We start from the raw sequence: 265,538 nt of genomic DNA on the forward strand, positions 1-265,538 counted from the left end.
ACACTGCTTGCAACAATGCGACAGTTATAGTACTAGAATATATTGTAGAAGCAAAAATAATGTCAATGTGTACACAAGCGCCTCCACTACAGATAATAGTCTGTTCTTCTATTTATTGATTTCTTCCATTTGTACATTTTACTAACATCTAATTGCTGTTAGTACATTTGCGCTTCCAAAAAAAAAGCAGCATAACTAACACAATGCCAAATAAAAATTATGTCAAATTATACTATGAATCTTTAATTAAACATTACATGTAAAATCTTGATTTTTACCTACAAAGATAACTCTTGAGAACTAACTGACTTGAGCTTGTTATCTCCTGAATTCGGTCACACATTCAAAAGGCATATGGAACTGACTGATAAAAATGTACTGTAGACCAAACAGATACAGTCTACTTGCTTTAAATTGAGGACTCCACTTTTGTCATGTAAAACTAGAACTGTGCCTTGGCTTTAAGAGGAAAAGGAGAGTAGTCTTTGTAAATTATTAGACTATGCGCCGAATTTATAGCATTATTCAAGATTGTTTTGCTTAGTTTATTGTGAAATTATTTTCTCATAATATAATAGACCATCTCCTTTCTAAATCTGAAAATAGACACAAATTCCCTCATGAACTGATTTGAAGTTAGCTCATGAAGGAGATTTTGAAAGCCTTTTATTTTGTAATTCACTTTTTTTTGTCTACTATTAATCTTAAATGGAATTAATTTGTAAATGTGTAACTATGGGCCATTTCCTTTTAAATCTAATCTGAAATGTGCGACACATTGGCTCATGAAGGAGATTTTGAAAGCCTTTTATTTTGTAATTCACTTTTTTTTCCCTTTCTTTTTTTTGTCTACTATTAATCTTAAATGGAATTAGTTTGTAAGTGTATAACTATGGGCCATTTCCTTTTAAATCTTATCTGAAATGTGAGACACATTGGCTCATGAACAGGATTTTCTAGATCTTTTATTTTGAAATCAGGATGTCCTGATATTGGAAGAGGTACCTTCCAATGTGGCATGCTGTCGATATTAGGTATACCTATTCACACAATAGAAATACAAAATGTCCTAGGAATACAGTTTGCATTCACCGGAAGTTTGCTCTTATTTTGAAGTCAGTTCTTACACGCTCGTCCTAAACGCCTTGTACATGCACGTAGCGAAAAAAATCTGTGCGGGCTGGCTTGACTTTTTTTAAGTGGAGGCTGGCTTGAACGCAGTATATATTAGTGGTGTGTAATGCTGGGATACTCCAAAGTCCACGTAAAACAAAGTCAAAAGGGTTTTCGGGCACTCAGTCCATTCTAAATGTTAACATTGTATCTATCAATTCACCTTTTACAGCAACACTAAAGCCACATATACCATAAATTAAATTATGAAAGCATGTTAAACAAGATTAAGCCCGTCATTTCAATAAAATTAACCATTTGCCTTGATAATTATGCTGCATTTGTGTTAAATTGACAGCGTCACCGTAACTCACTCACTCCTGTGTTTGCACAGTGCAACAGTCATAGAAATACAATGAGTAGAGCGGACATTGATGTTCGCCTTGTTCGTTTGACTAGTTCAAAAAGATAATTGCTCAACTCTGCGCATTGACCATAGCATGAAAGAAATAGCATAATAGATCCGTTCTTTACATTGACGACGGTCCACCGCTCTGGCCTGGCTATGTCGACTTGAATGCGGATGTTTGTTCTACTTTAATTCTATTTCTACGACTGCTGCCGTAAACCACATCTAACTGAGCAGCGGGGGAAGACATTACAATTTAATAGATTATGTAAATGTCCTGCTTCGCCCGATGATCTGAATGACTGACTAGATTTGTCGCAAGTAGCTTAAAAAATAAATAAATGAGTCACTAAAAAGCAGAGAAGTCCAGCGAGAAAGTCAACGCTGAGTTTCTGTGTTCATGTGCCAGGCGCCCGCGAGTGGCCTCCTGCGGCCTGCTCTGCCTGCATTATGGCGCAGGACAGGGGGAGACCCGTAGTCTGCTCATTTAACGGCTCTCCACTTTGTTTTTTAGTGCAGACGGTTCATACGGAGGCGTTGCGCCCGAGCCGTGACAATGAGCCGACAATGACCAGACAATCTCTGGTCTGGTCTATAATGCTAACCATGTCGGCTACCTAGCTTACCAGCTAACTCTAGCCTGCCAATTCTGACCTTTTTAAAAACGGAACAATATTCGCCTGGCTAAGTTATCACGGCTGTTCCAGAAATTGTGGTCATTACTACAGGATGAATGCATTAATTCATAGTGAGGTTCATTCTAAACTACAAAGTTACTTACCAAATAATTTACTTTTGCCTGTGGTTGGTATGAGTCGGTGTTAATCTTGCTGCAGCCGGCCAGGTCACAGTCAGGAAAAAAGGCGGAAAGACTACTGAGAGCGCGTGATCTGGCACATGCGCATAGGGTACACCCCAATTAAATAAATGTATTTTGCGTTGATATGCACACCATCTAACCCAGGCCTGGGCATTTTACGGCCTGCGTGAGGTCAATCCACAATTACAAATAAATAAAGAAGTGCACGCACACTGGTGTTATTGGAGACTTTTGGAAACGTGTCTGGTGTCTTGGCGACTCCAGCGTGAAAGCACGCTTCATGCAGTTTCTGTCCTCAGCGAGCAGCGGGCTGCCGTGAGCGCCTCCGCCGCCCCAAAGCACTCACAGGCGGTCCGTCTCACGGATCCAGATCCTCTCTCACTGATCACCTGTCTGCTGTCCTTCGCATATCCACCTCAGACATTCAACCAGACTTCAATGCACTTGTTCAAGCCCAACACAGACTGGATTTTTCTCAATGTAAGAAAAATTGAATGAACTGGAAAACATCAAAAGCACTGATTGCTTTTGTATAAAGTGAATCAATTGCTGGTCTTTAAAATGCATCTTGTGTATTTTTGTGAAGGCTTAATATGTCAGCCATTTTGGACATTTTGGACATTTTCATAGCCTTATTGTAACATGTATTCTACCAGTAGCAGCTCAAAGCCATATAATTTACATTTTTTTTAAATAAAGTAATCAAATGAATATTGAGCAGAATTAGATTTGTGCTGTCTGTGGTATATGAAATAACAGATCCACACACACACACACACACACACACACACACACACACACACACACACACACACACACACACACACACACACACACACACACACAAACCCCCATCCTGGGCAACCCGCAATTTCAACCCTTCTCTGTTTGCTAAATATATAAGGCTGTTGCCATAGAGAATATTCCCTAAATAGCTGTAAGCTGTAACCATAGAAACAATTGTGTCTGTCTCCTGGAGAGAATGAAATAAAGAATGGGATGTAGCATTTTCAAAAGCATTATTTCAGCATGAACTCTTGAACCTCCCATCTCCCTTCTGCAAGATTAAAGCCAAAACTGGAGAGAGAGACTTCAATAACTTTATATTTTCAAGAGTAGCATCAGTTTTAAAGACATGTATTAAGTCTGAATATTTGTTTATTCCAGATAAACAAAATACATAAATATGATTGGTTGTAATATAGAGCTCTAAATGACCCATTAGGAAACGATTGAATTTGCTGCCTGAGTCAATGACTGGATAAAAGTATTGATTATCTATGCTGCATTTTTATCTAGGCCAAAAATGACTGATGCCTCTTTATTGTGATTTTTTCTTCTTCTACAATCTCACCCACTGGGATACTATAAATCTACTTAGCCACTCTATTAAATTAAAAAAACTCGTCTGGAAGCTTCTTTTCACAAGGGACTTTGGATCATCTGTGACCGTGGCTTTCAACAATGAGAAATGAGGCATCAGTGCTGGGCAGGTCATTCTGCCTGTGTCATCCTCTGAGTGCTTGCCAGTGCACATAAATAAGTGGCATAGAGGAGAGAGGAGTGGCATAGAGGAGGCCTGTGCCATAGAGGAGAGCAGTCTGTAGATCGTTTGTCTGTCCTGTCCTCACTGATGTGAAGAGATGTACTCTTTCTTCCACTTCGGGATTAATTCGTTCTCACTCTTCTGGAGTGTTTAAAATAAAATCTCTCCCGAGATACAAGCCTTGACTGTAAAACGAGTACAAGTCTGATACTGATTTCTAATTAAGGTTTCCACACACACACACACACACACACACACACACACACACACACACACACACACACACGCCCCAAGGCAATAAATTCACATTTATTTTAAGAAAGAAAACTTTATTAGTGATTTATAAACAAAACACATTACCACTGTATCCATTTAGGTAAAATCAAAAAAATAATAAATCAAAATGAAATAAATGAAATTCACTACTTCACTGTCACAGTTGATGAGCGGGTCTACAAAAAAAGGGTTTTACAACAGATCTGTGCTAGTCCATTTAGGACAGCACATTGCCACCATAGTTCACCACCATACATTGGGAAAAAATGACAGCATGAACGCTCACTAAACACAAGCATACACTACATATATCTTTTTATACACTGGAATTTTTTTTCAGTCTTTTTTTCTTAATTTTTTAAGAGTGAAAAGGAAGTGATAGCTCATCATAGGATCATACATATTTCAGTTACAATATTACAGTGTTAGTAAGATCGTCATGTCAAAGCTGGACACAGAGTGATTTTTTTTTCTTGCTTTGTTTGTTTTCAAAAACTAAAATCATAGTTTGTAAAAGAGAAATGATAAACTTGCGGTGAAAGGTATCACACTATAGCATTTACAAATATTTAAAGAGGTTTAGTGGATGCCATACAACATCTGTGGAGCGTGAAGATTGTAGTACATAAATGTTTGGCAGAGACAGAAGTACATACAAATATCTCCTGTGCCAGTAATGAAGAAAACATGATGATACAAAATAATAAAATCATAGCCATCTATCTATTTATATATATATTTCTCTATATAGTATGTGTTTCCTTAGAGCAGTACATGCAGCAGCCACTTAATGGAGTGACGTCATACTGAGCCGCAAAACTTTGGGGACGTGGCAACAAGTTACAGGCAGGGGAGGGGAACCAACAGAAGCATGAGTGTGCCCCTTCTTCAAAACCTCCTGAGAGAGGATTGGTGGGATGTACTGTAGCTGTGGGATGGGAATCCCCATATGCCTGTATATTAAGCAAGTTTCAATTACTAATGCAGAGACAATCTATGAAAAGCTTACGCTACATTTACAGCGTAGATAAAAGCTAATGTGACTCAACGATCCTAAACAATCAATTTGGAGAACATCTTTCTTCTCTTGTACATGGAGATGGAGGGCCAGCCCACGGCACCTTTCTCCTCACTTAATCCCAGGCCTCCACTGCTGTAATTTGCGTCATCCCACCTGGTCCTCTCTCATCAGTGGCTACGCACAGGAAATGAACAGTGAAGGCTAGTATTCGCAAGTTAAAAGCACTGAACCGTTGTGCACTTTGAGAGACATCTGATAAGAGTTCAGGGCGGAGACCCCCGACTGGGCTTACCCAGGCCACATCCACATTACTCCATGCTGTTCTCAGCACACCACAATGTTCAGAGCAGGCCATTCCCAGGATCGATCCTGAGCAGGGGTCAGAGCAGGGTTTCGGGCAGTGTCTGAGGGTAAATAGGGGAGGGCACGACACTCAAAAAACAGTTAAAGCTGTGAGAGAAAAAAATAAAAAATACAGGAGTATGTAACAGGGAATCTCTTTTGAGAATAAATGAACAACAGAACCAGTTCACAAACTGTATCATCACATGAAGAGGCAGTCAGTAGAATTGGTGATCGTGAGGAAAAAGGCAGTTGGGGGAGGAGAGGACGGCTCGTGGCAGCTTGGGGCAAATGCAAGCGAGTGAGCAGTTGTAAACTCAAGGAATCAGGTAAGGACTGGTTGCTACCAAACATTCAAAGCAGAAAGCATTAGGCTTTTGCTGCGGCCGGGGGAGAAGAGACGGTGTTATCAAAATCTCAAGACTCTCCTTTTATTCTGTACGGTTTCATCAGAGTCCACTGACTGAAAGCGGAGTCACAAGCCAGCTCAGCTGGACTCTCCCCTCTGTGATCCTCAGAAGAACATGCGGTATCCTCCATCTCTCCATCTTTCCGGTGCTCTCTGCATTCCTCAGTTGGCGCTCTAGCAGGAAATGAAGATTTGTGTCCTTCAAATGCAGTGAGAAAGTACAGAGTGGTAGCAAAGGATGCTGCTTCCATCCTGAGAGAGTTGATGTACACATGCGCACCGCATAGGTGACGGTGCAGGACAAAATGCTTGCAGTGTCTAGTTTTAAGCACATTTCTTGGATGTCAGGTGATTTTCTCTCCTTTAATATTTTCCACCCTCTCTTTAGGTCTCAAGTGCGCTCCATGTCTATTTAGTCACGGTAAGTATGTGTATTTGTGTTTGCATGTTTGAATGTGTGAGCATGCGTATGTGTGCATGTGGTTTCTTTGAGATCTTAGGAAACACTGTTGGTAAGTATCAGAGGAATCTGCAGAAGTGTCATGTAAGCCTTAGTTTCAGTGACTCCTGTGCTATTTACAAGTAGTACGTGTCCAGCTCCAGATGGCATGCATCTGTCTCAATCTTCTTTGTCGTCGTTCTTCTTTTCCTTGGCTGGCACAGGGCTTTTTGTTGTTCTTGTACAAAGTATTTGTCTTCTCTCAGAGAGAACGGTTTACACATCAGTTGGGGAGGGGGTAAGACAGAGGTGCCAACATGCCCAGTGGGTTAAAGGAAAACAAATTCAAGACTAGGGCAAAGAGTGGTCAATTATTACTGGAAAAGTTGACTGACATGAGTTGACTCGGGTGAATAGGCACATAGGGGCGTGGAGCAAAATCAATCATTTTATTGTTTATCAAGGCAAGATCAATAATTCACCTCAGTAAATTACTGAAGGTAAAATAAATCTTGGTAAGGCCGGGTTTTTCAAAATATTATCACTGAAAAAAGGTAATAAAATGAAATAGTACTTTTTGCCCAGTGGACTTTGGTTGGTACCTCTGTTTTAACAACGCCCTTTTCTTTACCATTTCCTCTTTCTGCTCCTCTACTCATCTCCATCATCCTTCCCCTTATCCTTCTTGTCTTTCTTCTCCTTCTTCTTCTTTTTCTTCTTCTTGGCCTCCTCTTTCTTTCCGAAGGTGATGAAATCGCTCTTGTCGTCCTCTCCGCCCTGGTTCTGTCTGATGGATATTATGGCGGGTGAGCCGGGGATGATGAAGGCTTCCGGGGGAACTTCGCCAGGTTTCAGGTGTTGTGGGGGTGCACCAGGACCGCCGGCGCCATAGCGAAAATGCCAGCTGTTGCTGTCTACTCCAGCTCCCATTGGGGGGGACACCTCTCCTCCTTCAGCATCTGAAAGAGATGGATGATGGGTTATTGTTTGCTATCCATTTGAGTTTATTACATTATGTTATCAATGGACTGATTTTGATGGACTCATACTCTCGGAATTGTAAAAATGTAAATACAGAATTATTCAGACACACTAGGGGAGATGTACTAAGCCTTTTGCACCTTTGGTTATGTATGAGAGACACCAGTTAAGAAGGACAATTTGCCAGTCATCTAACGTACAGGTTGTGTTGTGAAATCTTTTTGATTTCATTAGATGTATATGTAATGACTCCTCTGCATTAGCTCCACAAACCTTTCTATAAATAAATATCATTCAAAGTCTATAAGTATCACCCCATCTTGATTTCTTCTCAGATAAATCCCTCCACTGAACTACAGCTCACAGAATGTACTTTTAAGTCCCCTGCACTTTTATAAACATAAATCAGGCCAAACTGTGTCAAAACTTTGGCTGCAAGGAGAGTTTACTGATATCTACTGCAGCCATTGTAAAAATCTAAATCGGTTAATGAGTGGCATTACTTGAGGGAACAGCCATGACATGCTATAAAAGGTGGGAGATGGTGTAACTTAATGGGAGTTTTACAAGATGAAACCACTAAGTGGGCAATGAATCAAAGGTTGCCTCCTGGCCAAAGCTAACATCTGTGCACTGTTTGATGAAACATTAAGCCCTTCATCTGTATATTAAAGGCTGAGAAAGGTAATACAGTATTTTAGCGGAATCTAACTGAACTGTTTTGCAAAAAAATCAACAAATGTGGGCACAAAGCAAACACGTCCGTATTCAGTAATTGGCAGGTGTCACTGTATTTATTTAGGAAGGCATGAGCAACCAATCTGACCATGCATCAAGGAGAGATGACTCCCTTACTTCATTGTATGCGTATCATACATGTTCACATGCAGTATATAACATAACTAAAACTACCAGCAGAAGACCCAATCACTTTGATTCTTTTCTCATAGAAATGACCTATTTGCCACATATTCCTTTTATTTCTATGACTCCATTTCTGCGTTATTTCCAAAGGGGAGATTAACTGAGCAAGACTGCATCCAACCAGAAGGAACAGTGTCTGGAAGAAGAAGCCTGACAGTACCCAGGGCAGAGAATACAATATTCCAATCTTCTCGAACTGCAATATCACCAGGCAACCTCAAAATATACACTATATGTTTGGTTTCAGCTTTCTTCATGCTGCATCTCTTACACAAAATGAAAATCCTAAATAAAGTTGGGCATAGTGAATGCAAACATAGTTCTGACTAAACTATAAATGGTGTAAGCTGAATTTGATTCAGTAATGATGACCTGGTTGATACAAGAGATAGTGATCAAAGTGAATTAATTACATCTTGGAGACAAAACAAAAGTCTCATATGCAATTAGTGTGTCAGCCCTATAATCCAGTGACATTACTAAACTTTAATTTATTCGACAATGGAGTTTATTATTTTACTTTTTTTTTTAAAAGTCCTGCTTTGAATTCATATTTTGTTTCTTCCTTTCCACATTTTACTCATTTCAATTACAAGCCCTCAGTGAGATCTGCTCTCAGTGAAGGATTCATGGAGTAAATCCATGGAAAACATGACATTGCTTGCTTGGCATACAATCCAATCAGTCATAGAGACACAAACTGCTGTAAAGCTCCTCCTTCTGCAGGGAAACTGCCCAAGTCGAAGCAGAAAATGGCATTAAATCAATTTTCTTTTCTTTTTTTATGAGTGAATCTAAACATAAACAGATTCTAGTCTGAATGAGAGTGGCGATGATAAGTTAATTAACAATCAACAAATGCCACTGCAAATAGCTTTGGGTTTTGGACTGTTGGTTGAACAAATACATTCATTTGAAGATGTTACATTGGGCTTTAGGCAAGTGATGAGCAGTTATTATGATTTTCTTACAATTTATCGCCCAAGCGATTGAACAATACATTGAGAACATAGTTGGCAGGTTAGTCAGTAGTGAAAATAGTTGTTAGTTGTGGCTTCTTTTCTGATTTGTCGTTTTCAATGTCATATTTAATTCCCTCAGATATAATCAGAATGAGACCACTGTACACTAATTACTTGGGGTAAGCATTTTCATTGTTCTCCATTCTAATTCCCCAAAAAGCTATCATTCACTGAATGCGACAACACAGCTGGAAGAGCAGCAGAGAGGAGACTGTATTTGACAAAGAGACTGAGAGGATTAGGACAGGACAGACTACATCCAGTCACTGTTTCCTCCAAATGTAGAAACAGAGACAGCTAGCGTCATATTCATGTACAAGGCGAGAGTCTTCCCCCAGATGATAAGTCCATATCTGACTGCCCAAGAGGAAACATGATCCTGATTCTAACTCCTAAGAAAATAGAAACAGAAGAAACGGAGCACCAAAATACTAGATAAAAATGCAGACTACTGGGAAGCTGGCAACACTTTGCTCTAAAGCGTCCACTCTCTTATCTCAAATAAATTACCTGTCTCACTCAATGAGGGGACTTGATGAGACACCAGTGGCCCAATGCAAAATTATATTCACAAACAAAGCAACACCCTGGAGAGTGATGAGTCATGCTGACGCAGACAGATGGGAAAGGGTAAGGCCATGCAGGGCAGGGAAGGATAACTCTCTTGAAAGGGTCAATGTCTTAAAAAAAAAAAAAAAAGGCAAATCATGGGACACACTGTTGTCTAGCTGCGTTAAACTGGTGCAACGGAAAAGGCCATGTCATAATAGTCTTCGCTGCTTTGGAAAGTTCTTTTTGTCCTTTTTTTTTTAAACCAAATTTTACTTAGAAAATGAGTCATTTTAATGCTAGACAATTTTAACAATATGAGATTTGACCTGTGATCCATTCCTTCTATATCTAACCACTTTTATCTGTCTTCTCATACTGTTAGTCTTTTCTCACTCTTCTCCGCGTCTCTTCCTTCACAATGGTAACAGACCCACCTCACCCAACACTCATCCCCACACAGCCATTGCTTCAATCTGATTTGTCGATGGCTGTTGCAGAGCAAAACTTCCGCCCTTCCCTCCTCTCTGTTCTTCTTGCACAGCCTCTCTCCTTCTCTTTTCCTTGCCATCCTCTCTCTCTATCATTTCCCCCGACCTTTCAACTAATCATGTGTGAAAACTCAGCCAGCCAACACCCGTCCCTCACAGTTATTGATGAGTCTTAATCATGCCCATCAGTATTTATAGTAACATTAATGTGATCGGGTATTAAACAGCTTGTCCATCAATGATATCAGGCACAGTAGAGATGAGGATGGGTTATTTGTTTCCTATTTGCCCCCAGCTTTATTACTTTCTCCATCTGCAACTAGCAGAATTTTAAGCACCTTGTATTTGAAATGCTAGAGCGACACAAGTCATTGTAATCAATAATGTTGCATCTTCTCCTGAGTTTGATCTCTGTCTTCAACCCTGAATCTCTGCATGTGAATGTCCCATCACTCCCATGTTGCAGCCGAGGGTTTTCACAGCCACTTAAATCACCAAAGCTCCAATTTGCCACGTCTACTTTATTCATCCCCTTGTCTCGCCCTACCATCGTCCAGTTGGGCAGAAAGCGCAGTGGAGCGCAGTGCAGCGTTACATAACTAGCTGAGGAGGAAGAGGAGGAGGAAGAAGAGGGGCCAGGGAGTGCAGGGATGCAGATATGAAACATGATGCTCAAAACTGAAGCGGAGGGTGGGAGGAGAAACAAAAAAAGGATTAAAAGATCCTGAAGGTGCGATTGTTTTTTCTCTCTCCTACACTGCAGTGGTGAATAAATATGTGATTGTCATGATAGCAAACAGTCAGTTGGGACCACACCCTTTCTCAAGATAGATACTGTGTTTGTTAAGAGTGCTGAGCAGTGTGTGCTCATTGTGATAAAAACAAAATGTGATTTTGCTGTCTATTCAAAACCTAATTATTATTCATGTGTCTGTGTTTTCGCTGCTTTGCCTGGTTGGTGAAAGAAGAATACATTTTGTGTCTGCATAATTTACCATATATTCCCCAATCTACTCGCAGTAAATGCAACAAAGAAAGCAAACTGGAGTGGGTAATAATACAACAATGATGGGAAGAGCAATTATGCCTGTGCATATACATAGTTGAGTGTACAAGTGTGTGTGTGTGTGTGTGTGTGTGTGTGTGTGTGTGTGTGTGTGTGTGTGTGTGTGTGTGTGTGTGTGTGTGTGTGTGTGTGTGTCTCTCTCTTTTGGGTTTCATGAAGGGTTGAGCTCCTTGCTTTCTACTCCCAGCTGGATCATGTGGCAGATGGTGGACACAAGCATCCAAAATTGACAGGATTAACACAATAAAAACGACACTGGCTGTAGTTGTATGTGTGAGAGTTAGAGTTGTTATCAGTGTATCAATGTGTGTCTATTGTATGCCAGTATGTGTAGCTATTATGTAAAAAATAAAAAAGGCAAAGCATAAATTGATTAATTCTCCAGAGAGAAAGAGATGGAGAGAGCTGCCAAGTATTATAAAAAGACTCAGAGAGAGCAGGATAGGAACAAAAAACAAATAACTGAAGTTGAGAAATGGAAACAGATGGGGCGGAGGGATTTAGAACATGTGAAAAAGTCCCTGACAGCTTTCTAGACTGTTTTACCTTGCCTTTCTGATGGGACCAAATATATTTTCATATCAAATTCACTTTAACTAAGACTGTATTTCAAACATAAGATATACAGCCTTGAATTCAACCTTCCTTGAATCTTCTATCTCTTCTTTGACTACCTCCTTGTGTAATTTTATCCACGACAGAAATATCACAACATGTACTCGCACCTACCCATCCTGATGAGACTGACACAATTACAGTAAGGTAAACGCATGAGGTCATGGTCCTCGACGCTAATTAGCAAAAATCATAAGATGGCCGAGGTCTGAGGCATTGAAGGAGCAAAATGTAGCATAATAGAGTACAGTAGAGTGTCCTCTCGTCCATCTTTTTCTCTTGGCATTTTGCCTCCACCCTTTAGTCTATTTTGCCTCGGCACATGCTTGCTGCAGTTGATTACCGTCAACTCGCATCAAATCTGTTTCTCTCTGTGTGTATATTCCAGTGTGTTTGTGTGTGTGTGTGCAATCTGGGGTGATGCAGAAAACAGTAAACCTGCATCCACCTTTGCAGCACACCACCGCCCAAGTGAATGTAGGTCACTCTCCTTCTGTTACTCACTCCTCTGCTCTCTCCTTTCCTTTACACCTCTTACCTCTAACTCTCACCTTCCAAACACACCCATCCCACTCTGTTTTAGGTTGTGCTCGTGTACTGTTTTGTACTGTTTTGCTCGTGTACTGTTTTCAGCCAAAGCCTCCTCTTGTCTTGTCCTTCACCTGATGCCAGTCTGTTTTTTTTCATTCCCCCCTTCTCCCCCACCTTCAGCACCTTTTGTCCCACACCAAATGTTTGCACCCCTCTAGATAACAGCCCCCTCCCGTCTTCTCTCTTGCCAATATAAGAGCCATGCATGGTTGCCTTGGAAACTACGTCCTCCAGTGAAGCAGTAGGACATTTGTAGGAGTCATGGTGACAGCGGCTTGTGCTGATGGAGAATAATGCTGCAAGCTCGCTCTCGCTCTCTCTCTCTCTCTCTCTCTCTCTCTCTCTCTCTCTCTGTCTCTCTCTCTCTCTCTCTCCCCTAGCAACAGCAGCCTCACAGCTTCCTCTCTTTCCTTCGCAGACTTTGCTACAGTCAATCACTCTGATTTAGTCATCGTCACTCCCTCCCAAACTGTTCATGTTCATCGTGTCTCGTCACCTTCCGCTCCACCTTATCCTATATTGCTTATTCTCTCGTTTCTTTTTCAATCCCTAATGCAATGCAGCACGGTTCTCTCTGAATAACCCATGTGCCCTTGGTTAGCCGTGAGGAGGAAGACATAGAGGGAGTGAGAAACAGATCGGGAGAGAGAGTGAGACAGCAAACAGAACCCTGATTTCATTCATGTGCGTCTGTTAATCTGGGCGTGGGCTGCGCTCCATCTGTCACAGCAGGAGCAGCACACAAAGCAGGCAGCCAAAACACACTTGGAAACACAGCCAAGCCAGCACACATGCATGTTCACACAAAAATACTGAACAAGATGCAAAAGACACACGAATCCACACGCTTTAAATCTAAAGGGGAAGAAACAGGGGCGTTGTCGGATGTACCTCCGTGTCTCACATCGAAGAAAAAAACTGGACTGTGAAGTAAACATCACCCTGTTGGTACAGCAACCAGACAGAAACAATTCCCTCAACAAACTCAACTCCCATATACTCCTGCTCTCCACCTCAGAACCTCAGTCTACCTCACAAGCAAGATGATTTAGTTATAAATAGCACAGCCTGTGACTCACAAGTGATGTGACAGACCACATTGAATCAATATCTCCATTCCTCTCATTTCTGAGACATGATAAACAGAACTATCTTCAAAGCCCGAAAAACTAATCTTTCCCAATCTTCAGTCAGGGAGCTTTAGAAATACACTCTTTTCATATTATCAGACACTCTTAACCCAAATTTATCCTTAATTCAACCCTAAACTTGGACCTGAAGCTAATATAGCCCCCAGCTAATATTTCCCTTTTTAACATGGCTTACAATGAGATAAAGAAGGGACAGTCAGCCCTTAGGCAAAGCGTGTGCACAATGTGTTATTCTTGAACTGCCACAGCTCAATTAGACCACCTTAAATCCTCACCAGCTGATCTTATTACCACTGACCCACCCTGAAGACGTCACCACAGCCTGTTCTGTTCTCTCTCTCCATCTCTCATGTTTTGAAGTGCCTGCAGGCAGTAAGTCCTCAGCCACAGCAACAAATCAATGGCAGAGCGGAGGAGGCTGTGTGTATGTGTGTGTGGATAGGAAGAGACAGTACTGTGTGGGTAGTTTGTCTGCCTGCCCAGCCCACCGCCTCCCGTCTATAAAAGACACCAGGCCATCTCTACTTTCTTAACAACTCTTTCTCTAAACTTAATTACACTGTCATTCTCGCTCCAGTTCGCTCATTGTACATATGTCTGTCCAGTTATCTCACCTGCCTCCTCCTTCATTTTTTTCTCTACCAGGCCACTCTTTTCTCTGCTTCACTCTTAATCCTCTTTGACCGCAGCTCCCTGTCATCATGAGGAAAGTCAAGAGCTGACAACTGAATTCTCCTCTTTGGTCATAAATCTTGGTTAGGGGAAGTGAATCTGGCATTGTATGCAATGACATTCACATTACAATGTCTTTGAAATGTCATCTAGCATTGAGTATGCCGTCATTTAGAGTTTTGTTTTGCTCCAGTGTTCCTGTTCTTTCGATTCAGCTAACACTGTTTTCTAATAAGCTCCTTTGCAGTGCTTTGTTTGAGTCTTTGCGAGAACCTTTCCAACCTGACAAGGGAAATCTGTTTCGTCTTTTATAAATAAAATGACCTCTGCTGCATGCTCTCATGTCATCTGTAGTAAACACAGTAAAGAGGATAATGTACCAATGAGCAAAGTGGAAAATCTACATCCAAGTATGTTGTCCCCTTGCAATATTACTGCATACCTAACAAAAACAACGTGGCAAATGGTGTAAAATGTTAAATTTAGACTTCATGATTCTCAACAAGGTGAAGTTGACACTTCCATGTGCGTCACTTTCCTGCAGCTGCTTCACAGTAAAGGCACTGCTAACAATTACTATTCTGTTTTGAACAAAACTCTGAATTTGACTTTTGCAATTTCATTAATATCTTGCAACTGCAATGCCTAATGGCTAAAATTATTTAAAATATTGTTTCCTTCGTAAGAGTGATATTTAATAATCTATATTATATAATCTATCAAAAAAACATATAACTAGCTAATTAAATTAAATTATATAATGCACAGATGCACCATTTTAAATGTCCATATGTTACATAAAAGGATGAAAGCTTACAAACATATTAAAATATTTCAAAATGTTATAGGATTAGTTGCCCAGATCACCACCCCTTAACCGTGGCCTTTGTGAGTGTATGTGTGTTAAATACAGTCTCCCAGACAGAGACTGAGAAAGATCCCCATTAAAAGAATGTAACTGTGTTTTATTCTTCTTCTCTAATTTGTTCTCCAATGTTTGTCCTCCATGGCTCAGAGGCTTATGCCTTTGTAAACATCTTGCTGATGTTCCAATCAACTATTGGCTCTTGCTCACCCTTTTTTTGTCTATATTGTCTCCCTTCCTGAAACAGAGAGCAGAGATATCCATCTACACCTACGTAGCATGTGTCATTTCCTCTCCTTGCAGCAGTGGGAAGTGGTAGGAGTGGGTCGGGGCGATCATGTAGCTGATATCCCTGTATTCCTCTTTGTATTATTCTCTCTCTTGGTTTGATAAACTCTTGAGGAATGTACAGTTTTTGGTACAAAATCGTCCAAGCTAGTTTTGTCTCAATATTTGTAATTAAACGAGACTATAGATGGTTATTACTATTTGAGACCTTTAGGACCAGACGTCCATTTACGTCTATGTGTGTATATGTCTTACTTTATTATATATATATATATATATATATTTACTATGCTTAAGAATGTGTTATTCATGATTGGTTTATTTTAGAGCATAGATTAGAGTAGATTGATTCTTACCGGCGGCGCTGGATGCAGTGGGCCAGTTCTGAACCAGGACACCTTGGGCTCCTTGCATTACCGAGGACTCTTCCATGTGCACTGAGCTGGAACACAAAAAAGAAAAAAACATGCACATTTTACACACTGGAAAGGCATTCTCTCAATATTATATATTAAGTCATGCTACATTAAACTGCACAAGAGAAGGAATCCATACACATACTTTTATACTTTGTGAAGCTCTATATTATGATTGATTCCCGTCACTTATATATAAGCTGCCACATATTTAACTTCCCTGTCTCCATATGTGTCCGATAATACACAACATTACAAATCCAAAGCTTGGTACTCTGTGTGGAGGTTAGAAAATGTAACGTTCAGATTAGGATTAAAGTATTCACCCTACATTTTTCTGATATTCTCTGGATTATGGATTACAGATGGCCGCTCTTACATTTTCACACACGCTCTGTGGGATTTCGGCACCCTCCCCGCTACTGAAAAACACCACAGTCTGTAGTGCTGAACAATACCAACCGAACAGAAATGCTGCTACATGTAAATTCTTTCTCCCACTGCTTCCACCATATCTTTAAAAAAAAGGGAAATATTATATTTTCTAGCTCTGACAATAAGATTTTTGTCACAAAGACACATATGAGACCTGTATGTCTTTACAAAGAGCCACTGCTTTCTCATATGATCTAAGCAAGGAGGGCAGAACCGCTCTTAAAGGGTCAAATTATAAACTAACCTTAAACTAACCATAATATCAAATATTTTGTCTGTGATTTGGCAGCACCATCAATTTAATAGTTACCTTTTAAAACCAATACTCTGATTCTCAATCTCTACCTGCTGCTAGTCCACCGTAATCCCCCCCCACCCCGAGTGAAAAACTAGGTCTTTAAAAGTTAAAACATTTACTCAGGTCTGTGTGAGGCGGTATTTCTTTCTGGTAATCTGCACCTATTAAGTGGTTTATGTCTTTAAAACAAGAAGCTTTCAGTCTTTATGAAATATATTGTGAACCAGGAAGTATTGAAATATAATTGTGTAGACAACTTTACTATAAAAATGTTAAAAACTGTTCAAATATGTATGAATCTAGATCCATCTGTGCAGTGGTTCTGTGAAGGGAACAAAAGTGATTTGGTGATGGAGGTCATTTTAAATGCTGCAAAGCGCCAGCATCATTATGGTACACTTATAAAATATTAATGACAAACACTGGGCTGATAATACACTTTTAAAGGTAATGTCCTTCTCTCTCTCATTCCTAATCTCTCATCTTCTCCTACTATCTGTAAACACATGCTTCTTCATCATTTTACAGCATCAAAACTGTCTCGCAATGTTATATTTATTTGTCTCAAATCATAACTATAGTGATCACAAAATGAACCTAGACACAACCCCCTAAACAACACAATTAGTAGGAAATCATTTGCACTTCATCAGAGATTAAATTAAATTAAAAGAGGTTAGTGCCATTACATGGTGTTTGGGTGTGAAATCCAAAATCTCTTATACAAGCTCTGATTATAAATGAACATTCAGTGAGGCTTGGTAACGGGACATGGGGGATAGTCAACTTAAAACACATCAGAGTAGTGAGTCACGAGAAATATTTAATATGTTAGACTGGTTCGCATAAGCACACGAATGCTCATTAATCCCTGCTGTAATTATGAGGGAATCTGTGTAACATTAATCACTCGGATGGTGCACGGTTATTATTCTGACATGGACATCAGAGTGCACACATTAATATACACATTATATACATATATTTCACAGTATGTGCATCTACAGTATACAGATAGTGTAACACAAACTTGGGCCTTAGGAGACTCACATTGATGAGCAGCAACAGAAGAATGCCGTTTAAATAAAGTTCTGAAAGACTTGTCCAGTCAACCTTATAATGTGGTTAACTGTGTGTGTGCATACAGTATAATTATTATAATTGTTATGGGTTCGGGTGTTACAGAGAAATACCAATATTTTCTCCGACATAGAGATTGGAAAGCTTGTTGTTGCCTGTTCAAGGCCAGTGTCTCAAATATATCCATCTATACTAGTTGATTATGATAGTGATTGATGAAGATACCATAGCTAATTAAGACTGATATTTTGTATAATTATGGTGCCATTTCATTAACATTACCCTTGATTTGGTCGGGCCCATCTGATCCCACAGCAGGTGCCCGGTGTCTTATGGGTAATTTGATTCATTGGTGTAGTCATGCAGCAATCCCTGATAAGCCATCGTTCCACCTGACTACCTGCCCTTCATCCATCACTGACCCCCTCCTCTGCTTAAACCCTTCTCTCCCGTCAGTTCTCCATCTGTCTGTGGTTGAGAGAGCCATAAGTGCATTTCTCCTCACTGTGTCCCTTCTCTCATTGTTCACATGCCATTGTTTTCAATGATCATTATACAACAACAAAATGTACATTGATTACAATAATATGTTTTTAATAAGATTGAGATAATTGGGATTTTCTCACAATTGACCAAAACTGTATATTTAATATTGATGAATATACATGTGGTTGGTTAAAACAAGAGGTTGATTATTCTGTTTTGGACAACCCTGATACTAAGTAGCACCCTTTTCCCATCAGAACTCCCATCATTAGAGCAACAGCTGGCAGATGATCTCCGACATCTTTCCTGGAATATGCCAATGACTGGACCTATATGCCTCACCTGACTCTGGTGCAAAGACAGGTATCAAGACATTTAAGCACATTGCCTGGTTGCCATGTCATAGGGACACTCTGTACAATTAAACAAAATAAAATGGATTCAGAGGATGACTTCTTCCTTTGAACTGCCAGAAGAACGCCTTTGCATTCTAGTTGACTTAAATATATAATTGCATGTATTATGTTCATATTATTTCACATCTTAAATGTACAGTTTGGCTCCGTAGGCCATTTATGTAGACTATTTGAGGATATGTTCCTTGACTGATGGGTGGATGAATGAACCTTTGTTCAAAGAGGTCGTAATCATTATTAATGAAGAATTTGGTGGTGCTTAAGATTAGCCAGAGAATGGTAATCGGATGGGATAATATTATTAGGTGGGAGTATATAGTGTGAATGTCTTTTTGTCTTTCACAAAACATAATGAAGGTGACTGGTGAGGTACGATGACAAAGAAAACAATTTTTTAAATGGATGCTTACCTCTGCATTACACCTCCTGCTCTCAGGGAGGCTGAATATCTCCAGTCGGCACTCGGCCCTTTGGGCTGCAAGAGAGAGTGAGAGACATTGAGTCTTAAGTACAGGTGAAAGCCAATACCGTCTCATTAATAAGTCATGGCGAGAAGTGCGAGCGCATGCTCGTCATGTGCGCACATAAACACACAAACCTTCAAAAGAAAGTCACACACACACACACTCAGCAGTGACAGCTTGCCGCTGCCTTTGGAGAGAAGTGAATGATGAATTAAAGCTTTTTAGTGCACTCCTCCCATCCATCCCAACACCTTCTCCTCTCTCCTGAGGCTACACATCTGTGGTTACCACTCGTTCCAGTATGGTTGTGGTACAGTCTATTATCATGGAAACATTGCAGAAGTCTCATATGCTCTCTGGTATGTGTTGATGACTGACTCAATTCAAAGCTGCAGCGTTCTAACTAATGCTCTCCATCCCTTCTGCTACATTCTCTATCACTCTATCATATTTCAAAATGCCTGACTCAGTCTTCACAACAATACTGAATTATAAAGATGTTTTTTGATGACTATGGTTTCAGTTCTCTTTTTCTTCTACTCTGCCACTGTATATTCTCGACCCCCTCTCCTGCGCTGCTGTTCTTTCTCTCTGTTATATCCTCTTAACACTGATCAAAACCTTGAGTGTCACTGGCACATCTCACCATGGTAACTGTGCAGGGCACGGTCTACATTTTACTCCCCACCCACCGCCCTCTGTCATTTCAGTCCTGTGAAGGTCACAGGTGGAGGAAGGAGGGGGAGGGCAGATATCAGATTAACCCCCTCAGCGCTGCATCTCAGTTCAGACACACCACAACAGAACAGACACAAAGGACACGACACCACTGAAACCTCTGCCTGTCTGCCAGTGATGCAATTCATTTGTAACTTCTGTTCATTTAGATAAATTCTATTGTCACAAATATGTAAAGATACTACACTGTAATAAATGGACTACAATTCACTAGTGATGCAGCTAACGGTGCAGCAAAATCTGCAGTTAACCTGAGCATGTAACTGAAAGGAGATTGCATTTTCTCTAATTTCAACATATACCACTGACAGAGATACCAATCTGACTGAGAACACTACAGTATCCCTGCTTGGCCATGCAGTTTATAAGATACCCATCTGCAATCCCATTTCCTTTCAAATATGACAGATGTTCACTTGCTGATGAAGCTGCATTGACCTCTATGAGTCTGCAGTGGACATTCATCAATGTGGAAATCCAATATGTGGTCTTAATGAGAAGCCTGGTATTCCTCCTGGAGTCATTCAAACTGAGCAGGGTGTCTACGGGAATACGGAGCATTGTAGCATCTGAGGTACTTAGCCGTACTGAAAACTAAGGGGGCATTTCGTTATTCGAAGATAATCCCTCCTCAAAAAACAATCAGTGGCTAGAGCGATAGTTTAGATGGTTACGGAAAGGGAAACAGGTGTTAGTATGGCATTCAAAACACAGTTAAACAAAAGCTCTTTCTCTTTCCTAGTTTTACCAACTGCACAATACACGGGAAGAGAGTGATACAAAAAACACATTAAAGTAAAACCAGATTGTACACAAATGGGACTAAACAGCTTTGCTAAACGTTCGTGGCCGAAGGGAGAAGTCTGTTTGCCCGTATGGTGTTTATGGGGGTAAATTAAAACACACACACACACACACACACACACACACACACACACACACACACACACACACACACACACACACACATTAGATACAAGCATCTGGAACCTAAACATGTCCACAGTCTGATAGACTCTCAAGGGAAGACATATGTGGAAAACTAAGATGTTACCAGTTCAAATAAACAGGCAAACAAAAACAATTCTGACTCCTACGGAGGATGAGATATCAATGCATTCCGTTTTATCATTTGAAAAAGGGAGAAATCAAACTAAGTGGAAATAGAATAAAAATACCAGAGTTTTTAGTGTATTAATTTCCTTGCATGTTTGCACTTAGTAATGAGAAAATATAGAATGTTTTTCTTTGTCCACTCAACCCTTTTCACGCCTTTTTCTCCATTCTTCCCTCTCTCTCTCAGTGAACACTCCTTGCATGGATACAAGCTCACACCTCCGCCATCAACACTGTGGCCAATCACCTTTCGTCCTACGCCTTAGCTGCGAGGAGCAAGCCAATCCACGCACAGTAATGAGAAACACATCACTGCCAGTTAATTACATAGCAAGAATAAACATGACTGGCATATAATGAGGAACACTTCAAGTGATCACAGAACAATTACTGTAAAAACATTTTTAGTCCTCTTTTTATCACTAATCTTCTCTAATATTAATTTCTGCATTGCAAAGACAGACTCAGAGATGCTCTGGGGCAAACAACCATGTAGAAAACAAATAATGGTTGTTTCATCCTAATAATACTGTTTGTTTTACTACAAACAAAACGTATGCAAATAACTGCATATTGACAATCTTTTATAATGCTAAAAATACCATGAAAAGATGCTCTGATCTAGAGAAGCTCAGACATAGCATCTGCCTTATTCCTGCTTTCTGCACAGATCCCTAAAGTCTGGCTTACTGCTCAGCTCAGTACCAGAGAGGTACGTGACCAGCAGAGGATATTTTGGTGCAGTGGGACTGGTGGCTCTCACAGCTGGCAAAGGCTGCACTATTTCCCAGACTCTTCCTCTCTGTAGAGATGACCACTGAATGCCCGCTGGACCTACTGGACTTGAATATCGTGGCACACAGCCCACAGTAGACAAATAACACTGGCTGTGTGAGGTCAAAGGTGAACAAGCTGAAAGCTACTGGTTTGTTGTTAAAAGACAGTTAGTAACATGGAGCAGAGAAGGAGACCGAGTGAGAGAGATGGTTTGTGACAAATATGTTTGATAACAGCGTTTTGCAGAACTGTGGAGGACAGGTGCACTTGAACATCTCATACTCTGAATCACCAAACAAATGGTCTTTAGCAAGTGTGGAACGCACACAAAGACACCATTTACCACATTGAGCAAATCAGATTGCACCCACCTACCCACTCAAATAAACACACAGCCCAGAGAAACTACCCACACTTCTGTCTGCCAGGTTTCTAAGATGGAGAGCTCAAATTAGATTAAACATATACAAGACCAGTAAATGTAATAATGGAAGCATTTACACAAACAACATGGTGGTATATCTTTCTACATCCTGATCGCCATATTCATAGATTGTATAAATGAGTTTGAAAAATTAAGCAGATCCTGGGAGTAACTTTTTTTCAAAGATGTTTTCTATGCAAGATATGCACCTAATACAGGTACATATGCCTTGTTGTACAAGAATAACTATCCGTCTGAAAAAGCAGGAAGAAAATATTTTTTTTTAAGACATCACACGCCAGAACAGATGAAAGAAGTTAACAGCTACAGAGCCTTAAATGTCAACTGCAATCCTCCTGCAAGAACACCGCCCTAGAGCAAAACCTGAACCATAACTCTAGATAATAAATTTCCTTTGATGGCTTGTGCTTTGCGTGTCATTTACTTTGGAGGAAATCTAAAATAACAAACACAGACATCACACCAGACACACACACCTGAATGGCTGTTGCATCTGGCATACTGAGACGCCGTACAAATAACTGGCTCTGTCCGCTGTGGCTGGTGACGTACCCCGAGCCCCAGGTGCCACTGTGCGGCCGTCCCGTGTTGTAGAACATAAAAGTGTCACTTCCCGATGTGGCGGTCATGCAGGTCTTGTAACAGTACGTTTTGGTCAAAGACCCATTGCCGCGCACTTCAATATAGTGCGGCTCCACTTTGAGGTCACGGCGCAGGGCTGCATTTTCATTGGGTTGCCCTCCACCTCCTCCTCCACCTGTAGCTCTTCCTCCACCCCCGCCGGCTGAGGTGCCCCCCTCTGGAGCACTCTTCTTGGATACACAACATGGAGAGCAGGAGCCAGGCTGGGTGCAGTAGGCATGGCAACGCACAATGGCCAGAACAAAGATGGTGACCAGGAACACGAAGGTTGTGGCACTTAGGGCAATGATGAGGTAGAGGGTGACATTGGAAAACATGAGGGGGCTGTTGGGCCTGATGATGCGCTTGGGGTCGGGGGTCAACTTAGGCGGCAGCTCCATCACGTGCACATGGATGGTGGCAGTGGAGGAGAGTGGTGGTAGGCCGTTATCATGCACCATCACTGTCAGGCGGAATGAGGTGGAGTTGTCCTCGATGACGCGCCTTGTGGTGCGGATCTCCCCCGTGTACTCGTGCACCTTGAACAGGTCGAGGTCTGCGTTGGTCTGCTCCAGGGCATAGAGCAGCCAAGCATTCTGACCGGCATCGCCATCCCACGCCGTCACCTTGCTAACCAACACTCCTGCTTCAGCATTTTTCATTAGCGTCTCTGTGGTGTGGCTCCCATTGGTGGGCGGGTAAACTATCCTGGGCACATGGTCATTCTGATCCATAATGTAAACATACACTGTGGCGACACGGCTCAGGGGAGGCACGCCATTGTCCTGGGCTTTGATCTGAAAGTGAAACTCTCTCAGCTTCTCGAAGTCAAAGGCTCGCAGGGCATAGGCTTGACCTTTATCAGGTTTGATGCTGACGTAGCTGGCTACAGGGATGCCATGGTTGTTGTCATTCAGGACAGTATAGGTGATGCGTGCATTTTCTGCAGCATCAGCGTCCGTGGCCTTAACGACACACAGAGGTGCACCTGGAGCATTGTTTTCTGTGATGTAAACAGTATACGATGTTTGTTCAAAACGAGGTGGGTTGTCATTTACGTCTGCAACATCCACTTTAAAGGTCATTTGAGATGACAGGGATGGGGTGCCTCCATCCACAGCGTTGACGGTGACGTTGTAGGAAGAGATGGTTTCCCGGTCCAGGAAAGCGGACGTGACGATGGTATAGTGGTTCCGGAAGGATTTGATCCTAAAAGGCAGATTGGGCATGATCTCCAGGGTGACTTGTTTATTTAGTCCAGAGTCACGGTCATTCACACTGATTAATGCTACAACGGTGTCAGCCCGGGCATCCTCACGTACAGGGCTGGAGAGTGAAGACAGTACAATCTCAGGAATGTTGTCATTGACGTCCAAAACTTCTACAACTACTTTACAGTGAACTGCCACTGGAGCCGGCCCCTTGTCCATTGCTTGTATGTACATCTCATATGTGTTGGTCTCCTCATAGTCTATATTGTTTTTCACCCTAATTTCCCCAGTGTCTGTGTCCATGGAGAACATCTGTCTGACTCGTTCTGGTGTGTAACTGCTGAAGGAGTAAAACACCTCCCCATTTGAGCCTTCATCAGGGTCTGTTGCATTTAACTTGATCACCAGAGCACCCTTTGGGGAGTTTTCGGACAGTTTTACTTTGTACACGGAGCTGTCAAACGCAGGTACATTGTCATTGGCATCAAGGATACGTACATTGATTTTGGCCGTGCCAGTTCGCTGCGGGGTGCCTCCATCTAATGCTGTCAGGATTAGCTGATGTGAGGGCATCTGCTCGCGGTCAAAGGGCTTTTTGAGAATAAACTCGATGTGCTTATCGTTGGAAAAGGGCTTAATTGAGTCCAGCGCGAGGTGGTCGTTTGGGCTGAGGCGGTACTGCTTCACGGAGTTGGAGCCATCATCTGCGTCCTGAGCTCCCTCGATGTGGAAGCGGGACCCGGGGAGAGCGGACTCCGACACCTCGAGCTGGTATTCATCTCGAGGGAATTGTGGCGCGTTATCGTTCACGTCCAAAATCTCCACCTCCACGTTGTGCACCTCCAGTGGGTTCTCTAAGACCACCTCCAGGTTGCGTGAACAGGTGCCAGTGAACTCACACGCTGTCTCTCGGTCAATGCGGTCACTCACCACCAGCTTCCCGGTTTTGTGATTGATGGTGAAATATCGCCGTCCACTGTCCGATGTTATTCGGATTCGTCGCGTGGAAAGTTTGCTCAGGTCCAGCCCCAAATCTCGGACAATGTCCCCGACCAATGCCCCGTTCTCCAGCTCCTCCGGAATGGAGTATCGAATTTGTGCAGTTGTAAGGCCACTGAGTACGAAAATAACGAAATATAAAGAAAAAGGCACATTCTCATTCACACTGTAACGGCATCGCGCCGTTACAGCCATCGCAGGCAGGCAGACTTTGCAGACGGGTTGGAGAAATCTTTCCGCCTTCTCAGCGTGCTGTGCGAGCCCACCCGCCTCATTAAAAACGAGGGAATAATCCTGGCATGACTCCAACTATGTGCAGGACGACCACCGCATCCCCTCAGCTGCCTGTTTAACGAGAATCTTCCCGTGTGCATCCATGTTTTCCTTTGTCTGTGCTGGGTGCTGTTTTTATATTTCTCTGGCTCCTTTCACTGATGCTGCCTATTGCTCTCCCTCTCTCTCTCCCTCTCTCTCTCTCTCTCTCTCTCTCATGCGATGGTGTCTGTGGGCAAAAGGGGAGGGGGCGCCACTCGCTCAAACGATGCTGCTGGGTACATTTCTGCACCTCCGAATAAAATGATCGAGCACCATCAAATACCAAATAAAAACACTAAAGACTCCCGAGTTTTATCTTATCTACAAATCTGGACACCGTGCATGGAGCGGCCAATGCCACGCCGATTTCTGGGGAAATATTTCGGCACAATCGTTTTCCCTCTTTTTTGTCAGCGCCACCGCCCTTTTCATTGTGCGCTGGGGGAACTGATTTATGAACCTGCCTGGCGATTTCATTTCTTCACTGATGCAAACCCGCAATTACTCGAGAACCCTCGAGTCAAATGGAAACGCAGATTCCTGATACATGCAGCATAATAAGGAAACGCGTAAATAAAGCAATAAAGCAACTGTTAAAAAAAAAATAAGACAAAGAAAAAGACTCCATGCCAATTGGTGAATCAACTCTGTAATGTTCAGCGTTTGACTTGGATTCACGTTACTCGATTTTAAACGAGGAGTAACTTTACGTACATATCATATGAACCGTTCTCTGAGGATACGTTGCAGGCAGGAACAAGAAAACAGCACGAACAGCGCATGCGTGGTTAAACCTTGCAGGTGTTGACACGAACACCTAAATCATCAGACTCTGGCTGTCTTGTAATTACTCCCACGTCCCTACATTTAATTCAGATTTTAATTGGATTCAAGCTAATTGGATTGCAATGTGGTCAATGTGACAGAGAGTAACTCAAGATGTTTTGGTACTATTCAATTTTAACTTAACAGTGGAGCTATGGCGGTGGAAAGCATAATCAATCCAAGTCCAGTGTTCACAGTTTCACATTAATTTGGCCTGGAGAGCCACCCAGAATACACATATAGCAATTAGTTTGAGAAACAACAACGATGCATCCAGTAAGGTACCGCCATTAAAACTGTGTTGATGTGATCCATCACCACTCTTTACACAATGTATGCTGTGAAGTGGCCTTGTGAGACCCTGAGCCTTCCTGATTCTCCCCGGCCACTGGGCCAAGATAAGCGTCCGTCCACCGCCCACATAATCTTTTTCCTCTCCTGGTGCGCTGCACTCTCACCCACGCCCGGTCTGCCCACGGCGATGACAGCGCTTGGCATCCCGGGAGACGAGAAGAAGACAGTGACTCACTCGGATGCTAGTGGATGTGTATATATACAGAGTGACTCTTCACACTCCAAGGCGAGGAGGAGGAGGTGGCGAAATGGGGAGTTGGAGAAGCAGCCAAATGTCCGTTGAAGCAAGACAAATTATGAGCCAGAAACCCCTTCTGCATACTGTGCGTTTCTAAAACATTCAATGTGTGGCAGCCTATCCCTCTAAAAGCAAAATAATAATAATAATAATAACAATAATAATAATAATAATAATAATATGTTGCAGTCTACTATTCAGAAAACAATGTGCATTTAAATCTACAATTATTTTTTCCCGACATTTGCAGTCCTTCTGCAAAACTGTTTCAGGAGTATTTGGCCTTTACTTCTCTCTCTGCATTATATCCCACTGAGCAGTGGTGATAACAGAGTTTCTTTCAACTGGGTCTCTGGTGGTTCTACGTGTACGGTCTGCCACGCTAACCGTGACATTTAGCAGATTTTCCCAGTGGCACATGTAGACCTCTGTGTCTGGCAATGACACAAAAATGAGAACAAGAGTTGTTTATCTCGCCAACAACAAAGGCAGAGCTGGATTCACACCTGAACTTTGCTCCCATCTCTCTCATTCTCCTCCTTTCCCCCCTCTGCTCTTCCGATGTGTTGGATATATTACAGCTCTCTCATACCTGTTTCAAATACGTCCATCTGTTTCAGCGATAATTGCATGTCGCTGAGCTGTGAATTATTTCATGTTTCGCCCAAGGGTTCTGCAGATAAAGCTATCACCATTATTTCACATGCAGACGGACGCCTGTTACGCATCAACAAACACAGATTCCAAAGAGCTAAATGGCTTAGCTATTCATGTTTACTTATCTTGTCTTAAAAAAGACACAGGCTGTCAACTTCGTTCTCCCTCCTTGTCAATTAATTTACCTGACCTTGACATCTTTGTATTCTTACTCCCCGCCCAATCTACCCATATTCTCACTTTCCCCAATCGTCTATCGCCTTTCTCCAATCTGGAAAGTCTCCAGCTGCTCATCCGCAGCTCCAGCTGAGAGCTGGCTGAGGGGCATACTGGGGTCTTAAACATAGCTCATGCCTTTCGCAGACTGATACAGAAATCAGTGGTGATATAAAACTCTGAGAGATATGGGGAAGAGAGATTATTCAGATTTTAAAAACTTCCTCTTTGTTCCTTCTCTCTGCCAGAATACCCCCCCCCCCCCCCCCATTTCATCAATTATGCAGGACGGCCACCATATTAATAACATTCCCTTCACTAAGTCTCAACCTCATTAATACTGTAAGCGGCCACTCTAAAAGACATTCATATTACTTTGCCTCGGAGTCTGTTATCTGGAATCCCCCCATTTTAGTGAGTCAGATGACAGTGGAGATCCACAGAGAAACGGGTCACGGCTGGGCTATCATGAAGCAGGACTCCTTACATCACTCCCCCGGTCAACACATATATAAACAGAGGCATTCATGCAAACTTAAAGGGCATTTGTGCCTGTAGGCATGCACGCTCACACAGTCACACACAAACAGTGCGCACACAACTATAAAGATGCAAAAGCTATCTAAGGACATCACTATTTTGTCTGAATGAATGTCAGAGTATTTTCTGCATGCTGTTGGTTATCATATTCTTAAATGGCAGGCAACAGCCACCAAGGGCTTTGATACACAGATGCACTGACTGCAGGGTGGCACATGCAGGCTCTCAGAGGTTATACTGACGTCGACTGACTAAACCTACTGGCTCACAGATAAATTTCATAATGTGCCCTATTTTAAAGCATTAGATAGATGAAGAGGGAAAAGATTATTTATCACGTGCTATAATCAAAACTGCTGGCTCAAAGTTTTCATATCCATCTTACTCAAAATGTCATAAAGTTTTGCTTTAGTGCCACTTTGCACAATGGAGAAGCAGTGACTGTATTATGGATTACGTTGGTACTGGTAGAGGCACAAATACTATTCTCCATTTTATACATGCTAGTTTAAAAAGAAGTTGAGTGAGAAAAATGGAGGAAATGTCTGCAGGCGGTTGAGTAGGTGGGCGGCATTGTCTGTGGTGTCAGGAAATGTGCTTTCAGATTTAGCTAAATGAAAAAGATGCAGTGAAACGAAGAATCTGACAAAACAGACCATGTCTAAGAAGAGACAGCATCTACAACATCTACAAATGTAAAGTAGTTTAAAGATTAACGCTTCCCTTGGTCCATGTTATTATGGGATGTATAAATCAAAATGTCGTCTTTGATGGAAAGAGGAAATATTTTCATTCATCAGTCAATCACAAAAATAGTGTCCTTTGGTTATTGCTTCTTGAAATATAAAAGTATGACGACAAAACAGTATCTTCAGTAAAAGTATCACTATTGATATTTAGAATGTATGCTTTCGGAAAAGGAAAAACAAGAAAGGAAGACGCCAATGTAGCACTGCATATTCAATCGTACTGTATGGGTGGGAGTGGCAGGCTGAGCAAGAGGGAGCAGAAGTGAGAGAGACAGTGAAATTGGTCCCTCTGTTGGAATAAATCGGTAGCACAAGGGTTGGACACGTGACCATCAGCCCACTGCCCTTCCACAAAGTCTTTCTCATTAAGCCAAAGCACTAAAACATAATCCCAGCCATGAATGTGTGTGTGTTTAAGAGATAGATAGAGAGGAGAGAAAGAGAAAGAGAGAGAGCAAGAAGGGCACCGACGTCAGACTGCAGTGGCAGTCATTTTCTCTCTCTGGTTTTCAATACAGTGACCGCAATGGATAAAAGGCAAGACACCCTCCAGAGGGGAGTTGAGAAAAATCAGTACAAGGCATACTGATGATATCAGTACTACTGTCTGTAATCAGTACTAGAGCAAGCCATGTATATATTTATCAAAACAATAACTACATTTCACATAAATGTATTGGCTACTGTCTCCCTCACCAAAAAAGGAAGTAAACAACCAAGGCAAGGTCATCTGCTCCAACATATCATCTCTTGCTTTATCAGCATCACTCTTTCAAATTAAATTAAATAAACCTTCTAAAACATAAACCTAAAAATACAGACAGGTACATTGTATTCACATAAACAGACTGTCGAGTGATATTTTTGTAAATAGGTTCATGACATTGTGATAAAGTTGTGTTCTCGTACTTTTCTCACAAGAACTTTCCTGTTTTTTAATCTCCAAAACAAAAGTCCCATGGCAAACACAATCCTTTTACTCAGGTGGACACAATAAGCGGGCACACAATGCATTCTCTGGGTATGCCTGTTTGTGCTGATCCCTTGTGTACCTTGCTTTCAGAAATAAAGGGCATGAGAAAACTAAAAGTAGCCACAAATCCCTCCCTCTGGGTCCCTGGAAGGGTTAAACAGTTCCTTGTTTGTCCTGGTTCAGCATGTGCATAAATCAAACAGATTCTTGTTGTGGCCCTGAACAAAGCTATCAGAAAACGCAGGCAGGCTTTGGATACTTCCCTCTTAGGATGCCCTGGCTTTGTATACTTGCTGGATGGAAGAGGATGGAACCCGTGGTTCTGAGCATGACAAAGCTAATCTAATGACTGCAACAACACCCCGATGCCACTAAGAGGGAGACGGGTGTAGGACGGGTGGGTGCAAGTGGGGGAGAAGGGGAGGGGTGGCGATAAGTTCTTCCTTTTATCTGTGACCAATTGTAAGCCTGATGTTCTCACTCAGCTGCAGGGCATGTATTTAATGTGTTTTTTGTCTATCTCATCCTCAGAAGCTCCAGTTTTCTCACTATTGAATGCTCAAGACTGATGTTTGTGCTGCTGTATTTGTGACTTTCCCTAAAACCCCTCTCCCTTTTTAGAACAGATTCACTAATCACGCACACTTCTCCCTGGCTTGCTCACTTCCTTTGCCCTTCGTCTGACTGGGCAATTGTGCTCAAGATGCTGCACATCTTTGGTTGGCATCTTTCTCTTTGTCTCTCTCTCTCTCTCTCTCTCCCCATCTCTCTCATCCCCCATTGTGTCCACCCTGTTTCCTTCCTGCTTGCATCTCACACCCCGTGCTGGGACTGATGTCTGGGTGGGGGCGGGTACATATAGGCAGCTCCCTGGAAACAGACTAGATCATCATTTCATTAAGGCTCAGAACAGTTTCCATGGTAACCACACATAGCAGCTAACCTCACTCCTACAAAGGACACACCCTAAAGGGGGAAAACAGGAAGTGACAGTGGGTTGAAGAAGAAGAATGAATATATTCTGCGTTAACCACTCTGCTACTCTGTCGTGGTATTACAATTGGTGAGGTAAGGATGTTCATACGTAATGCTATTAGTCCATCTGTTGAACCATCTGTGTACACCACGAAAATGACTGAGGTGAATGCCTCTAATGTAGGAGTGCAATATATGAGCTGTGAACCACTTAGCTGTATGCTTCAACCAGGAAAATGCTAGAATCAATAATTTAATGCAGCACCGGGGAAGGCAGCGTTAGAAGCTTTCATAGACACTCTAAACCACAAGTCATCATCTTATGCAGACTGCACAAACGCAATAGCTCTCCCAATAGCTGTGTATCTACTATTATCATTGTGGTTCTATATAATCCCCACATCAGGCTATATCTGCTGTATGAAAAAAAGAAGAAAAAAAAGCAACCACAGTTTTGCTTCTCCATTAAAAAAAAAAATCCTGTAACAACACACTGGCACAGAAACACGGTGTTCCGATGGTTACGTGGATAAAAGCCTCTCCTCCTCATCCGCCCTGGCTTTTGCCCCGCCCAACCGGTTTGGCTGTGATTGACACGAGGTGTTGTCGGCCCCGCCCAGCCGCAGAGCAGAGCAGGAGGGAGAGCCGAGCCGATACCTCGATCGGTGCTGAAGCTTCCTGCTGCTGCAGAGAGGAGCGGAAAATTACCTGCCCCTCCCCCTCTCTCACATTCACACAGAGCTGCAGCACGCAAACCGAACCACTTTTACGCAGAGACAATGCTCCAGGCATCGTTTCAGGAGCCACAGTATAGAGAGCTTGTATATAGCGGAGGCTGTATCGGAGAGAGAGAGAGCGCGAGGCAACGAAAACACAGGTTCATTCAGACGCATGAAGCGCGCGGCCATTTTTAAATCACACGCTGACCCACTTAAGAGCTCCACGTTGCCTATACGCATAGGCCCGCAATATGTAAAGTCTGTTTGAGAGTGCATGCCGCCCTGGTTCAGTCTCCTTCGCACTGAACGAACTACACGAGCTGAGTTTTGACAGATACGCCATCGCGCTTGTTTGTGCTGGACCACTCCCTGAAATGAGGTCACATCGTCTGAGTGACTGGAAGCATCAGAGATCACCACAACACAATGTTGGCCTGTTAGCTTCACCGGAAATGTCTGGACACGCTCCAACAGTTAGGAGCGATGATAAGGCTGTTAAATATGCTACATAAATAAAGCTAGATTTAACCACTGATGAATTCAATCCAAACAGAATCCACACAGTGCCTGTGTCCTACTTGGCCTTTGCGGATCAGGGTTGACTCTGTACTCTGTTTACACATTAGGGATGTTAATGAAAATATATGAGATCGTGTTTACAGCGCTCTAAGGCTGATGGCACACATGTCTGCAGAGATGGACGTTAATTCCCTGTTAGTTCTCTCAGCTGCTCCCCTTCTCAGAGAGCTGAAGGAGAGGGGGAGGGGAAGGAGTTCTGGCAGCAGAGAGGAGGGAGAGATATTGCAGAGCAATTGAAATGGAGAAATACAGCAGGCAAGAGTAAGAAAAATAAAGAAGAAAGATGAATAACTAGTGGATCAAATTGCACAGAACGCTGGGGATGCGTGTATGTTCTTTTCATAATTAAATCGTTTTAAGCCCTTAAAGAGCAGATAAAAAGCATCCAAGGAACACAAATAATTTCCGATGGCCACTAGTCATTGTTATTGAAAGTAAAAAGATGGCTTGGCAAACAGTGACCCTTTCTCAGGGGGGTAATCTATTATTAGAAATGCAGTAGCACACTATCCTCTAAAAGTGCTGTGTTTTACACTGGGGTCTTGAAGTGCTATTATTAACAGCTAGACCAGGGGAATGGCATAGTAGGTTAAAACATATAAATATATAAGACCAGTGGATTTTTAAGAATACTGTTACTTAACCAACAAATATGTATGTGATTGCTCTGGGTAGAATGCAGGGATATTATAGTACAGTATTATAGTACAAATGGGAGATAATTAAAAGCTCTAATGGTGAATAATGTGAAGAATAATGTGTGCAAGATTAGAACAAATATGAATAAGCAATATCAAAGACACACACACACACACACAGGTGTTTTCACTTATTTTGCTGAATTCCACCTCCGCTCAATACATGCCCTGCACAATACATGTACAGGGCATGTATTGTGCTTGAATAATATCTCCCTCACATCCCTGTTGTACCCGATAAGGTGGGTCATTCTCATCTTCACAGAATACATTTTGGCAGGTTCAGGGTCCTGGCTCACTGTAACAGTTTACAGAGGCACTTGAACAGAACAGAGCAATCATTAATGTTATTAATAACACTTCGGCTTGTCCTACTATGACGAATCAAAATGTCTGCAGCAAGGTGTCTGGTGACCTCACATCATTTCCAGCATAACTCTTCCCAACTTTAACCTGAGCTAAGAATAACTGAAGAAAACACCTGTGTAAATGTGCAGGGCCTTCTGCACCAACATCTAAACAAAAAACAAATAGGCTATAGTCTACATGCATGCACACAGAGAGAGCAATATGGGCAGATGTATCCTGTGATTACATCTATAGAGACATATGCTTTGAAAGGCTGATGAAGCCGTTTGTACTTCTGTCATCAAGAGATGGGCTACAGTTCATTTAAGAGTAAGACGGTGCACCGTGTATAACTTGAATGCAGAACTACAATGGACGAGAGCAACCACACAACAGGTGTTATGTGAATGCTAAAATCTAAACTAAAGAAAAGCAAAACAACTTCTAACCCAATAAACATATAGCTGCTGTCAATAATCCCCTGTAATACCACAGAAGCCCTCCATCAAGACTCTCTTCATCTTTAGCTCTACTTACTGGTTTCACTCAGCCCTAAAAAATGAAACTAGGTCACCCACAGTTCATCACCAAGCTGGTCACTAGCACTGTTTACTTCTGTTTTTTTACATTCATGAAAGCCATTACATAAAGCAGGGTTTGTAATTAGCCAAACGTTGATCATAGCTGACCTCACCGGTCAACATGCTAAGCACTCGCTCATGTCCATGTAAGGCGCTTATGAAGTAACAACATCAATACTTACTCAGATGGACTGAGGCGATTTTCATGCAGGAGGAAGACAATACAACGCATGTTGAGTCCAACGTGGCCTCGCTTGTGGTCAACAGACAACGTCAGCTCCTATCAGAACGGATGCAGTACCGCTTAGAGCCGTCAGTGGCAGAATTGAGCGCAGTGCTGCTGACCAAAGGTGAGCGAAGAAGAAGCATCTTTGATTTTTAAATGGCGTGTTTACAATCTAGAAATCTTTTGGACCCACTGAGACCAAGCTGTTTCTGTAAAGATAACGTCCTTGTGACATCAACCCATTTCACCCGACTGTTTTCTTAGCAGTTCAATTTATATGCGGTCATTAGGTTTTCAACATACCACCGATACATGTGACTTCAATGGACGATAATGTTATGGTCATTTGGCGCCACGGATTTCTCAGGATATAAACGTCTCACCGCCCAAAATGTACGTCAACAAAATCCATAACCCACGCTTTAAATGTATATTAAGTCGACTCAATTCCCAACAACCCCTGTTTTGCTAGGAGCTAAATCACTCATGAAGGAGCTCACCTGGCTGTCGGCTTAGCCTGGATGCGCTGGCGCCTGTATGGCAAACCGGAAGTAGTGGACATGTGTATACATCTCCACTATGTTTGAGTGGAGATGTTGGAGAATCATTTGAATTAATTTGAATCCACGCTAACTGCAGTGAATATAAGATGCCAACTGCTGTCCTCAATGCAATTAATGTTTTTCTGAAGTCTACAGACAGCGAGTTCTGATTATCGAGCTGACGTTTCGTGATACAGACCCCACGTGGTATCAGAGAGCAGTAAACTGCCCAGGCCACCAGTATGTGCTTTGTTCTCATCTCACTACTGCATTTTATTTCTTAAACTGCACTGCAACTCGTATTCTTTTTTTTGCTTTTTGACAGGTTTTTTTATGTTTTAAAATGAATGTTCTTAATTGTTTTTAAATCGTTTTTTCTTCTGCATTATGTTTTGATGTTTTTATTTAATGGTTTTATGTGAAGCACTTTGAATCGCCTTGTTGAAATGTGCTGTACAAATAAACTTGCCTTGTTGTTTTGTGCAAAATACCATGTTTTCTGTGAACAAATGTAGGATTTAGTTTACAAACTATATTAAACATGTGTGTGTGTATATATATATATATATATATATATATATATATATATATATATATATATATATATATATATATATATATTCCTCTATATGTATATCACTTGTTTCACAAGCAACAAGACTTATTTATATATATATATATATATATATATATATATATATATATATATATATATATATATATATAAATAAAAGTTGCTGGACTGCTATTAAAATAAACCGGAAAGCAACCGCTAAACGTTGCTTTCCGGCCGTGCATGAGAGCACCGAGAGAGCACTGAGAATGACAGCAACGTAATATTTTAGTTAAAAAAATATACATTTTATTTTCAGTGACATAGTATCACCTCAAAGTCCGAGATAAAAGGTGTTCCCTTTGGAAGATTGTCCACTGCTCAACAGAGGGGCTGACGAGCCGCATGCGGGGTTGACCTGACCTATACAGTGACTCACACGTTGTGTTTTTCACGCCTAGCACCTTTACATGTTGATAAGAAGTGAACGTTGTAGTTTTTGGCAGGGCTATACCCTCATTTTGTGCTGTACTCTGTGAGACGGTCCTGGTGGATAATATGCACAACTAACAGGCTATTTCAGTACCATGGATAGCGCTTTAACAAATGCAGGCAGAGGAGGAGGAAAAAGTAGGCTGCTGAAACAAGTATTAGGGAACACTCCTTCCACAGCCCACCTGAGCTAGTAATTTATATACTAGAGGAACAGGTCGTATGAAAGTTACAAAATGAGTTGCCAACTCGTTGGGGAGGAGTATAGCTTACCTTGTCTTGGTTGGGTAAAGTCTGTGTTCTGGTATAAGTATCTCCTCCATTAATACTGATCAGTTCACCATCTACAGGAGGAAACTGTGCGGGGAAAACCACTACGTCACTCTTCAGCGTGTCTGAGCTGAAACACACGTCATACTGCTGAGTAGACTTGGAGTAAGACCAGCTCCCGTCAGGGTGGGTGGTGATCATTGGGGCGCTGTACCTGCTGAAGCTGCCGTCTGTCCTGTGGCATTTGACAGCTATTAAACTGATGAGGCTCAGCAGAAAGATCACCGACACCGACACGATGGCGATCAGCAGATACAGGTTTAAGTCAGAGAAGCTGTCCTCCTTTGTGGGCACATGTCTGAACTGAGTCTGGATGTCAGCTGTGCTTTCAACCACCACCACGTCAATAGACACAGTAGCGGACAGGGAGGGTTCTCCGTTATCAGAAACCAGCACCACCAAGGGGTGAGCTTTCAGGTCATTGTCACTCATCCTCCTCTTAGTCCTGATCTCTCCGGTGCTGGTTCCGATCCGGAAGAGGTTGTTTCCTTTGGGCTCAGAGAGGTGATAGGAAAGCAGCGCATTGTAGCCAGAGTCTGCGTCTACAGCCCTGATCTTTGCCACAAAGTATCCCGCTTCAGCAGAATAGGGGATGCTCTCACTGTTAACGGAGCCGTGCTCAGAATAGGGCGCGAGGATCGTGGGACTGTTGTCGTTCTCATCCAGGACTAAAACGTTCACAGTCACGTTGCTGCTGAGCGGAGGAACACCAGAGTCTGTGGCCTGGACTTTAAACTGGAAGGTGTTTAACTCCTCGTAGTTAAAAGACTGCAGACTGACTATGTCTCCAGTCTCTGAGTTGACGTTTATTACTGACCCTATTATATTGTTTTTAAGGTTTTTATTAATGACTGAAAACGTTACTTTAGCATTTTCGTCTACATCCGGGTCGTCTGCAGTCATGGTATAGATAACAGCGCCCGTGGGACTGTTCTCTTTGACGAAAATGTTTATTACAGGCTCCTTAAAACGAGGCGCGTTGTCATTGACATCAGACACGTGGACTGTAATAACGCTTGTGCTGGAAAGAGGCGGAACCCCTTCGTCAGTCGCCATTATTGTTACATTATATTGAGAAGCGTGTTCTCTGTCTAGAGTTCCGTCTACGACCAAAGAATAATGATTTTTATACGTGTTCTTAATTGTAAAAGGCACTGAATCAACTATTCTAACCTGGACAACGCCATTTTTATCTGCGTCGATATCTCTCACTGTTATAAGCCCAACCATTGTGTCTAGCGGTGCATCTTCCCTCACCACGTTGACTAAGGATGTTACTGATATTTCTGGTGGATTGTCATTGACATCCCTGATTTCAACGAGTACTTTACAATGAGATGCTCTTGGACTTGCTCCTTTGTCTTTAGCTTGGACCCTGATTTCAACTGCATTGCTTTTTTCGTGATCCAATTCCCCATTTACCGTAATCTCTCCTGTTATTTGATTAATTGCAAATTTATCGACATCATTATCCCTGTCGCGATTGAGAAACGAATAGAGTATTTCTCCGTTCAGACCCTCATCTAAGTCCTCAGCATGAACAGAAATCACGGCGGCACCGTGCGGCGTGTTCTCCAGCACCGTGGCTTTATACAGCGACTTGTCAAAAATTGGAATATTATCATTTACATCTTGCACATTAACGGTGATATGTAACGTGCCTGACTTAGGAGGTTTCCCTCCATCTACAGCGGTTAGTGTCAGTTTGATAACGGGCTGTTTCTCGCGGTCTAAGGCTTTCTGCAACACCATGTCGGCAGACACAGTCGGCTCTCCGCCATTCTGTACATCCAGGGTGAAATGTTCATTTTGACTCAGCTTGTAGCCTCTGACCGAATAACTTCCGACATCTGCATCGTAGGCCTTTGCAAGTGAAAATATTTCACCAGGAAAAGCTGACTCAGACACGTTCAAAACAATTCCCGGTATCCGAAAAGAGGGTACGTTGTCGTTTATATCCACAATTTTAACCTCAAAGCGATAGAGATTCAGTGGCGAGCTCACGCTGGCTTCCACTTCCAGAGAACATTTCACATTACGAGAGCAGAGCTCCTCTCGGTCTATTCTGTCTTTCACTAAAAGTATCCCAGTCTTAACACTTGCTTCGAAATATCTCGTATTAGGTCCTGAAATCTGAAAACCCCGAGTCTCCAAATCTTGTACATTCAGATGTAAGTCCTTCGCCAAATTACCGACAGTGGTACCGGGGCTCGATTCCTCCGGAACAGAATACACAACCTGTGCTGCTGCAAGACTCCATAACCGAGATGCATGGAGCAAAAAAATAATCCAATGTCTGAAATTATTCCCTTGTTGCATTCTGTCCATAGCTTGCCAACCAAGTCAATTCGAGAAATTCACTACGGCGGTAACATTGCTCAGTAGTGGCACAGATCGCAGTCTTCCAATACAGTGAGAATGTGCTTTACTGTCACGACGAACAAAGAATTACAAGCCTCTCTCTTAACGAAAAGGGAGGAGCGTCGCATTAAAAAAAAACAACGGTTCTAACTCTGTGAGCTGATGGCGACATCTTGCGGTCATTTTCAGTCAGAGCCAATAACAAATACAACGAAAGAATGAAGTATCAGATAATGATGATCTTGAGCCTAATTATTTTTTAAGCGCCTGAAACTCGAATGAAAAACAACACACACAATCATTTGATATTCTAGCATGAGTGGTTGGCCTTATTAGAGCTATGTCAAGACGATTGTGCAAGAAGCAAAATATCAAAAATAAGGTATACAATCATTGACAGCAGAGGCACACATTTAGACAGGAGCATTTAAAATAAGAAGAGCAATCTTAAATTGGTGGAGAAGTACACTGATTGGCACAGAAGTACACACAAATGTCTGTCGACGACAAACAATAAAGTCAAAGACTTATTTTCAATGTTGTCCTGGAATGGTTAACTGCTTTTGCAATTAAATCACATGATGTGAAAAAGTAAGACAGTAAATAACCGTACAGCCTTGTTTTCTTTGCCGTCACTCTTACCTTGTCTTGGTTAGGTAAAGTCTGAGTCCTGGTATAAGTATCTCCTCCGTTAATACTGATCAGTTCACCATCTACAGGAGGAAACTGCGCAGGGAAAACCACTACGTCACTCTTCAGCGTGTCTGAGCTGAAACACACGTCATACTGCTGAGTAGACTTGGAGTAAGACCAGCTCCCGTCAGGGTGGGTGGTGATCATTGGGGCGCTGTACCTGCTGAAGCTGCCGTCTGTCCTGTGGCATTTGACAGCTATTAAACTGATGAGGCTCAGCAGAAAGATCACCGACACCGACACGATGGCGATCAGCAGATACAGGTTTAAGTCAGAGAAGCTGTCCTCCTTTGTGGGCACATGTCTGAACTGAGTCTGGATGTCAGCTGTGCTTTCAACCACCACCACGTCAATAGACACAGTAGCGGACAGGGAGGGTTCTCCGTTATCAGAAACCAGCACCACCAAGGGGTGAGCTTTCAGGTCATTGTCACTCATCCTCCTCTTAGTCCTGATCTCTCCGGTGCTGGTTCCGATCCGGAAGAGGTTGTTTCCTTTGGGCTCAGAGAGGTGATAGGAAAGCAGCGCATTGTATCCAGAGTCTGCGTCTACAGCCCTGATCTTTGCCACAAAGTATCCCGCTTCAGCAGAATAGGGGATGCTCTCACTGTTAACGGAGCCGTGCTCAGAATAGGGCGCGAGGATCGTGGGACTGTTGTCGTTCTCATCCAGGACTAAAACGTTCACAGTCACGTTGCTGCTGAGCGGAGGAACACCAGAGTCTGTGGCCTGGACTTTAAACTGAAAGGTTTTTACCTCCTCGTAGTTAAAAGACTGCAGACTGACTATGTCTCCAGTCTCTGAGTTGACGTTTATTACTGACCCTATTATATTGTTTTTAAGGTTTTTATTAATGACTGAAAACGTTACTTTAGCATTTTCGTCTACATCCGGGTCGTCTGCAGTCATGGTATAGATAACAGCGCCCGTGGGACTGTTCTCTTTGACGAAAATGTTTATTACAGGCTCCTTAAAACGAGGCGCGTTGTCATTGACATCAGACACGTGGACTGTAATAACGCTTGTGCTGGAAAGAGGCGGAACCCCTTCGTCAGTCGCCATTATTGTTACATTATATTGAGAAGCTTGTTCTCTGTCTAGAGTTCCGTCAACGACCAACGAATAATGATTTTTATACGTGTTCTTAATTGTAAAAGGCACTGAATCAACTATTCTAACCTGGACAACGCCATTTTTATCTGCGTCGATATCTCTCACTGTTATAAGACCAACCATTGTGTCTAGCGGTGCATCTTCCCTCACCACGTTGAGTAAGGATGTTACTGATATTTCTGGTGGATTGTCATTAACATCGCTGATTTCAACGAGTACTTTACAATGAGATGCTCTTGGATTTGCCCCTTTGTCTTTCGCTTGGACCCTGATTTCAACTGCATTGCTTTTTTCGTGATCCAATTCACCATTTACCGTAATCTCCCCTGTTTGGTGATTGATGGCAAATTTATCGACATCATTATCATTGTCTTGGTTAATAAAAGAATAGAGTATTTCTCCGTTCAGACCCTCATCTAAGTCCTGAGCATGAACAGAAATCACGGCGGCACCGTGCGCCGTGTTCTCCAGCACCGTGGCTTTATACAGCGACTTGTCAAAAATTGGAATATTATCATTTACATCTTGCACATTAACGGTGATATGTAACGTGCCTGACTTAGGAGGTTTCCCTCCATCTACAGCGGTTAGTGTCAGTTTGATAACGGGCTGTTTCTCGCGGTCTAAGGCTTTCTGCAGCACAATGTCAGCAGACACAGTCGGCTCTCCGCCATTCTGTACATCCAGGGTGAAATGTTCATTTTGACTCAGCTTGTAGCCTCTGACCGAATAACTGCCGACATCTGCATCGAGAGCCTTTGGTAATGCAAATCTTTCACCAGGAAAAGCTGACTCAGATACGTTCAAAACAATTCCCGGTGTCCGAAAAGAGGGTACGTTGTCGTTTATATCCACAATTTTAACCTCAAAGCGATAAAGATTCCGTGGGGAGTTCACGCTGGCTTCCACTTCCAGAGAACATTTCACATTACGAGAGCAGAGCTCCTCTCGGTCTATTCTGTCTTTCACTAAAAGTATCCCAGTCTTAACACTTGCTTCGAAATATCTCGTATTAGGTCCTGAAATCTGAAAACCCCGAGTCTCCAAATCTTGTACATTCAGATGTAAGTCCTTCGCCAAATTACCGACAGTGGTACCGGGGCTCGATTCCTCCGGAACAGAATACACAACCTGTGCTGCTGCAAGACTCCATAACCGAGATGCATGGAGCAAAAAAATAATCCAATGACTGAAAATATTCCCTTGTTGCATTCTGTCCATAGCCTGCCAACCAAGTCAATTCGAGAAATTCACTACGGCGGTAACATTGCTCAGTAGTGGCACAGATCGCAGTCTTCCAATACAGTGAGAATGTGCTTTACTGTCACGACGAACAAAGAATTACAAGCCTCTCTCTTAACGAAAAGGGAGGAGCGTCGCATTAAAAAAAAACAACGGTTCTAACTCTGTGAGCTGATGGCGACATCTTGCGGTCATTTTCAGTCAGAGCCAATAACAAATACAACGAAAGAATGAAGTATCAGATAATGATGATCTTGAGCCTAATTATTTTTTAAGCGCCTGAAACTCGAATGAAAAACAACACACACAATCATTTGATATTCTAGCATGAGTGGTTGGCCTTATTAGAGCTATGTCAAGACGATTGTGCAAGAAGCAAAATATCAAAAATAAGGTCTACAATCATTGACAGCAGAGGCACACATTTAGACAGGAGCATTTAAAATAAGAAGAGCAATCTTAAATTGGTGGAGAAGTACACTGATTGGCACAGAAGTACACACAAATGTGTGTCGACGACAAACAATAAAGTCAAAGACTTATTTTCAATGTTGTCCTGGAATGGTTAACTGCTTTTGCAATTAAATCACATGATGTGAAAAAGTAAGACAGTAAATAACCGTACAGCCTTGTTTTCTTTGCCGTCACTCTTACCTTGTCTTGGTTAGGTAAAGTCTGAGTCCTGGTATAAGTATCTCCTCCGTTAATACTGATCAGTTCACCATCTACAGGAGGAAACTGCGCAGGGAAAACCACTACGTCACTCTTCAGCGTGTCTGAGCTGAAACACACGTCATACTGCTGAGTAGATTTGGAGTAAGACCAGCTCCCGTCAGGGTGGGTGGTGATCATTGGGGCGCTGTACCTGCTGAAGCTGCCGTCTGTCCTGTGGCATTTGACAGCTATTAAACTGATGAGGCTCAGCAGAAAGATCACCGACACCGACACGATGGCGATCAGCAGATACAGGTTTAAGTCAGAGAAGCTGTCCTCCTTTGTGGGCACATGTCTGAACTGAGTCTGGATGTCAGCTGTGCTTTCAACCACCACCACGTCAATAGACACAGTAGCGGACAGGGAAGGTTCTCCGTTATCAGAAACCAGCACCACCAAGGGGTGAGCTTTCAGGTCATTGTCACTCATCCTCCTCTTAGTCCTGATCTCTCCGGTGCTGGTTCCGATCCGGAAGAGGTTGTTTCCTTTGGGCTCAGAGAGGTGATAGGAAAGCAGCGCATTGTATCCAGAGTCTGCGTCTACAGCCCTGATCTTTGCCACAAAGTATCCCGCTTCAGCAGAATAGGGGATGCTCTCACTGTTAACGGAGCCGTGCTCAGAATAGGGCGCGAGGATCGAGGGACTGTTGTCGTTCTCATCCAGGACTAAAACGTTCACAGTCACGTTGCTGCTGAGCGGAGGAACACCAGAGTCTGTGGCCTGGACTTTAAACTGAAAGCTTTTAAACTCCTCGTAGTTAAAAGACTGCAGGCTGACTATGTCTCCTGTCTCTGAGTTGACGTTAACAACAGTCGTTAGTGGAATAATTTTAGAAATACTATCTAATGATGAATATGTTAATTTTGCATTTTCTCCTGTATCAGGATCAACTGCTGTTATAGTAAAGATAGTAGCTCCCACTGCACTGTTCTCAGTCACATAAACATTAATCACTGGCTCTGAGAATAATGGGGAGTTGTCATTCACATCAGAAATGTGAACAGGAATAACACTGGTGCTTGAGAGAGGCGGCGTGCCTTCATCAGTAGCTGTGATAGTTACATTGTATTGAGAAACACTCTCTCTGTCAAGGGGTCCATCGACTGTTAATGAATAATAGTTTTTGTAGTTTAGTTTGAGTTTAAAAGGCACCAACCCAAGAATGTTAGCGCTCGTGAGACCATTTTTACCCCCATCTTTATCAGTCACCGTCACCAAAGCGACCACTGTGCCTACCTCAGCGTCCTCTCTAACCGGGCTCATAAGAGAGGTAATAATTATTTCAGGTACATTGTCATTAACATCAGTTACTTCCACTAACACTTTACCATGCACACTTCGAGAAGGAGTACCCTTATCTCTTGCCTGCACACGGATATCATAAGCTGTATTCTCTTCATAGTCTACTTTCCCCCTGACACATATTACCCCTGTATCTGGGTTTATTGAGAACAAAGCCTCAGGATTGAAATTTCCCTTTTCAATAAATGAATAGACAATCTCACCATTTATTCCCTCATCTAAATCTGTGGCAGTTACAGTAAGTATTGGTGTCTGAAATGGAGCGTTTTCACTGACCTGGGCCTTATACAGAGGTTGACTAAATACCGGAGCATTGTCGTTTATATCCATAACATGTACCACTATTTTTAGTGTCCCTGACCGGGCTGGTTTTCCTCCGTCCAGAGCAGTTAAAGTAAGGTGGATAACGGACTGCTTCTCTCTGTCTAAAGCTTTCTGTAGGACCAGCTCAGCAGGCTCACTATGTTGTCCGCCGCTCTGTACGTCCAATGAGAAATACTCATTTGGACTCAGCTTGTAGCTCTTTACCGAGTTACCGCCCGTGTCTGCGTCATTAGCCATCGGGAGTAGATATCTCTCCCCGGTAAAAGAAGATTCCGATATATTGAAAGTCTTCTCTCTTTCACGAAAAGAGGGTGCATTGTCGTTAATATCAATAATGTTTACCTCTATGCGATGCAGATGCATTGGGTGGCTCAGAATGGCTTCGACGTTCAGGGAACATTTGGCTGTATTTGGGCAGAGCTCTTCACGATCAATCCTATCGCAAACATAGAGCGCACCTGTTTTTAAATCCACGTCGAAATATTTCTTAGAATTCCCAGACACAACTCGTAAATCCCGTTTTTCCAATTCGTGGACGTTAATCTGTAATTCCTTAGCGAGATTTTCCACTAGCGTTCCTTTGTCAACCTCCTCGGAAACGGAGAACGAGAGCTGCGCTGCGGACCCACCACACGCACAAAGCAACGCTGCTATCTGTATCCACATCGTGACTGTTGGTCCCCTGCGTCCCATCGCTGCCACGGAATGAAAGAAATCATCATTTTCCAACATGTCCACTTTAGGCGAATATCAGACGAAGCCCTCGCTGCTATGTGACCATTTATGTATTTTCTGACAAAGCACGGGTGGACTACTGAGCTTCGTACGGAGAGGAGGAGTCTGGGAAAAAGCAGCCACATTCATATTGTGGTCTCGAGCGACACCAGCTGTTATTTTGGTGCTAATATACAAAGACCAAATAGACATGCATATTATACACAGAAATATAGCCCAAACGTCAAAGCAGACGAAAACTATATTTCAGTGGGAACATTTTATAAAATCTTGTTCAGAAAAAAACGCAGTTTCAAAGGCGTGTATACGAGAGATATCAGTTGTGTTTTACAACGGAAGACCATATTAACAAAGTAATGCATTATCATCTATGTAGGTTGAAATCAAATCAAAGCGAGGCAGCTTTTCCATGCATGTACAAACTCTCTTCAGAGTTCAGCACCATGGACAGCGTCACCACTGGTCAGCATCTAACTTGACCAACGACTTCACAACTAAACACACATACAAGTTCAGCAAGCAGCTGTTTTGAAGAATATCCTGAATTCTCCAACATACAGCATCATGTTGTGAATGACTTTTTCTGTGCAAGAAAATATATTATTTATAGTATAGCCCCCAAAGTACTATATTGAATCAATTGCTTTCACAGCCATGAATTAAATGTATCACGAAAAGTCAGCAAATATTGAAAATTAAAAAAAGCGCATACTCTAATGACTCAATGTCTTTCAGAAATGTAATGACACAATCTGCAGAAATAAATACTTTTGGATTCCAATCAACTCACCTTGTCTTGGTTGGGTAAAGTCTGAGTTCTGGTATAAGTATCTCCTCCGTTAATACTGATCAGTTCACCATCTATAGGAGGAAACTGTGCGGGGAAAACCACTACGTCACTCTTCAGCGTGTCTGAGCTGAAACACACGTCATACTGCTGAGTAGACTTGGAGTAAGACCAGCTCCCGTCAGGGTGGGTGGTGATCATTGGGGCGCTGTACCTGCTGAAGCTGCCGTCTGTCCTGTGGCATTTGACAGCTATTAAACTGATGAGGCTCAGCAGAAAGATCACCGACACCGACACGATGGCGATCAGCAGATACAGGTTTAAGTCAGAGAAGCTGTCCTCCTTTGTGGGCACATGTCTGAACTGAGTCTGGATGTCAGCTGTGCTTTCAACCACCACCACGTCAATAGACACAGTAGCTGACAGGGAGGGTTCTCCGTTATCAGAAACCAGCACCACCAAGGGGTGAGCTTTCAGGTCATTGTCACTCATCCTCCTCTTAGTCCTGATCTCTCCGGTGCTGGTTCCGATCCGGAAGAGGTTGTTTCCTTTGGGCTCAGAGAGGTGATAGGAAAGCAGCGCATTGTATCCAGAGTCTGCGTCTACAGCCCTGATCTTTGCCACAAAGTATCCCGCTTCAGCAGAATAGGGGATGCTCTCACTGTTAACGGAGCCGTGCTCAGAATAGGGCGCGAGGATCGAGGGACTGTTGTCGTTCTCATCCAGGACTAAAACGTTCACAGTCACGTTGCTGCTGAGCGGAGGAACACCAGAGTCTGTGGCCTGGACTTTAAACTGGAAGGTGTTTAACTCCTCGTAGTTAAAAGACTGCAGGCTGACTATGTCTCCTGTCTCTGAGTTGATGTTGACAACTGAAGTTATAGGAAGACCTTTTGAATCCCCATTTAATGAGTATGTTACTCTCGCGTTTTCATGTATATCGGGATCGACTGCAGTTATGGAAAAGATAAGAGCTCCAACTGGACTGTTTTCTTTTACATAAATGTTAATCACAGGCTCAAGGAAATGAGGCGCGTTATCATTGACATCAGAAACCTGAACACTTATAACGCTGGTGCTGGATAGAGACGGGGTCCCTTCATCAGCAGCTGTAATCGTGACGTTGTAAAACGAGTGTCCCTCTCTATCAAGAGGTCCATCGACTACTAAAGAATAATAATTTTTATAATTGGGAGTTAGCTTAAAAGGTTCAGAACCGATTAGTGCACAGCGAGTCTGGCCGTTTTTTCCTCCATCTTTATCAGTCACTGTCACTAAGGCGACAACGCTTCCTATTTCAGCATCTTCTTTAACTGGGTTAGTGAGTGACGTCACCACAATTTCTGGAGCATTGTCGTTCACATCAACTACCTCCACCAGCAGCTTCCCATTTGCACCCCGAGGTGAAAACCCCTGATCTGTTGCTTTAATGTGAATTTCATATGCTGACTGTGCTTCGTAATCTAAATAACCCTTCATTGCGATTTCCCCAGTTTCTGCATCCATGATAAACACATCTGCAGGATCGAAATTTCCACGCTTGACGAAAGAATACGTGATCCTCCCGTTGTCCCCTTCGTCTAAATCTGTCGCACTCAGTTGAATCACCGATGATCCAGCTGGCGCATTTTCATTCACCCGCGCCTTGTAAAGTGTTTTACTAAATGACGGCGTGTTGTCATTGACGTCCAGAACATTCACATGTATGTGCAAGGTTCCGGATTTAGGAGGCTTTCCTCCATCTACAGCGGTCAGCGATAGTTTAATGACGGCTTGTTTTTCACGATCTAAAGCTTTCAGGAGCACCAATTCAGCAGATGCACTGTGTTCTCCACCGCCCTGTACATCGAGGGAGAAGTATTCATTTTGGCTCAGCCTGTAAGTCTTCACTGAATTGCTTCCCGTATCTGCGTCGAGGGCCAGGGGAAGCAAGAAGTGTTCGCCCTGAGGTGATGATTCAGATATGTTAAGTGAATACGACTTCTCAACGAAGGCCGGTGCGTTGTCATTCACATCAACAATAACCACCTCAACGCGGTGGAGTACCATAGGATTACTTAGTATCGCCTCAAAGTTTAGCGTGCATTTGATGGTGTTTGGACAAAGCTCCTCGCGGTCTAGTCGCTCATTGACGTAAAGATCCCCCGTTTTAAAGTTGGCTTCGAAATATTTCTTACTGTACCCGGACACGATATTTAGATTCCTCGTTTGCAGGTCTCGGACGTTGACATTTAAATCCTTTGCGATATTCCCGACCACAGTCCCTTTGTCCACCTCCTCGGAAACAGAGTAGAATATCTGAGCAGCAGACCAGTCCGATAAAAACAGGATAAACAGCCAGCAGAGTGTCCGGTCATCCCTTCTGCGGCCCATCGCTGCTGTCAAAGAAAGTGATGCGATGCGAATTATATTCATCCATAAAACGCCACTCGATCGGCCAACGTTTAAAATCCCATCCACTCCAGTTCTCGCCTTTTCCTCGTCGCTCGTGTTCCTCGCACAAAGCCCTCGCAGTCTGCTGACGCTTCACACGGGAAGGAGGAGACTGAACACACCGAGCTCACAACAACACGTGGTCGTCAGCGACCCCACGCGTTACAACGTGGACATGAAAATAGTTATATTAATGAAGTTGCACATATTGAATGTCTAAAACGTGTACTACATTGTACACCTGAGGATTTTGAGGAGAGACTAAAAGTTTGCTTTTACCAAAGAGGATAAGATCCGACTAAATACTCTGAGATTTCTACGGAACAATTACTGTGAGAATATCTGAAAGTAATGTAACACATGGAAAAGATACATCAAACTAGATGAAAGTTCAAAGGCATTAATATTCCGTCTACATGGGAAACACACGTAGACAACACTGTCACGGTTTAATATTTGAAAGCAGTTCAGCTATTTTCAAGCATTATTGATTTATGAATGAAAGCCTAAGTAGCTAAAATATGACTGAAAGCGTAATTCATGCAAGAGCTTTTGGATTGTAAACCAAAAGGACAAGGAAGGCACCAATACGTTTTCAGCACCATGGAAAGCACAAAGCTACATACCTACTTAGGATATGTCCACTATGACAACTTAAGGCAAACCTGTCATCTCTTGAAATGCAAATCTTTGTAATATATTTTGTGACTGCAACATTCTTAATTCGGAATTTCCGAGTTTGAAAGTCATGTATGTGAAAGCGAAGAGAGAAGATGAAATGCTGCAAACAACTCACCTTGTCTGTATTAGGTAAAGTCTGAGTCCGTGAAAAAGTATCTCCTCCTCCGTTAATACTGATCAGTTCACCATCTACAGGAGGAAACTGAGTGGGGAAAACCACTACGTCACTCTTCAGCGTGTCTGAGCTGAAACACACGTCATACTGCTGAGTAGACTTGGAGTAAGACCAGCTCCCGTCAGGGTGGGTGGTGATCATTGGGGCGCTGTACCTGCTGAAGCTGCCGTCTGTCCTGTGGCATTTGACAGCTATTAAACTGATGAGGCTCAGCAGAAAGATCACCGACACCGACACGATGGCGATCAGCAGATACAGGTTTAAGTCAGAGAAGCTGTCCTCCTTTTTGGGCACATGTCTGAACTGAGTCTGGATGTCAGCTGTGCTTTCAACCACCACCACGTCAATAGACACAGTAGCGGACAGGGAGGGTTCTCCGTTATCAGAAACCAGCACCACCAAGGGGTGAGCTTTCAGGTCATTGTCACTCATCCTCCTCTTAGTCCTGATCTCTCCGGTGCTGGTTCCGATCCGGAAGAGGTTGTTTCCTTTGGGCTCGGAGAGGTGATAGGAAAGCAGCGCATTGTATCCAGAGTCTGCGTCTACAGCCCTAATCTTTGCCACAAAGTATCCCGCTTCAGCAGAATAGGGGATGCTCTCACTGTTAACGGAGCCGTGCTCAGAATAGGGCGCGAGGATCGAGGGACTGTTGTCGTTCTCATCCAGGACTAAAACGTTCACAGTCACGTTGCTGCTGAGCGGAGGAACACCAGAGTCTGTGGCCTGGACTTTAAACTGAAAGCTTTTTAACTCCTCGTAGTTAAAAGACTGCAGACTGATTATGTCTCCAGTCTCTGAGTTGATGTTTAAAATTGATGAAATTGGAATATTTCTTTGAGAATTTTCTAGCAATTTGTAAGTCAGTTTTGAATTACTGTTCAGATCAGGATCAAATGCATTTATTGTATACATAACAGAGCCCACTGGACTATTTTCTTTCACATAAACATGAATGACAGGCTCCATAAATCGAGGTGCATTGTCATTGACATCAGAAACATGAACAGTAATGACTGTGATACTGGACAGAGGTGGACTTCCTTCATCTGTGGCTGTAACAGTGACATTATAAAGAGAAGTGTTTTCTCTGTCCAGTGGTCCATCTACTACTAATGAATAGTCATTTTTGTAGTTTGACTTCAGTTTAAACGGAACAGACCCAACTACCTTACAGTTAGTCACACCGTTGTTTCCTCCATCTTTATCACTCACTGTGACCAAAGCAACGATGGTCCCCAGTTCTGCATCTTCTTTAACTGGAGTCATGAGTGACGTCACAGATATTTCTGGAGCATTGTCATTCACGTCAATTATCTCTATCAGCAGTTTAGCATGCGCACTACGAGGAGTGACGCCTTGATCAGTGGCTTGAACTCTAACTTCATAAGCAGACGTTTCTTCATAATCTAATGTGCCCTTCACAGAGATTTCTCCTGTTTCCGAATTTAGATCGAAAATATTTGATGGATCAATATTTCCTCGTTTGATCAACGAGTACAGGATCTTACTGTTCATGCCCTCGTCTAAATCGGTTGCATTTAACTTCATTATCACTGTTCCATAAGCAGTATTTTCAGATACACGTACTTTATACAGCGATTTGCTAAAAATGGGTACATTATCATTGACATCTAATACACTAATACGTATTTGTAAGGAGCCAGATCTAGCAGGTTTCCCTCCATCTACAGCCGTCAAGACAAGTGTGATCACCGGCTGTTTCTCTCGATCCAAAGCCTTTTGCAGCACTAACTCAGCAGACACACCGTGTTCTCCACCGCTCTGCACATCAAGAGAGAAATATTCATTTTGGCTCAGCTTGTACGTCTTTACTGTGTTACTGCCGATGTCCGCGTCTTCTGCTATTGGGAGGAGATATCGCTCTCCAGTTAAAGACGATTCTGAAATATTCAAAGAATATGTTTTTTCAATGAAAGCGGGCGAATTGTCGTTTATATCTAAAACATTGACCTCTATGCGATGTGCACTCATTGGGTTGTTCAAAACGGCTTGTATTTTTACTGAGCATTTCACCAGTCCGGGACAAAGCTCCTCTCGGTCTATCCTCTCGTTAACAAAGAGGTTCCCGGTCCGCAAATTCACGTCAAAATATTTCTTACTGTAACTCGAAACAACACGCAAGTCCCTGGTCGTTAGATCCTGTAAGTTGAGGTTCAAATCCTTTGCAATATTCCCCACCACGGTGCCTTTGTCCACCTCCTCAGAAATCGAGTAGGACAACTGCGAAGCCGCCCAGTTGCAAAGACAAAGAAACACAACAATGTGAATCCAGTCGTATTCCTTTTGTCGTCGAATATACATTGTTGCTGCATCAAAACTTCTGAACCCAGTCGATCATCTATCCTCGGTAGAGATACATCCGTAAACATAAATATTGTTGCTGGAAGCTCTTGTCCTCGTCACTGCCACTTCCACGGATGTACTAATGCCCGATGACGATTTCATTTTGTATCCTACGCAGGGAGGAGGAGTTTTAGAAGTAAACACACTTTCATGTTCATGGTCTCATGCGACATCGTGTGGTGAATTATATGTATTCAAATGCAATCCATTGTATCACATAGTCATGGAATTTAAAATATTAAAGTTGACAAAAATAGTCTGGTTTGAACATTTCTTTTTAATATCTAGAGTGTGACAACTTTATAGACGACTTTTGAAATTGATAAAACAATCCGTTAAGGTACAATATATCCAGAAAAAAAGACTACAAATTGAATTTCAGAGTGAACTCGACCTCCTCAAAAAATCCCATATTCGGAATCAATCATTGATTAAAGAAACAAGTTCAACTCAACGCAGAATGAATCACAGAAACCAGATACTGTCAACACACAGTCCAGCACCACGGACAGCACCTTCTCTGACTGCATTCAATGTCAGGAGCTGTAACAAATGTTAGATCACACTTGACTGATACCAGCTGCATACAATCGACGCAGCAAACAAAGCAATGTTGACTGCTGACTATAAAGAACAGCCAAGACCAATTAAATCAGGAATGAAGTGCTTTCAACAGGTCTAACAGCAGCACATTTTGCAGCTGAATTGGACACAAACGGCCACAGAGAGCTCTAGATATTCCCACTACAACACATGATGGCATACCCTTTTTTTTCGTAGATTTGAGAAGTACGATACAAAATCTTGAGATTAAATTGTTTGCATTTCTTCTTACCTTGTCTTGGTTGGGTAAAGTCTGAGTTCTGGTATAAGTGTCTCCTCCGTTAATACTGATCAGTTCACCATCTACAGGAGGAAACTGTGCAGGGAAAACCACTACGTCACTCTTCAGCGTGTCTGAGCTGAAACACACGTCATACTGCTGAGTAGACTTGGAGTAAGACCAGCTCCCGTCAGGGTGGGTGGTGATCATTGGGGCGCTGTACCTGCTGAAGCTGCCGTCTGTCCTGTGGCATTTGACAGCTATTAAACTGATGAGGCTCAGCAGAAAGATCACCGACACCGACACGATGGCGATCAGCAGATACAGGTTTAAGTCAGAGAAGCTGTCCTCCTTTGTGGGCACATGTCTGAACTGAGTCTGGATGTCAGCTGTGCTTTCAACCACCACCACGTCAATAGACACAGTTGCTGACAGGGAGGGTTCTCCGTTATCAGAAACCAGCACCACCAAGGGGTGAGCTTTCAGGTCATTGTCACTCATCCTCCTCTTAGTCCTGATCTCTCCGGTGCTGGTTCCGATCCGGAAGAGGTTGTTTCCTTTGGGCTCAGAGAGGTGATATGAAAGCAGCGCATTGTATCCAGAGTCTGCGTCTACAGCCCTGATCTTTGCCACAAAGTATCCCGCTTCAGCAGAATAGGGGATGCTCTCACTGTTAACGGAGCCGTGCTCAGAATAGGGCGCGAGGATCGTGGGACTGTTGTCGTTCTCATCCAGGACTAAAACGTTCACAGTCACGTTGCTGCTGAGCGGAGGAACACCAGAGTCTGTGGCCTGGACTTTAAACTGGAAGGTGTTTAACTCCTCGTAGTTAAAAGACTGCAGGCTGACTATGTCTCCAGTCTCTGAGTTGATGTTTAAAATTGATGAAATTGGAATATTTCTTTGCGAACTTTCTAATAATTTGTAAGTCAGTTTTGAATTACTGTTCAGATCAGGATCAAATGCTTTTATTGTATACATAACAGAGCCCACTGGACTATTTTCTTTCACATAAACATGAATCACAGGCTCCATAAATCGAGGTGCATTGTCATTGACATCAGAAACATGAACAGTAATGACTGTGATACTGGACAGAGGTGGACTTCCTTCATCTGTGGCTGTAACAGTGACATTATAAAGAGAAGTGTTTTCTCTGTCCAGTGGTCCATCTACTACTAATGAATAGTCATTTTTGTAGTTTGACTTCAGTTTAAACGGAACAGACCCAACTACCTTACAGTTAGTCACACCGTTGTTTCCTCCATCTTTATCACTCACTGTGACCAAAGCAACGATGGTCCCCAGTTCTGCATCTTCTTTAACTGGAGTCATGAGTGACGTCACAGATATTGCTGGGGCATTGTCATTCACGTCAATTATCTCTATCAGCAGTTTGGCATGCGCACTACGAGGAGAGAAGCCTTGATCAGTGGCCTTTACTCTAACTTCATAAGCAGACGCCTCTTCATAATCTAATGTGCCCTTCACGGAGATTTCTCCTGTTTCTGAATTTAGATCAAAAATATTTGATGGATCAATATTTCCTCGTTTAATAAACGAGTACAGGATCTTACTGTTCATGCCCTCGTCTAAATCGGTTGCATTTAATTTAAATACTAATGTTCCGGGAGTAGCATTTTCATTTACACGCGCCTTATAAAGAGATTTACTGAAAGTAGGTGTATTGTCATTGACATCTAAAACATTAACAATTAACTGCAATGTTCCAGATCTAGCAGGTTTGCCTCCATCTACAGCCGTCAAAATAAGTTTAAGAACCGGCTGTTTCTCTCGATCCAAAGCCTTTTGCAGCACTAACTCAGCAGACACACCGTGTTCTCCACCGCTCTGCACATCAAGAGAGAAATATTCATTTTGGCTCAGCTTGTACGTCTTCACTGTGTTGCTTCCTATGTCCGCGTCTTCTGCTATTGGTAGGAGATATCGCTCTCCCGGTGACAACGATTCTGAGATATTCAGTAAATGTGATTGATCAATGAATACAGGCGAGTTATCATTTATATCTAAAACATTTACTTCAATACGATGTGCACTCATTGGATTGTTTAGAACGGCCTGTAATTTCAAGGTACATTTTACCGTATTTGGACAAAACTCTTCTCTGTCTATTCTTTCGTCAACAAAGAGGTTCCCGGTGCGCAAATTCACATCGAAATATTTCTTCTTGTCACCGGATACGATTTGGAGATCCCTGTTTTCTATTTCTTGCACATTTAGGTTCAGGTCCTTTGCGATGTTCCCCACCACGGTGCCTTTGTTCACCTCCTCGGAAATTGAGTAAGATATCTGAGAGACAGAGCAGTCACAAAGACAAAGCAGCGCTACAATATGAATCCAGGCGTATTCCTTTTGACGTCGCACATACATCCTTGGTGGAGTAAAAGAGCTGAATCGAGTGAATCATTAATCCTTTGTTTTAGTAATTCCTTCAAAAGCAAATTGCTCCGTTTAACATCCAGCCTATCTCCTCACAACACCATCGAGTGCTGAGTGTACAATGACCGATGACGATTTCATTTAGAAAATCAACAGAGGAGGAGTCTTGGATAAACGGCGACATTTCATTCTGTGGTCTCCTGCGACATCATGTGGGGAATCATGGGTATATTCGATTCATGCTTGGTCCATTTATTTGCCATGTACTTCTCCACAAATAGATCATCCGAATGCATATCAACATCGCACGATGATTGTCCTCAAATAACGCACCATTAGTTAAAAAAGCATCATGTATTCGCGTTTAATTACCAATGTTCAGTATAAACATGTTGTTCAATGTTGAGTGTGCAAAAAACATGGACATTTTCAAAACGAGACAAGCCACCACAAAGTTAAAATACTGCAATGATCCAGAAAACCAAACAATAACTGAAATAGTTCGTCGTGAGATTTAAATGCAATATAAAGTAACTTTACTGAAAAAAAGCTTATAATGATACAATGTGCTCGCTTCATAACGGCACAGAAACTATTACAAGCCTTACTTCAGCACTACGGAGACCGCCATTTCACAAGATGAAAACGTAAAAAGCTATTTTCTGTTCAGTCAACAAAAAAAATAATAGTAGAATGGCAGTGAAACCAAAGATCGTTTATTTAAACAAAATGGCGAGAATGTCTCCATCTAAGTAACGAGCATCGTGAGGTCACGTTGCCCTGTGCTGTTGAGAAATGTTCAGAGGGCATTCAAGAGCGGGTTAACTGCACAATTGAATTGTGCAGAAACCATAAAACTAGCACCATGGTCAGCGCTGTTTCTACTCAGACTGAATCGTTTTAAAGGGAAAATATCTCATGTATGGAGATTCAAACGAGTTCATCTTTACTTTGCCACATTGCTCGATTAGACACCAACTAACAATGCTTTTGGATGCTTAGACCAGGATGTTGTGCTAAATAGTACACTAAAATACCTTATTTGTTTGTAGTGAGGCGAGTAGCTTGACGAGTACAAGGAAAATGGAACAATTTCTTACAGGACGAATTATGTTTACTAATTTTATTTCCAGTGAAGTAACCTGATCTGCATGAAATACAACAACTTCCATGAAGTTTGGTTGTGTGTTCATCAACAAGTCAGTGTTGTTGCCTAGATGACACTTTCATTTGACTTCACATTCGTCCATGCTGGCAAACAACATTATATCACATTCACGTAGTCAAATAGTACGATTGGATTTCAGCGGAATTTGTTTGGGGATCCCCAATCTATTATCAAAACATTACATTTAAAGTATAGCCTACCTTGTCTTTGTTGGGTAAAGTCTGAGTTCTGGTATAAGTATCTCCTCCGTTAATACTGATCAGTTCACCATCTACAGGAGGAAACTGTGCAGGGAAAACCACTACGTCACTCTTCAGCGTGTCTGAGCTGAAACACACGTCATACTGCTGAGTAGACTTGGAGTAAGACCAGCTCCCGTCAGGGTGGGTGGTGATCATTGGGGCGCTGTACCTGCTGAAGCTGCCGTCTGTCCTGTGGCATTTGACAGCTATTAAACTGATGAGGCTCAGCAGAAAGATCACCGACACCGACACGATGGCGATCAGCAGATACAGGTTTAAGTCAGAGAAGCTGTCCTCCTTTGTGGGCACATGTCTGAACTGAGTCTGGATGTCAGCTGTGCTTTCAACCACCACCACGTCAATAGACACAGTAGCGGACAGGGAGGGTTCTCCGTTATCAGAAACCAGCACCACCAAGGGGTGAGCTTTCAGGTCATTGTCACTCATCCTCCTCTTAGTCCTGATCTCTCCGGTACTGGTTCCGATCCGGAAGAGGTTGTTTCCTTTGGGCTCAGAGAGGTGATAGGAAAGCAGCGCATTGTATCCAGAGTCTGCGTCTACAGCCCTGATCTTTGCCACAAAGTATCCCGCTTCAGCAGAATAGGGGATGCTCTCACTGTTAACGGAGCCGTGCTCAGAATAGGGCGCGAGGATCGTGGGACTGTTGTCGTTCTCGTCCAGGACTAAAACGTTCACAGTCACGTTGCTGCTGAGCGGAGGAACACCAGAGTCTGTGGCCTGGACTTTAAACTGGAAGCTTTTTAACTCCTCGTAGTTAAAAGACTGCAGGCTGACTATGTCTCCAGTCTCTGAGTTGATGTTTATCATTGTCGACAGAGGCAGAGTTCTACTATTACTGTCTAAAAACGAGTAGCTCAGCTGACCGTTGTTGCTGACGTCAGAATCGGTTGCAGTCACCGTTTTAACAACTGTCCCTACTTTGCTGTTTTCTTTCACATAAATATTTACTAAATCTTCCGGGAATCTTGGCGCATTGTCATTAACATCAGAAACGTAAACTGTAATAACAGTGATATTTGAAAGAGGAGGACTCCCTTCATCGGTTGCTGAAATTGTTACATTGTACTGAGGAGTTACCTCTCTGTCCAAATGTCCGTCAACCACTAAAGAGTAATAGTTTTTGTAATTCGTCTCCAATTTGAATGGAACCGTATTCAAGATCTCACATTTGACTTGCCCATTTTTACCACTGTCTCTGTCTAGAACGGAAACAAGTGCAATGGCAGTGCCCACATCCGCGTCCTCATTCACTGTTTTGAGCAGTGACGTCACAGTGAGCTCAGGAGCGTTGTCGTTTACATCAATGACTTCTACCAGCACTTTACTATGAGCAGACAGGGGAGGCTTGGCTTTGTCTCTCGCCTCCGCTCGGATTTCAAAAGCTTTTCTTTCCTCATAGTCGATTTTTCCTTTCACTGAAATGATCCCCGTTTCAGGGTCTATTTGGAAAATATCCAGAATGTGGTCCTGATCCTGATTACGAAGAGAATAAACCACTTCACTGTTTGTGCCTTCGTCAGCGTCGGTCGCATTTAAGGTGAAGACCGCCGTCCCAAGTGGGATATTTTCAAACGTCTGAACTTTGTAAAGAGTGTTGCTGAAAATTGGTGCGTTATCATTTATATCGAGTACATTTATTTTAATTTCTGATGTGCCTGAATTTGGTGGTGTTCCCCCGTCTACCGCAGTTAACATGAGCTGCATATGTGCTTTTTTCTCACGGTCTAGGGCTTTCTGCAGCACTAACTCTGGAGATATACTCTCCCCTCGTGTGTGTGTCGACAGGCTGAAGTATTCGTTTGGACTGAGCTTATACGCACTGACACCATTTTTACCCACATCGGCATCGCTTGCCTCCGACAACGCGAATCTAAAGCCAGGCAAGGTGTTCTCTGCGATGTCCAATATTTGGGATTTCGTGGTAAAAGACGGAGCATGGTCATTCACGTCTCTAATTTCTATCTCTACGCGGTAGAGCTTTAGTGGGCTGTTTATAACTGCCTCTACGCTTACAGTGCATTTGGCTTCATCTGTGCAAAGCTCCTCTCGGTCTATCCTCTCATTGACATACAGGAATCCGGTCTTGAGATTTACCTCGAAGTATTTCCTCTTGGATCCCGTAACAACCTGAAACAAACGGGACTCCAAATCCTGCACATTGAGGTTTAGATCCTTCGCGATATTTCCGACATTAGTCCCCGGGTTTACCTCCTCTGAGACGGAGTAGGAGAGCTGCGCAGACGCCGATTCCCAGAAACAATCCAACATCACCAGCAGCAGATACGTAACAATGGACCTCGTGCTACTCGGTGAAAACATCATTCCGATCGAAAAAGAACAAAGTATATATCCACAATTGGGTTTCTTCCGCGGACGGATGAGTTGTGACAATATTTAGTCCAACACCATTTCGATGTTCAGCTTAGAGAGGAAGACTCCATAATGTCCTCCCTTCTCCCCCGAGTTTCTTTGTGATAAAAATCCACAGTCATTCCGTTTTTACCCTGGGAGGAGCCTCGACGTTACTGTGTTACGGTCTATAGCGTCACTTTGTGGTAAACTATGAGAACTACACACGTCATAAGACAACTGTAAAACACCGCTCATCATTCATGAACGCCACCGAGCAAATGGAACTCTAAATTATTGCAATACTTTAAATACATAAAAAAACAGAATGTATTTTAAAATGTATGGGAAATCTCACACCGTTTACTGCACCCTGGAATGCGGGTTTTAAGTCGTTGTGAAAGATAATCTGCTGTGACTTTAATTTATTAAATTATGGTAGTAAAGAGTAGCCTATATTTTCAACAGATATTCAACGTTGACAGTGAAACGCAGTTAAACTTTAATTGCAGGACTTGATAGGACATACAACAATATTGTCTTTTTTCCTTTTACTGTATATGGTATAGTTTGCATCATATCAGCAAATGTATTGACATTTGCGGTAGAAACCCTGCAGTTTAGATGGACGTAAAATATTCCCATTATGATTTCAAACAATCACTCAACAGATTAACTATTTAAAGAGGATATAAAGAACGAAATCTTCCAACTGTGACACCTCATAAATAAACATGTCAAACATACACTGTCTTGACAACTTTTGAGCAAGGAGTCATATTAGTCCAAATTATTTTTTAACAACACACTGGACTTTGGAACAAGTAAAAAAGTTATGGCAAAGATCCAAAAGACCATAAGAGAATACGATAAAAGCATGTCTTTCCCACCACTTTCTTTTCACCCTCAACACATTTAAAGATTGTCTTCAGCACCACGGACAGTGACATACAGATTGACTTGCTGAGTGAGCAGCCAATAGAGGGTGAATGGGAACAACATAAGCAGATAAACATATGACAACAGCTTCATGGACTTTTGATTGAACTCAAATTAAATGAAGGTTAGTGATGATACATACTTGATGCCAACGTTCTTACCTTGTCTTTGTTGGGTAAAGTCTGAGTTCTAGTATAAGTAAATGCCATGAGGACGCGTAAATGCCATGAGGGTTTTTTGACCGCTAGTCCAGTGCTCTTTATTTTAGGCCGACATAAAACTGCATTTTAGCATAAGGAATTATATTTCTGCCGATAGGAAATGTGCAACACAGAGTCCTTAATGTATTTTATATCTTACCTTGTCTTGGTTGGGTAAAGTCTGAGTCCTGGTATAAGTATCTCCTCCATTAATACTGATCAGTTCACCATCTACAGGAGGAAACTGAGCGGGGAAAACCACTACGTCACTCTTCAGCGTGTCTGAGCTGAAACACACGTCATACTGCTGAGTAGACTTGGAGTAAGACCAGCTCCCGTCAGGGTGGGTGGTGATCATTGGGGCGCTGTACCTGCTGAAGCTGCCGTCTGTCCTGTGGCATTTGACAGCTATTAAACTGATGAGGCTCAGCAGAAAGATCACCGACACCGACACGATGGCGATCAGCAGATACAGGTTTAAGTCAGAGAAGCTGTCCTCCTTTGTGGGCACATGTCTGAACTGAGTCTGGATGTCAGCTGTGCTTTCAACCACCACCACGTCAATAGACACAGTAGCTGACAGGGAGGGTTCTCCGTTATCAGAAACCAGCACCACCAAGGGGTGAGCTTTCAGGTCATTGTCACTCATCCTCCTCTTAGTCCTGATCTCTCCGGTGCTGGTTCCGATCCGGAAGAGGTTGTTTCCTTTGGGCTCAGAGAGGTGATAGGAAAGCAGCGCATTGTATCCAGAGTCTGCGTCTACAGCCCTGATCTTTGCCACAAAGTATCCCGCTTCAGCAGAATAGGGGATGCTCTCACTGTTAACGGAGCCGTGCTCAGAATAGGGCGCGAGGATCGAGGGACTGTTGTCGTTCTCATCCAGGACTAAAACGTTCACAGTCACGTTGCTGCTGAGCGGAGGAACACCAGAGTCTGTGGCCTGGACTTTAAACTGGAAGGTGTTTAACTCCTCGTAGTTAAAAGACTGCAGGCTGACTATGTCTCCAGTCTCTGAGTTGATGTTTAAAATTGATGAAATTGGAATATTTCTTTGCGAACTTTCTAATAATTTGTAAGTCAGTTTTGAATTACTGTTCAGATCAGGATCAAATGCTTTTATTGTATACATAACAGAGCCCACTGGACTATTTTCTTTCACATAAACATGAATCACAGGCTCCATAAATCGAGGTGCATTGTCATTGACATCAGAAACATGAACAGTAATGACTGTGATACTGGACAGAGGTGGACTTCCTTCATCTGTGGCTGTAACAGTGACATTATAAAGAGAAGTGTTTTCTCTGTCCAGTGGTCCATCTACTACTAATGAATAGTCATTTTTGTAGTTTGACTTCAGTTTAAACGGAACAGACCCAACTACCTTACAGTTAGTCACACCGTTGTTTCCTCCATCTTTATCACTCACTGTGACCAAAGCAACGATGGTCCCCAGTTCTGCATCTTCTTTTACTGGAGTCATGAGTGACGTCACAGATATTTCTGGGATATTGTCATTCACGTCAATTATCTCTATCAGCAGTTTAGCATGCGCACTACGAGGAGTGGTGCCTTGATCAGTAGCTTTTACTCTAACTTCATAAGCAGACGCCTCTTCATAATCTAATGTTCCTTTCACAGAGATTTCTCCTGTTTCTGAATTTAGATCGAAAATATTTGATGGATCCGTATTTTTTTGTCTGATAAACGAATAAAGGATCTTACTGTTCATTCCCTCGTCTAAATCTGTTGCATTTAATTTAATTATCACTGTCCCCTGTGCAGTATCTTCGCGAACACGTACTTTATACAGCGTTTTGCTGAAAATTGGTGTATTATCATTGGCATCTATTACATTTACATGTATCTGCAATGTTCCAGATTTAGCGAGTTTCCCTCCATCTACAGCCGTCAAAATAAGTTTAAGAACCGGCTGTTTCTCTCGATCCAAAGCCTTTTGCAGCACTAACTCAGCAGACACACCGTGTTCTCCACCGCTCTGCACATCAAGAGAGAAATATTCATTTTGGCTCAGCTTGTACGTCTTCACTGTGTTGCTTCCTATGTCCGCGTCTTCTGCTATCGGGAGGAGATATCGCTCTCCCGGTGACATTGATTCGGAAGTATTTAAAGAATACGACTGGTCTATAAATTCTGGCGAGTTATCATTTATGTCTAAAACGCTGACTTCTATTCGGTGTACAATCATAGGATTGCTTAACACAGCCTGTATCCTCAAGAAGCATTGTACCGTGTTCGGACAGATCTCCTCTCTGTCTATCCTCTCGTCAACAAAGAGGTTCCCGGTCCGTAAATTCACGTCAAAATATTTCTTACTGTAACTCGAAACAACACGTAGATCCCTGGTTTCTAGATCGTGTACATTCAAGTTCAGGTCCTTTGCGATGTTCCCCACCACGGTGCCTTTGTTCACCTCCTCGGAAATGGAGTAAGACAACTGCGAGGCAGACCGGTCACAAAGACAGAGCAGCGCAACAAAATGAATCCAGGCGTATTCTTCGCTTCCCATCGTGGTAGAATAATCACTGAATCCCGCTTATCCTGTATTTCCAAGAAATGTATATATCCGTCATAAACACGATTCTCCAAACAGCAGCAGCAGCCCTTCTCCCCACATACGACAACAGCGTCTCGCTTTACTGATGGTCAATGACGGTTTTAGGTTTACCGTGCAGGGCGGAGTTGTACACATATTGTAACAATCATATCTATGGTCTCCAGCGACATCATGTGGTAAATGACAGATAAGTCAACATAAATGAGTAACTCTTATCCCACATATTTGTTTGTTTTATTGTAGATCTGATATTTAAATATTTGGTACAATACATTGACTTCAGTATATATAAAAGAAAATTAAAGGTAATTTCTTATGATTTAATAATGCACAATTCTAGGAGTTATTCAAAGGTACAACAAAGTCTAAGTATAAAAAAGCGAAATCATTTTGTTGGCAATATCAGGCAAAATTAAAGTTAATATAATACTGAAATGCATCAGTCAACCAACAAATACCTCACAAATGAAACATTAGATACTGGTTTTGTTGCTGGTTTAATAAACTATCCAGAGAATTTAAATAATGAAACAATTGCAGAGTTTAATTTCAGCACCACAGACAGCGCTGTTCATTGCGGCTATGAATGGATCCAGTGAACTGATGAGCTCATTGGAGCCGATACTAAATAATCCTGCTGTCAAAGTATATCATCTCAGGATTTTAAAACATAACCAATCTGAGTTGTTCGTGATTCAGGTCTTTCAAAATGTGGAGCTGAGATCCATCACTGATGAAACAATAAAATAAAAATACAAATCGCATCACAAAATATGCAAATCATGGCGATTGAAAGCTGAATAACACATACCTTGTCTTGGTTGGGTAAAGTCTGAGTTCTGGTATAAGTATCTCCTCCGTTAATACTGATCAGTTCACCATCTACAGAAGGAAACTGCGCGGGGAAAACCACTACGTCACTCTTCAGCGTGTCTGAGCTGAAACACACGTCATACTGCTGAGTAGACTTGGAGTAAGACCAGCTCCCGTCAGGGTGGGTGGTGATCATTGGGGCGCTGTACCTGCTGAAGCTGCCGTCTGTCCTGTGGCATTTGACAGCTATTAAACTGATGAGGCTCAGCAGAAAGATCACCGACACCGACACGATGGCGATCAGCAGATACAGGTTTAAGTCAGAGAAGCTGTCCTCCTTTGTGGGCACATGTCTGAACTGAGTCTGAATGTCAGCTGTGCTTTCAACCACCACCACGTCAATAGACACCGTAGCGGACAGGGAGGGTTCTCCGTTATCAGAAACCAGCACCACCAAGGGGTGAGCTTTCAGGTCATTGTCACTCATCCTCCTCTTAGTCCTGATCTCTCCGGTGCTGGTTCCGATCCGAAAGAGGTTGTTTCCTTTGGGCTCAGAGAGGTGATAGGAAAGCAGCGCATTGTATCCAGAGTCTGCGTCTACAGCCCTGATCTTTGCCACAAAGTATCCCGCTTCAGCAGAATAGGGGATGCTCTCACTGTTAACGGAGCCGTGCTCAGAATAGGGCGCGAGGATCGTGGGACTGTTGTCGTTCTCATCCAGGACTAAAACGTTCACAGTCACGTTGCTGCTGAGCGGAGGAACACCAGAGTCTGTGGCCTGGACTTTAAACTGGAAGGTGTTTAACTCCTCGTAGTTAAAAGACTGCAGACTGATTATGTCTCCAGTCTCTGAGTTGATGTTTAAAATTGATGAAATTGGAATATTTCTTTGAGAATTTTCTAACAATTTGTAAATCAGTTTTGAATTACTGTTCAGATCAGGATCAAATGCATTTATTGTATAAATAACAGAGCCCACTGGACTATTTTCTTTCACATAAACATGAATGACAGGCTCCATAAATCGAGGTGCATTATCATTGACATCAGAAACATGAACAGTAATGACTGTGATACTGGACAGAGGTGGACTTCCTTCATCTGTGGCTGTAACAGTGACATTATAAAGAGAAGTGTTTTCTCTGTCCATCGGTCCATCTACTACTAACGAATAGTCATTTTTGTAGTTTGACTTCAGTTTAAACGGAACAGACCCAACTACCTTACAGTTAGTCACACCGTTGTTTCCTCCATCTTTATCACTCACTGTGACCAAAGCAACGATGGTCCCCAGTTCTGCATCTTCTTTAACTGGAGTCATGAGTGACGTCACAGATATTTCTGGGGCATTGTCATTCACGTCAATTATCTCTATCAGCAGTTTAGCATGCGCACTACGAGGGAAAGTGCCTTGATCAGTTGCTTGAACTCTAACTTCATAAGCAGACGTCTCTTCATAATCTAATGTGCCCTTCACAGAGATTTCTCCTGTTTCTGAATTTAGATCGAAAATATTTGATGGATCAATATTTCCTCGTTTAATAAACAGATACAGAATCTTACTGTTCATGCCCTCATCTAAATCGGTTGCATTTAACTTCATTATCACTGTTCCATGAGCAGTATTTTCAGGTACACGTACTTTATACAGCGATTTGCTAAAAATCGGTGTATTATCATTTACATCTAATACATTTGCATGTATCTGCAATGTTCCAGATTTAGCTGGTTTCCCTCCATCTACAGCCGTCAAAATAAGTTCAAGAACCGGCTGTTTCTCTCGATCCAAAGCCTTTTGCAGCACTAACTCAGCAGACACACCGTGTTCTCCACCGCTCTGCACATCAAGAGAGAAATATTCATTTTGGCTCAGCTTGTACGTCTTTACTGAGTTACTGCCGATGTCCGCGTCTTCTGCTATTGGGAGGAGATATCGTTCTCCCGGTGACATTGCTTCGGAGATGTTTAAATAATACGACTTGTCTATGAATTCTGGCGAGTTATCATTTATGTCTAAAACGCTGACCTCTATTCGGTGTACAATCATAGGATTGCTTAACACAGCCTGTATCCTCAAGAAGCATTGTACCGTGTTCGGACAGATCTCCTCTCTGTCTATCCTCTCGTCAACAAAGAGGTTCCCGGTCCGTAAATTTACGTCAAAATATTTCTTACTGTAACTCGAAACAACACGTAGATCCCTGGTTTCTAGATCGTGTACATTCAAGTTCAGGTCCTTTGCGATGTTCCCCACCACGGTGCCTTTGTTCACCTCCTCGGAAATGGAGTAAGACAACTGCGAGGCAGACCGGTCACAAAGACAGAGCAGCGCAACAAAATGAATCCAGGCGTATTCCTCGCTTCCCATCGTGGTAGAATAATCACTGAATCCCGCTTATCCTGTATTTCCAAGGAATGTATATATCCGTCATAAACACGGTTCTCCAAACAGCAGCAGCAGCCCTTCTCCCCACATACGACAACAGCGTCTCGCTTTACTGATGGTCAATGACGGTTTTAGGTTTCCCGTGCAGGGCGGAGTTGTACACATATTGTAACAATCATATCTATGGTCTCCAGCGACATCATGTGGTAAATGACAGATAAGTCAACATAAATGAGTAACTCTTATCCCACATATTTGTTTGTATTATTATAGATCTGATATTTAAATATTTGGTACAATAAATTGACTTCAGTATATATAAAACAAAATTAAAGGTAAATTATTATGATATAATCATGTACAATTCTAGGAGCTATTCAAAGGTACAACAAAGTCCAAGTATAAAAAAGCTAAATCATTTTGTTGGCAATATCAGGCAAAATAAACTTAATATAATACTGAAATGCATCAGTCAACCAACAAATACCTCACAAATGAAATATTATATACTGGTTTTGTTACTGGTTTAATAAACTATCCAGATAATTTAAATAACAAAACAATTGCAGAGTTTAATTTCAGCACCACAGACAGCGCTGTTCATTCAGGCTATGAATGGATCCAGTGAACTGATGAGCTCATTGGAGCCGATACTAAATAATCCTGCTGTCAAAGGATATCATCTCAGGATTTTAAAACCTAACCAATCTGAGTTGTTCGTGATTCAGGTCTTTCAAAAGTGGGAGCTGAATTCCATCACTGATGAAACAATAAAATACAAATACAAATCGCATCACAAAATATGCAAATTATTGCGATTGAAAACTGAAGGACACATACCTTGTCTTGGTTGGGTAAAGTTTGAGTTCTGGTATAAGTATCTCCTCCGTTAATACTGATCAGTTCACCATCTACAGGAGGAAACTGAGCGGGGAAAACCACTACGTCACTCTTCAGCGTGTCTGAGCTGAAACACACGTCATACTGCTGAGTAGACTTGGAGTAAGACCAGCTCCCGTCAGGGTGGGTGGTGATCATTGGGGCGCTGTACCTGCTGAAGCTGCCGTCTGTCCTGTGGCATTTGACAGCTATTAAACTGATGAGGCTCAGCAGAAAGATCACCGACACCGACACGATGGCGATCAGCAGATACAGGTTTAAGTCAGAGAAGCTGTCCTCCTTTGTGGGCACATGTCTGAACTGAGTCTGGATGTCAGCTGAGCTTTCAACCACCACCACGTCAATAGACACAGTAGCGGACAGGGAGGGTTCTCCGTTGTCAGAAACCAGCACCACCAAGGGGTGAGCTTTCAGGTCATTGTCACTCATCCTCCTCTTAGTCCTGATCTCACCGGTGCTGGTTCCGATCCGGAAGAGGTTGTTTCCTTTGGGCTCAGAGAGGTGATAGGAAAGCAGCGCATTGTATCCAGAGTCTGCGTCTACAGCCCTGATCTTTGCCACAAAGTATCCCGCTTCAGCAGAATAGGGGATGCTCTCACTGTTAACGGAGCCGTGCTCAGAATAGGGCGCGAGGATCGAGGGACTGTTGTCGTTCTCATCCAGGACCAAAACGTTCACAGTCACGTTGCTGCTGAGCGGAGGAACACCAGAGTCTGTGGCCTGGACTTTAAACTGGAAGCTTTTTAACTCCTCGTAGTTAAAAGACTGCAGGCTGATTATGTCTCCTGTCTCTGAGTTGATGTTTACAACTGTTGAAATTGGGAAACTTTTTGGATAATTATCCATTAATGAATAAGTCAATTTAGCATTTTCATTGGCATCTGTATCTTTTGCAGTTGTTCTTGTTACAATATCTCCCACTTTACTATTCTCTTTTACGTGAATATATACATTAGCTTCTGGGAAATGGGGCGCGTTGTCGTTAATATCAGAAATGTGCACATTGATTACAGCAGTGCTAGAAAGAGGCGGATTACCTTCATCCGTCGCAGTAATGGTTACATTGTAATTTGTTACAATTTCTCTGTCAAGGAGACCGTTAACTGTCAGAGAGTAATAGTTTTTGTAATTTGACGTTAATGTAAAAGGGACTGAATCTTTAATTTTACAAGTAGTAATGCCGTTTTTCCCTCCATCTTTATCCGTCACAGTCACCAATGCCACGACTGTTCCCATTTCAGCACTTTCCTTTACTGGACTCATTAGTGACGTTACAGAGATTTCCGGTGCGTTGTCGTTGATATCGACAACCTCTACCAGTACTTTAGAATAACCACTGCGAGGGGAAGGCCCCTGATCTGTTGCTCGCACTCGTAATTCATATGCATTGCTTTCCTCGTAATCCAAATTAGTATTCACTGTGATTTCACCGCTTTCCAGATTAACAATGAATTTTTCTGGGGAGTTCACATTTCCTCTTTTTATGAAAGCGTATTTGATGTCTGAATGTAGACCTTCATCTAAGTCGGTTGCATTTAGTTTCAGTACTATTGTCCCTATGGGTGCACTTTCACTAACTTGCACTTTATAAAGCGGCTTGCTAAACGAAGGCGTGTTATCATTACTATCTATCACATTCACAAGAATCTGCATCGTGCCAGACCTTGCAGGTTTTCCTCCGTCTACGGCGGTTAATGTTAACTTAATAGCGGCTTGTTTCTCTCGGTCTAAAGCTTTCTGCAGCACTAACTCAGCGGACGCGCTGTCCCCTCCGCTACTCACATCTATGGAGAAATGCTCGTTCGGACTTAACTTGTAGGTTTTCACTGAATTGCTGCCAGTGTCTGCATCCTGGGCTACTGGGAGCGGATACCTCTCTCCCGTTGAAGACGACTCGGAGATATTAAACACATGGGTTTGCTCGAGGAATGACGGCGCATTATCATTGATGTCAACAATATTGACCTCGATGCGATAAATACTCATGGGATGGCTCAATAGTCCCTCTATATTTAAGGAACACTTCGGTAAATTCGGACACAGCTCTTCGCGGTCTATCCTGTCGTTAACAACCAAAGCCCCTGTTCTTAAATTTGCCTCGAAATATTTCTTACTGTAGCCCGACACAATCCGAAATCCCCGTTCCTCCAGTTGCTGTGTTTGGATGTTTAAATCCTTCGCGATATTTCCCACCGCTGTGCCTTTGTCCACCTCCTCCGAAACGGAATAGGAAATCTGAGCTGCAGACCAGCCAGATAAACAAAGAAGAATGGCGCACAGCATCCACACGGCCTCGCTATACTGTTGACGACTCATCCTTTTGTTTAGAGGAAAAAAATCAGGCAACCAGACGTCATTCATCCACGAAAACGGGAAAATATCCACAAGACAGCTGAGCGCTCTTCATTCATGGACCCTCTTTCCAGACGACGTAGTTACTAACTAACCCAGCCCCCACGAAACATACAGGCTGTTTCCTATTTCACAGACAGAGGAGGAGGAGTTTTACGTCGTTAATAAAAACAATGTGTGGTCTCGAGCGACATCTTGCGTTTCTTTGATAGACCACAGTGGACTCTTTTCTCTTTTCTATGACATTAGTTAGTGTGTTTTCTTAAAAGATACACCACACATGTGTCATAATCGATTTTGTGAAGCCGCCTCTTTGTTTATTGCCAAACCTAAATACTGATAACAGAGAAAGACGCCATGAGACTCAGAGAATAATGCTTCAACTGGAAAGAGAGACGGTTATATAAAGTAGGAAATGGTTAAGTAAATTAATAATTTACTTTTGTATGACTTTTCAGAGCAGTTGCTGTTGAACATATTTAGTAATGTTCTTCCAACACCAAAGACTTTTTACAAACAGGCTGTCCGTCTTTTAGTACGGAACCCTTCATGTCGTCACTCCCACTCACTGACAATCTCTGTCACGTGTAATAACAGTTAGTCTTAAGTACATGAAGTCAAGCACGTGCCGCGAAGACGGAGGAGCGCAGAGAGGTTTCAGCACCACGGAGAGCGTCTTCGGCGTTGAGCAGTTTAAGATACCTTAACAACACTGTAGGTGCAATCTATTATACTTTTTATATTGCCAAAAAGTTCATATTCATTTGCTACTATGTATGAGGAACATAAGCTACATGTGAAAGACACAATTCACTGATTGACAGTATTAATTCTTTATGGCTCTTACCTTGTCTTGGTTGGGTAAAGTCTGAGTCCTGGTATAAGTATCTCCTCCATTAATACTGATCAGTTCACCATCTACAGGAGGAAACTGCGCAGGGAAAACCACTACGTCACTCTTCAGCGTGTCTGAGCTGAAACACACGTCATACTGCTGAGTAGACTTGGAGTAAGACCAGCTCCCGTCAGGGTGGGTGGTGATCATTGGGGCGCTGTACCTGCTGAAGCTGCCGTCTGTCCTGTGGCATTTGACAGCTATTAAACTGATGAGGCTCAGCAGAAAGATCACCGACACCGACACGATGGCGATCAGCAGATACAGGTTTAAGTCAGAGAAGCTGTCCTCCTTTGTGGGCACATGTCTGAACTGAGTCTGGATGTCAGCTGTGCTTTCAACCACCACCACGTCAATAGACACAGTAGCGGACAGGGAGGGTTCTCCGTTATCAGAAACCAGCACCACCAAGGGGTGAGCGTTCAGGTCATTGTCACTCATCCTCCTCTTAGTCCTGATCTCTCCGGTACTGGTTCCGATCCGGAAGAGATTGTTTCCTTTGGGCTGAGAGAGGTGATAGGAAAGCAGCGCATTGTATCCAGAGTCTGCGTCTACAGCCCTGATCTTTGCCACAAAGTATCCCGCTTCCGCAGAATAGGGGATGCTCTCACTGTTAACGGAGCCGTGCTCAGAATAGGGCGCGAGGATCGAGGGACTGTTGTCGTTCTCATCCAGGACTAAAACGTTCACAGTCACGTTGCTGCTGAGCGGAGGAACACCAGAGTCTGTGGCCTGAACTTTAAACTGGAAGGTTTTTAACTCCTCGTAGTTAAAAGACTGCAGGCTGACTATGTCTCCAGTCTCTGAGTTTATATTCACCATTGTAGACACGGGGACTAAGTTACTATTACTGTCCAAAAATGAATATCTAACTTTGCTATTCATTTCAATGTCAGTATCCGATGCAGATACTGTTTTAATAATTACCCCGACTTCACTGTTTTCTTTCACGTAAATATGAATCACATCTTCTGAGAAACGAGGTGAATTATCATTTACATCCGAAATATAAACAGTAATAATACTGATGTTTGAGAGGGGAGGAGTCCCTTCATCGATTGCCGAAATCTGGACGTTGTAGCGGGAGGTAATTTCTCTGTCAAGAGCCCCGTCAACAACTAGAGAATAATAGTTTTTGTAGTTTGTCTCTAGTTTAAATGGAACCTTATTTAATATTGTACATGTAACTTCACCATTTCGACCGCCATCGCTGTCTAGAACAGAAACAAGTGCGACAGCAGAACCGACATCAGCGTCCTCCTTTACAGTATCGAACAGTGACGTCACAGTGATCTCGGGGGCATTGTCGTTTACATCAATTACTTCTACCAGTACTTTACAGTGTGCAGCCATTGGTGGCTGACCCTTATCGTTTGCTTCTGCACGGATCTCGAACGCTGTATATTCCTCATAATCGACATCAGCTTTGACTGTTATCGCACCAGTCATGGGATCGATATGAAAAACCTCTAATATACGATCCTGCCCTTTACTTCTTAAGGAATAGACTATCTCCCCGTTAGTCCCCTCGTCTGCGTCGGTAGCATTTAGTGTAATCACAGTTGTCCCGATTGGCGTGTTTTCAAATATACGAGTTTTGTACAGGGGATTGCTAAACACAGGAGGATTATCATTTATGTCTAAAACGTGAATAATGACCTGTGACGTACCAGATCTCGGTGGAGTCCCTCCATCTACAGCAGTCACAGTGAGATGTATCACAGGCTGTTTCTCTCGATCTAGTGTTTTCTGTAAAACTAACTCTGCATACACGCTTTCTCCTCCTTTGATTGTAGCGAGAGAAAAATATTCATTTGGTGATAATTTAAACGCATTCACCGTGTTTTTACCGACATCTGCATCGATGGCCTCAGACAAAGCGAATTTCATTCCAGGCAGAGTATTTTCTGCTATGTCTACAGTTTGAGACTTTTCCGTGAACGACGGGTCGTTGTCGTTAACATCTAATATATTTATTTCTAAGCGATACAGCTTCAAAGGACTATTTATCACCGCCTCTACACTGACTTTGCATTTAGGTGCCTTTGCACAGAGCTCCTCTCGGTCGATTCTCTCGTTCACGTAGAGAACACCAGTCTTTACATTTACCTCGAAATATTTTCTTTTTGATCCAGTAACAATCTGAAACATACGAGATTCCAAGTCCTGAAGGCTGAGGTTTAGATCCTTCGCGATATTTCCAACAGAAGTCCCCGGATTCAATTCCTCAAAAACGGAATACGAGAGCTGTCCAGACTCCGCTTCCCAGCAACACACCAGCAGCACCAGCCATGAAACAATAGACGTCCTCATTGTTGAAGACACAATTCCATCTGGCGACTTAAACGCACATCGAAAGCAAGGAAACGCTTTCACTAATGTTACGGCTGTTAAAAATATATATACAGCATTTAGATTACGCTACATATATATTCATAATATATACATGGATGAAACCGATCTCCTCTCTGTCCTTTCGCTCTTCTCTTTGTGACAAAGCCTCGAGTAGCCGACTCGTCACCGATAACTGGGAGGAGCATGAAACCACTACGTATGAACTCTCAATGTTACGGTCTATAGTGTCACCACGTGGAGGTCTGCCACAATTACATTAATATAATTTGTCAGTTTTTTTTTTTTAAATATTTCAAAACCTTTTTTTTCAATCTCCAAAAAAACGAACAGGAAGCCACACACCATCACATTTGTTTCGTGGATTTGCATTTCTTCTTACCTTGTCTTGGTTCGGTAACGTCTGAGTTCTGGTATAAGTATCTCCTCCGTTAATACTGATCAGTTCACCATCTACAGGAGGAAACTGTGCGGGGAAAACCACTACGTCACTCTTCAGCGTGTCTGAGCTGAAACACACGTCATACTGCTGAGTAGACTTGGAGTAAGACCAGCTCCCGTCAGGGTGGGTGGTGATCATTGGGGCGCTGTACCTGCTGAAGCTGCCGTCTGTCCTGTGGCATTTGACAGCTATTAAACTGATGAGGCTCAGCAGAAAGATCACCGACACCGACACGATGGCGATCAGCAGATACAGGTTTAAGTCAGAGAAGCTGTCCTCCTTTGTGGGCACATGTCTGAACTGAGTCTGGATGTCAGCTGTGCTTTCAACCACCACCACGTCAATAGACACAGTAGCTGACAGGGAGGGTTCTCCGTTATCAGAAACCAGCACCACCAAGGGGTGAGCTTTCAGGTCATTGTCACTCATCCTCCTCTTTGTCCTGATCTCTCCGGTGCTGGTTCCGATCCGGAAGAGGTTGTTTCCTTTGGGCTCAGAGAGGTGATAGGAAAGCAGCGCATTGTACCCAGAGTCTGCGTCTACAGCCCTGATCTTTGCCACAAAGTATCCCACTTCAGCAGAATAGGGGATGCTCTCACTGTTAACGGAGCCGTGCTCAGAATAGGGCGCGAGGATCGAGGGACTGTTGTCGTTCTCATCCAGGACTAAAACGTTCACAGTCACGTTGCTGCTGAGCGGAGGAACACCAGAGTCTGTGGCCTGGACTTTAAACTGGAAGGTGTTTAACTCCTCGTAGTTAAAAGACTGCAGGCTGACTATGTCTCCAGTCTCTGAGTTTATATTCACCATTGAAGCTATATGTGTCGCCTTCGGAGAACTGTTTATAAAGCGGTACGTTGCTTTAGCATTTTCATTCAAATCTGAATCTAGTGTCGTCAGTATATGAATAGTAGTTCCAATTGCGGCATTTTCTTTCACATAAACATTGATAATAGGCTCCAGGAATTGAGGAGGATTGTCATTCACGTCAGACACTTGAACAGTGATGACGCTGGTGCTCGACAACGAGGGAGTTCCTTCATCTGTCGCTGTAATTGACACATTAAACTGGGAAACACTCTCCCTGTCAAGAGGCCCGTCAACCAACAACGAATAATAGTTTTTATAATTAGATTTTAATTTAAATGGCACCGAGCCTGTAATTTTACAGTTCGTCACACCATTTTTTCCGCCATCGTTATCAGTGATAGTCACCATAGCAATGGCTGTGCCTCTGTCAGCGTCCTCTCTCACTGGACTCATGAGTGATGAAACCGCAATTTCTGGAGCGTTATCATTGACATCAATAACTTCCACTAAGATCTTACTATGCGCACTGCGAGGAGGAGTGCCTTTATCTCGTGCCTGAACACGAATCTCAAATGCTTGATTTTCCTCATAATCAATATTGCCTTTAACGGTTATTTCTCCTGTACTGTCATTCAGGGCAAATATGTCATCAGGGTTTAAACGCCCCCTCTCTGTGAAAGAGTATACAATTTGACCATTCACACCGTCATCTAAATCAGTAGCTGACAGTGATAATAATGTTGTTCCAGCGTTTGCATTTTCAGCGACGTGGACCTTATATAAAGATTTACTGAACAAGGGTGGATTGTCATTCACATCCAGTACATTAACTTGTATCTGTAGAGTTCCCGTTTTAGGAGGTTTTCCTCCGTCTATTGCGGTCAGCGTGAGTTCAATAACAGCCTGTTTTTCTCGATCCAACGCTTTCTGCAGCACCAGCTCAGCAGACACACGCTGTTCACCAATGTTCTGTATATCCAAAGAGAAATGATCATTCGTGTTTAATTTGTAAGTCTTCACCGAGTTGGCACCTCCGTCTGCGTCATACGCTATCGGGAGTGGGTGCCTTTCTCCGACATATGAGGACTCAGACATATCTATTTTAGTTATTTCTTCCAGAAAAGACGGTGCATTGTCATTGACATCATTAATAGCAACTTCAATTCGATGGAGGCTGCGAGGGTTACTTAACACGGCTTCTACATTTAACGAGCATTTTACCGTATTAGGACAGAGCTCCTCCCGATCTATCCTCTCGCTAACGAAAAGTACTCCGGATTCATGATTTATGTCAAAATACTGTTGTTTGTATCCAGAGGTAATCTGAAGACCCGTGGAATGGAGTTGCTGTACATTGAGATTTAAATCCTTCGCGAGGTTTCCCACCGCTGTCCCTTTGTCCACCTCCTCTGAAATAGAATAGGATATCTGAGCCACGGACCAGTCGCAGAGACAAAGCAGAGTGAAAAACAGACCTCCGAGCTTATCCCATGGTTCCCGAGCAGCCATAGCTATTTAGGCAAAAGCAACGACTCCTGGTGTCTTCCTTTTGGAATGTCCAGGAAAACGAAAAATAGCTTTTTGTTTGTTTGTTATGAATCCATTCTCGTGTCGGGTCCTCTCTCTTCAGGGCTTCACTCATCTATACGCTATTTCCACAAAGCCCTGCCAGATGGTGACGTTTTCTTCTGTCATAAATGGAGGAGGAGTTTCTGAACGGTGCCCATGATATTGTTTCGTGGTCTATAGCGACATCTCGTGACACTTGTGTATGCAGAAAGACGGCCCAACAGAGAACATTGTGTTTTTACTTGAATAAATAGTAAACAGCATTAAAGAGAAACATGTTTGCTAAATAAACCACTAAAATGTATGGGTTGATTTTTGAAATCTTCACCACAACCTGTATTCCTAGGATAAATGTTATCTGTGAAATATATTTGAATACATCGGTCTTGTTGGTCATGCTATTTTTCATGACCGTAATCTGTATTCACGGAGACAAGGAAAATAACCTGCAAAATCAGCACCACGGACAGCACCCAACTCTCACCACAGAGACCAGTACCACAGAGAGCAGAATAAAGAGAAAAGGTGTTCAGTACCATGGACAGCGACCCAAAGCAGTCTTAAATAATCTCTTGCCATTGCTCAAGTAACTGCAGATTACTTTCCAAAACACAATAACACACAGTGAAAAGATATTGTCGCACTTGTACTGGAAATGTTCTTCGATCAAACCGTCGTCGACACACTTCATATTCAATAAGATACGGACAACTTTCTTGCAACGTACCAAAGCACCATCAAACCATCGCAGAGAGAAGAGCAATACTTGTGAGAGTTACGCCCCCATCTCAAGATCTCAATGATATCGAATAGTTATAAGTAGCTTCAGATAAGTGTTATTTGTGGGTAAAGTGGATATCGAATTAGAAATGAATGCAAATGATTTAATGACTTTAGAACAACACATAGACAACATGGGTCAGTCTGGAGGCATGACGATATTTTTTTCTCAATAGCTCTGGAACAAAGTTACGCACATGTTACCCGACGACAGAAAAGATACATTTCTTTGATCAAAGCGAGGTGTATCTTACCTTGTCTGTATTAGGTAACGTCTGTGTTCTGGTATAAGTATCTCCTCCGTTAATACTGATCAGTTCACCATCTACAGGAGGAAACTGAGCGGGGAAAACCACTACGTCACTCTTCAGCGTGTCTGAGCTGAAACACACGTCATACTGCTGAGTAGACTTGGAGTAAGACCAGCTCCCGTCAGGGTGGGTGGTGATCATTGGGGCGCTGTACCTGCTGAAGCTGCCGTCTGTCCTGTGGCATTTGACAGCTATTAAACTGATGAGGCTCAGCAGAAAGATCACCGACACCGACACGATGGCGATCAGCAGATACAGGTTTAAGTCAGAGAAGCTGTCCTCCTTTGTGGGCACATGCCTGAACTGAGTCTGGATGTCAGCTGTGCTTTCAACCACCACCACGTCAATAGACACAGTAGCGGACAGGGAGGGTTCTCCGTTATCAGAAACCAGCACCACCAAGGGGTGAGCTTTCAGGTCATTGTCACTCATCCTCCTCTTAGTCCTGATCTCTCCGGTGCTGGTTCCGATCCGGAAAAGATTGTTTCCTTTGGGCTCAGAGAGGTGATAGGAAAGCAGCGCATTGTACCCAGAGTCTGCGTCTACAGCCCTGATCTTTGCCACAAAGTATCCCGCTTCAGCAGAATAGGGGATGCTCTCACTGTTAACGGAGCCGTGCTCAGAATAGGGCGCGAGGATCGTGGGACTGTTGTCGTTCTCGTCCAGGACTAAAACGTTCACAGTCACGTTGCTGCTGAGCGGAGGAACACCAGAGTCTGTGGCCTGGACTTTAAACTGGAAGCTTTTTAACTCCTCGTAGTTAAAAGACTGCAGGCTGACTATGTCTCCTGTCTCTGAGTTGATGTTTATCATTGTCGACAGAGGCAGAGTTCTACTATTACCGTCTAAAAACGAGTAGCTCAGCTGACCGTTGTTGTTGACGTCAGAATCGGTTGCAGTCACCGTTTTAACAACTGTCCCTACTTTGCTGTTTTCTTTAACGTAAATATTGACTAATTCTTCCGGGAATCTTGGCGCATTGTCATTAACATCAGAAACGTAAACTGTAATAACGGTGATGTTTGAAAGAGGAGGACTCCCTTCATCGGTTGCTGAAATTGTTACATTGTACTGAGGAGTTACCTCTCTGTCCAAATGTCCGTCAACCACTAAAGAGTAATAGTTTTTGTAATTCGTCTCCAGTTTGAATGGAACCGTATTCAAGATCTCACATTTGACTTGCCCATTTTTACCACTGTCTCTGTCTAGAACGGAAACAAGTGCAATGGCAGTGCCCACATCCGCGTCCTCATTCACTGTTTTGAGCAGTGACGTCACAGTGAGCTCAGGAGCGTTGTCGTTTACATCAATGACTTCTACCAGCACTTTACTATGAGCAGACAGGGGAGGCTGGGCTTTGTCTCTCGCCTCCGCTCGGATTTCAAAAGCTTTTCGTTCCTCATAGTTGATTTTTCCTTTCACTGAAATGATCCCCGTTTCAGGATCTATTTGGAAAATATCCAGAATGTGGTCCTGATCCTGATTACGAAGAGAATAAACCACTTCACTGTTTGTGCCTTCGTCAGCGTCGGTCGCATTTAAGGTGAAGACCGCCGTCCCAAGTGGGATATTTTCAAACGTTTTAACTTTGTAAAGAGTGCTGCTGAAAATTGGCGCGTTATCATTAGCGTCGAGTACATTTATTTTAATTTCTGATGTGCCTGAATTTGGTGGTGTTCCCCCGTCTACCGCAGTTAACATGAGTTGCATATGTGCTTTTTTCTCACGGTCTAGGGATTTCTGCAGCACTAACTCTGGAGATATACTCTCCCCTCGTGTGTGTGTCGACAGGCTGAAGTATTCGTTTGGACTGAGCTTATACGCACTGACACCATTTTTACCCACATCGGCATCGCTTGCCTCCGACAACGCGAATCTAAACCCAGGCAAGGTGTTCTCTGCGATGTCCAATATTTGTGATTTCGTGGTAAAAGACGGAGCATGGTCATTCACGTCTCTAATTTCTATCTCTACGCGGTAGAGCTTTAGTGGGCTGTTTATAACTGCCTCTACGCTTACAGTGCATTTGGCTTCATCTGTGCAAAGCTCCTCTCGGTCTATCCTCTCATTGACATACAGGAATCCGGTCTTGAGATTTACCTCGAAGTATTTCCTCTTGGATCCCGTAACAACCTGAAACAAACGGGACTCCAAATCCTGCACATTGAGGTTTAGATCCTTCGCGATATTTCCGACATTAGTCCCCGGGTTTACCTCCTCTGAGACGGAGTAGGAGAGCTGCGCAGACGCCGATTCCCAGAAACAATCCAACATCACCAGCAGCAGATACGTAACAATGGACCTCCTGCTACTCGGTGAAAACATCATTCCGATCGAAAAAGAACAAAGCATATATCCACAATTGGGTTTCTTCCGCGAACGGATGAGTTGTGACAATATTTAGTCCAACACCATTTCGATGTTCAGCTTAGAGAGGAAGACTCCATAATGTCCTCCCTTCTCCCCCGAGTTTCTTTGTGATAAAAATCCACAGTCATTCCGTTTTTACCCTGGGAGGAGCCTCGACGTTACTGTGTTACGGTCTATAGCGTCACTTTGTGGTAAACTATGAGAACTACACACGTCATAAGACAACTGTAAAACACCGCTCATCATTCATGAACGCCACCGAGCAAATGGAACTCTAAATTATTGCAATACTTTAAATACATAAAAAAACAGAATGTATTTTAAAATGTATGGGAAATCTCACACCGTTTACTGCACCCTGGAATGCGGGTTTTAAGTCGTTGTGAAAGATAATATGCTGTGACTTTAATTTATTAAATTATGGTAGTAAAGAGTAGCCTATATTTTCAACAGATATTCAACGTTGACAGTGAAACGCAGTTAAACTTTAATTGCAGGACTTGATAGGACATACAACAATATTGTCTTTTTTCCTTTTACTGTATATGGTATAGTTTGCATCATATCAGCAAATGTATTGACATTTGCGGTAGAAACCCTGCAGTTTAGATGGACGTAAAATATTCCCATTATGATTTCAAACAATCACTCAACAGATTAACTATTTAAAGAGGATATAAAGAACGAAATCTTCCAACTGTGACACCTCATAAATAAACATGTCAAACATACACTGTCTTGACAACTTTTGAGCAAGTAGTCATATTAGTCCAAATTATTTTTTAACAACACACTGGACTTTGGAACAAGTAAAAAAGTTATTGCAAAGATCCAAAAGACCATAAGAGAATACGATAAAAGCATGTCTTTCCCACCACTTTCTTTTCACACTCAACACATTCAAAGATTGTCTTCAGCACCACGGACAGTGACATACAGATTGACTTGCTGAGTGAGCAGCCAATAGAGGGGGAATGGGAACAACATACGCAGATAAACATATGACAACAGCTTCATGGACTTTTGATTGAACTCAAATTAAATGAAAGATAGTGATGATACATACTTGATGCCAACGTTCTTACCTTGTCTTTGTTGGGTAAAGTCTGAGTTCTGGTATAAGTAAATGCCATGAGGGTTTTTTGACCGCTAGTCCAGTGATCTTTATTTTAGGCCGACATAAAACTGCATTTTAGCGTAAGGAATTATATTTCTGCTGAGAGGAAATGTGCAACACAGAGTCCTTAATGTATTTTATATCTTACCTTGTCTTGGTTGGGTAAAGTCTGAGTCCTGGTATAAGTATCTCCTCCATTAATACTGATCAGTTCACCATCTACAGGAGGAAACTGAGCGGGGAAAACCACTACGTCACTCTTCAGCGTGTCTGAGCTGAAACACACGTCATACTGCTGAGTAGACTTGGAGTAAGACCAGCTCCCGTCAGGGTGGGTGGTGATCATTGGGGCGCTGTACCTGCTGAAGCTGCCGTCTGTCCTGTGGCATTTGACAGCTATTAAACTGATGAGGCTCAGCAGAAAGATCACCGACACCGACACGATGGCGATCAGCAGATACAGGTTTAAGTCAGAGAAGCTGTCCTCCTTTGTGGGCACATGTCTGAACTGAGTCTGGATGTCAGCTGTGCTTTCAACCACCACCACGTCAATAGACACTGTAGCGGACAGGGAGGGTTCTCCGTTATCAGAAACCAGCACCACCAAGGGGTGAGCTTTCAGGTCATTGTCACTCATCCTCCTCTTAGTCCTGATCTCTCCGGTGCTGGTTCCGATCCGAAAGAGGTTGTTTCCTTTGGGCTCAGAGAGGTGATAGGAAAGCAGCGCATTGTATCCAGAGTCTGCGTCTACAGCCCTGATCTTTGCCACAAAGTATCCCGCTTCAGCAGAATAGGGGATGCTCTCACTGTTAACGGAGCCGTGCTCAGAATAGGGCGCGAGGATCGAGGGATTGTTGTCGTTCTCATCTAAGACTAAAACGTTCACAGTCACGTTGCTGCTGAGCGGAGGAACACCAGAGTCTGTGGCCTGGACTTTAAACTGAAAGCTTTTTAACTCCTCGTAGTTAAAAGACTGCAGGCTGACTATGTCTCCAGTCTCTGAGTTTATATTCACCATTGGAGATAATGGAGCGGAGTTATTATCACGGACTAATGAATAGCTCAGATGACCATTTTCACTAACATCTGCATCAGTTGCAGATACTGCTTTTAAGACCGTCCCAACAGGACCGTTTTCTTTCACATACATATTAATTGCAGTCTCTGAAAACTGAGGTTTGTTGTCATTTACATCAGAAACCTGAATAATAACCACGCTAGTAGCAGAGAGAGGGGGCTTACCATCATCTGATGCTTTGATAGTGATACTGTAGTGGGAAATTAGTTCCCTGTCGAGAGCTTCACTAATGACTAAAGAATAATAATTTTTATAATTTGTCTCCAGTTTAAATGGAACAGAATGTAATATCTCACATTTGACTTCACCGTTTGTGCCCCCATCTCTGTCAAGAACTGAAACAAGTGCAATGGCAGTACCGATTTCAGCGTCCTCCTTCACTGTACTGAGCAGTGACGTCACCGTGATGTCAGGCGCATTGTCATTCAGGTCCACCACCTCCACTAGTACTTTACACTGTGCTGTTAATGGTGGCTGGCCTTTGTCAGCAGCCTGCACACGAATTTCAAAGGCCGCATTTGTTTCAAAGTCAATTTTCCCTTTAACGGTTATTATTCCTGTTTCTGAATCAATTTCAAAAACTTTGAAAACCTGGTCCTGATCTTTTGAATTAAGTAAATATACAATGTCTTTGTTTGTACCCTCATCAGCGTCATTTGCAGTCACTGTTACTACTGTCGTGCCAATAGCAGCATTTTCTGTAATGCTTGTTTTATACAATGTTTTTGTAAAGGTCGGTATATTATCGTTGTTATCCAGAACATTAATAATTATCTCCGAAGTGCTTGATTTGGGCGGTGTTCCTCCATCTACAGCGGTTAGTGTGAGTTTAATTAAAGCTTGCTTTTCTCGGTCTAATGCTTTTTGAAGAACTAACTCAGCTGACACTCTCTCTCCCTTGTGCACCGCTAAAGACAAATACTCGTTATGATTTAGCTTGTATGTATTAATACTATTTTTCCCGACATCAGCATCGTAGGCCGACAGGACAGGGAATGTTGCACCCGGCAATATGCTTTCTGCTATGTCGATAGTTTGTGATTTGGCACTGAAAGAAGGGGAGTTATCATTTATGTCAAGGATATTAACCTCGATACGGTAAAGTTTCAGTGGATTGTTAATCACAGCCTCTACGTTCATTGTGCATTTTGCAGCGTTCGCACAGAGCTCTTCTCTGTCTATTCTTTCACTGACGTAGAGAAAACCTGACTTCAAATTGACATCGAAATACTTTCTTTTTGAACCAGCAACGATCTGAAACATACGCGACTCCAACTCATGCACATTAAGATTTAGATCCTTAGCGATGTTCCCAACCGAAGTCCCCGGGTTTACCTCCTCTGATACGGAATAAGAGAGCTGTCCTGATACCGCTCCACAGTTATACTCCAAGACAACAAACAGCAGATATATCCCGATGGAGGTCTTTCTTCCAGGCAGATGCATAATTCCATACAACGAGAACAAAGCATAGATCCTCAAATCCACGTGCCGTTCGCTTTTTGAGCCCAAAAGACCCTTACAAAGACCGAGTCATATGTCCGTACATTTTCGATGTTCATCTCTCTTCGCCCTGCGTCTCATTCTAACAAAGCACCGACAGAAATGGTAAATCCTTTTCAATGTGGGAGTGGTCTCGACGCATCATCGACCTGCCGGCGGTGTTACGGTCTATAGTGACGCCTCATGGCCATTTTAGATAACTACAATGTTTTGAAATACATAATCAAACATGACTTATCCTTGGAAATCACTCGAATTAACGTCAATATTGTCAGTGATAGATGACAAAAACAGCAGCATCCTCATTACTGAGTCTACTGGCTCTTACAACGAAGCAGAGTGTAATCGCCACATATTTCAGAAGTATATTTTAATTATGCAGATTCAGTGGGGTATTCAATGCACACTTGAGTTGAAGCAGCCTTTAATACCTACAAAAAAGACTTGATCCCTAGTAAAATAATACACTATGACCAGCACACGTCAGTGTCATATTTAGACAACGATGGGTCAATTACCTTTCAGACCCAACATTCAATGTAAATATACCACTATCATAATGACAAGTCAGCAAATATGTGAACTATCAAGAATTAATTTGTGTTCTCTTTATTAACTTTTTCCATGTTGAACTTGCATCCAAAACTTGAATTCAGCACCAGAACAGCAACTTTGTGTGCAGTGTCACACATAAAAGTGCATTACACGACCACTTACACAATAGATATTAAAGCAATGCTTGGAGGAAAATTCACCGATTCAAAGCAATTCGTGGAGTATTCTCAAGGTGAGGCGGAATGAGTGTCAAACTTGTTTTCAAGCAAATTAAAATCGTTTTGAGAACTTTGAACGTCGTACACACGATAACGTTCCATAGTGTCCTTTGAAGTGGTCACTCTAGAATCTCGTCTTTTCACTACTGAAAACTGACCAGGAAGCGAAAACATACATGGAGCTAATTCCATATTTAAATGTAGTGTTCATGTGAAGAAATATTCCCAGTGCACATTATGATCAGTGCAATTACTATTTTATAGCATATGTCTTATACAATCAATCACAATATATCACATGTAGTATCTAACAATTCCTGTCTTTGTTAATTTTAATTGTGTGATAATACCATTTTTATAGTAGACATTTAGATACACGATACATACATCGTTTTTTTTTTCCAGAGCTGTAAATGTGGATTGAATTTTGAATGTAAAGTTTTTATGAACTTTAGGAAAGTGATGATACTTTGTTTGGACAACTTATACAAGTAAATATAATGGCGTAAAGCTTTTACTGAATGAACTAAGGTAAAGAAAAAAAGTTTGTATATCTTACCTTGTCTTTGTTGGGTAAAGTCTGAGTTCTGGTATAAGTATCTCCTCCGTTAATACTGATCAGTTCACCATCTACAGGAGGAAACTGAGCGGGGAAAACCACTACGTCACTCTTCAGCGTGTCTGAGCTGAAACACACGTCATACTGCTGAGTAGACTTGGAGTAAGACCAGCTCCCGTCAGGGTGGGTGGTGATCATTGGGGCGCTGTACCTGCTGAAGCTGCCGTCTGTCCTGTGGCATTTGACAGCTATTAAACTGATGAGGCTCAGCAGAAAGATCACCGACACCGACACGATGGCGATCAGCAGATACAGGTTTAAGTCAGAGAAGCTGTCCTCCTTTGTGGGCACATGTCTGAACTGAGTCTGGATGTCAGCTGTGCTTTCAACCACCACCACGTCAATAGACACTGTAGCGGACAGGGAGGGTTCTCCGTTATCAGAAACCAGCACCACCAAGGGGTGAGCTTTCAGGTCATTGTCACTCATCCTCCTCTTAGTCCTGATCTCTCCGGTGCTGGTTCCGATCCGGAAGAGGTTGTTTCCTTTGGGCTCAGAGAGGTGATAGGAAAGCAGCGCATTGTATCCAGAGTCTGCGTCTACAGCCCTGATCTTTGCCACAAAGTATCCCGCTTCAGCAGAATAGGGGATGCTCTCACTGTTAACGGAGCCGTGCTCAGAATAGGGCGCGAGGATCGAGGGACTGTTGTCGTTCTCATCCAGGACTAAAACGTTCACAGTCACGTTGCTGCTGAGCGGAGGAACACCAGAGTCTGTGGCCTGGACTTTAAACTGGAAGGTGTTTAACTCCTCGTAGTTAAAAGACTGCAGGCTGACTATGTCTCCTGTCTCTGAGTTTATATTCACCATTGTTGAGAGAGGCAACGAGTTAGTATTACTTTTTGAAAATGAATAAGTCACCTGACCATTTTGATCAATATCAGCATCAATGGCTGAAACTGTTTTCATAACTGCTCCTATTGGACTGTTTTCTTTCACATAGACATTGATCATGTTGTCTGTAAATAGAGGTCTATTATCATTTACATCTGATACATGAACATTGATAACGCTCGTGCTAGAGAGAGGTGGGCTGCCCTCATCAGACGCAGTGATGCTAATACTGTATTGAGATCTGCTCTCCCTGTCAAGAGGTCCGTCCACAACCAACGAATAGTAATTCTTATAATTTGACTCTAATTTAAAAGGAACATTATTGGCAATTTCACAGTTCACCATCCCGTTTTTACCTCCGTCTTTATCAAATACTGAAACCAGTGCAATTGCGGTGCCAATGGACGCATCCTCTCTCACAGTGTCCAACAATGAGGTGACTGAAATTTCAGGAGCATTGTCATTGACATCTATCACTTCAATCAATAATTTAGCATTTGAGGTGAGAGGGGAAGAAGCTCCGTCACTAGCTTGTACTCTGATCTCAAAAGCATTATGCTCTTCAAAGTCGATATTCTTTTGATTTGTCACAGTCCCAGTTTTTTCATCTATAGCAAAAAGATCAGTTTGTTTGCCTCTACCTACTTTACTGAACGAATATAACACTTGTCCATTTTGGCCTGCATCCAAATCTGTAGCATTTATTGTGATTATTGATGATCCAATCTTAGTATTCTCATACACACTGGCTTTGTACAGAGTTTGACTGAATACAGGAGGATTATCATTAATGTCTAAGACATTTACTATAATAACCATAGTCCCTGATTTAACAGGAGTTCCTCCATCAATGGCCGTCAGCGTGAGTCTAATCACAGGCTGTGTCTCTCTGTCTAAAACTTTCTGAAGCAATAATTCGGGAGATAAACTCCCTCCTTTATGTGTAGCTAGAGAGAAGTGTTCATTTTGGCTCAGTTTGTAGGTATTTACTGTATTTTTACCGACATCTGCATCGTCAGCCGAATGCAGAGGAAACTTAGCCCCTGCTGCTGTAATCTCGGTAATGTCAATTACCTGTGACGTGCTGAGAAATGATGGTGAATTGTCATTTACATCTAAGATTGTAATTTCCATCCGGTACAATTTTAATGGGTTATTAATAACAGCTTCTACACTGAGGGAGCATGTGGGTTCATTACCGCAGAGTTCCTCTCGATCTATTCTCTCATTAACATACAGGACACCAGTCTTTAGATTTACCTCGAGATATTTCCTCTTTGATCCAGCAACGATCTGAAACATGCGGGACTCCAAGTCCTGAACATTAATGTTCAAATCTTTGGCGATATTCCCGACAACAGTCCCCAGATTTACCTCCTCTGAGACGGAGTAAGAGAGCTGCCCACATACCGTTTCCCAGTAACAATCCAGCAGCAGGAACAAGAGATAAATCCACGCAGAGCTCGTTCTGCTCGGCAAATGCATAATTCCATTCGTCGTGAAGGAGCATGAAGTAAAATATGGGAAATATTCTACAACTACCACGCGATCAAGATCAAAGATGATGTATTCTAAACCGAAATGTCGACGTTTCCATGACCAACGCAGACAGCCGCTCTTTGTCGTCCGACCTCTCTTTGTAACAAAGCCCAGCGATGCATCATCCTCTGAATCTGGGAGGAGCCCAAAGCCGCCAAAGACACCGCACAAATGTGCTGGTCTACAGTGTCTCCATGTGGACATTTACCATGACTCCATGCATAATCAAAAAATTACATTCGAAACAATTATACATTCAAATGTTCCTTTAACATGAAACAATTGCTGAAACCAAAGGGTCAAATCAGCACCGTGATTACTGAAATTCACAACAAAACGATGATACTATTTGGAATACAGCATCTTTTAAAAATAACTGAAACCCTTTATACAAAAACGCTGACAAAACTGAAGCGCATTCTGATTGCAAAGATGAATTAAACATATCTTAAAGATACATTATGAAATATGTGACTTAACGTTTAACTGTTGTAAAATGTATGTGTCTAAAACAATCGTCAACAACGTTTGGTTTTGCATCATGTCCTGGGAATGTTTCAACAGTTTAGTTCAGCACCACGGATAGCGATACACCCAGACAATCCGTGTAAATGCCATGATCGCTGCAGAGCACAAATCCTTTTTGAAGACAGTTAAACAAAATGTTACAATGTCGTAACTACACAGAACGTCGTAACACATAGATAAAGTACAGCGAGTGTTGATGCATTTTATTTCTTGCCATATGTTACACGTAATGTGCCTCTACAAACTCAATAACTTTGTTTACTTATATTTTGTATTACTTAAGTCATAGTATAATGGAGAGGAAGCGTAAATGAAAAGGGTTTTTTGACCGCTAGTCCAGTGCTCTTTATAGTAGGCAGACATACAACAGCATTTTATCAAAACGAAGTTTCACTCTGCCGATAGAAAATGTGCAACAAAGAGTCCTTAATGTATTCAATATCTTACCTTGTCTTGATTGGGTAAAGTCTGAGTTCTGGTATAAGTATCTCCTCCGTTAATACTGATCAGTTCACCATCTACAGGAGGAAACTGTGCGGGGAAAACCACTACGTCACTCTTCAGCGTGTCTGAGCTGAAACACACGTCATACTGCTGAGTAGACTTGGAGTAAGACCAGCTCCCGTCAGGGTGGGTGGTGATCATTGGGGCGCTGTACCTGCTGAAGCTGCCGTCTGTCCTGTGGCATTTGACAGCTATTAAACTGATGAGGCTCAGCAGAAAGATCACCGACACCGACACGATGGCGATCAGCAGATACAGGTTTAAGTCAGAGAAGCTGTCCTCCTTTGTGGGCACATGTCTGAACTGAGTCTGGATGTCAGCTATGCTTTCAACCACCACCACGTCAATAGACACAGTAGCGGACAGGGAGGGTTCTCCGTTATCAGAAACCAGCACCACCAAGGGGTGAGCTTTCAGGTCATTGTCACTCATCCTCCTCTTAGTCCTGATCTCTCCGGTGCTGGTTCCGATCCGGAAGAGGTTGTTTCCTTTGGGCTCAGAGAGGTGATAGGAAAGCAGCGCATTGTATCCAGAGTCTGCGTCTACAGCCCTGATCTTTGCCACAAAGTATCCCGCTTCAGCAGAATAGGGGATGCTCTCACTGTTAACGGAGCCGTGCTCAGAATAGGGCGCGAGGATCGTGGGACTGTTGTCGTTCTCGTCCAGGACTAAAACGTTCACAGTCACGTTGCTGCTGAGCGGAGGAACACCAGAGTCTGTGGCCTGGACTTTAAACTGAAAGGTGTTTAACTCCTCGTAGTTAAAAGACTGCAGACTGACTATGTCTCCAGTCTCTGAATTGATATTCACCATTGTCGAGAGAGGCAATGAGTTACTGTTACTTTTTAAAAATGAATAGGTAACATGACCATTTTGATCGATGTCAGCATCAATTGCTGAAACTGTTTTTAAAACGGCTCCTATTGGACTGTTTTCTTTCACATAGACATTGATCATGTTGTCTGTAAATAGAGGTCTATTATCATTTACATCTGATACATGAACATTGATAACGCTCGTGCTAGAGAGACGTGGGCTGCCCTCATCAGACGCAGTGATGCTAATACTGTATTGAGATCTGCTCTCCCTGTCAAGAGGTCCGTCCACAACCAACGAATAGTAATTCTTATAATTTGACTCTAATTTAAAAGGAACATTATTGTAAATTTCACAGTTCACCATCCCGTTTTTACCTCCGTCTTTATCAAATACTGAAACCAGTGCAATAGCGGTGCCAATGGACGCATCCTCTCTCACAGTGTCCAACAATGATGTCACTGAAATTTCAGGAGCATTGTCATTGACGTCTATCACTTCAATCAATAATTTAGCATGCGAGGTCATCGGCGAGGAAGCTCCGTCACTAGCTTGTACTCTGATCTCAAAAGCATTATGCTCTTCAAAGTCGATATTCTTTTTATTTGTTACTGTTCCAGTTTTTTCATCTACAGCAAAATGATCAGTTTGTTTCCCCTGGTCTATTTCAAGAAATGAATATGATATTTGTCCGTTTTGACCTAAATCTAAATCGGTAGCATTCATTGTTATTATTGACGTGCCTATCTTTACATTCTCATACACTCTGGCTTTATACAGTGTTTGACTGAATACAGGAGGATTATCATTGCTGTCTAAGACATTAACTACAATTACCATACTGCCTGATTTAGCAGGAGTTCCTCCATCAATGGCCGTCAGTGTGAGTCTAATCACAGGCTGTGTCTCTCTGTCTAAAACTTTCTGAAGCAATAACTCGACAGTTACACTCCCTCCTTTGTGTGTTACAAGAGAAAAGTGTTCATTTTGGCTCAGCTTGTAGGTATTTACTGTATTTTTACCGACGTCTGCATCGTGAGCTCGTTGCAACGGAAATTTAGCACCGGCTGCTGTACTCTCAGTAATGTTAATCACCTGTGACGTACTTCGAAAAGACGGGGAATTATCATTTACATCTAAAATGATCATTTCAATCCGGTACAGTTTTAAAGGATTATTAATAACAGCTTCTACACTGAGGGAGCATGTGGGTTCATTACCGCAGAGTTCCTCTCGATCTATTCTCTCATTAACATACAGGACACCAGTCTTTAGATTTACCTCGAGATATTTCCTCTTTGATCCAGCAACGATCTGAAACATGCGGGACTCCAAGTCCTGAACATTAATGTTCAAATCTTTGGCGATATTCCCGACAACAGTCCCCAGATTTACCTCCTCTGAGACGGAGTAAGAGAGCTGCCCACATACCGTTTCCCAGTAACAATCCAGCAGCAGGAACAAGAGATAAATCCACGCAGAGCTCGTTCTGCTCGGCAAATGCATAATTCCATTCGTCGTGAAGGAGCATGAAGTAAAATATGGGAAATATTCTACAACTACCAAGAGATCAAGATCAAAGATGATGCATGATAATCCGAAATGTCGACATTTCCATGACCAACCCAGACAGCCGCTCTTTGTCGTCCGACCTCTCTTTGTAACAAAGCCCAGCGATGCATCGTCCTCTGAATCTGGGAGGAGCCCAAAGCCGCCAAAGACACCGCACAAATGTGCTGGTCTACAGTGTCTCCATGTGGACATTTACCATGACTGCATGCTTTATAAAAACATGACATTCGAAACAATTATACATTCAAATGTTCCTTTAACATGAAACAATTGCTGAAACCAAAGGGTCAAATCAGCACCGTGATTACTGAAATTCACAACAAAACGATGATACTATTTGGAATACAGCATCTTATAAAAATAACTGAAACCCTTTATACAAAAACGCTGACAAAACTGAAGCGCATTCTGACTGCAAAGATGAATTAAACATATCTTAAAGATACATTATGAAATAAGTGACTTAACGTTTAACTGTTGTAAAATGTATGTGTCTAAAACAATCGTCAACAACGTTTGGTTTTGCATCATGTCCTGGGAATGTTTCAACAGTTTAGTTCAGCACCACGGATAGCGATACACCCAGACAATCCGTGTAAATGCCATGATCGCTGCAGAGCACAAATCCTTTTTGAAGACAGTTAAATAAAATGTTACAATGTCGTAACGACACAGAACGTCGTAACACATAGATAAAGTACAGCGAGTGTTGATGCATTTTATTTCTTGCCATATGCTACACGTAATGTGCCTCTACGAACTCAATAACTTTGTTTACTTATATTTTTTATTACGTCATAGTATAATGGAGAGGACGCGTAAATGCCATGAGGGGTTTTTGACCGCTAGTCCAGTGCTCTTTATTTTAGGCCGACATAAAACTGCATTTTAGCGTAACGAATTATATTTCTGCCGATAGGAAATGTGCAACAAAGAGTCCTTAATATATTTTATATCTTACCTTGTCTTGGTTGGGTAAAGTCTGTGTTCTGGTATAAGTATCTCCTCCGTTAATACTGATCAGTTCACCATCCACAGGAGGAAACTGAGCGGGGAAAACCACTACGTCACTCTTCAGCGTGTCTGAGCTGAAACACACGTCATACTGCTGAGTAGACTTGGAGTAAGACCAGCTCCCGTCAGGGTGGGTGGTGATCATTGGGGCGCTGTACCTGCTGAAGCTGCCGTCTGTCCTGTGGCATTTGACAGCTATTAAACTGATGAGGCTCAGCAGAAAGATCACCGACACCGACACGATGGCGATCAGCAGATACAGGTTTAAGTCAGAGAAGCTGTCCTCCTTTGTGGGCACATGTCTGAACTGAGTCTGGATGTCAGCTGTGCTTTCAACCACCACCACGTCAATAGACACCGTAGCGGACAGGGAAGGTTCTCCGTTATCAGAAACCAGCACCACCAAGGGGTGAGCTTTCAGGTCATTGTCACTCATCCTCCTCTTAGTCCTTATCTCTCCGGTACTGGTTCCGATCCGGAAGAGGTTGTTTCCTTTGGGCTCAGAGAGGTGATAGGAAAGCAACGCATTGTATCCAGAGTCTGCGTCTACAGCCCTGATCTTTGCCACAAAGTATCCCGCTTCAGCAGAATAGGGGATGCTCTCACTGTTAACGGAGCCGTGCTCAGAATAGGGCGCGAGGATCGTGGGACTGTTGTCGTTCTCATCCAGGACTAAAACGTTCACAGTCACGTTGCTGCTGAGCGGAGGAACACCAGAGTCTGTGGCCTGAACTTTAAACTGAAAGCTTGTTAACTCCTCGTAGTTAAAAGACTGCAGACTGACTATGTCTCCTGTCTCTGAGTTGATATTCACCATTGTTGAGAGAGGCAACGAGTTTGTATTACTTTTTAAGAAAGAATAGGTCACCTGACCATTTTGACTGATATCGGCGTCAATTGCAGTCACTGTTTTAATAACTACACCTACTGGACTGTTCTCTTTAACATAGATATTAACCATTGACTCTGAGAAGCGAGGAGGGTTGTCATTGACATCAGAAACATGAACTGTCACGATGCTGGTGCTGGAGAGAGGTGGAGTCCCTTCATCATTTGCTACGATGACGACATTGTACTCGGCCATAGTTTCTCTGTCAAGCGGACCACCAACGACTAATGAATAATAATTTTTATAATTTATGTCCAATTTAAAGGGGCTCTCGTTTAGAATGACAGCTTTTACTGCTCCGTTTTGCCCTCCATCCCTGTCCAACACGGAGACAAGGGCTATAGCAGTGCCTACTTCTGCGTCCTCCTTAACTGCGTTTAGTAGTGACGTCACCGTGATCTCAGGAGCGTTGTCATTTAGGTCCACCACCTCTACCAGCACCTTACAGTGAGCAGACATGGGAGGTTGGCCTTTGTCACTGGCCTGTGCATGAATCTCAAACGCGGGGTGTTCCTCATAGTCGATCTTCCCTTTGATTAAAATTGCACCCGTTTTCGAGTCAATTTGAAATACATGTAAAATATGATCCTGTCCTTTGCTTCTGAATGAATATTCTATTTCTGCATTTAATCCCTCATCTGCGTCTGTTGCATTAAGAATAATCACAGTAGACCCTGGTGGCAAGTTCTCAAACATTTTAACTTTGTATAAAGATTTACTGAAAACAGGATGGTTGTCGTTATTATCCAAAACAGTGATGATGATTTGTGAGGTTCCCGATCGGCTTGGATTTCCTCCATCCAGCGCAGTTAGTGTGAGTTTTATTACCGAGCCGTGCTCTCGGTCTAAGGATTTCTTCAGTACTAACTCGGCAGACACGCCGTCTCCCCCTTTGTGAATTTCTAAAGAAAAATAATCATTACTACTAAGCTTGTATGTATTTACGCCGTTCTTTCCAACATCCAAGTCCGATGCCTCTATTAATCCAAATTTCACTCCAGGTAACGTATTCTCTGCTATGTTAATTGACTGCAATTGCTCAGAGAAAACGGGCGCATTGTCATTCGTATCAGTTATCGTTATTTCTAACCGGTAAAGCTTCAGTGGGTCATTGATCACGGCCTCGACATTGACTGTACATGTTGTCGCCTTCGCACAAAGCTCTTCTCGGTCTATTCTTTCATTGACATAAAGAACACCAGTTTTAACATTTACATCAAAATATTTTCTCTTTGAACCAACAACAATCTGGAACATGCGAGACTCTAAATCCTGCACGTTGAGATTTAGATCCTTAGCGATATTTCCAACAGAAGTCCCCGGGTTTACCTCCTCCGATACGGAATACGAGAGCTGTCCAGAAGCCGCTTCCCAGCAATAATTCAGCAGCACGACCACAAGAGATATCCGAAAACAGTTTGTTTTGCTTAAGCGATGCATAATTAAATCCAACCCGAAAAAGACAAAAATCCCAGGTTAAGCAATCCCGTCAAAAAATCATCATGAAAGTGAGGAACACATTCCAGTTTCTCGCTTTTTTTTACGAGGCAGCTGGGAAATGCTTTTCACCCTTTTCTCTCTCGCCCTGCGTCTCTTTGTAACAAAGCCCAGCGGAACGTCATCATCCTGTTTCTGGGAGGAGTCATAAGCCTCCTGAAATACCGTTCAGATGTCATGGTCTACAGTGGCCCTATGTGGTGATGTATAACAACTACATTCAACCTTTTTAGCAATGTAATGACTAACCAACTGTTTAAACGGAGCTATTTCGTCAAAGCAAATATAGTTGTAACTATGTCAAATTATATCAATTATACAGCTCGACAAAATATACTCTTATTTTCCTATTCTCACTTTCGGACTTTTTATCTGTTTATCCATATACATATAATTTGGAGCAAAGTATTACAACACACTGAAGATATAGACAACTGAAGATGTTGATTACAATTTAAAATTGCAGCATTTAGATAGTTTATAATAGGAACAAAAGGACAGGGAATTAAAGTGATGAAGTAAGCAATTGTAATATCTCCCCTGGATATTAGGAAACTTTTTTTTTACATCTGTAAAGAATAAATACGAATAATTTCGTAAAATCAAAATATATGTGGGAGGAAATGACACTTCTCTTTTTACATTAGATATACATTCCGCAATCCACTCTCCAGACCCCACTCTGCATCCCAGAGTGCTTATTTCAGAACCACGGACAGCAAAACGCACTTTCTGTATAATGTGAAAGGCGTATGCACTTAAAATATGGCCAGTACTGTAGCACGGAACATTACAACACGCATTGAAAGCTAATTATTATTTGTTAAATACATTGTAGGTATTTCTCACAAAGTAATTTCAGTTTATAATGAAGAAAAACAAAACACGGAGAGGGCATGCTTTCAGCCTCAGGAATACATTATTACAAATAGCCTTTTCATACTTGTCTTACCTTGTCTTGGTTGGGTAAAGTCTGTGTTCTGGTATAAGTATCTCCTCCATTAATACTGATCAGTTCACCATCTACAGGAGGAAACTGTGCGGGGAAAACCACTACGTCACTCTTCAGCGTGTCTGAGCTGAAACACACGTCATACTGCTGAGTAGACTTGGAGTAAGACCAGCTCCCGTCAGGGTGGGTGGTGATCATTGGGGCGCTGTACCTGCTGAAGCTGCCGTCTGTCCTGTGGCATTTGACAGCTATTAAACTGATGAGGCTCAGCAGAAAGATCACCGACACCGACACGATGGCGATCAGCAGATACAGGTTTAAGTCAGAGAAGCTGTCCTCCTTTGTGGGCACATGTCTGAACTGAGTCTGGATGTCAGCTGTGCTTTCAACCACCACCACGTCAATAGACACAGTAGCGGACAGGGAGGGTTCTCCGTTATCAGAAACCAGCACCACCAAGGGGTGAGCTTTCAGGTCATTGTCACTCATCCTCCTCTTAGTCCTGATCTCTCCGGTACTGGTTCCGATCCGGAAGAGGTTGTTTCCTTTGGGCTCAGAGAGGTGATAGGAAAGCAGCGCATTGTATCCAGAGTCTGCGTCTACAGCCCTGATCTTTGCCACAAAGTATCCCGCTTCAGCAGAATAGGGGATGCTCTCACTGTTAACGGAGCCGTGCTCAGAATAGGGCGCGAGGATCGAGGGACTGTTGTCGTTCTCATCCAGGACTAAAACGTTCACAGTCACGTTGCTGCTGAGCGGAGGAACACCAGAGTCTGTGGCCTGGACTTTAAACTGAAAGCTTGTTAACTCCTCGTAGTTAAAAGACTGCAGACTGACTACGTCTCCTGTCTCTGAGTTGATATTCACCATTGTTGAGAGAGGCAACGAGTTTGTATTACTTTTTAAGAAAGAATAGGTCACCTGACCATTTTGACTGATATCGGCGTCAATTGCAGTCACTGTTTTAATAACTGCACCTACTGGACTGTTCTCTTTAACATAGATATTAACCATTGACTCTGAGAAGCGAGGAGGGTTGTCATTGACATCAGAAACATGAACTGTCACGATGCTGGTGCTGGAGAGAGGTGGAGTCCCTTCATCATTTGCTACGATGACGACATTGTACTCGGCCATAGTTTCTCTGTCAAGCGGACCACCAACGACTAATGAATAATAATTTTTATAATTTGTGTCCAATTTAAAGGGGCTCTCGTTTAGAATGACAGCTTTTACTGCCCCGTTTTGCCCTCCATCCCTGTCCAACACGGAGACAAGGGCTATAGCAGTGCCTACTTCTGCGTCCTCCTTAACTGCGTTTAGTAGTGACGTCACCGTGATCTCAGGAGCGTTGTCATTTAGGTCCACCACCTCAACCAGCACCTTACAGTCGGAAGACATCGGAGGTTGGCCTTTGTCACTGGCCTGTGCATGAATCTCAAACGCGGGGTGTTCCTCATAGTCGATCTTCCCTTTGATTAAAATTGCACCCGTTTTCGAGTCAATTTGAAATACATGTAAAATATGATCTTGTCCTTTACTTCTAAATGAATATTCTATTTCTGCATTTAATCCCTCATCTGCGTCTGTTGCATTAAGAACGATTACAGTGTTGCCGACTGCTAAATTCTCCGGAATCCGTGCCTTGTATAACGAACTGCTGAAAACCGGAGTGTTGTCGTTAATGTCTAAAACATTTATAATGATAAGAGAGGTTGCTGATTTAGGTGGATTTCCACCGTCCACAGCAGTCACTGTTAATCTCACAGTACGCTCTTTTTCTCGGTCTAAAGCTTTCTGGAGCACAAGCTGCGCAGACACACTCTCTCCTCCTTTGTGAACGTCCAAAGAAAAATAATCATTTGGACTTAGTTTGTACGTATTAACTCTATTCTTGCCAACATCAAGGTCCGATGCCCCTATAAATCCAAATGTCCCCCCTGGCACGGTACTTTCAGCAATGTTAAGAGACTGCAACTTCTCAGGGAAATATGGCGCATTATCATTTATATCGACTATATTTACCTCTAAACGGTAAAGCTTCAGTGGATTGTTGATCACTGCCTCTACGTTCACCGAGCATTGTGTAGCTTTAGCACAAAGCTCCTCGCGGTCGATTCTTTCGTTGACATAAAGGACACCAGTTTTCAGATTTACATCGAAATATTTTCTTTTCGTTCCGCTCACAATCTGAAACATACGTGCCTCCAAGTCGTGGACATTCAGGTTTAGATCTTTAGCGAGATTCCCCACAGAAGTCCCCGGGTTTACCTCTTCTGATACAGAGTAAGAGAGCTGCCCAGACGCCGCTTCCCAGCAGCAATCCAAAAGAACAACGAGTATATAAATCCCAAAAGGGCTCCGTAACATCCGCGTCGACATATTATGATCCAACGTGAACGTGCATGTGTATTCCAATGTCCACAATCCCGTCTAATAGTTCAGGATGAAAGCTAGGATCCACAATCCAGTTTCCTCGCTGTTTGAGGGGCAGCCGACACAATGATGGCCACGCAGTCCATTCTTGCGCTGCGTCTCTTTGTAACAAAGCCCAGAGAAACGAAATCATCTGCTGAATCTGGGAGGAGCCTGAAGCAACACGAACATCTAAATCTGACGGTCTACAATGTCACCTTGTGGTCGTTTTATTAACTACATTCACTCATAAAGCAGATACAACACATGCCATTCTACTGAACGCTCAAGTCAATATACCGCTACAATAAGTACAACATAAAGTAAAATGACATGATGTACTCATTCACAGATTTGCAATGTACAAAAAGTTCTTCAGAGGGACAAATTATTAAAATATACTGAAATCTTCACATATTAATACATATCGATAGTTGTCAGGTACTGACACGTACCACCGTTTGTTTCTTGCAAGCAACAAGCTGTGGTCCCTATTTCAGCACCATGGACAACGAAAGACACATACTGCAGTGCTCTCGGAAGAATGAGAGGCTTACTGTATGTTGACTTCAATATTTCTTTAGGGTTAGCCAATGTATGAATACAATACACATAATAAAGCAAGTTTTCAAACACAATGTAGAAAGTTATCACAAAGTAATTTCCTAAGTATTAACACAAGGAACACGGGCATCCACCCAGCCGTAGCTCTGGGGAGAAAAGTAGCACATCCAAATAAAACATTGTCTTACCTTGTCTTTATTAGGTAACGTCTGTGTTCTGGTATAAGTGTCTCCTCCGTTAATACTGATCAGCTCACCATCTCCTGGAAACTGTGCGGGGAAAACCACTACGTCACTCTTCAGCGTGTCTGAGCTGAAACACACGTCATACTGCTGAGTAGATTTGGAGTAAGACCAGCTCCCGTCAGGGTGGGTGGTGATCATTGGAGCGCTGTACCTGCTGAAGCTGCCGTCTGTCCTGTGGCATTTGACAGCTATTAAACTGATGAGGCTCAGCAGAAAGATCACCGACACCGACACAATGGCGATCAGCAGATACAGGTTTAAGTCAGAGAAGCTGTCCTCCTTTGTGGGCACATGTCTGAACTGAGTCTGGATGTCAGCTGTGCTTTCAACCACCACCACGTCAATAGACACAGTAGCGGACAGGGAGGGTTCTCCGTTATCAGAAACCAGCACCACCAAGGGGTGAGCTTTCAGGTCATTGTCACTCATCCTCCTCTTAGTCCTGATCTCTCCGGTGCTGGTTCCGATCCGGAAGAGATTGTTTCCTTTGGGCTCAGAGAGGTGATAGGAAAGCAGCGCATTGTATCCAGAGTCTGCGTCTACAGCCCTGATCTTTGCCACAAAGTATCCCGCTTCAGCAGAATAGGGGATGCTCTCACTGTTAACGGAGCCGTGCTCAGAATAGGGCGCGAGGATCGAGGGACTGTTGTCGTTCTCATCCAGGACTAAAACGTTCACAGTCACGTTGCTGCTTTGCGGAGGAACACCAGAGTCTGTGGCCTGGACTTTAAACTGAAATGTGTTTAACTCCTCGTAGTTAAAAGACTGCAGGCTGACTATGTCTCCTGTCTCTGAGTTTATATTCACCATTGTAGGTGATGGGTCACTACTTTGTAAAAACGAATAACTCACCTGGCTGTTCCGGTCTACGTCAGCATCAGTGGCAGTTACTGTTTTAATAATTTCTCCCACTGGGCTGTTCTCCTTCAGATATACATTAATCAGGGATTCTGGGAACAGAGGTGGATTATCATTTACATCAGCAATGTGTATCGAAAGTACACTCGTGCTAGAGAGTGACGGGGTTCCTCTATCAGTGGCCACTATGGTGACGTTGTAGTTAGAGACACTCTCTCTGTCCAGTGGTCCGTCAACTAACAAAGAATAATAATTTTTGTAGTTTGTTTCGAGTTTGAGTGGAACCCCGTTTTTTATTTGAATGTTCACATCACCGTTCTTCCCACCATCCTTATCGACGACTGACACGAGCGCCACCACGGTGCCTGCATGAGCGTCCTCTTTCACTGTGGTTTGGAGTGACGTCACGGTGATCTCGGGAGCGTTGTCATTTACGTCCACCACTTCTACCAGCACTTTACAATGAGCAGACATCGGAGGCTGCCCTTTATCACTGGCCTCTACACGTATCTCAAAAGCCTTTTTGTCTTCAAAGTCTATGTTTCCTTTTACCTTGATGACTCCCGTTTGACTTTCAATTTCAAAGATATCAAGCACGTGATCTTGATCTTTGCTCCGCAGTGAATACACAATCTCACTGTTCAGGCCCTCGTCTGCATCGGTGGCGTTCACGGCGATTACTGTTGTGCCCAACGGCGTGTTCTCTGTGACTTTTGTTTTATACAACATTTCGCTGAATATTGGAATGTTATCGTTAATGTCTAAAACATTAATAATGAGCTGCGAGGTGCCTGATTTCGGAGGACTCCCTCCATCTAGAGCGATCAGTTTCATGGTGATCACAGGCTGCTTCTCTCGGTCTAAGGCTTTCTGCAACACTAACTCAGCAGACACACTGTCACCTGCTTTGTGCACAGCCAAAGAGAAATGTGCATTCTGGCTTAGTTTGTACGTACTGACTCCGTTTCTCCCCACGTCTACATCACTTGCTTCAGATAATGCAAATTTCACCCCTGGTAACGTACTCTCTGCGATGTACAGATTTTGCAATTTGGTCGTAAACAATGGGGCATTGTCATTTACGTCTAAAACGTCTACGTCAATACGGTAAAGCTTTAAAGGGTTATTTATGACGGCTTCCACACTTACTGAGCATTTAATTTCCTCTGCGCAAAGCTCCTCTCTGTCTATTCTCTCACTGACGTATAAAACACCCGTCTTTAGATTTACCTCGAAGAATGTTCTCTTTGATCCGGTAACAATTTGAAACATACGTGATTCCAAGTCCTGTGAATTTAAGTTTAGGTCCTTTGCGATGTTTCCAATAGGAGTCCCCGGGTTTACCTCCTCTGAGACGGAATAGGAGAGCTGCCCAGACACCGTTTCCCAGTGCAATTCCAGTAGAAAGAGCCCGAGATATATCCCCAAATATCTCCATGTACGTGGCAAAGACATATTTCCGTCCAATATAGCATGAGTAAGACTTCAAGTCAGGATAGTGCAGCCAGGATGGAAGATATCAACCGAGGTGAGCTTTGAATTTGATTGGGAAATTCTGTGTTTGTTCCACCGTCCTCCCTCTATAACAAAGACTGAAGAAATGGCCCAATCGCCTGGAAACGGGAGTGGCCTACTTCTTTCAGAGAGTAGCGCTGTCTCGGATGGATCAACAGCGGCGCCACGTGGTGAAATAGACAACATGCAGAGATCAGTGACGATGAAGGCCCAATGTTGCAGCCATTTATGCAGCCAATACGTCACAACATACCATATCGATATCATTGTAAGAGCTGCTAAATACCCCATCTCAAATAAGAGCGATCGAAATTACATTTCAGCACCATGGACAACACATCAGATAATGTAGTACATAAAGCATGCTCTGCCTGTCTTATATTAAAACATGGTCTAGCATCCCAAAAGAGAGAAAGAGAGAGAGAGACACACACACACACACACACACACACACACACACACACACACACACACACACACACACACACACACACACACACACACACTGCAGCTTGTTCTACCTCCTTCCACTTCTCTCCCCAAATCCTGTTCCCATTTATTTAATTAGTCATTTGCATTATTGCATATTATTATTTGGGCATCCTGCTCTGTTGGCAATTTCTGAATAGCACAATGATTATTTACAACACATATTTGGTCAGTCAGCCTTCTCTGTTCGAGGAGCAGAGCAATGGAACTGTCTCCCAACAGAACTGAAAGTACAACGCACTTTTAAGGTTTTTAATAAAGGTCTTAAATTATGGTTAAGAGAAAAACAACATTGTTCGCACACTTAACACCCCTGTAACAAGTACTTTTACTTTGTGTATGTATGTATCTGTGGATGTATTCTCTTTTTTTATTTTATTTCATCACATTTTATTATATATATAAAAAAAGCCTCCTGTGGACAGGTGTTGGAAATTAGCATTTCACTACACTCAACGCAGTGCATCTGCTTTTTTTGTCCATAGATGTATGTCATGAATTATAATGTCGCTGTGATGTCCACATCAAATAAATAAAGTCATAAGTCATAATTGCAATCACACCCATAACAAATAGTGCATTTGCAAAACTGCAATAGAAGGCTGAACAGTTGCCAAAATTAATAGTAGAGATAAGCATGACATCGCCTTACTACTTACATCACTCCCTTCTCATTTTGTAATTTTATTTGTTTTGTTCGCCTTGAGGGTATATTGCATGAAGTTAATTGGATCATTTTGTTTTGCTGCATGCAGATCCGTGCCGTGGTGCATTTTGGTGTATTTTAGTGTTTCTTCACATTTCCACAGAGACGGTATGAGTTTATGAACGTTCCCTCGTTTGTAATCCCAGGATTAAGCCCTGGGTTCAGAAACTCCTGTCCTATTTCCATTCTGTAGGAAACATGATTTGATTTGAAAATATTAATAACCAGCACGCACTGAGCCGCAGTCATCCGTTAACCCAAAAAGGCAATAATCATAATAGCTCACAAAAGATGACCTGTTTACTCAATTTGACTAATGCAACGGAAAATAGTATGTTCTGATACGCGGACTCCGAATGATGTTGCACATTCAGTTTATTTACAAACACTCAAGTGAACACACAAAGGCCGCCTGGCCCATCGGACCCAGACAGATCATGATGAAATTCAATGATTCATAGTTTATTTGTAGGTCACTGTCTATACAGTGCCAGCCTTACAGGCCTTCAGTCTGGATTATTTTACTCATAAACTCACCATGACACACACGGACCACTGATGCGACAGTTTACTCAGCACTCTAAAGATAATCTGTCTATATTTTTCCAGGGATTCGGCTTCGAGGCCTGCTGAGTCTGCTGTGAACTTGTTTTCTAGGTTAAACGTGAACAGGCCATGTAAATGTGCATTCAACCACTTGTGTCTGCATTATCTCTTGGAAGAGTGTGACTGGAAGGAGAACAAGAGTGTCTATATACAATCCCCAAGTAAACCTAGTACTGTTCGGCATTGTCCACACACAGAATGAATGGTAGGGTAGAATGAAGGGTCGTGGAGGCCTGCATGCGCACTACGCCATGTGGAGGAAACACAGATTGTAAATTAAGTTAATAAAAGATGATGAGAACACATCAGCTCTTCTTCCAATGCCAGATACAGCTCCTCTGGGAAGCATCTGCAGAAGGGTCAATGCATTCATTAATTGGTCCGTATGCACTAAAACAGAAACTATTAATCATAATGTTCAAACACAAAGAGACATGTTGTTTGAAATGATTACATATTAGTTGATTTAAAACAACCAAGTGCTCATGGTACAGTATTTAAGTTTTTCTTTATGAACTATTTTTATCCTTTGATGCAAGTCACATTTCCTGAGGATATATGTTCATTGAATTTTCTGAATAATTTAAAGTGAACAAACAGTAGTTAAGAAAATACACAGTATTTAGTCCCTTAACACAGGGAGCTGCATAATGTGTTTAGATACATGTGTGCCTGTTAAACTGCGTCTCTGTCTGTCTGGTTTACTGACCACGTGATGAATTTAATAGGAGAAACAGAGGGCGGCATCAAGAGCAGTGTGATCAAAGGGGCAAAGGGAGCAGTATAGAGGAGGGGAGGGGCGGCTTGGGCAGGAGCAGTGAACAGCCCTGTTTTAGGCGTGTTCAATGCATTATTAAAGGCAAACCACCACATATAGTCGCCAAATTAGCTAATGTATCTCCTCCATACTAATAATGTAATGATATCCTCTACATAGCCATCAACTGTGTGTGTGTGTGTGTGTGTGTGTGTGTGTGTGTGTGTGTGTGTGTGTGTGTGTGTGTGTGTGTGTGTGTGCTTGTGTGCTTGTGAGTAAGTGTGCGTTAGAAGGGCGTGTACTGTGCTGTTCATCTGTGTGTGAGTAGATGGGGGAAGGGTGCTATCTGAACATGCTCCAAGGCGAGTCCGCCCCCCCGCCTTTCCTCCTCTCTCCTTCTGCACAGCTCTCTTGTCTCCATAGCAACTCCATCTCAGGCACAGACATGATGCATGTGTGCACAAACGCACACACACACCCTCACTATGCGCATATGGGTTTATTTTTCAAAAGGCATGGGATAGTATAAAGTATTACGCCGCTGAATTTCCTACCCACCTCTAGATTTGTATCTCCAAACTGTTCACTTTCACATAGTCCTTTTATCTCACTAAAAAAATCATATCAGATTGTGACAGAAGCGCACACACACACACACAGACACAGACACACACACACACACACACACACACTCAAACCACGCTCGTATGCAGACCACACCAGGCCGTCCACAGTTGCTGTTGGGCTGCTCATGCATTGATAATGTAGCACTGCGGCAGCATATTCACGATGGCAGATTCACTTTTTCAGCAGTGCTTGCTTCTCTTTCCACCCCCACAGCCCCACAGCAAGCCTGACCTTTGCATTCAGCCATGCCCAACCCACCGTCTCAGGGCTCTGGGGACCACCCCCCCCCCCCCCCCCCCCCCCCCCCGCTCTTTCAGTCCACACGCTACATCCTGCTTCATGTGACGAGATACTGATGTCATAGTGCTGTTTTTGTGTGGAGTCGAGCTCATCACGGCACAAGGGGGCAACCTACTCCTTTTGCATGTCTCCTTCTTAACTCAGTACCAATCCTCCAGCACTATATCATGTGGTTTTTCTTCACATTTTTTCTTTTTGTGTTGAATTGCTGAACCTAATTTATAGTTTCAATTTATCTGGCGATTCTCTGATAAACAGCTGTTATATGATTCCTGTAGCAGTTGCTTTTTAGTAACAGTGTGACTAGAACCACACCCAACTGCAGCAGTATACTGATGGCTAAGATGTTCTGATAAAGCATAGGGGATGAATGGAGATAAAGAGTTAACCAGACTGGCATATTGTCATAGGGTCATAGGAAGTCTAAAAATAGATTTGGGCGTACTTGCTTTTCCATGGAACGTACCATATGACATTGGTATTTTAAACATGTTTTTGTAAAATGTTTCTATTTGCAGGATTGCGCTCCCCAGCTGTGCAGAAGTAGCACTGTGTAGAATACATTTACTAGAATACTAGACTCACACTTGTATGCACACAAACAGCTACACAACCATATCATCCATAACTACATCTATGATAGATGGATAGAAAGAGAGAGAGAGAGAGAGAGAGAGAGAGAGAGAGAGAGGTTTCGGCAAGATGAATCACTTCTAATATTTAATCCAACAACCACTCAATCATTTATTTCTGAAGCTGCGCTCGCTTCCACTGGTTTCTGGAGTAAGTAGGACAGGGGCGGGTCCAGGGTAACACGAGCCGGAACAAGATGAAAACCAGGACACAGCAATATGGAGCATGCCCAAACACACACATGCACATACCCTTGAGATAAAACTAGAGGCACACCAACACTGTGTTCACTCATATGGGAAGTAATGGCACAATGCCCAAATCTCACATAATTAGTTACTCGAGTGTAAAACAACAGGCCGAAGAAGCGGCATGCTGCTGCGGCCAGATTGTTCTATTTGATGTTGCCATGAGCTCCTATTGCCCAAATGGGGAGCTGGGACAGTGCGTTTAGATTTTAACTCGGTCCATATGCCTTATCCTCATAACATTTCAGTCCAGCACTTTGTTTCTTTACAATTTTGCAGACACTTTATTTTAGGTTTTAGCCTCTCTATCAACGCACCAACATAGCCATTGTTTTCATTTATAACGACATTCATGAATGGCCAGTTTACAGGTAATCCTTATTGTCAAAGGCCCTTAGTTCGTAAAACCCCAAATATCCTTAAACATAATGGAACTTTGCATTTACAATTTCAGTCATTGAGCCTTTTAACAGTGAATGTACGGTTCAGCAATACCTCTCTACTGCATGAATCACAGTGTGTCTGTGTGGAGTTTAACAGCAGGAGGGAATCATTAGGGTTTGTACGATTTCCATGTGTAAGTGAGATGTGTTGGCGAGTAATATAACTGGTGAGAGAGAGAAGGACAAAAGAGAAACGTGTGTGTGCATGAATTCCATTCATATCGCTGCTCAGTGAGAATGTCGGTTATTCTAATCCAGCAAACACCTTATGAAAGCAGAACCACACTCAACAGACCATTAATCAAATGTGTCAATAAAACAGGATGTACAACAAGTTTTCTAACTGCAAAGGTAGCATGGAAATCTGATTCCTCAACTGGAATCACTTGACTGTAATGGACACTCTGATTGGCTCAACAGGGCCTGGAGACAAAGGCAGTGTCTGATAGATCGCTGCTCTCACAGGGTGCACCCATAATAGATTCACTGGTTCCCCTCTTGTATCCATGATTGACGCAGATGTAGCCCCCATCAGTGCCCCCCCCCCCATACACCCTCCTCCACCGCACCCCTCTTTATGAACACTCTGTACTTACGGCAAGGACAACGCATTTATTAAAAAAAACAAATCACCACCAGACAAAAATGCCGGTTATATTCAACGAAAATACATGCATACATGCATTCACCCATTTTATGTAATATGGCCGAGGACACAAGCTCCCTGTACACACACTCTCTCTCTCTCTCTCTCTCTCACTCTCTCTCTCTCTCTCTCTTTCTCTCTCTCTCTCTCTCCTATTATCTTTCTCTGTTTCCCACTCACACAGAGAAACTGACTGACCCAAACAGTTTTTGTTGGATTAAGAATAAATCTATCTTCATAGACTGGCATGGATAACCTAGATTTGTCAATCAAACAGTTCACTGGGGAAGAGGGCAGAGACTGCATCCGGCTTTAATCAGAATGTAAACTGGCACAGGACTCGCTCCATGGATCAATACTGACACAGAAACTCAATAACAATACCAGTCAATACACTGCCACATACAGAGTGGCAACAAGCTAAATAATTGAATGTATTGACGCACAGACACAACAGAAGTGTCATGTCCTTTCCATATTTTGCCACCAGGGGGAGCTTTTTTACCATTGTCTTTGTTCTCTAGCAGTTTCCACAGGCACAGTCAGACACACTGATGTCAGAGACAGGATGCTTTAAAGCCTCATATTAGATTAGCACGCTCACCCTCCAAAAAATGGTATCAGTGGTACAGATACAGTAGCAGCCTTGGTGTCTGTCACACAGCTCCTCTGCCTGCGGAAATTAAAATGTCACGTCTCCCAGATGAGGAAGGAGATGTGGATGTATCTAATAATACCTACACATTCACATCCAGCTTGATACATATCAAAACAAAGAGGGAAAGAAAATAGAGAGAATTCCATCAGCTACAAATGAAGATGATGCAGAATATGCAATGTCCCTTATAGAGCACACAATAATAGTTTACATCATTCACATTCCAAGGGCAACTGTAAAGCACTTCATCCACACGTTGGAGTCTCATTTATATTTTCCTAGCATCAGCAAATTGTACCCGTATATATATCAACATAGCCGTGTAATGCCTATTTTTAGTTTCTTATCAGTCATGCAGTACAGAATATGCAGCATGCAGTGCTGCATGTGAAGTGCACTGCAGGTGCAGGCCTGCTGCGTTAGGGCTTGGCCCATTTCTTAAAAAAAAAAAAGGGCTCTGCATAATAGAGGAGAGTGCTGGCCTGCAGAGAATCTGACGTTGGAAACGGCTGAAATGGTTTTGTGAGGTTGCTCCACTTTCCACAGAAAATGAAGATGACTATTTATAAAGTAATGACTTGCCTACCAATCATTTAAGCTTGGGCTCTGTTGCTGCCGGTGTCTGAGAATAGCAAACACCATCTTCCACTCTCATCAGCATCAAAACTTAAACAGCTACATGGACATCGCCTTAGCATGTGTAGCAACATAAAGTTCTTATCATGTGGTGAGGATATTAAGTGCACCGTGAGTGTGCATTAGCTTGTATGTTGGCAATTTAGTTGGTGTGTGCTCGTGATAAAGATATGGGTAGAGGGAAGATACATTCAGTTGCCAGTTAATTAGGTTCATGCTAAAACTAATACACTGATGCAACAGCCCTGCAATACATCCTGCCTTCATGATGGTTATGCATGTTCAGTTTTAGTGAAATGATTTTAGAGAGGTGTTGCTTTATCTTAATCGTCTTTTGGATGTTTTGTGGTGCTGTGGAACAGCGTTGCGTTATTTGGTTAGAGTAAACATCAGAAATACCTCTTAGCAAAGGTAACATGTATCGAAATGAGGGTTAGTGATCCACTCAATCACGCAAAAACACAACAAGAATAGAAGAGCACAAGGTAAAACATGTCTGGACATTAGCCTGGAATTAAAGTGTGAGTGGCATCCTCGTTTACTCTGCTGTTGCCGTTTCAAAGCTACCCTTCATGGCATCATTAAGATGATTCCACCTAATCGCATTAGAGCAGCAACATAGTAGAATTATTACTTTACACACAGAAGCCTCAATCTAGGGCAACTGGGGATACTGACATTTGTGGCAGAATGGGAAAAAGGCTTACAGGCTATTTACAGCACCTGAAGGAACACTGACAATGTTTTGTGATTTTTAAAGCATTCGGTACAACAAATTATTAACTTCCACACAGTGCATGAAGATCTGCTGGTCCCACAAAGGTAATACGTATTGCAGGATCACATTACATTGTACAGGTATTTATATTTTACTGGTCACTGAGAGTAGTTTTCTGATACTTCATACATATATCTTTGCCCCATAAGCATCACCGGCACAGTCTACTACTCTAGTTCTCAGTTAGAGGACAAAGCAAAGTGAATCCGGATTAAGACAAACATTAGGGAGTAAACAAGGGTTTAGGGAACAATTATACTCAAGTCTTATCGCAAAGACCCGTTTACAGTAGTCTGTAAACAAGCAGACCAATCTCCTTGTTATTTTGGTATCATGTTTTCTGTCTCTGCTCATTTTTTCTCCTCTATACTCACATTAAGCAGGTTCTCACTTCATTATCTGTAATGTGAAGCATAGATTATCTAGCAGTGTCTACTGTGGAGAATTTAGTTTTGGTGTGCATGAAGCATTTATTTTTCCTTTTCAATGTATCATGTAGCACCTGATCTTGTTATCTGCTGTTAAACCCCGCTGATCTCTAAAGCATCAGACTAAACACAGCGATTGATGATGTGACACAAACAGCATTGCCCTGAAACCTGAACTGCACATCCAAAACAACATGACATGAGAGTGATTGAGACAGATGCAACTACAAGTACCTCAAAATGTAAAGTCACCATACAATGCAATGAAGCATTCAATGAAGCATTTACTCTAGTTACCATTACCCTTACAGTGAAAGGGTAAACTGATAGCTAATCACAGTCTTTGAAGTTGGCACATGCACAAATAGGACCAAAACTAATGTTACAATGCAGGAAAAGTCACCATTTAAAAGTGAGCAAGTTTACATAAATCTTATTTGAAAATCATGACAAGAAAGGTCTGAAGATTATTGTGATTTTTAATTCCACAACAAGCATCATCCCCTAACCCGTGGAAACAACCTCAAATCAGATAATTACAAATAAGATTTATTTGAAAGATGGTTGGATCCCAAAATGATTAAACACTAAATAAGTATCAGTTGAACCATGTTTATGTACTGCACTACTATTACTCTTTCTTGAGAACATCTTGTAATTGTCAATAGTAATCATGGTAACTAATAGTGCAGGCCTCACATAGACACGTAAACTGAAACCACAGCACACCAGCAACCAGTTGAGCGGCATCTTTTAATGAGACATGATGAGATAAGCAATGTCAATAAGGAGTAATTTAACATGACAGAACAACATGTATCATATGTGCATGTGATGCAAGTTTATCCTATGTTGCTTTGTGCATATAGCATGCCATCAAATCTACCAACATAAAGAGCAAACAAACAAAGCAACACTGTGATTAAAACGTTCCCGAACATTAACCTAAGAATACAACAACAACCCTACTCTTACCTGAAACAGTAATTTTGCAACCCTAATAAAACTCAACTAGAGCTAAACAAATGTTGTATAGTTGTAATAGTTAAAATACAATTAAAATGTGCACTTTTTGTTGTGACCTGACTGACCTCACTGACATAAACCCAGACACATGCATTTGTGTGTGTGTGTGTGTTTAAAAATGACACATTTAAGTGCAGCAGACACATTAGTAAGAACAATAGGGGGCTGAAAGTAACAGATAAAAAGCCTTTTATGAGACCTTTTTTAAATATACAACTATGACTGCTCAGTATGTCTGACAGTTCTCACTCAAACTCTCACAGCAAATTAAGTAGCCATTCATAATTGTTATTTCAACAACACATAATTGAAATAGCCACTCTGTGTTCACATATGACACACAAGTACACAGTTGCAGAGGATAGGTTCAGATTATTCCACCGTTGGCTCCAGGACTGAGGCTGTGAAGAGCCAGACTACGGTTTGGTAGTGTGTCCCGTCTCTCCTGTTTTACTGCTGTCATAAGGCTGAGAGAAAGAGGAAGATGCCCCGACATATTCAGCTCTACTCACGGCTACAGATTATACAGAGAGAGGAGGTATAGTGTAGAGAAGAGAGGCTGTCTCTGTGGTCAGAAAGAGAGTGGAGACAGGAGAGAGCTTGATAGAATGAAGGCTCATGGGCAAAACTATGTTTTGCAATTGGAATTTACCAACTGAACTAAGAATAACAGACATACACAACAAGGATTGGTGAGAGAGTAACACAGCCTCCAAAAGCGGTCAGCCATTTTCTATCAGCTTGTAATTACATGAACAGACAGAAGGGGGCATAAGAGAGAGTACCGGCTAGAGGAAAGCAGGAATGCGTGGGAGGAGGACAGAGATGAAGAAAATCAGAAACAGATTATTTGCGCAAGAATGAGAGAAAAGAAGAGATTCTGACACAAAGAGGACTGAAAAAAACAGCAAATGAAAAGAAACCAGAAGAAGGTGAAGCTGAGAAGGAAAGCACGCCATGCTGGAGCATAGTGGGGTAATGATAACGAGAACAAAGGCAGAGGAAGAAGGAGAGGGGGAGCCAGTCGGTGGGAGGAGAGAGTGGGATATGAGTCAGGCTTACAGCATTAACACTCATCTTCCACACCCATGTCTCATTGTTTTATTCATACACTGCACCCACAAGGTAAGATGGCGGGAAACATGGACGAATATTTAGAGATCGGTACAAATGTAAACATACACAGCTCAAGTGTATGTGGTTACAGGGAGTCACATAACTGAATATCCCAAATGTCATGATAAAGTAATAGCTTTAACCCCAAATGCCAAAGTCCCTGATTTAAATGTTTCATGGCAGATGGTTTGTCTAAAAATAAACACAGCAGACCAACTTTACGAAATGAAAAGCTACATGTGTGATGAGATGACTCACCCACTAACAGCTCACTGGTTCACACTCCAGAAGATGACCAGAAGGAGTCAAATGACACTCAGACCATTTGAAAAATAAGAAGAAAACGGAGTTTCAGGCTGTAGCTTTAAATTAGTGCTAAAAAAATTACTTTCTCTCTGTATCTACATGATCATATACATGTTGTGTAATCACATGCACTTTATATCAGTATTGTGACTCCCTGTGCTTCACCAAAATACCACAGAATGTACTACTGTACTGTAATGTACACAGAAATACTGACTACATTGTCCTGTTTTAATAGAAAGGGATATTTTCATTGTATTTTTAAGAAAAATTAAAACAAAAACTACATTTTTTTTTTTAAAGATTTGACCAGATATACAACTAAAGGGACATACTTGCAAATATCTACGAAGTCGTTTCTGTATTAGTTTTCATACAGCCTACCTAACCATGTAAAAAACTATTAAAATAAAAAGTCAGGTTACAGTACTGCGTTGTGGCTACATTGAGGAAGTAATAAAAACATGTAAACATGACAAAACAGCTTTATTGTTGTGGAAATTCAAACAGACAGCGGTCAGATAAATAAGAATGCACTTGCTAAAAACAAGGCAAAGCAATTACCCAAGATGCTTAGTGGGGTGGGAGAATAGCCACAGGGGCAAGAAGAACCCTGCAGCTAGAGTCTGGATCCATCTAACAGCCAACATCTGATCCCATCCATTTCTGCATGGCCAGAAATGGATACAACATACGGTATTTAATCAGACAAGTGTATAGCAACTGTGGCCTTATACCCCATTTACTCTAGTGAGCAGTGCAGGGTTCCTGCTGGAAGAAAGCAATCCTCTTACTGAGTCTAAACAGCTCACTCTGGATCTCCCTCACCCATTCATGCATTATATTAATCAGAGATCACAGCCCCATCCCATAAATGTAGATATCAGTACACTGGGCGCGTACAACAGGATAACCATACAGGAGACTTTCAACCAACTGTGTCTTCACTTGTTTTCCACTTAATAGCTGTCTGTCTTGCATGCTGTCTTGCTCTGGCTGCTCAGTCAGTTCAATCCTCCAGGCATGCACTCATGACCTAAGCGCAGCAGCAGATGTTGTGGCAGTATGAGCAGCGATGCCAAGTGCAGTGCAGACCTACATCTGTTCTGGTCTCTGTTGATTCAAAAAAGAAGCTACTATTTAAATATATAGCACTCGTCTTAACTGCACTTAACAAAGCTATCAAGCACTGGTTTTACATCAGACACAGTTATGTTTTTTTAATTGTATTAATAATATAATTGCAGGTAAATTATGACATTATTAAGATATGTGTTCATTACAAAATAAAAGAAGAAATCACCCTAAGCTAAGCTTGTATTATCTAGAATGGATTTAATATGACACATGAAGATAGTGTGCGCAAATGGTTTTCATTAAAGCAATGTTCTTTTGCTCATGTAAGTAGACCCATACCCACATAGAGAGGCCTTGATTCAGCTGCAGTGGAGTGATTGTAAAGTGAGAGTGGCAAGGTCCAACCTATAGGACTCATCCACACAGCCATGAGTCAATGGACTGAGAGTAACGAAGCTGCTTATATAATGCGTGGTGGGGAGGAGAAAGGGTCAGCACTGCTCACACAATATCAGACACGGAGGAGATGGGAGTAAGACAGAAAAGGAATACAAAAAGATTTACTATTTATGTATTAGCTACAGTATAATACAAACATAACCAGGTCAGACTTGCTGGACACGCTCACAAATATAACTTGCATCCTTTATCAACATTCAAGAACCAGGTTTGACCTATATACTTAAGAATAGTGACTGTAGCTTGAGCCAATTCACATCAAAGCCACACATGGCTCTGAACCAGTCTCGTCATGTTCTAGGACAAATGACAAGAGTGAAAGGAGCTGTGCCAGGGAGTCTTGGCCCGCAGTTGTGAATGCATCTCACAGTGCAATTTTTGGCCCACTGACTCTGATTTTGCCCCGTTAACCCGGAGGCATGTTGTGTCGTTACCAGTTTAAAGTTCAAAGAGTTGCAATTCAAGAAAATGATTGTTTTATGTACCGTTAAAATCTGACAGTGTCACACAGGTGCAGAATTGTAAACTTTGATACATCAAAGTTATAGCCACAGCATATACATTATATGCTACTGAGAAACAGTTATACAGTTAGTCTAACTTGATATAGATGACTCATTTTACCCTACAAACCCTTTGCCTGCCAGTCCACAGCGTTCAAAGCACAGCACTATATGGACAAACTGTTTATTGACCAAATACTCTAAAAGCTGCACTGCAGCAGTTCCTGTGCTTGCTGACATTCACAACAACGACCGCCTGATTCACCAACACCAAACAAATCACCTGCATGGTCCACAAAGAAGGCCAGCTAATGCAAACACACACACACGCACACACACACACACACACACACACACACACACACACACACACACACACACACACACACACACACACACACACACACACACACACACTCACTGATGCATAAACTCTGAAGGACAGTACAGATCAAACTGTTCAGCAGAATCTGGCCAGCATGCAGTTTATGTGGAATGATATAATATTACCTAAAACAGCAGAACTTCATATACCACCTCCCTTCCTCCAGTCACAGAGCCTCATCAGCCTAATTAGTGAAAGATAACTCTAGTCAACCTTGTCAACTGTACGTGAGTGGTGATTAAAATCAATATTTGGTGACACAGAAACAGAGGCGCTTCCTAGCACTCTGAGTTAACCCAGTATGGTTATCAAATAGATGTCAGATATGTCTTTCGAGAGCAATATTTTTTTCTTCTTATTTCTTTCCTTTTGTTCTGCGTTTTAAGCGACAAGTACGATGTTGTGGACCTCAATGCTGTTCGTGCTCTGCCAGAGCCTTAGCTGATCCAAGTTATCCAAAGGCTGATTTAGGGAAATGTTACAGGTGAATATTATATACAGTATGTGCCTTATTTACCTGTCTCTACGGTTCAGCTTTATCACATTTTTAAATAATTGTGCTTGTTAACCATTATTTAATGCCTGTGATTTGCCTGCAAAAATGAGAGAGCGAAAAGGAACATAATCTAATATTGAAGTGCTTATCTCAGTGCCAATATATTACTTCCAATTACTGATTTCATGGAACAAGGGAAAGCAAGGTTTACACTCAAAGAAAGATGTGTATAGAGACTTAACGTGTGCAAAGTATGACAGTAAAGCAGGGCACAGATAGAATAAAATAGTTCAAACTAGCATCTCAGCTAGATTCATGTAATGTAATACAGTATACTGAGTAAATCAGAATGAGCAGTGTGATACAGAAGCTGGAATTGTCCCAGCATTAACCATCTATAAACATGTGTAATTATATTCCCAGTGACATGGGTCAGCTGGTGTTATGTTTGGTACATTTTGCATGTTTGGGAGCTGTTGTCTGTCCTCTGTCTCATCTCAGTGGTGGAAGTTAAGTCTGCGATGGAAGATGAAAGCTGTTTGGTACAGAGTACTGAGTTGACTCAGAGTAATGTCTGAAGTCCTAAAAAAAGCCACGTCCTCATGATAAGAATCATTTTCTGTCAAGACAGGATGTCAGATTTTTGCCACGGGGCTTTGATTGATATAATTGTCTCACAGTATGTCTTCATTTCTCTCTTAAAGTCACCACATCACCAAAGGGAACATGTTCTGCTTGTTCCTGGTTTTCTCCCAGCTCCCTTTCTTCTGTGAAAGTGTCTCACGGTAAAGTGGATTAGGCATTTGTGAGTGTGTGCAATGTGTGTGCTTCTATGAGCACGAGTGTGCACATGTGAAGTGTCAACATAAAGATAGTAGATGTTTTCGTTGTACCCTCTTGTGTGTGTAAATTAGATTACCATCACTGCTGCTGACCTCAATGTGAGACGCGCCGTCCTCCAACAAAGCTGGAGCAATAAGAGAGAATGTGCCCTACTGACACACAACAGCACATGCACCATCCACAGCCACAACCCTACAGGCATGAGGCACAGCAACACAGAGCTGAAAAGCATGTGGCAGAATGAGAGAGGAGATAGACAGAAAGAAACAGACAGAAAATGACAGGGAGACAGACAAGGGAGGCATATGAAAGGGGAAATGAAGGACGGAGACATAAAAGCGGGAAAAGGAGGCCAAGAGTGGGATGGGGGAGGGGAAATCTTAGAGTGATATCAATACGGAGGGAGGGTGCAGGAGTAGGAAAGAAATAGTGAAGAGGCAGAGAGGCAGAGAAGGAAGCTGCAAAGATGGAGAAAGAAAAAGCCACGGCAGGAAATCGAAACAGGGATTAAAGCAGCGATGTCTTCTAGAGTTGCATTCACATTGCAGTATCTTACAAAAGAGGCCAGACATAGGGGAGTCGAGAATGGACAGTGCAATGAAAAGGAGATGATACAACAGAACACATTTTGAGAGGTGAACATAACATGTGGGGAAAGGGCAAGAGAAGTGGATGCAGAGGAAGTTAAAAAGCAAAAGCAAAAAGGAGTTTGGGCATGTCTGTATGTGTAAATGCAGAAGAGCAGCCGCATTTTATAGAGGAGCCATTTGTCTCAAGCTGCTGACATAACAGTACAGTACACAGTCTTGCTGTAACAGCTGTGTCTCCTCCTTCTCTGACATTTAGCTTGTTCCCTTGCCCTCTCACCCTCTCACCCTCTGACACTGAATACGGTTTAATGAGGGTAATGTTCTCATCCACTTAACAAAGACAACATACACAGACACACAAACCACAAGGGTCATTGCACTGTGGATGATGTTCAGTGCAGACACTCGGCATGCAAACACAATTGCACAGATCTGCTCAGCCAGCCAGGCAGACAGCCAGAGCTACTGGAGCAAGCAGCCACACCACCGCCAAAGAGAGCATAGAGAACGGAAATGCAAGAATATACATAATATACATAGTCTCTTGTTGTACGGTAAACTTTTAAATCAAAATCAAGATCACCATTTTTGGTGCATTTTGAAAATGCTTTCTTGTGTTCATTGTGCCAACATCTGCCTGTTTTTGCATAATCAATCATTAGTGTTGATTCATCAGACCAAGGCACGTCCCCTTGTGCTTGTGTTCTGAATGCAGCTCATGACCCTACTTGTAATTCATCCACTCCTCTCTCATCTGCTTGTCTCTGCCAGAAATGCCGTGGAAAAGTAACCAGCTCCCGGTGTAACTAGAGACACCCAATGTGATCCACTGACATCACACTGCACTTTTTAGGTTTAATGAGATGCACTCATTTTTAATCACATCAATAAATCTTTTCTGGGCATCTGCTGTCCAGGCACAGCTTAGCACTGCTGCTGTATTGCAAAACACATGAAGCCTCACACTTTAATCTCACACACAAACAAGTGAAATATGAACACATACACTGTATGTACACATGCACTGTATATAACGAGACAGAGGAAGCACAGAGAAAGCGTGTTCAGCCGTTACTTCATGAAGCCAAGCTGCAGCCTTACACTGAATCTGATCTGATGCTTTTCCTTCTTGCATTCACATTGCTTCCAGCTTTATTTCATGCGCCGCTTAGTGGGTCAAAGTATTCTGTTAGGTTTCAACAAAGACACATTTAATGACAAGTAAAAATATATATTTTTTTTTCTGGAAATAATTTCTAGTGAGGAAATCTATGGTTGACCCAGTTGTTTCAGAGAAAAGATTATCTCCATACTGTAAAATATCTAATTAGAAGCTCAACTATTCCCACCTTCGTTATTGCTTTGATATCTGCACCATCTGTTGCCTGACTTACAATCGAGATTTCACTGACACAATCCATGTGTTTCTATCTTAATACACCCATTTTCATTAAATACTGTGAGATGTCTATAGATGAGCCGTACAAAAGCCACTTCCCCTCCCCCCTCCTCTACTGCTCTCTCCATCCCTCCCTCCCTCTTCCGCTGCTGTTGCTAAGACAGCTGAGCACATGCTAGTCTGTGGAAACCAGTAGAGGTGGATCTCCTCGTGTGTTGCTATGGGCAACACACAGTGTTCGAGAATCCGCCCAGAAGTAGCATCCAGACTACACACGTGATAAAATATGACCTATTTCTTTACTGAATCAAAAGGGATCAGTTGCACAGAAGCTGGTGTGTATCATATATACATACACTGTGGAGAACTACATTATTTAACATTGCTGTCTAGCATTTTTCCAAAGCACAAAAAGCCAATCAAATGAAAATGGTATACATATATACTGCTTGCTGCTTTGCGGACCTGTAATGAGTGATGATCCATGCTGAAGCAAAGTGCCTCAGCAGCCCCACCTGACTGGCTGTACATTGTGATTCACTGCACACCAGCCACAGGCTCCCTCTCTTCCTCTCTCTCTGCCGTAGCTGCAGCCATTCATGGACCACTGAATCACCTCCACTACATCAGCAAGCACAGACCTCAAGTAACTCTGTTAGCCACTCCGTCACTCCCTTTACACACACGCATGAACCCTAAGGCACAGGAAGGAAAAATATACATAAATATGTGTAAAAGCGTGTAAAAGACTGACCACGCTTTCTCTCTACTCTTAATAGTTACATATGATGCAGATGTTTTGAAAAGCGTCAGAACTATTTAAAGAAACAATATGTATTGTTTGCAAATGAGACTTCTGATGTTTTACGGTTAAGCTCACAAATGGCTAGTGATAAACTGAACAACTATGAAATTAATCTAAACCATTACCTATTTCACAGGGTTTAACCACAATTTGCTTACATTTTGCATTCCAGTTTAGATTACTAGTCAAAGTTTGTCAGTGCACTGAATACAGAGTTGTCAAAGGCCTGAAAGAAGTCAGATGTGATACAAGCACAGTCAAGAGGCTTTCATTTTCTTAAGGGAAAAGGAAGGTTTTTCTTTGGTTCTCTTGTTTTAGAAAGCAACTGTGTCTTCAGTATCACGAGAAAGAGTCCAATGCTATTTAGAGACACACTTTTTTATCATTCTAATTTACATAGCATATTCATTTTACTTGTAAGCATAGGGACAACACAGCATTTAGGTACAAGGACAGCATACTGCGTTATTTAGTAACCTGTTACAATCACGTAACAGATTGTGTGAGAACCAACCATACAACCAGCTGTAAACCAACAACTCAACTTAGCAGTCACACAACGCACAACCTCGTCATTTCCCTCACTGATACATTGTATGTCTGTGGTCCATTTAACATTCATCTGTTCTGAATATGTGGTGAGATTCTGTACTTTTGGCACACCTTAAACAATAGGTTTTACATCTCACCTATCACCAGCATTCATACCAGAACTGCCTTGAGATGAAGTGATCTTTCTTACCTCTCCAGATGTATGTCTCCTGTCAGGGAGCATGAGTGTGTTCGCGTGGCTTCCCGGGACTATAGTAGATCCTACACTCATCCTGGGTCCAACTAGCATGTAGCGTTTCTCTCCAGATCTGTACTGGATGCTGTGACACAGTGTCCCGTCATAATTAGGCTCTTGTAGATATTTAGAAGTATAGTCAGTGGATTTAGAGCACTGCATTGCAATCAGCACGATGATACTGATGAGAAAAAGAGTTGAAACTGAGCCCAAAGTAATCATCAGGTAGAAAGTCACGTTATTATCCTCCTCATCCATTGTTGCACTTTTAACATCAGAGGCAGCAAAAGCCTCTTTGGGCTCCACAACTTTGACAATCACAGTAGCTGTTGCTGAGAGTGACACGTTCCCATTGTCTTTCACCAGTATGACCAGTTTATGCTGAGCCTCGTCTGTCTCTGTGAATGAGCGAAGTGTTCTGATCTGTCCTGTATAGCGGTCCAACCCAAAGAGACTGTGGTCAGTAACTTCCTGCAGTGAAAACAGCAGCCAGCCGTTATATCCTATATCAGCGTCATAGGCTCGGACTTTAGTCACCAAGTGTCCTGCGTTCACATTGCGGGGAATCTCCTCCACACCTTCAGCAGAACCGTTAGAGCTGACTGGATACAGAATGACTGGAGCGTTGTCGTTCTGATCCAGAATGAACACGTTCACTGTGACGTTGCTGCTTAGTGACGGAGTTCCTGAATCTATGGCGACAACTTGGAACTGGAACGTTTTCAGAGATTCAAAGTCAAAACTTTTTAGGGCCAAAATATCTCCACTTTCAGAGTTTATGTTAAGAAATGATGTAATTTTTTTGTTTTCATTACCATTTCTCACAATGTTGTATGATATAAGGGCATTATCACCCTCATCACAATCGTAAGCACTCACTGAAAATAAAGAGGCTCCTGCAATGTTGTTCTCAATAACATAAAAAGTATATGGATTTGTTGAAAACTCTGGACTGTTATCGTTCACATCTGATACAGTGACACTGATTGTCCTGTGAGATGACAATGGTTGTTCACCAGCATCTTTACAAGTTATTGTTACTTCATACTTAGACTGATGCTCTCTATCCAGCAGAGATTTGGTGACTATGGAGTACATATTGTCTTGTAAAGATGGTGTTAATGTAAAAGGTACATCCTCACTGATATAACACATCACCTTTCCATTCAAACCTGAATCATTATCATTCACACTTATCAACGCTACTGTCGTTCCAGGTTTGGAGTCCTCGGGAATTGCACTTGAAAAGGATGTCACCTCAATCTCAGGTGTGTTGTCATTCAGGTCCACAATAGTAATTACAACACTTTTTTCTGTTGCTAGGGGGACTGCTCCTTTATCAGACGCTTTAATGTCAATTTCATATCTGTCTTTTGCTTCAAAATCTATCAGTCCTTTAACTATAATTTCACCAGTATTAGTGTCCACTTCAAAAAGTTTACGTAATTTATTGTTTACATTATTGCCGAAAGAATAGACCACCTCCCCGTTTAAGCCATCATCTAAATCAGTGGCATTTATTTGCATGATAGTTGTGCCAATGGGGGAATTTTCCTTCAGCACTGCAGCATATGATTCTTTGTCAAAAACCGGCATATTGTCATTTACATCCAAAACATGAACGATGATTCTCAGGGTCCCTGACCTAGCAGGCTTCCCTCCATCAACGGCTGTCAGCAGTAACCTGTGACTTCTTGCAGTTTCCTTATCCAGCGGTTTATGCAAATACAAAACAGGAATTTTCCCATCCTCTCCTCTATCTTTAACCTCCAGGCGAAAATGGTCATTTTGACTGAGTTTATACAGCTGGATAGAATACGTGTCACTGTCTGGATCATGGGCACCTTGTAGTTGAAATCGCGCCCCAGGTAAAGCAGACTCTGATATCTCTAAATGCGTCTCGTTTTCAGAGAAGGTGGGGGAGTGGTCGTTCACGTCCAAAACCTCAATAGCGACGTAATGCACCTCTAACGGATTCTCCAACACGGTCTTTATGTTGATGGTGCAGGTGCTGGTCCGTTCGCACACTTCTTCTCGGTCAATTTTTCGGCTCACATGTAAGATGCCATGATTGTTCAGTTGGAACAAGGGTTCGGTCGATCCGGAAACGATGCGAAATCCTCGAACAGTCAAAGCACTGGTATCCAGCCCCAAATCTTTAGCGATATTCCCAACAACAGAACCCACCGTCAGCTCCTCGGGAATAGAGTAGCGTAGCTGTGCCGAAGTAATATTAAAAGTAAGAATCAAACAAAGAATGAGAACGACAGGGCGCTCCAAGCACGCTTTGCACCCTCGTCGTGCCATATTGGATAAAATAAAAAAAATAAAAAACGAAGGTTAGAAATACAAAATGTGATTCTACACAGGAACACACATTTTGAAGAAAAAAAGTTGCCAATATTCGACAATTGTGGGGGAACGACTCAAATATGTGCAGCCGTTGCGCTCACGCACAAATGCAACCTGACGCGAAATAGCTCCGCACTACTGACGTAGAGGATGTTTAACAGAGAGTCGTTCACGTCCACAAGCAGTGACACCATGCGAGCGGACGTGACAATGCAAACACACTTTAAATATAAGCATATATATATATATATATGTGACGAGTGGCTAAACATGTATTTTGCCTGCTGAAAATGAGAGCATGAAATAAAAATAAAAAGTGCACTTTTAACTTTATAAAATGGATAGGTAAGATACATAATTCAACGTGATGTTGATAATTACAACCTATGTTATAATCTATACTAACAAATATGTATAATTCTTCCATATTTTACAGTCTTACGTCTTAAGTCCGACCTCGTTTTCTCTCAATACAACAGGTAAATATATTTCCACTTAGTGACTTGCATCTTAACTGAAAGCTTTCATTAATTTAACCATGGCCGGATGCTTCACTCATCGCATTCAAGGGGGGCAGTGAACACTTTCCCGCTATGTCCATTATGAATATTAAAAGTGAACATTTGACATACATTGTTTGTTGAATATTAACAATACATTGAATATAAACACATTCCCAAAACACAATTGTTAGTGCTCAATGTGTCAATATGGATGTAATTATTTGCAAGGGAAAAACACCTGTCTAAATATGTCTTACCTCTGCAGTCATAGTCCTCCTGTCAGGGAGCATGAGTGTGTTCGCGTGGCTTCCCGGGACTATAGTAGATCCTACACTCATTCTGGGTCCAACTAGCATGTAGCGTTTCTCTCCAGATCTGTACTGGATGCTGTGACACAGTGTCCCGTCATAATTAGGCTCTTGTAGATATTTAGAAGTATAGTCTGTGGATTTAGAGCACTGCATTGCAATCAGCACGATGATACTGATGAGAAAAAGAGTTGAAACTGAGCCCAAAGTTATCATCAGGTAGAAAGTCACGTTATTATCCTCCTCATCCATTGTTGCACTTTTAACATCAGAGGCAGCAAAAGCCTCTTTGGGCTCCACAACTTTGACAATCACAGTAGCTGTTGCTGAGAGTGACACGTTCCCATTGTCTTTCACCAGTATGACCAGTTTATGCTGAGCCTCGTCTGTCTCTGTGAATGAGCGAAGTGTTCTGATCTGTCCTGTATAGCGGTCCAACCCAAAGAGACTGTGGTCAGTAACTTCCTGCAGTGAAAACAGCAGCCAGCCGTTATATCCTATATCAGCGTCATAGGCTCTGACTTTAGTCACCAAGTGTCCTGCGTTCACATTGCGAGGAATCTCCTCCACACCTTCAGCAGAACCGTTCGAGCTGACTGGATACAGGATGACTGGAGCGTTGTCGTTCTGATCCAGAATGAACACGTTCACTGTGACGTTGCTGCTTAGTGACGGAGTTCCTGAATCTGTGGCGACAACTTGGAACTGGAACGTTTTCAGAGTTTCAAAGTCAAAACTTTTTAGAGCCAAAATATATCCATTTTCTGAGTTGATATTTAAAAACAGGCCTACATTATTTCCACTGCTATCCCTCGGAATGTGATATGAAATATGCGCATTATCACTGTCATCGAGGTCAGATGCTCGAACTGAAAAAACTGGTGCTATTAGGCCATTGTTTTCAGTAATATAGAATGTATACGGGCTCAGTGAAAACTGTGGTCTGTTATCGTTCACGTCTGATACAACAACACTGATTATCTTTTCAGATGAGAGCGATGGTTCACCAGAGTCCTTTGCAACAATTGTAAATTCATAGAAATACTTTTCTTCTCTGTCCAGTCGTGATTTGGTCACTATCGCGTACATATTATCTTGCAACGATGGAGATACAGCGAAAGGAACGTCCTCGCGTATAAAGCAGGACACCTGACCATTAGGGCCTGAATCCAAATCATCCACACTGATTAAAGCTACAGTTGTTCCGATTTTAGAATCTTCAGGAACTGATTTGGAAAATGATGTAACTTCAATCTCTGGGGGATTATCATTAAGGTCGATTACCTTTATTATCACAGTTTTGTCTGCAGAAAAGGGGACAGTGCCCCTATCTGACGCCTGTATATCAATTTCATAGCTTTCATTCTCTTCAAAATCAATCAGACCGGTCACCTTAATTTTGCCCGTCACTGGATCTATACTAAACAGTTTTTGTAAATGTTTATCCACTTCTTTACCAAATGAGTAAACAATTTCACTGTTCGCACCCTCATCCGAATCAGTGGCATTAACCTGAATAACTAAGGTGCCAGGGGCTGCGTTTTCATTTAAAATAGCAGAATATACATCTTTTGTAAAAACGGGTGAATTGTCATTAACATCAAGCACCTCAATTAATATTTCTATTGTTCCAGATCTAGCCGGCCTCCCTCCATCAATTGCCGTGAGCAGAAGCCTGTGTTCTCTCAAAGCCTCTCTGTCAAACGGCTTTTTTAATATCAGAAATGGCATCTTACGGTCTTCGCCCCTCTCCTTAACTTCCAAACGAAAGTGGTCATTGTGGCTGAGTGTATACTGCTGAACAGCAAACTGACCACCATCGGGGTCGCGTGCAGGTTGGAGCTGGAATCTTGCTCCCGGTAACGTCGATTCAAATATCTCCAGTCGCTTCTCTTTCTCCGGAAAGACGGGGGAGTGGTCGTTTACATCCAGCACCTCTATGGCCACATAATGGATTTCCAGAGGATTCTCTAGCACGGTTTTGAGGTTAATTACGCACGCGTTGCTTCGTTCACAGATCTCTTCCCTGTCCACTTTCCTACTGACATACAGGATACCGTCGTCCTTCAAACGAAAAAGAGGTTCCGTTGAACTGCCAACAATACGATATTCTCTATCTTTCAGCGTAACCTTATCAATTCCTAAGTCTTTCGCAATGTTTCCAACAACACTTCCTTCTTTCATCTCCTCGGAAATGGAATATCTGATCTGAGCCGAGGCTTCGCTCCAAAACGTTACCAACGCCAACATGTAGGCGACACATCGCCATTGTTCAATCCACGCAAGGCGTCCGCTTTGTTCCATAATGTACAGAAAAAAAAGAATATTTCCAAGATCTGTAATTGTGTGGTCAATAAATGAAATCAGCCTTATGCCTGTGCAACCTGCGTTCCATCGCCAATACAGTCCGTGGAATAGAACAGAGCTAGTTGTCTGTTGAAGCCTTTATCGCGTAATGCCAAAACACAGGATTGGACCTAACGGTGATGACGAAAAGCTGTCGGCACAGAATTTGCTATTTTACCGACACCATGCGATCCAAAACGTTATTGCAACACTCTTTGATCAAACAATATAGTGACAACAAAAGTTCGACAAGGAAAACTTTAAAGGCAAAAGAGACAAACAGCTTGTTAATACGCGAGGACAGACAATTTCATTCAGCAATGGCCTTCAATACCAATACGTTTCTACTTCAAAAAATAGTTTTTTTTCAAAAACATTTACACTACTAAATCCTTATTTCTGTGACATGTACAGATACATTACACTACTATCATTTATGTGTGTATATATATATATATATATATATATATATATATATATATATATATATATATATATATATATATATATATATATATATATATATATATATATTTAAAAAAAAAGATTCAGCACTACGGACAGCGATAGTTCCTTCTGCAATCTGAGGTGTCGGGATATATTGAACTGTATTGGAAATTGCATTAACTACCGAATCAGAAAGAATATACTCCACAAAATGGAGATACTGCTTTATAAAATACATCAGGATGTAGTTGTTCTAAAAGACATTTCCCCTCGAGAGCAGAGGCAATGCATCTAAGCACAAGTGTAGTATTTGTGTATTAAATAATCCAATGTAATTTGAAGTTAACCTGTGTAAAGGTCTGTGTTCAGATGACCTCAAAACTGTTGCAATTTTTCTTAAAATGAAAAGACAGGTAGCTATATTATGGTTAATATCAATATGTCTTACCTCTGCAGTCATAGTCCTCCTGTCAGGGAGCATGAGTGTGTTCGCGTGGCTTCCCGGGACTATAGTAGATCCTACACTCATTCTGGGTCCAACTAGCATGTAGCGTTTCTCTCCAGATCTGTACTGGATGCTGTGACACAGTGTCCCGTCATAATTAGGCTCTTGTAGATATTTAGAAGTATAGTCTGTGGATTTAGAGCACTGCATTGCAATCAGCACGATGATACTGATGAGAAAAAGAGTTGAAACTGAGCCCAAAGTTATCATCAGGTAGAAAGTCACGTTATTATCCTCCTCATCCATTGTTGCAGTTTTAACATCAGAGGCAGCAAAAGCCTCTTTGGGCTCCACAACTTTGACAATCACAGTAGCTGTTGCTGAGAGTGACACGTTCCCATTGTCTTTCACCAGTATGACCAGTTTATGCTGAGCCTCGTCTGTCTCTGTGAATGAGCGAAGTGTTCTGATCTGTCCTGTATAGCGGTCCAACCCAAAGAGACTGTGGTCAGTAACTTCCTGCAGTGAAAACAGCAGCCAGCCGTTATATCCTATATCAGCGTCATAGGCTCTGACTTTAGTCACCAAGTGTCCTGCGTTCACATTGCGGGGAATCTCCTCCACACCTTCAGCAGAACCGTTAGAGCTGACTGGATACAGGATGACTGGAGCGTTGTCGTTCTGATCCAGAATGAACACGTTCACTGTGACGTTGCTGCTTAGTGACGGAGTTCCAGAATCTGTGGCGACTACTTGGAACTGGAACGTTTTCAGAGTTTCAAAGTCAAAACTTTTTAGAGCCAAAATATCTCCACTTTCTGTATTAATGTTGAGAAATGAAGTTACTGTATTATCTTTGCTTCCATCTCTGAGAATATGATAGGATATTAGAGCATTGTCGGTCTCATCGCGATCAAACGCTTTAACAGAAAACACAGAGGCTCCTGGCTCATTAGCTTCAGTGACATAGAAAGTATAAGGACTCAGTGAAAACTCTGGACTATTGTCATTCACATCTGACAACACAACACTTATTGTCTTTTCAGATGATAATGAAGGCTGGCCAGCATCTTTTGCAACAACAGTTATGATATATTGTGACTTGTTTTCTCTGTCGAGAGAGGATTTGGTGACTAATGAATACATGTTGTCTTGTAAAGATGGTGATAAGGTAAATTGTACATTATCATCTATAGAGCAAATCACTTTTCCATTAAGACCAGAGTCCAAGTCATTGACACTGATAAGGGCAACTGTAGTTCCAGGTCTGGAGTCTTCAGGAATGGAGTTTGAAAATGAGGTCACTTCAATCTGGGGTGCATTATCATTAATGTCAATTATCTTTATAATTACGCCTTTTTGTGTAGCCAGTGGAGGCAGACCTTTATCTATTGCTTGAATTTCAATCTCGAATTTGTCCCTCTCCTCATAATCTATTACACCTATAACAATTATCTCACCTGTTGATTGGTTTATTTCAAAAAGCTTTAATAATTTACGATTTACGCTGTTGCTAAAAGAGTAAACGACTTCTCCGTTTGGACCGTCATCTAAATCAGTTGCATTCACTTGTATGACTGTTGTACCTACTGGGGAATTTTCATTGAGTGTCACAGAATAAACATCTTGAGAGAAAACAGGTGCGTTATCATTCATATCTAAAACGTTTACGAGAATATTCATTTCGCCAGATTTCTGAGGTTTCCCTCCATCCAGTGCGGTGAGCACTAATGACTGACATTCTCCAATTTCCCTATCTAAAGATTTTTGCACAATCAATATAGGTATTTTACCATCTTCACCATTATCCTTAACTTCCAAACGAAAGTGGTCATTTGGGCTGAGTTTATACTGCTGAACAGAGAAAGGGCCCACGTCTGGATCACGAGCGGCTTGTAGCGGAATACGTGCTCCAGGTAACATAGACTCGAAAATCTCTAGCGTTTTCTCTTTGTCTGGGAAACTTGGAGAATGGTCATTAATATCCATAACTTCCACTCCAACATAGTGCACCTCCAGTGGATTTTCCAAAATAGTTTTCAGGTTGATCAAACATATACTGCTTCGCTCACAGACCTCTTCTCTGTCAATCTTCTGCTTTACGTACAGGATGCCGTCATTCTGATCTACATGAAAAAGAGGTTCCGTAGAACTTGAAACAATCCGATACTTTCTGTTTTTCAACGTGCGTTTATCCAATCCCAGATCCTTTGCTATATTTCCAACCACAGTTCCTTCGTTAATTTCCTCAGAGATGGAATATCGGATTTGCGCCGAAGCCACGCTCCACAAAAGCACCGCAACCACGCAGCCGACCAAATATCCTCTCGCCCTTCTTGCATCGCGTCCTCTTTGTTCCATGATTGAAAATAACACTTCAGGATTCCTCACGGGATTAAATAACCGTGTTGTAAGTAAGTAATCCAACACATCCGTGTATGTAAATGCACACCCTGGTTACGACATGTTAAAAACAATGTATAGTATGAAAAAAGACTGCAGCGAACCGGCAAGCGATTCTGTTTTCATCGAACTGAGAGCGCGATAAAGAGGTGGAACCAGAACGCAGTGACGACAAGTTGAAGCCGTTATTATCCATGCACACTGACACCATGCGATGTCATTGCCCACTGCAAGGAAATCAAAACGTCTTCAGCATTCAGTTATAAACAACAATGCCAAGGTGTTATATTTATGTACATGTCTCTATGTGTGGAGGTTATGAATGACACTAGCCTACATCAGAAAAGGGGACGCCTTCTCAAGCGGATTAAACAAGCAAAGACAACATGTTGATTCTTTTGAATGGAGCTGGAGACACCAAATCCTCCCAAATGTTAGATGAGCAGGTGTAATTATTTTGAATACAATTCAGTTCATAGTCATGAACATAAAAGTGGAAATTAATTGCTGTTGACAATTAGTGGTCTGACTTTTTTTTTTACAATCATCAGGTATCTGGACATCAGAGCAGAACATAGCAGCACCATGGACAGCACATGAAGCCACTTTTACTTCCGTCAAACATCATGAATGTCCTTGGAATACATCAATGTATCCAAGCGAGTTAAAATGACTTCGCGGATGAAGCGAAAGTGCAGAATGTCCCATGTTCAAACTGCTACTTTATATATTAAAGTATGCTGTAAGTAACACTTCAATCGGAAACAAGCTGGGTTTTCATCAAATATGTCTTACCTCTCCAGCTGTCCTCCTGTCAGGGAGCATGAGTGTGTTCGCGTGGCTTCCCGGGACTATAGTAGATCCTACACTCATTCGGGGTCCAACTAGCATGTAGCGTTTCTCTCCAGATCTGTACTGGATGCTGTGACACAGTGTCCCGTCATAATTAGGCTCTTGTAGATATTTTGAAGTATAGTCTGTGGATTTAGAGCACTGCATTGCAATCAGCACGATGATACTGATGAGAAAAAGAGTTGAAACTGAGCCCAAAGTTATCATCAGGTAGAAAGTCACGTTATTATCCTCCTCATCCATTGTTGCACTTTTAACATCCGAGGCAGCAAAAGCCTCTTTGGGCTCCACAACTTTGACAATCACAGTAGCTGTTGCTGAGAGTGACACGTTCCCATTGTCCTTTACCAGTATGACCAGTTTATGCTGAGCCTCGTCTGTCTCTGTGAATGAGCGAAGTGTTCTGATCTGTCCTGTATAGCGGTCCAACCCAAAGAGACTGTGGTCAGTAACTTCCTGCAGTGAAAACAGCAGCCAGCCGTTATATCCTATATCAGCGTCATAGGCTCGGACTTTAGTCACCAAGTGTCCTGCGTTCACATTGCGGGGAATCTCCTCCACACCTTCAGCAGAACCGTTAGAGCTGACTGGATACAGGATGACTGGAGCGTTGTCGTTCTGATCCAGAATGAACACGTTCACTGTGACGTTGCTGCTTAGTGACGGAGTTCCAGAATCTGTGGCGACAACTTGGAACTGGAACGTTTTCAGAGTTTCAAAGTCAAAACTTTTAAGAGCCAAAATATCTCCATTCTCAGTGTGTATGTTGAGAAATGAAGTTACTGTATTATCTTTGCTTCCATCTCTGAGAATATAATAGGATATTAGAGCATTGTCGGTCTCATCACGGTCAAACGCTCGAACAGAAAACACAGAGGCTCCTGGCTCATTAGCTTCAGTGACATAGAAAGTATAAGGACTCAGTGAAAACTCTGGACTGTTGTCATTCACATCTGACACCACAACAATAATCCTCTTTTCAGATGATGATGAAGGCTGGCCAGAATCTTTCGCAATAATTGTGACATCATACTTTGACTGTCTCTCTCTGTCCAGAGGCGATTTGGTGACTAATGAATACATGTTGTCTTGTGAAGATGGTGATAAAACAAAAGGAACATTATCACTTATAGAGCAAATCACTTTTCCATTAAGGCCAGAGTCTAAGTCATTTACACTGATGTGGGCAACTGTAGTTCCAAGTCTGGAATCTTCAGGGATGGAGTTTGAAAATGAGGTAACTTCAATCACAGGTGCGTTATCATTGACGTCGACTATTTTGATCATAACGCTTTTTTCTGTTACAAGAGGAGCAAGCCCTTTATCTGATGCTCGAATTTCAATTTCATATTGATCCCTCTCCTCATAATCTATTAACCCTTTAACAACGATTTCACCTGTTAATGGATTTATATCAAATAGTTTTAATAACCTTTGATTGATACTGTTAGTAAACGAGTAAACTACTTCTCCGTTTGGACCATCATCTAAATCAGTTGCATTCACTTCTATGACTGTTGTGCCTACTGGAGAATTTTCATCCAGCATCACAGAATAAACATCTTTATAGAAAACAGGTGTATTGTCATTAATATCTAAAACATTTACTAAAATGTTAATTTCACCAGATTTGGGGGGTTTTCCTCCGTCCAGTGCTGTCAGTAGCAATGAGTGGCTTCCTGCAGTTTCTCTGTCTAAAGATTTTTTAACAACTAATATTGGTATTTTACCATCTTCTCCTTTATCCTTAACTTCCAAACGGAAGTGATCGTTATCGTTAAGTTTATAGTGTTGCACAGAAAAATGACCACTGTCTGGATCACGTGCCGCTTTTAGCTGGATACGTGCTCCAGGTGTTACAGATTCTGACATCTCCAACGTTGTCTCTTTCTCCGGGAAACTAGGAGAATGGTCGTTTATATCCAGCACCTCCACTACAACATAATGTATCTCCAGAGGGTTTTCTAGCACGGTTTTTAAATTTATTAAACACGTACTGATCATCGCGCACACCTCTTCTCGATCAATCTTTTGGCTCACATACAGGACACCATCATTCTGATTTACATGGAAAAGATGATCTGCATTACTAGAAACAATCCGATACTTCCTGTCTCCCAGTGTGCGTTTATCCAATCCTAAATCCTTTGCTATATTTCCAACCACAGTTCCTTCGTTAACTTCCTCAGAGATGGAATATCGGATTTGCGCCGAAGCCACGCTCAACAAAAGCACCGTAACCACGCAGCCGACCAAATATCCTCTCGCCCTTCTTGCGTCGCATCCTCTTTGTTCCATGATTGAAAATAACACTTCAGGATTCCTCACGGTATTAAATAGCCGTGTTGTAAGTAAGTAATCCAACACATCCGTGTATGTAAATGAGCACCCTAGTTACGACATGTTAAAAACAATGGACAATATGAATAAAGACTGCAGCGAGACGGCAAGCGATTCTGTTTTCATCGAACTGAGAGCGCGATAAAGAGGTGGAACCAGAACGCAGTGACGACAAGTTGAAGCCGTTATTATCCATGCACACTGACACCATGCGATGTCATTGCCCACTGCAAGGAAATCGAAGTTTTTACAGCATTCATTTATAAACCACAGTGCCCACGTGTTAAATGTATATACATTGCTCCTATGTGTGGAGGTTATGAATGACAGCAGCCATCAGATGAGGGGACGCCTTCTCACGCGTATTAAACAAGCAAAGACAACATGTTGATTGCTTTGAATGGAGCTGGAGACACCACATCCTGCCAAATATTAAATGCTCAGGTGTAATTATTTTTGAACATCATTCAGTTTTTAGTCATGAACATGAAAGTGGAAATGAATTGTTGTTAACAAATTAGGGGTTTGACTTCTTGTTTTGTAAATGTTATCATCAGATGTCTGAAGCCACTTTTAATTATTTCAAACATAATAAATGTCCATGGATTACATCACTGTAGCCCATACAGTGAAAATTACTTTACGGATGAAGTGACAGTGCAGAATGGTGCAAACTGTTACTTTATATATTAAAGTTTGCTGTAAGTAAGACTTCCATCGGAAACAATCTGGGTTTTCATCAAATATATCTTACCTCTCCAGCTGTCCTCCTGTCAGGGAGCATGAGTGTGTTCGCGTGGCTTCCCGGGACTATAGTAGATCCTACACTCATTCTGGGTCCAACTAGCATGTAGCGTTTCTCTCCAGATCTGTACTGGATGCTGTGACACAGTGTCCCGTCATAATTAGGCTCTTGTAGATATTTAGAAGTATAGTCTGTGGATTTAGAGCACTGCATTGCAATCAGCACGATGATACTGATGAGAAAAAGAGTTGAAACTGAGCCCAAAGTAATCATCAGGTAGAAAGTCACGTTGTTATCCTCCTCATCCATTGTTGCACTTTTAACATCAGAGGCAGCAAAAGCCTCTTTGGGCTCCACAATTTTGACAATCACAGTAGCTGTTGCTGAGAGTGACACGTTCCCATTGTCTTTCACCAGTATGACCAGTTTATGCTGAGCCTCGTCTGTCTCTGTGAATGAGCGAAGTGTTCTGATCTGTCCTGTATAGCGGTCCAACCCAAAGAGACTGTGGTCAGTAACTTCCTGCAGTGAAAACAGCAGCCAGCCGTTATATCCTATATCAGCGTCATAGGCTCTGACTTTAGTCACCAAGTGTCCTGCGTTCACATTGCGGGGAATCTCCTCCACACCTTCAGCAGAACCGTTAGAGCTGACCGGATACAGGATGACTGGAGCGTTGTCGTTCTGATCCAGAATGAACACGTTCACTGTGACGTTGCTGCTTAGTGACGGAGTTCCAGAATCTGTGGCGACAACTTGGAACTGGAACGTTTTCAGACTTTCAAAGTCAAAACTTTTTAGAGCCAAAATGTCTCCACTTTCTGTATTAATGTTGAGAAATGAAGTCACTGTATTATCTTTGCTTCCATCTCTGAGAATATGATAGGATATAAGCGCATTGTCGGTCTCATCACGGTCAAAAGCTCTAATAGAAAACACAGAGGCTCCTGGTTCATTAGCTTCAGTGACATAGAAAGTATAAGGACTCAGTGAAAACTCTGGACTGTTGTCATTCACATCTGACACCACAATATGTATTTTCTTTGCACAAAATAATGGTGGTTGGCCAGCGTCTTTTCCAACTATTGTTAGCTCATAGTTGGGCTTTTGCTCTCGGTCTAGAGGTGATTTTGTGACTAATGAATACATGTTGTCTTGTGAAGATGGCGATAAAGCAAAAGGAACATTCTCACCTATGGAGCAAATAACTTTTCCATTCAAACCAGAGTCCAAGTCATTTACACTGATGAGGGCAACTGTTGTTCCAGGTCTGGAATCTTCAGGAATGGAGTTTGAAAATGAGGTAACTTCAATCTCAGGTGCGTTATCATTCACGTCAACTATCTGGATAGTGACGCTTTTTTCTGTTGTAAGAGGAGCAAAACCTTTATCCGATGCCTCGATTTCAATTTCATATCTGTCCTTCTCTTCATAGTCTATTAAACCTTTAACAGTTATCTCGCCTGTTAATGAATTGATCTCAAAAAGGTTTAATATATTTTGACTCATACTGTTGCTAAATGAGTACACTACTTCCCCATTTGGTCCTTCGTCTAAATCTGTTGCATTCACTTGTATGACAGGTGTGCCGACTGCGGAATTTTCAGCAAGCACAACAGAATAAATATCTTTAGTGAAAACAGGTGCATTATCATTTATATCCAAAACATTCACCAGAATATTCATAGTACCAGATATAGGAGGTTTACCTCCGTCCAGTGCTGTCAGTACCAATGAGTGGCTTCCTGCAGTTTCTCTGTCTAAAGGTTTTTGAACAACCAATATTGGTATTTTACCATCGTCCCCTTTATCCTTAACTTCTAAACGGAAGTGATCGTTGTGGGTAAGTTTATATTGCTGCACGGAGAATTGACCACTGTCTCGATCCCGCGAGGGTTTCAGCTGAAATCGCGCTCCGGGCAACACGGACTCATACATCTCCAATCTTTTCTCTTTCTCCGGGAAACTGGGAGAATGGTCATTTATATCCAGCACCTCCACTACAACATAATGCACCTCCAGAGGGTTTTCTAGTACAGTTTTCAGATTAATTAAACACGTACTGCTCTGCGCGCACACCTCTTCCCTGTCAATCTTTTGGCTCACATACAGGACACCATCATTCTGATTTACATGGAAAAGATGATCGGCATTACTAGAAACAATCCGATACTTCCTGTCTTTCAGTGTGCTTTTATCCAAACCCAGATCCTTTGCTATATTTCCAACCACAGTTCCTTCGTTAACTTCCTCAGAGATGGAATATCGTGATTGCGCCGAAGCCACGCTCAACAAAAGCACCGCAACCACGCAGCCGACCAAATATCCTCTCGCCCTTCGTCTCTCGTATCTTCTTTGTTCCATGATTAAACCCGAACACATCAGTAATCCATCACAAGGACAATTATTGGAAACGGAATCCTGCTCTTCCTTGTATATAGATATTCCTTCTCTTCTTACGCATTCAGAAATGGCAGCGTGCCCTGCAACAATAAGCGAAAAGACTGTAGCAATATCGAAGATAATGTCGACAAGAGGTGGAACCAAAATCCAATGACAACAAGCTCGCTAACTGTCGACTTTTTACGTTCCGCTGACACCATGCGACCAGACGTCTCACTGCAGAAAAGTCATAGTTGGTGTAGCACATTAGACAAAATGTAATGTGTATCATACTGCGGATCTCAGAGCAAGCGAGTAATTTGGTAAAAGATGAAGAGATGGACTTCTTCTGAGTAAAAAATAAAACTCAAGATCTATTTGAAATAACGTGAGAAATGTTAAATAATTGTGCGCTACATTTTCGAATATTATATATGTTGTCTGATTGAGTTGTATTTATTAAATTACTGAGATGTAATGTAATGTAATTTTGGGCTGTGACGTTTGTTACATTTTATGATTAAATATTGGAAATTGAGACCAAACCCTTTCAGCACCATGGACAGGGACTATCGATGTCTGAAGTTGAGTCTTGCTTCAGGTGAAAGTATTGCGATCATGTTTCAATTAATTAGTCTACAATAAAGCGCCCTGAACTCTGCCATAATGTATTTGTTTTGCTGCCACGCTCTGCCGTTTTCTCTGGCACGGACATTATGTCATTTAAATGACTAAGTATGGTGTCTGCAATCATTGAGCTCTGCTTTGTTGGAAGCATGACTCTTATCTAAACTTAGAACTTAAACCCACAAGCAAAAATAGCTGAACTGTAACTCGAAGATTATAACATAATTATGTTCTTAAATATGCCACACATGTAAAACAAATATTAATAAATAGAACGACATAATAAAGGAAACAAATAATGAAAAAATATTAACATGAAGACCAAAATGCATTATTGGTCTGCGATGAAGTAAACATAACAAGCAATGCTCAAAGTCAAAAGTGTATTAAAGATAAATGAGGATGCTGATTGGATTTTTAAAACCAGTGACATAATCCATGAACTAGAATTGAGTCACACAATATTCAAGCACCGTTAACGTTCATATTTAAAGAAGAACTCTGTAACAATGACAAATGATCACACCTGCAATACATAAAGAAAGAACAGCCAACCAATTCAACAAGATTCTTTGCGAACCACGATGGCATATGTGTTGTAAACAAACAAATCAAACATCAACAATCCCGCCACAGTTTTCGTAAACATTCTGCTTGCTACAAATGTTGTTCATATGCCATTCATAAGAAATATCGATTTACATTTGTAGACAAGAGATTGTGCCCATCCAGGACCACAGTGTTTCCTTCATCTCAACAACAAAGTATTTTGAGAATTTTCTTGCCATAACTTAACCACCCCTCAACAACGACTTTTCACGTAGGGAAGAATTTACAGCATCAGAGCTTCTCAGATAGGTCCATTCTAACGTTATATTGGGAATAAAATACTGGATAGAAAATGCATATGGTTTGTTGAATACAACATTGTGCCTTGTCTGTAGAGAAAAAAAGACATGTAGGCTTTCTGAGGTTGGTCCCCATATTACAATACATCGAAGATTAAAAAGAACAAAAAAAAATACGGAAGAAAATAGCTTGTTTCAATATGTCTTACCTCTCCAGTCATAGTCCTCCTGTCAGGGAGCATGAGTGTGTTCGCGTGGCTTCCCGGGACTATAGTAGATCCTACACTCATTCTGGGTCCAACTAGCATGTAGCGTTTCTCTCCAGATCTGTACTGGATGCTGTGACACAGTGTCCCGTCATAATTAGGCTCTTGTAGATATTTAGAAGTATAGTCTGTGGATTTAGAGCACTGCATTGCAATCAGCACGATGATACTGATGAGAAAAAGAGTTGAAACTGAGCCCAAAGTTATCATCAGGTAGAAAGTCACGTTATTATCCTCTTCATCCATTGTTGCACTTTTAACATCAGAGGCAGCAAAAGCCTCTTTGGGCTCCACAACTTTAACAATCACAGTAGCTGTTGCTGAGAGTGACACGTTCCCATTGTCTTTCACCAGTATGACCAGTTTATGCTGAGCCTCGTCTGTCTCTGTGAATGAGCGAAGTGTTCTGATCTGTCCTGTATAGCGGTCCAACCCAAAGAGACTGTGGTCAGTAACTTCCTGCAGTGAAAACAGCAGCCAGCCGTTATATCCTATATCAGCGTCATAGGCTCGGACTTTAGTCACCAAGTGTCCTGCGTTCACATTGCGGGGAATCTCCTCCACACCTTCAGCAGAACCGTTCGAGCTGACTGGATATAGGATGACTGGAGCGTTGTCGTTCTGGTCCAGAATGAACACGTTCACTGTGACGTTGCTGCTTAGTGACGGAGTTCCAGAATCTGTGGCGACAACTTGGAACTGGAACGTTTTCAGACTTTCAAAGTCAAAACTTTTTAGAGCCAAAATGTCTCCACTTTCAGTATTAATGTTGAGAAATGAAGTTACTTTATTATCTTTGCTTCCATCTCTGAGAATATGATAGGATATTAGAGCATTGTCGATCTCATCACGGTCAAAAGCTCTAACAGAAAACACAGAAGCTCCTGGCTCATTAGCTTCAGTGACATAGAAAGTATAAGGACTCAGTGAAAACTCTGGACTGTTGTCATTCACATCTGACACCACAACACTTATTGTCTTTTCAGATGATAATGAAGGCTGGCCTGCATCTTTCGCAGTAATCGTGACATCGTACTGTGACTTTGTTTCTCTGTCGAGAGAGGATTTGGTGACTAATGAATACATTGTGTCTTGTAAAGATGGCGATAAGGTAAATGGTACATTATCATCTATGGAGCAAATCACTTTTCCATTTAGACCAGAGTCCAAGTCATTTACACTGATAAGGGCAACTGTAGTTCCAGGTCTGGAATCCTCGGAGACGTAACTTGAAAATGAAGTCACTTCAATCTCAGGTGCGTTATCATTAATGTCAACTACCTTAATGATTACACTTTTTTGTGTAGCAAGAGGAGCAAGACCTTTATCTGATGCTTGAATTTCGATTTCATATTTGTCCCTCTCCTCATAATCTATTAATCCTTTCACAATTATTTCACCTGTCGATGGATTTATATCAAAAAGCTTTAATAACCTTTGATTAACAATACTGCTAAACGAGTAAACTACTTCTCCGTTTGGACCATCATCTAAATCAGTTGCATTCACTTGTATGACTGTTGTGCCTACTGGAGCATTTTCATCTAGCATCCCCGAATAAACATCTTTGGAGAAAATAGGTGCATTATCATTAATATCCAAAACATTTACTAGAATTTCCATTTCCCCGGATTTTGGAGGTTTCCCTCCATCCAGTGCTGTTAACACTAATGACTGTCTCTCTGACATTTCCCTATCTAAAGATTTCTGCACAATTAAAAAAGGTATTTTACCATCCTCTCCCTTATCCTTAACTTCCAAACGAAAGTGTTCGTTGGGTCTGAGTTTATACTGCTGAACAGAAAAAAGGCCACCATCAGGATCTCGTGCGTGTTGTAGAGGAATACGTGCTCCAGGCAACACAGACTCGAAAATCTCCAACGTTTTCTCTTTTTCTGGGAAGTTCGGAGAATGGTCGTTTATATCCAGCACCTCCACTACAACATAATGTACCTCTAGAGGGTTTTCTAGCACGGTTTTTAGATTAATTAAACACGTACTGATCATCGCGCACACCTCTTCTCTGTCAATCTTTCGGCTCACATACAGGACACCATCATTCTGATTTACATGGAAAAGATGATCTGCATTACTAGAAACAATCCGATACTTCCTGTCTCCCAGTGTGCTTTTATCCAATCCCAGATCCTTTGCTATATTTCCAACCACAGTTCCTTCGTTGACTTCCTCAGAGATGGAATATCGTATTTGCGCCGAAGCCACGCTCCACAAAAGCACCGCAACCACGCAGCCGACCAAATATCCTCTCGCCCTTCGTCTCTCGTATCTTCTTTGTTCCATGATTAAACCAGAAACATCAGTAATCCATCACATGGACAACTGCTTCGATGTATTGAAGGAATCTAAGACGTTCCTATCCGTGCGTATTTAGTAACTTCCTAAATATCCAGGAATTGGGGTAAACCGACCATTTACGCAGAATAAGCAGAGAAACGTTCCCGTCAGTATCGAAGTGAGAATGTTGCCAGGAGGTGGAACCAAACAGCAATGCCACTAAACTCGTGTAAGGATGAGATATCACGTTACACTGACACCATGCGACCTTATTTCTAACTGCAGAAATGTGATGGATGTACTGCACATTATATCAATATGTCTGTTTGTTTTTAAGACCGGGAAACGAAGCAAAGCACTTCCAGCACCATGGACAGTGCTTCTGCCGTTTTTCAGTTAAGTATGCTCCTTATATTAAGACAGTATCAGTTTCCCCGGTTAATTGATTGTATGTCGTTTTTTGTTTTACCCTACGATGTAATAAAAGCATTTCTAAAGAATGTTATAGTTTACTTTTTCGTCAAGGGTCGTTAATGGCAAAATGAAATAGTATTGATGATATCCATTCATCAATGGAAGAGAAGTCATCTTAATTTGCTCCTCTGCCGTTTCAAATGATAGTGTAAAGAAGACGGTTAATAGAGCGTCCAATTAAATGATATGAAATCAACATAAAGCAACCGGAATTTACTGCAACATAACAAAAAAGAGCCAAAGAGAAAGTTAAGAATCTCAACACGGGAATACATCATACTTGTTCTGACGCAATTGCCGGGGGAAACAAGAGAAGCCAGCAGATGCAGTGTTAAGGATACCTTGCATATGATTAGTAAGAAAGCAGTTATAGTAAATCATTTCAAAGTTTCCACATAAACATGTCTTACCTCTCCAGTCATAGTCCTCCTGTCAGGGAGCATGAGTGTGTTCGCGTGGCTTCCCGGGACTATAGTAGATCCTACACTCATTCTGGGTCCAACTAGCATGTAGCGTTTCTCTCCAGATCTGTACTGGATGCTGTGACACAGTGTCCCGTCATAATTAGGCTCTTGTAGATATTTAGAAGTATAGTCAGTGGATTTAGAGCACTGCATTGCAATCAGCACGATGATACTGATGAGAAAAAGAGTTGAAACTGAGCCCAAAGTTATCATCAGGTAGAAAGTCACGTTATTATCCTCCTCATCCATTGTTGCACTTTTAACATCAGAGGCAGCGAAAGCCTCTTTGGGCTCCACAACTTTGACAATCACAGTAGCTGTTGCTGAGAGTGACACGTTCCCATTGTCTTTCACCAGTATGACCAGTTTATGCTGAGCCTCGTCTGTCTCTGTGAATGAGCGAAGTGTTCTGATCTGTCCTGTATAGCGGTCCAACCCAAAGAGACTGTGGTCAGTAACTTCCTGCAGTGAAAACAGCAGCCAGCCGTTATATCCTATATCAGCGTCATAGGCTCTGACTTTAGTCACCAAGTGTCCTGCGTTCACATTGCGGGGAATCTCCTCCACACCTTCAGCAGAACCGTTAGAGCTGACTGGATACAGGATGACTGGAGCGTTGTCGTTCTGATCCAGAATGAACACGTTCACTGTGACGTTGCTGCTTAGTGACGGAGTTCCAGAATCTGTGGCGACAACTTGGAACTGGAACGTTTTCAGAGTTTCAAAGTCAAAACTTTTTAGAGCGAAAATATCTCCATTTTCTGAGTTGATATTTAAAAATGAGGTGAATTTATTATCTCCGCCTGCTTCTCTGGATATACGATATGAAATTAGAGCGTTATCACGTTCATCACAATCGAAGGCTTTTACTGAAAACAGCGGGGATCCGGGGCTGTTATTCTCAGTGACATAAAATACATAAGGGCTTGATGAAAACTCTGGACTGTTGTCATTTACATCTGATACCACGACGCTTATGGTCTTTTCAGTTGTAAATAACGGATCACCTGAATCTTTCGCAATAATAGTGACATCAAATTGGGAAACGTTTTCCCTGTCCAACTTCGACCTGGTCACAACAGCGTACATGTTTTCTTGCAATGACGGCGCTAAAGCAAACGGCACTTCTTCTTTGATCGTGCAAATGACTTTGCCGTTGATTCCGGAGTCTAAATCACTGACACTAATCAGGGCCACTGTAGTTCCTAACTTTGAATCCTCCTTGATAGAGCTAGAAAATGATGTCACTTCTATCTCAGGTGCATTATCATTAACATCAATAACAGTTATCATAACACTTTTGTCAGTTGTTAGAGGAACTTGTCCTTTATCAGACGCCTGAATGTCAATTTCATAACTTCTACTTTGCTCAAAATCAATTTGGCCGGTTACCTTAATTTCACCAGTGTTTGCGTCTATACTAAATATATTCCTCAATTTTGAATCGACTTCGTGACCAAATGAATATATTATCTCGCCATTTGCACCCTGATCCATATCTGTTGCATTGACCTGAATCACCATAGTGCCAGTGGGCGCGTTTTCTTTAAGTGTGGAGGAATACAACTCTTTGGTAAACACCGGCGAGTTGTCATTAACATCCAGAACATCCACAACAATGTCTATCGTGCCAGACTTCACCGGTTTTCCTCCGTCAACGGCTGTTAGACGAAGCTTCAGTTTCCCGACTGATTCTCTATCCAACTGCTTCTGCAGAACTAAAAATGGTACTTTACGGTCCTCGCCTCTATCCTTGACTTCTAATCTAAAATATTCGTTTTGGCTGAGTCTATATTGCTGAATTGAGAACTGGCCCACGTCGGGGTCGCGCGCAGCCTGTAGTTGAAATCTCGCTCCTGTTAAGGCCGACTCAGAAATCTCAAGCCTTTTCTCTTTCTCTGGGAAAACAGGCGAGTGGTCATTTATATCAAGTATTTCCACGACCACGTAGTGGATCTCCAGTGGGTTTTCTAGCACGGTTTTCAGATTGATCAAACACGGGCTAGTCCGGTCGCACACCTCCTCCCTGTCTATTCCTCCTTTTGCATACAATATACCATCGTTTTGATTCACTTGAAACAGGGGCTCAGTGGAGCCTGCTACAATGCGATATCCTCGGTCTTTGAGTGCGCTCTTATCCAGCCCCAAATCCTTAGCTATATTCCCGACGAAGGTTTCCCGTTGAACCTCCTCAGATATGGAATATCGGATCTGTGCAGAAGCTCCGTTGCATAAAACATCCAGAAAAACCATGAAGGCAAACCAAAACTGCCGCGCCCTCCGTAATTTGCGTCCTCTTTGTTCCATGACTTGAATGTAACACATAACTGTCCATTAACTACTTCGTAATGTCAATGACACTTAATCCGCCATGTTTTTAAACGATTCCCAGCGTCTTCTTTTTCACCAAAGCAGCTGAAAATTAAACCCTCGTTGCTGCTAGTCGCGATCTTGGGCTCAAGTATGGTGAGTAAAATGCGAAAACCGGTCCAAATAAAGCTCGTGACGTAAGGTGCTGCCAGATGCAGTATCACTGAACTACACTGACACCAAGCGTTGAAATTGTTATTTACACAGAATGCAGTCGTTATCAAATGTTCAGAGGCAATATATCCCCAAATTAAGACATATACCTGCTTTGACTGTTTGCCAGTAAGGCAATTAATGAGGAATTTGCATGTAAGGCCTACAAAAACCACACATCGCTGGGTATCCCTCCTCATCATCAGTACGAACCGCAGCTGTCAATACATTGTAAAATAACATGCAGTTGTTCGAGCACCATTACAAATACATGATAAAGAGTGCATGTAAATGCACCACAATCAGAAAAACAAAGCTGTTGTCATAAAAAGTAGCATAACTCCCAAAGTTGTTCACCATTTTAGATGCTGATTGGGAGAAATTCCCCCTGCTATAGACAGAAAGTTACAGTCAAATGATTCTTGTTCAAAACTTCAAACAAGTTAAGTATCAGAAGATCGAGAAAATCTGATTTAAACACGTTTCATCTTACCTCTCCAGATGTATGTCTCCTGTCAGGGAGCATGAGTGTGTTCGCGTGGCTTCCCGGGACTATAGTAGATCCTACACTCATTCTGGGTCCAACTAGCATGTAACGTTTCTCTCCAGATCTGTACTGGATGCTGTGACACAGTGTCCCGTCATAATTAGGCTCTTGTAGATATTTAGAAGTATAGTCAGTGGATTTAGAGCACTGCATTGCAATCAGCACGATGATACTGATGAGAAAAAGAGTTGAAACTGAGCCCAAAGTGATCATCAGGTAGAAAGTCACGTTATTATCCTCCTCATCCATTGTTGCACTTTTAACATCAGAGGCAGCAAAAGCCTCTTTGGGCTCCACAACTTTGACAATCACAGTAGCTGTTGCTGAGAGTGACACGTTCCCATTGTCTTTCACCAGTATGACCAGTTTATGCTGAGCCTCGTCTGTCTCTGTGAATGAGCGAAGTGTTCTGATCTGTCCTGTATAGCGGTCCAACCCAAAGAGACTGTGGTCAGTAACTTCCTGCAGTGAAAACAGCAGCCAGCCGTTATATCCTATATCAGCGTCATAGGCTCTGACTTTAGTCACCAAGTGTCCTGCGTTCACATTGCGGGGAATCTCCTCCACACCTTCAGCAGAACCGTTAGAGCTGACTGGATACAGGATGACTGGAGCGTTGTCGTTCTGATCCAGAATGAACACGTTCACTGTGACGTTGCTGCTTAGTGACGGAGTTCCAGAATCTGTGGCGACAACTTGGAACTGGAACGTTTTCAGAGATTCAAAGTCAAAACTTTTTAGCGCCAAAATATCTCCATTTTCAGAGTTCATGTTGAGAAATGAAGTTACTGTATTATCTTTGCTTCCATCTCTGAGAATATGATAGGATATTAGAGCATTGTCGGTCTCATCACGGTCAAAAGCTTTAACAGAAAACACAGAGACTCCTGGCTCATTAGCTTCAGTGACATAGAAAGTATAAGGACTCAGTGAAAACTCTGGACTATTGTCATTCACATCTGACACCACGACACTTATCGTCTTTTCAGATGATAATGAAGGCTGGCCAGCATCTTTCGCAGTAATTGTAACATCATACTTTGACTGTCTCTCTCTATCCAGAGGCGATTTGGTGACTAATGAATACATGTTGTCTTGTAAAGATGGTGATAAAACAAAAGGAACATCATCACTTATAGAGCAAATCACTTTTCCATTGAGGCCAGAGTCCAAGTCATTGACACTAATAAGGGCAACTGTAGTTCCAGGTCTGGAATCTTCAGGGACGGAGTTTGAAAATGAGGTAACTTCAATCACAGGTGCGTTATCATTAACGTCAATTATCTGGATAATGACGCTTTTCTCAGTAGTTAGGGGAGCAAGACCTTTATCTGATGCTTCAATTTCAATTTCGTACTTGTCCTTTTCTTCATAATCTATCAGAGCTTTCACTAGTATCTCGCCTGTTAATGGATTTATATCAAATAGCTTAAACAATTGATTCCTCACACTATTACCAAATGAGTAATACACTTCCCCATTTTGACCTTCATCCAAATCAGTTGCATTTACCTGTACGACTGTTGTGCCAACTGGAGCATTTTCAGAGAGCTTAACAGAGTAAATTTCCTTTGAGAAAACAGGTGTGTTATCGTTTACATCTAAAACGTTTACTACAATATTCATACTTCCAGTTTTCGGAGGTTTCCCTCCATCTAGTGCTGTTAGCACTAATGAGTTACTTCTTGCTGTTTCCCTATCCAAAGATTTCTGCAAAACCAATATTGGTATTTTGCCATCTTCTCCTTTATCTCTAACTTCTAAACGGAAATGATCGTTGTGGCTGAGTTTATATTGTTGCACCGAGAATTGACCACTGTCTGGATCCAGCGAGGGTTTCAACTGAAATCGTGCTCCGGGCAACACAGATTCTGAAATTTCTAGACGTTTCTCTTTCTCCGGGAAACTGGGAGAATGGTCATTTATATCCAGCACCTCCACTACAACATAATGCACCTCCAGAGGGTTTTCTAGCACGGTTTTTAGATTAATTAAACACGTACTGATCATCGCGCACACCTCTTCTCTGTCAATCTTTCGGCTCACATACAGGACACCATCATTCTGATTTACATGGAAAAGATGATCTGCATTACTAGAAACAACCCGATACTTCCTGTCTTTCAGTGTGCGTTTATCCAATCCCAGATCCTTTGCTATATTTCCAACCACAGTTCCTTCGTTAACTTCCTCAGAGATGGAATATCGGATTTGCGCCGAAGCCACGCTCCACAAAAGCACCGCAACCACGCAGCCGACCACATATCCTCTCGCCCTTCTTGCATCCCATCCTCTTTGTTCCATGATTGAAAATAACACTTCAGGATTCCTCACGGGATTAAATAGCCGTGTTGTAAGTAAGTAATCCAACACATCCGTGTATGTAAATGAACACCATGGTTACGACATGTTAAAAACAATGGACAATATGAATAAAGACTGCAGCGAGACGTCAAGCGATTCTGTTTTCATCGAACTGAGAGCGCGATAAAGAGGTGGAACCAGAACGCAGTGACGACAAGTTGAAGCCGTTATTATCCATGCACACTGACACCATGCGATGTCATTGCTCACTGCAAGGAAATCAAAGTTTCTACAGCATTCGTTTATAAACAACAATGCACACGTGTTATATGTATGTACATATCTCTTGTGAGTGGAGGTTATGAATGACAGTAGCCTACATCAGATGAGGGGACGCCTTCTCAAGCAGATTTAACAAGCAAAGGCAACATGTTGATTCCTTTGAATGGAGCTGGAGAAACCACATCCTGTCAAATGTTAGATGCTCAGGTGTAATTATTTTTTGAATAGCATTCAATTCATAGTCATGAATATAAAAGTTGAAATTAATTGTTGTTCACAAATTAGTGGTTTGACTTCTTGTTTTGTGCATCATCAGGTATCTGGACATCAGAGCAGAACATATCAGCACCATGGATAGCAAATCAAGCCACTTTTAATTCCGTCAAACATCATAAATGTTCTTGCATTACATCAAAAATGACTTTACGATTGAAGTGAACGTGCATAATGGCCAATGTGCAAACTGTTACTTTATATATTAAAGTGTGCTGTAAGTAACACTTCATCGGAAACAAGCCAGGGTTTTCATAAAACATCTTACCTCTCCAGCTGTCCTCCTGTCAGGGAGCATGAGTGTGTTCGCGTGGCTTCCCGGGACTATAGTAGATCCTACACTCATCCTGGGTCCAACTAGCATGTAGCGTTTCTCTCCAGATCTGTACTGAATGCTGTGACACAGTGTCCCGTCATAATTAGGCTCTTGTAGATATTTAGAAGTATAGTCAGTGGATTTAGAGCACTGCATCGCAATCAGCACGATGATACTGATGAGAAAAAGAGTTGAAACTGAGCCCAAAGTTATCATCAGGTAGAAAGTCACGTTATTATCCTCCTCATGCATTGTTGCACTTTTAACATCAGAGGCAGCAAAAGCCTCTTTGGGCTCCACAACTTTGACAATCACAGTAGCTGTTGCTGAGAGTGACACGTTCCCATTGTCTTTCACCAGTATGACCAGTTTATGCTGAGCCTCGTCTGTCTCTGTGAATGAGCGAAGTGTTCTGATCTGTCCTGTATAGCGGTCCAACCCAAAGAGACTGTGGTCAGTAACTTCCTGCAGTGAAAACAGCAGCCAGCCGTTATATCCTATATCAGCGTCATAGGCTCGGACTTTAGTCACCAAGTGTCCTGCGTTCACATTGCGGGGAATCTCCTCCACACCTTCAGCAGAACCGTTAGAGCTGACTGGATACAGAATGACTGGAGCGTTGTCGTTCTGGTCCAGAATGAACACGTTCACTGTGACGTTGCTGCTTAGTGACGGAGTTCCAGAATCTGTGGCGACAACTTGGAACTGGAACGTTTTCAGAGTTTCAAAGTCAAAACTTTTTAGAGCCAATATATCTCCATTCTCTGTATTAATGTTGAGAAATGAAGTTACTGTATTATCTTTGCTTCCATCTCTGAGAATATAATAGGATATTAGAGCATTGTCGGTCTCATCACGGTCAAACGCTCGAACAGAAAACACAGAGGCTCCTGGCTCATTAGCTTCAGTGACATAGAAAGTATAAGGACTCAGTGAAAACTCTGGACTGTTGTCATTGACATCTGACACCACAATATCTATTTGCTTAGCAACATATAGTGGTGGTTGACCAGCGTCTTTTCCAACTATTGTTAGCTCATAGTTCGGCTTTTTCTCTCTGTCCAGAAGTGATTTTGTTACTAATGAATACATGTTTACTTTTAAGGTTGGAAATAAACTGAAAGGAACATCCTCAATTATAGAGCAAATAACCTTTCCATTCAGACCAGAGTCCAAGTCATTTACACTGATGAGGGCAACTGTAGTTCCAGGTCTGGCATCTTCAGGAATGGAGTTTGAAAATGAGGTAACTTCAATCTCAGGTGCGTTATCATTCACGTCAACTATCTGGATAATGACGCTTTTTTCTGTTGTAAGAGGAGCAAAACCTTTATCTGATGCCTCAATTTCAATTTCATATCTCTCCTTCTCTTCATAGTCTATTAAACCTTTAACAGTTATCTCGCCTGTCAATGGATTGATCTCAAATATATTTAATATATTTTGACTCATACTGTTGCTAAATGAGTACACTACTTCCCCATTTGGTCCTTCGTCTAAATCTGTTGCATTCACTTGTATGACTGTTGTGCCTACTATGGAATTTTCATCGAGCACAACAGAATAAACATCTTTACTGAAAACAGGTGCATTATCATTAATATCCAAAACATTCACCAGAATATTCATAGTACCAGATTTTGGAGGTTTTCCTCCGTCCAGTGCTGTCAGTACCAATGAGTGGTTTCCTGCAGCTTCTCTGTCTAAATGTTTTTGAACAACCAATATTGGTATTTTACCATCGTCCCCTTTATCCTTAACCTCCAAACGGAAGTGATCGTTGTGGGTGAGTTTATATTGCTGCACGGAGAATTGACCACTGTCTCGATCCCGCGAGGCTTTTAGCTGGAATCGTGCTCCAGGTAACACGGACTCTGAAATCTCCAACCGTTTCTCTTTCTCCAAGAAAATGGGAGAATGGTCGTTTATATCCAGCACCTCCACTTCAACATAATGTACCTCCAGAGGGTTTTCTAGCACGGTTTTCAGATTAATTAAACACGTACTGCTCTGCGCGCACACCTCTTCTCTGTCAATCTTTCGGCTCACATACAGGACACCGTCGTTTTCACTTAGATGAAAAAGATGATCTGCATTACTAGAAACAATCCGATACTTCCTGTCTTTCAGTGTGCTTTTATCCAATCCCAGATCCTTTGCTATGTTTCCAACCACAGTTCCTTCGTTGACTTCCTCAGAGATGGAATATCGTGATTGCGCCGAAGCCACGCTCCACAAAAGCACCGCAACCACGCAGCCGACCAAATATCCTCTCGCCCTTCGTCTCTCGTATCTTCTTTGTTCCATGATTAAACCCGAAAACATCAGTAATCCATCAGAAGGACAATTATTGGAAACGGAATCCGGCTCTTCCCTGTATATAGATATTCCCTCTCTTCTTACGCATTCAGAAATGGCAGCGTGCCCTGCAATAATAAGCGAAAGACTGTAGCAATATCGAAGATAATGTCGACAAGAGGTGGAAACAAAATCCAATGACAACAAGCTCGCTAACTGTCGACTTTTTACGTTCCGCTGACACCATGCGACCAGACGTCTCACTGCAGAAAAGTCATAGTTGATGTAGCACATTAGACAAAATGTAATGTGTATCATACTGCGGATCTCAGAGCAAACGTCATCGAGTAATTTGGTAATATATGTATTTGAAATAACGTGAGACATGTGAAATAATTGTGCACAACATTTTCAAATATTATGTATGTTGTCTAATTGAGTTGTATTTATTAAATGACTTCGATAATGTCATTTTGGGGTGTGACGTTTGTAAAATTGTATGATTAAATATTGGAAATTGAGACCAAACCCGTTCAGCACCATGGACAGGGACCATCGATGTCAGAAGTTGAGTCTTGCTTCATGTGAAAGTATTGTGATCGTGTTTCAATTAATCAGTCAACAATAAAGCGCCCTGAACTCTGCCAAAACGTATTTGCTGTGCTGCCACGCTCTGCCGCCGTTTTCTATGTGGCACGGTACGTTATGTTATTTGACTAACTATGGTGTCTACCATCTTTGAGCTCTGCTTTGTTGGAAGCATGACTCTTATCTAAACTTAGAACTTAAACCCACAAGCAAAAAGCTGAACTGTAACTCGAAGATTATAACATAATTATTTTTTTAAATATGCCACACATATAAAACAAATATTAATGAATAGAAAAACACAATAAGGAAACAAATAATGACAAATGATTAACATGAAGACCAAAATGCATTAATAGTCTGTAATGAATTGAAAATAACATGCATTGCTCAAAGTCAAAAGTGTATTAAAGAGAAATGTGGATGCTGATTGGATTTTTAAAACTAGTGGCGGAATCCATGAACTATAATTGAGTTACAAAATGTTCAAAGACTGTTAACGTTCATATTTAAAGAAGAACTCTGCAACAATGACAAAGGATCACGCCTGCAATATATTAAAAAGAACAGCCAAACAATTCAACAAGATTCTTTGCGAACCATGATGGCATATGTGTTGTAAACAAACAAATCAAACATCAACAATCCCGCCACAGTTTTCGTAAACATTCTGCTTGCTACAAATGTTGTTCATATGCCAATAATAAGAAATATGGATATACATTTGTAGACAAGATATAGTGCCCATCCAGGACCACAGTGTTTCCTTCATCTCAACAACAAAGTATTTTGAGGATTTTCTTGCCATAACTTAACCACCCCTAAACAACGACTTTTCACGTAGGGAAGAATTTACAGCATCACAGCTTCTCAGATAGGTCTATTCTAACGTTATATGGGAAACATACTGGATATAAAATGCATATGGTTTGTTGAATACAACATGTTGCCTTGTCTGTTGAGAAAAAAATACATGTAGGCTTTCTGAGGTTTGTCCCCATATTACAATACATCAAAGATTAAACATAACAAAAACAAATACGTAAGAAAATTGCTTGTTTCAATATGTCTTACCTCTGCAGTCATAGTCCTCCTGTCAGGGAGCATGAGTGTGTTCGCGTGGCTTCCCGGGACTATAGTAGATCCTACACTCATTCTGGGTCCAACTAGCATGTAGCGTTTCTCTCCAGATCTGTACTGGATGCTGTGACACAGTGTCCCGTCATAATTAGGCTCTTGTAGATATTTTGAAGTATAGTCTGTGGATTTAGAGCACTGCATTGCAATCAGCACGATGATGCTGATGAGAAAAAGAGTTGAAACTGAGCCCAAAGTTATCATCAGGTAGAAAGTCACGTTATTATCCTCCTCATCCATTGTTGCACTTTTAACATCAGAGGCAGCAAAAGCCTCTTTGGGCTCCACAACTTTGACAATCACAGTAGCTGTTGCTGAGAGTGACACGTTCCCATTGTCTTTCACCAGTATGACCAGTTTATGTTGAGCCTCGTCTGTCTCTGTGAATGAGCGAAGTGTTCTGATCTGTCCTGTATAGCGGTCCAACCCAAAGAGACTGTGGTCAGTAACTTCCTGCAGTGAAAACAGCAGCCAACCGTTATATCCTATATCAGCGTCATAGGCTCTGACTTTAGTCACCAAGTGTCCTGCGTTCACATTGCGGGGAATCTCCTCCACACCTTCAGCAGAACCGTTAGAGCTGACTGGATACAGGATGACTGGAGCATTGTCGTTCTGATCCAGAATGAACACGTTCACTGTGACGTTGCTGCTTAGTGACGGAGTTCCAGAATCTGTGGCGACAACTTGGAACTGGAACGTTTTCAGAGTTTCAAAGTCAAAACTTTTAAGAGCCAAAATATCTCCATTTTCACTATTGACATTTAGGGAGGTGATAAAGGAATGTTCTATCCCTCTACTCCTTAATATTGTATATGACATAAGAGCGTTACTACCCTCGTCTTCATCACGGGCTCTCACTGATAAAATAGACGCCCCCGGGTTGTTGTTTTCAGTTATGTAGAAAGTATATGGGGTCTGTGAAAATACTGGGCTATTATCATTTACATCTGATACAACAATGTTTATAGTTTTTTCTGATGATAAAGGTGGTTCACCTGCGTCTTTACCTACAATTGTTACACTATACTGTGGCTGCTTCTCACGATTCAAAATAGTTTTTGTTACTAGAGAGTACATGTTATTTTGTAAAGATGGAATGAGCATAAATGGATTATCTTGGCTTACGTAACACATAACTTTTCCGTTGAGACCAGAGTCCGAATCTCTTACACTAATTAAGGCCACTGTTGTTCCTGGTTTTGAATCTTCCGGAAGTTCACGTGAAAAAGACGTCACTTCAATCTCTGGTGCATTGTCGTTCACGTCAACAATATGTATAATAACGCTTTTGTCCGTCGATAGTGTTGCCACACCTTTGTCTGATGCCTGTATATCAATTTCATATCTTCCACACGCTTCAAAATCAATGGCCCCTGCCACAGTAATAATCCCAGTTAACGAATTAAGCTCAAAACGAACCCGTGCCTGTGCATCCACATCATTTCCAAATGAATATACAACTTCACCATTGGCACTTTCGTCCAAATCTGTGGCATTAACTTGAATTACAGTTGTACCCAGAGGAGAATTTTCTTTTAGCTGCACAGTATAGGAATCCTGGGTGAAAACCGGGGGGTTATCATTGACATCGGCAACATCAACAATTAATGTAACGCTACCAGATAGTGGAGGTTTACCTCCATCAGTGGTTGTCAGAAGTAACTTGTGGGTCTTTGCAGATTCTCTATCAAGTGACTTTTGAAGAATTAATATTGGAGTTTTACGGTCCTCACCACGATCTTTCACTTCCAAGCGAAAATGTTCATTCAGACTCAGCTTATACTGCTGAACGGAAAAAGAACCGCTATCAGCATCGCGAGCAGCTTGTAACTGAAATCTAGCTCCTGGTAATGCAGATTCAGAAATCTCTAGGGTTTTTTCTTTCTCGGGGAAGATTGGTGCGTGGTCGTTTACGTCCAGAATCTCCACTGCTACATAATGCACCTCCAGTGGGTTTTCTAACACGGCTTTTAGGTCAATTAGACAAACCTTGCTTCGGTCACACACTTCCTCTCTGTCAAATTTTCGGTTTACATACAAGATACCATCTTCCTGATTGACTCGAAAGGGGGGCTCCGTCGTGCCGTAGACAATACGATACCCCCTGTCTTTAAGTGTAGCCTTATCAAGACCTAAATCCTTCGCAATATTTCCAACAGCAGTTCCTTCTTTGACTTCCTCGTGGACGGAATATCGTAATTGTCCTGAAGCTCTACTCCAAAACGTTACCGAAACCATTATGTAGACAATCCACTTTGTCTGCTCTCTCCATGTCTGTCGTCGTCTTTGTTCCATGATGTGAAGATTACACATACAAAAATAAAAACCGCTTTTAAATAGCTATATTATTATACTGAAGTTATATTCCTCCGTCCCATTCAGTCCCATATGTTGTCATAATCCGACCATTCTCGAAAGGAGCATAATAATGTTTTCAAGGCTGAATAGTGTAGTCAAGCCGTAAGCAATACTGTTCTAACGATGATGGCGTTCGAAGAAGGGGATGGGACGAGTGGCTATGACGAAAACGTGAAACCATTATTTGTTAATATACTGACACCAAGTGATGAAGAATCAAACTGCAGTGCTGTATTTGAAACAGTAGCAACATGTCATATAAGATGACCATTGCGCTTCTGTAATATTAAAGACATTCAGTGTGCCACATTCCAACTTACAAAAGAAAAGAGGAAGCCACGATGGCAACATATCGTCCATTGAGACATACGTATCACCTTACATTGTATTGCCAATTAGCACCATGCTTCAAATGGAAGTGTCGCGATGTGCAAAAAAAGAGAGACATAAGAATGATTCAGCACCACGGACAGGGACAGTCTGCGCCCAGACCGCAGCGTTCAATGTAAACCGCATAAAGATGGTTAAGGTGGGGATTTTAAACATATTTATGGAAGCGTTATATTCACATTTACGGTATAATGATGGTTGCCATGAAATTCGGCCCAGCAAATACACAAGTTTTAGACGTGCAAGCTTCTAGAACATACATAGGCTATGAAGAGTTACAGGAGAGAGAGAGAGTCAAACTATGTATCTTACCTCTTCAGATGTATGTCTCCTGTCAGGGAGCATGAGTGTGTTCGCGTGGCTTCCCGGGACTATAGTAGATCCTACACTCATCCTGGGTCCAACTAGCATGTAGCGTTTCTCTCCAGATCTGTACTGGATACTGTGACACAGTGTCCCGTCATAATTAGGCTCTTGTAGATATTTAGAAGTATAGTCAGTGGATTTAGAGCACTGCATTGCAATCAGCACGATGATACTGATGAGAAAAAGAGTTGAAACTGAGCCCAAAGTTATCATCAGGTAGAAAGTCACGTTGTTATCCTCCTCATCCATTGTTGCACTTTTAACATCAGAGGCAGCAAAAGCCTCTTTGGGCTCCACAACTTTGACAATCACAGTAGCTGTTGCTGAGAGTGACACGTTCCCATTGTCTTTCACCAGTATGACCAGTTTATGCTGAGCCTCGTCTGTCTCTGTGAATGAGCGAAGTGTTCTGATCTGTCCTGTATAGCGGTCCAACCCAAAGAGACTGTGGTCAGTAACTTCCTGCAGTGAAAACAGCAGCCAGCCGTTATATCCTATATCAGCGTCATAGGCTCGGACTTTAGTCACCAAGTGTCCTGCGTTCACATTGCGGGGAATCTCCTCCACACCTTCAGCAGAACCGTTAGAGCTGACCGGATACAGGATGACTGGAGCGTTGTCGTTCTGATCCAGAATGAACACGTTCACTGTGACGTTGCTGCTTAGTGACGGAGTTCCAGAATCTGTGGCGACAACTTGGAACTGGAACGTTTTCAGAGTTTCAAAGTCAAAACTTTTTAGAGCCAAAATATCTCCATTTTCTGAGTTGATGTTAAGACTGAATGAATTGAGTTTGTTTTTCTCTTTTCCATCTCTGAAAATATGATATAAAATACGAGAATTATCTCCCTCGTCCCGGTCTGATGCCCGCACAGAAAACACCGAGGCTCCTGGAGAGTTGTTCTCGGTAACATAATATGTGTAAGGACTTCCTGAAAATTCTGGGCTGTTATCATTTACATCCGATACAACGATAGTCAAGCTTTTTTTAGAAGACAACGATGGTACACCAGCATCTTTTGCAACAATTGTAACATCATATATGGACTGCTTTTCTCTATCCAAGCGGGATTTTGTGACAATAGAATACATGTTATCTTGTGTTGAAGGGGATAATATGAACGGAAGATCCTCATTAAAGGAGCAAATAACTTTTCCGTTAACACCAGAGTCTTTATCGAGAACATTGATTAATGCCACAGTAGTTCCTATCCTTGCATCCTCTGGTATTGCCCTTGAAAATGATGTAATCTCTATATCAGGGGTGTTATCATTCAAATCTACAATATTCACTAACACACTTTTGTCTGTCCTCAAAGGAGCCGCTCCTTTATCAGACGCCTGTATGTCAATTTCATAACTTTCCTCTAATTCAAAGTCTATCAGATCTTGAACAATAATTTCACCTGTGTTTGCATCGACACGAAACATTTCACGTATTCTGCTGTTCACATTATTCCCTAACGAATACATGACCTCTCCATTCGATCCCTCATCTATATCAGAAGCATTTACTTGTATAATCGTTGTGCCAATGGGAGCATTTTCTTCCAAAAGTACAGAGTACGTGTCTTGGTCGAAAACTGGCATATTGTCATTAATGTCTAAAACATCAACTGAAATTTCAGCTGTTCCAGATTGACTTGGTTTCCCTCCATCAATAGCTGTAAGAAGCAATGTATGACGGTTCTTTGTTTCCCTATCTAGCGTCTTAAGTAAAACTAATATCGGTATCTTCCCATCTTTTCCACGATCTTTGACTTCCAAACGAAAATGATCATTTTGACTTAGTTTATACTCCTGTACCGAAAACTGACCAACATCAGGATCGTGTGCTGCTTGCAGCTGGAGGCGCAAGCCTGGTAAAACCGACTCTGAAATTTCGAGACGTGATTCTTTTGTTGAGAAGGTGGGAGAGTGGTCGTTCACATCCAGCACTTCAACAGTCACATAATGAATTTCAAGAGGGTTTTCCAGCACCGTTTTTAAGTTGATCAAACACACATTGCCTCGTTCACAAACCTTCTCCCTGTCAATTATTCGATCAAGGTACAATATTCCGTCGTTCTGGTTTACGTGGAAAAATGACTCTGCTGAACCCTCAACAATACGGCATCCTCTCTCTTTCAATGTGCTCTTCTCTAATCCCAAATCCTTCGCTATATTGCCGACAACCGTTCCTTCTTTAACTTCCTCGGCTACAGAGTATCGTATCTGCGCCGAAGCTTCGCTCCAAAGCAAAATGAATGGAACAATGAAAGCAGTCCACCGGCATTGCCCGCGCGATGTACCAAGTCGTTTCTTCTCCATAGCTGGTAAAAAATGTCTCCCGATAACTCAGAAAAACGTTGTCTTCATCAAAAGCAACATAGACCGAATCAAACCAAAATGCAGTTTCCAGTGTATTATAAAATCACAGGTGCTGAATATTCTCCGTGAGAGTACAGGATGCATCCACTACTGAAATGTAAAAACCCACCCCACAAAGGGGAGGAGGCATATCTCTGACAAAAGGCTTCTCATGAAACTCTTTTCCGCTCACATACTGACACCAAGTGATGACTTTCTGATTATGGTTCTCCACAAATATAAGAGTTTAAGGTTTCGCAATTTTAAAATATTACTTGTGATTTCGTTACAAAATATGTAGTACAAATACAATATTGCTTTTGGGTTTATAAAACACTGCACAACGGATAGCGGCATTGTAATCAGTCATTTCGAAACGACATATCTTTCATCACAAATCAAGACAGTTGAGGTGCAACAAGAAATAACATCAACCGAAGTTTCAGTCACGTAAACCAGCTTACCTCTCCAGGTGTCCTCCTGTCAGGGAGCATGAGTGTGTTCGCGTGGCTTCCCGGGACTATAGTAGATCCTACACTCATTCTGGGTCCAACTAGCATGTAGCGTTTCTCTCCAGATCTGTACTGAATGCTGTGACACAGTGTCCCGTCATAATTAGGCTCTTGTAGGTATTTAGAAGTATAGTCTGTGGATTTAGAGCACTGCATTGCAATCAGCACGATGATACTGATGAGAAAAAGAGTTGAAACTGAGCCCAAAGTTATCATCAGGTAGAAAGTCACGTTATTATCCTCCTCATCCATTGTTGCACTTTTAACATCAGAGGCAGCGAAAGCCTCTTTGGGCTCCACAACTTTGACAATCACAGTAGCTGTTGCTGAGAGTGACACGTTCCCATTGTCTTTCACCAGTATGACCAGTTTATGCTGAGCCTCGTCTGTCTCTGTGAATGAGCGAAGTGTTCTGATCTGTCCTGTATAGCGGTCCAACCCAAAGAGACTGTGGTCAGTAACTTCCTGCAGTGAAAACAGCAGCCAGCCGTTATATCCTATATCAGCGTCATAGGCTCTGACTTTAGTCACCAAGTGTCCTGCGTTCACATTGCGGGGAATCTCCTCCACACCTTCAGCAGAACCGTTAGAGCTGACTGGATACAGGATGACTGGAGCGTTGTCGTTCTGATCCAGAATGAACACGTTCACTGTGACGTTGCTGCTTAGTGACGGAGTTCCAGAATCTGTGGCGACAACTTGGAACTGGAACGTTTTCAGAGTTTCAAAGTCAAAACTTTTTAGCGCTGTGATGTGTCCATTTTCAGAGTTTACATTTAGAAAAGATGTTACATAATTATCTCTACCAATAATATAAGAAATGGCTGCATTGTCATTGACATCATTGTCTTTTGCGCTTACAGAGAATATTGACGCTCCAGCAACGTTATTTTCAACAAGATAAAACTGTAATGGACTTTGGGAGAATTGTGGTCTGTTGTCATTTACATCTGATATCTGAATACTCAGTGTTTTAATAGTAGATAAGGGAGGCTCACCACAATCAGTGGCTTTTATTATTATTTCATAATGTGACACCTCTTCTCGATCCAAAATTCCCTTCGTGACAACTGAATATGTGTTTTCCTTATAAGATGGCTTTAATTCAAAAGGCACGTCCTCTGTTAAGCTTGAGATAATTTTTCCATTGACACCGGAGTCTTTATCCGTCACACTAATAAGTGAAATAACTGTGCCAAGCTTTGAATCTTCGGAAACTGTATTTGACAATGACGTTACTTCTATTTCCGGATGGTTGTCATTAACGTCTATTATCTTTACAATAACTCTGCATCTGCTTATTAATGGAGGTGTTGCTTTGTCAGATGCCTCAACATCTAGTCTATGCATCTCTGAGTCCTCAAAATCCACGACTCCTTTCAACTTAATTTGTCCACTTAAACTGTCCAATTCAAATGTCTCGTAAACTTTACGTGCTAATGTTCTGCTAAGGCTGTACTCTATTTCCCCATTCGTCCCTTCATCTGGATCTATTGCATTCACTCTTGTAACAGTAGTACCAACTGGAACGTTTTCATATATTTCTATTTGATAAGTATCTTGACTAAATATCGGACGATTATCATTAATGTCAAGAACAACAATAGAAACATTAAGTGTGCCTGATCTTTGTGGTTTACCTCCATCAACTGCTGTTACAAATAGCAAGTGGTTATTCTTTTGTTCTCTGTCTAATGACTTCTTCAGCACTAAAAAAGGTATTTTTTCCTCATCGCTTTGACTATTTTCTATTTCAAAGTGATCATTTGACGTTAATGTATATGTGCGGATGGAATTAATTCCAGCATCCGGATCACGGGCCGCATGTAATTCAAATCGAGTTCCCAGAGATGTATGTTCTGCTATTTGAAATTGCTGTTCCTTTTCAGAAAAACTAGGAGAGTGGTCATTTACGTCAGTAATTTCGACAACTACATAATGTATTTCCAACGGGTCTTCAACAAGGATTTTCAGTTCCATTAAGCACACTCCACTACCGTGACACAGCTCCTCTCGGTCGATTTTCTTACGGACCTGTAAGGCACCATTGTCCAGGTTTACCTCGAAAAAAGCGTCCTTAGATCCAGACACAACTCGAAAACGTCGTTCAATCAAAGAGGTTTTATCCAGACCAAGATCCTTGGCAACATTTCCAACAACGGTACCTTCCTTCATCTCCTCTGGCATAGAGTACCTCAATTCAGCCAAAGCATTGTTTCCGAAACACAGCAGTAAGGAAAAATAAAAAGCAAACCAACAATAGTCACTTGAGCGATATCGTCTTTCACTCCCCATCATTATCCAGCAACGATGCACACCGGAGCCGGTTTCTGCAACAAATCCGTTCACTATATCCGACCACCACACGGTCTCATCCTACTCCCGTTCTGACATAAAATGTATCCTCTGTTGTGAGGTTCCAAACAAAAGCTTTATTTGGGGAGGAGACGAAATATGCTATGGCCTCGTTGATGTTACAGTGACACCAAGAGGACAACATGTATACCACTTAAAGAGTTATTCTCTATTACATTGCTTTGTTTTGTCAGCAAATCTACCTGGAAACATTAAAGGCAAACTTTGAGAAACAGTTATATCAAAAGAGCTGCTTCGTGTTGATGTAAATTAAATCCTCTGAAGCTGCATTACTATTAAAACACGTTTACTCGTCATTATATTACCCGTTGACTCTATTATGCTTGGAAATAGTAAAGTCCACACATTTCAGGACCATGGACAGAGATCATGCGCTTATTGTAGCCGATCACTTTGACCAATGATGTACGTATATGCTCTAACTAACTAACTAATAACAAAAAGGGAACACAGGCACACGTTAAATGAACTGAAATAATGTGACACAGCCGAGCAACGGGTATCACTCACATGCTTTGGTGTTTTGTTTTTTTTAAACTCCACTGTTAATCGTAATTGTATGAAGTATTTTTGTACGTTTGTCCAAGTAGCCATTCACACTCACGGGTAAGTTGGAATGGCTTGCTCGTAAACATGTTTTTAAACATTGCATTTTGTTCTTACCTCTCCAGCTGTCCTCCTGTCAGGGAGCATGAGTGTGTTCGCGTGGCTTCCCGGGACTATAGTAGATCCTACACTCATTCTGGGTCCAACTAGCATGTAGCGTTTCTCTCCAGATCTGTACTGGATGCTGTGACACAGTGTCCCGTCATAATTAGGCTCTTGTAGATATTTAGAAGTATAGTCAGTGGATTTAGAGCACTGCATTGCAATCAGCACGATGATACTGATGAGAAAAAGAGTTGAAACTGAGCCCAAAGTTATCATCAGGTAGAAAGTCACGTTGTTATCCTCCTCATCAGCTGTTGCACTTTTAACATCAGAGGCAGCAAAAGCCTCTTTGGGCTCCACAACTTTGACAATCACAGTAGCTGTTGCTGAGAGTGACACGTTCCCATTGTCTTTCACCAGTATGACCAGTTTATGCTGAGCCTCGTCTGTCTCTGTGAATGAGCGAAGTGTTCTGATCTGTCCTGTATAGCGGTCCAACCCAAAGAGACTGTGGTCAGTAACTTCCTGCAGTGAAAACAGCAGCCAGCCGTTATATCCTATATCAGCGTCATAGGCTCTGACTTTAGTCACCAAGTGTCCTGCGTTCACATTGCGGGGAATCTCCTCCACACCTTCAGCAGAACCGTTAGAGCTGACTGGATACAGGATGACTGGAGCGTTGTCGTTCTGATCCAGAATGAACACGTTCACTGTGACGTTGCTGCTTAGTGACGGAGTTCCTGAATCTGTGGCGACAACTTGGAACTGGAACGTTTTCAGAGTTTCAAAGTCAAAACTTTTAAGAGCCAAAATATCTCCACTTTCAGAGTTTACGTTTAGAAATGATGTCACTGTATTTGCATAAGCATCTCTGAGAATATGATACGAAATAAAAGCGTTATCTCCCTCGTCATGATCAGACGCGATTACGGAAAATACTGACACTCCTGCAGGGTTATTCTCGGTGACGTAAAAATTGTATTGCCTCAAAGAGAACTGTGGTCTGTTATCGTTAACGTCGGATACAATGACTCTCAACGTCTTTTCAGTTGCTAAGGCGGGTTCACCTGCATCTTTCGCGATCACTGTTACATCATAAATCGATGTATGTTCCCTGTCAAGCTGTGCCTTGGTCACGACAGTGTACATGTTGTCCTGTATTGAAGGTGTTATTGTGAACGGGACATCGCCTTTTACAAAGCTGAGGACTTTCCCGTTTACTCCAGAGTCCAAATCCGTAATGCTAAGAAGTGCTACCGTTGTTCCTGGTCTGGCATTTTCAGAAATTGTGTTAGACAGTGACGTCACCTCAATTACAGGTGCATTGTCATTAATGTCTTTAATATTTACACTAACGCTTTTGTCCGTTCTAAATGGAAAAGCACCGCTGTCCGATGCTTGAATGTCTATCTCGTAACTGTCATCCAGCTCATAGTCTAATTGTCCTTTCACAGTAATCTCACCTGTGATCAAGTCAACATTAAACAATTCACGTACCTTACTATTTACATTGCCGAAAGAATAGCTGACATCTCCATTCAAACCGTCATCCATATCTGTGGCATTTACTCTTATGACTATTGTTCCAATAGGTGCATTTTCATGTATATCTGCAGCATACACATCTTTAGTAAACACTGGAGCATTATCGTTCACATCTAGAACATCAATAAATATATCCATGGACCCTGATTTAGGGGGTTTACCTCCATCCAGGGCTGTAAGAAGTAGTTTGTGGCTTCTGGAGGCCTCTCTGTCTAGCGGGCTTTGTAATTGTAAAATAGGCACTTTGCCATCTTTTCCGCGGTCTTTCACTTCCAGACGAAAATGATTATTAGCACTTAGTTTGTACTGTTGAACGGAATTCAATCCACCATCCGGATCGAGAGCAGCATGCAACTGAAATCTGGTTCCCGGTAAAGTGGATTCCGAAATCTCTATCCTTTTGTTGTCTTCGGGGAAAGAGGGCGAGTGGTCATTTACGTCTAACACTTCCACAGCAACATAATGGATCTCCAGCGGATTCTCGAGGACGGTCTTAAGATTTATCAAACATGCACTGGTACGCTGGCATATTTCTTCTCGGTCAATGTTACGATTTACGTATAAAATCCCATCGTTTCGGTTTACTTGGAAAAGGGGTTCAGTGGAGCCAGAAACAATACGAAATCCCCTTGCTTGTAATATACTTGGATCTATTCCCAAATCCTTTGCAATATTCCCAACAGCAGTCCCTTCTTTGATCTCTTCCGATATAGAATATATTATCTGTCCCGATGCCTCGCCGAAAATCAGACTCAGAGACAGCACCAAGACCATCCATTTGCTTTCTTGTCGCCAGGAGTCCTGTCCGCTTTGTTCCATTGTCTTGTGTCAACGTATAGATCCAGTGAATACCAAGAGATACAGAAGGTTTACATTTCCATTAATTGAAGAGAAATCACCGTTTTACGATACGCGCGGGTTGTATGGACGCGAAAATGGTTTGAACAAAGCTCATTCGGGGGATATTGGTCTGTCCCCCTGAACGCGTTAGAGGCAGTCTCACTGCTAATCTGCCGTGGTGCGTATTTCTGGTTGTTTAGTGCCACCATGCGATTCTACCACAACAACTGATTATTCTCCACTCCTAACAGCAACACAGTATAGTTTATATTCACCGGTCATCTCACACGACAACAAATCAAATATGCACACACGTAAGACTGGATTTGTAACAATATTGTAATCCTATTGTTTTCTTCATTTTATACATTGCATTTGAAAGTAACAATATAGTACGTTTTCATTAACATATTATGACACATAATCAGTGTAAAACAATATAACCATTGTTGAAAGGAACACCTTTTAGCAGTTGTGTATTCTCTCTCTTGCGTTGTGATACAAAACGTGCTCACGGTCACGGAGATGTTAGGACTTTTATGTTTCTTGTGGAGATTCACACTTATACAATTGTTTTAATAATATTTTTAAACATGTCTTACCTCTCCAGTCATAGTCCTCCTGTCAGGGAGCATGAGTGTGTTCGCGTGGCTTCCCGGGACTATAGTAGATCCTACACTCATTCTGGGTCCAACTAGCATGTAGCGTTTCTCTCCAGATCTGTACTGGATGCTGTGACACAGTGTCCCGTCATAATTAGGCTCTTGTAGATATTTAGAAGTATAGTCAGTGGATTTAGAGCACTGCATTGCAATCAGCACGATGATACTGATGAGAAAAAGAGTTGAAACTGAGCCCAAAGTTATCATCAGGTAGAAAGTCACGTTATTATCCTCCTCATCCGCTGTTGCACTTTTAACATCAGAGGCAGCAAAAGCCTCTTTGGGCTCCACAACTTTGACAATCACAGTAGCTGTTGCTGAGAGTGACACGTTCCCATTGTCTTTCACCAGTATGACCAGTTTATGCTGAGCCTCGTCTGTCTCTGTGAATGAGCGAAGTGTTCTGATCTGTCCTGTATAGCGGTCCAACCCAAAGAGACTGTGGTCAGTAACTTCCTGCAGTGAAAACAGCAGCCAGCCGTTATATCCTATATCAGCGTCATAGGCTCGGACTTTAGTCACCAAGTGTCCTGCGTTCACATTGCGGGGAATCTCCTCCACACCTTCAGCAGAACCGTTAGAGCTGACCGGATACAGGATGACTGGAGCGTTGTCGTTCTGGTCCAGAATGAACACGTTCACTGTGACGTTGCTGCTTAGTGACGGAGTTCCAGAATCTGTGGCGACAACTTGGAACTGGAACGTTTTCAGAGTTTCAAAGTCAAAACTTTTTAGAGCCAAAATATCTCCACTTTCAGTATTAATGTTGAGAAATGAAGTTACTTTATTATCTTTGCTTCCATCTCTGAGAATATGATAGGATATTAGAGCATTGTCGGTCTCATCACGGTCAAAAGCTCGAACAGAAAACACAGAGGCTCCTGACTCATTAGCTTCAGTGACATAGAAAGTATAAGGACTCAGTGAAAACTCTGGACTGTTGTCATTCACATCTGACACCTCAATATATATTGTCTTTTTAGATGATGATGAAGGCTGGCCAGCATCTTTTGCTACGACTGTTATAATATATTGTGACTGTCTCTCTCTATCTAGAGGCGATTTTGTGACTAATGAATACATTTTGTCTTGTAAAGATGTTGATAAAGCAAAAGGAACATCCTTATTTATGGAGCAAATCACTTTTCCATTGAGGCCAGAGTCCAAGTCATTGACACTAATAAGAGCAACTGTAGTTCCAGGTCTGGAATCTTCAGGGATGGAGTTTGAAAATGAAGTAACTTCAATTTCAGGTGCGTTATCATTCACATCCACTATCCTGATAACTACATTTTTTTCTGTTGTTAGATGAGCGAGGCCTTTATCTGATGCTTGTATTTCGATTTCATATTTATCCTTGTGCTCGTAGTCTATTGGACCTTTCACAATTATTTCACCGGTTGATTGGGTTATTTCAAACAGTTGAAATAACCTACGATTTACACTATTGCTAAATGAGTAAACTACTTCTCCATTTGCTCCATCGTCTAAATCAGTGGCATTCACTTGTATAACTGTTGTTCCTACTGGAGCGTTTTCATCCAGCATCACAGAATAAACGTCTTCTGAGAAAACAGGTGCGTTATCATTGATATCTAAAACATTTACTAAAATGTTCATTTTGCCAGATTTCGGAGGTTTTCCTCCGTCCAGTGCAGTCAGCACTAATGAGTGGCTTTCTGCTTTCTCCCTATCCAAAGGTTTTTGCACAATTAAAATCGGTATCTTGCCATCTTCTCCCTTGTCCCTAACTTCCAAACGGAAGTGGTCATTTGGGTTAAGTTTATACTGTTGCACAGAAAACTGACCATTGTCTGGATCTCGTGCAGCTTGAAGCTGAAAGCTTTTCCCACTTACCACAGATTCAGAAATTTCTAACGTTTTTTGTATCTCTGGAAAGCTCGGGGAATGATCATTTATATCTAAAACTTCAACGCCAATATAGTGGATTTCTAGCGGATTTTCGAGCACGGTTTTCAGATTAAGCAAACATGTACTGCCTCGCTCACATATTTCCTCTCTGTCTATTTTTCGGCTCACATACAAAATGCCATCATTCTGATTTACATGGAAAACAGGATCTGCTGCACTCGAAACAATCCGATACTTCCTGTCTTTCAACGTGCTTTTATCTAATCCCAGATCTTTTGCAACGTTCCCTACTGCGGTTCCTTCCATGATTTCCTCGGAGATAGAATATCGTATCTGTGCTGATGCCACGTTCCACAAAAGCACAGTAATCACCAAAGAGACCCACCGCCGTTTCACCCTTCCTGCCTCGCATTTTCTTTGTTCCATGGCCGTCAACGAAAATTGTAATAATCCTTCACGAGAAGAAAATCGGCATCAAAAAAACAGCATCGTACGCACGACCATGTCCAAACGTTTCTTTCTCTTCTGGATATATTTGAAATATAGATAATTTTGAAATTGTAAACCGTCAGTCAAACTGCACTGCTACGATTGAACTAGTGATATTGCAAATGGGAGTTTCCCAAATTCAGCTAATATGAGCTCTTGTAAAGCCTTTTGTGTTTGTGCACTGACACCATGCGACATTTCGTTTCATTGCAAAGTGAAAGACATTTGACCCCACACATTTGAACACGTATTTCCACAAGCACACGGATGGTCGTTTTTCTCCTCATTAATTGTAGCTGCTCCAGTATCCAATTGCGACATATCTCTCTTCCAAATAAACCAAAAGCATATTGAGACTGAAAACAAGCCATCTTAACAACTGCCAAAACTCAAGGGGTGTTCCCGAAAAAAACAATTGACATAGCAATTGAATGATCGTAGACTAATGAGAACAAATTAAACATACAATAAATCGGCAACAAGGAATGTGTAAATTACCACCTGCAAATGGGTCTTTCTATTTCAATTGTGTATGAACACATTTCTAATCACTGCATATTTTTATCAAAACATTCCTGAACTGCAAGCAACACGAAACCTATGCGGATAATCAGAAAAGTGTCTTACCTCTCCAGCTGTCCTCCTGTCAGGGAGCATGAGTGTGTTCGCGTGGCTTCCCGGGACTATAGTAGATCCTACACTCATTCTGGGTCCAACTAGCATGTAGCGTTTCTCTCCAGATCTGTACTGGATGCTGTGACACAGTGTCCCGTCATAATTAGGCTCTTGTAGATATTTAGAAGTATAGTCTGTGGATTTAGAGCACTGCATTGCAATCAGCACGATGATACTGATGAGAAAAAGAGTTGAAACTGAGCCCAAAGTTATCATCAGGTAAAAAGTCACGTTGTAATCCTCCTCATCCATTGTTGCACTTTTAACATCAGAGGCAGCAAAAGCCTCTTTGGGCTCCACAACTTTGACAATCACAGTAGCTGTTGCTGAGAGTGACACGTTCCCATTGTCTTTCACCAGTATGACCAGTTTATGCTGAGCCTCGTCTGTCTCTGTGAATGAGCGAAGTGTTCTGATCTGTCCTGTATAGCGGTCCAACCCAAAGAGACTGTGGTCAGTAACTTCCTGCAGTGAAAACAGCAGCCAGCCGTTATATCCTATATCAGCGTCATAGGCTCTGACTTTAGTCACCAAGTGTCCTGCGTTCACATTGCGGGGAATCTCCTCCACACCTTCAGCAGAACCGTTAGAGCTGACTGGATACAGGATGACTGGAGCGTTGTCGTTCTGATCCAGAATGAACACGTTCACTGTGACGTTGCTGCTTAGTGACGGAGTTCCAGAATCTGTGGCGACAACTTGGAACTGGAACGTTTTCAGAGTTTCAAAGTCAAAACTTTTTAGCGCCAAAATATCTCCATTTTCAGAGTTCATATTTAGGAATGACGTTACGTCATTTTCACTCCTTCCTCTTACAATATGATAAGACACAGCTGCATTTTCATTTACGTCTTTGTCCGTTGCGCTAACAGAGAAAATTGAATTTCCGGCAACGTTATTTTCTATCAGGTAAAACTGTAATGGATTTTTAAAGAATTGTGGTCTATTATCATTTACATCTGATATCTGAATACTCAGTGTTTTAATAGTAGATAAAGGAGGTTCACCACAATCAGTGGCTGTTATTGTTATTTCATAATGTGACACCTCCTCTCGATCCAGAAATTCTTTAGTGACAACTGAATATATGTTTTCCTTATAAGAGGGCTTTAATTCAAAAGGCACGCCCTCTGATGTACGTGAGATAATTTTTCCATTGACACCGGAGTCTTGATCCGTCACACTAATAAGTGAAATAACTGTGCCAAGCTTTGAATCTTCAGGGACTGTATTTGACAATGACGTTACTTCAATTTCCGGATGGTTGTCATTGACGTCTTTTATCTTTACAATGACTTTACACCTGCTTGTTAATGGAGGTGTTCCTTTGTCAGATGCCTGAATATCTAGTTTATAAATCTCTGATTCCTCAAAATCCACGACTCCTTTCAGTTTGATTTGTCCACTTAAACTGTCCAATTCAAATATGTCGTAGACTTTACGTGCTAATGTTCTACTAAGGCTGTACTCTATTTCCCCACTTGTCCCTTCATCTGGATCTATTGCATTCACTCGTGTAACAGTAGTATCAACTGGGAGGTTTTCATATATTTCTATTTGATAAGTTTCTTGACTAAATATCGGACGATTATCATTAATGTCAAGAATAATAATAGAAACATTAAGTGTACCTGATCTTTGGGGTTTACCTCCATCAACTGCTGTTACTAGTAGCGCGAGTTTATTCTTTTGTTCTCTGTCTAACGATTTCTTCAGGACTAAAAATGGTATTTTATCATCATCACTTTGACTAATTTCTATTTCAAAGTGATCATTTGACGTTAATGTATATGTGCGGATAGAATTAATTCCAGCATCCGGATCACGGGCCGCATGTAATTCAAATCGAGTTCCCAGAGATGTATGTTCTGCTATTTCAAATTGCTGTTCCTTTTCAGAAAAACTAGGAGAGTGGTCATTTACGTCAGTAATTTCTACAACTACGTGGTGCATTTCCAAAGGGTCTTCAACGAGGATTTTCAGCTCCATTAAGCACACACCACTACCGTGACACAGCTCCTCTCGGTCGATTTTCTTACGGACCTGTAAGGCACCATTGTCCAGGTTTACCTCGAAAAAAGCGTCCTTAGATCCAGACACAACTCGAAACCGTCGATCAATCAAAGAGGTTTTATCCAGACCAAGATCCTTGGCAACATTTCCAACAACGGTGTCTTCTTTCATCTCCTCTGGGATAGAGTACCTCAATTCAGCCAAAGCATTTTTTCCGAAACACAGCAGTAAAGAAACATAAAAAGCAAACCAACAATAGTCACTTGAGCGATATCGTCTTTCACTCCCCATCATTATCCAGCAACGATGCACACCGGAGCCGGTTTCTGCAACAAATCCGTTCACTATATCCGACCACCACACGGTCTCATCCTACTCCCGTTCTGACATAAAATGTATCCTCTGTTGTGAGGTTCCAAACAAAAGCTTTATTTGGGGAGGAGACGAAGTATGCTATGGCCTCGATGATGTTACAGTGACACCAAGAGGACAACATGTATACTAACAGAGATTTTCTATATTTTGGTTTCGTCAGCAAATCTAGCTGGAAAGATGGAAGCAGACTTTGAGAAACAGTCATATGAAAATCTCCTAATCTAAACGGTTGAAGCTGCTTTGTGTTGATGCTAATTAAATCCTCTAAAGCAACATTATTAAACACGTTTACTCGTCATTATATTACCCGTTGACTTTATTATGCTTGGAAATAGTAAAGCCAACAGCATTTCAGGACCATGGACAGCGATCACTGCTCTTCTTGTAGCCGATCACTTTGACCAAAGATGTATATGCTCAGTTATCTAACGAACTTACATCTAAAATAGAACAAATACACGCGTTAAAGAAACTGAAATAATGTGACACAGCCAAGCAACGGGTACCACTCACATGCTTTGATGGCTGTGTTTGTGTTTTTTTATTTTTACTTTACTGTTGATTATCATTGTATGAAGTATTTTATTTTACATATGCTTGTCCACATAGCCATACACACTCACGTGTAAGTTGGAATGGCTTGCTCGTAAAAATGTTTTTAAACAATGCATTTTGTCTTACCTCTCCAGCTGTCCTCCTGTCAGGGAGCATGAGTGTGTTCGCGTGGCTTCCCGGGACTATAGTAGATCCTACACTCATTCTGGGTCCAACTAGCATGTAGCGTTTCTCTCCAGATCTGTACTGGATGCTGTGACACAGTGTCCCGTCATAATTAGGCTCTTGTAGATATTTAGAAGTATAGTCAGTGGATTTAGAGCACTGCATTGCAATCAGCACGATGATACTGATGAGAAAAAGAGTTGAAACTGAGCCCAAAGTTATCATCAGGTAGAAAGTCACGTTGTTATCCTCCTCATGCATTGTTGCACTTTTAACATCAGAGGCAGCAAAAGCCTCTTTGGGCTCCACAACTTTGACAATCACAGTAGCTGTTGCTGAGAGTGACACGTTCCCATTGTCTTTCACCAGTATGACCAGTTTATGCTGAGCCTCGTCTGTCTCTGTGAATGAGCGAAGTGTTCTGATCTGTCCTGTATAGCGGTCCAACCCAAAGAGACTGTGGTCAGTAACTTCCTGCAGTGAAAACAGCAGCCAGCCGTTATATCCTATATCAGCGTCATAGGCTCTGACTTTAGTCACCAAGTGTCCTGCGTTCACATTGCGGGGAATCTCCTCCACACCTTCAGCAGAACCGTTAGAGCTGACTGGATACAGGATGACTGGAGCGTTGTCGTTCTGATCCAGAATGAACACGTTCACTGTGACGTTGCTGCTTAGTGATGGAGTTCCAGAATCTGTGGCAACAACTTGGAACTCGAACGTTTTCAGAGTTTCAAAGTCAAAACCTTTTAGCGCTGAAATGTGGCCATTTTCAGAGTTTACATTTAGGAAAGACAATATGTCATTTTGAATTCCTTGTCTTACAATATGATATATAATAGCTGCATTTTCACTCAAATCATCGTCCTGTGCGCTCACAGAGAAAACTGATCTTCCTGGAACGTTATTTTCTACCAGATAAAACTCCAAAGGAGTATGTTGGAAATGTGGACTGTTGTCATTTACATCTGATATCTGAATACTCAGGGTTTTAACAGAAGATAAGGGAGGCTCACCACAATCAGTGGCTTTTATCGTTATGTCATAATGTGACACTTGCTCTCGATCCAAAACTCCCTTTGTGACAACTGAAAATATGTTCTCCTTATAGGATGGCTTTAATTCAAAAGGCACGTCATTCAATATTTGCGAAATAATTTTCCCATTGCCACCAGAGTCTTTATCCGTGACACTAATAAGTGAAATAACTGTGCCAGGCTTTGAGTCTTCAGACACCGTATTTGACAGTGATGTGACTTCTATTTCTGGTGGATTATCGTTGACATCTTTAATTTTTATAATGACTCTACACTCACCTGCTAGTGGAGGTGTTCCTTTATCTGATGCCTCAATGTCCAGTTCATATGATTCGTTTTCTTCATAGTCCACCACCCCTTTAACTTTTATCTCTCCTGTTAATTTGTCCAATTCAAACATATCATATACTTTACGCGTTAAGGTTTTTCCGAGACTATACTCAACTTCCCCATTAGTGCCCTCGTCCAGATCTGTTGCATTCATTTTAAATACTGAAGTACCAACAGCAACGTTTTCCTGTAATACAATTTGGTAAATCTCCTGACTAAATATCGGCCGAATATCATTAATGTCTAGTACAACAATAGAAACATTTAGTGAGCCAGATTTTGGAGGTTTACCTCCATCAACTGCTGTAACCAGTAATGCATGTTTATTCTTTTGTTCTCTGTCTAACGACTTCTTCAGCACTAAAAATGGTATTTTACCAGCATCGCTTTGACGGATATTTACTTCAAAATGTTCATTTGAAGTTAACGTGTATGTTCGAATAGAGTTAATTCCAGAATCGGGATCACGAGCAGTGTGCAGTTGAAATCGCCTTCCTGGCAATGTATGCTCAGCTATTTCAAATATCTGTTCCTTTTCAGGAAAACTAGGAGCGTGATCATTTACATCAGTGATTTCAACAATTACGTAGTGTATTTCCAAAGGGGTTTCAACAAGGATTTTTAGCTCCACCAGGCAAGCACCGCTGCCGTGACAGAGCTCCTCTCTGTCAATGTGCTTGTCGACGTACAATGCCCCATTATTCTGGTTTACCTCAAAAATAGCGTCCTTACTTCCAGATACAACACGGAACCGTCGAGAAATCAAAGAGGTGATGTCAAGGCCAAGATCCTTCGCGACATTTCCGACAACAGTTCCCTCTTGTACCTCCTCGGGAATAGAGTACCTTATCTGAGCCAAAGTCTGTTTTCCGAACAGCAGTAGAGCCAAATAAAAAGCAAACCAGGAGCCGTCCTTTGTCCGAGGTTTTGAATCGATCCCCATCGTTATCCAACAACACATATACACGCAGGAGGCTGTTAATCCAACAGACACTTATGTATGTCCTGCTCCCTGAATATCGCACATTTTCAAAAAGCAAAGCTTGATTCCATCAGCTCGTGTGCTTGATTCAAATATCTTCTGTGCTCTGTTCAGTAGAAAACAAAAGCCTTGAAAGGGGAGGGATAAACCCGCCTACAGTTTACCGATGTAATAGTGACACCCAGAGGTTTTTAACAAACTGCACTGTTTAAATGTAGTTTGAAGTCATGCATTCTTTTACGAAGCCTATAGAGGCCTATTAATTGATCGTTTAAAAACGACATAAACATGACATAAACTCCAACTTTGTTAAAAGTTATATTTGGTACTTTTCTCTGTGCAAACGGCTTTAGAGACACAATAAGAAGCAAACTTCGATCAATGCACAAACACATAATGATATGTTCGTAAGTATATTGCATAAAACGCTTTTTTGTCTTACCTCTCCAGCTGTCCTCCTGTCAGGGAGCATGAGTGTGTTCGCGTGGCTTCCCGGGACTATAGTAGATCCTACACTCATTCTGGGTCCAACTAGCATGTAGCGTTTCTCTCCAGATCTGTACTGGATGCTGTGACACAGTGTCCCGTCATAATTAGGCTCTTGTAGGTATTTAGAAGTATAGTCAGTGGATTTAGAGCACTGCATTGCAATCAGCACGATGATACTGATGAGAAAAAGAGTTGAAACTGAGCCCAAAGTTATCATCAGGTAGAAAGTCACGTTGTTATCCTCCTCATCCATTGTTGCACTTTTAACATCAGAGGCAGCAAAAGCCTCTTTGGGCTCCACAACTTTGACAATCACAGTAGCTGTTGCTGAGAGTGACACGTTCCCATTGTCTTTCACCAGTATGACCAGTTTATGCTGAGCCTCGTCTGTCTCTGTGAATGAGCGAAGTGTTCTGATCTGTCCTGTATAGCGGTCCAACCCAAAGAGACTGTGGTCAGTAACTTCCTGCAGTGAAAACAGCAGCCAGCCGTTATATCCTATATCAGCGTCATAGGCTCGGACTTTAGTCACCAAGTGTCCTGCGTTCACATTGCGGTGAATCTCCTCCACACCTTCAGCAGAACCGTTAGAGCTGACTGGATACAGGATGACTGGAGCGTTGTCGTTCTGATCCAGAATGAACACGTTCACTGTGACGTTGCTGCTTAGTGACGGAGTTCCAGAATCTGTGGCGACAACTTGGAACTGGAACGTTTTCAGAGTTTCAAAGTCAAAACTTTTTAGCGCCAAAATATCTCCATTTTCAGAATTAATGTTCAGAAAAGATGCCATATCATTATGACCACCTTTCCCTCTAACTATACGATAGGACACGACTGCATTGTCGATTAAGTCTTCATCAATTGCAGTCACAGAAAATATTGATGCTCCAGGTGCATTGTTTTCGGACAAATATATTTCAAAGGGACTATGTGCGAACTCTGGGACGTTATCATTCACATCTGATACCTGAATACTCAAAGTTTTGAATGTGGAAAGTGGAGGCTCACCATAATCTGTAGCTGTTATTGAAATGTCATAATGTGACACGGTTTCTCTGTCCAGCCTTTCTTTTGTCACTAAAGAGTACATGTTTTCTTTAAACGACGGTTTTAATTCAAATGGTGTATTCCCCGTCAGACTGCACAAGACTTTGCCATTCAGACCAGAATCAATGTCTGTAACACTAATGAGAGAGACCACAGTCCCATGTTTTGAATCCTCTAGGACCATGCTAGATATTGATGTTACCTCTATTTCAGGTGCATTGTCATTGACATCTTGGATTTTTATTATCACGCTGCAGTCCGTTGTTGTCGGTGGCTGACCTCTGTCAGATGCTTGAATGTCTAATTTAAAAACATCCGCTGTCTCATAGTCAATTTGTCCTTTAACTCGAATCTCGCCTGAATGTCTGTCTAGAGTAAATAGCTGCAACACCTTGGAATTAATGTCACCTCCAAAGGCGTACTCGACATCCCCATTAGCTCCTTCGTCGAGATCCGTTGCTTCGACTTTTATCACAATTGTTTCTAAAGCAACATTTTCTTGTAATATCACAGAATAAACCTCCTTCGAAAAAGTAGGTCTGTTATCATTTATATCAAGAACCATTATGGTAAGATTAAGATTAGCTGATTTTACAGGGGTCCCTCCGTCCATAGTGGTTAAAATCAAGCTATGTTTCGTTTTCTGCTCTCTGTCCAAGTGCCTCTGCAACACTAAGAACGGGATTTTATCGTCCCCCCTTTCTCGAATTTCAAGATTAAAATGATCGTTTTGACTAAGTTTATAGCGCTGGACTGAATTCATTCCAACATCTGGATCACGTGCGCCTGGTAACTGAAATCGTGCGCCCGGCAAAGTATTCTCTGTTATTTCTAGAATCTTTTCTTTCTCGACAAACGTCGGTGCATGGTCGTTTGCATCCGTTATTTCCACTGTGACATAATGGATCTCAAGTGGATTTTCAACAACAATTTTCAGATCTAATAAACAATCAACATTTTTATCGCACAGCTTTTCTCTATCGAGATTCTTATGCACATATAAAACGCCATTGTTCGGGTTTACCTCAAATAGCGCGTCATGAGGTCCAGACACAATTCGAAAACGCCTGTTTATCAATGTACTGACATCAATGCCCAAATCCTTGGCAACATTTCCAATAACTGCTCCCAGTTTAACTTCCTCTTGAGTCGAGTATTTTATTTGAGCTGAAATCAGCTCACCAAAGCCAAAAATGAGAGAGAAAAGCAGTGGACCCGACCAAGACGTCATTCTGCCTCTTTGTCCTTTGTTTCCTTTGGTGTAATTTTTGAAATATCATCCACAAAAATATTCCTCTTCAAACGCCATAAGTTCTCCTGCGATTGTATGTCAGAAAGCCATGACCGCGACGAGGAGATCCAAACAGAAACGATGTCATTATTTGCGTTCGAGCTGAAATACACAATTTAAAAGGGGCAGAGTCAATTTTGACTGAAGCCTTCGCAATTCTCTAATGTAACACTGACACCCAGTGGACCAGCACATGCTTTCGTTTACTATAAAGGAAAGAAAATATAAAAACATCGCCAGAACAAAGTTTAGTCTCAATAAATGTTCAATTAAGTGTTGAGTTTAAAGCGACGGTATCGCACAAACGGGTTGCAATAGTAGCCCGTTGCCTGTCACCTAAAGTATTTACACTACAACCAGAGACTCCATGGACAGTGCAACATTTTCAAGTGTCGCGAAAATAAGAAAAATGCTCTCTCTCTCCTAGTCCAGATAAACACCAAAGCATGAGCAACATCACCACGACAGATGAACACGGTACACAATGCTGGCAGCAGTGCTGGAGTATATGGCAACACATTTTAAAATGTTAAGAGACTAAAAGCATTGCAAATTGTCAGAGTTCGACCAAAAGCACATGCAATGAAGCTCATTCACAAATAGCAAAACGTTCATCTTCAAAAACTAACCACAATATGAATTTCGACGATTATGAGTCAGCCAAAACTTTACTCTATAAAAGTTATCCATTAGTTATTAAAAACATACATTGTGCTTACCTCTCCAGCTGTCCTCCTGTCAGGGAGCATAAGTGTGTTCGCGTGGCTTCCCGGGACTATAGTAGATCCTACACTCATTCTGGGTCCAACTAGCATGTAGCGTTTCTCTCCAGATCTGTACTGGATGCTGTGACACAGTGTCCCGTCATAATTAGGCTCTTGTAGATATTTAGAAGTATAGTCTGTGGATTTAGAGCACTGCATTGCAATCAGCACGATGATACTGATGAGAAAAAGAGTTGAAACTGAGCCCAAAGTTATCATCAGGTAGAAAGTCACGTTATTATCCTCCTCATCCGCTGTTGCACTTTTAACATCAGAGGCAGCAAAAGCCTCTTTGGGCTCCACAACTTTGACAATCACAGTAGCTGTTGCTGAGAGTGATACGTTCCCATTGTCTTTCACCAGTATGACCAGTTTATGCTGAGCCTCGTCTGTCTCTGTGAATGCGCGAAGTGTTCTGATCTGTCCTGTATAGCGGTCCAACCCAAAGAGACTGTGGTCAGTAACTTCCTGCAGTGAAAACAGCAGCCAGCCGTTATATCCTATATCAGCGTCATAGGCTCTGACTTTAGTCACCAAGTGTCCTGCGTTCACATTGCGGGGAATCTCCTCCACACCTTCAGCAGAACCGTTAGAGCTGACTGGATACAGGATGACTGGAGCGTTGTCGTTCTGATCCAGAATGAACACGTTCACTGTGACGTTGCTGCTTAGTGACGGAGTTCCTGAATCTGTGGCGACAACTTGGAACTGGAACGTTTTCAGACTTTCAAAGTCAAAACTTTTTAGAGCCAAAATATCTCCACTTTCAGAGTTTATGTTCAGGAAAGACATTATGCCATTTCGAATTCCATCTCTGACAATATGATATGAAATCGCTGCATTGTCATTCTGATCACCGTCCGTTGCGCTTACAGATAATATAGACGCTCCAGCAACGTTATTTTCCATCAGGTAAAATTGTAAAGGATTTTGAGAGAATCGTGGTCGATTGTCGTTTACATCTGATATATGAATGTTGAGGATTTTGAATGCTGATAAGGGAGGTTCACCACAATCAGTGGCTTTTATTGTTATTTCATAATGTGACACCGCCTCTCGATCCAAAAATTCTTTCGTGACAACTGAATATATGTTTTCCTTATAAGAAGGCTTTAATTCAAAAGGCACGTCTGAGGTTATGCTTGTTATAATTTTTCCATTCACACCGAAATCTTCATCCCTCACACTGATGAGAGAAATCATTGTCCCGGGCTTTAAATCTTCAGACACTATATTTGATAGTGAGGTAACTTCTATTTCTGGTGGATTATCATTGGCGTCTTTAACATTTATAATGACTCTACACTCACCTGCTAGTGGAGGCGTTCCTTTATCTGATGCCTCAACATCAAGTTTATAAACATCATTTTCCTCATAGTCCACCACTCCTTTTACCCTGATCTCTCCAGTTAATTTGTCCAATTCAAAAATGTCATATACTTTTTTCTTCAGAGTTTTGCCAAGACTGTATTCAATGTCGCTGTTCGTGCCTTCATCGGGATCTGTTGCATTCATTTGAAATATTGAAGTACCGATGGGGACATTTTCGTGTATTGTAATTTGGTAAATCTCTTGACTAAACATCGGACGATTATCATTACTGTCAAGAACAATAATAGAAACATTTAGTGTCCCAGATTTTGGAGGTTTACCTCCATCAACTGCTGTCACCAGTAGCGTGTGTTTGTCCTTTTGTTCTCTATCCAACGATTTTTTCAGCACTACAAATGGTATTTTGTCCTCATCGCTTTGACGGATGTCTACTTCAAAATAATCGTTTGCTGTTAAAGTATATGTACGAATAGAGTTAATTCCAGCATCGGGATCACGAGCAGCGTGCAGTTGGAATCGCCTTCCTGGTAATGTTTGTTCAAATATTTCAAATATCTGTTCCCTTTCAGGAAAACTAGGAGCGTGGTCATTTACATCAGTGATTTCAACAATTACGTAGTGTATTTCCAAAGGGGTTTCAACAAGGATTTTTAGCTCCACCAGGCAAGCACCGCTGCCGTGACAGAGCTCCTCTCTGTCAATGTGCTTGTCGACGTACAATGCCCCATTATTCTGGTTTACCTCAAAAATAGCGTCCTTACTTCCAGATACAACACGGAACCGTCGAGCAATCAAAGAGGTGATGTCAAGGCCAAGATCCTTCGCGACATTTCCGACAACAGTTCCCTCTTGTACCTCCTCGGGAACAGAGTACCTTATCTGAGCCAAAGTCTGTTTTCCGAACAGCAGTAGAGCCAAATAAAAAGCAAACCAGGAGCCGTCCTTTGTCCGAGGTTTTGAATCGATCCCCATCGTTATCCAACAACACATATACACGCAGGAGGCTGTTAATCCAACAGACACTTATGTATGTCCTGCTCCCTGAATATCGCACATTTTCAAAAAGCAAAGCTTGATTCCATCGGCTCGTGTGCTTGATTCAAATATCTTCTGTGCTCTGTTCAGTAGAAAACAAAAGCCTTGAAAGGGGAGGGATGAAACCGTCTATGGCTTACCGATGTAATAGTGACACCCAGAGGTTTTTAGCAAACTGCACTATTTTAATATCTATAGTTTGACTTCACGTCTTCTTAAGCCTCTGCCTATAGTGGAATATTAATTGATAATTTCCTTATTTGTTTTGTTCATTAGCGTTACATGTCTGTTTGACACAGTCATGCGTGTCATGACCATAGACAGCAACTTCAAGAAGACGCACAGCTTTTCTCTAAAGTAAAAGTAGTATTGCTCAAACAACTCAACAGAAACACTGCAACATATTCGAGCCTTTCGTTCAGTTAAAAAGTAGGGAGTTGGGATATTATGAGACCCAAATTTCAAAAAAGCACTCCCCATCCCCAAAACAATGTTGGGCTGGGAAACAAGAACATTTTCATTTCAGCACCATGGACAGTGTTCTTAATAAAAGTAAATATAGTTATGAGTTTGTATGTGCAGAGACAACTGAGAGAATAGCACAGAGTAGATTCGCACTTGTATTTAAAAAATCAATGAAAAAATCTCAATGTAAATTAACACTTTGTATGATGAACGAGCCATAAACATGACACAAAAAGTGTTTTTATAGTTATATTTGGTACTTGTCTCTGTGCAAACGGCAATAGAGACACAATAAGAAGCAAACTTCGATCAATGCACAATCAAAGAATGATATGTTCGTAAATATATTGCATGAAACGCTTTTTTTGTCTTACCTCTCCAGCTGTCCTCCTGTCAGGGAGCATGAGTGTGTTCGCGTGGCTTCCCGGGACTATAGTAGATCCTACACTCATTCTGGGTCCAACTAGCATGTAGCGTTTCTCTCCAGATCTGTACTGGATGCTGTGACACAGTGTCCCGTCATAATTAGGCTCTTGTAGATATTTAGAAGTATAGTCTGTGGATTTAGAGCACTGCATTGCAATCAGCACGATGATACTGATGAGAAAAAGAGTTGAAACGGAGCCCAAAGTTATCATCAGGTAGAAAGTCACGTTATTATCCTCTTCATGCATTGTTGCACTTTTAACATCAGAGGCAGCAAAAGCCTCTTTGGGCTCCACAACTTTGACAATCACAGTAGCTGTTGCTGAGAGTGACACGTTCCCATTGTCTTTCACCAGTATGACCAGTTTATGCTGAGCCTCGTCTGTCTCTGTGAATGAGCGAAGTGTTCTGATCTGTCCTGTATAGCGGTCCAACCCAAAGAGACTGTGGTCAGTAACTTCCTGCAGTGAAAACAGCAGCCAGCCGTTATATCCTATATCAGCGTCATAGGCTCTGACTTTAGTCACCAAGTGTCCTGCGTTCACATTGCGGGGAATCTCCTCCACACCTTCAGCAGAACCGTTAGAGCTGACCGGATACAGGATGACTGGAGCGTTGTCGTTCTGATCCAGAATGAACACGTTCACTGTGACGTTGCTGCTTAGTGACGGAGTTCCAGAATCTGTGGCGACAACTTGGAACTGGAACGTTTTCAGACTTTCAAAGTCAAAACTTTTTAGCGCCAAAATATCTCCATTATCAGAGTTTATGTTAATAAAGGATGTTACATCATTTTCAGTTGCTCCTCTTACAACATGGAAAGAAATCGCTGCATTGGCATTCACGTCTTTATCCGTTGCGCTCACAGAGAATATTGACTTTCCAGCAACGTTATTTTCTATCAGGTAAAACTGTAATGGATTTTGTTCGAAATGTGGTCGATTGTCATTTGCATCTGATATCTGAATACTCAATGTTTTAACAGTAGATAAGGGAGGTTCACCACAATCAGTGGCTTGTATTGTTATTTCATAATGTGACACCGCCTCTCGATCCAGAAATCCTTTCGTGACAATTGAATATATGTTCTCCTTATAGGAGGGCTTTAATTCAAAAGGCACGTCTGAGGTTATGCTTGTTATAATTTTTCCATTGACGCCGCCGTCTTTATCCACAGCACTCAGCAATGAAATTACTGTCCCAGGCTTTGAGTCTTCAGACACTATATTTGACAGTGACGTCACATCTATTTCTGGTGGATTATCATTGACGTCTTTAATCTTTATAATGACTCTACATTCACCTGTCAGTGGAGGTGTTCCTTTATCTGATGCCTCAACATCAAGTTTATAAACATCATTTTCCTCATAGTCCACCACTCCTTTTACCCTGATCTCTCCAGTTAATTTGTCCAACTCAAAAATGTCATATACTTTTTTCTTCAGAGTTTTGCCAAGACTGTATTCAATTTGGCTGTTGATACCTTCATCGGGATCTGTTGCATTAATTTGAAATATTGAAGTACCGATGGGGACATTTTCGTGTATTGTAATTTGGTAAATCTCTTGACTGAACATCGGGCGATTATCATTACTGTCAAGAACAATAATAGAAACATTTAGTTTTCCAGATTTTGCAGGTTTACCTCCATCAACTGCTGTAACCAGTAGCGTGTGTTTGTCCTTTTGTTCTCTATCCAACGATTTTTTCAGCACTAAAAATGGTATTTTGTCCTCATCGCTTTGACGGATGTCTACTTCAAAATAATCGTTTGCTGTTAAAGTGTATGTACGGATAGAGTTAATGCCCGCATCGGGATCACGAGCAGCGTGCAGTTGGAAACGCTTCCCTGGTAATGTTTGTTCACCGATTTCAAATTTCTGTTCATTTTCAGGGAAACTAGGAAAGTGATCATTGACGTCAGTAATTTCTACAACTACATAGTGCATTTCCAAGGGGTTTTCAACCAGAATTTTTAGCTCCATTAGACATGCACCACCACCGTGACACAGCTCCTCTCTGTCGATTTTCCTGTGGACAAACAGAGCTCCATTGTCCTGGTTTACCTCAAAAAATGTCTCCTTTGATCCAGAAACAACACGGAACCGTCGGTCAGATAACGAGGTGATTTCAATGCCAAGATCCTTCGCAACATTTCCAACAACAGTTCCTTCTTTCGCCTCCTCTGGAATAGAGTATCTTATCTGAGCAAAAGCCTGCTTTCCGATGAAAAGCAATAGAGCCATTTGAAACACAAACATGTCCCTTTGTCGACCTTGTCTGTCGGCCCCCATATTAAACTACAACTTCGACAAAATACGAGGAAGGATTTTACTGCAACAAAAAGATATCTATGTCCAACCTGTTTTCCGTCGAATAATGTAAAAATCCATAACGTGAATCCATCGGCTGGCGTTCTATATTCAAATAACCTGCCCTGCTGTAAATGACAGACAAAAGATTTTTCAGGGGAGGTACAACGTCTTCAATAATTTCCCAATGTTACAGTGACACCCGGAGGGCATTAATGGAACGAAAGATAATATATATATATATATATATATATATATATATATATATATATATATATATATATATATATATATATATATATATATATTCAGGAATATATTATAGTTTTGTCCAATTCATAGTTGGTAACTTTGATCTTGGTCTGCAACAATATATTTGTGCAAAAATGTAATAGAGATGGACCGATAAGATATAACACAAAACACGAGTTTAACATGTAGTGTGTTGCTCTCTGTATCTCTTTTTCTCTCTCTATCGTATAAGTTATCGTATTGCTTGTTTTTAAGCACTATTTGTGTCCGCTGAAGTTCTTATTAATGTACGAAGTGTTAGTGAATATGGCAAATGGACTTGTGCTTGCACTTCTCTACTGACTACTACATTCACACGCATGCATATACTGATGGAAGGGGCTGCACGGTGCCGCCTGCCCATCAGGACTAACTAACATGTATTCGCATTGACACAGCGCAGTCGCAGCCTACGAGCTATTTGGGGTTCAGTGTTTTCCCCGAAATGGACTATCGGAGCCGGGGATCTTTTGGTTGAAGGACGACCCGCTCTATCAACCACAGTCGCTCCAAATATGATCGCGTTTCTCTATCATTATGTTTGAAAACAAATAGTCAAGATATTGCAGGAATAGGATGATGTGTAGTGTACTTGTCATTCATTCAGTCATGTGTTGCTCAGTATTTAAACAATGAAGTCTGTACACACTGAACACATAACTCAACCGAAACACCGCCAAAATGCATGCCTCTCAATATATTACTTGTGAAAATGTCATGTACTGTTTAGAGGCGTTCACTGTCAAAAACAAATTTAACAAGAGTTCCTAAACAGAGCAATGATTTCTAGATTTGTTTTAGTAAGTCTCCATTCCTCGATCAAAGAAAAGCGTTTCAAAACCATGGAAAGAGCTGTATTTGTGGTTGATCTTACCTCTCCAGGGGTCCTCCTGTCAGGGGTCATGATAATGTTGTTTCTGGTGTTAAATACAAGATGGATTCGCTTAATACAACACGTGTGGACGGAATATTAACTGGATGTGGAATACAATGTTCTTTCAGAACAACAGGCCGAGTTATTGTTTGCATGTTTGCGAACCATTAATTCAACTTATCCTAAACAAATCCCCCACTCAAAAAAACAATATTTCAGCACCACGGAAAGCACAGTTTCACATCAGAGAGAACGGCACACAAAATCCCTATGTCTCTCTTTCTGCATATAACTGACTACAATTAAATATGTGTTGTGCGAAAGCATTATGTACTAACAAAACAATGTCTTACCTCTCCAGCTGTCCTCCTGTCAGGGAGCATGAGTGTGTTCGCGTGGCTTCCCGGGACTATAGTAGATCCTACACTCATTCTGGGTCCAACTAGCATGTAGCGTTTCTCTCCAGATCTGTACTGGATGCTGTGACACAGTGTCCCGTCATAATTAGGCTCTTGTAGGTATTTAGAAGTATAGTCTGTGGATTTAGAGCACTGCATTGCAATCAGCACGATGATACTGATGAGAAAAAGAGTTGAAACGGAGCCCAAAGTTATCATCAGGTAGAAAGTCACGTTGTTATCCTCCTCATCCATTGTTGCACTTTTAACATCAGAGGCAGCAAAAGCCTCTTTGGGCTCCACAACTTTGACAATCACAGTAGCTGTTGCTGAGAGTGATACGTTCCCATTGTCTTTCACCAGTATGACCAGTTTATGCTGAGCCTCGTCTGTCTCTGTGAATGAGCGAAGTGTTCTGATCTGTCCTGTATAGCGGTCCAACCCAAAGAGACTGTGGTCAGTAACTTCCTGCAGTGAAAACAGCAGCCAGCCGTTATATCCTATATCAGCGTCATAGGCTCTGACTTTAGTCACCAAGTGTCCTGCGTTCACATTGCGGGGAATCTCCTCCACACCTTCAGCAGAACCGTTCGAGCTGACTGGATACAGGATGACTGGAGCGTTGTCGTTCTGATCCAGAATGAACACGTTCACTGTGACGTTGCTGCTTAGTGACGGAGTTCCAGAATCTGTGGCGACAACTTGGAACTGGAACGTTTTCAGATTTTCAAAGTCAAAACTTTTTAGCGCGGATATGTGTCCGTTTTCTGAATTTACTTTCAGAAAAGATGTTATATCACGATGCAGTCCGTTAGCTCTCGCAATGTGGTATGATATTGCTGCATTTTCATTCAGATCACTATCAGCTGCGCTTACAGAATATATTGATCCTCCGGGTACATTGTTTTCTACCAAATAAAGTTCAAATGGATTCTGACTGAAAAATGGCCTGTTGTCATTTACATCTGCCACCTGCACAAGGAAGGATTTTACAGTTGAAAGTGGAGGCTCCCCACAGTCAGTAGCTGTTATTATGATATCATAATGGGAGACAATTTCTCTGTCTAAACGCCCCTTTGTAACTAGAGAGTACATGTTTTCCTCAATGGATGGTGTTAAATCAAACGGAACATTACCCAAGATTTTACAAATTACTTTCCCATTTATTCCAGAATCTTTGTCTGTAACACTAATAAGTGATATTACTGTGCCAGGCTTTGAATCTTCTGCTACTATGTTGGACAATGATGTTACCTCAATGTCCGGCTGGTTGTCATTCACGTCTTTTATTTTGATCACAACTCCACTTTCAGCCGTCCAGGGTGGCTGGCCTTTATCTGATGCCTGTAGATCCAGTCTATAAATCTCCGTGTCCTCAAAGTCCACTTTTCCTTTCATTCTAATCTCACCAGTAACGCTGTCTAATTCAAATGTATCGTACACTTTTTTCTTCTGTGTTTTTCCAAACGTATATTCAATTTCGCTGTTCGACCCTTCATCTAAATCTGTTGCGTTGATTTGTATTACAAGAGTTCCTATCGGGGCATTTTCATCTAATGACACAGTATATATATCTTTGCTGAACACAGGGCGGTTATCATTTATATCCAGCACAGTTATAGTCAAATTAAGGCTCCCAGATTTCGACGGACTTCCGCCATCAAGAGCCGTTAACACTAAATGGTGTTCTGACTTTTGCTCCCTATCTAAGGGCTTTTTCAGCACTAGAAATGGTTTCTTGTCTTCCTCGCTGTCTCTGACTTCAGTGTCGAAGAAATTATTTAGGCTCAATTTATATAATCGGACTGACTGTAGACCGACATCAGGGTCTCTAGCAGCATGAATTTTGAAACGAGTACCTGGAGGAGTATGCTCTGCTATTTGCAGTTGCTGCTCGCTTTCTGGAAAAATCGGCGAATGGTCATTAACATCCAAGATTTCAACGCCGACGTAATGTATTTCCAGTGGGCTTTCTACAACAATTTTCAGATTTATCAAACAAACCTTGATTCCATCACAGAGCTCTTCGCGGTCCACGATATGCCCAATATACAAGACTCCATTGTTTTGGTTTAACTGAAACAGAGCATGGTTGGGCCCCGACACAATGCGAAACCGCCTGTCTGTCAAAGTGCTGATGTCAAGCCCTAAATCCTTGGCAACATTTCCGACTGGGGATCCCACTTGTACTTCCTCTGGAACAGAGTATCGAAGCTGAGCCAAAATCCGTTCCCCACAGCACAGCAAGAAAATCCCGGTAACCCACCAGCAGCTCACTCGGCGCCTTTGTCCTCGTTCTCCCATTGTGAAACCAAAACAATGAAGACTTTCTTTTAGAAAGATTCAGTGAACCGATTGCTCATCGAACCAGTCTGAGAAGATCCAATTCACAATTATCAAATGTAAGCTTTTAAACATTAACCGCTGTACATATTACTTGATACATAGCCATGATGTGTAGTCCGTCAGCGTACCTCCTATAAGAGTTGAACCAGAGATGGGCAGGGCTTCTACAGGATGAGCAATACATCCACTATATAGGCCACACTGACACCATGTGACCAGTCGCTAACAACACCATATGAAATCCATAATGTGTTGCTTCACTATACCTTCTTCTCTATTAAAACAAGACAGACATATGCCTGATGGACTTCGCAATTGTTGTTTGTTATAACAGGAGGTACATATTGTAAATCTGGCCAGTTTTTTTTTTTTCTGGTGTTAAATACACGATGGATTCGCTTAATACAAAACATGCGGATGAACGTTAGGATACTAACTGGATGTGGAATACAATGTTAATTCAGAACAACAAGCCGAGTGATTATTTGCATGTTCGCGATCCATTAATTCAATTTATCCTAAAAAAAATCCCCCACTCAAAAAACAATATTTCAGCACCACGGAAAGCGCAGTTTCACTTCAGAGAGAACGACATACAAAACCCCTATGCCTCTCTTTCTGCATATAACTGACTACAATTAAATATGTGTTGTGCGAAAGCATTATGTAAAAACAAAACAATATCTTACCTCTCCAGTCATAGTCCTCCTGTCAGGGAGCATGAGTGTGTTCGCGTGGCTTCCCGGGACTATAGTAGACCCTACACTCATTCTGGGTCCAACTAGCATGTAGCGTTTCTCTCCAGATCTGTACTGGATGCTGTGACACAGTGTCCCGTCATAATTAGGCTCTTGTAGATATTTAGAAGTATAGTCTGTGGATTTAGAGCACTGCATTGCAATCAGCACGATGATACTGATGAGAAAAAGAGTTGAAACTGAGCCCAAAGTTATCATCAGGTAGAAAGTCACGTTGTTATCCTCCTCATCCATTGTTGCACTTTTAACATCAGAGGCAGCAAAAGCCTCTTTGGGCTCCACAACTTTGACAATCACAGTAGCTGTTGCTGAGAGTGACACGTTCCCATTGTCTTTCACCAGTATGACCAGTTTATGCTGAGCCTCGTCTGTCTCTGTGAATGAGCGAAGTGTTCTGATCTGTCCTGTATAGCGGTCCAACCCAAAGAGACTGTGGTCAGTAACTTCCTGCAGTGAAAACAGCAGCCAGCCGTTATATCCTATATCAGCGTCATAGGCTCTGACTTTAGTCACCAAGTGTCCTGCGTTCACATTGCGGGGAATCTCCTCCACACCTTCAGCAGAACCGTTAGAGCTGACTGGATACAGGATGACTGGAGCGTTGTCGTTCTGGTCCAGAATGAACACGTTCACTGTGACGTTGCTGCTTAGTGACGGAGTTCCTGAATCTGTGGCGACAACTTGGAACTGGAACGTTTTCAGATTTTCAAAGTCAAAACTTTTTAGGGCCGATATGTGTCCGTTTTCCGAATTTACATTCAGAAAAGATGTTATATCACGATGCAGTCCGTTACCTCTCGCAATGTGATATGCTATGGCTGCATTTTCATTCAAATCAATATCAGCTGCACTTACAGAATATATTGATCCTCCGGGTACATTGTTTTCTACCAAATAAAGTTCGAATGGATTCTGACTGAAAAGTGGCCTGTTGTCATTTACATCTGCCACCTGAACAAGGAAAGATTTTACAGTTGAAAGTGGAGGATCACCACAGTCAGTAGCTGTTATTGTGATATCATAATGGGAGACAATTTCTCTGTCTAAACGCCCCTTTGTAACTAGAGAGTACATGTTTTCCTCAATGGATGGTGTTAAATCAAACGGAACATTACCTAATATTTTACAAATGACTTTTCCATTTAAGCCCGAATCTTTGTCCGTAACACTAATAAGTGATATTACTGTGCCAGGCTTTGAATCTTCTGCTACTATGTTGGACAATGATGTTACCTCAATGTCCGGCTGGTTGTCATTCACGTCTTTTATTTTGATCACAACTCTACTTTCTGCCGTCCATGGTAGATCGCTTTTATCTGATGCCTGTATATCCAGTCTATAAATCTCCGTGTCCTCAAAGTCCACGTTTCCTTTCATTCTAATCTCACCAGTAACGCTGTCTAATTCAAATGTATCGTACACTTTTCTCTTCTGTGTTTTTCCAAACGTATATTCAATTTCGCTGTTCGACCCTTCATCTAAATCTGTAGCGTTTAATTGTATTACAAGAGTTCCTATCGGGGCATTTTCATCTAATGTCACAGTATATATCTCTTTGCTGAACACAGGACGGTTATCATTTGCATCCAGCACAGTTATAGTCAAATTAAGGCTCCCAGATTTCGACGGACTTCCGCCATCAAGAGCCGTTAACACTAAATGGTGTTCTGACTTTTGCTCCCTATCTAAGGGCTTTTTCAGCACTAGAAATGGTATCTTGTCCTCCTCGCTGTCTCTGATTTCAGTGTCGAAGAAATTATTTGGGCTCAATTTATATAATCGGACTGACTGTAGACCGACATCAGGGTCTCTAGCAGCATGAATTTTGAAACGAGTACCTGGAGGAGTATGCTCTGCTATTTGCAGTTGCTGCTCGCTTTCTGGAAAAATCGGCGAATGGTCATTAACATCCAAGATTTCAACGCCGACGTAATGTATTTCCAGTGGGCTTTCTACAACAACTTTCAGATTTATCAAACAAACCTTGATTCCATCACAGAGCTCTTCGCGGTCCACGATATGCCCAATATACAAGACTCCATTGTTTTGGTTTAACTGAAACAGAGCATGGTTGGGCCCCGACACAATGCGAAACCGCCTGTCTGTCAAAGTGCTGATGTCAAGCCCTAAATCCTTGGCAACATTTCCGACTGGAGATCCCACTTGTACTTCCTCTGAAACAGAGTATCGAAGCTGAGCCAAAATCCGTTCCCCACAGCACAGCAAGAAAATCCCGGTAACCCACCAGCAGCTCACTCGGCGCCTTTGTCCTCGTTCTCCCATTGTGAAGCAAAAAAAATGAAGGCTTTCTTTTAGCAAAATTCAGTGAACCGATTGCTCATCGAACCAGTCTGATAAGATCCATTCCACGATTCTCTAATGTAAGCTTTTAAACATACATATTAGCCGCTGTACATACTTGACACATATGATGTGTCCGTCAGCGTACCTCCTATAAGAGTTGAACCAGAGATGGGCAGGGCTTCTACAGGAAGATCAACATATCCACTATATAGGCCACACTGACACCATGTGACCAGTGGGCAACAATACCACCCCGACTGTTTTGCTTCACTACCTTCCTCTCTATTAAAGAAAGACTGCAATATGCCTGATGGACTTCGCAATTAGTACAGTTTTTTTAGAACAGGAGACACATATTGTAAATCTGGCCAAATATTTGTCTGTGTGTTAAATACACAATGGCGTCTCTTTTCTGTGTTTTGACTACAATTAAATATGTGTTGTGCAAGAGCATGATATAAAATAAAATAACGTCTTACCTCTACAGGTGTCCTCCTGTCAGGGAGCATGAGTGTGTTCGCGTGGCTTCCCGGGACTATAGTAGACCCTACACTCATTCTGGGTCCAACTAGCATGTAGCGTTTCTCTCCAGATCTGTACTGGATGCTGTGACACAGTGTCCCGTCATAATTAGGCTCTTGTAGATATTTAGAAGTATAGTCAGTGGATTTAGAGCACTGCATTGCAATCAGCACGATGATACTGATGAGAAAAAGAGTTGAAACTGAGCCCAAAGTTATCATCAGGTAGAAAGTCACGTTATTATCCTCCTCATCCATTGTTGCACTTTTAACATCAGAGGCAGCAAAAGCCTCTTTGGGCTCCACAACTTTGACAACCACAGTAGCTGTTGCTGAGAGTGACACGTTCCCATTGTCTTTCACCAGTATGACCAGTTTATGCTCCGCCTCGTCTGTCTCTGTGAATGAGCGAAGTGTTCTGATCTGTCCTGTATAGCGGTCCAACCCAAAGAGACTGTGGTCAGTAACTTCCTGCAGTGAAAACAGCAGCCAGCCGTTATATCCTATATCAGCGTCATAGGCTCTGACTTTAGTCACCAAGTGTCCTGCGTTCACATTGCGGGGAATCTCCTCCACACCTTCAGCAGAACCGTTCGAGCTGACTGGATACAGGATGACTGGAGCGTTGTCGTTCTGATCCAGAATGAACACGTTCACTGTGACGTTGCTGCTTAGTGACGGAGTTCCAGAATCTGTGGCGACAACTTGGAACTGGAACGTTTTCAGAGTTTCAAAGTCAAAACTTTTTAGAGCGGAAATAGTGCCATTGGCTTCATTTATATTTAAAAATGAAGTTATACTGGGCCCTGAACTCTTGCGGTCGAGTGAATATGTGACTGCAGCATTTTCGCCTCCATCCGTATCTTCCGCTTTCACAGAAAAAAATGGCATCCCAGCCTTGTTATTTTCAGGCATATAAAAATGATATGGGCTTTCAGTGAACAAAGGACTATTGTCATTGACATCTAGCACCTCTACCTGTATAACCTTCGTTGACGACAGGGCGGGGTTCCCTAAATCCTTAGCCGTTATTGTGATATCGTACATATCTATGGTCTCCTTATCTAGGTTGTCCTTGGTGACCAACGAATATGACTGTCCGTCAGGGGACGGCTTTAAGTCAAAAGGTAAATGACTGGGCACACTGCAGACCACCTGTCCGTTCACACCCGAGTCAAGGTCCGTCACACCCATCAACGCCACCACCGTGCCAGGAGGTGCATCCTCTGGAATGCGACTTGAAAGGGATGTGATGTCTATGTCGGGTTGATTGTCGTTCACGTCTTCCACTCTAACAACCACGTTGCAGTGTGTGGAGAGAGACACTACACCTTTGTCCGCAGCCAGTATCTTAATTTCATAGACTTGCTTTGCTTCGTAATCAAGACCTCCTTTTACGGTCAGTTTGCCAGTTATGCTATTCAAATCAAACGGTTCAGATGAGAGTCCTCTAAACTTATTCCTTAAAGAATATTCAATCTCGCCGTTCACCCCTTCATCCGAGTCCGATGCATTTACTGTCAGCAGAAATGTTCCTGCAGGTGCGTTTTCCTTTATCGTTATGGTGTATTTCTGTTTACCACACACTGGTGAGTTGTCATTTACATCAGACACAATAACAGTGATATTAATAGCACTAGATTGTGGTGGTTTACCACCATCACTTGCTGTTAAGAGTAACCAGTGTTTAGCGGAGTGTTCTCGATCCAAAGGTCGCTGTAAGATTAGAAATGGAACCTTTCCATCCTCCCCAAATTCTTCCGTTTCCAGCCGAAAATACTGGTTGTGGTTTAGCTTGTATGACTGTAAGGAATTCAAACCAACATCCATGTCGTGTGCTCCTTCCATTTGAAATCGAGATCCAACTATGGCGGACTCCAGCACCTCTAATGTGTAGTTGTCTTCAGGAAATTTCGGCGAATTGTCGTTTACATCGAGTATTTCAACAGTTATTTGGTGCATCTCGAGGGGATTTTCTACCACTGCTTTCAGATTTGTGATGCATGGAGCCGTTTTTGCACACAGGTCCTCTCTGTTTATTCTCTGGTTCACTAACAAACCTCCATCTCTCGGATTTACCTTAAACAGATCCTGCTTTGTTCCTGACACAACACGAAGATTCCTATCCGTCAGTCTTCCAAGATCTAATCCAAGGTCTTTTGCCACATTTCCAACTGCCGTACCTAATTTCAATTCTTCCTGAATGGAATACCGTATTTGAGCAGATATTCCTTCCAAATTAGTCACAATCAGCAGGGTCAGAGAAAAATAAATCCAAACATCCAGCCATTGTTCTTTGATGTTCGTTATCGCCATTTTTAGGAAAAAGCCGTTTAAGCAACGGTCTTCAATCCGTTAACAAAATAGTTACGGAGACCTCTCACGGATAGTTAACGATAAAGGTCTGCTTCTGCCTCCATTCGGACAAAAAAATGAAAGATGTTTAGTCCAGTCTCTCAATCCGTCTCTTTGGGTCGTCACTGAATGCACTTGTACAATTATACCCCGTCACACACACACAGCCACCGTGCAGATATACAGTATAACAGCACCACCCATTGCCACTGTTACGATGGTGCGGGGACGATAATACGTGTTCCTCCAGTATGTGATCTTACTGAAATAATTTCACACATCTGCATTCAGGCAGTAGACGCCCCAATAGCAGTAGAAATGGTAATCACATCAAGACAAGTTGTTGTTTTATCATGTCTGTGGTCCTACAAGCAGGTCCTGAAAAACACACACTCTTATAATTATTAGACTTTATTGGATATGGACATCACAGTATAGCATTATAATTATAACATCTATATGCACAACAACCTGTACTGTGTTGAGTGTTTGTAGCGAAGTAGTTCCTAATTTACAACGCCTGTCCCCAGGAGGCTTTTATGTTTTTTTTTTAAATAAAATAAAAAACGAGAATACATCCACAAAAGCATACATACACAAAGTAAAAGTGTGTGTTACAGGGGCGTTTGGTGTGTGAACAATGTTGTTTCTCTTTTAGAAGACCTTTATTAATAACATTACAATTGTATTGTACTTTCAATTCAATTCAGTTTATTTTGTATAGCCCCAAATCACGAATACAAATTTACCTCGGAGGGCTTTACAATCTGTACACATAACATCTCTGTCCCGGGACCTCACATCGGATCAGGAAAAACTCCATTTCAAAACCATTTCACTTCCAGTTCTGTTGGAGGGAGTTCCTTTGCTTTGCTCCTCGAACAGAAAAGAAAGAATGACCAAATGAGGTCCTGCGCATAGCAACCCGGCCGTTCCCCGTGTGTTAATTTACTGGTGTGCTGGTGTCTTTTAATAAATTAATTGAGCAGGGAAGGAGCATAACCAAACTGAGAGCAATGCTTGTTTTTCCAACAATGTCTCAAATAGCCTATTTCAACCTGCACTTTTTTTATTATTATTATGTCGTGCCCTGTTGCTTTATAATGCATGTTTCGCACAACAGTTCATCTTATCATTGGAATCACGTTTGCCCAAACAGTCGACTTTTAATGTTGTCACATGTGAAAAAACATTTAAGAAAGTAAATCCCAATTGAATTATCTCTACAGAAATTTCAGAGAATAACTATTGGAATCTAAATGTGTTAGCTGAAAGTGAACAACTAGAAAATTAATGCACGGGAGCAATTCATATTTTCTTACCTGCAACACATGTTAGTTTCCTCTAAAGCTCGGTAATAATTGAATTATAGTGAAAACAAGATTTCCATGAAAGAAAAATTAAAACCGTGACTAATTTTAGAATTTTGTTACATTATGTGGATATGCAAGCAATTAATTGTAATTAATTAATTGAAACTCTACTACTTGAACACGGCTCTATGTCAATGTATCAGTAAATCATTCAAAACCCTCAATCTCTCTCAATCTAATCAGAATGGATTCATATAAAGGAATACGTAATGACTCAAATGCATTATGTGAAGAAATGGCTAGAGATTATAACCTCCTTGATGTAATATGTTGAAAACAAAAACTGGACATATGAGAAATGAGAAACGTTTGTGTTTTTGCTGCTTGTGAACAAGAAAACAAAACAAAAATGCTGAAGACATGTGAGCTATTTTTAACAGTTCAATGCTTTTGAGTGAAGTATTCTAATCTTCACCTACTCACATGGCTGAAAGTTAATTAGAGTTTGGAAACACATCACCTTAACAAGTCACCTGAGCACTTGGTGGCAAGGGTCTGACTGATGTTGAAGGATATGCTGTTCCCACCACACTTAGTTAAAATAACTGCAATACTACAAAAAAAAAAAAACTATTCACATTCCATAGTTGTGACAGCAAATGTATGTAATTCATTTATTGAAACTGTACCACTTGAACACTGCCTCTATTTATTTGTATTAATGGCCAATTTACATAGTTCTTTCCAGGAAATGTCTTTTAAATAATTGCATCATTTCAAAATGATGGAACCTAAAATAAAGCAAATGTTCTATTGTATGCTAATGCAGTAAAGCAGCTGACCTTCACCATTCTCTCTGCTTAAACTGCTCTGCATCACACTCCCACAATCACTGTCATATTGAAGAGGTGGGCAGTGACATCCCATGGATTGAACCTGCAAATGCAGATGTGACGAACCCACTCGTATGTCTGCTCTGATTGGTTCATATGTCACTGTGCGCCATGCTGCTGCAGTGCATGCGATTGTGTAGAATACGCCATGACAGATAATTACAAATAACAGTCACACTAACGGCAGCAAGGAAACACAATGACCAATAAAGTAAAACAAAATTACAAAAATAAGATTTCCCGCACCCCTCCCACATTCTAGGTAACGTATTGGTTCTGGAATTAAGCCACGAGCGCTGCCGCATTGTGCAACACCTCCTCCCATTTCTGCCGCCATCATTTCCACCATGCTGCGTTAAGGCTGCCAGAATTATTTAAATCACCTAATGTATGTTATGATCAGGTCTTGGTCGGTAGATGTATCGATACTATTTAACAGAGAACGTGAATCTGATGTCTGCACGATGCGGGTGCTGCTGTGAAGTGAAAGGGGGCGGTGTGTGGTGTGGTGTGGTGTGTGGTGTGTGTCAGAATATACATTTGCATGCAGCTTCAGAGCACACTGCGACCTCCAGCGAACAGACAGCACGTTGTCATGGCAACGCAGCTCTAATGGGCTGGTCTCTGGCCATGGTGCTGAAAGCAAGCAGCGCTCAGCAAGAAGGAAGCAGAGGGGGAGGGATGCAGGAGCTGTGAATGCTGCAGACAAAGAAAGTCAGCCGTTTCCATATGCCCTGATGCTGTTCATTCTCCACAACACATACAATACATATTCCTCTTAAAATGCATACATCTCCCTTATGGTTTAATCAAAAAGAATCAAATAATACTTGTGTACTGAATGTATCAGAGGAAAACAGCCCAGACAATATTTGTTAAAGAAACGTGTAAAATATCACTCTTAAAATCATGTGTATTTTGTCAGTAATACAAAAGTATGCAAAGCAAATAAGACCCCAGTTATACACAAAACACATTGGGGCTGTATGCACATGTATTGGCCTATTAGTGCCGGCTGGTGGTGGTTCTATTGCTTTGTTCCTCATTGGTGCATTGTTGTGCTATGTATCAGTGGTATAGTCTGCCAGTGGACTCCAACAACAGACAGCAGGCAATGTCAGAGTCTCCACTCAGGGTCAAGACGCGATGAGAAAGAAAATGTTTCTGATCTCAAGCTGCCACTTTGCTCCAAACAAATAATATTATCTAAACGAGAGCCCACACCTCTTAAGTGCTACTAACATTTAAGGGTATAGGGATCAATCAGTCAAAATAACTCATCCTGTGAGCCTAAATGTTGAGCTGCCCTTCTCACACATGAGCTCATCTCTCTGGGGAGGTGATGTAATGTGTGTGCACATGCAAAGGCAGAGACAGACCACTCACACCCATTTGGAAAAAAAACTAAATATCCTGCAAACATTGTCTCTAACACAGTGTGAACCAAACCGGCGCATGATTATTTGTATGTAATTGTAATACACAATTTGTGGCCTTTAGCTCTATTCATTAGACCATCAGTTGAGTTTTAATATTGTGTTTCTTTTTAGGATAAAGATGGTCATGATGCCCTCACAGATGGGGGATGTGCTGACTGTGATCAGTGCAGACAGGGCACATAGCTGGAGCCATGAGAGGTATCATCATGGACTTCCTCAATTGCCTGTTTTGACGCACACATATTGTGCACTTGAATTACTTTCACTGTTTAAGAAAACAACTTGAGTCATTTAAGGACTGATGCTTAGACTTAAAAAAAGGCCCAAACTAGATACTTATAGGCATAGAGACACTACTACTATAGTAGTAATATACTACACTACTACTAATATAGGCATATAGTAATATACTAGATACTACTACTAATAGAGACAATATATGCTAAGAGGCATATAGTGATCTGCAACCCTTGGTGGTTCTCAATCGGATCAGAAATGGATATAGATGTATAATAGAAAAGGAATACTTAATGACTGCCTTTTACTGTTGTGGAAAGAGAGTGTGGGCTCCTGGATTATTAAAACTGAAGATTTTATAGGAGAAGAAGAGGTCTTTAAATGTTAAAATGATGTCTTCTTGCTGCCTGTGTAAAAGGACGTGCAAGTGTGAAAAAGCTATTTTTAACAGTTCAAAGCTTTCAAGTAGGCAGAGTATTCAAATAATCACCATCTCACATTATTATACTTTGGAAATGTTATATATATATATATATATATATATATATATATATATATATATATATATATATATATATATATATATATATAGATATACTGGTGGAAACTGGTATATATATATATATATATATATATATATATATATATATATATATATATATATATATATACACATATATATACATGTATATATATATGTGTATATATATATATATATATATATATATATATATATATATATATATATATATATGTATATATATATATATATATATATATATATATATATATATATATATATATATATATATATATATATATATATATATACCAGTTTCCACCAGTAAATCCAACAATTTCCACCAGTAAATCAGGTTACTTGTTTTTAGAAAAGGGCAAATGTTTGTTTGATGTTGAAAGACATGCATGCCAAGTATGCTGCTTATCTGGTGTCATAAGTATTGTTTTAACAGTGTGCGCTCAGTGTTTCCAACAAAGTTCTCTGTATATGGCAGTGAGTAGAGCAAAATGTGGTAAATAGAGAAAGTTTTTGTGACTGTTGTTATGATTATTTGAATGCAGGGTGAAGAGTTATCACACAGCATCAATGGACTGAATTGCATTTACAATGGTTTTCATTATTTGCTATTTATTTTAGAATCTCTCAGTAAGTAAAGCAATGTTGTAGGTTTTAAAGTTAAAGTCTGGTGCACTTGTGCGTTAACTGCAATGCTACTGCAAAGTTACAATGCTCGTGGGGTTTGGACAGTGCTCTCCTTCGACAGGTAGGTGGAAGCACAAACAGAATGTTTAGCCTTTGTGTATAGCTCTCCCAGACCACTTAGAGTACAGCCAATTGATTATTTTGCTAAAATTTTTAGAATCGAATAAAAACTTGATCATTTCAAATTATTTATTCCATTTTTCTTGGACATCTTTTGTCATTATCATCCTGCACTTTGAATTCAGTATTGTAGGATTCAGTCGTTCAGCAATGCAGTTCAGTAAAGCAGTCAAATAGCATACACCAGCAATGTGTATATTATTTGCCAAATTCTATATTTTTACTACACTGTATTTTATAGATTCCCATGTGTTTTTACTCTTTTTGTCTTGTAAACTTTAATATAAATCACTGAACGTTTTCATTTGAAACTTCAATACTTACATTGTTTGTAGGGAAGTCCAGAAGTATTACTTCTTGAAGCAGTGTGGCAGAACGGAACACACATACACACACACAGAAACACACACACAGAAACACACACACATTTGCTCATGCACGCGGACGCTCACACACACGGGTGTAATTTATTTATTTATTTTGTATCTGGTTTGTTCTGGTTTTGTTGCCATATTAGCACTGTTTCAGTATCAGAGAGAAGTCATGAGATACAAGTAAAAGCCAGATCACCTTGGAAGAAGGTCTACTTTCTGGAAGAATTGTAGTGTTTTGAGCTCTCAGCTAAACTCTAAAACCCTTTCATAGTACTTTTGTGGATTACAATGGAACAGTGAGCTTTTGAAAATACATAAACAGAATACTGTAACAGGCCATGTTGTCCGTTGCTGTAGACTCCAGTCTGTTTGTGTTGACGTTAGTTGTTTCTTTGAAACATAAGAACTTTTACAAATGGTCATAAACCATGAGAACCTGTCACTCACAAAGAGAGTAAAACAATAATCTACAGAATATTCTGCCACATTCCAGAAGACATGCTGTCTTTCTAAGGTTGACTTAATACTCCATAGTGTGAAAACTACATTATGTCACATTCTCTGATAATAGAGTAACACATTAAAAAGCCATAGAACATTGCCTGCTAAAACCTGCTAAAACATACAACAACTTGTCCTTCAGTACAATGAAACAGATATTGTGTGAGGTGATTTTAATATTTGACACAAGCCGACATGTCTGTTGTTCGTCTGGACCACAAGTTGTCGCTTAATCCACTATGTGAGCCAGATGGTTTTGTCTCTCTAAATCAGCAAAAATTCCCATATCCATAAACTGTATTGCAATGTATGCATTCAAGTGACTTAGACAGGGAAATCATACCGAGAGTGGAACTGGTCGAGCCTCTGATTATCTTAGAGATTAGCTCAATGTTGTTCAAACTGACACATCAAGTGAAGGGAAACTTTAAGTAAGTTAGTTTAGTTGACAACGGTGGAACAGGCATTATGATTAAGTAAAGTACGTTTTTGACTTATTGTCATCACACGTGTAGTTTGTAGTAGATGTATTGAAGGATGACCTGCTGTGTAAACTGGAATTAAAAGTATTTTTACAAAAATGCAGCAATACCTTTGATGCAAAACTCAAGAGATTCACAAGTTCAGCATAAGTTTAATGTTCTATTTTGTCTTTGTAGTTAATAGATCATACAGACCGCAGCATACACTAAGCTCACATATTACACCTTACTACATATTGCACCATAAAAGTAACACTGTACAAAAGCACTTTATGTAGATGTTTGACTGTAAAAGATTACAACATTATACAAGTAATACAATGTGTATAATGTTGCACATACTAGTTGGCTCATATATCTGATGACAAGAGTTCCACTGTTTTTCTGTTCAGCATTGGTATTGACAAATAAAGACATATATGAAACAAATATATGCTGTATATACTGTTGTAAGTCAGTAATATCTGTATTCTTAGGTTGCATATGCAGATACACACAGTAGTCAGTAATACACATGAGCACAGCTTTCATTGGATGAAACCAGTATTCAGTATCATAAAGTAAACACTAAGTCATTAATTGAGTTTCCATGTTGTTACACAATCTCAGAAGACATTGAAATGAAGGAACATCCAGAGTTTGGCTTTGAAAATAAAAAAGTGAAAGTACATGGTCATGCGTGTGATGTATATACAGTAGTCATAATACGATATGTATCAGTCCATTCTTAAACACTCACTGCATTCACTTGTGTTCAGTTCAATCATCTCGACTCCTCTCCAGTAATGTCCAAGTGAAGGTTCAAGCACACTCTGCACATTGTAAATGAGAGTACACTTAACTTTCTTGATCCATAGAAAAGTGCTATGCTGTTGCACTTCTTCATTGCGTTCTCATCAATGTTTTGCAAAATACTTAATAGTGAGGCCTAACTACAGACAATGGATTGCTCAATATCATAAAATATCTAAAGCTATCAAAGTACTTGATTATTCCATGCAAAAACAACTGAAAGGCAGATACATAATTGCTGAAGGCCTCACTTTAATGTACTGGCTAACATAACTCAATCTCTCAGCACGCTCATATTTTGGCCTCGCTCACATATAAAGCACAACGTCAAGTACAAAACATAAAACTGCTAAAAGCTACCACATCTATAAAATACTGATTTATTTTTGTTTCACACTTTAAAATTGTAGGTTGGTGCTTTTCAGACATTTAGTTAGTTGTGCTGTTTCATATTATACATCAATGTTGTAATGGGGCAAGACAAAGCACAGCGGTTAATCATGTAATCAACATGTGTTTCATTTTTAAAGAGGAAAAATATCTCTTAAAGGCATTTCAACATCTCTGTGTCCACTCGAATAGTCCTTGTTGAGGCTTCTTTAAATATCCACATGTGCAATTTTTCATACAGTCTGCTTCTTTGCAAGTATCTCCTCTGGATACTTTATGTATGATGGTCTTGGAGTTAATTTGAAGCCATGCGGTCTTATCGTGCATATTGAATGGACAGATGGGCATTGTTGATTGGATTTTCATGTGCTTTAAGAAAGAGAGGGGAGAGGGCATGGTCCTTAATCAGCCACCATAGTCCATTTGGTGTAATAGCATTACAACTACACATTGTGAGAAGCAAGGATCAGACTGAGAAGGATGGATGTGTGGGGTGTTAATGGGCAGGGGGCTCTCCTTTGCTCTGTGAAGGATTCAAACCAGTACACAGCTAGGGGTGGGGGGCCTTATGTTGAACTGCTGCTGCTGCTGCTGCTGCTGCTGCTGCTGGCTGCCTGCCAATGAGACAAAAGAAATAGATAATTATTGAAACGACAGCCATGTGACTGGCCAAAATGACACATCTCATGCAGCCAATGTCTGTCACGCAGACAGGGGCTTCAGGCAGAAGACAGAGCGGGTGCAGGGGTTGGGCAGATCCTTGATCATGTAGTGGTGAGGGTTCAGGTCTATCAATGAGTACCATGCTCCAATAGTATGTGAAGGAGAGTGGTTGCTAGGTAACTGGGTGACTGGTTTCACTTTGCGTCTCTCCAGCACAAGGAATTAGGTCACAATTCACACTACAACAGACAGTAAATTGTCATTCTGTGAAGTCAGTAACACTCAGTTGAATTACAGTATAAGTAACTCAGTCATACATCAACAACACAGTCCAATCCAGCATATAAACATTCAAAAATAAGATGTACTCATAACCTCTTAGTGACACAGGATGAACATGAATTCATCATAACATGCACATGACCTTTTTGAGAACATAGTGATTTAATTAACAACATGTCTATATTCCCTAATAGCAAAAGCTAGATTGTGAAAAAAGCAAAGCCAGCAAATTTCAACAATGGAATTTGAAGTGAAGGATTTTTTTATAACTGTGATCAATGACCTTCAGGCTGAGTAGAATGTTGATGTTATTATGTTGTGTGGAAAGATTACTACTCTGTAGTACTACTATGAGGCTATGCTACAGGTGTGTGCATGTACTTGCTATACTTGACTCTCACAGTTAATGACTAGGACAGGAATACTGTTTCAATATGTGGGTCTGGACCCACATATTTGATTGTCTGCAAAACTGACCACAGAATGTTAGGCTCAGTATATTATCATTGTGATTTTCATGACATAATGCATGTCCCCTGAGGTCAATCAAAATCATATGGACTTTATGTTTAGGCTTTGAAAGGGGACATAATCATGAAATACTGACAGAAATACTGACATAGTTAGATTGCATAGACACATTTTAGTGGTTTTTAGTGATGAGGCTGTGCAACAGTATTTAACAGTATTTAAATATAGGCATGAAGAGGTAACACAGGAGATTTAACAAGCCGCATGTTATTAAAACTGATTGACCCTTTGCTATTAAAAAAAAGTATTCTTTTCCAAGAGATACTAAAAAAGACAAAAAATAATTTAAATAAAGATCCACTGAGACCCAAAAAAACTGTTCAATCACTAAGTTGTGTAACATCATTCATAAAAGCGCATCCAGGGTGGGGAGTGAGACTCCTGCATACCTCCAACTGCAGGGTGGACTTTCCTCATTTAGGGTACTTAAGAGTGGGGAGAAAAAAACAAGATATTTAATGGTCAGGTCATTGCAAGCACAAGAAAGGGTTATTTGTGTATGTATCCTACGATCACAGAGTGGGTTTCGAGGCACCATGAATGAAATGTTAACTTTGAGAATTACACAGACTAAGCATGGTTAGTGTGACCCTTGATAACAGACACTGCTGCTTGTTACAATCCAATCCATGAAAGTAGGTTTAACACACAGTTTAATATTTAGTTACAGTATATCATTGTCTGTTCCTTCAGCAGCATACTTACTATCTCAGATTGACAGATGGGTAGATAGATAAAATAGATAAGATAGATAGATAGATAGATAGATAGATAGATAGATAGATAGATAGATAGATAGATGGATAGATAGATAGATTTCACGCTAGGGGAAAAATGTTTACTTTAAAACAGTGGGTTCAGCATTTTCATTTCAGATATGTACTTGGTTGTGTTTCATTTGCAGTGAATAAAACAATTAAGACACAACTGTTCCACTGATACACAGGCAACGAACGGAAGTCACACAGAAAACGATTTGAATGAAAAACCTTTTTTAGCAGGTGCTGCTCTGTGAAGCAGCCACACAACTTTAAAACGGCAGCAATATGTCCTACGAATCCGAGCCGTTGCCTAATTTTTTAAACCGTTCTTCGGTTGGTTTTTAATAACAATTATTGATTTATTGTCCATTGCTTTTTTTCTGTCTATTTGAATCATGAATGTATCATTTTAACTTCCATTTTGTGATGATTCTATGCTGTGCACTGATTTAGTCTTGCAGTATTTTTGTTTCTCAGAGTATCTGGTATGATATGCATTATTTTTTAATTTAGAATTAAATTTCTCATTATTTGAAAACGCGAAATGTAATATGAATGTAAATGCCTTGATGAATATTCAAATTGATATCCCTTGTACTCGCTTCACACAATATTTAGTGCAACTGAAAAAAATTTCAGAAGCTGAGTAATGAAATATTGCAGAGTTACACTGATTTTAGGAATACGGGTTTATTTAAAGTGCTGTAAAGGGAGCTGTCATCTGTACCTGCAGGGTGGAGGCTGCTGAGTCACTCGTGCCTGTCAGTCCTGTGCCTCTTGGTAAACTGGACACGATGTATCTGGAGCCCTTTGGCACAGGCTGTCTCGCCACCATCTTCCCTTTCCTGGTCTCCGCTAGAAACAGACTGTACCAGTAGGCATCGTTGGAGACCAGAGTGGAGTCTGCGATGGTGGAGTTCCTCTCACTGATCACACTGTTCCTGCAGGGTGGAGCCGCTTTGCTGGGCTTGGGTTTCTGACACTTGAGCACGATGGTGACCAAAATGGTGATCAGGAGGAGAAATGACACCGAGCCCAGACCGATGACCAAATACAGGTTTAGGTCTGAGAAGATGTCGTATTCTAGAGGCACCTCAGTCATGTCTGAGTAGGCCTTAACGGCAGTCTCCACTGTGGACAGCTTGATGGTGACTGTAGCGGAGAGAGCGGGCTCCCCGTTGTCCTTGGCAACAACAACCAGTCGCTGGTGACGCGGGTCTCTGTAACTGAACATCCTCATAGTCCGGATCTCTCCGTTGTATTGATCCAGACTGAACAAGGTGGCGTCAGTCACTTGTAGAAACTGGTACGTAATCCGGGAGTTGTGCACTGAGTCGGTGTCCAAGGCGATCACTTTGGAAACCAGAGAGCCTTTATCGGTGGATCTGGGGATCTTGTCCTCCACCACCGAGCCGTGCGCGCGCCACGGAGAGACAATAACCGGAGCGTTGTCGTTCTGGTCCACTATGATGATGTGGACCGTCACGTTACTGCTGAGTGGAGGAGAGCCAGAGTCTCTGGCCTCGATGTGGAAGAGAAACTCATTCTCGATCTCATAGTCAAAGGTTTTTAGTGCGTAAAGATTACCGTTCTCTGGGTTGATGGAGAACAGCATGGACATGGAGGTGTTGGCTATCTCCTTCTCCAGGATGAAATACACTAGATACTGATTTTCATGGAGGTCAGGGTCAAACGCAGTGAGGGAACTGAGCAAGGCTCCAGGTGCGTTATTCTCCATCACACGTATAGTATAAAATGACTGAGGGAACTGTGGAACATTGTCATTAACATCCAGCAGTTCTAACGTCATCGTTTCATTGTCAGATAAAGGAGGAGAACCTCTGTCTGTCACAGTGAAGGTGATGTCATATTCTGGAACCTTCTCACGGTCTAATGGCTGTGACACTACTAATTCATAATAGTTATCAGAGGACTCCCTCAGTATGAAAGGCATATTATCTGGAATACGAAGATCAACCACTCCATTGTCCCCTGAGTCTTTATCACTGACACTAACTACAGCTATCACTGTGTCTATTGGCTCATTTTCTTTTATTGGACTTTGAAATGATTTGATAGATATTTCTGGATGGTTGTCATTCATATCTGTCACATGAATTGACAGTTTACACTGTCCAGATAAGGACTTAGGCCCCTTATCGCTGGCAATAACTTCCATGTCATAAAGCTTAAAATCTTCATAATTTATCATCTCTTTCACTCTGATTTCTCCATTCTCTGGATTCAAGTTAAACACCTGTTGCGTTCTCTCTGATGTATATAAACTATATGAATAAACAATATCAGAATTTGAACCTTCATCTAAATCAGTGGCGTTTAGTTTTATAACTAAACTGCCAATCGGTGAGTTTTCCATCACATCTACAATGTATTTGTCTTTGTCAAATGAAGGGGCGTTGTCATTCACATCAAGCACGCGAACAATGATGCTGGCTGTACCTGTGCGCGTGGGCACGCCACCGTCCACAGCAGTGAGAATTAGATTATGAACAGCCTGCTGCTCTCTATCCAAATCTTTGTTCATAATCAAATCAGCAAACTTTGACCCATCTCTTCCGGTCTGAATCTCGAGTGTAAAATGTTCACTTGAGCTCAGATGGTAATCTTTCACAGAATTTGTTCCAACATCTGGGTCTGCAGCATTATTCAATGAGAATCTCTCTCCAACGGGGCTTGATTCAGAGATGTCCAAATGCATCGTTCCTCTTCGAAAATGAGGCGCGTTGTCGTTAATATCCATAATTTCGACCTCGATATTAAACATTCGTATTGGGTTTTCAATCGTAGCATCTAATTTAAGAAAGCAGTAAGTACTTGTTTTTAAGGGACACAACACTTCTCTGTCTATCCTCTCCAGAATGAACAGCTCTCCCGTGTCTTTGTTGATATCAAGATATTTCTTATTGCCAACAACGTCGACGCGCATTTTTCTTCCCGTTAGCGTCTTCACGTCTAATCCCAGATCAGTTGCTAAATTAGCAACGACAGAGCCTTCCTCCATTTCTTCGGGAACAGAATAATGGGTGACGGTAGATGCCGTGTTCATCATGGCAGAAAGAAAGATAAATACTGACACGTACCCTCTCCCGCGTGAATGTCCGACACGATGCGCCATCATGTAGATTCCTTATTGATTTGAAATGTGCTGAAACGTGGATAAACTGCCTTTTTGAGAAACGAACAAACGAAACGAGGATCCGAAAAGAGAAAGTGTATGCGTGCATACGCAGGAGTGACGTCCATGAAACACAATATCGGACTGGTCCTCCTCCAATAAACTTCCGGGAAAACGATGACCTCATCAGTGAACATATTTTGGTGGAGAGCAGCGACGAAAATAGTCTTGTGTCAGCCTTTGCACCGATTAAACAAAGTATTTTGTTTTAAACTAAAGGGTGCGAGCGTTTTGTGACTTTCTGAAACTGGAACTACTTCTTGTGTAGAAGTTTTCATTTCTGGTTTCTAATTTGCATACTGTGTGAGAGGTGGAAAATATTCTGCAGATGCTGTTCATTATATATTTACATTTCTTTATAAACTGGTTGTTTGCTTGTTTTTTCACAAGTTTACACTGATTGTAAGAGTATAGATTATGTATAATAGGATCCTCTTTCTTTCGTGCTCTTACAATATTATGCACATGGGTCTGTGCGTAAAAACAATGTCAGACATGATTATAACAAAAGCTTCCATTTGTGTGTGTCATTATTATTGGCTGGTCCTGACATTTACTTGTTATTTAATATGATGTCCGTATGCTCCACATCTCTCGTTTTTCCTCCTGATACCATCTATGCAGAAATAGACTATCTCTAAGAGCGAAAAAAGTACATGAAGAAAAAGAGAGTTTAGATTATTAATCAAATTAGTTATTACATTTAATGATATTGTACAGAACTTTTATTAAAACTATCTGCTGTAGCAAGTGTAAGAATACTTATCCAAGACATTGTAATATGCATGATAACTTGTGATGCGCTGTTCATTTCAGGGCGGCTATCCTAAAATAAGTATAGAGGCGAGTAACATTCTCAAGCACTGATATGACAGGTTTAGGATTACAATGGTCACTTGTAAGTGGACTTGATGGATATTGTCGAAGTAAATCTGTGTGTAACACGTGTTCTGTTTGCCATACCTGCAGGGTGGAGGCTGCTGAGTCACTCGTGCCTGTCAGTCCTGTGCCTCTTGGTAAACTGGACACGATGTATCTGGAGCCCTTTGGCACAGGCTGTCTAGCCACCATCTTCCCTTTCCTGGTCTCCGCTAGAAACAGACTGTACCAGTAGGCATCGTTGGAGACCAGAGTGGAGTCTGCGATGGTGGAGTTCCTCTCACTGATCACACTGTTCCTGCAGGGTGGAGCCGCTTTGCTGGGCTTGGGTTTCTGACACTTGAGCACGATGGTGACCAAAATGGTGATCAGGAGGAGAAATGACACCGAGCCCAGACCGATGACCAAATACAGGTTTAGGTCTGAGAAGATGTCGTATTCTAGAGGCACCTCCGTCATGTCCGAGTAGGCCTTAACGGCAGTCTCCACTGTGGACAGCTTGATGGTGACTGTAGCGGAGAGAGCGGGCTCCCCGTTGTCCTTGGCAACAACAACCAGTCGCTGGTGACGCGGGTCTCTGTAACTGAACATCCTCATAGTCCGGATCTCTCCGTTGTATTGATCCAGACTGAACAAGGTGGCGTCAGTCACTTGTAGAAACTGGTACGTAATCCGAGAGTTGTGCACCGAGTCGGTGTCCAAGGCGATCACTTTGGAAACCAGAGAGCCTTTATCGGTGGATCTGGGGATCTTCTCCTCCACCACCGAGCCGTGCGCGCGCCATGGAGAGACAATAACCGGAGCGTTGTCGTTCTGGTCCACTATGATGATGTGGACCGTCACGTTACTGCTGAGTGGAGGAGAGCCAGAGTCTCTGGCCTCGATGTGGAAGAGAAACTCATTCTCGATCTCATAGTCAAAGGTTTTTAGTGCGTAAAGATTACCGTTCTCTGGATTGATGGAGAACAGCATGGACATGGAGGTGTTGGCTATCTCCTTCTCCAGGATGAAATACACTAGATACTGATTTTCATGGAGGTCAGGGTCAAACGCAGTGAGGGAACTGAGCAAGGCTCCAGGTGCGTTATTCTCCATTACACGTATAGTATAAAATGACTGAGGGAACTGTGGAACATTGTCATTAACATCCAGCAGTTCTAACGTCATCGTTTCATTGTCAGATAAAGGAGGAGAACCTCTGTCTGTCACAGTGAAGGTGATGTCATATTCTGGAACCTTCTCACGGTCTAATGGCTGTGACACTACTAATTCATAATAGTTATCAGAGGACTCCCTCAGTATGAAAGGCATATTATCTGGAATACGAAGATCAACCACTCCATTGTCCCCTGAGTCTTTATCACTGACACTAACTACAGCTATCACTGTGTCTATTGGCTCATTTTCTTTTATTGGACTTTGAAATGATTTGATAGATATTTCTGGATGGTTGTCATTCATATCTGTCACATGAATTGACAGTTTACACTGTCCAGATAAGGACTTAGGCCCCTTATCGCTGGCAATAACTTCCATGTCATAAAGCTTAAAATCTTCATAATTTATCATCTCTTTCACTCTGATTTCTCCATTCTCTGGATTCAAGTTAAACACCTGTTGCGTTCTCTCTGATGTATATAAACTATATGAATAAACAATATCAGAATTTGAACCTTCATCTAAATCAGTGGCGTTTAGTTTTATAACTAAACTGCCAATCGGTGAGTTTTCCATCACATCTACAATGTATTTGTCTTTGTCAAATGAAGGGGCGTTGTCATTCACATCAAGTACGCGAACAATGATGCTGGCTGTACCTGTGCGCGTGGGCACGCCACCGTCCACAGCAGTGAGAATTAGATTATGAACAGCCTGCTGCTCTCTATCCAAATCTTTGTTCATAATCAAATCGGCAAACTTCGTTCCATCTCTTCCGGTCTGAATTTCAATGGAGAAATGTTCACTTGAGCTCAGATGGTAATCTTTCACAGAATTTGTTCCAACATCTGGGTCTGCAGCGTTATTCAATGAAAATCTCTCTCCAACGGGGCTTGATTCAGAGATGTCTAAATGCATCGTCCCTCTTCGAAAATTAGGAGCGTTGTCGTTTATATCCATAATTTCGACCTCGATATTAAACATTCGTATTGGATTTTCAATCGTAGCATCTAATTTAAGAAAGCATGATGTAGTTGTCTTCGAGGGGCATAACAACTCTCTGTCTATCCTCTCCAGAATGAACAGCTCCCCCGTGTCTTTGTTGATGTCAAGATATTTCGTATTGCCCGTAACGTCGATGCGCATTTTCCTTTTATTCAGAGTCTTTACGTCTAATCCCAGATCAGTTGCTAAATTAGCAACGACAGAGCCTTCCTCCATTTCTTCGGGAACAGAATAATGGGTGACGGTAGATGCCGTGTTCATCATGACAGAAAGAAAGAGAAATACTGACACGTACCCTCTCCAGGAATACTGACGAGCCATTGTTAAGAATCCGTATTTAAAAGCTTGAAATGTGACGTCTGGTAAAAAAAATGTATACACAGTCCTTTCATTCAATGATGAAAATCAACGACGGTGTTCAAGGAACCCGTTTCTTCATACTGGTATCAGCAGATATTTGCATTCAATATGTTTGCCTGCCAAGCATCCAATGAACTATCGCGAGAACTACGACTTCATGAGATATGCTTTTGTTGAGAGCAGCGACGTGAAATGTCCTTTATGTGCCTTTGCACCTCGTAAAATATCGGATAAACCAAAATTTCGTTTAACAAAGATAAATTGTGCCTAAACCTAATTTTGGATAAAAGTAAACAAATAGTCAAACGTTTGGCATTTTTTCCTGGTACTGGAATAACTACAGGTGTTATTTATGTACTTTTTTCTTCTTTTGTACGTTTGATTTTGTTGCAGAAATATGTAAATATTTGAAGGTTTGTTATTCCACATTTATTATAAGGAAATCTATCGTTGCAATATGTCACAGTCCATGTCTTTGTGCATGCGCCGGTTTGTGTGCGACCATTGCAATATTGATTCATAATTTATATACACGCTATTTAGTCTTTATTTGAATGCATTTGCTGAGTATTGTCGGTAAATATTTTTGTTTGTTCAAGTCATGTTGGCACCCGAAGGGCACTCAGTTGCCTCAAGAACTACAACTGATGTCATGTTTACCTGATACAGTGTAAGAGAAAAACAAATTCATGGAAGGAGCAACAGTTGCAAATTCCTTTTGATATATCTAATGTTACAAAAATTAATTAAAGAATCATGTTAACATTTAAACGATGTCTGATGTCAACTTTGATAATCACCGGTAGGAAGACAGTAGATGTGTTGCTGTACTCACTTATGAACTATTACAAATGTTTCAAGAGTTTGGATACATAAAACATTGCAAGGCCAAAACAAAAACCGTTGTTAAAAGTAACGTTTTAAACATTCATATTTGTTTGTATTCGATGTACATGCCCTGATAATATCTGTTGAACTGGGTGTCTTCCATACCTGCAGAGTGGAAGCTGCTGAGTCACTCGTGCCTGTCAGTCCTGTGCCTCTTGGTAAACTGGACACGATGTATCTGGAGCCCTTTGGCACAGGCTGTCTAGCCACCATCTTCCCTTTCCTGGTCTCTGCTAGAAACAGACTGTACCAGTAGGCATCGTTGGAGACCAGAGTGGAGTCTGCGATGGTGGAGTTCCTCTCACTGATCACACTGTTCCTGCAGGGAGGAGCCGCTTTGCTGGGCTTGGGTTTCTGACACTTGAGCACGATGGTGACCAAAATGGTGATCAGCAGGAGAAATGACACGGAGCCCAGGCCGATGACCAAATACAGGTTTAGGTCTGAGAAGATGTCGTATTCTAGAGGTACCTCCGTCATGTCCGAGTAGGCCTTAACGGCAGTCTCCACTGTGGACAGCTTGATGGTGACTGTAGCGGAGAGAGCGGGCTCCCCGTTGTCCTTGGCAACAACAACCAGTCGCTGGTGACGCGGGTCTCTGTAACTGAACATCCTCATAGTCCGGATCTCTCCGTTGTATTGATCCAGACTGAACAAGGTGGCGTCAGTCACTTGTAGAAACTGGTACGTAATCCGAGAGTTGTGCACCGAGTCGGTGTCCAAGGCGATCACTTTGGAAACCAGAGAGCCTTTATCGGTGGATCTGGGGATCTTCTCCTCCACAACCGAGCCGTGCGCGCGCCACGGAGAGACAATAACCGGAGCGTTGTCGTTCTGGTCCACTATGATGATGTGGACCGTCACGTTACTGCTGAGTGGAGGAGAGCCAGAGTCTCTGGCCTCGATGTGGAAGAGAAACTCATTCTCGATCTCATAGTCAAAGGTTTTTAGTGCGTAAAGATTACCGTTCTCTGGATTGATGGAGAACAGCATGGACATGGAGGTGTTGGCTATCTCCTTCTCCAGGATGAAATACACTAGATACTGGTTTTCATGGAGGTCAGGGTCAAACGCAGTGAGTGAACTGAGCAAAGCGCCAGGTGCGTTATTCTCCATCACACGTATAGTATAAAATGACTGAGGGAACTGTGGAACATTGTCATTAACATCCAGCAGTTCTAACGTCATCGTTTCATTGTCAGATAAAGGAGGAGAACCTCTGTCTGTCACAGTGAAGGTGATGTCATATTCTGGAACCTTCTCACGGTCTAATGGCTGTGACACTACTAATTCATAATAGTTATCAGAGGACTCCCTCAGTTTAAAAGGCATATTATCTGGAATACGAAGATCAACCACTCCATTGTCACCTGAGTCTTTATCACTGACACTAACTACAGCTATCACTGTGTCTAATTCTATGTTTTCATTGACTGGACTCTGGAAGGATTTGATAGATATTTCTGGATGGTTGTCGTTCATGTCTTCAACCAGAATCTTAATAGTACATTGTCCTGATAATGCACTTTCTCCTTTATCAGTTGCTATAACTTCCATGTCATAAATCTTGAAATCCTCATAATTCAACATTCCTTTCACAGTAATTTCACCAGTGGAAGGATTCAGATTAAATGTTTCCTGTGTTTTCTCTGACGTATATAAACTATATAAATACGTGACATCAGAATTTGAACCCTCATCTAAATCTGTAGCATTCAGATGAATAACAAGGCTTCCAATTGGAACATTTTCCATTATTTTTAAAGTGTAGTTTAACTTATCAAAAGTAGGAGCGTTGTCATTTGTGTCTAAAACACGAACAATAACACTTGCAGTGCCAGAACGAGCAGGTGAGCCTCCATCTACAGCTGTGAGTATTAAATTATGAACCGCCTGCTGCTCTCGATCTAAAGACTTTATTAAGATTAATTCAGCAAATTTTGAACCTTCTCTGCCAGTTTGAACTTCAATATTAAAATGTTCACTTTCACTCAGATGGTACGTTTTCACTGAGTTGGTTCCAACATCAGGATCAACTGCATTACTGAGAGAGAATCTCTCTCCTTTTGGCGTCGCTTCAGATAAATCTAAATGAATGGCGTCTCTCCGAAACTGTGGGGCGTTGTCGTTCATGTCCAAAATGTCCAGTTCTATGTTAAAAATTCGTAATGGATTTTCTAGTATTACCTCCAGTCTGAGATAACAAGTCGACTTTGCAGGACAAATATTTTCCCGGTCGATCTTTTCAACAACATACAGTTCACCAGTCTCTTTGTTCACATCCAGATATTTCTTGTTTGCAATGATGTCCAGACGCATCTTCCTCTGGTTCAGTGTTTTTAGATCCAGACTGAGATCAGTAGCGAGGTTTGCTACAACTGATCCTTCTTTCATTTCTTCAGGTATTGAATAATGAGTCACTGAAGTAGAAATGTTACGAACGAAAGAAAAAAGAATAACGAGCAGCACGTACCTTTTACAAGAATGCATTGTTACAACGGACTCCATTGTTGCCTGCGGGTTTACTGCACTTCAAAGGAAATGACGTACGTTTCCAGTAATATTGAGTTTTGCTCTTACGTTCTTGGTCTCGAACATGTTCTCACGATTTTGATCCTGATCATGTATCGGTCCTGAAAGCAGCGAGCGCCTATTTTGTGAGATTCAGCACCACGGAGCTTTCCGGTTGTTTCACGGTCTGACCTGACGACAAAGATTCTCTGTTATGACGTTCATGAGCTGGCGTTTTACTCACAAAACAGCGCCACCCTTTAGGCTTTCAAGACTTTTTATACTCAATTGAACAAGATGTACCATAAAGACTAGTTTATTGGTATCAATGTGAGTTTAAAACGAGTATTGCTGACAATAATTAATTGATTTATTGACACTATTTAAGATTTTAATTGATTAATATTTTTGTCCTAAAATAACTACGGTGTAAAATGAAATATCACTAAATATTGATACATTATAATTATAAAAACACGTGTACATTGGACTCTCACCTGCAAAGTGGAAGCCGCTGAGTCACTCGTGCCTGTCAGTCCTGTGCCTCTTGGTAAACTGGACACGATGTATCTGGAGCCCTTTGGCACAGGCTGTCTCGCCACCATCTTCCCTTTCCTGGTCTCCGCTAGAAACAGACTGTACCAGTAGGCATCGTTGGAGACCAGAGTGGAGTCTGCGATGGTGGAGTTCCTCTCACTGATCACACTGTTCCTGCAGGGAGGAGCCGCTTTGCTGGGCTTGGGTTTCTGACACTTGAGCACGATGGTGACCAAAATGGTGATCAGCAGGAGAAATGACACCGAGCCCAGACCGATCACCAAATACAGGTTTAGGTCTGAGAAGATGTCGTATTCTAGAGGCACCTCCGTCATGTCCGAGTAGGCCTTAACGGCAGTCTCCACTGTGGACAGCTTGATGGTGACTGTAGCGGAGAGAGCGGGCTCCCCGTTGTCCTTGGCAACAACAACCAGTCGCTGGTGACGCGGGTCTCTGTAACTGAACATCCTCATAGTCCGGATCTCTCCGTTGTATTGATCCAGACTGAACAAGGTGGCGTCAGTCACTTGTAGAAACTGGTACGTAATCCGAGAGTTGTGCACCGAGTCGGTGTCCAAGGCGATCACTTTGGAAACCAGAGAGCCTTTATCAGTGGATCTGGGGATCTTCTCCTCCACCACCGAGCCGTGCGCGCGCCACGGAGACACAATAACCGGAGCGTTGTCGTTCTGGTCCACTATGATGATGTGGACCGTCACGTTACTGCTGAGTGGAGGAGAGCCAGAGTCTCTGGCCTCGATGTGGAAGAGAAACTCATTCTCGATCTCATAGTCAAAGGTTTTTAGTGCGTAAAGATTACCGTTCTCTGGATTGATGGAGAACAGCATGGACATGGAGGTGTTAGCTATCTCCTTCTCCAGGATGAAATACACTAGATACTGGTTTTCATGGAGGTCAGGGTCAAACGCAGTGAGGGAACTGAGCAAGGCTCCAGGTGCGTTATTCTCTATCACACGTATAGTATACAATGACTGAGGGAACTGTGGAACATTGTCATTAACATCCAGCAGTTCTAACGTCATCGTTTCATTGTCAGATAAAGGAGGAGAACCTCTGTCTGTCACAGTGAAGGTGATGTCATATTCTGGAACCTTCTCACGGTCTAATGGCTGTGACACTACTAATTCATAATAGTTATCAGAGGACTCCCTCAGTTTAAAAGGCATATTATCTGGAATACGAAGATCAACCACTCCATTGTCACCTGAGTCTTTATCACTGACACTAACTACAGCTATCACTGTGTCTAATTCTATGTTTTCATTGACTGGACTCTGGAAGGATTTAATAGATATTTCTGGATGGTTGTCGTTCATGTCTTCAACCAGAATCTTAATAGTACATTGTCCTGATAATGCACTTTCTCCTTTATCAGTTGCTATAACTTCCATATCATAAATCTTGAAATCTTCATAATTCAACATTCCTTTCACAGTAATTTCACCAGTGGAAGGATTCAGATTAAATGTTTCCTGTGTTTTCTCTGACGTATATAAACTATATAAATACGTTACATCAGAATTTGAACCCTCATCTAAATCTGTAGCGTTCAGATGAATAACAAGGCTTCCAATTGGAACATTTTCCATTACGTTTAAAGTGTAGTTTAATTTGTCAAAAGTAGGAGCGTTGTCATTTGTGTCTAAAACATGAACAATAACACGTGCAGTGCCAGAACGAGCAGGTGAGCCTCCATCTACAGCTGTGAGTATTAAATTATGAACCGCCTGCTGCTCTCGATCTAAAGACTTTATTAAGATTAATTCAGCAAATTTTGACCCATCTCTGCCAGTTTGAACTTCAATATTAAAATGTTCACTTTCACTCAGATGGTACGTTTTCACTGAGTTGGTTCCAACATCAGGATCAACTGCATTACTGAGAGAGAATCTCTCTCCTTTTGGCGTCGCTTCAGATAAATCTAAATGAATGGCGTCTCTCCGAAACTGTGGGGCGTTGTCGTTCATGTCCAATATTTCTACTTCTATGTTAAAGATTCGCAGTGGATTTTCAAGTATTATCTCCAGTTTGAGGTAACAAGATGCTGATGATTTGGTTGTGCAAATATTTTCCCGGTCGATCTTTTCAACAACATACAGTTCACCAGTCTCTTTGTTCACATCCAGATATTTCTTGTTTGCAATGATGTCCAGGCGCATCTTCCTCTGGTTCAGTGTTTTTAGATCCAGACTGAGATCAGTAGCGAGGTTTGCTACAACTGATCCTTCTTTCATCTCTTCAGGTATAGAATAATGAGTCACTGAAGTCGAAATATTACGAACGAAAGAAAAAAGAATCACGAGCAGCACGTACCTTTTACAAGAATGCATTGTTACAACGGACTCCATTGTTGTCTGCAGGTTTACTGCACTTCAAAGGAAATTACGTACGTTTCCAGTAATATTGAGTTTTGCTTTTACGTCCTTGGTCTCGAACATATTCTCGCGATTTTGATCCCAGGCATTTATCGGTCCTGAAAGCAGCGAGCGCCTATTTTGAGAGATTCAGCACCACGGAGCTTTCCGGTTGTTTCACGGTCTGACCTGACGACAAAGATTCTCTGTTATGACGTTCATGAGCTGGCGTTTTACTCACAAAACAGCGCCACCCTTTAGGCTTTCAAGACTTGTTAAACTCAGTTTAACAAGATGTACCATAGAGATAGTTTATTGGTATCAATGTGAGTTTAAAACGAGTATTACTGAAGATAATTAATTAAGTGACGCTATTCAAGATTTTTCTTGATAAAGATTATTGTCCTAAAATAACGACGGTGTAAAATGAAATATCACTAAATATTGATACATTATAAATATAAAAACACGTGTACATTGGACTCTCACCTGCAAAGTGGAAGCCGCTGAGTCACTCGTGCCTGTCAGTCCTGTGCCTCTTGGTAAACTGGACACGATGTATCTGGAGCCCTTTGGCACAGGCTGTCTAGCCACCATCTTCCCTTTCCTGGTCTCCGCTAGAAACAGACTGTACCAGTAGGCATCGTTGGAGACCAGAGTGGAGTCTGCGATGGTGGAGTTCCTCTCACTGATCACACTGTTCCTGCAGGGAGGAGCCGCTTTGCTGGGCTTGGGTTTCTGACACTTGAGCACGATGGTGACCAAAATGGTGATCAGCAGGAGAAATGACACCGAGCCGAGACCGATGACCAAATACAGGTTTAGGTCTGAGAAGATGTCGTATTCTAGAGGCACCTCCGTCATGTCCGAGTAGGCCTTAACGGCAGTCTCCACTGTGGACAGCTTGATGGTGACTGTAGCGGAGAGAGCGGGCTCCCCGTTGTCCTTGGCAACAACAACCAGTCGCTGGTGACGCGGGTCTCTGTAACTGAACATCCTCATAGTCCGGATCTCTCCGTTGTATTGATCCAGACTGAACAAGGTGGCGTCAGTCACTTGTAGAAACTGGTACGTAATCCGGGAGTTGTGCACCGAGTCGGTGTCCAAGGCGATCACTTTGGAAACCAGAGAGCCTTTATCGGTGGATCTGGGGATCTTCTCCTCCACCACCGATCCGTGCGCGCGCCATGGAGAGACAATAACCGGAGCGTTGTCGTTCTGGTCCACTATGATGATGTGGACCGTCACGTTACTGCTGAGTGGAGGAGAGCCAGAGTCTCTGGCCTCGATGTGGAAGAGAAACTCATTCTCGATCTCATAGTCAAAGGTTTTTAGTGCGTACAGATTACCGTTCTCTGGGTTGATGGAGAACAGCATGGACATGGAGGTGTTAGCTATCTCCTTCTCCAGGATAAAATACACGAGATACTGATTTTCATGGAGGTCAGGGTCAAACGCAGTGAGGGAACTGAGCAAGGCTCCAGGTGCGTTATTCTCCATCACACGTATAGTATAAAATGACTGAGGGAACTGTGGAACATTGTCATTAACATCCAGCAGTTCTAACGTCATCGTTTCATTGTCAGATAAAGGAGGAGAACCTCTGTCTGTCACAGTGAAGGTGATGTCATATTCTGGAACCTTCTCACGGTCTAATGGCTGTGACACTACTAATTCATAATAGTTATCAGAGGACTCCCTCAGTTTAAAAGGCATATTATTTGGAATACGAAGATCAACCACTCCATTGTCCCCTGAGTCTTTATCACTGACACTAACTACAGCTATCACTGTGTTTAATTCTATGTTTTCATTGACTGGACTCTGGAAGGATTTAATAGATATTTCTGGATGGTTGTCGTTCATGTCTTCAACCAGAATCTTAATAGTACATTGTCCTGATAATGCACTGGTTCCTTTATCAGTTGCTATAATTTCCATATCATAAATCCTGTAATCCTCATAATTCAACATTCCTTTCACAGTAATTTCACCAGTGGAAGGATTCAGATTAAATGTTTCCTGTGTTTTCTCTGACGTATATAAACTATATAAATACGTTACATCAGAATTCGACCCTTCATCTAAATCGGTAGCATTGAGATGAATAACCAGGCTTCCAATTGGAACATTTTCCATTATTTTTAAACTATAGTTTAACTTGTCAAAAGTAGGAGCGTTGTCATTTGTGTCTAAAACACGAACAATAACACTTGCAGTGCCAGAACGAGCAGGTGAGCCTCCATCTACAGCTGTGAGTATTAAATTATGAACAGCCTGCTGCTCTCGATCTACGGCTGTTTTCAATATTAATTCAGCAAATTTTGAACCTTCTCTGCCAGTTTGAACTTCAATATTAAAATGTTCACTGTCACTCAGATGGTACGTTTTCACTGAGTTGGTTCCAACATCAGGATCAACTGCATTACTGAGAGAGAATCTCTCTCCTTTTGGCGTCGCTTCAGATAAATCTAAATGAATGGCGTCTCTCCGAAATTGTGGGGCGTTGTCGTTCATATCCAATATTTCTACTTCTATGTTAAAGATTCGTACTGGGTTTTCTAGTGTGATCTCCAGTCTGAGATAGCAAGATGCCGATGACTTGTAATTGCAAATATTTTCCCTGTCGATCTTTTCAACAACATACAGTTCACCAGTCTCTTTGTTCACGTCCAGATATTTCTTGTTTGCAATGATGTCCAGACGCATCTTCCTCTCGTTCAGTGTTTTAAGATCCAGACTGAGATCAGTAGCGAGGTTTGCTACAACTGATCCTTCTTTCATCTCTTCGGGTATTGAATAATGAGTCACTGAAGTCGAAATGTTACGAACGAAAGAAAAAAGAATAACGAGCAGCACGTACCTTTTACAAGAATGCATTGTTACAACGGACTCCATTGTTGCCTGCGGGTTTACTGCACTTCAGAGGAAATTACGTACGTTTCCAGTAATATTGAGTTTTGCTCTTACATCCTAAATCTCGAACATGTTCTCACGATTTTGATCCTGATCATGTATCGGTCCTGAAAGCAGCGAGCGCCTATTTTGTGAGATTCAGCACCACGGAGCTTTCCGGTTGTTTCACGGTCTGACCTGACGACAAAGATTCTCTGTTATGACGTTCATGAGCTGGCGTTTTACTCACAAAACAGCGCCACCCTTTAGGCTTTCAAGACTTGTTAAACTCAGTTTAACAAGATTTACCTTAAAGACTAGTTTATTGGTATCAAGTGAGTTTAAAAGGAGTATTGCTGACAATAATGAATTGATTTATTGACACTATTCAATATTTTACTTGATGAATATTATTGTCCTAAAATAACTAGGATGTTAATTGAAATATCACTAAATATTGATACATTATAATTATAAAAACACGTGTACATTGGACTCTCACCTGCAAAGTGGAAGCCGCTGAGTCACTCGTGCCTGTCAGTCCTGTGCCTCTTGGTAAACTGGACACGATGTATCTGGAGCCCTTTGGCACAGGCTGTCTAGCCACCATCTTCCCTTTCCTGGTTTCCGCTAGAAACAGACTGTACCAGTAGGCATCGTTGGAGACCAGAGTGGAGTCTGCGATGGTGGAGTTCCTCTCACTGATCACACTGTTCCTGCAGGGTGGAGCCGCTTTGCTGGGCTTGGGTTTCTGACACTTGAGCACGATGGTGACCAAAATGGTGATCAGCAGGAGAAATGACACCGAGCCCAGACCGATGACCAAATACAGGTTTAGGTCTGAGAAGATGTCGTATTCTAGAGGCACCTCCGTCATGTCCGAGTAGGCCTTAACGGCAGTCTCCACTGTGGACAGCTTGATGGTGACTGTAGCGGAGAGAGCGGGCTCCCCGTTGTCCTTGGCAACAACAACCAGTCGCTGGTGACGCGGGTCTCTGTAACTGAACATCCTCATAGTCCGGATCTCTCCGTTGTATTGATCCAGACTGAACAAGGTGGCGTCAGTCACTTGTAGAAACTGGTACGTAATCCGAGAGTTGTGCACCGAGTCGGTGTCCAAGGCGATCACTTTGGAAACCAGAGAGCCTTTATCGGTGGATCTGGGGATCTTCTCCTCCACCACCGAGCCGTGCGCGCGCCACGGAGAGACAATAACCGGAGCGTTGTCGTTCTGGTCCACTATGATGATGTGAACCGTCACGTTACTGCTGAGTGGAGGAGAGCCAGAGTCTCTGGCCTCGATGTGGAAGAGAAACTCATTCTCGATCTCATAGTCAAAGGTTTTTAGTGCGTAAAGATTACCGTTCTCTGGATTGATGGAGAACAGCATGGACATGGAGGTGTTGGCTATCTCCTTCTCCAGGATGAAATACACGAGATACTGATTTTCATGGAGGTCAGGGTCAAACGCAGTGAGGGAACTGAGCAAGGCTCCAGGTGCGTTATTCTCCATCACACGTATAGTATAAAATGACTGAGGGAACTGTGGAACATTGTCATTAACATCCAGCAGTTCTAACGTCATCGTTTCATTGTCAGATAAAGGAGGAGAACCTCTGTCTGTCACAGTGAAGGTGATGTCATATTCTGGAACCTTCTCACGGTCTAATGGCTGTGACACTACTAATTCATAATAGTTATCAGAGGACTCCCTCAGTTTAAAAGGCATATTATCTGGAATACGAAGATCAACCACTCCATTGTCACCTGAGTCTTTATCACTGACACTAACTACAGCTATTACTGTGTCTAATTCTATGTTTTCATTGACTGGACTCTGGAATGATTTAATAGATATTGCTGGATGATTGTCGTTCATGTCTTCAACCAGAATCTTAATAGTACATTGTCCTGATAATGCACTTTCTCCTTTATCAGTTGCTATAACTTCCATATCATAAATCTTGAAATCCTCATAATTCAACATTCCATTCACAGTAATTTCACCAGTGGAAGGATTCAGATTAAATGTTTCCTGTGTTTTCTCTGACGTATATAAACTATATAAATACGTTACATCAGCATTTGAACCCTCATCTAAATCTATAGCATTGAGATTAATAACAAGGCTTCCAATGGGAGAATTTTCCATTAGGTTTAAAGTGTAGTTTAATTTGTCAAAAGTAGGAGCGTTGTCATTTGTGTCTAAAACATGAACAATAACACTTGCAGTGCCAGAACGAGCAGGTGAGCCTCCATCTACAGCTGTGAGTATTAAATTATGAACAGCCTGCTGCTCTCGATCTAAAGACTTTATTAAGATTAATTCAGCAAATTGTGACCCATCTCTGCCAGTTTGAACTTCAATATTAAAATGTTCACTTTCACTCAAATGGTACGTTTTCACTGAGTTGGTCCCAACATCAGGATCAACTGCATTACTGAGAAATAATCTCTCTCCTTTTGGCGTCGCTTCAGATAAATCTAAATGAATGGCGTCTCTCCGAAACTGTGGGGCGTTGTCGTTCATATCCAATATTTCTACTTCTATGTTAAAAATCCGTAGTGGGTTTTCTAGTATGATCTCCAGTTTGAGATAACAAGACGACTTCCCGGCACAAATATTTTCTCGGTCGATCTTTTCAACAACATACAGTTCACCAGTCTCTTTGTTCACATCCAGATATTTCTTGTTTGCAATGATGTCCAGACGCATCTTCCTCTGGTTCAGTGTTTTTAGATCCAGACTGAGATCAGTAGCGAGGTTTGCTACAACTGATCCTTCTTTCATCTCTTCAGGTATTGAATAATGAGTCCCTGAAGTCGAAATGTTACGAACGAAATAAAAAAGAATAACGAGCAGCACGTACCTTTTACAAGAATGCATTGCTACAACAGACTCCATTGTTGTCTGCGGGTTTACTGCACTTCAGAGGAAATTACGTACGTATCCAGTAATATTGAGTTTTGCTCTTACGTCCTTGATCTCGAACATGTTCACACAATGTGAATCCCGAGCATGTATCGGTCCTGAAAGCAGCGAGCGCCTATTTTGTGAGATTCAGCACCACGGAGCTTTCCGGCTGTTTCACGGTCTGACCTGACGACAAAGATTCTCTGTCATGACGTTCATGAGCTGGCGTTTTACTCACAAAACAGCGCCACCCTTTAGGCTTTTGTTAGAAGAAAAACTGATTTACTCTTCTCTAGTTACTGTTTCACTGTTATATTAATAATCATATGTTCAGTTTATTAATATACTGTATAAAGGCTTGTGATTTCTCATTGACCTCTTTCTTGTTAAAGCATGTATATGCTTTTCAAGCAACCTTCTGATAGTCACGAGACTGGGGATGCCTACATGTCTATGTTTTGGGAACATACGGTTCCTTGTTATTATATGCCCATGACGATGCAAGCCAATATCAAAGACGTCATGGAGAATAAAGCCATGACGTCATGAGTGCTTCAGTGATTGTGTAATTAATATATTTAAGAGGTAACGCTTTGCTCGTTCATTGAGCAGTACAGGAAATGCAATTTGTATATCACGTTGTTGTTTCTAACGCTGCTCCTTCTTTAAAGAATACAAGTTCATGATTGAATGATTTTACTTCACGGGTGTCGAGCAAATAATTTCCGTATCAGCTTTAAAGACTTTTTAAACTCAGTTTAACAAGATGTACCTTAAAGACTAGTTTATTGGTATAAATGTGAGTTTAAAATTAGTATTGTTGACGATAATAATTGATTTATTGACACTATTCAAGATTTTACTCGATGAATATTATTGTCCTAAAAAAATTACGGTGTAAAATTAAGTATCATTAAATATTGACATATTATAAATATAAAAACACGTGTACATTGGACTCTCACCTGCAAAGTGGAAGCCGCTGAGTCACTCGTGCCTGTCAGTCCTGTGCCTCTTGGTAAACTGGACACGATGTATCTGGAGCCCTTTGGCACAGGCTGTCTCGCCACCATCTTCCCTTTCCTGGTCTCCGCTAGAAACAGACTGTACCAGTAGGCATCGTTGGAGACCAGAGTGGAGTCTGCGATGGTGGAGTTCCTCTCACTGATCACACTGTTCCTGCAGGGAGGAGCCGCTTTGCTGGGCTTGGGTTTCTGACACTTGAGCACGATGGTGACCAAAATGGTGATTAGCAGGAGAAATGACACCGAGCCCAGGCCGATGACCAAATACAGGTTTAGGTCTGAGAAGATGTCGTATTCTAGAGGCACCTCCGTCATGTCCGAGTAGGCCTTAACGGCAGTCTCCACTGTGGACAGCTTGATGGTGACTGTAGCGGAGAGAGCGGGCTCCCCGTTGTCCTTGGCAACAACAACCAGTCGCTGGTGACGCGGGTCTCTGTAACTGAACATCCTCATAGTCCGGATCTCTCCGTTGTATTGATCCAGACTGAACAAGGTGGCGTCAGTCACTTGTAGAAACTGGTACGTAATCCGGGAGTTGTGCACCGAGTCGGTGTCCAAGGCGATCACTTTGGAAACCAGAGAGCCTTTATCGGTGGATCTGGGGATCTTCTCCTCCACCACCGAGCCGTGCGCGCGCCATGGAGAGACAATAACCGGAGCGTTGTCGTTCTGGTCCACTATGATGATGTGGACCGTCACGTTACTGCTGAGTGGAGGAGAGCCAGAGTCTCTGGCCTCGATGTGGAAGAGAAACTCATTCTCGATCTCATAGTCAAAGGTTTTTAGTGCGTAAAGATTACCGTTCTCTGGATTGATGGAGAACAGCATGGACATGGAGGTGTTGGCTATCTCCTTCTCCAGGATGAAATACACGAGATACTGATTTTCATGGAGGTCAGGGTCAAACGCAGTGAGGGAACTGAGCAAGGCTCCAGGTGCGTTATTCTCCATCACACGTATAGTATAAAATGACTGAGGGAACTGTGGAACATTGTCATTAACATCCAGCAGTTCTAACGTCATCGTTTCATTGTCAGATAAAGGAGGAGAACCTCTGTCTGTCACAGTGAAGGTGATGTCATATTCTGGAACCTTCTCACGGTCTAATGGCTGTGACACTACTAATTCATAATAGTTATCAGAGGACTCCCTCAGTTTGAAAGGCATATTATCTGGAATATGAAGATCAACCACTCCATTGTCACCTGAGTCTTTATCACTGACACTAACTACAGCTATTACTGTGTCTAATTCTATGTTTTCATTGACTGGACTCTGGAATGATTTAATAGATATTTCTGGATGGTTGTCGTTCATGTCTTCAACCAGAATCTTAATAGTACATTGTCCTGATAATGCACTGGTTCCTTTATCAGTTGCTATAACTTCCATGTCATAAATCCGGAAATCCTCATAATTTAACATTCCTTTCACAGTAATTTCACCAGTGGAAGGATTCAGATTAAATGTGTCCTGTGTTTTCTCTGACGTATATAAACTATATGAATACGTTACATCAGAATTTGAACCCTCATCTGAATCTGTAGCATTCAGATGAATAACAAGGCTTCCAATTGGAACATTTTCCATTATTTTTAAACTGTAGTTTAATTTGTCAAAAGTAGGAGCGTTGTCATTTGTGTCTAAAACATGAACAATAACACTTGCAGTGCCAGAACGAGCAGGTGAGCCTCCATCTACAGCTGTGAGTATTAAATTATGAACAGCCTGCTGCTCTCGATCTAAAGTCTTCATTAAAATCAAATCGGCCAATTTTGAACCTTCTCTGCCAGTTTGAACTTCAATATTAAAATGTTCACTTTCACTCAGATGGTACGTTTTCACTGAGTTAGTTCCAAAATCAGGATCAACTGCATTACTGAGAGAGAATCTCTCTCCTTTTGGCGTCGTTTCAGATATATCTAAATGAATGGCGTCTCTCCGAAACTGTGGGGCGTTGTCGTTCATATCCAAAATTTCTAGTTCTATGTTAAAGATTCGCAGAGGATTTTCAAGTATTAGCTCCAGTCTGAGATAACAAGACGACTTTGCAGGACAAATATTTTCCCGGTCAATTTTTTCAACAACATACAGTTCACCAGTCTCTTTGTTCACATCCAGATATTTCTTGTTTGCAATGATGTCCAGACGCATCTTCCTCTGGTTCAGTGTTTTTAGATCCAGACTGAGATCAGTAGCGAGGTTTGCTACAACTGATCCTTCTTTCATCTCTTCAGGTATTGAATAATGAGTCACTGAAGTCGAAATGTTACGAACGAAATAAAAAAGAATAACGAGCAGCAAGTACCTTTTACAAGAATGCATTGTTACAACAGACTCCATTGTTGTCTGCGGGTTTACTGCACTTCAGAGGAAATTACGTACGTATCCAGTAATATTGAGTTTTGCTCTTACGTCCTTGATCTCGAACATGTTCACACAATGTGAATCCCGAGCATGTATCGGTCCTGAAAGCAGCGAGCGCCTATTTTGTGAGATTCAGCACCACGGAGCTTTCCGGCTGTTTCACGGTCTGACCTGACGACAAAGATTCTCTGTCATGACGTTCATGAGCTGGCGTTTTACTCACAAAACAGCGCCACCCTTTAGGCTTTTGTTAGATGAAAAACTAATTTACTCTTCTATAGTTACTGTTTCACTGTTATATTAATAATCATATGTTCAGTTTATTAATATAGTGTGTAAAGGCTTGTGATTTCTCATTGACCTCTTTCTTGTTAAAGCATGCATATGCTTTTCAAGTAACCTTCTGATAGTCACGAGACTGGGGATGCCTACATGTCTATGTTTTGGGAACATACGGCTCCTTGTTTTTATATGCCCATGACGATGCAAGCCAATATCAAAGACGTCATGGAGAATAAAGCCATGACGTCATGAGAGCTTAAGTGAGTGTGTGATAAATGTATTTAAGAGGTAACTCTTTATGCAATTTGTATATCACGTTGTTGTTTCTAACGCTGCTCCTTCTTTAAAGAATACAAGTTCATGATTGAATTATTTTACTTCACGGGTGTCGAGTAAATCATTTCGTAACAGCTTTAAAGACTTTTTAAACTCAGTTTAACAAGATGTACCTTGAAGACTAGTTTATTGGTATCAATGTGAGTTTAAAATGAGTATTGTTGACGACAATAATTTATTTATTGACAATATTCAAGATTTTACTTGATGAATATTATTGTCCTAAAATAACTACGGTGTAAAATGAAATAGCTATGAATATTGATACATTATAGATATAAAAACACGTGTACATTGGACTCTCACCTGCAAAGTGGAAGCCGCTGAGTCACTCGTGCCTGTCAGTCCTGTGCCTCTTGGTAAACTGGACACGATGTATCTGGAGCCCTTTGGCACAGGCTGTCTCGCCACCATCTTCCCTTTCCTGGTCTCTGCTAGAAACAGACTGTACCAGTAGGCATCGTTGGAGACCAGAGTGGAGTCTGCGATGGTGGAGTTCCTCTCACTGATCACACTGTTCCTGCAGGGTGCAGCCGCTTTGCTGGGCTTGGGTTTCTGACACTTGAGCACGATGGTGACCAAAATGGTGATCAGCAGGAGAAATGACACCGAGCCCAGACCGATGACCAAATACAGGTTTAGGTCTGAGAAGATGTCGTATTCTAGAGGCACCTCCGTCATGTCCGAGTAGGCCTTAACGGCAGTCTCCACTGTGGACAGCTTGATGGTGACTGTAGCGGAGAGAGCGGGCTCCCCGTTGTCCTTGGCAACAACAACCAGTCGCTGGTGACGCGGGTCTCTGTAACTGAACATCCTCATAGTCCGGATCTCTCCGTTGTATTGATCCAGACTGAACAAGGTGGCGTCAGTCACTTGTAGAAACTGGTACGTAATCCGGGAGTTGTGCACCGAGTCGGTGTCCAAGGCGATCACTTTGGAGACCAGAGAGCCTTTATCGGTGGATCTGGGGATCTTCTCCTCCACCACCGAGCCGTGCGCGCGCCACGGAGAGACAATAACCGGAGCGTTGTCGTTCTGGTCCACTATGATGATGTGGACCGTCACGTTACTGCTGAGTGGAGGAGAGCCAGAGTCTCTGGCCTCGATGTGGAAGAGAAACTCATTCTCGATCTCATAGTCAAAGGTTTTTAGTGCGTACAGATTACCGTTCTCTGGATTGATGGAGAACAGCATGGACATGGAGGTGTTGGCTATCTCCTTCTCTAGGATGAAATACACTAGATACTGGTTTTCATGGAGGTCAGGGTCAAACGCAGTGAGGGAACTGAGCAAGGCTCCAGGTGCGTTATTCTCCATTACACGTATCGTATAAAATGACTGAGGGAACTGTGGAACATTGTCATTAACATCCAGTAGATGCACAGTTATTGTTTCGTTGTCAGACAATGACGGCGTTCCTGCATCCGTCACAATCAGTTTGATGTCATATTCAGGTACTGATTCACGATCTAAAGGTGCAGACACTATGAGCTTATAATGCATAGGCATATCTGATGACTTGTTAAGAATAAATGGCATGGGCTGATTTATGGATAAGCTTACGTTTCCATTATGACCAGTGTCTCTGTCACTTATACCTACAAGAGCAATGACACTTCCTACTGCGATGTTCTCATCCACTGTGTTTTTTACAGACTGTATGGTAATTTCCGGATAATTATCATTCATATCCGTCACGTGTACGACTACTTTACTCTGACCCAGCAAGGGATGCGTCCCCTTGTCTCTAGCTTCAATGTGCATCTCATATAATTTCATGTCTTCATAATCAATAGTACCCTTCACAGTTATCTCCCCAGTGTTAGGGTTCAATTCAAATACGTCTTGTGTTTTTTCTGACGTGTAAAGGGTGAATGAGTAGACTATCTCTGAATTAAGACCCTCGTCAAGATCTGTAGTGTTAAGCTTCATCACTAATGTTCCGATCGGGGAATTTTCTGTCAAATTAATTGTGTAAATCTGCTTGTCAAACCGCGGAGGATTATCGTTGGTATCCTGCACTCTCACAATAATATTGGCGGTGCCGGAGCGCACGGGGACCCCACCGTCCACAGCAGTCAGTATTAACTTATGAACAGCAGTCTCCTCTCTGTCTAAAGACTTAGTTAACACCAAATCAACATATTGAGTTCCATCGCTGCCTGTCTGTATTTCGATGGTGAAATGTTCGCTGTTACTGAGCTGGTATGTTTTAATGGTATTTATGCCGACATCTGGATCCACACCGTTAGGCAGAGAGAATCTCTCTCCTGGTGTGGCCGATTCTGAAACGTCGAGCTCAACTCTGTCTCGTCGGAAATGTGGAGCGTTATCATTAATGTCTGTTATTCCAAGTTCAATGTTGAAGATCCGCAAGGGGCTTTCAATGATCACATCAAGCTTTAGAAAACAGGTCTTTGTCTGACAAAGATATTCCCTGTCCATCTTCTCCACTATGTACAACTCCCCTGTCTTTTTATTGACATCCAGATACTTTTTGTTATGGAAAATATCAAGTTTTACCTCTCGTTGTGCCAAACCTCCAAGCTCCAGTCCCAAATCCGCAGCGAGATTGGCCACAACAGAGCCCCTCTCCATCTCCTCGGCTATGGAGTACCGTGTCACAGAAAAAGCGCTGCGCCATCCTGCAGACAGGACAAAGACAGTGGCCCAAAACATCATCCTTTCGTCTGCCAGAACGAACTCCAGTTTGTGAAAGCGTGATGCTTGTTGATTTTTAAGATCTGACAATTATCTTACGACATGTCTTTGGGTGGTGTTGTTAGTCATACAACAAAAAGCCTATCTTCCAAAAAGCTGTGTCCTACAATACACCCTTTATAAATGGGTGTGGCATGACTAGAGAGAGAGATGCATTGTGGGTTGGTGGTCAACAGTGACACCGTGTGACAGACACTGAACATAGTGCAGTAACTGTGCAGATAGAATCAGCTCTGTTGTCCAACACCTGTCAAAAAAAAACTTCTCACATGACAGACATGCACTTCTGTATTGATTTTGATATGTGTTTTTCATGTTCAATGAGGAAGTGGCTGAGTGGGTTTCCTCTGGGTGCTCAGTTTTCCACCCACTGTTCAAAGACATGTTGGTCAGGTGAATTACTGTGTCAGTGTGTGTGGACTCTGCCTCAGTGGTAGGGTAGGGTCATAATTCAGAGGATCGGTGGTTCGATCCCCGTCCATGTAGATGCTTCCTCAAAAATTGCTCCCCAGTTGAATGGCATCAGTGTGTGAATGGGTTAAAGTGGTTGGAAGATAAAGCACTATATGAATGCAGTCCATTTCATTCATTAGTATTGTACATTTAAGGGCAAAAACACAAACACAGCATACAAAAGGAGATTTGACATTAATCAAACAAAATATGTGCTTTCCCATTAAAAGGGTCAAACTATTATAATACAACTATGATAAAGTGTTGTGCAAGTCAAGGTTCAGTGCAAATTAAGTGTATTTATTGGGAGTTGGAGCAAAGGAAAATGTAAACCTATTGTTTTTTTACCTTGGGGGGCCGTATCTGGGCCCAGAAAGGAGAAGAACGAATTGCTCCAGAAGTGTGGGGTCAGAGATGGCTCAGATCAGCTGACCTTAAATGTGTCTGTCATACTAAAGAAAGCAGTTGCAATTATCTGGCTCTCTTCTTTAACAAAATGAAAGAAAACGTTTTGTTTTTTCACTTTAAGGTTCCTGGACCAAGAAATCAACAGAAGGTAAAAATAGACTCAATGCATTGTTTGTAAAATAAAGCCATCAGTGTCTTAAAGCATTCAGTCAGCACAGAGAGTAAAGTCCCGGCAGGCCCTTTCCGCAGCTTGCAGATGTGTTGAGGTCATGGTTCAATATCATGTCGACCACTGTTGCCCGGTGCTTGTAGCACTCAACTGTAAGACCTGTTAAAGACGGGCAACGAGGTGAACCCTGCCTCTTAACCATTACATGCAAGTTCCAGCTCCAAGACAAGAGATATAGAAAATGGACAATAAACTCAATTACATTATTTAACATCTCCCATCTATGTAAAATTATTATTTAAAAATGTAAACAGCCAGGTACCCTTGTTTAGCCACTCATTATATTGTGGATTTGAATAATTCTAGGAAAACATCTCATTGAATAATGCTGCTTGTGGTGAATCGATTTCTTTTTCCAACAGATGTTTGTATTTGCATTTACCCAAACCCCTTGTTTGGTAGTTTTGTGAAAATAGTGAGAGAGATATGTTGCATTTTAAGTCACTATTTTATACTGTTTGATTGCTCTCCTCTGAGTTGGGATGTTCTCTGCTGCTGAGTGTGCACATAAACAGAGCAGCCAAAAGAAGAAAAAAATTGGCCAATGGCCAAAATTCATCCAGTTTGAGACAACACAGACTACCAAAAGAAAATAGATAGAAACTTGTTACAAATAGAAATAAATGATGGAAATGAAATAAAGTGCAAGGAGAAGACTAGTTCATCAGTCAAATCTCAGTCAGCTTGATCATTGTATGCTATTGAACCTCATATTGAATTAATCAACAACAGATGAACAAATCATTCAAATTTAAGAGACAACAAGAGATGACATCGAGACGAGACTTGTACACAACGCAGAGCCGCAGCTGTGGGATCCATCGTCCCTGATTTGACCCTATCTGCGATTGTGAGTATCTGCATGTGTGTGTACACGTGCATCTGTTGGCTGAACCACATATGACCTATAATGAGATATGCGCCTGTTGTGCTGTTCTTGGATCAAAAATGTAATTTCTGGGAAGAGGGGTTGTTGTCCTGCCCAGGAATGTTCTTGTGATGTTGCAGCCTTAAGATCCCAAGAGATGTGAGTTGTTTGGGTATGTGGGTGTGATATGTGACTAACATATAATACTAAATGCATGACATGTTTCATAGCCGGTGTATATATATATATATATATATATATATATATATATATATACATATATATATATATAAGACACAAATATATATAAAGATTTGTAAAAAAAAAATATATATATATATAAAGACACAATTAGGAACATGTATTTCCCTAATAAACTATTTAAAGTCACTGTTCCACTGACACATTTGTTAGGTACCATTCATACACATTTTTACACAACCTTTTTTTCTGTCTTTTTTTTATTTTTACAAAAACTCTGCAAGGACATTGCAACAAAGAAATCCTGTAATGTGTTGACATTGTACCAAGTATGCGTACGTACAGCATGTACAATTTTGCAGTAGCCTGTAATTGATAATCTGCCATTTGTTAACATTCAATGTTAACAATTCATTCAATGAGCATTTCATTCTGTGTGCATCTATTTATCTGTGAAATTTACAACCAAACTTAGTCCAGACAAAGCAGCAGGAAACCTCCAATGGATACTATTATTAGAGTTGAGAGCAGCCAATAAATTGACCCAAATTGAACTAAATTGCAATAAAACACACTCTTCAACTACAACCCAAGTTGTATCACCTTCCTTCCTATGTCTCTTAGGGGCGACAAAGCTCCAGGTTTGGCTATTGTGGCTCGGCTTAAATAGTTTAGGAAACTCCAAGTTAACAGCATCTGGAAAATGGTTGTGATATTTGCAAATGAAACCAGAGACTCTGCGTTGTTTTTGTAAGGTTATGAATCTGTATTCAACACAAACACACACTAGCTTTCAAATAAACTGCATGTCAAACATAAATCAGACACACGCACACACACAAAGAAGGAAACCGCATGCATGCAATCTGTATTTGCACAAAATATCTGAATATTCATGTGTAAGATGTAAAGTAAATTTGTCAAAATACTTCTAAAATGTCTCATGTATTAAAGTGAGATCATGAACAGAGCTTCGAGTTGCTGCTTTATGTGTCTGTCTCAATAAAAAGAGGACTCCTCTTACTGCTGCCCCTCCTTTTTCCACTCTGTCTGTTTTGTTTTTCTTCCCCCAAATGAAATCAGCCAAATTCCCCTGACAGGGTTGCTGGATTACGTCATTGTAACTCCCCATCACCACACACCCTGAGTTCAAATGTAAATGTAATACACTCATCAAACCTAACACTGTTTGTTTGTTGTGCTTTGATTCTTACTCAATGATGCCACCTGCTGGAGGAATGTGGCACCACACCAGTGTTACAAGATGGTGCTAATGCTCAACATGGGACATATATTGGGATTGTATACTAATCATATTTGCATACAATATCATCCAGTATTTTACTGGCATATAAACAAAACATCTGAGTACACTATTTGAATGTGATCAATAACTCTAATATTACTGGGACGTGAATTGGTCACAAGTATGTTGCTTGTGGGATTCTACATAACAAGTATGTATTCATTAAAGAGCCTGGGCCCTAAACAACAGTAGAATGTGACTAAAGGCGCAATTGCTCAAATACTCTAGTCATATTTGTGGTGCCTGTGATTTTCTTGAATATATAAGGCCACTCCATTTACTACATTTACAGCTATAGTATCTCCCAAACATAAGTTTATGGAATGTGATGCATTGTTATAGATATACCCAACTGTATATAAAGTAGTTAAGTAAGCTGTACCACGACCCGCTGTAACATTCACATGTTTGTTTCACATCACTGCATAAGTTTAACATTGTAGCACTCACCCAGGGTAAACATGTTCTGCATTACCTTTAATACTTTATGTGCATTTAATTTAATATTTTTACTTTACCTGACTTTTTACTATTTTTTATGCAACGTTTTTGTTAGATAAAGGATCTGATTAGGGTGCCTCCACAACATACTGCAGTATCTTTTGAGTAGTAGCATACGCGCCCTCTGGTGGGTGGCTGAGGAAATTGCAGTTGGCTTGGAAAGAACCACTGGTCAAAACAATTTCAGCACCATGGTCATAGACAGCTCCCAATGCAAATGGCCAACATGGTTGAATAGTTGCTGTAACGGATCAAACGGAGCAGATTTGATGTATTTTATGACCATTATTTTTACGACTCACAACACAACAATTTCACTACAACATCCACGTTTAAAAGATACCAAAATTCGAGTTTGCCCATTTTATTCTAGCCGTATCCATGAATTCAGTGTCTCTGAATGAATTTTGTTTAATGATCCTAAATAAAATAAAAATGTTTTTACTTTTAAACTTTTCTTTTAACAAAGAGCACAACGAATTGTCCTACACTTCTATTTTAGGAACATTGCTCTATTCCTCACTCATCAGAAATTAAGCCAATCTGACCTAAATAGGGCTGCCCCTTCAGCCATCCCCATGGATCACCTTACCACAGAGAAGGTTAGCCTGCTCCCATCCATGCTCTCTACGGACACCCGTTTCCTTATGAACTGAATTATTTTCAGTCTGAGCCATACAACGACCTAATTACCTTACTCGTTTCTGGCCGGTGGCCAGCTCTCATCTGTTGATAGTCGGACCTAATTCCCTGAGAAGTAAGATGTAAAAGGGCACAGAGAGAAAAGTCACAGGCCCTCTAGCTCACATCCAGGTATGGCATTTGGAGCTGAGCCCCCCTCCCCGGATGCTGTATTCGTGTTCGTGGTCTTAATTAAAGTGATATTTCGAGAGAGGAGGTTCTGTTTGTTCAGTTAATGAACCCCACATATTCTCCGCGGGCAAATGGAAATGCAAGCACTCCAATTAGCATATGTTAGCATTTTACAATGTTTATTCCTCACTGTGGAAAACAGCTTACCAAGGCGAAAAGCTTTCCACCCTTGTAAGAGATGTGGAACTTTATCCAGCCCAAAAATAATTGACTCAAGCTAATTAAACATACATATGGAAACGTACATCTAAATGCTTTATGCATGCAGATCGACCACATCTGTGTTTACGTGTGTAAATCAGTAGCATGCATGGGTTAGCTTCGAGTTTTATGAATTACACATGCATGGAGTCATGACACAGACCTTGTGAAAAAAATACTTTATTTTCATAAATGTATACAGTACATGTGTAGGGAAAACTCCCTTCTTTACAATTGTCTGCATCGTGTTGCAGCTTGCATATACATTATTATACTTTGTAATATTCACACAAGCTCAGCAAACTAACATATACAAAAAGAAAACACTTTTTTCGTTTCATTAAACCAAAAATATAAATTCATGAGGGTGTGCAAAAGTATTGTCCACTAATGCTTTTTCAAAACATTTTGGATGTAATTGCTGCTTCAGTTTGATTGTCTAAATAATACTAATATTAACGATAATAGGCATACATTGATCATGTTGCAGTGGCGTGTCACATAAATAGCCATCAGATTTCATTTCCCTCCAGCATTTTAGCCAAAATGGATTATTCATTCATTATTTATCTTGCGCATTTTTCCTCCAACTTGTAAATCATACGTTCATTAATCAATGCGCTGAATGTTCTCTGCCTCTTTTTATATCAGGTTATACGTCATTTTAATAATCAAGTCAGACAGCCATTGAAAAGTCAGTCATTGTACAGGTCATTATTTATAATCGCAGCCTCTCCCTGGGGGGACATCTGAAGACGTCGCCTCTTTCCAAAGGTGGAGAAGGAATTGTGGACGTCCAGCTCGCTTCGCTGCACTGTGGGCCTCAGGGTGCAAAAGCCTGATGGTGTCCCAGGGATGTACACATTGTGGTGGTAGTCAGGTGGTGGGTGTGGGTGTGGGTGAGGGTGAGGGTGTGGGTGTGGGTGGGGTGGGATGTGAGGGTGAGGTGGGATTTGAGGGTGGGGGTGGGGTGGGATGTGAGGGTGGGGCTGGGGTGGGATCGATGGCTGCTGCTGTTGGGGAGGAGGTGTGCACCGAGGAGTCCAGGGGCGAGAGGGGATCCCACTGGTCGAAGGAGACATCTTATAGTCTGTATGACATAGATGAGGAGAGAGGAGAGGAGAAGCAACTATATTCAATATTGACTCAGGACTGAGTGATATTTTTATTCTCATAGCACTTCTCTAAAACTGAGTTCAATGCTTTGTAGTTAGGACAATAAACAATGACGACTGCAACAAAAATGTACCAACAAACCAATTATAGGGAACAAAAGAAAACAGAAAGGCATTCCATAAACTTGGCTAAATGCATATGTAACGTGTTGATGAAGGCTCTCGGTGGTCCACTATGTATGGCCTCTCTTACCTTTCACCCCTCTAGTACCCCAGGTCCAGTATTGTCCAGGCGCCATGGATGTGACATAGTTTTCTGGGTCAGCATGCATGGCCTTACGCATGAGGGTGCCATCCATGTTGATGGAGTTATAACTGCAAACAAGATATGACAACATACTTTACTTGTATGTAAATTCAATATCTATATCCATTTTAACACGAGTGATCTTCACCTCATTATAGAGCATTGTATGCTTTCGTACAATTGGTTTGATTAAGTGGAAAGGTCAAAGATCAAAATGGTACCTTTTAATGGAGGAGTTCTGATTTTTTGTGAGAGTCCAGTCTGTATTTGGCTGCTTCAGCTGCAGGAAAAACAACATGCCACATTTAATTTCCAGTTTCTAACAACAACAACAAATTTCACATTTTGAAATCCCCATGTGAAGGCACATAATAGTGCAATGTCACCGTCCAGGTCTATTTTGAGAAATGTCTCTCTTCAAAGTAGGTCTCAATCAAACCGGTCTTGATAACAAACGACGCCTGTTCATCCTATCCTCTTATATCAGTAGAGGTCAGCGATAATTGACATGAGGAGCAGTCTATCTTTGTGCCTGTCCTGAAATGGAGACATGCCTCATGTCACATGGACCGCGGCTGCCGCCCTGTGGACGTTTGGTGTAACAGAATGTGAAAGAGCGGAGGTGATGTTGCCTTCAGCTACGATTGTCACTTAGTTTCGCTTGTATCGTATGTGGCGCAGCGTGAGAGGTGAATGAGAGCACCCGAGAGATATTTATTCCCGGTCTGAGTTTCATAGTGTTGATTCTACGCTCTATTAATTCTGTTAAAGTTGTTAACACGGAGAATGCGACGTAAGCGTATTATTAGAATCGGTATTCAAAATACACTCCCCGCCAACAACGCACAAAACCAATTAGAACCCCACCGGGATGAAACGAAACATGATTTTAATCTTCAAAGGAAACCGTGCCAGGGAGGAAATTAAGAAAATTACACACGTCATTGTTTTGTGGATTTTATGCATCATTTTTACATTAATATTTGCCTGATGCTCCTCGAGCAAGGTTTTTAATTAAAAGTCTCTTAGAAAGCCTTGAAAAGTTTGCGGTCCTCGCAGCTGTATATGTGCAACAGCACAACCCTGAGAGCTCACTCAACACGCGCGCACACACACACCGACGCACGCGCACACGTGCACGCACCAGTCCTGCGTGTCTTACACGCTTGAATGTTTGTTTAATCTCTCGTTTCACCTTCAATCCATCAATCTAAGATGGCCTATGTACTTTCTTTTTTTGTACTGCTCAAATAGTTTAATTGAGATTTGTCTTTGAGATTTAATGTGTCACAGACAAACTCACACGACTCATGTGCACGCTGAGGCGCACACCGGGCGAATTAAGGAAACCAATTAACGACGGGAAGGACACTTTCTCCCGAAGGAGCATATAGCTGCAGGCAGAACAATCACCGTGACCTCGAAATCCCTCTTGTGGCCAGAGGTGCATGTGCCAGTGACCGAACTGACATTTCTCAGTTTGCCTGATGGAGACATGGTATCATGGCTCTGAGTCTTTGTCCCTCTGCGTTTTGATGAGAATAGGGAGGTGAGTGACGATGAGCAGTACATATTGGTCTGCTGACCCGTCTATTAGAATTAGAAAACACTAGACGTCCTGCCTCTGTAAAATCTCCTTTCTCCCTCCCTTCCCCTCCTTTCTCCCACCTTGCTCGACAAATATGAATATCTCTCTCTCTCTCCTTCTCTCTCTCTCTCTCTCTCTCTCTCTCTCTCTCTCTCTCTCTCTCTCTCTCTCTCTCTCTCACTCTCTCATTCAGAGGACAACATCGGGGCCGATCTACAGGCGCCCCACGTCTCAGTCCCGCCATGTCCTTGCCCCCCTCCCCTCTCGATGTCCTCCGCTGTCTCCCCAAAACCGTCCATTTGCCATTTTTCATCAATAATGGACAGCCCCCCTTGCGAATAGGCCAATGGCACATTGTGTGTAGTATAATGGTCGTGCTTGTGCCCTTGAGGCATAGTTAGTGAGGTTATCTGTCCTATATTGTTAGTTTGAGGACACGAAGGCGTGCCGCAAACCCGAGTGGTCGAAAAAGAATTGTCTGAACCCAAGACAGATGCATTCCAATAACTGCCATTCACCTTGTCCGATATAACCTTGACTTTTTGTACAGACTCAGGTAGATGTGCTGGAAGCAGGTGTGTGTGTTCCCTCACGTTGGGGGGAGTATGTGCACTGGGTGATGTATTAATATCCGAGTTCACAAACTATTATAATTAAGTTAATTAATTATTATTAAAGTATTTTTCCACATTCGCAAAAAAACGTGTCGTGAAGACTGAAGAGGAGTTAACTTGAACTACATCTCCTCTTCCTCTCGCACAGTAATTGATATCTCACTTCCTTCCAAACAGATGATAAGACACGGTGTGTGCACAGAATACGCTCCTTTAGATGAGGCTTTACACCGTCATTACCATGTCAATTAGAATGTAATCTCACGTCGTCTCATATCATTTCCCGGGTGCCAAACATTACCATAGGCTGCACACTTGGGATGCATTATTACCATGATTATAAAAACAGTCGAGGCAACATGCTGTGTTATACACTTATTAAGAAGAGAGAGAAGACAAGAAAAGCTTTGCCTAGTTTTTGCGTAAATAGTTTAAATCTGTCTGTGTGATTTGACCTTCATGGGCGAATGTCACATGTTATCAGATAGAACACTGAGACGGCTTTTGGTTGTGGCAGTGAGTGAACCAGATGTGTTTAAATGAATAACATAAGCTTCTTGCGCCTGTCGCTGGTTTCACTGTACCTCGTTTGGAGTAGTTGTTCCATTGTTCACAGATGCGCTCCGGCTCTGCGCGTTCCACGAGTTTTCTGCGCTTTTCGCCTCGTTGTTCCTCGGCGTGCTGCCGGGGCTGCACGGCTTCAGAAACATGAAGTCACTTTTGGCAGACTCGGGAGTCAGGCACACTTTATAACAATACGACTGGGAGAGACTGCTGTTTCCATTCACCTCCATACAGTTCGTGGGCACTTTGGCCGCGGAGGAAATTTGCAGGTTGAGGTTGGATTTTTTGAACACCTCCGGAGGCGGATCGGGCTGAAACCCCCCACAACAGCAGCAGGCGAGCGGGGGGAGGTTGTACCCACTGAGGGTTTCCCTGTCCTTGTAGCACTTGACTGCGGCGAGCACAATTATAGCCACAAGGAATATTAAAGATATTGTGCTCAGCGACACGATTAAGTATAGAGCGAGGTTCGATGGGGGCTGTGGGCTGAGCGTGAGGTCTCCGAAATCTGACAGGGACTCGGGCACGCTGTCGACCACTGTGAGGACAATGGAGACCGTGGCAGAGAGCGGCGGCTGCCCGTTGTCCTTGACTAATATCACCAGCCTTTGCCTTGTTGCATCTTTTTCCAGGAGGCGGCGAATAGTCCTGATTTCGCCCGTGTACAGAGCCACACTGAACAGCCCCGCGTCCGTAGCCTGCAACACCTGATAGGACAGCCGTGAGTTCTGCCCCGCGTCCGCGTCGAGCGCCGTTATTTTGGTAACCAGATACCCGGCGTCTACTAACCGCGGAACCACCTCTGTGGCCACGGAGCCGTTTTTGGGGAGCGGGGACACGATAACAGGTGCATTGTCGTTCTGATCCAAGACAAAGACGTTGACTGTAATGTTATTGGCGAGAGGGGGGAAGCCAGCGTCCTGCGCCTGGACCAGGATCTGAAAGTTTCTAAGTTGCTCATAATCAAAAGAACGCAGTGCGTAGATATTCCCGTTGTCAGAGTTGATTGAGACATAAGTGGACACGGGCATGCCCTGAATCTGACCCTCGAGAATAGAATAAGACAGATAGGCGTTCTGGTTCGAATCGGGGTCGAAGGCAGTTACAGAGCAAATGGAAGCGCCCGGGGCATTATTCTCGGTCACATAAACTGTGTATGAAGGTTGAGAGAACCGCGGGGGGTTGTCATTAATGTCAGACACTTGGACGAGGATGGTTTTCCTGGTGGATAGCGAAGGAGAGCCCAAGTCTCTGGCTGTTAGGGTGATGTTGTACTCGGACACCGCTTCCCGGTCCAGAAACTCGCTTGTCACCAGAGTATAATAGTTTTTAAAAGATGAATGGAGCTGAAAGGGAACGTTGCTTGGAATTTGGCAATCAACGTTTCCGTTCTCTCCCGAGTCCCGGTCCATAACACTGATGACAGCTATCACCGTGCCCGGTGGCGCGTCTTCCTGGACAGGAGTGGACACTGATGTGAGGATGACTTCGGGCGCGTTGTCATTCACATCCTGGATATCTACCAGCACTTTGCTGTGCACAGCCACAGCCGAGGGTCCCCTGTCCTTTGCTTGCACATACAGCTCATATACACTGGCTTTCTCATAGTCCACAATGCCCTTCACTCGGATTTCCCCCGTGTACGGGTCCACACTGAACAGCTCGCGCACCTTGAGGGGTGCGTGCCCGCTAAACGCGTAGGTCACCTCTCCATTGGAGCCCTCATCCAGGTCCGTGGCGTTCAGCTTCAGCACCAGCGTCCCCCTCGGCGCGTTCTCCACCAGACTCGCCCGGTAGACTGAGCGGTCAAATACGGGCACGTTATCGTTGGCGTCTAGCACTGTGATGGTTATCAGTGCTGTGCCGGAGCGTTCCGGTGACCCTCCGTCAAAGGCAGTCAGAACCATTTCGTGCCTTTTCTGCTGTTCCCGGTCCAGCGGGGTGTCCAGCACGAGCTCAGCAAACTTGTTTCCATCATTACGCGTCTGGATATTCAGTACAAAGTGCTCGTTTGCGCTTAGCTGGTAGGAGCGCAGAGAGTTGGTGCCCACGTCCTGGTCCTGCGCGCTCTCTAACGGGAAGCAGGAGCCGGGCGCAGCCGACTCTGTGATGTCAAGATTAAACTCGCTCCATGGGAAACTGGGGGAGTTGTCATTCACATCTAAAATCTCTACTTCCACTCTGTACAGTTCTAATGGGTTTTCTATAACCACTTGTAGGTGTAAAAAACAGCTCGGGCTTCGTTCACACAGGTCCTCTCTGTCCATCTTTTCGTTGACGAAGAGAATGCCATTCTCCAAGTTCACTTCTAAATACTGCCTCTTTGCGCCGGAGACTATTCGAAAGCGACGTGCTGACAACTTGGCCACATCCAAGCCCAGGTCTTCGGCGATGTTGCCCACAAAAGCTCCGTGCTCCAGCTCTTCGGGAATGGAGTACCGAATTTGCGCAAGAACCAGGTCCACAACACACGCACACAGAAGTAGACATACAACCAGCCCAGTCACCGGCACCCAGCTGCCTCTGGAGAGTATGTGATCCATTTCAGCGGCGTGCGTAAAACCACCTCATCCAGACATCTTTCGCCTTCTCCTTCTACTTTAGGTTACAGCTAAAAAAATAAATAAATAAAAAAGTACATAAAAGCAGCGTCTTTCCCAAATTAACAAAATAAATATATCTTCAGAGCTAAGTTTGTAACATGTGTACGGATAAGTTAACAGGAGGGGATGAGAGAGGAGAGGAGAGTAAAAGCACCTCTCTCTCTCTCTGTGTTGTGCTCCACGCGCAACACTGGTAGTGTGGAGAGGCTCGCGCTTTGATTTTTCCAGTGTATTAGACACTCCGAGGAGCTGGCGGGGAGGCGTGTGTGTGTTTGTGCGTGTGGGAGCGAGAGAGAGAAAGAGAGAGAGAGCAATGGAGGGGGTGGACGTAGCTTCTCGCTGCTCCGTATTGGAGGACGCCGACGCAAAGTGCGACTCTAATTACTGTGGACGTTTAACCCTTTCGCATCCTCGTGTCTGTTCCTCTGACCCACTAAAGAGACGAGAAGGCGTACATTTGACACCAGACGTCAGAGGCAGATTTAGATTAGGGGACAACTAGTGTTGTGGGTGTCGTTGTCTAGGCTGCATTTACCAGATGAGGATAGACAAGGATTTGTCTTGGTGACCACATAGCCTATATTGGCCCATGGCTGATGTGGTAGCTAACATTATTGTTCTTTGGTTCGTGATGACCCCCGTTATAATAACAGACACATTTCAACTTTTCCTCCATGGTTTCACTATTACATTTTGCAATGCAGAAAACAAAAACAAATACACTGGCCAAAGTGCTCATTCTCTGTGCCTCAAATGGGCCAGTGGCCACTGCCAGTGGGCACCTGGGATTCTATAATGTTTATTAATGAGAGCCCTTTGAAGATGAATGCCAACACTGCAAAAACAGTCTCATTCATTAATAATCTCAGACGAAATTGGGTTTTACAAAAAGAATCTTTGATGGGTCCGGATGTTCACTTCAATCAATATTTAAACGAGTACATTTAGTGCTGAAATTGATTACAGTGGCTATCACGAGCGGGTGATACTCAACGAAATGCGCTTTGCACGACTTTAATTCACTTAAGTAGGCCTGAACATGTATCAACACAATCAACATAAAAGCAATGTCATAAAGCCTTAATCATAATCAGGTATTATATTTGGGATCAGATGAATAGGTGATGTGTTTACAGTTTCAGATGACAAGGGCGAGCCTGGTGCTGTGATGTGTTCAAGCACTAGAATATATGATATATCCTATAAGTGACTTAGGTAGATCAAAGTACTACTACACTGAGCAGTGTTTTGCAGGACAAAGAGGACAACTCTGGCCTCTTTAGAGTCCGGCACATGTTTGTTCAGATCTAATCTTTTCCCTGTTAATCCTGGTCAGTTAGACAACCACTGAACCACAGAGAGGGAGAGAGAGAGAGAGAAACTAAATGATGCCTTTGTGTATTCGGGTTCGTCTCTAGACAGACACGAGTGGCATCCTAATGTAAAACGGTGGCTTGAAATCTGAAAGTCTCTTCTTGGGACTGACGACACCGCCTTGGCCCCCGGGCAACGCTGAGCTTGTTAGCTACTGAAGAAGAAGAAAAAGTGCGAGAGCGAGATGAGAGAGAAAGAACCAGAAACAAACATTTCTATTTCCTAGGGCAGCATTTTCTTTTTCACTAGACGTTACATTTTCTGGTAAACTGCCGCAAAAAACCCGGGGACTATGCGTCCTTTTGTCGAAAATAGTGTTAATGACTGCTCCTCTCTGAGGAAACCAAGCGATGTTCATGTCTAAGAATGTAAATAATAAAAAAATCAAACGGGGAAGACCTCAACTTGATGGTGGTTGTTTCTGGCATTTCTATTTTTAGATAAGAGAAGAATAACTTCAGGAATAAAGGCATGGATGTAGTTTTTGTATCGTATATGTTCAGTCTGTGATTGAAAGGAACATGAAGGTCACACGTATGTTCTTCTGCGTAAAACCTGGAATGTTATTACATTATTAAAGGGATCATTGTGGAAAAACATGTTTCATCACACGTACTGTATGGGCATAAGAAAGTGTCCCCGACCTGTCTCTCAAATAAGAAAGCCCCTGAAATGCAACACCCTCCCCTTTTCAGGAAAAAAAAAAAACTCAAATCCTCAGGTTTAAATAAGCAGAAAACACAATCTGCTTGCAGACTTAACCTCAAGCAGATGGTTAAGCTTCTCCAGAAATGATTACATTTCTGGAAAGGAAAAAAAAAACACCACCACCAGTTCCATTGCTTTCCTCTTCTTTTTAATTAACGGAGTGAAGGATTAGCGCGCATCTATCCGGGATCAACCGTTCTCCGACGGAAGAATACAAATGTTTTGTGATAAATAATCCCAAAGCACTCCGGCCGGTGGTCCCTCGGTGCCTGTTACATTAACATGCATTACACGGAGCATTAAGCCGCTCTCATCCGCCGCTATCGCCTTGCTCACCCCATTGTCCGACAGAAAGACAGCCATTACTTTCTCTGAACCACAACTCAACGACCCGCTGACCGTGACCTGTTACTCTGCACTCTGAAGTTGGGTCACCGGGTGAGAGCGTGGCGGTGGGTGGAGGACTATAGTGGTGGGAAACTTGTAACTCTATTCTTTTCACGCTTAAAAGTAAAGACGCATGTGTTTCCCTTTTTTTAAAAGGGATTTCAGTTGAGCAGATACAGGTTTACGTCTTATTTGATCCACAATGTTCACGAACCAACTCATTGCATGCTGTGTGTGATCTTGTGGCGCCACCTACTGGGCACTGTCCGATTATGTAAACAACATTATGATCTTGAAATAATTAGGCCTGTCTCAGTGACTAATCTCTCAGCAACAGGTGTTCAATAATGTAAAGTCCTTGTTAAAAAATATATATATAATGTTGTATATTTTACCTTATCATTATGGAATCTCAATGTAATTGGTCAAGTAGCCTAAGGAAAATTGTAAAGAACATTTTAATCAGATTCTCAGTAGTTCTCAATACATACACTGTGCAGAGAACACATGCTTAGGAAGATACACATATATAATATAGACATACAGCCAAACAAATACATGCAAACATGAACACATAGGACTATATTACACTTTATCTAATATATTCCCCATGCAATTTACAAATATATGCAATCTTATAAAAAATTGGTTGTCAGTGTTGATGTCCATTATGAATATGTTCTACTTAGCCACCAAAGAGACGATACGCTGTACTCTTTGTGACATTGTTTTAACTGTCGTTCTTATAAAACATAAAACACTCCTGCACAATGCAAACACACATAACCAATTACTTAAGCTCGAGTTTTGATATAATGGTCCTCACATGGTCCCCACTTTGAAAACCATGACTGACAGCATGAAGAATTCATGTCTAAATCATGTCCCGCCTTGAGCATTATTTGAGTTGCCCAATGCATCATAGGGTTTCAGACATAATAAACACATCATAATAACAACTCCACTGATCAACATCTAGTGCATGGGACATTATGCTTGATTTCATCCACCAGTATTCATCAGGTTTATTTGGGGAAACATGCTCCAAGTGGAAATATTAACACACGCAAGACATTTACATACAGAATATGGCAACAATGAGTTAAGCATGAGGTGGTTTGGTTAGAGAGGGAGGATGAGGTGTGTTACTGGTGCTGGATGTGACAAATAGTCCCTGCAGGCTATATTCATTGCTGGGAGTAAATAAGATAATACAATAACGCCTGAAGGGGTGCGCTCTCAGAATATGCCTCTCACAGGCACTTAAAATACATATATATATATTGAAAAGAAAACCGGGGGAAAACGCATTATAAGCTCATTAACTGACACATCCCGAAGCACCTATCAGGAGTTTTCAATTAAGTCTCAGCAGTTGTCCCTTTGTCCCCATAAGAGGGCATTAGTAATTGTATGTAGTGTTGAAGTCTTGTTTTTTATTTTTTATTTGTGGTCTTAGTCTGCCATCTACTGGATAAAGTTGGTATAACAGCTACTGAGGCCAAATAGTGAGGAAAACAAAACAGCGTTTCCACTGTATGTCTGTAACCAAATGTTTGATGCGGTAGAACATGGGGGGAAGTCTAAAGCTTTAACGATGTTAATTCTACCACTATTATATTCATATCGTGTATAAACGAGTATTAGTATTGTTCTTATTGGTTCAAAGTATGTATCAAGATACCCGTTGGCTTGGGACCTCATGACAACAGTGAAATAGACTGACATCTATAGACCAGAAATGCCTATCAGAATAGACAGTTTAGGCTAATTAGATCAGCTAATTTGATTAAGAACTACCTTTGATTTCACCACAGAATGCTGCTTTTGGACTTTTCCCACTTTTGAATCCAGTCCAACTAAAAACACAAGAACAGCAAGTTAAATTGAAAAACGTGGATCTGTTTCACAGCGACGTCTACGGGAGACTAGTGTTTAAGACTGAGCTGCTCTCTTTACCCTCCACCAACACTTCATAACAATAACTGCAGTGAATGTTTATTCTCGTAGAGAGATCAGATTCAGACAGAGGACATCTGTTTTTATTGTTTCATTTGGTTATTTATAAGACAGAGTATGAATATATAATGATGGGAAAGTATTCTCACAACAAGTCACGTGTTAGTTCACAGTGTGGGGTTAGGTTCCTAAACTACACTATCATGACACAACCAAAGGTTATGTCTCCCAGATAACACGTTGTGTTGTGATAATAAGGGGTTTAGCTTGTAGTTCTGAGATAAAGAGCTCAGAGGAAGTATAAAAGAAAAGAAAGAAAAACATCGGACAGCGCCCATGGTCGAACTCTCAGCCCGCGGACTGTTGAGTGGATACGTCAAATGTAGGAAGTAACCATTGAGCTAAACCGATGCAAGGTAATCGCGAGTACAACTTCTATAAGTAACTCACCTGCGCAAAATAGTGGACATGTTATGATAGTTTGTTTCCCAGGTTCAGTTCAAAAGAGAGCAACGCGCCATTGTTGGGGAAGCAACAAGGCACATTTACTGAGAAATAGAAAAGTGAAATGACGTGAAACAGTCGCTTCCTCTGCACCTTGCAGATCACGTGGTATGGTAACTCAGACCTGATGACAGCGCAATGCTTTGTTTGGCTTTTGTTCAATACTAAATGATGATTCATTAAAAAGTGAGCACTTGCATTCAGACAGTCGTATTCAGTTCGGCACAATAATAAAGAAACCAAAAAGAATCCTGAAGAAAATGCCATTATCGGTGACCTTGTTTTAGTTATTATGTATGGCTTATGCTCAAAATGTCTATGACTCTGACTGTATATATTGTATGTGTATCAGAAATGGACAGTTTAGACTACTCAATTGTCAATAGATAACCGATTTAATTAAGCACATCATCAGATAATTGTATTAAGATTTACCTTTGATTTCACCACAGAATGCTGCTTTTGGACCTTTCCCACTTGATAGATTGAGTTACCATACTTTAAAATGATTTGAATCCTGTCCAACTAAAAGCACACGAGCAGGTTAAATTGTAAAACGTGGATCTGTTTCACAGCGACGTCTACGGGAGACTAGTGTCTAAGACTGAGCTGCTCTCTTTACCCTCCACCAACACTTCATAACAATAACTGCAGTGAATGTTTATTCTCGTATATACATCACAATCAGACAGAGGACATCTGTTTTTAATGTATTCATTTGTTTATTTATAAGACAGAGTATGAGTATATAATGATGGGAAAGTATTCTCACAAAAAGTCACGTGTTAGTTCACAGTGTGGGTTTAGGTTCCTAAACTACACTATCATGACACAACCAAAGGTTATTTCTCCCAGATAACACGTTGTGTTGTGATAATAAGGGTTTTAGCTTGTAGTTCTGCGATGAAGAGCTCAGCAGAAGTATAAAAGAAAAGAAAGCAAAACATCGGACAGCGCCCATGGTCGAACTCGCTAACCCGCGGACCAGTTGAGTGGAAACTTTTGGTGGTAGGAAGTAACCATTGAGCTAAACCGATGCAAATACTGAACGAGTACAACTTATTTAAGTACCTTATGTCAAAAAATGAAAGTGGACATGCTGATCGACAGTAGTCTGTTTCCAAGGTCCTGTTCACAAGAGAGCAACGCGCTACTGTTGGGTCAACACAAGGCACATTTACTGAGAAATAGAAAAGTGACATGACGTGAAACAGTCGCTTCCTGAATAAGCAGGCGCATCTCAGATCACGTGGTATAGTAACTCAGACCGACGGCTCAATGCTTTGTTTGATTTCATTTACTAAATGATGATTAATAAGAGTGCGCAGTGACATTCAGATTGTTTTATTCAGTTCTGCACAATAATAAAGAAACCAACATAAACTGTCATTATTTACTCGGTCTATTTTTATTTTTTATGAATGGCCTATTCTTTAAAAACTGTACGTTATGACTCCATCTATTGCAGATGGATCGTAATTTACATTTTAGCATATTCCGCAAAACTAGAGAAACTGAAACCGGACGAGTTGACGGCATCCCCGGATTGAATTTTGAATGACGTCATCTTTCAAGGAAAGGAATAGACATGTCTCGTTGACATCGAAACTCCACTAGGGGGAGCTAAAGACTAATAAAAGACTGGCCACAGTACAATGTCCACCGATCTCTCTCTATATAGTTAAGATTAGGCAAAGGGAAGTGAAGTGAAGAGACAAGAAAACAGAGCGACATGATGAAAGGGAGGGTGACTTCCACCTGCAATTTGCCTCACCTCATCACTCTCCGCAGTTTCCAAAATAACCTGCTGAACTCTGTCCAATGTGTCACCACAATATTGGAAGAGAAAAACAGAAAAAGAGAGATTTAAAGGTGAGACAAAAGGTGGGAGGCCATGTAAGGTATAGAGAGAAGAAATCATCTGGGAGGAAGGCAGATGAGGGAGATAAGACAAAACATAGAAAGAAAGAAGAAAAATTCACAGACTCACAGTAGCAGAAGTGGTGAAATGACAGGAAAATTAAAGAGCCGGGATAGGGGAAAGGAGAGGCAGGAAAAAGAGGGAAAGAGAGAGAATAGAGGGCTTCGTCCACATGTTCCTCAGCTGTGTAAACTGAAGGTCTCTGCTGCTTCTCCGATTCCCCCGAAGAAGGGGGATATTTATAGGAGGCTGGCAGTGGCAGTGAATGGACCCTTGCTCTGTCACACCCACTAATATTATTATTATTACTTTATATGTGCAAAAATGGAAAATGTCAGCAACCTGAGAGGCCTACAGAGACAGTGCGTGCATGTCCAGTGTCTCACTCCCTGTTAGTGTATGTGTGTGCCTATATCCTCATGCTTGTGAGAAAGTGGCTGTTGGGGAGACATGGCATTTAACGGGCAAAAGAGAGAAGCGAGAAGACAGAATGAGAGAGAGAAGAGAAAAACAGGAAGAAGTTGGCATGTATTAAGGGGTGTAACCTGATCTACTGAACTTATTAGAGCTGTCAAAGAGTGAGAGAAAAGAGAGGGAGTGAGAGAAAAAAGAAAGAGGAAGTAAGAGAGAGAGGTAGAGCAGGGCTAGACAGACACAGACATGAGCACATATTCCAGCTCCAGATTATAAGATTCCCGCAAGTTGTAGACGTGTTGAAACAGACTACACACACACATGCACAAACACTCACACACACACACACACACACACACACACACACACACACACACACACACACACACACACACACACACAGGTCCAGGTCCACCTGGTAACAGATGCAAACTCAGGCACACATGCAGAAACACAAACAGTCTGATAGACATAACAGACGTGCACGCGCATGCACACATGCTGGGAAAGGAGGAAATTCCAAAGGGAACAGGTGGGAGTGGCGATAGCAATCTATCAGGATGACTTTGATCTTCCCCATGTCTCTGTCATCACTGCTAAAATACACATTGGATGGATCAGGCCGGCCTCCAATTAATCATAATGTGCATACGCACGGCGAGATGCAATAACAGCACCACACCAAAATACACGTAAAGTAAAATTGTAGTTTTGATGGAGTGAGTGCACATCAGATAATATGAGCACAAGTTGAAATGCATCCTAAGTTATGCAGTACAGCCTGCTGTTTGTCCTCCCATGGTGCCTTGTGTTCTGTCCAAAGTAAAGCAGAGGTAGAAGAGCAGTGGCATCTCTTTTTCTGAGCGCTGTGTTCAGGGAGAGAAAGTGATCGGAAGGGGGCAGTGTTGAGAGAGGCTTCAAGGAGTTGAGCTGCGCTACACCTGAAACATAAACAATACCATGGGGATATTTTGGTCTCGATAGGTGAAAGGAAACAACACTCTGCATCATTTTCAATACAGCCACATTTAATCATTTAACTTTTATAAGTTCTCGGGATTGTCAACAAGGTGATCGGAGATGTGAGGGAAGTAAGAAAAACACGAGGAAGGAAAAAAGGAAGGGAAGAGGGAGACAGAGAGGAGACAGAGACATGGCGCTGGCATAAACGCAGTGTGTACTGAGGACACAAGTCAAAGCTCAAATGTGTGTGAGTTTGTTTTTGTGGATGTGTGTGTGCGTGTGTCCTCAGGGTGACCCGCACCTTAGGGCACATTAAACATCATCATTCAGTACAATGTCTCATCACAAGGAAGAAAACATCAGAATATCCGTAGAATCAGCCAAGCGTGTGTGTGTGTGTGTGTGTGTGTGTGTGTGTGTGTGTGTGTGTGTGTGTGTGTGTGTGTGTGCGTGCGTGCGTGTGCCAATGCTGAGACAAGAGTGGAGAGCCCCTGCCTTAGGGGCCACGAAGTCAGCTGATTGACAAGCTACATGAACATGAATGTGCCTGTGTGTAACTCTCTCTGTACCAAATCCTCCTAATCACTTCTCCTCTTTTGTCCCTCCTCCTCACCCATCCCTACCTCCACTTCCCCTCTTCATCCTCTACACCTTTACTCCAACCGTCCCTCCTTCCTCCACCTCTCTATTTCTTCCAGGTCTTTTTTACTGGGAGGCACGCGCATATTAATGACCCCCACGGTAATTAGCTACTTTAAAGCATTAATAGGCATGAATGGAGGTCTGCCCATGGACAGGTTTCCACATAAACACGGTGGTCAGCTCACACAGTGGGCTGCATGGCCAAAACATGAGCAGCAATCGGGAAAACATGCAAGGAGGAAAAAAGTAAATTGTGACGGAAACCATTTGCAGAAATTATTCATTTCCCTCCTTTTTTATGTTTTCCTTGAGCTAACTGTACACCCCTCCCTCTCCCCAGTCTCCCTCTTTCACTCTCACTCTTTCCCTCTCGCACATTCCACTCCTTTTTGCATATCTCCCCCCTGCACTATACCTCACCACTTTTAAATCAACTCTCCTTCCTCCTCTCATTCTCTTTTTCTTTCTCTCTCCCTCTCCACCTCATTCCCTCCCTCCCCTCACTACCTGACATTGTGGCTCGATGCCCAATGAGTCACACCTCTGCTAAAATCATCAGAGATGGAGGGAGGGAGGGAGGAGGGAGCAAAAGAAAGAAATCGTCAGGGAGAGAGAAAAAGCAGGAGAGTGTGACAGAGAGAAAAATATAGAAAATAAAAATGGGAGGAGAACAACTTAGAGAAGCAGAAAGAGGGAGCCTCCAGGGAGAGAAAAGAGCATAGAGTGCGCTTAACTTTTTGACTCCAGTAGTCAGTGTGTGCTTGTCAGTAATAGTTAGCCTGTAGACAACAACACTTTCCACACACTGCTTATTCACACACATGCATGCACAAATACATACGCACACACAGCCATACACAAACATAGCCACACAATGACATCTTGCATAAGCCCACCTGCATGCTCAGGAGGCACACATACACACACACACGCACACACGCACACACACACACGCACAGCAATCAGACATGCAAACAAACCAGAGTAGAAAGTGTGGCTGCAGCCCTGCCTCTCTACATCAGCCTCCCCCACCCTCTCTAGACGTTGCCCATGGATACCACACAAACACTCCCTGTTGGGCAACACTGGGAGTCAGGAGAGGACGTACATGGGTCACACACCTCCCTAAGCGCTTTGAGTTTAAAAGCAGTTGTATGTGTGGAAGTTTTATTTTGCCTTTTGTGTATATGTTTCAGGGTTGAATTATAGTGCTTTTGCACAACCAGTTTCTGCTTGTTGAAGCAGTGCTTATATCCAAGATGATGCAAGAAATACATGTGATTATGGTGGAATAGGAGTGTGTGTGAATTGTCCAAGAAACAGGCAAGCTGCAAAAAGCAAGAATTACAAGATGGAAGGATTATGGTCGGACAAAAAAGTATTGTTTACTACAGTAGGTCTCCCTCGTCCTCTGATTTTACTCACAACGACCCTTATCCATGATCTGTGACCTTCGCTTGCTCGTCACAGTGGGGGCGCGAGCTTTAACAAGGCTTGTGTTTTATGGACCCCGAGGGATCGCTGCAAGCTGTGTGGATGTCGCTGCGTGCCACGTGCCTGTCATCATTCAGCGGTGTTGTTGTTGAACAGTTCTGTGCCTCAGTAAAACGAGCGTATGCTTCTGACACACAGGCTTACTTTATTTGATGTTGAATCGATAGCTCTGTAGAAATGTAAATCAATCAATTGTTTTTTCTGTCTTTTAGATCATCAGGTTGGCTTATCACCACATGTCCAGATGGAGGGCAACAGAGTTGGTTTCATGTTTCCTTTATCTCGGGTTTTGCACCGAGGGATTCGTTTTGAATTTAGGGAAACTGAAAGACTACAGCTGAAGACTCTTTAGTACCTCTACAAATGGCACAATCTATTCTGCTTTGATGGGGTCAATCCTAACTGAAGCCCCAGGCTTAGGAAGCGGAACAGGCCTCTACCCATAGCTGTAATGTTTTTAAAGCCATACCAGCCAGCCACAAAGCTCCTTCTGCCCTTTGTACAGAACACACCAGACAACCCCTGGAAGCCATCCACAAAGCACATTCCCAAAGTATTTTTTTTCTTCTTTTTTACAAGTGTGGGATGGGGTCGAACAACAATTACGGTAAAATGTGACTAATATGTCACAGACATGCTGGTGTGTTTTTTTCTGACCTACTCTTTCTTTTTTTCCCTTTTCCATCCATCCTCTTCTCTCTTCTTGAAAATGCTTCACTTCAAACCCCTGTAATTACAAACAAAAGTGCTGACTCCTCTCCAGCTGAAACAATGATAATGATGGAGAATAGTTAGTGTGTGTGTGTGTGTGTGTGTGTGTGTGTGTGTGTGTGTGTGTGTGTGTGTTTTCATCAAAGCGGCGTTGACGTTGATGGGTGTAGAGAAATATGTGGAGGACAGAGAGGATTAACACAATCTGGGCATGAAGCCCCACAACTGAGAGAATGGTGTGTGTTGGTGTGTGTGCATGTGTGTATATGTTGACTCTGTCTTGATAGCAACGATCCAACACACAGCTGCTCCCAAAGCTTGGCATTTAAATGAAGCAAATCGAGACTTGGAGCAAATGGAATACAGACAGAGGCGGTGACAACACAGACAGATAGAAGAGATTTGAGGAGCAGAGGCAGACTCAAGAGCAGGTTGCACTTATTCTTGGGCTGTAAACAACATAACAGTGATGAGCAGTGTGCGTGCGTGCGTGCGTGTGTGCATGCGTACGTGTACGGTAGAGAAGGTGGCGTGACTTTTGAAATCATATCAACTTCAAAGACAAAGATATGCACATCATCTGACTTCAAGGAAAACAGAGAACACACCTGACATGTTTGATGTCGTCTCTGGACTTCACACTCTTGAACCAGAATCTGCAGCTAAACTGTAGGTACAATACACAGAGTGTGTGGTGCAGTTGTATCTAGGCCACATGTATGCATGGTTGCGAGCTAGAGAGAATGTACTGCCTGGTTGTGTTTGGAGCGGGCCCAGGCCAGAGGAGCTCAAAGCACTGAATGTCATCATCAGAGCTGTCGGAGAGCCAAGCAGTAATCACACCCAGATCACCTACACACTCACGCCAACTTACAACACCAGTCACCCCAGAGTGGTGTGTGTGTGTGTGTGTGTGTGTGTGTGTGTGTGTGCATTTGTCCAAAAAAAAAGCAAGACTGATTGAGAGGGAGAAAGAAAACGAAAGACAAGAAGTATATGGGCATGCAGCAAGTATGCATCCTGTGTTACCTTAAAAAGTGTGTGTGCGCAGACAAGCATGTGGTCATAGTGTGAGCAGTGAGTGAGTGAAGGCTATGAATGTGTGTGCTGGAGAGGAGGGTGTGTTTTTTCTCTCCTCTTTCTTCCTCCCTCTCTCCATGTCAGTCTTATATCCCACCCCTCAATTTTCCATTTTTACATGCAGCTCCAGATGTGAAGGCAGTGAAATATTAAATTACAGAAATGGGCTTGTTTCTGCACTTTGGCTATATCAAAAACAAACCAGCCTCGGCTCTCTCCTGACCTGACACACACACACACACACTTTCTCACACTTTGATAATCACATGTCAAACTCTGTGTGACACTGCAGGTGAAAGGAGGAAAGTACAGTAATGCTTGGTACTTACTGAGTGTACTGGTATTTTTTCAGTCTGTGGGTTGATTGTGCGTTCAGACTTATATTATGAGCATATTACTTGTTTTCAATTGTAAAGCAATGTTCATTTCTCCACACACACTGTATCAGAGTCAGGCCGCAACCACCACAGCTGGATCTTTGAGCAAAATTGCCTCCTGGTGCAATCCCAGTAAACACCACTAGATGCTGGCTAAAAGAAAGCCTGTACTTTACTGAAGTCAACAGACCATTTAGTTACATGTAAATGTTTATGGTTTCATGTTTCTTTTATTTCTTTTGTTTCATGTTTCTTTTATTTTTGCAGGTCAATGCTAGTCGCTGATTTTCAGTATTTTATTTAAGATGAGTAGTTAAAATAAATTGGATCCAGTTCTTTGTAGAAAAATTAAATGGTATAAAAAACTAAATAAAAAAAAAATTCTTCTTGGCCATCATATGGCATTTTGACTTATCATAGTTGGAAAGGCACAAATGTTACTAGTGAAATTCATGATTATTGGGAGGGTGTGTTTGCTTGATTGATTTGTGTGATTATCTCTAATCATCACACTCAGCTGTGGTTTCCATTTGCTCCACCTTCAGCTTGGCTCCACACCATATCTGGAGAAAAACATGGCAGTGATGGTAACCGGACCTCCAGGATAGAAAATGACCTGAAGAAACATATGAATGTTCTCACCTTTCACAGACTGCACTCTTTAAAACAAGATGAAAAAGTAATGAAATAAAAACAAATGTTCATGTTCAATCAGTGAAATTGGATGAATGCTGGATGTTTTAGGTATTGAAGGGCAGTGAAGCAAGTATTGGGAAAATATTAAACGTTTTAGATAACTACATAATTAACTCAATTCACAAAAATGTCAGATCAAGAGACACTGCAGTTGCACAGTTTGGTTGTTAAAAGTGGATGAGAACGAGTGATATCAGTGGAATTCAGTCCAGTCTGAAACAAAATGATCACATATAACAGTAGCATAAACAATCATAATGATAAGAAACAAAACAAACTAATTCTCAGAAAAAGTCAGTTATTCTCAGAGAACTGAAATGACCTGCATGGAACTGAATTCTCAAAGTGTCACAGTGCCATTCTAGAACACATTGTGGCATCACCTGGGCTGCTGGCTTTCAATGAACAGGGGATGGTTTAAATGAGGAATGTATGAAAACGTTTTTTTGGTTTGTTTGTTTTTTACTGGGCTTAACAAAAGCAACTTGCTGATACAAAAAACATGTTGCGTTAAGGGCAGTTTGAGAGGTAATCAGTCCCAGACTTTCATGATGACCATTCATGGGTCTTTAGATTTAAAGGCACAAATTGCAAATAGTCTGTCTTACTATACAATTAAATTTGTACAAATGCACCCAAAAGATAATTACCATGGTGGTCCTTCTGAGAGAGTTTGAGATAATAGATCGTCAAGTCAAACGAGACAATTTAAAACATGCAGTGTGCAACAAAATGTTACCCAGGGCCTAATAAATCCAAAATAAGTGATGTTGAAAATTCTATATTTAGTAATGACAGCCAAATATATTAATGTAAATAACAGTATGGGCATCCAATAAATAACTTAATGTTTCCTCTGCTTCGCGTCACGCCTCCTGATTATTCAGCAGACAAAACACTGGCATGACACACTAACATAGTATTAGCTATCAATACAATGTTACCCCGGCCCAAAATATCTGTGGCTCTCCCTTTTGCACATATTGTTCTGAAAGTGTAGCCCCTTGCTCACCTTCTCCGTAAACCCTGAGCTATACACATGACTTACTGATTGAGTGTAGACAACCTGATAGCAGTTTAGGATCACAGTAGAGTTAACACACTGTCAAATGCCATGCAATGAGCACCTCAACAGGGGACAGATGAGAGCAACATGTGAGCGTATGCTAGGCGTGTGTATGTCTGTGCATAGTATATGAGAGGGGTGAGTGTGAACTGACTGTGTATCTGTGTGTGTGTGTGTGTGTGTGTGTGTGTGTGTGAGTGTGTGTGTGTGTGTGTGTGTGTGTGTGTGTGCACGTCTGTTTGTGTGTGTGAGGGCTACCCTGCTCAGGGCATTGACTGAATTGTTTCCACATGTGTCTTAACGCAGAGTTCTGGGCGGGTTTGGAGGACAAGAGAGGAGAGGGGGCTGCTATAGTGTGTGTGCGTGCGTGCGTGCGTGCGTGTGTGTGTATGTGTGTGTGTGTGTGTGGGGGGGGGGGTCAGGTTACATAGCACCATGCAGCACATCTGGGCTGCAAGAGCAGAATTAGATTTCCCACGACTGAAAACACAAAGTCTACACACACTCACATGCGTCTGCACACACCTTGATGAACCACGATCGGTACACAAACATCTGTGATCTGTAAGCACCGAGTATATGCACAACCACTCCCACCTGCACAGCTACAACACACAGAGCATGAATGCACACACACTCAGCTACCACACACATTGTACAACCAGCTACACACTTCCTCATTTATGTTGTGCAAGTTATGCTTATTGTATTGCTTTTTAACCTTAGTCTTTCTAATCCTTAATACACACACATGTGCACACACACTCTCAAACACCACTTCTTCCTTGGCACAGCTGTCCCAAATGCTGCGGGCACACAGGCGTTTCACTGGCACGACACATGGAAGGAAAATCTGAATGTGTTCTCACTAATCATTCCCCTATTCCACCCAAAAAGAGCGAGAGAAAGAGAGAGAGTGATGTGGAGGACTAAAGGGTGAGGAAGGACGAGTGCAGGGACTGGACGACCTGTGTAGCAGGTGTTAAAAGGTGAGGAGGCAGGAGACAACCAGTGTCAGAGCAAAAACATGAGAAGAAAGAGAGACTGACAGAGCGGGATAAAAGCAGGTTAGAGGTGAACGGATAGGGAGAGCTTGTGGGAGAGAGAGACGGAGTGGGATGGGATAAATGGGGGCATGCCAGTACCATAAATGTTTAATTGCCAGCAGGTTTATTCATGTTAAGAGAGAGCAGAAGAAAGAGAGAGCTTAAACAGTACAAAATCTGTCTAGAGCCCCCAAATCTAATTTACACAACAAACAGAAAGAGAAGAGAAGAGAGGGCAAAATTGGAGGGGAAGGGAACAGAAGGGGGGGGGATGCTAATTGGCTACAGTTGGGCATGTCTGGCCTGAGATGAAAGAAGAAGAGGACAGAGAAAGAGGGAACAGGAGGGAGGGATGAGAGTAGAAGACAAGGAAGAGTGTGGACTACACAGACTGATGGATGGATGGATGGATGGATGGGAACACATGTATGAAAGAATGTCATATTCTTTCCCAAAACAACAACAGAATGAATGAAGGCAAGGCTAAATGATTTTCATTCACATCCCAGTAGACACACATGATGGGTCTTGAGAACTGTTAAGACTGAAGATGCTAGAACTGCAGGTCACTTCAATATACTTCTCAAATCAATCTCAAAACATAATTGAGTTGATCGCCACCATCTCTAATTCACGTGCTTTCTTTAACCCATCGCAGTACATTAAATAGTTCAAATGACTTTTAAAAGGAGGAAAAGCAATTCAGTGTCAGTCATGCAATAGGGGTCACACATGATTGGCATTTGGTCAGTAGCTACTGTTCAAAAGAAAGAATGGCCTGCATGGTGTTGAATTTCACTATCCTAGTCTTATTTACACTGCATCAGTATTTCTCCATATGTAGATGCACTTTGAATGGAATTCACAAATGAGTCAGATTGGACTTTCCCAGCTGTGCAGAGGTTTGGCGTTGTCTGTCGTGCTGGTGCAGGGATACTGGAACTGTTTTGACTTCCTAAATTGAAACAACTCATAACCTCAACTGCAGTGAAAAAAGGCTTAAAATTCTCTTGGTCCCTAGCGCAAAGTGGACCTTGTACTCACTCTGTTTATGGCAGCACCCTCTTCCCCTCACCTCACCCCATTTTGTCTCTCACTCTGTATATCTCTCCCATTTTGTCTCTCATCTCCTGTTCCATCACATTTTACACCTCCTCCTCCCTTCCTCTCCTGCGTTTTCACTTAAGCTTATTCCTGTATTACCCCAAATCCCCCCACCAGCTACGTGTGGAGAGCAGACCAAATGTCACAGAGCAAACATGATACCAACTTAATAGGTCAGCATTGTCCAGAGAAAGGTCAGAGTGTTTCTTGGCCTTGGCCAGCCTTTGGATGAAGATATGTTTATTGTGGCTGAACTAAAGGTAGAGACATTCTGAAAAAGAAATTATCTCTCCCTCTGTAACGCAGACCTATGTCTCCAGGCTGATACAGCATCTGTGCTTTGTTAAACATATTACTGTTACGCAAGAATCTGGGGCAAAGAACAACAACACTTGCTAAATATTTTATTTATTGAAGTTAAAAATGCATTCAATTGCGGTCATGAATCCTGCTTGAGAACCCTTCACTCTGATTAATCATGAAAACAAAGCAGCCTTTAAAAGGAAAATAAACCCAAGGCGGGCCACTGGTGGAGAAAACGCCTTTGGTGTGTACCTGACAAGGTTTGGATTTGGGCCAGAACCAGGCCAGGAAAGCGGGTCAGAGGGTGCTGTTCTGTGGGAGATCTGTCAGGAGTCTGCTCTGTGTGTGTTTTTGTGTTCAGCCCGGTTTAGCCCGTCTCCGATTTACAAACATTTAAGGCCTCGCTGCTGCACTGTTTCATTTTTCATTTAGTCGCAGCCCAAGGCCATGTCCCAGATTGAAGACGGCTACACAGCACACCGCTGCACTCTGCACCGCACCAAGCTGCTTCCCCTCCTCATCGTCTGGTCTGGTCTGAGGAGATGAGGACCTGCCGGTGACCCCATAGCCTGCAACACACACACTCACATTCTTGCACATTTCTATATGCACGCTCACACACACAGACACAAACATAAACCTAAGCAGAGCGCAGACATATTTCTGCTCGCGCACACAAACTTACACAAGAAAGCCAAGAAAACACAGACAGATAGGCAGACAGAACACACACACGCAGACAACATGCGGAACAAGCCATCTAATTCCACTAATACGTAAAAATCTGCCGAGACAGACAGGTATGACACAGCAGCCACTACAAACACAAATAAAATACACACACTCCAGTACACAGTTGTGTGCTTAGGAAGGTTGAACTCAAGTAATGAAGGTACGCACACACACTGACACACCTGATAGTCAGTTGCATGCATGCTGTTTGTCCGCGCAATCCCGCATTCCCACACAAACACACACACATGGGCATGACAACCAAATCTGAACCTACACACACACCAAAACAGACATATGTATACACACTGCATACAGACACACACCTGTGGTTTCAGACTAGCACACAGAACTATTTAGTCTTGGAGCTGTCATTCCCACTTAAAGTTGATGCTGCTTGTGAAGAGGACCTGACAGACAGAGAAAACACACACGCGCACACACTGCGATGAGTACCCTGCTGGAGCAGAAGACCTGACTAAGCTGAATTTCCCCCTGCTCCCCTTTCCTATTTTCCATCTGCCTCAGCGTAGGAGAACCTGTGTGGGGAAAACTAATGCCCACCGTACACACACCACGCTTCACTTTCTCTACTCACTGTGACACTCCTTTAAACACACACATGCACACAAACACAATCTCTGCAGTTTCCCTCAGCTTTCTATTCTCTGATTTATTTCCATGCAGCCTTTTGGTATTCTGCCTTTACTCGTTCTCCCAATTCCCTAAACTCCAGCCTTATCTCCTATCATCTGTATCCCCCCTCCTCCCTCCCTCCATCCCTTTGTCGTTTCTGTGGTGCTGTGTGGTTGACCAACAGCCAGGGAGAGACAAGTGCAGGAGTGCCGGCCAAACTTGCCTGCCTCTCCGCCCAAATTACATGGGACAGTCCCAATTACCCTGTGGCCAACCAAAGCATTTCCTGGGTTAGCGCTGGTGACGCGTGCCCCCCCTTTGCTGTGGTTACAGGGGGTGTCATTAGACGCTTGTTTTACTGCAACCCCAAGAACGTGCCCGCTGGCCGCATCCACGCCACGGGAAGCACGACTGCAACGTTCCAATAACTTTGCAGCGCCTGATGGATGACAAATGGGAGAACGTTAGGGGTAACGCTGGAGCTTGTAGTAAATTCCTACTGGCCAAGAGGGAGATGCAAGGGGAACATTGCAAGGAAAATAAGAAATTCTAGTAAAGCTGCTATGACTTCTGAGAAGCTGATAAGTGTGAGCTGGTTTGTGGCATTCAAAATACTGGGAAGGAGAGCTTTTTGGACAGGTTATCCCTAATATAGTATACAGGTGCAGTTGTTGAGCGAATAAATAATTTATTCTGAGAAGTGGGTTTTGAAAGCAATGCTGGAGAGAAATTTGACAAAACTATTTGCAATACAGCAGTCTGAAGCATCGAGCTGAAGGCGACCTTCCATATGTCCCCCCCACCGAAGAATTCCACTAGAAAGGCTAAAGCATATTTGACTTGATGTTTTAAGTAGCTAGCGTTAACAGGATAGCTATCAAGCAAGGATTTAGGTCACTTCACCTTGAGTACTTACCTTGTGACTTGACATTCTTCTCAAAAGGGCAACTTTATTCCAAAGTGTATCTTGTTGTGTGTTCTAGGGACGCTTTCTCTATGTTTCACAACTCCTTTCTGCGAGTGCAAAGCGAGGAGGAGGGTGGGGTGACCGACGCATCCATTTATTTTGGTCTGAGAAGCTTGTGCTCTACGAGTTGAATATCTCTTCCACATCTGCACGAGACACTGCACAGATGGTACAGTATGTCATCGTAAAAATCTAAAAACATAAACCAAATTTCCTTATTTTTTATTAGAACCAAACAAAGGAGAGTGAGAGTAGAAGAAGTAGCGGAAAAGAGAGAAAAAGATGGATCTCCGGGAGGAAAGTAGGCAAACGTAGAAAGGAAATAGTAAGCGATTGACGCAGAGAGCGGGAAGAGGGTTTTGGAGGGGTTGTCTGGCGAGAGGCAGAGTGACGTAATGGATGAGCGGAGAGAGGGATTAGTCGAGTGACAGAGATGAAGGGATGCTCTCTGGTGTCACCCGTCCTCACTCTCACTCTGTCCATCACTCATCAGGAGCATCATGGGGCTCCAGAGTGTGTGGCAGCTGTGCATGTGTGTAATCAATTTGTTTGCATACATTTCAAAGTCTGTTTATGCACATGTGTACTGAATGTATTAATATTAATTATGTCAATCTTTCAATAATAATGTGCACCATGTGTCTGTGTAAAAAGTGTGTGTGTGTGTGTGTGTGTGTGTGTTATGTATGTACGCAAGTGTGTGTCTACATGCAATGTGTCTACTTCTAGTTGCCCATCTGGTGCTGCTATGCTATGCTGCTCAGCCAGCTCTCTAATAGCTCCAATAAGCCTGTGGTTTGCTGTCTCATACACACATGCACAAATACACTCACATATATTCACAGATATGTACACACTGGTGGATGAATACACTCACATACGTACACAGTTAATACAAACCTTCACACACATGCTCCTTTCACTGTTATTCTTCTTCCAAGAGAAAGAGGCCGAAAAATGACCATTTATTTACTTTGAGCTCTGTTCTGTGGCAACGTAGTCTGACAGTAACAGAAAAAAATGAAATAAAAAGAGTCAAAGAGCGAATGAGAGAAGGGAGTAGGAAGGCCAAAGGTTGGCGAACAACAGAAGAGGACAGAGGGAGGAGTGGTGGACGAACAAGAAAAGAATGAGCCAGAAGGAAATACAGGTTGAGAGAGAGTTTGTTGGTGGATGTGGAGTAGCAAGCTGCGGTTTGGTCCGATGCAGCGTTTGGTTGTGTTTCAGTCTGGCTGTGGCTTGTGCGGGTTGGGCTGAAAGGAGCAGAGCAACAAACCCAGGCAAGAAAGTAGTTGAATTTATTCTAAGCACTTGAAAACACACATTACTAATGCTTAATAAACATATCTTCCGAGTGATTTTTGTTCATGTTGAGGTTTGTAAAAGTGTCTGATGAGACGAATTAAGGTTCACCTCATACATTTCAAATATTTTGAACTGTGTTTGTTTGTCCAGGTCTGCTGGAGGGAGCACTCTGCCCTGCCCAGCTTGGCCCAGGGCTCCGATCAGTAGCAGAGTGTCTTTCTAGCTAGCAGAGCCACACAGTTCCAGCAAACTGAGAACTTATTTACATTCGGCGGAAAAATACACCTTTTAAAATATGCCTTATAAGTCATTTCTACCCAGAGAAATATTTCAACACATGTAAACAGGACAAATTGTCAACTTAACTTTGACGTGATTCCCCTGGATGTGGTGGATTACGCTCAGATTCAAAGCCAGGTTGTTCCAGTTTATCCAACAAAACAGGTCTCTCTTCAACTCGATGTTTATTTGAATCCCCTTGGGAAAAGCCAGGTGTTGCCAGTGTACACAGGCCTAATGTGGTTTGGGGAGTTTACCTCAGCGTGCAGACTACAGGTGCTTGTAGGAGTGTGCTGCACTGCTACGAAGATAAGATGCTGAGACGGGAGGTGAGCATGTGTCCCACGACCCCTGAGCAATGTAGTCCGAGCCAGCGCTGAGATACAGACAACCAGATTGACTGATGTACACACACACACACACACACACACACACACACACACACACACACACACTTAGTGCCTGTCTACTCTGAAGGCCAAGGTTGCCACAGTTACCTGCTCTCTCTTTCGGTTCCTTCTTCTGCTCTTTTTCATCCCTCTCTCTCCCTCCCTCGTCTTCTGTTAATCTGTTCCAGAGCATTGTGATCACATGGAAAAAAACATAGCAAGTGCACATATTTCCCCCTTAGCCAAGAGTGAAAAAACACACACGGGTGGGGTGTAGGGGGTTGGAGGGGAGAAAAAAAAAAGCGAAATAAACTGTTTATTCAAAGGCAGCGCTGAGCCCTTTTGTTGTGGTGGGGACCTGTCTTTTATTAGCAGCCTGAAAAGCCTTCAAAGGCTGGAAAGACAGAGGACATGCCAACAGACGGGTGTATACAAGGCAGAGGAGAGAGGAGGGGAAGGGGGAGATGGGAGGGGAAGGGGGGACGTGAAGGGGAGAGGGCAAAAAGGTTTAAGGTTTAGAGGTTTAGAAAAGGTTTAAAAAGAGGCAAATGGAGAGGGTCTGGGGACATGAATGGTAGAAAGGTCTAGGGGGGATGGAGGAGGTGATGGAGGGTTGAGAACTTGAGATTGTGCCACTGGCAGTGAGGACACAGAGCGAAGGCCAGCGCAGAAGGAAAAGGGGAGTGCTGGGACAGTTCCAGATGGACCATAATATGGGGAAACTGTTCAGAACTGTTCTCATATGTTTGCAGCTTTTTACTCTGGCAGGACTTTCACAGAGTCTTGTAACTGATTTTGTCAGTGTGTGTGCATGTGTGTCTGTTGGGGAGGTTAAGAGCTGAATGATGTTTTATATCAGATTTTGATAGTTTAAAAAAAGGTTCTGGCTTGTTAGATTACTTGGTGTCTATGTGTCTGAGTCTGCACACGGTTATGAGTGTGTGTTTGTCAGCGTGCTGGGTGGCTGTGTAGGTGTGTGAATAAACTTACATGTGTGAGGGAGATGGATGTATTTGGGGATAGCTTTGAGAGGCAAAAGAGAAATTCCCTCATTGCGTAACTCCATCTCTCTTATCTCTGCTCTCAAAGCAAACTGTCAATGCTGCATTCCCATCTCTCTCTCTTTTTTTCTCTCTCTTTCTCACTCTCTTTCTTTTCTCTCTCCCTCTTTCTGGATCAAGTCTTCAGGGCCACAACCTTTTTGCTTTCCTCCCCTCTCATCCTGCTTTCCGTCTCATCTACTGAGTATTCAAGCTGTTTACTTTGGAAAAGTGCTGTTAAAGTGATGTGGCCACTACGAACCAACACTGTGTGTGTGTGTGTGTGTGTGTGTGTGTGTGTGTGTGTGTGTGTGTGTGTGTGTGTGTGTTCAAAATATGCTGATGGTATGAACTGTATGTGTACGTATGTGCTTAATGCGTGCAATCTATTTTTGTGTTTGTGTGTTGTGTCTTGTGTGTATGCGTGCGCTCTGTGCACGGTGACCGCTCTTGAAGCTGAATCAAAGTGCTCTGCTTTCAATAAGAGTCACAATCAGCAAAGTGGCAGCAAGCAATGACATCACTGCAGCTGGGTCCCCAGCTGGAGCACAGAAAGGACTTTGGCAAGTGTGTTTGTGTGAGTGAGTTAGTGAGTGTGGACGTATGTGTGTAACAAAGTCAAAGACCAGTGTGTACATAGTCTATTTGTAATATGCATATTTCATGCAATTCGTGAACTCTGTGGCCAAGCAAAATGCAAGCAGGTCGATGCCAAGGTAGAACCTTTCCTCACAAAGCTCATGAGTGTGCGTGTGTGTATGGTGGCTGAGAGTGTAAGTGAGATTTCCAACCTCAGTCGTCCCCATCAGTCTCTCTGCACATTCTGTGCCTTGTTTCTATTGGAGCAGACAGTGCTGCGGTGAGAAAAACAACAGGAATTTCATCTGTCATTGATTAAGCCCATTAACGGTGGTGTCTGATGTCTTTTACACTCATTCCACACACACCGACATGCAGCTGCACTCACAAACACACAAAGTTACGCACACACGCCCTGACTCCCCCCACTGCACCGCTACCAAGACTACCATACAGTAACGGACACACCATGGAATATCATCAAGATCCACACCGTTTGTGTGTGTGTGTGTGTGTGTGTGTGTGTGGTGTAGGTGTGTGTATGTGTGTGTGTATGTGTGTGTATGTGTGTGTGTCTGTGTGTGTAGTGTAGGTGTGTGTGTGCGTGTGTGTGTGTGTGTATTTGTGTTGGGTGTGAATGGATTTTCACACGCTAAGTCATGCAAGCCGGAAAATACTGATCATAAACTTCCAACCAGCAGCATGAGCAACCAACAACCCCACAGAGAGCCAACACACACACACACACTATGCTACTGGACGCACAAGCACTGACGTGGTCCACACACAGACACACACATTGTAAACTGCCCTCATATGAACAAACCATGGTTTCAAACACACACACACACACACACACACACACACACACACACACACACACACACACACACACACACACACACACACACACACATACATAGGCCACAGCCACTGACAACACACTGCTACTGAGCATACGGGGCAACCAGACACTCCAAACTCACTAAACAAATGTCTGATGTTGTCACTCTGGTATTTACCACACCACCACTGTCATTTTATAAGCCAGCCTCACTACTTTGAATGTGCAGGCTTTGTGATTTTAGCTGTGTGCTGAAAGTATCGCTCAAATAATGTGACAGTTATTGGTTGAAAACAGAGATCCGGTGCTACAATTCCACTAAGTCGACGTGGTTTACGTCTCACTGCAGTCGAAAAACTTCACGTATTAGTGATCTACCTGAAGCATAGATGTAGTCATCAGGATTCACTGAAGTCTGTTTAATGTGGTTTCTATGCAATCCCAGCTGAGTGTCCTCAGACAGTGGAAACAACTCTCTGCCTCTTAACAGTGCATTACCAGGTGGTGGCACATAATGTGTTCAAATACATTTCGGCTACACAAAACAATTGCACGTTGCCACCTTGGAAACAATGGAACGTTGCAACAAATGTAATGCAACAAAACTAACGTTAGGCTTAAGCCACAAAACAAACCTTTGTTCGATTTCGGAAAAACATAACAAATGTAACTTCACATTAACTCAACACTGTGTGTTGAAGGTCCTGCGTTTGTTCGTCCATTCCACCTCCACGCCCAACCACCCTGTGTCTATTTCTATGTTAAATCTTATGTCACTAGCTCAGACCGTTGTCACGTGGATGCATTTCATTTGAGTCCATCACAAAAAAGGATCTTAATCAACTTCCCATTTGCATTGTTTCTGTGATGTTGACATGTTATTCTAACACATTGCCACCGTGGTGGCACAACATGTGTTCAATAACATTTCTCGAGACCAGGTTGTTGTTGTATACAGTACACAGATAGCACTTCCTGTCACCGTTCAGAGATGTCAGGCCAACCCTATCCACTGTGGAAGATTGTGAGTTGGGATTGAAAATAACTATTTAGAAAGTAATATATACTGTGAATATGTGTGTGTGTGTGTGTGTGTGTGTGTGTGTGTGTGTGTGTGTGTGTGTGTGTGTGTGTGTGTGTGTGTGTGTGTGTGTGTGTGTGTATATATATAGTTTAAAAAAAAAAATTGAGAATATCATCTTGGCTTTAACATATTTTATTCAGCACCGTAAATGTATGAAATAGGTATCATGGAAGCTTTCAGTCTCTGAACTGGATCTATAAACACTACTAAAACACTACTGTCAGTCCAAAACCTCCCACAGGTATTCAATTGTTTTGTGATAATGACAAAGGCCATGTGATATGATACACGTTATTTTCATGCTCATCAAAGCATTCCATTATACCCGGGCCTCAGTAAAAGCATCAGTCTCCATTATGTTTCCCTATTCATGTATGGGGGTTTCTTTAACTTGTCACTCGTCTGTATATGGAAAATGTCAATTATCAGTTTTATAGGAATGTTCAAAAAACAATGTAGGATAAGTAACTTCTTAATTGCTGTGCAGGCTTTGCAAATGTGTGGGAATATGTTCTTGGTGCACAATGGAAAAGGAATTAAAAAAAATAATTTAGTCGTGGATAGTGTGCGTTTCTCTGTTCCTTTTCCATTTATACAATATGTAGTTGTTTGGCCATGCATAGTCTCTGAAGTGTCCTTTCACCTTCAGTCAGTGTAGTTCTAACCAGATCATTTGTGTTCAAAATAGTTTCCTTATAATAAAAATAATGTAATTCAATTTAAGATGAATACAGGCTAACGAGCTGAAAAGACTATTTTAACCAAATGGTTGTCTACCACCTGTCACTACCTTTTTTTTATTACAGAAGCAAACGGGAGTTATGACAAGATATAAGCAAGACATAGCTTTCAAAACTCATGATTTGAATCATCCAACAATCCAACTTTGAGCTTCAAACCAGTCAAAGTCAAACAATATTATAAAATATACTTTAGCAAAGCTCTAAGACGGAGTTGAACACAAAGCGTACGGCGGAACAGGAGAGCAGAGTGAAGCCCACAGCAGAGACCTGGGGGAACAGAGCAGTGATGAGGGACAGCTACCAGAGACACCCAGCAACTCACATGGGTGTGCACAGCAACCCACACACACGCAAGTGCACATCGGCCATAAACAACCCATGAATGTACACATAGATGCACAGGCCAGGAAAGGGCAAGCACACACACACACAAACATTATATATATATATATATATATATATATATATATATATATATATATATATATATATATATATATATATATATATATATATCAGGCCATGCTCACAAGTACCTGCACACATCACACCTGCAGTGCACATGCATACACATTTTTGTTTCAGTGTATGCTTGAATCAGTTCTTATCTGTATGCTCCTGTGCTTCCATCTCCGTCCTTCTTTTTCTTCTATTAAATTCCAGAGATCCGTCACATTCCATATTTCCATCACAGGAGACAGCCCCACAGCCCTACCGCTCCCCAGGAGTCCAAAGCTCTGTCCAGCAAACTAGTCTGACTCCACAATCCCGTGATGTGCTATAATTTAGCTCTTTTCAGAGGACTTTCCCTCTGACTGTCACTTCCCATATATCACTGTCATTCAGCTCATCTGTCGGGGGTCTGGGAAAAGGGCTATGGGTGACTGAGCAGAGGTGTCATTGGATTTCTGTCTGAATCTTTCTTGATTGCTTTCTTCACTCATAACACACATAAAAACCTAAGTCTGAATGACAAAGGCAGGTGGGTTTACATAAAGTGAGAGGTTGAAGAGAGAAAGGGAGAAAGTGGCAGAAGCCAACAGAGAGAGTGTGAGCGAGGGGGAAAGATCGTGAGAGAAAGAGAAAGAATGAGAAGAAAATGGAGAATAAAACAACAGGCAAAGAGGGAGAGAAAAGGAGAGGGAGAAAGCCTCCCGAGTGCTTTTTTGCTCCAACGGGACAAAAGGTTACAGCATGACGGGGGTAGGTGTCAGGTGATGTGTGACAAGTCCAAATTAAAGATGACATAATGGTGGGGGCCCGGATGGGGTCCAAAATGGGGGCTGACTGAGACTGAGGGTGGGGGCAGACCATGGCAACCAAGTCGAGCTGGGCCATGCTGGGCTCGGCTGGGCTGGGAAGCAGGGGGCTACCCTGCAGGCTCCTCCATATGGAACGCGTTAGCCTAGCAATTGCTAATGAAATGCAGGCTGACGTCAGGCAGACACCCACCCATTGTTTTTCTGCTTAATTTGTTATAATATTTGTCTTACAAATGAGGATTTTGCCAGGACAGAGGAAGAATGAGAGGTGGCAGCCACAGATTAACAGAGGTTGGCAAAGGGTATTACAGTAAGAGCCCGATGTTAGGGCAGAAAATGGGGTTTGAGCATGGCAGTCAAGATAGAGAAAAGCTAGGGGACTTAGCATAAGTGCTAACACAAGTAGAGCCAGGGCCTCAGCTGTCTAAGTGGGAGGTTTAGTGACCCGAGGTGGACTAGCATGGGTGGGTGCACTGGAAAGGGAGGGACTGCTGTAAGAGGATGTGAGTATGTGTTAATTGCATATGGAAGTTTTTAGCATGAACAAACATTTCTGCATTACTCACAACAATTTGTGGTAGGAATGCACCATGCTCCTGCAGCTGCCTGCCTGTTTTATGCATCCTCATTTACACTCTTTCGGTAAGTGTTATGCCCCTACACCCCCCTCTCCCTCTCTTCCTCTTTCTCTCTTCTTCAAGCCCATTCACCCAGTATTCAACATACAGAGCAGTCTTTCTAAAATAGGCTCAGTGGAGCAAGTTTAAGAGTGCCTTTGTTATCCCAATAGGAGTTGTGCTGTAATTGACCACCACCTGGGCATCTGGCAGAAGTCACAGCGAGCTGGAGAGAAGGAGATGCAGAGGGAGAGGAAGGAACTGAGGATTGAAAGAATGAAAGAAGCGACATAACAGAGATGAACAAATGGAGACTGAGGAAAGACAAGAAAGGAGGAGAGATTAATAGGGTGGAAAGTGTGTATGTGTGTATGTGTGTGTGTGTGTGTGTGTGTGTGTGTGTGTGTGTGTGTGTGTGTGTGTGTGTGTGTGTGTGTGTGTGTGTGTGTGTGTGTGTGCTATGTCCCTCTCTGTCTCTTGCTCTCCCACTCTGACATGTCAATTTGAAGGTGCTTTATTGGCATGAGTAATGATGGGAGGTGTTGCCAGGGTAATTACATAGCACATTAAAGGGTTTCATAAACATTACAGTTCCTCCTCTGCCCGGTGGCAAGGCTAAAGGGGCAGGGAGAGGGAAAAAAAACTGAATGAGAGAAATGGACACAGTGAGAGGGAGCAGAAGCTGCACAAAAGAGAGTAGAGAGGATGGAAGAGTAAAGGGCACCTATTGGAGAGTAGGGGGAGGAAGAGAGAAGGGAGGAGTGTAGGAGAGATGAACAGAAACTATGACAGGAGTGAAGGTTACCATGATCATGGATTCAATCGCTTAGCGCCTGAACATGAAACGGGAAGAGAGAAAAACAACATGCTGGAGCAGCGTCCAACACAAGCCACAGCTGCGATTCACATCACGATGCAACACTTACACACACGTGCACACTGCAGTCATGAAACACACATCTGCAGAACTTTGTGCATAACCTTGTTGATGCAATCTTTGCATGTACTCATAACCATTCGCACTATAGCCACAAACTCCACACACTCAGCTGTGCACAGTCTGTCACTGACGAGCATGACACTCTCACTCAACCAAACGCAGAACCACAAGGACCATAATTAAACAAACATCCACCCAGTCGCTGAGCGGTGCATATTTATGTACAACCTCATTGGTCAAAAGCAATTATCTTCTTCTTCTCTTCATCTTGACAGAGCGCACTAAACAGCCCCTGCAAATCAGTTGAATAATCTTCATCACACTGGACTTTTTGTGTTTCCCCTGTGTTGTTGCAGTATTTTAGTTTTTTTTTTTTTACTTTAGTTTTAATGTCTGTTGTTGAAGTTTATTTCTGTCCTTGATTTCATTTTATTGGGACGGTCAGAGGTCCTTCATATTGGACCACGCATGAGGTTATGTCATGAGGTCCTGATGATACTGATGATCAAAGTGCATAAAGTTGATATCTTTATAGTTTTTTTACGTACCACTTCATCAATGCAAATTGTCCAAAATTCAGCGAGCAGCCTTTTCCAGATGTCACAGAAGTCACGATGAAGCAGGATCCTGCTGCTGGATCGCATATGTTGTTGGAGTTGGAGTCAGTATGTTGCACTTGGTTGATCACAGATGTTTTGTATTTTTGTATATTTTGGCAAAGCTCATTAACAACAATGACAATAAACTCCTGAAGCCACTGAATAACGTCTAAACTTAAAACTGTGTTATGTATCTTGCTAAGAAGGCAGGTTGTAGCCCAAAGAGCACGGCCACCTGATTCACTCTGCAAAGCAAAATCTGGCTTTGGCTTTACAATGACAAGCTAGATTACATAAATAATTACCCTGACACGAGTCCAAAGCAGCATCAAACCCTTCAACTTGAAAGTGTCAAAGTAAAGTTATTCCAGTGCTTCAGCTGGGCTATGTATAGAGACAACAGCTGCAATGCATTGTGTGACGGAGGAGAGTAAACGTTCATATTCGCTGGATTAATCTGGCTAAGCAAGAGAAGGGAGCAGGCTGTGCACCACCAACATCGCTGCTAATAAAAACAATGTTTAGCTTTTCTCTTCATCTCAGCCGCGGCTCGATATTGCACAAACGGCTCTCCGCTAATTAATTCCTGCTTTTACTTAGTTGCAGCTGTCGATTCTCTCATCTCACAGACGCGGACAAGTGGCAAACAGGTTCTCATTTCAAAGACCAGCACACTGTACGCATTCCTTGACTTTGCATGGGCCCCTCTGTCATGAAAGGGCCTTTATTAAGTGTCTCATACATTTACACATTGGGGAACAGTTTAAACTTGGCCCTTGATTAACAGAGTATAGGGATATCTATCCCAGAAACCGATGCTAGTCTGACATCTCGCCTTCTGATGTTGAAGTTGAAGGCCCATGTCTACAGGTATTAATCAAAGCCAAACCCTCTCTATCCCTCCAGAGATCCCACTTATACACAGGCTTGCTACTTTGGTCCCTCCATCCATCCCAACATATACAGCATATACCTTATAGACAAAGGTAATTGGATACAATCCACTGCACTTGACACATCTGAAAATTCTAAATCTGTGTGCCATCAGAATGATGGATTGCATTTATACTGTTCAACGTTTTCACATTGTTTAACTCTTTAGAGTACACAGCGGGGGGATGATATTGCCTGTCAACTTGTGTTTGACTGCATCTAAACCAAGGAATATCTCAACTTGACTCCTCACCCACACCTCTACACAGGCAACAGTCATAATGAGTCAACAACTGGCGGCTCAGAGCTCTGCATTAGGTTCCACTCCAGTCACCCTTAACATAGAGTCCAGCATACCATGCCTCTCCTCCACGATGACCTTGGGGTCAGGCCAGAATGCCCTCATATAATGAGAGTGCGGTTTGGGGATTTGTTTGACTGTGATAGAGAAAGGGCAAGCACATGCAATGCACCCTGGGTCTTTGTCTGGCTGCTGACGGTATTGACGAGTGCTGATCGATGTTAATTGCTAGACAGAATGGCCATATTGACCAGGCTCCCTGGATGAAGAAGCCTGCAGGCCCCGTCAAAGAGTGAGAGAGATACACTGAGTAAAAGCTGCTTGGCCCAGACCTAAAGCATCTACAGGGCCCAAGACACACACACACACACACACACACACACACACACACACACACACACACACACACACACACACACACACACACACACACACACACGGCTCTCATTCACTTTAATGAGTCGAGAGAGGAGCACAAAGGCATAACGTCCATCAATGCCAAGTCTATTCAATACAACAGAGGGTATATGCAAAAAAAATAGGTGCCCTGTTGTGTGTCTCTTTGTGTGCTTTTGTGCACACGTGAATGCATGCACATGTTCATTTATGAATATTGTGTCTGGTAAAGTTGGTCTACTTGAAAGTAAGATGCCTTTTGAGTGTGGCGGAACGGGTAGGGGACATCCATGGTGTGTATGCATACACGTTTGGTGTATGTGTGTCTTAGGCAAGGATCAATAGGCAGGAGCTGCAGAGGCAAAAACATGGGCAATCAATATGCTGGCTGCAAAGAGAGGGAGGGACAGAGTGAGCAGATAAAAAACAGCCGGGGAGATTAAAGAGACAGATAGGGAGGACAGAAAATGAATGAGAGAGAGCAATGTGACAGAAGGGGAGAAGAAGAAGGGGCCTGGTTGACCCCCCCCCCCTAACTTTATGTTATGGTTTTTTCGACATGAAATGTCATTTCCAAACCTGTTTCTCAAAAAAACTCCACGGATGGAGCAAGCTATTTCATTTCTAAGACTTGCTGCTGCAGCAGCTTACAATTGAGTTATGAATAACGTGTTATTATAACTGTCTGTGACTCCAGATGTGAATTTTCATCTCAGTAAAATCTTTGTGTGAAATGCCTTTTTTGTCGGATTTACAATGGGAGTAAGATCATCTCAGCATATCCTTTTGGAATATCTACTACTATTTGCAAATCCACTATTGTTAAATCAGGCTTTCATCCACCGTATGTGAATGGAGTTGAGCTCTTCCGTCTGCTTTTTCCTATTCCACCATTGTACCAAGATGTGCTCCCTGTTCTGAACCCTTCCATCTGGGCTTAAGCGTACCAGACGGGCCTCATTCCTCATCACCAGAATGTGGTTCAAATCCCTCTCCACAACATTTACACTTGTGTCCCTTGCAGCAGTGCGGTGAGCAGCACCCAGACACAGGTGCAAAGCGAGAGAGAGCCAGTAGTCGGAAAAAAGGCCAGAGGCCTGTCTATGGAGCATGACTGGAAAGGCATTCAACCACAGTACCCCTACCCAGCCCTGCGCAACCCCGTCCAGTTGCAGAAGTGTGTGTGTGTGTGTGTGTGTGTGTGTGTGTGTGTGTGTGTGTGTGTGTGTGTGTGTGTGTGTGTGTGTGTGTTGAAAGTACAATGTTGAAAAGAATAGCCCTACACTTGGAGCCAAAATAACTGTCCCTGATGTATGAGGCCAACCCCCTCCCACCTCTACACACATACACGCACCAATTGACTCTGGTTCCCTCGATTCTCTCTCTCCCTCTGTGTGTGTGTGAGAGAGAGAGAGAGAGAGAGAGAGAGAGAGAGAGAGAGAGAGAGAGAGAGAGAGAGAGAGAGAGAGAGAGAGAGAATGAAAGGTATGGCAGGAGTGTTGTGTTGGCTTGGCTGACCGTCTGCGGTTGTGCGGCGGCGAGAGGGAGTTTTGGGAGCGCAGAGCGGGCGTTGCTGCCGAAATCCCTGAGAAATGTTCGTTTTGGATCCGTGTCCGTGCTTACATACCGTCCTCCCGACTGTCTCTCATTCTCCGTTTCATTTTTCCCTCTTAAGGTTTAACTTAAAAGTTATGAAAAGGGGAGTCAAAATACATCACTTGAAAGCACGGCCGC

General features: G+C 42.1%; 33 protein-coding genes and 1 pseudogene across 37 annotated transcripts; all 34 read right to left on the reverse strand.

The window, feature by feature from the left end:
* Positions 1 to 6,424: 6,424 nt before the first annotated feature.
* Positions 6,425 to 186,087, reverse strand: LOC306745575 (protocadherin alpha-C2-like; the record flags this gene model as incomplete). 4 transcript variants are annotated; one of them, XM_079228390.1, is made up of 4 exons in its annotated part: positions 6,425 to 7,334; positions 15,947 to 16,032; positions 19,132 to 19,196; positions 183,730 to 186,087. In XM_079228390.1, the coding sequence occupies 4 exons, from the start codon at positions 186,085 to 186,087 to the stop codon at positions 7,027 to 7,029; spliced, it is 2,817 nt and encodes a 938-aa protein (XP_079084516.1). In that variant the 3' UTR covers positions 6,425 to 7,026. The 4 variants fall into 4 exon arrangements, with proteins under 4 accessions (XP_079084516.1, XP_079084515.1, XP_079084514.1 ...); XM_079228389.1 differs by lacking the exon at positions 183,730 to 186,087 and adding an exon at positions 71,727 to 74,105; XM_079228388.1 differs by lacking the exon at positions 183,730 to 186,087 and adding an exon at positions 39,006 to 41,390.
* LOC306745662 (protocadherin alpha-3-like) lies at positions 45,268 to 47,646 on the reverse strand (the record flags this gene model as incomplete). The annotated part of the gene is made up of 1 exon (XM_079228495.1): positions 45,268 to 47,646. One exon carries the CDS (start codon positions 47,644 to 47,646, stop codon positions 45,268 to 45,270), a length of 2,379 nt encoding a protein of 792 aa, XP_079084621.1.
* Positions 47,718 to 50,884, reverse strand: LOC306745663 (protocadherin alpha-2-like; the record flags this gene model as incomplete). The annotated part of the gene is made up of 2 exons (XM_079228496.1): positions 47,718 to 47,797; positions 48,496 to 50,884. The coding sequence occupies 2 exons, from the start codon at positions 50,882 to 50,884 to the stop codon at positions 47,718 to 47,720; spliced, it is 2,469 nt and encodes an 822-aa protein (XP_079084622.1).
* On the reverse strand, positions 51,579 to 61,598 carry LOC306745664 (protocadherin alpha-3-like; the record flags this gene model as incomplete). Its single annotated transcript, XM_079228497.1, has 3 exons — positions 51,579 to 51,626; positions 51,750 to 53,804; positions 61,272 to 61,598. The coding sequence occupies 3 exons, from the start codon at positions 61,596 to 61,598 to the stop codon at positions 51,579 to 51,581; spliced, it is 2,430 nt and encodes an 809-aa protein (XP_079084623.1).
* LOC306745665 (protocadherin alpha-3-like) lies at positions 55,488 to 57,902 on the reverse strand (the record flags this gene model as incomplete). The annotated part of the gene is made up of 1 exon (XM_079228498.1): positions 55,488 to 57,902. The coding sequence occupies one exon, from the start codon at positions 57,900 to 57,902 to the stop codon at positions 55,488 to 55,490; it is 2,415 nt and encodes an 804-aa protein (XP_079084624.1).
* Positions 62,351 to 64,827, reverse strand: LOC306745666 (protocadherin alpha-5-like; the record flags this gene model as incomplete). The annotated part of the gene is made up of 2 exons (XM_079228499.1): positions 62,351 to 62,376; positions 62,454 to 64,827. 2 exons carry the CDS (start codon positions 64,825 to 64,827, stop codon positions 62,351 to 62,353), a joined length of 2,400 nt encoding a protein of 799 aa, XP_079084625.1.
* LOC306745667 (protocadherin alpha-10-like) lies at positions 65,570 to 68,061 on the reverse strand (the record flags this gene model as incomplete). The annotated part of the gene is made up of 2 exons (XM_079228500.1): positions 65,570 to 65,575; positions 65,686 to 68,061. The coding sequence occupies 2 exons, from the start codon at positions 68,059 to 68,061 to the stop codon at positions 65,570 to 65,572; spliced, it is 2,382 nt and encodes a 793-aa protein (XP_079084626.1).
* On the reverse strand, positions 68,924 to 71,305 carry LOC306745668 (protocadherin alpha-8-like; the record flags this gene model as incomplete). Its single annotated transcript, XM_079228501.1, has 1 exon — positions 68,924 to 71,305. The coding sequence occupies one exon, from the start codon at positions 71,303 to 71,305 to the stop codon at positions 68,924 to 68,926; it is 2,382 nt and encodes a 793-aa protein (XP_079084627.1).
* On the reverse strand, positions 75,179 to 77,584 carry LOC306745669 (protocadherin alpha-3-like; the record flags this gene model as incomplete). Its single annotated transcript, XM_079228502.1, has 1 exon — positions 75,179 to 77,584. The coding sequence occupies one exon, from the start codon at positions 77,582 to 77,584 to the stop codon at positions 75,179 to 75,181; it is 2,406 nt and encodes an 801-aa protein (XP_079084628.1).
* Positions 78,871 to 81,267, reverse strand: LOC306745670 (protocadherin alpha-3-like; the record flags this gene model as incomplete). Its single annotated transcript, XM_079228503.1, has 1 exon — positions 78,871 to 81,267. One exon carries the CDS (start codon positions 81,265 to 81,267, stop codon positions 78,871 to 78,873), a length of 2,397 nt encoding a protein of 798 aa, XP_079084629.1.
* LOC306745673 (protocadherin alpha-10-like) lies at positions 81,380 to 85,035 on the reverse strand (the record flags this gene model as incomplete). The annotated part of the gene is made up of 2 exons (XM_079228506.1): positions 81,380 to 81,406; positions 82,657 to 85,035. 2 exons carry the CDS (start codon positions 85,033 to 85,035, stop codon positions 81,380 to 81,382), a joined length of 2,406 nt encoding a protein of 801 aa, XP_079084632.1.
* LOC306745674 (protocadherin alpha-8-like) lies at positions 86,053 to 88,443 on the reverse strand (the record flags this gene model as incomplete). The annotated part of the gene is made up of 1 exon (XM_079228507.1): positions 86,053 to 88,443. The coding sequence occupies one exon, from the start codon at positions 88,441 to 88,443 to the stop codon at positions 86,053 to 86,055; it is 2,391 nt and encodes a 796-aa protein (XP_079084633.1).
* LOC306745675 (uncharacterized protein) lies at positions 89,450 to 98,398 on the reverse strand (the record flags this gene model as incomplete). The annotated part of the gene is made up of 4 exons (XM_079228508.1): positions 89,450 to 91,838; positions 92,947 to 93,710; positions 94,197 to 94,333; positions 96,019 to 98,398. The coding sequence occupies 4 exons, from the start codon at positions 98,396 to 98,398 to the stop codon at positions 89,450 to 89,452; spliced, it is 5,670 nt and encodes a 1,889-aa protein (XP_079084634.1).
* LOC306745676 (protocadherin alpha-8-like) lies at positions 116,104 to 118,512 on the reverse strand (the record flags this gene model as incomplete). The annotated part of the gene is made up of 1 exon (XM_079228509.1): positions 116,104 to 118,512. The coding sequence occupies one exon, from the start codon at positions 118,510 to 118,512 to the stop codon at positions 116,104 to 116,106; it is 2,409 nt and encodes an 802-aa protein (XP_079084635.1).
* LOC306745677 (protocadherin alpha-3-like) lies at positions 119,303 to 124,967 on the reverse strand (the record flags this gene model as incomplete). The annotated part of the gene is made up of 2 exons (XM_079228510.1): positions 119,303 to 121,432; positions 124,728 to 124,967. The coding sequence occupies 2 exons, from the start codon at positions 124,965 to 124,967 to the stop codon at positions 119,303 to 119,305; spliced, it is 2,370 nt and encodes a 789-aa protein (XP_079084636.1).
* Positions 125,790 to 128,159, reverse strand: LOC306745586 (protocadherin alpha-3-like; the record flags this gene model as incomplete). The annotated part of the gene is made up of 1 exon (XM_079228403.1): positions 125,790 to 128,159. The coding sequence occupies one exon, from the start codon at positions 128,157 to 128,159 to the stop codon at positions 125,790 to 125,792; it is 2,370 nt and encodes a 789-aa protein (XP_079084529.1).
* LOC306745587 (protocadherin alpha-3-like) lies at positions 128,941 to 131,310 on the reverse strand (the record flags this gene model as incomplete). Its single annotated transcript, XM_079228404.1, has 1 exon — positions 128,941 to 131,310. The coding sequence occupies one exon, from the start codon at positions 131,308 to 131,310 to the stop codon at positions 128,941 to 128,943; it is 2,370 nt and encodes a 789-aa protein (XP_079084530.1).
* Positions 132,941 to 135,370, reverse strand: LOC306745678 (protocadherin alpha-8-like; the record flags this gene model as incomplete). Its single annotated transcript, XM_079228511.1, has 1 exon — positions 132,941 to 135,370. One exon carries the CDS (start codon positions 135,368 to 135,370, stop codon positions 132,941 to 132,943), a length of 2,430 nt encoding a protein of 809 aa, XP_079084637.1.
* On the reverse strand, positions 136,216 to 138,609 carry LOC306745679 (protocadherin alpha-3-like; the record flags this gene model as incomplete). The annotated part of the gene is made up of 1 exon (XM_079228512.1): positions 136,216 to 138,609. The coding sequence occupies one exon, from the start codon at positions 138,607 to 138,609 to the stop codon at positions 136,216 to 136,218; it is 2,394 nt and encodes a 797-aa protein (XP_079084638.1).
* On the reverse strand, positions 139,310 to 141,676 carry LOC306745588 (protocadherin alpha-8-like; the record flags this gene model as incomplete). Its single annotated transcript, XM_079228405.1, has 1 exon — positions 139,310 to 141,676. One exon carries the CDS (start codon positions 141,674 to 141,676, stop codon positions 139,310 to 139,312), a length of 2,367 nt encoding a protein of 788 aa, XP_079084531.1.
* On the reverse strand, positions 141,825 to 144,854 carry LOC306745680 (protocadherin alpha-8-like; the record flags this gene model as incomplete). Its single annotated transcript, XM_079228513.1, has 2 exons — positions 141,825 to 141,848; positions 142,500 to 144,854. 2 exons carry the CDS (start codon positions 144,852 to 144,854, stop codon positions 141,825 to 141,827), a joined length of 2,379 nt encoding a protein of 792 aa, XP_079084639.1.
* LOC306745681 (protocadherin alpha-7-like) lies at positions 146,294 to 154,843 on the reverse strand (the record flags this gene model as incomplete). The annotated part of the gene is made up of 3 exons (XM_079228514.1): positions 146,294 to 146,318; positions 146,476 to 148,634; positions 154,610 to 154,843. The coding sequence occupies 3 exons, from the start codon at positions 154,841 to 154,843 to the stop codon at positions 146,294 to 146,296; spliced, it is 2,418 nt and encodes an 805-aa protein (XP_079084640.1).
* Positions 149,616 to 151,997, reverse strand: LOC306745683 (protocadherin alpha-8-like; the record flags this gene model as incomplete). Its single annotated transcript, XM_079228516.1, has 1 exon — positions 149,616 to 151,997. One exon carries the CDS (start codon positions 151,995 to 151,997, stop codon positions 149,616 to 149,618), a length of 2,382 nt encoding a protein of 793 aa, XP_079084642.1.
* Positions 154,846 to 157,939, reverse strand: LOC306745684 (protocadherin gamma-A4-like; the record flags this gene model as incomplete). Its single annotated transcript, XM_079228517.1, has 2 exons — positions 154,846 to 154,878; positions 155,588 to 157,939. The coding sequence occupies 2 exons, from the start codon at positions 157,937 to 157,939 to the stop codon at positions 154,846 to 154,848; spliced, it is 2,385 nt and encodes a 794-aa protein (XP_079084643.1).
* On the reverse strand, positions 158,548 to 168,397 carry LOC306745685 (protocadherin alpha-7-like; the record flags this gene model as incomplete). Its single annotated transcript, XM_079228518.1, has 3 exons — positions 158,548 to 160,706; positions 166,866 to 166,995; positions 167,558 to 168,397. 3 exons carry the CDS (start codon positions 168,395 to 168,397, stop codon positions 158,548 to 158,550), a joined length of 3,129 nt encoding a protein of 1,042 aa, XP_079084644.1.
* LOC306745686 (protocadherin alpha-2-like) lies at positions 161,548 to 166,203 on the reverse strand (the record flags this gene model as incomplete). The annotated part of the gene is made up of 2 exons (XM_079228519.1): positions 161,548 to 162,573; positions 165,682 to 166,203. The coding sequence occupies 2 exons, from the start codon at positions 166,201 to 166,203 to the stop codon at positions 161,548 to 161,550; spliced, it is 1,548 nt and encodes a 515-aa protein (XP_079084645.1).
* On the reverse strand, positions 170,635 to 173,013 carry LOC306745687 (protocadherin alpha-8-like; the record flags this gene model as incomplete). The annotated part of the gene is made up of 1 exon (XM_079228520.1): positions 170,635 to 173,013. The coding sequence occupies one exon, from the start codon at positions 173,011 to 173,013 to the stop codon at positions 170,635 to 170,637; it is 2,379 nt and encodes a 792-aa protein (XP_079084646.1).
* Positions 173,862 to 180,146, reverse strand: LOC306745688 (protocadherin alpha-3-like; the record flags this gene model as incomplete). Its single annotated transcript, XM_079228521.1, has 2 exons — positions 173,862 to 175,816; positions 179,702 to 180,146. The coding sequence occupies 2 exons, from the start codon at positions 180,144 to 180,146 to the stop codon at positions 173,862 to 173,864; spliced, it is 2,400 nt and encodes a 799-aa protein (XP_079084647.1).
* On the reverse strand, positions 180,176 to 183,229 carry LOC306745689 (protocadherin alpha-3-like; the record flags this gene model as incomplete). The annotated part of the gene is made up of 2 exons (XM_079228522.1): positions 180,176 to 180,214; positions 180,878 to 183,229. The coding sequence occupies 2 exons, from the start codon at positions 183,227 to 183,229 to the stop codon at positions 180,176 to 180,178; spliced, it is 2,391 nt and encodes a 796-aa protein (XP_079084648.1).
* Positions 186,088 to 194,594: 8,507 nt separating the features above from the next.
* Positions 194,595 to 202,688, reverse strand: LOC306745963 (protocadherin beta-16-like; the record flags this gene model as incomplete). The annotated part of the gene is made up of 3 exons (XM_079228828.1): positions 194,595 to 194,762; positions 196,857 to 197,927; positions 200,289 to 202,688. The coding sequence occupies 3 exons, from the start codon at positions 202,686 to 202,688 to the stop codon at positions 194,595 to 194,597; spliced, it is 3,639 nt and encodes a 1,212-aa protein (XP_079084954.1).
* Positions 202,689 to 203,358: 670 nt separating this feature from the next.
* LOC306745964 (protocadherin alpha-C2-like) lies at positions 203,359 to 206,123 on the reverse strand (the record flags this gene model as incomplete). Its single annotated transcript, XM_079228829.1, has 2 exons — positions 203,359 to 203,387; positions 203,681 to 206,123. The coding sequence occupies 2 exons, from the start codon at positions 206,121 to 206,123 to the stop codon at positions 203,359 to 203,361; spliced, it is 2,472 nt and encodes an 823-aa protein (XP_079084955.1).
* A 183-nt stretch (positions 206,124 to 206,306) lies between these two features.
* On the reverse strand, positions 206,307 to 211,936 carry LOC306745965 (protocadherin beta-13-like; annotated as a pseudogene). The gene is made up of 3 exons: positions 209,515 to 211,936; positions 206,624 to 207,696; positions 206,307 to 206,318 (listed from the first exon to the last, which is right to left on the reverse strand). The product of its transcript is annotated as a protocadherin beta-13-like (transcript).
* A 183-nt stretch (positions 211,937 to 212,119) lies between these two features.
* On the reverse strand, positions 212,120 to 221,470 carry LOC306745966 (uncharacterized protein; the record flags this gene model as incomplete). The annotated part of the gene is given in 4 exon segments (XM_079228830.1): positions 212,120 to 212,131; positions 212,436 to 213,506; positions 215,801 to 218,232; positions 219,145 to 221,470. Coding segments are annotated over 4 exon segments (5,826 nt in total). The 5' UTR covers positions 221,456 to 221,470.
* A 5,843-nt stretch (positions 221,471 to 227,313) lies between these two features.
* On the reverse strand, positions 227,314 to 233,361 carry LOC306745581 (protocadherin gamma-C3; the record flags this gene model as incomplete). The annotated part of the gene is made up of 4 exons (XM_079228397.1): positions 230,827 to 233,361; positions 228,262 to 228,320; positions 227,987 to 228,108; positions 227,314 to 227,708 (listed from the first exon to the last, which is right to left on the reverse strand). Exons 1-4 carry the CDS (start codon positions 233,347 to 233,349, stop codon positions 227,314 to 227,316), a joined length of 3,099 nt encoding a protein of 1,032 aa, XP_079084523.1. The 5' UTR covers positions 233,350 to 233,361.
* Positions 233,362 to 265,538: the final 32,177 nt, after the last annotated feature.

The sequence above is a fragment of the Taurulus bubalis genome (genome assembly GCF_910589615.1).
Source record: "Taurulus bubalis genome assembly, chromosome: 13".
NCBI classification, from domain to species: Eukaryota; Metazoa; Chordata; class Actinopteri; order Perciformes; family Cottidae; genus Taurulus; species Taurulus bubalis.